The following is a 246,946-nucleotide window of genomic DNA, read 5'->3' as shown; positions in this document are numbered from 1 at the left end:
AACTTGCATTTACAACACACCTTTAGTCACTCTTATACCCTGAAACATTCTCAGATCGTCACATCTTAAGTTTTCCCATCTTTACATAAACGAACCTTAAAGCACCCATTCCTTCCCCCATCATCATGACAACACCCTAACACTCAGGAGGCGCAGGTGGTTGACTGCTGAGGGCAGTCTCTGCAGAGTTAGCTCCTCCAAACAAGGAATGGTAGGAAGTTATACCGAAATCCGTTTTGTAAGTTTATCCCTTGTCTGAGTCTGGTAATGAGGTAAACTGTGTCTAGACTTAGTATCATTAGCTCCAGGAGAGTGAGGCCTGTGACCTGAACTTTACGCAGAGAACTGAGATGGCCACTGAAGCCGTGGTTGCTGCTTTTAAAGCTGACAAACCTACTGGTCGTCAACAGCACCAGAGTTCTTGAGGAGGATGGAATTTTACCTGGATTAATGACTGAAAGTAACAGACACTTACTTGCTCGGATACCTAGACAGCCACCCCAGGGTCCTCCACAGTCACTGAGGGCAGAGGTCCAGGGCCACATCTGTCTACTGGCTGCAGGGGTAGGCCTGAAAGGCCCCCAGAAGATCCCACAGGCTTCTGTGGAGTAAGGACTTGTGAGAAAACCAGCCTCCCTTCCTCTTAGGCAACTTGAGGCTGTCCATTCCCCAGGGTCCTGCTGCCCATGGTCTGAAGAGGGTATTTGTAGAAGTTGAGGTAAAAGGCAGTCTTGCTTAGTGGCTGGCGCTGCCACTTATGAAGCCAGTTCCAGGTGGAGGTTCTTCCGAGCCCATCCATCTTCTTTGGAGGAAATGGGGGGGGGGGCGTCTGGAGCTGGCATGTCTCTCTATTATGAAAATCTTTTTAATAAAGCATGTAATGCTATATTCTGCAGATCTCTGAGCATTTGAGGACTGTCTCTATTGGGTATATCTGAGTAGTTACCTGTAGAGAGCTGCGAAGTGCTGCACCCTTAAGATGGTGCTGGCTTCTGCCTTTTGCTAGCCCGACAGCAAGTGCTCTCTGTGATAAACAACTCCTTATTTGGTCAAGGCTGGATATCAGGCTTGCTTCCTCGTATGTGGACCTATCTGCTGTCGCCACATGGCTTACTGGGGTTGGCCGCTCAAGGGCCTTTTTAAGCTGTGGGCGGGCACTCCCTAGGGTCAGAAGATTTGTTCAAGGTCCTGAATAAACTCCTTGTGAGAAGGATTCCGGAGTCGAGTCTTCCTTGCTGGTCGAGGTGGTCGTGACAGTTACCTATAGGGAAGTAGGCAGGGTTTATCCCAGTAGTTAATTACATCAGTAATAAGCATGACTACAGGGACACTAGTACCGGATTTGCATGGAGAGCTGGATCCACGCTGAGAGGTTGTGGAGGGATGCTTTACCCAGAGTCCTCCAGCTTGATTGTAACTGGTTTCAGCCTATCAGGTGAGATTTATGCCTTTGAAGGACAAAGAAGTAAAGAAAAATCCCCTTTTGTAATAAAGCTTAACACTAAAAGCAGACCATAGTGAAGGTCACACAGTACAGGATGGAATAATCTTTTCAGTTCAGTTCACGCCTGACATAATTTAATTTTGCTTTGTTAGGTCACTTGTAAACAGCTTACAGGAAAGATCTCTAAGTTAGCTTTTGCTAATCTGAAATAGATCTTTATGGCCTTAAATTTTTAATCACCATATAGAATATATATGAAAGCAGAGATGAATGATATATAAAGTATGTTTTAACAATCTAACCATATATTTTTATCATCATCTAAAAGTACACACCATTTAAAGCAATTTTAAATGGTAGCGGCATATGCACATATACGCAGTTGATTTTAAATTGCATACACAAAGAGTTATAGCTAGTTTGCATTCACACATATAGAGTTAAATGCAAATTACATGTATGTACACACACACACACACACACACACACACACACACACAAGCTCAATGTTTTCTTTCCTTGTCTGTCTGCCTCTTGTTTCTGGCATGTGATCTAGTCACAATGAGACTTTCTCTCTCCGGATGGCTCTGAGTTGAATAAAAATCCATTAGGTCAGACAAATGTTTAGGCTTAAGTTTGCCCTTACTAAATATGGCGGTTGTTCACTTGGTCATCCTTAGTAAAGAGGGCAATGAGGTCGTCTGACTTCTCTGTCTTTGCCCTTAGCCATGATGGTGCCTTCCCATAAACCATGTCCAACCAGCAAAACACACACACAGGACGCTGGCATTCAGAATCACATGCATGTGGCCTCACCTTTCACATACATTTTTTATTTTCATACCTATGAAACAGACAGGAAGCAAAACTTTCGGAGCATCCGGAACCAGAAGCTGCTCTTCTTTCGGCCGGCAAGCTGCTAGTAGGTGGCAGGCAGAGTGTCTCAGCTGGCATCCGCACAGAGGGGGAACGGAGGAGTAGTAGCACAGCCAATCAGTAAAGAGAAACACCCCCTACCCCAACCCTGGAGGCTGTGGCAGGAAGGGAGGGAACAGAGACAGAAGCCACAAGACAGTGTAAGCCACTGCCACGGTGGGAGCCAGTGGGAGGCCGCTGGGCCATCGGAGAGAGAAGGTCTCATTGTGGCTGGATCACGTGCCAGAAGCAAGACGCAGACAGACAAGGAAAGAAAGCATGGAGAGAAATCAGAGACAGCTTGGGGCTATAGGGCACACATTTCCAACTGTTGGATCACCAGCGGAATGTTGTAAATGTCCCATAAAATACCAGGATGTGATAAGTGGCCGTGTTATCTTGGTGGGGGAAGGCACATTTTCCATAAGTGAGGTAGAGATACGGTCCAGAGGTGGCGACTCCAGCATCCCAGAAATGCAGCGTGGCACAGGGCCAGGGGCTGTTTTGTAGAAACAGGAGCCGGAGGGGGCTCTGAGCCTGAAAGACACATGGTTGCCCTGTACTGGGGCTTTTGAATGAAGCCAAAGGTTGAAAAACCACAGCAGCACAATGAATCCTTACTCACAGAAGCCTGGCTGGAGAAAGGAAGCCCACCAAATATGCAAGTGTTGGATGCAGCATTCCTGCAATCCTTAGTTGGGTAAGTGACGGGGTTTCAGGGTTCCAGGACCCCAGGCCATCTCAGATGCCTGTGGGCAGGAGGAGTGGCCAGGAAAGCCTGCCAAGGCTCTCACAGCACCGCTGATATATATGGCATGAGGGGGACCTTGGTGGGTTCCATGGCAGGTGAGGGACAGAAATGCCGTGCAGACCAAGCTTGTGTGGGAAATTTTATTGGAGGAAGGGAAGTGAGGGAGGGAAGGAGAGAGGAGAGGAGAGGAGGGGAGGGGAGAAGAGGAGAGGGGAGGGGAGGGGAGAGAGAGAGAGAAAGAGAGAGAATGTGGGAGGCAGAGGGAGAGAGGGAGGGAGGGAGAGAAAGAGAGAGAGAGGAGAAGGAAGAAAGGAAGGAAGGAAGGAAGGAAGGAAGGAAGGAAGGAAGGAAGGAAGGAAGGAAGGAAGGGAAGAGAGAGAGAGAGAAGAGACAGGAAAAGAGCTGCCTGCCTCTTCAGAGAAACAGCAGGAAGAGAGAGGGAGTGGGCGGAGCTCGTGTCTTAAAGCAACCTTTTGTGTCTGCACACAGAGCCAGGATACTGCTTGCCATGTGCCCCAAGAAGGGGTGTGACCAAAGCATGCCTGGATGCTAACAGCCACCAACAACAGCAACCAAACAACAATAAATAAAGCAGTGAAAAAAAAAACCTCCAATAAAGTAAGATTTATACCATCTGTGGTTGGTGTCTGATAGCGGAATGTCACGTGACAGGTTAAGTGTTGTTTTGCTTCAGCTTTTGTTGTTTCCATTTATTTATTATTTATTTATTTATTTATTTATTTATTTATTTATTTGTTCACCTATTTATTTGTTGGCCAGCTTGGCAGAAGCTAGAGTCATCTGAGAAGAGGGGACCACAACTGAGGAAGTGCCCCCATCAAACTGGCCTTCAGGGGAGGCCTTCTGGGTGTTTCCTTGGCTGAGGATTGATGTGAAAGGACCCCTCACTGGCAACAGTGCCACCCTTGGATGGTGACCCGCGAGTGTCTAAGAAAGTAAGCAGGACACGCAATGGACCGGTATTCCTGCGTGGTCTCTCTCTGCCTCCGCGTCCTGCCTTGGGTTCTTACCCTGGCTTCCCTCAGTAGACTCTGACCCGGGATTCTTAGGCCAAATAAACTCTTTCCTCCCTGAGTTGCTCTTGGTGGCTGTACTTAACACAACAATGGAAAGCAAACTGAGGCAGTGACCAGGCTTTCTTAAACTCAGGTGTGACACTGCTGCCAGACAAACAGTTATTTCAGTTAATCCTCAGCCATCTCTGGGGGGGCAAGGGAGGGGTGGAGAGGTTGGGGGTAGGGTGTGGGGGAGGTGCTGTTTAGGAAAGAAATATATGCTTGAGTGACTCAAGAGAAGTGGCTTTGTGATGTGTAACTACTGTTGTCTTACTTCCTATTGACTGGGCGTCTCTCAGCATTTCAGAGAAACAGTTTATAGTTCTTTAGTTCATCTTCTTTGGCTGCAAATGAACCATGCTATATTTGCAACTTGATTCAGTTTCTTCTCAGCTCTGACTGGACAGAGACCCGTTCTCCATTTTCCACATACTGAAAAGTAACCTCCCGAGCATTTTCTCGCCAGGAACGGATCCACCTCCCGGGCTTTCTCCTCAGATCCTGTTCAATGCCGAGAATGGAAAACCATGGAGTAAGAAGCTCTCCGGGTGTGAACACAGCACTCTCCACCAATGCCTTGACTGCACAAGCGTGTGACTCCTTACATTACTTTAATACTTGGGCACTAGAAGGGAAGCTAGACAGTAACCCAGTGTCCTTGGACTGACATCATTTATCACACATGCTGCTGTCTCAGCACCAAGGTTGGGAGAAGGGAGTGCGGAAGGCCCACCCGGCCTCTCGGAAGCATTAACTTGTTTTCCATTTTTGCCTTTCTAAATACATGAACTCATAAGCTTGGCTATAATAGACCTGAAGTAACCATCTGCTGAAGGAAGATTGGGATTGATGACAAAAGGAAACCATTTATTACAGTGGGAATGAAGAAAGGAAGGAGATATTCCATTTTCGATATGCAAATAGGGTATGCAGCAAGAAAACTGCCTTATAAACCAGGATATGGTCTTGAAAAAACGGCCCACTAAGCTATCCTCATCTGTCTCCTTCAGCCTTTTGTGTCTTAATAAGGAAGCCTGGAAGATTAGCACCAGCATTTTCTTCCAGTGGAGAGAAAAGTTTCCTATGTCTGGTAATGTTTGCAAAGAGGTCAGGAACCATAAAAGAGGATGGGGCAAAGGAGTAGCATCTTGATCAGTTTTTTTTGTCACCTTGACACAAGCTACAGCTACCTGGGGAAAGAATCCTTGGGTAAAGAATGTGCCTCCATAGGACTGCCCTACTGGAAAAGTTGTAGAATGTTTCTCCACTTTCTTTGCTTTATTTTCGGCTGTGCAATATCAATGTGTGATTTTTATATTATTTGTATTTTTAATTATTTTTTTTATTTCTCAAAAGTTTTATAAGTTTTAAATTAAAACAGAATTACACCACTTACCTTTTCCCCTTCCCTCCATCCAGCCCCTCGGAAATCCCACCAACCTCTCATACATCCTTCCACTCTTAAACAGATAGCCTTTATTTCTTATTACTATTTTAGATGCATAAATGTGTGCACGTAAACGAACATAACTGGCACTTGCCAACTCTGTTTTTGTTGGGTTTGTGTGTGTGTGTGTGTGTGTGTGTGTGTGTGTGTGTGTGTGTGTGTGTGCGTGTGTGTATGATTTCAGGGCTGACCACTACATATTGCATAGCCAGTAAGGGGCTCATCCTTGGGGGAGGCATTTTATTAAATAATGGCCGATATGGGCAGTCCCAGTCCGCTGTGGGAAGTGTCACCCTGGTCCAATGTTTCTGGGTGTATAAGAAAGGAGGCTGAAAAAGTAAATCATGAGGAGCAAACCATTAAGCAATGCTCCTCTGTGGTCTTTACTATGGTTCCTGTCTCCAGGTTCCTGCCTGAGTTTCTGTCTAAACTTCCCTCAGTAATGGTCAATGGCCTTAGAGCTGTAAGATAACACTTTTGGTCATTGTGTTTCACCACAGCAATAAAAATCCAATTAAAACAAGTAGGTAGAAAGATGCAAGGAAAAGGAGAAAGAAGAAATGGCAGTAAGCAACATAGCAAAATATCAAATGTTTCCAGATCTTGAGCCTCAGTCTTCCAGGCCAAGGCATGATCATGTCAGTTCACATGGAACCCTCATACTTAACTTTCCTACTTATCTTTGGTTGCCATATAACATGGGGAAAAAAATCGTTGAACCAGCTAAGCACCTGGTATAAACTTTGGAACCTGGACCAGCTTCAGCAGGGACGAGGTTGTTTCTAAGACAGAGTTACAGGACCTATCACCAGGAGGAGCCCAGATGATGCTAGTGGCCCTGGTCCACGGTCCACAGAGTCTAAGTCGAGACCATCATTAATTGGCTGATCTCACCACAAAAGCCTTCTCACGTTGTCAGAAAAGCCAGAATATGTGCTACCCAATCCAGGTAGTACAGACATTAAGATTAAGAAGGTAGGGAGACAATACTTCTTAAGAGACTAGCAGGACAGTACCTGAGATTGACAACTTCCCCATACTTCTCCAACTCTCACCCATTACCCAAGGTGTGTATAGTTACAACTTAGGATGGAAAGCAAGTAAGAAAATGTGACTGCTAAACAATCACTTTTACTGAAGAAACAGTATTAGCCACTTAAAAGGATTATACGAACTATTTAATTAAATCATCAATTGAATTGTAACTTATTTTCCTAATTCTCTGTGGGTACTGGTTGATTTTTGCCCATGTGAGGTACAGAAGGATTTGGGTTTAGTATCTCGTTGTATTAGAACTTTGCCTGCAATAGGAATAAAGTTCTCCCTACTCAATCGTTTGCTCTCTGTTTGACATCCCTGAACAAAGAAATATTTATTGTTATGCTGTTTGACATATGCTGATGTTACAAATACTCATTTACTACATGGATGAGGGATATTAACCAATAGTCACCGCCACAGCTAACATTTATCCTTCTGTTCCTCTTTCTCCCTTTCCTTTTGGCCTACTTAATCTTCTGGGCCTCATATGCTTTCATAGACATGGATAAAACAGTGTTCCTGTATAGGTTTGATTATATTCTTCATATTCTTCCAGTTAAGACTCAGTCTATTCTGACCACAAGTCCATAAGACAGAGTTGGGGCTGTCTTATAGACTAGACTAAGCTGCCAAAAACTCAGCCTTCTTACTTTGACCTCCTCCTTGAGCCGTAATTAAGACCACAGATGCTTTCGTGAGGGCAAGATGGCAATATTGCAGAGAGTATTGTAAAAGTTGTACCGTGCATCTGATTTTACTCTATAGTCATAAAAGACTTTCCATTCACACAACTGTCCCCTACTTCCCATGCTTTTCAATTGGCACATATGTAGGAATGGGCCAAAATAAGTACAAAAAAAACTAAATGAAAATGTCTCAAAGAATTAATTTTGCTTGAAGACTTGAATAAAAATATTGTATTCAAATGGATTAACCCTTCAAAAGAACACCAAATAAATTTCAAGCTAGAAGCAGGGAACTTCAGATTACAGCTTATTCAGCCACACACGCTACCCGCATTCAAGGCCAAACTTCCTTCTGGTTACTGAGATGCTAAGGGTTAGATTGTCATAAGCCCCTTTAATCCTAAAAGGGATCATATGTGAGGGGGAAGCTGATCCAGGGTAGTAGTTACAGCTTGCAATGAGGGATTTCGGTATGTGTTCAAGACGATGGGACACGTAGGCTTTGACAGGAACTTCTGCAGGCAAGCAGAGTTCTTGAATGCTCAAATATGAATTGCCACTGCTAAATAAGCTAAGATGTATTAAGTTTGGAAACGAGTGAGATCAGAAAAACTGTAGTCACATAAAACATAAATAATGGTGTTATTTGGGGCATATTATGTATGGTGTGTGTGTGTGTGTGTGTTTGTGTGTGTGTTCTGCTGAATTATTTTAAAAACTGGAGTACAATTCCAATCATAACATTTAGACCTTCATTTCAATTCCATAATGGTTAGCTTAAGGTAATGTACAAATATTTCTTGAAGCCACAATATCCTCTTTTCAGCAACAGACTCTAAATCATACTTCACTGTGTCCGCTGCTCTCTGACTTGCAATTCGTGGAACTGTCATGGGTTCCTTTAAGACTTACTGACTGCACGCATATATGAAGTGAGGCTGACAAAAGACGAATGTTTGCAGCTGCTACTACGGTGGGATAATTCAGAACAATTCCCACTCTGTATGCCACACATGACTGAACTTGGTATGGGCACTTGTTTCTTATTTAGTAGACTCACCAAATGATTACTACAAGGCCAAGGTCTATCTTCGAAAAGACAGTGACTTTCAATTAAGGAGGCGCTATCTCAGTTATCAGCACGCAGTAACCCGGTTGGCCGTAGTTAAGGGTGGCAATAATTTCCAAAGACTTCCAAGACATCTGGTTTTAGGTATTCCTCCTTGTCCATGACGATCTGTTAGATCTCACATTGGAAAGAATAGATAGCACATTTTAGCGACATCTGTTTCAAGTTATGGTTAATTGAATTCCATTTGTGTCTGTCTTCTCATGAAAATAAATATCTATCAGAAGATAGGGAGGGAAAAATTCGTCCATGGTAAATGCTTTATGAAGAGAGAAAGATTCAATCAACATGAAAGTTTATAAAATATTTCATTACACTATGATGCAATCTTAACAACTATCCCCAGTAGCACTATTAAGGCAATGAGCACTGCTTTAGAATTATTTTTTTCTCTGTATTGCTTTGGAGGCTGTCCTGGAACTCACTCTGTAGACCAGGCTGGCTTTGAACTCACAGAGATCCGCCTGCCTCTGCCTCCCAAGTGCTGGGATCAAAGGCGTGCAACACCAACACCCGGCTAGAATTATTTTTTTTAGAAATTTCCAGTTATTAATTTTATCAACTGCATGGTCTTTATTAAACAAATGATGGCATGGTGTCAGATCTGTGATGGATATGACTTAAATGAATGCAGGGACACTAAGACGTAAGTCCCAGAGAAAGGAACTGCTCAGACTTGTCTATGTGGCTGGACAGGAACGCCCACGTTGTCCAGAGGTGTGGTGGGTCTTATAGTGACCAAGCTGTCATGTGGCAGTTGACAGTGTCATGTACCGAGCCCCACAAGAAGTATTTTCATCACTAAAAATCCTCGCTATATGACTACTGTGCAGCACAGGCCAATACTTAACAGGGCAACGTGGCTGAGTTTTGCTGTAGTAGTCTCAGGGACTGTGGGCGTCTCTAACCCTTCGTGCCTTTGAGATTCCAAAGTCAGTTGCTTCTTTCTGCCTGAATACTCTAGTGGAGTTGCTACGAGGACTCAGGGAACTAAATTATGTTGCAAATACAATGAAAATGATTTCCCGATGTGTTAAGTCAAAAATGTTTCCCAGAAACGGAAACAAATATTCTAGCAACGAAGAGGCCACAGCCGGTCGTTTGGGAAAATGCGGCAAACGCTAAGGGGTCGGTAGATACCATTTGTCCTCCTGTCCTTTTTGGCTGCCCTTTCCTTGTTGTTGAAGCGAGCTCGGCTCCTCCCCTCACACCAAATGCTGCCTGGAAAGCTGCTGTTCATCTTGGGACAGCACTGGGTTACCTGACCTCTGCTGTGGAACAATTGAGATAACTGCAAGACCTGCAGCCAAGCAGGCTCTCGAGTTTCCACTCGGAGTAACCTATGCCAGCAACGGCTACATTACAACAAGACCGTAATGGAGTCGATGATAGCTCGGGCGTATCTTCGTTTACTCTGCTTTGACTTGGTGATCTGATTAATGTAGTCTTTATAGAAATCCATTATGAGACATACTAGAAAATATTAGTGTATTTCGATGAAATACCGTTTATTGAGTCAGGTTACAGAGTAGGTTTTTAGTTCTTTCATTACTTAAACCCAGTCACTAAAGAGCCCACCACATGGCACATCCCAGGGCATTGTGGGGCTTAAATGGAGAGATGCCAGCTTAGAACTGCTTGCAAGGGTGTCATGAAGAGATGTAAATCACAAGCCAGAAAACTGACCAAGTATTATACATACTCTTTAAAATACGGTGGGTTTCCCCGTGACATTTTTAATGGTTTTTATGTAAATATTCTCCTCCGAACTGCTGACGTGACTATCAAGTCCTTTCTCTGAACACACAGCCCAGTTAGGCTGAGAATTGTGTAAAGTCCCCCTAGACGGATAGATGACAGAGAGGTGGGTGAAGTTTATGACTATATACTCAATAATCTTTTCCAAAAAATCCCAAAAACAATAGAAAAAGAGGTACTTGAAATTACAGTTTCTTTTAATACGTCTCCTTCCAAATTATAAACTAAATTAGGAATCTGTGCATTGAGTAAGGAATGGGGAAGAAAGTGGTTCTTTTGATGTCACAGTTCTCCTCTCTGTGAGACCAACAGTTCCTGGAGCCGGTAGTCCAGCTGGTCGGACACTGTCCACTGCAGCTGTCCACGTCTCTACTCTTCAAAGTCACTTAAAACAGAAGACAACTGACTGCTCATACACTCAGAGGGACATTTACCATTGACCCAGGAGGTGGCCACCTTCTTTCCCCTGGAGTTTCACCTCAGTCTTGTCTCTTCCTCCTAGTAAATTGCTCACAGATTCTCAGTATATTTGTTCTTACCACCCCAGTCTCCAAGGACTCCCATAGGCAGTATGTTTACATTGTGTCTTAGTAAGTAACGATATCCCAGGTTTCTTCAACAAAACTCACTTTTGTATCTCACCAACTAGAATTATATCACATGCCTGATTTTATTCATAGAAAAATGAGGAATCATCCTGAACTAATATTCACCAGTTAACAAGAGAAATGCTAGGCTCTCCAGCTGAAAAAAAAATGGCTTCTCCACAGTTCAATAAAATCATTGTGTCATGCACACATAGGAGGGCCAGAGATTGAGAGGAGCCATAATTATTTAAACATTAAAACCGAAATTTTCTGGTAAAAATTAGAAAAAATGAAATAATAATTGAAAAAGTATTAAATACAAATGTGAAGTGCTTCTAGAGAATATAAAAATAAAGTGAAAAATACTTAGGTTGTCTGTAACTAAAAATGTTGGACACTATACACATTAATTTTAGAGAACACTGGAATCACTAAAAAGAAATGGGTGAACTGTTCAACAAGGAGCAAAGTTGAGGGATTGGAATGATAGATTATAACAATTTTGTTCCGTCTCTGCCCAACTGTCATCAGGGTGATGGAACTGGTTTCACAAATGAAAGTTTCTCTCTGGCAGATAACTATTATTGACATGATTTTATCAGTATAGGGTTCTCTTAGGAGCAAATGCTGATTGTACAGGACAGAAATACACACATTCTAGACTGACTTTGTTTATAGAAAACTTTACTTACAATATCCTGTGCAACACTTGTGAAACACAGAGATAGTCATTTCTCTGCGTGAGTGGGCTGGTAGTCTGCCCACAGAATTTTATAAACTCAAAATCTAAATTTGAAGATGCTTCCTAATTCATTAAATCACTTGTCATCTATGACACGGAAAGAGTTGGTGTAATGTGTGTAATGATGGCTCTCCCTGCCTTGTGTAAAGCCTGCTATAAATGAGTGTTTCCACCGCAACGTTAGAAGAAAAGCAAAAACTTCAGAGTGCAGCCCACTGCAAGGCACGGCTGTGAAAGTCTTCAAGCCCCAGTGCTACCCAAACCTTCATTCACTGGCCCCTTAAGTTACACACCAATATCTCCTAAAAAGTAAACACTCTGCTCTCCATCCCTCTCTATCCCAGGGTTCACATGTGCCTCCAACCCTGAATCTTATATTAATTTATCAGCTCAGATAGCCTTTCACGGGCCTAAGCTGCTATATGTAACTATGTAATGTGTGAAAACAATGCCCACATTCTTTCCTTGGCCTTTAGGTGAGCATTGACTATCTCCCCAGAAGCTATAAAGATATTAGTGCGTGACTTTTCATGCATAGATGTCAGGAATTATCCATTTATCCCAGATAGAGAGTGTATCAGCAGATCAATAAAATGATTCTGTCCAAGCTTAGTTTCATGACCCCATTAGTCCGTGGGGCTTCAATACAGCAGAATGTATGATTCATTTGAAACTACACAACTGGCAAGTGACTTTTGAGCAGTTACAAAACTGTATTTTTTTTAATCTCTCACTGACACTTGGTGTGGAGAGACCTCATGAATATCTCATGAGCTCCATGAACCTAATGAGTGAGCTTCCCCACTCCGTCAGCGAAGGCCAATCCCCTGTGGGTCTCCTGGAAGTCATCACACCAACTCTGCTTCAAGATACTTGAATATTGCTGTCCAGCCAGAAACAGCTACATTACAGATAGCAGAACAGGTGATAACTTTAAGCACAGAGATAATTCCTAGAGAGAATTAGGTAAAACAGTAAAGCAAGCAAATGAAAACATTGCATCGGCAAACAGAAAGAGAGTAAGAAGTCCAACAAAGGATGTAGTTACAGAGGAGGAATTTTTCTGTGAGACAGTTTTGAAAAAGCAATTGAGGGACAGAGTTTGTTCATACGTAATTTAAAAACTTTGTCTCACAACTACAACATGTATGTGCTGTGTTAGAAAGTAGATAACTGTATAGCTCCAAATAGTCACCCAGTAGACTTAATAACGTTTTGCTTAGTCTTACTTGGCTGTTTGCCACTCTAGTTGGCAGTGTCAACCAGGGAGAGCAGGGCCTAAAAATGAGGCAGACTAAAGTCTCATTCAACAGTCAAATTTATTCAAAGCATCAGACATTTTATACTCTGAGGGCTAAAAAGAGAGAGGGAGAGTAAGGAAAGAGATACTTTGATGGAGGGAGCCATTATGGGGTTAACAAGAAACCTAGAACTAGGGAATTCCCAGGAACTCACAAAGATGGCTCTGACTAAGAATGCAAGCAATAGAGGAGAAGGTATCTTAAATGCCCTTCCCCTGTAATAAGACTGATGGCTGCCTACCTTAATTACCATCATGGATCCTTCATTCAGCACCTGATGGAAGGAGATGCAAACACCCACAGCTAAGCACTGGACTGAATTCCTGGAGTCCAGTTGTAGAGAGGGAGGAGCAATAATATGAGCAATGTTGGGGTAACCCATAGAAACAGCTGACCCAAGAAAGTGGGACCTCACTGACTCCAGACAGCTGGGGAACCTGCATAAGACTGAACTAGGCCCCCTGAATGAGGGTGACAGTTGGGTAACTTGGGCAGTTTATGGGGCCACTGGCAGTGGAACCCGTAATTTTCCCTAGTGCATGAACTGGCTTTTTGGAACCCATTCCCTGTGGATGGATACCTTACTCAGCCTAGAAATAGCAGAAGGGCCTAAGTCCTACCCCAAATGATGTGATAGACTTTGATGCGTCTCCATGGGAGGTTGTACCCACTCTGAGAAGTGGGTGGGGGTGGGGAGATGGTGGGGGAAGTGGGAGTATGGGAAGGAGGGGGAACTGGGATTCGTATGTAAAATAAGATTGACTTAAGAATAATTTTTAAAAAGTGACCTAAGAAAAGTGTACAATCGCAAGAGTAAGCCACAGGTTGCAAAACGTATTTTTACATAGAGGCATATGAATAACAACAGCTAAAGTAAATTCATTCCTATCTGTTACACCTAGGAGGAGCATGAAAACAAATTCCAAGAACAATTCTGTGTTATGGGAGAACAAAGGTCCAAAGATTCATGTCTTGTTTTCTTGGAGTTTTCTCACAAGCACTCAGAATTCCCCTTGCATGACTCCATACGTAGACTCTGTTCCAACACTTGGGCACATATGTTTAAGTTTCATCATCTCTCGGAGCAATATTGGAGCCATGATTTTATAGTATGTTTGTAGTGCCTCGGAAATCCAATAAAATATTAAGCCATTATTGTTACATTTGTTTAACATGGAGGGAGAGCCAGGCCCAAGCATAGCTCATGGTTACCATAGTCCATACAACTGGCTTGGAATCAGCACACTGTTTCTCAGACAATGAATTAAAGGTTTATTGTTTAATGACCTCCCCCTCGGGCAACTTTTATTTTCAGCACTATAAGTAACTCTATGACTCCTCTAAGGGTGAAGATTCTTTCAGCTGCCAACTGTGCTAAGGAGTACCTAATCCACAGATAATGGACCAGACAGACAGGGACAACCCCAGCCTGTCATGATTAGGCTTGGTCTGAGAACATTGATCTGTTGGTCATAGCTGGGTAGACTACGAGAATTAGTGAAAACCCTTCTGAGTTTTCATAGGGATTTCTCAATACTGACAAGAACAACTGTGTCAGCAACTCAGTATTTATCCTAGATCCTCACAAATGATTCACAGAGCTATCCCCATCTGGACTGAGAACTAAGCTAGTCCTTGTACCATCCCACCACCCCCCAACACGTCATCTGCAGATTTAATCATTCACTGCTAGGCACATGGGCAGCATGATTAATCTTCCCTACTGAAGGGCTTTGTTTACTTTAGCTCTCGGCGGTCGGAGTAGTTGGATCCCGAGTAAAATGCTTTCTCCACCTTAAAAACTCCCACCCACTTTCAGTGCGTGCAGCAGGTGAAAAAAAATTCACAGAGGGGAAAGACATGAGTGTTTTAATAAAGAAGGTCAACACTGTCCTATTCCTTTCTCAGCAGTGTTGGGGATATAGATGCAAAGGGTGATACTCATGAGGGCATATGATTTCAGTTGATATTTTTCCAAAAATCTCACAAATAGAAAAGTCAGTGTAGAATTCAATGTCATTCAATGTATTATTTAAGCAATAGTGATTTACATGAAACTCATATCATATACTTGGAGTGAGACACCAAGGGAAAATTGTTTCCTAGAAGTATTCCTATTTTACCCCATTTGGCTCTTGAAGCATCATTCATTCATTGTAGAATGTGATAGTCATTCAAATGTCAACATAATTTGTGGGCTCAGTACAAAATGGAAAATATAAAATTCTTTATTCGAAATTATTAAGAAATTCAAGAGAACAATGTGAAATTCATTTTATGCAGCCACAGTCACCCTGATACCCAAACCACACAAAGATTCAACAAAGAAAGAGAATTAAGGACCAATTTCCCTTATGAACATGAATGTAAAAATTCTAAATAAAATGCTCATACACCGAAACCAAGAACACATAAAAAGATCATTCACCATGACTAATCAAGATTCATCGCAGAGATACAGGGATGGTTAAAAGTATGAAAATCAATCAATGTAATCCACCATAGAAACAAACTGGAAAAAAAAAACCATGATCATCTCATTTTAGATGCAGAAAAAGCCTTTGACAAAATGTGACACTCCTTCATGATAAAAGTACTGAATAGAGTATGGATACAAGGAACATACCTCTTCATAATAAAGGCAATGTAGAGCAAGTCAATAGCCAACATCAAATTTATGGAGAGAAGTTCAAAGCAACCCCACTGAAGTCAACAGCAAGACAAAGCAAGACAATATGGTACTTGAAGCTCTAGCTACAGCAATGAGACAACTGAAGGTCAAGGGTGTTACAAACTGGAAAGGAAGAAGTCCAAGCATCATTATTTACAGATGATATGATGGTATACATAAATGACTCCAAATATTCTATTAGGGAATGACTACATATGATAAACACATTCAGCAAAATGTCAAGGTACAAGATTAACTCAAAACAGTCAGTAGCCCTCCTACATACATATGACAAATAGACTGAGAAACAAATCATGGAAGTAGCACCCTTTCCAGTAGTCACAAATAATATAAAATATCTTGGGGTAACACTGACCAAGCAAGTGAGAGACTTGTATGATGAACATTTCAAGTCTTTTCAGGAGATGCTGGTACACGCCTTTAATCCCAGCACTCAGGAGGCAGAGGTAGGCAGAACTCTATGAGTTTGAGCTAACCTGCACTACAGAGTGAGTTCCAGGACAATTAAACAATTCTATACAATAAATAACTTCTGGAGGTTATCACCCATCCCCAATTTCAAGCTGTACTGCAGAGATATAGGAATAAATATTGCATGGTATTAGCATAAAGACAAACAGGTTAATCAGTGGAATTGAATTGAAGACCCAGGCAAATGCCCACATCCATGAACATCTGACATTTGACATAGAAGACAAAAGTTACAATGAAAAAAGAAAGCATATTCAACAAATGGTGCTGATCTCACTGGATGTTGGCTTGTAGAAGAATGAAAATATACCCATATTTATCTCCCTGAATGAAACTGAAATCCAAGTTGATCAAAGACCTCAACATAACAACAGATTCACTGAACCTGATAGAAGAGAAAGTGGAGAACAGCCTTGAAAACGTAGGCACAGGAGACAACTTACTGGAGAGAACACTGGCAGACCGACTAAGGCCAACAGTTAATAAACTGAAAACCTTCTGTAAGGCAAAGGACTCCATCAATAGAACAAAATGGCAGCCTACATAAAGGGAAAACATTTTCATCAACTCCACATCTGATAGACAGCTAACAACCAAAATATATTTTAAAAAACTCAAGAAAATAGACATCAACAAACTAAATATTCTAATTAAAAATGGGGTGAAGACCAAATAGAATTTTCAATAGAGGAATCTCAAATGGCTGAGAAACTTAAAGAAATGTTCAACCTCCTTAGCCATCTGAGAAATGTAAATCCAAACTACTTTGAGATTCCATCTTACACCTGTCAGAACGGCTGAGATCAGTAACACAAGTGACAGTTCATGCAGGTAAGGGTGTGGAGTGAGGAGAACATTCCTCAGTTGTGGGTAGGAGTGAAAACTTGCACAGCCAGTATGAAAATCAATGTGGTGGTTCCTCTGAAAGCTAGTAATAAATTTACCTCAAGACCAAGCTGTACCTCTCTTGGGCATATACCCAAAGGATGCTCCACCCTACTACAAACACACTAGCAGCTTTACCCATAATAGCCTGAAAATGGAAATAAACTAGATGACCCTCAACCAAAAAAAGAAAATAAATGACAAAGAAAATATGGTACATTTACACAATGGAGTGTTACTAAGCTGCTTAAGGAGTGACTTCATGCAATTTGCAGGCAAATGGATGGAACTAGAAAAAAAAAGAGAATTGTCCTTGGAGTGTCTGACTGCTGAATACATGAACTAATTGAATACTATATAGAATAGCTGCATTGCTTTGGAGAGAGTGGCCATAATGATAGCTTCACGTGGAATAGAAGAACAGATGCTGGGACTCAGTGAGATGGTTTACTGCTAATGCCAAAAAACTTGTAGCATTAACTAGGTGTAACTATTTAACCTACAGACACCCCGTCTTTGGCAAACATTCTAAAAATCACATATTGTTGCACCCCTTAGCAAAGTCTCTGATTCAGTGACATGGCATTAAGGCCCAGGAATTTCTAATTAGTATGTAAGTGATGCCAGCCTTTCCAAAGACACAATAGAGAGAGAATCCATGTGAGTAGTGTCAATGTAAGACAAGGCTATTCCAGAAAATGACAGAATCTAGAGGAGACAGAGAATGCCCTGCATGAAGCAATAGATAGATAGATAGATGTTGAGAAGAAAAAGAAGAATGTAACTCTAAGACAATATTAACCAGTATGAGTCCCATTTGCCTCCCTGCTTCTAAAACTGAATCCTTTCATATACAATTAAGGCTCTCTATGCTGTAAGTACAAATCTTATATAGTGGAAAACAGAGGCGTAGAGATGTCAAATTGTGCAATGGGGGAAAAATCTCAAAAAGTAAAAACAAAGAGGCAAAGAAAAGAATGGTAGGGGGAAGAGTACTTAAAAGTAACTTCCTTGTACTGTGTAGTCTTCCCGCCAGCCACCTGCATCCCTCTGACCCCAAATCACACACAGGACACTATGTTCATTATGAAGCTGTTGGCCATTTGCTATGGTTTCTTATTGGCTAGCTCTGACTTAATCATTAGCCCATAAATGCTAATCTGAGTATTTCCACATGGTCTTCTCTTACCAGAGAAAAGGTCCGGACCTCTTACTCCTCTGGTATCCTATATCATGACTGACTGTGCCTCCGTTTCCCAGAATCCTCCTCAACTCCTAGTCCCACCTATCTTGCTTCCCTATTCATCAACCAATAGGACAAACATATACACAGAAGGACTTTCGCCCTTCACTTTCTGCCCCTGAGGAATCTAAGTGTAAACTGCCGCCTACTATGGGATGCTGGTGCCACCGATGAAAGTTCTTGGGAGAAGGCACGTAGCGCCTCACATACGCAAGGCTGCAATCAAGGAAAGGGAGGCAGTATTTACCGCAGGGCCACCACGGGTATGCTCGGTTCTGGCGGATGCTTTGGGCCGTTGCTCACTCGTCCTCTCTGTTGCTCTGTACGGTGGCATCAGGAAAGTGTGTCACAGACGAGGGAACTGAGATTCAGAAACAGTGACTCTATTCGTGATGGCAATCTGACAAGTGTCAGGGTTAGGTATTGAAGAGACCACTCTTACTCCAACGACCATTTGCTTTTTGTTATACCTGTGGGGTTTCTTATCCTGAAGAACAAAAACAGAACAATAAAAAAAAAACATTTCTAAATTAATTCTCTCTCTACTTTTCTGTTTAAAAGAATAATTCCTTGCATTTGCCTCTTTTTTTTTTTTTTTGAGCAGTCAATACTATAACCATTACCATGGTAAAAATCTAAAAGTCAAACCGTACCCTATGTTATTTCCTCAGAATTCCCTAGAGAAAGTGGACAAACATGGGAAGTGTAAGGTCTGGAGGCCAACTGATCTGATTTACATCGGTGGTCGTGACCTCAGGTCGTTCTGTGTTTCCAGCTGACAGCCAGGGCGAGGGAAGTCGTATTAAAGCGACTGATAAATAATGCTGTACGGCAGCACTTGTAAGGATATGAGTAAAGCATTCGGGTATAATTCCCACCGTGTCACACATTCTACAAGGTAGCGCTTTCTTTCTTCTCCCTCTTTTAAAAGTAACACATGAGCAGGGCCTCTCAGGAAATATTTTTTCGCTTCTGAGTCACCCCCCTTTGTTTCTCGGCTTTCCCTTATCTCAACCCCTGTACTTTGGTTTCCTGTTCCTCTGGTCTCTGTTTTGCAACTTTTACTGAGGGGGGAAAATGTCTTTTGTCTCATTATCACCTCATATAATACTTGCCAGCCTATATCCTAGAGAAAACAGGCGATTGGCAAGACACGTTCAAGCCGTCTGAAGCAGCACATTCTTCATCACGCTGTAGTTTACATTTTCAATGGTCATGTTTTTGTGAAGTTAGTTTTAATATTTATAGTAATTTACACAGATATGTTAATCAAAAAAATATGAAAAACATAGACATTTATTTAGAAAAGAAAATAAATGTCCCAAACTTACAGCCATGTGTATATATGTGTATGAATATGTGTATATATATATGCATATATGTGCATATAGGTGTACATATATGTATATATGTTTATATATGTATGCATATGAGTATATATGTGCATGTATGTTTTATGTCTAAAATTATTTTCTAAATCTTCCTTTCGCTTCACATCATATATATTTTTTCCTCTGACATTAGAAAATAACAGTATAGCATTGAATGGTTACACAATATTCCATCATGCAGTTACGTTTTCTTCCCTTATGTGTTTATAATTCCCCCTAGGGAAAGAGCAACATGAATCTATTTCAGTTGCCATGGCTGGAAAAACAGGGCTAGTGAGAAAAGACCCAGTTGCAAAACAGATACCTCTCAATGGCCACTTACCTAGAAACTGGGGAAATGCACAGCCACTGTATAGCGGAGGCTTTGCAGCAGGGGAATGGCTTAAAGCGACAAAAAGGCATTCTCGGTAATGACTTTAATTACAAGCTGTTGATGGCTACTATAAAAATATCCAATGATACCTCGTTTAGTTTTTATGGGGGTTGAAATCATTTTTCTTTCTCTTTTTTAGATATCTTTATGGATGAGTTTTTTGCTTAAATATATGCATGTGCACCGTATGTGTGATGCCCATGGAGGTCAACAGATCCCCTGAAACTGGAACGGCAGAGATGTGTGGGAGCCACCCTGTGGGTGCTGGTAGTCAAACACAGGTCTTAGAAAGAGCAACAATTCTCTTAACCACTGAGCCATCTCTTCAACCCAGCAACCATGTTCTATCAATATTTTCGAGACAATTAAAGAATAAAAGAAACTTTTGTATACTGATATTTTTATGATGGAGTATTTTCAGGAGGAAAATAATGAGAGAGAGAGAGAGAAGAAGAAGAAGAAGAAGAAGAAGAAGAAGAAGAAGAAGAAGAAGAAGAAGAAGAAGAAGAAGAAGAAGAAGAAGGAAAGAGAGCACTCACTAACCTTAAAATCATCTATTTCTATGTTGCCAATGACTGCTTATATAGCTTCTAAAAAACAACACAAACATGAAATCTTATGAGGTATTGAGGTACCCTGAGTCATTACTTTCTCAGAGATATTGCTAAATATTAGCTGCATTCAACCATCAGAGATTAAGTACTTGGATAAGTACCACAATTAGTCATCCTTGCTGACCATAATACCATACATACAGACACAAAGTAGGCAGTATGCAGTATTATTAGGGCCTGACTACTTAAAAGACAAACTTAAAAGACACAATGAATGAATATATTCTTTTATATGATAAATAGCCACATGGGGGAGATTTTATTATGTCTAGATTTTATTAATATACAGTATTACATATTAAAGATCTATTTTGATGTTTCTATGACAGTCCACATACAGGTTTAGTGTGAGCAGTATTTTTGGCAGATACAATATTATTAGGTACCAGCTATGCCTTTTAACTTTTTTTACCTAAATCCTTTCCCTACTCTTTAATTACTCCTAAACAATGTCAATATATTTGATGAAGATCATACATTTGGTCAAGAAAGGTAGCCAGAATTAGATAATGCTGTAGACGAACACATCAATTTTTGATTGTCTTTGTCACCTTCAGATGGGCCGGGGAGGCGTGGTCACATCAGGGACAGAGAGGTCCCAGCTGTTCCCTTCTAAAACAGCTACAAGTGACACGGCTCTGTACTCTCCATGCTTATCTTAAAGATCGCTTAGATGTCTTCAAGAAAAGCCCTCAAACTTGTCTGAGGCCATGCTGCTCTTCTTTGTGATAGAATGTCTGGCACTAGCCACAGACATCTTGGAACAGCAACTGTTTTTAATGGCAAGCTACCAGGGCCTCTAGAAAAGAAAAAAAAAACCACTTTTCCAAGCAATGGCATGCTTTTCATACCTCTGTTTATATATGTCTTTAGAAGAAGCTGAACGCACCTCACTTCTTGACAAAGTAAAATAAATTTTTGGCCACAAAACTCTTCAACATGAAAAAAAATTGTTGATTGCCTATACTTTAATTTTCTCACCACACAAACTCAGTTCTTTCCTGAGCCCTCAAAACCAAGAGACTTCTGTGAAGCTTCTTACGACTCCGTCTCATTCCTGAACACAAAAGATATGGGTATAACTCATACTTTTTTCCCCATTTTCAAATAACTCTGTGGCAAAGAATCGAAATACGTATAGATCTGACGTGCAAACCCTCTATGGTTAAAATATAAGCTGTTTAAACACGAACTCGAATGTTCCCTGCCTTGCCAATGCCTTTCCTGCAATCCAGGACCTTGAAGAAAGCCATAAAAGGGAAGGAATATAATTTTGTTTGTTGGCACTTACTGAAAAGCTAAAATAGAATAGTAACAGCAATCACTTTTGCCAGCTCCAACCAAAGGAGTTGTGAGACATCCCAGAAGATCGTGCGCTATGGAGGAAACGCAGTTTCCATGCTGGCAGCTGTGCTTCAGTGGAGTCGGAGGGGTCATTTCTCCAATATCGATCTACAGCAACAGAGAGCAGCCAAGTACACCTAAAAATTATTTTACAAAATGCACAGTGGTAAGCAAGGATATAGAACATTTTTAAAGGTAGCTCTAATGTGAAACATGATAGTCTTTTTCACTTCTTGATAAGAATTAGGAATTTGTAATGTTAGCTTTCAAGTGCAGAAATATGAAATTTGCAATGGTGCATTTCATTTTCTGGTTAATGAACCAGAAGGACAATAAATAATTTATAACTATTTTCAAAAATTCCAAAATCTTTAAAGCAAGTGTAGATGCATGGATGTTAGCTAAATCACAGCTATGATAAATGACTGAAATTCCCCAGTGTCAATGCTCTCTTTAAATGGGACTCATTAACTCTCTACAGAGTAGTTTAATCCTTAAAAGCACAGCAATACATACATTCACAAATACAGTAATACATAAATTCAGATTTTATGTATGTTGTGAAATTCTTACACTTTGAATTAGAGGAATATATTTGGAATGGAGACCCACATAGGGGAAGTTGAGAGAAGATGCCATCATGTCCAAACCCCTAAAAGTTAATGACAGCTACAGGAATGTTTCGCTTTTGTAGTAACATATATTTCACCTCACCTGAGAAGAACTGTGTGGACTACAGGATTGCATCACTACAAAGATGTGGGTTCTCAAGTGCAACTATGAGAACTCGGAGGGATTGTCTTCATTTCTTTTCAAATTCTAATTTTCAATCTACATTATAGCCAAGAGAACATAACTGGAATACAAATCAAATTACATATCTGTTTCAGTTAGTAAAAAAGAAAAGCAAGCCGTTCTAAAATAACTATGTAGGAAGAGGAACTTTTTTATTTAAATTCAAATGTGAAAACTCTTAGTCACAATATACATGTAGCATTCTCTTCCCTTGGAGAAATTTGTTCCCTCTGAAAACAATGTCTGTGGTTAAAGCCACAGTATCTTTCGTGCAGAAAGGTGGTTTTTAAAAAATGTGAATCTTCATTTACAGCTCAACCTGTACCTCTCTTCCACTTCCTCCAACTCCCTCGCTCACGTGATCAAGTCCATCCTATCTAATGCACATCAGGTCCTTTTCTGACTGCCCTGGGGTCTCCCATGGCCAGAGTGATTCAACTGTTCTGGAAATACATCCCCAGGTTACATGTTAATTAGAGGTATACTACACAATGTTGTGACCTGACTGGCATTGTGTCTTCCAATACTGAGCTCTCATGTGTTTGCAGAATGGGTTTAGACGATGGAGTAAGTTTATATGCAACACTATAGGCAAATGAGATTCCCTTAGAATAAGAGGAACAAACACAGATCTTTCAAATCCAGGAAGGTAATTCTTTAGCTGTCTTTTTTACCTCCATGATACCGGATTGCCTAACTAAATATGAATACCAGTAGACTGTAAAAGGAGCACACTGCTGCATTATAGGATCGATGATGTCTCCTGCATGCCCTTTGATGGGCTCTAGAGCTCAAGGCTCCGATATTTCTAACACCTAAAAAGGTAGAAACTCTTGTTGGCATTCCTTAGTAACACCTCATCTCACTAGGAATTCTTGCCCTAACTTACTTGTCAAGGAATTTTTCTTTAGGTGTCTACCTATTATTTTTTTCCCAAATTCACTTGCTTTCTTGGAATTCTATAATGAAGACTAATTTTTTTTCTATATTGCCAGATTCTCACTTTTCTCAGTGATGGATTAGCAGAGGAGGAAGGAAGAGACTTGGGTAAAGATTGCTTCCCACCAGAGGAAACTAACATTATATCCGACGTAAGCGTTCGGGAAATATTCTGTTGGGGATACAAGCTCAACATTTTAATTATTTGAAACCCTTTTTCTCATCTGAATGACAGAAGACTCCATCCCAGCCATCTCTCCACACCCTTTCTCACCCTTCCTCCCTTTTGTCCCACTGAACCCTTAGTTTTAATAGAAGATCGGTACGGATTGAGAGGCAGAACGAGAAGCAGTGGTACCTCTTTAAGTATCTACCCTTCATCCACATGGAAGCTGAATTGTTTATCCTTCGTGGACAGCTTTCCACATTTTCAGCAGAAACCCACAAATCTTAATTTCATATGAAAATGTTTCAAGTTGTGAATGTTAACTTAAAACATGACCTAATGGTCATTTTACAACTTCTACCTTGAACTTGGTAAATGCCATGAGGGCAGTATCCCCCCCCCCCACCCCACCCCCGAGCTGATTTTGCTCTCTGTCGTGCTGAAGGGACGGAGTCAATTGCGGTGTTTGTAGAAACATTTCAAGGTAAGGAGTTCGGTGAGGGTGCTGATGCAGTGTCTACTCCTCCTTTCTGTGTTGATCGTGATATTACGGAACAGTGTGTACCTCCCGGGACCACTGTGGTGCCAAAGTTTGTGCATACAAGTGCAACTATAGTAACAATGTATTACAGTAGATAATGGGTCAGGGTTAGGTCAGGTCGGATGAAGTGTTTGATGTATCTGTTTTATTCTTTGTTGTGACATTAAAATCCCCATCGCTACAAGGAATGCATCAGTAAAAGGAGAGAAGCTAGAAGCCAGATGTTCAATGCCCTATGAGTTTCTGAAATTCAGTTCAGCACTGTTAAGTAAGGTTCATCTACGGGCATGAGGAAGTAAAGTAAACCAAACTGAATGAGGTAATGAGCAACATGAATACAGTTTGTCACCAAATGTGCACAGAGCTGTTGGGATGGCAGAGTATTAATCCATGGGACACTTGGCTGCCCTTCACAAAAGTTTTGAAGTTTGAAGAGATGGTTTCAAAAGATTTATGTCACCGCATTTTGCATCTCAAAGCTCTCCACAGGCTTGCTAGACCACTGAAACAGGCCTAAAATAATCTATTCTTATTAAAAAGCCCTTGAAGATGTGGCTTCAAATTGCTTCTCTAGTCCTTCTTCATCTCTCCAAGTGCTCAGCATTCCGCATCTGCCTCAAACACGCTGACTGCTCTGCTGTTTCTAGAACGTGCTGGTGAATGTCACATGCCTGTTGGCTGTCAGTCCCCTGTGCCCACATCCACATCCTGCAGGGCTGACACTGAGGGTGCTGCCCTCAGGAAGCTGTTCACGGGTTCCTGGCAAGCTAACTGCACCTTTTCTCTTTACTAGAGTAGTTTGTGTTTCTTTTTCTTTTCCCTTCTTTCTTTTTGCTGTTGTTGTTGTTGTTGTTGGTGGTGGTGGTGGTGGTTGTTTTTTTTTTTGTTTTTGTTTTTGTTTTGGTCTGTTAAGACAGGGTTTCTCTGTGTGTCCCTGGACCAGGCTGGCCTCAAACTCAGAGATTTGCCTGTCTCTGCCTCCTTAGTGCTGGGATTAAAGGTGTGCGCCACCACCACCTGGCTTATACATCCCTTTTGATAACAATATTTTGAGGCTACTTAAAGTTTCCTAGATACCCTCCAACATGCAATAAATGTTAAAAAGAGAAACGGCTAAGACGCTGAATAGATTACTAAATTTTCCTAATGATACAATGTACGTGATACGATGCATGCAGGTGTTTTTTCTCTGCTGCTGAAACACATCAGAGGGCTTTCCCTTTTTAAGAATGTTCAAGTTTTTCAGGGCTTGGGGGATCCCATGGAAAAGGAGTCAGAAAGAATGTTAGAGCCAGAGGGAATAGAGGCCCTCTAAATCATCATGACCAATGAGCATACGATGAACTCACAGAGACGGAATACACAAGGCCAGCGTGGTCTGCGACTCAAGGAGTCCTAGAGCTGAAAGATGTGGACACACGCCCCCCTCCCTAACCCAGAGGCAACTGCCAATTGATAACCACTTGAAAATGAAAATTTAGCCCCTCCAAGGGAGTCTCAGTGGTAGCCAACTATTCTGAAGGGTAGACTGCATGGCCACCAGGAGATGGCCCGCAGAAAGTGACCTCCACCTCATCTTTGGGGGTTCCTTGTTTCATAATGGCCTGTCAGGATTCTTCCTGATTGTTTTAATTTTATTCTACTACTTTATTTTACTTCTATTTTCCTTTTCTCTTTTTACCTTACAGGTCATAGATAGATAGATAGATAGATAGATAGATAGATAGATAGATAGATAGACAGACAGACAGACAGACAGAGACAGATACAGAGACAGAGACAGAGATATAGATATTATGGCTTCTAGTTTATTTGGTGTTTCTATGGAACTCCTGAATGCTGCGAGTCGATCTGTGACTATATCTGCCTCTTCTCATTCCCTTGAGATCTCACCTTCTTTGTTTGTTTTGTGTAACCTCCCCCATCTGTTGCTTTCTGTTATATCTTGTATTTTATTTCATTAAATTCAATTTCATTGTCATCCCATAGACGCCTGCTTGCTTTCTAACGAGAGACAGACTGGCAGTGGATGGGGAGGGGAGGGGAGGTGGGGAGGGGAAGGGCTGAGAGGAGTACAGGGAGGGGAAATTGTAATTAAGATACATTGTGTGAGAAAAACAAAGCCAACCTGCAGCAACAGGAAAAGAATATTGAGGTTCTGGATACTGTTTTATTCAGTATTGTGCAGTAATGTAAAAATATTCAAACAAAATAAACTCACTGAAAATTTTTTAAAATTTGCTCACCTTTAATCTAGTCTCATTTTTAGAGACAAAATGTTTAGATGATTTCAACATAAAAAGATAATATCTAAAAGGTTACAGTGTTTCTTGAAAACATTAAAATAAAGTTGTTTTTTTTCTTACAAATGGAATGCTTGAATCTAAAGATATTTGTTTCAAATGTGGATATGAGTATTCTGAGAAGATTTGGAAATAATAGTTTTCCTTCTCAAATTTTTAATTATCACTCTTTTATAAATTAAGCAAATAATCAAATTTAACCTTTTGGAATGGAACATGGGATCTGCTGTGACTTGTATGAAACCAGTATCATATACAAACATCTATGTTTGTCATATTCTCTGAAGGTTTATTATACTTCTGGTTCCTAAAATATTGTAAGTCAAACCACAAAGTCATTGAACCATTAAATCACAAACAGTTTTGAAATGTCATCCTCTGTTGTGGTGAATACAGAATGTAATCCTTTGCTTATCACAGTTTTCCCCTTTAAAGAAAACACAAAAACATGATTAAACATTGATAAGACAATTCCTTAGTCTTTTCTGTCTGTTGGGAAATACACAGATATGGTGTTGCCAATCTACAGAATCACTGAGATCTCACCCAGGAATGGATCTGTTCCTTGTGTCAGGATAAGTTAAAACCGACACACACATTCTGTTACCCAATGAAACATTTCTCAGCTAAAATGCTGCCGTCTCATCCTGTGATGGACCCTTCTAAAGCTCCTCTAGTCCCAGAAGTTCACCGGCATTGAGAGTCTGTTTTGTTTGTAAACAGCAATCCTCAACTCTCACCCATCATCCCCCTGCCTCAGTCCTTTTAAAAGTTGACACACCTTGCAAAATTATAGGATACAAAACCTAGCAGTAGTGTTTGCATTTTTAAGCCGATAATTTGGTGAAGGAATATATCAGAATTATTCTATTTTGACTACATGAGTCACTTTGAACAGACGGCTACTATCACCTACCCCATCTTTCTAAGACTGGAATGTTTATTGTGAAAGTTAAATGCCATGCTTATAAGGCAGTTCTCAACAAATGTTGAATTCTAATTGAGCGGTTTGTGGGTAACTACAGGAATTTTAGATCACAAAAGTAATGTGAATGGTAAAAGGGAGTGCAAGACCCAAGAAACATACACCCACAAAGCCTTTTGGGGGTATTTATGAATGGAGTTCCATGAGCCCTTCCTAGAATACTTAAATAAATACATGTTAATTTCTGAATGATAGAAGTATATATTAATACAATAAACTATTTCTTCATTTTATCATGACAGACTTGGTAAGACATTATAGTCTATTGTGCTAAAATCTTCTCAAAACCATATCTAGTACAATATTTTTATATAAACTTGTCACTCCTGATGACAAGAAATAGTTGAAGAAACACCCTAATGCATTTCTATGATGCCCAATGGACTCCTCGAGGTAAACTAGCAAGATAAACATGTTTCCCACAATGATGAGTTGTGTTTTGAGAAAGTCAGCGGGGATAGCCTTGGTGGGGAGAATGGAAACTGCACCTCAGTGTCCATGATCTTTCCAGTGGCCTTAAGTTCCATACTTGAGGAAAACCTTTGTGAATCCTTTGGAAAGAGCGGGGTGGGGGGGGGAGCAGGAAGGAGAAAGGGGAAGTTGGGACATAGAAGCTGGTCATGTTTCTCTTTATCAAGATTTCAGCAGGGACCCAGCCATGATTGTCTCATTAGATGATTTCTTACACTCCAGCCAATTCTCCTGCTGACAGCATCGCTTTGTAATAGAAATGTCTTGCTCTTAACATCTCTTTCTTCAAACCGCACTGAAGTTTGCCTCCCTCTGTCTCTTTTCCCTGGAGACAGTGTGTGCTTACCTCCAGTGATTGACTTGTACCCTGGGCCCTCCATCCCTCCCAGCTTCCCCAACTCAAGTCTGGCTGGATAACTAGATGCACACGCCATCCAACCCGTGTTGCCTCTCACCATTCTGCCTGGAAACTGATTGCTCATAATCAAACTGTCATTAGGCAAATTGTGACTGGCTTTCGTTGAACATGATCCCTATGCACAGAGGTAGTTAACTCCTGTCATCCCAGGCAATCTAACAGCCTTTCTCTCTCTCTAACCCTTCCCCCATTTAAACCATCTATTGTTACTCTTGTTGTGGTAGATATGGGAGGGAATGATACAATTCACAATCACAAATTGCGTTGTTTTTGTTGGCCTTTTCAGCATACATTTCTGTAGAAATATATGTTGCAAGCTCAAGCATACGAACCCTTTCCGTTTCCTCTCCCTCTCCCTGCTCCTGGAGGCCCTCTTGGTTCCCCTAGTGACTTCACTTCCTTTCAATACATACATGCATGATTTCATGGCTCAACACAAAAATCTCATGTCCACTAGTGACAGAAAACATGAACGTTTTTGTGATTTTTTGAGATTACATTAATTCACTTCACATGACTTGAACTCATTCTCTCTAATTAAAAAAGACGGTGTCTAAAAGAGATTTACTAGTCAGAGTTTGTGATCACAAGTTAGAGAGGCTCATCAGTTAGTGTGTACGACGGCTTGGGATGAATGGAGTCTACTCTTGGGACATAGAGAAATGGAGCTCTACTTGGGAAGAATGGAGTCTACTCTTAGGACATAGAGAAATGGAAAACTTGTTTCTTCTAAATATCCCTCATCTGTTTTCTCGCGGTCTTTCTCTTTGGCTGACTTCATGAATCCTGCTTAAAGGGCCCTGGTAAAGCCCAGGTGCTCATAATATCTAGCTTATATGAACCCTTGTTTCTGCCTTAGACACTCTCCAAGTTTATCCAAGTGTTCATTCTTCAGTGTCTCCTTCACAGCTACGTGTGTCCTTATAGATGTCAATTAAGGCTCTAGAGCATGTAGATTAGCAAATCTTAAGAAAGGAAACTTGTTATGCAATTAGAATGATCACATAAGGAAAAAATCAGCTTCAGAAATACAAAATACCTCATTTTTCTCATTTGTGAGTCTTAGATTTTTATATAGATACATGAAATCATGTATGTACAAGATACCACGACAGTAAAAGGAAAACTGTCTAGGGGACACAGGAGATTGATAGGAGGAGGGTGGATGCTTGCATGAAAAACAGTCTTATATAACCCAGCATAATGAAATTAAATTAAAAACTAAAGCGAATTCTGAACCCAGTCACTACTGCTGACCATCAGCATAAAGTATAAGGCAGTCTGTGTCTCTGGCATCCTTGATAACTGTGATGATGAGATACTCACTCGTACAATTTCAGCGACCCAGAACAAATTCCAGGCAAAGACTAGGGACAGTGAAATGACCAACAGAAGCTATACAAACTGACAAGGCTTGTTCCTGCCGAAGGGCTCTCTCCAACTTTGTAGCCAATAACCTCCACATACATTTCACTGTTGAACACTAGATCCAGGAGGAACTAGAAGGTGCAATATTTTAGTTACACTCATCGGTCTTTGTACAAAAAAATGTTATGCTTTCTTAGGAAGGGATGAGCATTAGATAACAAGAAGCCTCTATCACCTAAGAAAAAGTGCATGTCCCATCTTTCTTATTAGATACTTAGCCCTTTAATCATAACAGAGAGTTCACTTATTTTTTATTAAGATCAGGTATAAGGACTAATTTTAGGTCAATTTGGCTAGACCGTGGTACTCAAGTACTTGGTCAAGTACTAGCATTGATGTCACATGTTTTTGGATGTGATGAACAATTTTGAACAAATAGAATGATCTTCCATAGTGAAGGTGGGTATCATCTAATCAGCTGAAGGCTTTAAGGGAAAAAGACCAAGAAGGAATCTCACCTCTAGACATAAATTATATTATCTCTGATTTCCTTAGACTTCCAGTCTTCTGGGCTGCCTTGTCCCATAATCAATTTCTTAAAGTAAATCCATCTCTTTCTTTGCAAAGATACAAAATCTTTGAATATGTAAATCTTAATATAGACCTATAAAAAGATTTATCTGTATATGCGTGTAGTTTTGCATATGTGTTCACAAAATATCAGTTCTTTTTCTATGGAAAGCCTAATACATCAGATTTGAGTTTGGGGTCCCAGATACAGTGGTTGAATTACTTTGGAAAGGTACCTAGGACTCAGTTATTTGACTAAATCATCAGTTATGACTTTTTTTCTGAAGATATTCCTCGGAGGTGAAACAGTTGTCTAGAGCCTGCGGAACCCTGGGTTTAGTCCTTAGCACTGGGACAAAAGTTTTACCAAACCCTAAATACGTGCATGATAGATGATGGGGCAATGGTGGGTGGAGACCCGGGAGGAATCTTAGAGCGTCTCAGTATTGGGCTCCGATTTCAGCTATTATCCACCAGTTCTGTTTAACTGGCCCTTCTAAAATGCGAAGGGATGGGCATACTGCTCAGTGATTGGAAGTCCTTGCAGTTATAAGCATGAGGACCTAAGTTCAGTTCTCCAGCATTCATATAAAAAGATGACCATGCCTCACATAGGCCTGTAACCTCAGCACTGTCAGAGGCACAGATGAGATACCTGGAATTTGATGACAAGCCAGCCTAGCACTAAATTCCTGTCTTACAGGAATAAGGTAGAAAATAACAGAGCTGGATAACCAACACCCTCATCCTTTTGCCTTTATACATATGTGCACAGGCACATACTCCTGTATACACACATGTACATACACCAAACACATATATACTATAATCACACAGACACATACACATATACCACACATACATATATTACACACACATATACAACATTCATTATATACATACATACATATATATATATATATATTAAGCACTCACAGATCACAGACACCTACAAAGAATGAGCTTCCCCATTAATTTATTTTTTAACTATTTTTAAAATTTCATTTCATTTGAAATTTTAAGGTAATTCCAATAAGCACCAACTGATCTTTGACTTTCATTCTCGTTCTGATAATGAAGTATGGAGACTAGTCTTATTTTTTTCTAGAATTTTCAGGTGGGGATATTTGGAATTGTGCATAACATGGTTGGCAAGAGTGTTGGAATTAGGTTCTCTGATAAATACCCAGTTGACCCAAAGCTACAGTGTAAGAGGAGACTCGGTTACTACAGGAGGGATTCAACCATGCATGTAGGGAACTGTAGCACGAGCTCTCAGGAAACGGTGACAGCTGAAGCCAAGAATGTTGCAGTGTCTAGGGTTAAAGTGCTTAGGCTGGGCAGTGGTGATGCACACCTTTGAATCCCAGTACTGAGGAGGCGGAGGAAAGTAGATCTTAATGAGTTCGAGGCCAGCCTGGTCTACAGAATGAGTTCCAGGACAGCCAGGACTCTTTCACACACCCCTGTCTCAAAAATATAAACAAAACAAAGCAAAAACGAAAAAAAAGTATTGCTTAGTTAGGTCCAAGGCTGTACAAGCAATGACCCTTCTGCTATCTGAGGTGGGAAATGACCCACAGGTACCTGCTCTTGGTCTGATGACTTCAGTGACAGGGGTTAACTTTAGCACCCATGTGTGATCTGATGGTGTGCCATCATAGAACCGTAAGTCTGACACAGGGAGGGCATGGCCTTTTCATTGCTTGAAACTTATTACCCACAAGGGAGACTCGACAGAAACTTGTTAAATAAATAAGCCATCTGTGGCACCACAACATAAAACTGAACTTCAAAGGTCAGGACCATGCTAGATGCTAAGCGTATCATGTTATCCTTAATGAGATAGTCTCAGCAGGCAGAGGTTCATCACAAACAAGAAGCCACTACCCTTAAGATGCAAGTCCTTGTTCTCCAGCTATAACGGCAGCTCTAGAGAAAAGTGGTAGGACTAATATGAGAATCGGTACATGGCATTTTGGACTGTCTTATACATGGCTTCCTCTTTTTCATTAAGCTGGGTGGAAACAGCTCTGTGGGAGTGGGAAGCCATTTTTACTTTAATGTGGTGAATGTGATACAAACCATTTGTTATTGGGGAGGACTCTATCATTGACCCAAGTTAGTTCTTTGTGGAATCTGGCTGGGCTGTTTTCTGCATTTCCTTTAGCTCATTCTGTAATGGCTTCAGCAGAGCTCCTGTAGACTAAAGGCACATCAAGACACAGTTTTAAATCATAATTTAAAGTATATGAAAATGGCATTTGCTCAACAATATTCAGAGCAGCATTACTAATAATAGCCAGAACATGGGAAAAACCTAGATGCCCCTCTGCCGAAGAATGGATAAGGAAAATGTGATACATTTATTTATACAAATTTCATGATGACCTCATAAAATTTTCAGGTAAGTGGATGGAACCAGAATAAAAACATCCTGAGTGAGGTAACACAGACTCAGAAAGACAAACATGGCATGTACTCACTCATAAATGGATACTAGATGTAAAGCAAAAGATAACGCGACTAAAGTTCATAGCTACAGAGAAGCTATGTAACAAAGAGGACCGTGAGAGGATCACCCTGTGAAGAGAAATTAGATGACATCAACAGGGCAAGCTGGAAGAGGGAGGTAGGGAGGAGGGGAGGGGGATGAGGACCGGAGATAACGAGATAGACTAGGCGGGTCGGGATTCAGTGGAAGAGCAATGAAAGAGAAATCTTAATAGAGAGAGCCACTATGGGCTTAGGGAGAAACATGGTGCTTGGGTAACTCCCAGGAATCCATAAGGATCACCCCAGCTAAGACTCCTAGCAATAGTGGAGAGGATGCCCAAACTGCCCTACCCTTGTAATCGGATTGATGAATACCCCAACTATCACCATAGAGCCCTCATCCAGTAATAGATGGAACCACATGCAGAGATCCACAACCAAGCACCAGGCCCAGCTCCAGGAATGCAGGAAAAGAGCGGAAGGAGGGGACATAGCAGCAAGGGAGGCCAAGATCATGATGGAGAATTCTACAGCTGAATCAAGCTTGTGGAAACTCATGAACTCTAGATCTACAACTGTGGAGACTCCAGGGAACCGAACTAGGTCCTCCATATGTGGGAGACAGTTGTGAAGGTTGACTATCAGAGGGTTCCCTGGCAGTAGGACCATGGCACACAAGCTAGTTTGTTAGAGCCCACTCCCTATGGTGGGATGCCATGCTCAGTCTTAATGCACGGGAGAGGGATTGGCCTTGCCCCTACCTATTGTACCAACTATGTTGACTCCTCATGGGAACTCTTACCTATGAGGAGGAGTGGGCTGGGGTGGGCTAGAGGGGAGGTTATTGGGGTGGGAGGAAGGGTGGAAATGAGAACTATGGTTGGAATGCAAAATGAAATAAAAAAATTTTAATTCAAGGAAAGTCTATGCCAATATATGTGGTGACAGTGCCATTTGTGTTGTGTTTTTATTTGATAGGTTCTAGTTCCAAATTCTGAATATTCTCTACCTACACATTGGACTTTAAGAGCTTGTTGACCTATACCTCTCAAATTTAAATCTCAATGATCCCATCATCTGTACTGCATAAGGATTTTGACGACAGTAATAGCAGTGTCATGTTCTGATAGGTTCTGACTTTGAAGACTGTATAAAAAATGTTCATGTCAAATTCTTAGTACCCAACACTCAATGAGAATTTCAGGATTTTATAAGTTCTGCAGTTTTAAACAAAAGGATGGCTAAGGATTAATAGATATAAATTGCTTTTCATTTTAGAATATAAGTGAAATCTTAAGTGGGTGTAATTACAATCATCTCTAATAAGTAGAATTGTGTGTTCCTACATAGAAATCCTGACAGGATTGTAGTTTAAAATGTTTCCTTTCACTGTGGCTTCAGGGAAATGTTCTCATGAAATGAAAAAGTTATACTTCAGGCCAGCAGCACCGATTAAGAGAGCCTGAGAATGGAAACTCAGTGTGAGGAGCGAAGAGCAGGGAGAGACCGAGCTCTTGCAAATCATCCGGGGCATTGGGCATGCGCTCAGCACTGGCGCTCGTTAATAATTGTGGTTACCCATCCCCCACCCATCAAGCATGGCTATGATTGGGCAGTTGTCTTTTAATACTAGGACCCTTGGGGTTGTAGCAAGGTCATTTCTGTATGAACTGTTATCGAAGAACCTGATGCAACTATAGTTGCGGTAGTTTATAAATTTGAACTCTAAGGTATCATACATAAGATAAAAAAAGGGCATTATCAAAGGCTGTGCCCAGGAGCAGCCGAAGAGAAAGCGTAGCTCAGTTGCCTAAGGATAAATGTTTTGAATCACTAAATGCTGTTTGATGAAGAAACTGGTCTCCGGCCAGAGCCACAGGGCTAAGAGCTGAAACTGAAGACAGGTAGACAGCCAACCACGGGAAGGTGAAAACAGAACCCAGGCTAGCTGGATGAGCTAGCAGATAGACAATAGTTCTTCGCATCCACCGGCATTGCAGGCATTCCTTCAAGCTAAGAAGCAAGCCAGGGCACGAGCTGGAAGCCCACACTTGCTCAAAGTTTAAGAAGGAGCGTTTTGATCAATATCTCTCAGACATTCTACTGTGAGAACCTCTGATTCCTGTGTTTTCTTATTTACCCCTAGTCACTACTCAACAATAGTACAACCGCTCTCAAGTCCATATTTAACTCACATTCACATTCGCCTACATTTTTATTCCTTCATAGCCAATTCTAATTTTAAACATGAAGTAGGCAGGCTGGGTTTCTCTTTCCCACTTTACATATTTTACTGCCATTTGTTCCGATGCCGTCGGCATTCCAGCCAGAGTTGTATCCTCAGCAAGTATATACTTATGGTGGGAAACCTGCAGGCGCGAAATGTTTAATGGACAAGGGAAACGTCTTGTATCAATATACTGAATATCAGTAGCGTTGAAGTCTTCCTGAATATTTCATATTCATTGTCGTTGTTGTTGTGGTTGTTTATTTCTATTCTGAGTGGCAATGTAAGGAGAACATATAGCCAAACGTATCCGATTTTGAGCTCTGAATCTCCTACTCCTACACTCCTTGCCACTTTGAGCAAATGATTTAATTTCATACATCAATTTTGCATTCTAAACCTGAGGTGCAGGTGAATGCAGTACCAGTCGAGGCTAGAAGATGTCAGATCCCCTGAAGGTGAAGTTACAGGTTTCTGTGTGCTGCCCAGTGAAGGTGCTCAGAAGCGAGCCTGCTCCTCTGTAAGGGCGTAACACCTTCTCATCCACTGAGCCATTTCTGCCACTTTTGGAGGACTGCCAGCCAGAATGCGGTAAGAAAACGCTAGCGTAAGATATGCACTCAGATGTCACTTTCATTAGTCTTCTTATCACTGGTCATATTTTCCCATATTAACCAGACACTCCTCCTTGTTTAAAAGACACAGCTCCAAAAAGAACAGAATGTATGGAATGTCTGGGACGGAGCTGGAGCTTAGCGTTGCTTCCAGAAACCCGGCCATGTTAGGTGGTGGACTCTGAGCATGGCACTATCATGTTTAAAATTCCTTTAGTTAGACAATGTTACCACAAGAAACATTTCACAGAACTCTCACATAGTGGGCTTCAGATTAGCAATTTATTCAGAATGAAGTTATTATTGAATATACAATTTTGCACAGTTGCTAAATCCATTTCTACTCCAGTGATGTGTAAAGATTTGGACATCAGGTCATAGATCGCGATTGTATTCTTGGCATTCATTACATCTGATGTTTACTGCACTTCTGAAAATTTCTGAAGAACTCAGAATCAATTCTCCCAGAGAATTCAGATAAAAAAAATTCTGAGGATTTTGGGTACACCTTGACAGATTTGTACTTAACTCAGTTAATAGTGGAAACATTCTATAAATATATATATAAAATGAACTAGATGAACTAGGTGAGATGAAGAAACATTATTATCATTATTATTTATTACACCAATAAAAATGGTATAAAAAAGGCCAAACCAGAGCCCAAAGTTATGGTAGCATAAAAATGAGATTTCTCCATTGACATTCTAATTTAAATTGAAGAATTATTTTCAAAGAAGCATCTATTTTAATTTCACAATTTTAATGGTGCTGTAATTATTATTACTGTTAGTTTAGTGCATAAAATCCTTCAATTTAATCTCTGTGCAAACTGTTATGTAAGAAATTGAAACTCTTGTCATTCTAGATGATTCGATTATATTTGGTTAGTAAGGCTTTCCTGAAAGGAATTTTGTTTTCCTTTTTTGTTTAATTTGGTGTTTTGGAATTTTTAACTCTTGCCCTACATTTGTAAGCATTATTTACCTACATTCTTAGATTACTCTTTCCAGTAGATACATCAGATATGAACCACATACTACTGTTCACATGTATAAAACATTTGAAGTTCAATTTGAATTAGTTTAGACCCCTGAATTTCCATTTCTTGATACATAATCTACAGGATTGCAATTTCATTTAAATTACACCTACAATCTAGAGTAGGCTTTTTGATTGATACTAGGAGCATAATGTAGAGACAAATATTTATAGTAGTTTTGTCTCAGGGTTTTAGAAATCTCAGGCAAATATTTTAAATAGTAATGTCTAAAATTTCTACAACACTTCATTTATCAATCATCGCCACGAAGACTGCTATTCCATTTAAGTGGAATTCCACAGGGTAGATCCTTATCAAGTTAGCTGCTTTTGTTTTCCACTTTGGTCTCTCCCATAATGCAGCCCACGTTGATATCCTATGGGAACAAAAACACAAGGAGAATTTTGCTAATAATTTTTCAAACTTCAGTATCTTTACTCGATTGTGCATGGCCACCTTATTTTTCAAAGGGCCTTCTTTCTCTCAGCACTAGTCAGTCTTATAGATGATCATCGCAAATGGGAATTGTGCACAAAAATGTTGTACAATTATGTATGGTGAAGGAAACAAAAAATAAGTGGTAGCCCTCAAGACCACACTGTGACTTCCATGTGGCAGGCCCAAAGTATCTCACTGCTACCTTACCTCGTTCCAAACGCTTGGGTCGCTCAGCAGCAATTTCTGTTTCAATAACAGATGACCACATATTTCCAGAGCACTTGGCACTTGAACCCTTGAATGTCCTTCTGAATGGCTCTCGTTCAAAGACGGGGCAGCAGGGATGCGGGGAGACTGCTCTGCAAACTAGCTCGTCAGCTGATGGCTTCCTGCTGCTGTGACAAATTCTTGAGACAGTTTAGAGAAGAAAAGAGTTCATCAACGTTCACACTCTCAGATGTCCCCAGTCCATGTTTGCTTGGATCTGCTGCTTTCTGACACTGGAGGCAGAGCATTACTAGGGGGCGTATGTTGGGTCGAGAAGCTCACCTCATAGGGGAAGGAGGCAAAACACCCAGGAAGAAACTGAGGACAAGATTCACCTTCCCAGGTTACATCTCTACTTCCTCCAAACTGACCCAATCCCCTTTTTCAGTACCTCCCAATAATACCATCATACTGTGAACCATAAAAGCATTAATCTCAGGATTGGGCCACAGCCCTCAGAACCTGCTCATCTCCCACCGAAAATCCTTCAGCTAGCAACGGAGTCCCCAGTGGTGCATTTGACCACAGGGTACATTTTCTTACAAGTCATAGCGCTGCTGTTTTAAGGGGCGTGGCTGCACAGACACTGTCCATCTGGTGGTAATACTTTACCAGCTGTCCTTGGGGTTATTTCCTAACCAGTGACCCTTCTCTCTCTACATCACTCATCTGTGATGCTTGCCTCTTCCCTTATGATTATTTTTCTTCTAAGCTTTCTGTCCCTCGACACTTTACAAAACACAGCCTAAAGACAATGGAGAACCACTGACATAAAATAGGCATCAAAAATATACACTGATTTTCCAACTGCAATTGAAAAAAATCCAAGGGTCGGTCTAAGCTAGGTATATGTCAGCAAACAAAAGATGAGGAATAACTCATAAACCGTTCACTGTTTCCATCTCGGAGGGCAATCAGCCAGATTGCCTGACCCCCACCGTACCCCCTCCCCACAAACACACATTCTAAATCTCCACTTTCATATGAACGTTCTGTTCCATTTAAACTGATTCTTGGTTTGTTTGTTTGCTTTGGTACTGCTCTGTCCTTGTTTTAGTTTATTTTGTCATAGTGCTGGAGAATAAACTTGCATCTTCCATGAATTCAGCCTATGCTTCTTGTGAACTAGGTCCCAAGCCTCCATAAGCCAGGTCTTGGTAGCCCCCAAATATGGAGTAAAAGCTCTCATGGCATTTTTTTTCCAATCTGGTGTCAGAACCTGGTTCTTGGAATCTGCCTTTTAAGTCTTGAAGCAGAGAGAAAAACAGCACTGAATGTGTTCATTGTTTTGATTTAGAATCCAAGGACTAACACACTTAAAATTGGCTGAGAGGCTGCAGAAAACCCCAGTAACATCTCCCTATCATGGTTTCCCAGTGGGTGTTTGGTACAAGCGAGGCCTTCTGAATATCAGCCTAATCAGGTTATTACTGTTGGGTACATTTTAGTGGCAGAAAATTATAGTCATGGACCTCAGGGAGTTGTTCCAAAGTCAGAAAAGAAAACATTGCAGACCTTGGCTCAAAGCCAATTTGTCTGATCCCAGGAAGGAAAGTAGATCACTGTGTTGCCTCATCTTATTTTTATTGCAAGAAAGTTTCCATTTTTGAAAAGCAACTGGGCATTTCATAAAAGCTCCCTCTGACAAACTTTGCCCTCGATAATTGTCAAGGCCTTAGGATTCCAGGCTCTGTAGTCTTAAGGACATTTGCCCAATAAATTACCAACAGCTACAGAGGAAAGCTTCCCTGATACACAGCAGCTATTGACTTGGAAAAACAAGTTGAAGAAAAATGAGGAACCGTTGGAATTTCCAGCATTGGGATCTCATTCTTGCAAGATCTTTTGGGGCAATAATAGTTACTGGAGACATACTACAGACAGGAAAAAAAATACTGCTTGCAGTTGGTGTAGTCCAAATGATTGTAGGCCCAGTTTCTGCCCTCTGGTACAGAGCCCTGGTTTCTACCACATGTGTTTGAAGACTACCACATTAAATGCTTATTTAGCAGGTTAGGTAGACGTGGAAGGGAATGGTTGCTGCCCCTCTGTTTTGTGGGTAGGTTGAATAAGAAAGATGAATCACGAAAAGGTATAAGGCAGCTGAGTGACATACCAGAAGAAAAGAAAGACACTAGATTTTTTTTCTCAGAAATACTTTCTTGCCATGAAAAGAGCTGAGGAAGGTGGATTTTATGTCCATATATGACACAGCGATTTTCTTCAGTTTGCCACATCTCTCTAGTGCAATGCTGTCACAAGAATCTCTATAATAAGCCGCACGTTGGTGGCACACGCCTTTAATCCCAGCACTCGGGAGGCAGAGGCAGGCAGATCTCTGTGAGTTTGAGACCAGCCTGGACTACAGAGTGAGTTCCAGGACAAGGATCCAAAACAATACAGAGAAACCCTGGCTCGAAAAAAATACAAAAAAAAAAAACCCTCTGTAATAATGAGAAAAATATTTTTATTTGTCTAACAAAATATCAAATAGCTATATGCGGCATTTGAGGCCTTGAAAAGTAGCAGCTAATTTTTAATAATTTAATAAATTTGAATTGAAATAGCGTCCCACGGTTATTGGCCACTGTGTAGAGCAGTGCTTCAATAAACAGCGAGACATTTCTCAACCTTTCGTTCTTGCCAGTTTTAGTAAGTAACTGCTTGTGTTTTTGTTGCCGTGAGTAACCATAATATAATGCAGAATTCTGAGAAGCCTGAAACGAGTCATGGAGATACTTAGTGCCATTACATTAAAAACATCCCAGTGCCCCCCCCTGCTGCCCAAGTGTGAGGACCAGGGTTTGGGTCTCCAGAAATCTATTTGAATGCCTGATAAGGCATGCTGACCAGCCTGTATTTGCAGCCACAGAAGGAGACAGCAAACTGGGTAGCAAGACTTAGCAGACTAGACCTATCAACAAACTCTGAGTTTGATTGAGAAGTCTTGTCCCAATAAAGAAAATGGAAGTTCAGTCTAGGATGACTTCCAACATTAACTTCTGGCCTTCACATGCAAGTGCACACACCTGAGCACACACACACACACTGGAAATGGAAAAAGAGAAAGTAATTCCACAGGGGAAGGCCAAATGTCTCAGCAGATAAAGGCGCTTGCAACCAAACCTGATGACTTGAGTCCAGTACTTCGTGAGGGAGGGACTTCTGAGTTCTTCTGAGTTCCGCAGATACACATGACTCTCACATGCCCACACAGATACACATAGACACATGTGGGCATGCACACGCCCACACACAAACAATAAATGGAATAACTGTCAGGGACTCTGCAAATATACATGAATGATGTCTGTTGGAAGACACAAAGGAGAGGTTCACTTATGTAAACATGAAAGTCAGTTCTTCTTATGCCCTGGAAAAAAATGCGCTTTCTGGAAAAACCTCAGTGCATGACACAGACCTGCTTTCTAAGTGGTCACACACGTGACAGAAGAAAGCTGAAGGAATAATTGAGGCTTTGGAAAGCACGAACGTCTTCAGGCATATGAACATGAAGCTAATGTGTGACCTGTCGAGCCACATTAAACACCAGGCAGAGAAAGCCCTTAAACCCTCACCCACAATGCATTCCAATGCTTTGGTCCCACCAGGGGGGCGCCTGCTCAGCATACTGGTCTTCACCTCCACCATCGCCATTCAGCCCCCCGGAATAGTCCGCTGGTGTCTTCCATGTGGGTTAGAAGACCCCTGAGCCAAATGCTTTCTAAGTCTTTTTATTCTCTGACAATAAGTTCACCACGTGTCTGGAACAGTGAGGAGGGCGCTTTATTTCACCAAAATCGCGCTAAATCTTGGGGGTTTTGATATGCTTTATAGCTACTACAGACGTTCAAAGACGGAACCGTGATATTATCACATGCAACCCCTCTTTTCGCATGCAGACTGTTTACGCACTGTTTAGTGAGTAAATGATGCAGAGGTTCCTAACATGTTAAGAATCGGTGTATAACATCTTCTAGCGGAGAAGTTTCTAAGACCTTTGGGTATGTCTAAACCTCATCTTGTGCATTCATTTATTTTCATCTCAGATGAAACTTGGACGATATTTAAAGCCACAGTGAAAGTCTACGCCTGTCTGTTATAGATCCTTAGAGAACGACCATTGTTCAAGTTTGCTTCCTGTGGCTGGGAGCCAATCACTGACCGGAAGCAACACGGGATAGAACGTAGTTATTTCAGTCTACATTCCCACGTAACAGTCCATCGTTGACAGAAGTCAGAACAGGAACTCAAATAGGAATTGGAAGGCAAGAGCTGAAGCAGAGACCATAAAGGAATGCTGCTTACTGTGCTGCTCCCAGGCTCAGGTTCCACGATAAATAGATATATATATATATATAATCTCCCAGGTCCACCTGCTCAGGAGCAGTGCCGCCGCCCAGAGTGGGCTTAGCCCTCCAACAACCGACACAGTTCCCCACAGGCTAATCTGATGGAGGCAATTCCCTGATTCAAGGGGACTGTGTTCCAGGGTGACTCTAGTGTGGGTCAGGTTGACAGCTGGACCTATGATGCCCATTGAAATAAAATGCCCGTGGTGTGACTAATACTCGTCTAAGTTGCAACTCTGCTCCCATTTCCCTCTGTGTCTTCACACCCGTCTCTCTTCTCAGACCCAGAAGTCTCTTTCAGCAGTAACATACGGTAGGACAGTTCTCTTTGTGCGCACTCTGCTTCAGGACTATGAGCTCTCTTAATCGGTAACTTCATAACTTGTCAACAAGCAGAGAACTTTTATCCCTAACCTCTGCAATGTTTTCTTGTTTACATTTCTAGGTTTGTAAATTATTTATAAACTGCACCACTTGGTAATTATCACTAAGCTTATCAAACATACTTTTCAGTAGTCATTTTCTATGTTTTCTTTCAGGTGACTTCATAAATATATATATATATATATTCAGCTTTTCTTCTGAAGTGAATTCCTACTGTTGATTTTACCCAGTGAAGTTCTCTCCCGAGGTACTCAATTTTGCTTTTTATTCTCTTGTTAATATTTCTCAAATATCCTCAAGGTAATGGGAAATAGTTGTAATCAAAGTATTTGCACTGATGCTGCTGTCTCTTCCTTTCCAGAATGTTTCTGTTGAATGACATTTTTCTGGGTGAGCTATAAAGCTTTGTCTATCTCTGCACATTGAGTAACTTGTTATCAGACATGAAGCATTGTGAATGTCAGGAAGCTGAGCCAGATGTTGTTGTATTCCTTTAAAGATTATTATAGTTTGATCATGGTTTAGAATGATGACCTTTTAAGTCTTCTTTTTAAGCTATTTTGGGGAAAGATAGAAAGCCTTCACCTTGAGAAATGTTAGCTCCACTTCTCTGATGCTGAGCTTTCTCTGAGCTTTCTTGAATATTTTATGTGTCCAGGAAACATCTCTGTTTACTTGATAACTCTCCCAGCAATACATATTATGCACATTGCATACCACACAATTTCCACAGCTTTTCTGAGCCTAGGTAATATTCCTAGCTTGGACTCATGGCACTTTACAATATGCATATGTATTTGCAACCAAAGTATTACAGAATCCCTAGTCATATTCAGGTTTTTGAAAGTATTTCTTTACATGATAGCTATATCTGATGCAATTTGCTTGTAAATTCTAACGGTTGCTACATCCTCTATTCTAAATTACTGTCTCCCCAACTTGGATGAGGTTTACTTTCATTTCCCCAACACTTGGTTACAAAGCTCAGAAGTTGCCTCCAAATAAGAATCTCAACTCATTTGATACTTTTTATCTTTTAGGACCATTAATCTGAACTGTCCAGTTTCTAAAAACAGGTTGCTTTAAAAACATTTTCTGCTGTTTTATGATTGTTTTTTTATAAATCAAATGTTGCCATTTCCTTGAGGCCAGAAGCAGAAATCCCCTAGATTTCAAACATGACCTGTTATGCTGGGATTTCACTCGGGTGACACAAAAGGTACCCTCTGCTGTGCTTTCGTATCTCTAAAGTAAATTATTCCAAAGCGTTTGCTTTCTCTTATGATATTGCCTTTCTACATTTTCAAGAAAATCTAAAACATTATTTGAGCTACATGTTTGGTGAACATATGAAACCACTTGGGGACAAGAACCTGTACACTCACATTCCTACCTGTCTATCAAGAAAATACATTTTAAATGTTAGTGAAGACACAAGCTTATTATTACGACTTTATTGTAATCGATTAAAGATAATTCAAGGATCGTTTCATTGCTGTTTGACTTTTGCCTCCTCAGAGTTTTATGCGCCTTTGCATTTTAATTAAAACCAGGTGGATGTGAAAAGTTCATACATGAAAAAGAGCCTGGAACATGGTTTTAAACACAGCTGTGGTGTGGAGTGGTTGGTTAGTACTCACTCCAAATCTGGGAGTGGCTGAGCTCCGAATCCAGCCACCAGAACAGCATCATGTTATTTACCCTGAAGGGGAGAGATGTGGGGATAGCCCTGACATTCGCAGCAGCAGATTCCGCACCCCATAGCGTAAGTAAACAGTTTTGAATCCTGCTCCAATGGAGTCAGGAAATTCATCAGATACAAGTTGAAAGGTTCAGGCATTACGCTGGTCTGCCCTGTTACCTGGCAGGATGCACTCAGGCAACACTCTGGCCAGCCCAGAGCTCTGTGAGAACCATGCAGGTGCAAAGGACCCCTTTAAAGGACTGACCCCTGCCGGCTGACACTCTCTTTTACTCTCGTCTTCCTCTCTTCCTCTCATCATCCTCTCTTTTTACTCTCATCTTCCTCCTCTCTTACTTTTCTCTCTCTTACTCCTCTCTCTCTCTCTTTCTCTCTCTGTCTCTGTATCTGTCTGTCTGTCTGTCTGTCTCTCTCTCTCTCTCTTTCTCTCTCTCTGTCTGTCTGTCTGTCTCTGTCTCTCTACCCCCTTTTCCTTCCCTGTCAACCAATAAAACTCACATGGGACCGTTGACTCACGGTTTGTGTCTCGTTACTGAGTAAACCTAGACATTTTAACAACACAAGTGGCACACAGATTATTTTGTACCTGTGGTTTCTCAATAGTGTCCACACATTTATAGTAAGACTCAACTAAAACCATTTTGAGTACAAAATTGACAAATACTAACACAGAGGGGCAAGAATATCCAAATACATTTTGGCGTTGGCATAGATCCTATATTCAAAGACACTCCGAGTCTAACAATACTTTATATTTGTAAATTATGTACGTACAGCAAAGAGTAATTCCTAAGTACTCATATTTTTCTAAAAGTCATTCTCAATAAACTGTATTGAGATAGACAGAAAAAATATTACTGCAACATGTTTATAGTGATCTCTAACCTTTAACTTTTGGCAATATTAACAGTGATTTTGCTTAAACTCCTAGGAAAACTACGGGGAAGGGGTGAGGATGCCACAGCATGAGGTCTGTGGATGGGGGCGCTGCAAAACAGTTTCACAAAGGTACCATCTCTTTCTCTTCTCCTTTGTGATTAGCTGGGAGACATTTTTAGAAACAGTATCGCTTTCAAGAACGCCAATTGTGAGGGATGATAGAACAATGTTTCAACCTCATTTCTTGCCTTTTGTTAAATGGTTAAAGCTTCTATTGTTTTCTTGACCAAGCTAAAATAAAACAGATGCAAGTAAACCAGACAAAGATGTGGATTTGGCATATGAGTAGGGAGCGGGCAGAGTTAATATTTTTCCTTATTGTTTAGTTAGGCAATGGTAAGCACATTCTGTTACTGTGAACATGGGTCAGTGCTTCAATAGTAAAAACATTTGCTAGTTTTAAAACTGAAATGGGGGGAGCAATAGAAAACGAGAGAAATGGGCAGAAACTTGATACTAAAATCTAGGAGTTCTGGGCTGGGAGGTGGTGGCACACGCCTTTAATGGCAGCACTTGGGAGGCAGAGGCTGGGCAGATCTCTGTGAGTTTGAAGGCCAGCATAGTCGACAAAGCTACACATAAAAACCCTGTCTTGAAACACACACACACACACACACACACACACACACACACGCACGCACATCTGGTAATTCTGAACAACAGGGCAGTTTATTCATTAACTCATTCATACCAACTGTATGTAGGTAGGTGTATGTGTGCTTGAATGTTGTATTCATCAAGGTTTCAATAAGAAGAGCCGTTGGGAAATACACAAGTAATTACATGCACTGGCTCACGTGATATGGAAGCTAGCATAGTAAGATGTGCTGTCTCACCGGGCGGTGGTGGCACACGACTTTTAATCTCAGCACTCTGGAGGCAGAGGCAGGCAGATCTCTGAGAGTTCGAGGTCAGCCTGGTCTACAAGAGCTAGTGCCAGGACGGCCTCCAAAGCCATGTGCTGTCTAAAGGTGGAGACTGGGGAAAACCATGGCTGGAGGAATAATGTCCAAGAACAAAGGAGATGGGTGTCCCAACTCCAGGAGGAGGAGGAGCTCCCTTCCTCTGCCTTCTCCCTCTTTGCAGACTTGGTGCACTAAATGATTCCGGTGAATGTGACAGAGCCTCCTCTTTACTTATGCCGCTGACTCAAACACTAACCTCTTGAGGATGTTTCTGGGGGCACTTCAGCAAACTCACACTGACAGGCAAAATTAACTGTCTTAGATGTTTTCAAAGAAGGCAAAACTAAAATTTTGGCTGCACAAAAACCAAGACAGTGCATTGGTGCTAGGTCTGTGTACCACAGTACTCTTGCTTTCCTAGAAAATGTCAATATTGTGTACTCTCTGCTCTCATAATTTAAAAAAATGGAGAAATGTAAGGGATTAAAATAGAATGCAAAGACTGTTTTTGTTCTAACTTTCTTTTTTACTTGTGACTATGTAAGTGTGTGTATTTTTGCATGTTTTCAATATTGTAATCTATTCAAAGTTACATGATGAATTATATGTTTCTCCTTTTTCTTTTTTAAAAAAGTTCTTCTCTCATGCAATGCATCTCAACCAAAGTTTCCCTTTTCTTCACTCCTCCCAGGTCCCTCTGCCAGATCCAATCCTCCTCAGTTTCCATTCAGAAAAGTAAGACCTCCCAGGAATATGAAAGGAGCATGACAAGATACGATAAGACTATGCTAGACAACCTGTCTGATGGTGAGAGTGGGGTATTGGAGTCTTCCACAGTCAATTTGTGAAGCTCAGTGTGTGATTCAACCCTTAGTAATGTTTCTTTTACAAACATGGAGCATAGATGTGTTTGGGGCATAGATGTTAATAGTTAAAAGGTCATCTTGGCAGATTTTTCCTTTGATGACAATCAAATGTCCTTCCCCATCTCTTTTGATTAATTTTGGTTTGAAGTCTATTTTTGCTAGATATTAGAATGACTACCAGCTTTCTTCTTAGGTACATTCACTTGGAAGATCTTTTTCCAACCCTTTATTCTGAGGTAATGTCTATCTTTGATGTTGAGGTGTGTTTCTTGTATTCAGCATAAAAAGTGGATACTGTTTTTTGCATCCATTTTGTTTGTCTGTTTCTTTTTAATGGAGAATTGAGACCATTAATATTGAGATGTAAATGACCAATGATTGTTAATTTTCATTTTTGTTTTTATTGTGGTACTGTTTCTGTTTTTGTTGTTGTTGTCACTGGTGATGGTGTGTGTTTCTCTTCTTTTGATTTTGTGATATTATTCATTTCCTGTATTTCATGGGTGCAGTTAATCTCCTTGAGTTGGATTTTTTCCTTCTAATACCTTCTGTAGAGCTGGATTTGTGGGTAGATATGGTTTAAATAGGACTTGATAATGGAATATCTTTTTTTTCTCTATCTATGGTGATTGAAAGTTTTTCTGGGTATAGTATTCTGGGCTAGTATCTGTGATCTCTTAGACTCTGTAGGACATCTATCCAGGCCCTTCTGTCTTTCAGAGTCTCCACTGAGACGCCAGGTGTAATTCTGATAGATCTGCCTTTATATGTTACTTTGGTTTTTTTTCCCCTTGCAGCTTTTAGTATTCTTTCTTTGTTCTATATGTTTAGTGTTTTGATTTTTATGAGGTAAGGGGACTTTCTTTTTTGATCCAATCTATTTGATATTCTGTAAGCTTCTGGTATCTTTATAGCTATCTCCTCCTTTAGGGTAGGGCAATTTTCTTCTATGATTTTGTTGAAAATATTTGTGTGTGTGTGTGTGTGTGTGTGTGTGTGTGTGTGTGTGTCTTTGACATGAAATTCTATTCCTTCTTCTATTACTATCATTCTTAGATTTGGTCTTTTCATGGTGTCCCTGGATGTGTTGAGTCAGGAATCTCTTAGGTTTAGCATTATCCTTGACCAATGTGTCTACTACCTCTGTGGCATCTTCAATGCCTAAGATTCTCTCTTCCATCTCACATTCTGTCTGTGATGCTTGCATCTGCAGAGCCTGTCCACTTACCACTCCAGAATTCCCTCACTTTGTGGTTCCTTATTTCTCCTATTTCCTTTTTTCAGTTCTTGAATAGTTTTGTTTCTGTCAACTCCCTTTTCTTGGTTTTTCTTGACATTCTTTAAGGGAGTTACTGATTGCTTCCAATGTTTTGGTTGACTTTTCCTTGATTTCAATAAGAGATTTATTTGTCTCCTCTTTGAGGATCTCTATTGTTATCATGAAGTTTGTTTTAAGGTCATTTCTTTGTGCTCCAGCTGTATTAGAATATTCAGTGCTTGCTGTAGTGGGATGGCTGGGCTGTGGTGGTGACACGTTGCCCTACTGGTTGTTGTTTGTATTCTTACATTGATGCTTAGGCATGTGGATTTGCAGTGAGTATAGGTCTAGGTGCTGATTTCTGGATTTGTCTTTGTTGGATGGGTGTTTTCTTCCTTGGTTTATATTTACTCTCTGTTCTTTTGGCTATGGTGGTCTGTGATTGAGTAGAGGGTCTCCACCTTTGTTGGGGGCTGGACTTCTGATGACATAGATGGCCTCTGGTCCAGCAGGGGGTGGCTACCCAAGTTTGGGGCTGAAGTTCACGCTACGCACATGGGCTTAGTTCTGGCTAGAGGTCCCCTTGGGTTCACAATGCTGGCCTGGCTTCTGGTGGGGTAGGAGGCTTCTGCCTGGTTCTCAGAGAGTTGGCCTGGTTTCTGGGCTTCAAGATGCTGGTCTGGCCTCTGGTTTTGGGGAGCTGGCCTGCCTTTCTGATGGGATGAAAGGCTTTAGGCAGAGGTGTTAGCTTGTGTTTTCTTTATTGCTTCTATTTCCATTTTCAGGTGTTGAACAGTTTTATTGGTTTCCTTCAACTCTTTGTTGCTTGTTTGTGTGATTGGTTGGTTTTTTTTTCTTGTCTTTCTTTAAGGGACTTATTCACTTTCTCCATTTTCTTTATTTCTTGATTTTTTAAAAAATGATTTCATTCATTTCCCCTTTAAGGAATTCTATCTTCCTAAAGCTGGTTTTAAGGACTTTTTCTTGTGCTTCGTCTGAGTTGGAGTATTCAGGGCTTGTGATAGTAGGATGGCTAGGCTCTGGTGATATATTGCCCTGGCTGTTCTTAATTATATTCTTATGCTGGTGTCTAGGCATCTGGATTTAGGGTGATCATAATTCGAGGCACTGATGTCTGAGTTTGTCTTTTTTAATTTGTGTTTTCTTACTTGGTTTCTTTTTCCTCTCTGGTCTTCTGGCCAATGTGCTGTTCTCTTTGTTCTTAAATATTAGTTTCTATGTTGGAAAATAGAAAGAGAAGTCTGAAGTATAGAAAGTGTTATTTATCTTTTCTCACATGCCTTTACATATAATCGGTTTAAAATAGAAGATTTAAATGCATGATAATTTTAATAAATACTGAAATTTATGCTAAGAAAGGAGAGGCTATAACAATAGGATTCAGAAATGTTTTACAATACAGCCATGGAAATATTTAAGAAGTTGATATTGATATACTTTAGCTTTTTTTCTAACAGAATTTCATTTTTAACTTCTTGTCTTTTCCAAGGAACATTTTGTGTTCCCATGGAAGAAAGACTATGATTCATCAATAACTCAGTGAGTTTTAGTCAGGCTTTCCACATACCTTTTTATTTATTTATTTTTTAAATTAAAACAGCTTAAAATTCTGTACATAAGGCAGGCTTTAATATTTTTCTAGTCCTTATTCTTATTACCCAATAGTAAAAGTAAATTTATAAGACATATTATGCTAGAAAACCAAAAAACATCATATTGAATGAAACAAATTAAAACAGCTACCTTAAAGCAATGGGGTGTCTGAATTTTAACCCAGCATGCAGAAGGTGGTAACATGAGGATCAGAAGTTCAAGGCCAGCCAGGGCTACATGACACCCTGTCTCAAAAAGGCTTAAAAGCCAAGGGTAAATTATAATCTCCTTAGCACTTGAATATTTCATATGCAAGTGTGGTCAATACCAAGATGCAAACCTGATACAGTATCTCATAAAGGAAACAAATATACAAATCACTTACCCTTTTAAAATTATCTCCACTACTCAAAAATTTTTGAAATTGTGTCTGAGTTGAGTGTTTTATACTTTTTTTTATTTCAGTCATGCTGTGAGCTTGACAGTAATAGTTCTCTTCATATATGTTCAACATGTACATAACTATCATTCTTAGAGCATAAATAATTTTGATTTCTAGTTATCTTCCATAAAGTTTCAAAAAAAAGCATTTAAGTGAAATTCCTTCAACAAACAGTAAACTAAAACTAGGATTTTTCAGGGCGAAGTAACATGTGCAAACAACCAAATTGCTCTAAACCAGTGGTTCTCAACCTGCGGGTTGTGACACCCTTGGGGTCACGTATGCCTACCAGATATCTCCCCCCCCCCCCGCGCCCCCACCGCTTATGAGATATTTAAATTACTTTTCCTAACAGTAGCAAGATTACAGTTATAAAGTGGCAGCAAGACAATTTCATGATTAAGAATTGCCATAATATGAGGAACGGTATGGAAGATGACTCCTATTTAGTAACCCCCACACACACACACACACTCCATTTTCTTCCCTCCGTTGTCAAGGACCATTTGGTCACGGCTGTCTGTTCACTAGAGATTTCTGCCTCACACACATTCCTCACGGAAAGTGCTAATCGGACTTAGTCAAATGCCCATGGCTACCATTTTGACGTCTCAGAGGAGTGCCCTAGAAGCAGAGTCCCCATCTAAGAGGCGAAGAACGACTGGACAACAGCCAAGCAATGCAGACGGAAGAGACACCTTGATGGTGGAATGGAAACAAGGGTTAGTCCTCGAGGTTCCGGGTGACATGGATCCTTTGGTTTATGTTGTGGCTTTTTATTTGTATGCGTTGGTAGTGCTGGGGAGAATCTGCACTTACTTACCTTTTAGTTGATACTCTCAAACATAAAAGCACCAGAAAAAAAATTTGAGAAGAAACTTGCTCAAACACCCATACTTCAGTTTTAACAGCTTTTCATATTTTATCAAATTTGTCACTAGCAATCTGTGCTCTTTTCTGTTGATAAATGCAAATCTTGTGCATGAGACTTGTATCTTACAGATGTGTGTGTGTGTGTGTGAGTGCGTGTGTGCACACTTAGTGGTTACATACATTTGTATGTGTTAATGACATAAAAGCTAAGGAAGCAGAATCTAACTAGGGCAAGCTTTCTGCATTTCGGAATACTCACATTTTACAGTTAGCCAAACACAGCATAGCTACCACTCTGAAAGAGTCTGAAAAGGTAGTGAACACCCAATACCTTGGAAAAATCGAAATACGCATGCCGCTTGGTCTAGAGCCCAGGGAAGGAAACACAGATTAAACAGGAAGCAGTGTGAGAGCACAGCTGTCCAGGAGTATCTCGAAGATGGAAGGAGCAGGTGGCAAGGAGTGGGACCCGAGTACTGCTCTGGTCAAAAACAAGTTAGATACTGAGGGCCACAGTCACGAAGCCACAGAGAAGTCTCCTGCGCCCACACCTCGTATCACTTTGAGCACTGCATGACAGAAAATAATAATAACCCATGGTGAGACCTTGATTTCAGCAGTCTAAGACCTGACCAGAGAACCTAGTTATATGTGTGTGAGATTCCCAATCTATTGATGAACTAGTTTTGTTTGCAAAGTTTGTGGTAATTTGACAACTGTAGAAGCTAAACATATAATGAAACTCTGTGTGTGTGTGTGTGTGTGTGTGTGTGTAGTTATGAAGTTAAATACCAGAAAATCATAGGACTCTTTTTTAAAAATCATCTTACCATCGTCATGATGACTAACAAAATTAACAAAGAGAGATCACTAAGTTCAATATATGAGTTATTTGAAGGGCTGGGAATGCTGGCTGTTGTGTGTTGTGTACTGTGCTCATCGAGTTGGCATGAGCCCATGAGGCCCGCTAACACAGTGCACCCTTACAGCTATTGGGAATCAAATCTGAACAAAGATTTGAGTCATGTCTCTATAAAGCCTAAAGACTGTCTGTAATTCTGAAATTAATCAGTTTCAGAGTTATAATCAAATGACTGTTGAGACCAAATTGCTTAGGACGTGTTGAATCCTGTCCGAATTATCTTCTTTTCTTTGGAGAGTCCGTGCAATTTTGAATAAATTCAGTGAGTCATCAGTCTAAAAGTAAGCGTGTGGCATTGACATTACTGAATGAATGCCTCTCCCAAAGGTACTTTTACTCAGCCAGTCTCTTTAATAATAACTTTCTTCGGTTCCTCCTTGCAATTCAAAGTTGTTGGTTTTTTTTTTTAACTGAATTGGAAAAAGATTTAGATACCTAATGAAAAGACCAATATGTCTTCATTCTGATAATGATTTCACAGGTGTTTGGCTCGTTATTTTTGGAACTTTGTTTAAAAATTAGGAAGAAGCTGGTTGTTTTCTAAATTTTTTTTAGTTAATTCTAATCAAGTTGCTTTTCAACTGTGTTCTTTTGGTCATCTTCAAGGTAAATCTCACTGGGTACTTCTTAAATTGCAGCCATGTGGGCCCTGGAACTGAGTCCCCAAAGTAATGCCCTTCCTTCATGATCTTCTTTAGACAGTATCTCCTTTGAAAAGCTCGCCGCGGTTTTGTGGAAAGAAGTCACTTGTGTATCTCACTTGTATTCGTCCTCAATTCCTGAAATCACACAGTTGCTGATTTCCAGGCTTGACTCTTGCAAGCTGTGGCCCATTCTAGGTTAGGGCAGCTATTTTGTGTGTGTTTGTTAACAACAGAAGCTATGGCGATTGAAATTGTTTGGAGCATAGAGCAATCAACATAATCACTCAGGCTTGACGTGTTAAAATATTCATATCAGTTGCTCTAAATTTGTGAGTCATACCTTTTGTAAAAGTTTTTCAAATCCTAAAATCATATCCAAATCATGATATAGCCTGAGTGTGTGTGTGTGTGTGTGTGTGTGTGTGTGTGTGTGTGTGTGTGTACAGTGGCCCTGGCTTGCTGTGGCTGCCACCAAGAGCTACTGAATGACCCTCTGGACATAAGTGTGCTATTCTCTAATACTTCCCTGTAGGGACTACTTTCCTTGATCTTATCCCCACTTTGCAACACACACTCCTTCATTGTGTAGCTTGTGAGCTAATGCACACATGTTGGTTTTTTGTTTGTTTGTTTTAATATAGAAGTAACCCCTTTTTCGTTGTTGGCCATCTGAAGCCAAGATGGATCACTGAAGGCCTACTGGAACCGAACCAAGGAAATCGGGCCAGGGCTCTCCCTCTTGCCACGTCTGCTCTAGCATCCACGGTTGGATATGTAAATATGGGCTGAATATGCCCTGTCAGTGTTTATGTTGGTACACAAAGGACAGAGGCTTCATTAATTGGGCTAAGCGACCTTGAATGGATTATTCAAGACCATCTACCCAGTGAAACTAATCATGCTAGTCTTCATTCGTAAAACAAACAAATGATTTTTTATTAGTCCTCAATAATTATTTTATTTTACTATTTAGTCAAATAATAAATTATATATTTTATTTTATTTTTATTCAAAAATAAAAATAAAGAATGAAAAAAGTAGAAATAAACACATCCTCATCCAGGTGGCAGAACATATATACACATATATAAACATACTATAATTTTGTATACATTATACCATGTGTTCTATAAAGGAATACATACTACCGTTTAAATATTTAAAATGTGGGTACGTGCTGTTTGGCACTTGGAATTAATATCAGACTCATGCATGTGACAGGAAGGTGCTCTACCTGTGCCATAACCTTACCCAATGAAAAGAGTTTTGAAATGTCATCAAACTTATAGGGTCCCTGTCATTATGCATTACCAGATCCATTCTATAAATAATAAAAAATAGAAAGGCTGTTCATAAGATCCTGATGTAATTTAATATAGGGAGTATTAAATTCTCAAATTTAAATTTGTAATCTAGGTGATAGGTAGGTATATGATAGGTTAGATAGGTAGGTAGGTAGGTAGGCAGGCAGGCAGGCAGGCAGACAGACAGATGATAGATAGGCAGACAAATACAGATAAAGATGTGTAAACAGAGGTGGAGTTTTTCTTTTGTCCCAACTTCCCAGTCTCAAATAAACACAAAAAAGCTTATATTAATTACAAAATACTTAGCCAATAGCTCAAGCGCATTACAAACTAGCTACATTTAAATGTTACTTTAAATTAACCCATGTCTACTGATCTGTGCATTTCTGCGTAGCTAGTGGCGTTACCTCATTTTCTATAGGTCCTGCCTGACTCATCTCTCTCTGACTCCACCCTTCTTCCTCTGAATATTCAGTTTTGCTTTCCAGCCCAGCATATTCTGCCCCGCTGTAGGTCAAATCGGCTTTATTATTGACCAATGAGAGTAATACATATTCGTAGCATACAGAACGGCTATCCCACAGCAAAGATGAGACAGACAGATATGGATAAAGATGAGTGTGGAAGACTGTATATCAAAATACAGTAATTATCCCCAAATGATTGAGATAAGCAATACGTTTAGTATTCACACTTTGTTTTTATTTTCCAAACTTTTATAATAATCACATTCTATACCTCCCACCATGATAATAGATAGACATAAATAAGCACACATGTTTATATATGTATGCTGTTGGTGTACACATTAATGTATGCATTCTTTAATAACAAGTATTTCCCTGGGGCACAATACATTATCCTGACAGTTAAAAAATTTTTTAAAAACTCTGCAAGCTACTGAGTTAGTTGAGTGCCAAATGATAGATTAGTTTCTCTAGCATGTGCCTTGGATTAGAGCTTTGATAATTTTGTGAATTTAAGTCACCATACAACAGAAGTGACCTTTGAAGCCTTTTAAAAACAGGGTGGCTGCTGGCAATTGACTTTTGGGAAGAAAGGAATGCATTAAGTTTCAGTTTCTCCATGTTTTACAACAAAATAGTACATTGTAAAGCTCCTCAATATGTCAGAATGACTGTCCAAAGGCTGTCTGTAGTGGCCAGATGGCTGGCTATATTCACCATCTACTGTCAGAACTGGTCTTCAAATGTCCAAAATAGTTAATCCTATTGAGAAAGGCAGCTGCTTTCAGTAAACATGGACCGACTTCCCCACATAGAAATACTACATCTTTCCAGAGTCTGCTACTGTGAATCTCCCCCATTTCCAAGTGCAAATTTCTCCACGGCTCCAAATAAACAGAAAAGAGAAGAAAAAGAAGAAGGAAAAAAAAAAAGCAAATGCTTGCAGCTAATGTATCATGCTTTGAGAACTTCCAACACTAATGGCACCGCGGTTTCCTGGAACTCTGGTTATGAAAGCAGCCCAACATTTCACAGTGGCTCTGGCTTGCTGTGGCTGCCACCAAGGGCTATTGCATAATCCTCTGGGTGTCAGTGAGATATTTGCTAACACTTCACTCTAGGGGCTGTTTTTCTTCATCTGGTCCCCATTTCGCCACACATAACCCTGTGCTGTGCAGATTATGTGCTACGCATATATATGGAATTTTGTGTTTTAATATAGAAATAACAAACACATCTTCATCCAGTTGGCAGAAAGAAAGCATTAAGCTTACTATATAAAAGTCTGTTGGTTTATTTGAAATGCTTTTATGGAAAAAAGTGTTTCTTAGCATACAGATTTGATTTCTTTTTTAAGTATAATTCATTTTCTAAGAGTTAGAATTTATATGGCCATTTGATTAAAGTTTAACAAATTCTCAGGAATTAAAATTATTATATTCTTAAATAATTTTAAATTTACAAAAAAATGAAAAAGATGTGTCAATCAGAAAAATCTAATTGAAGCTATTTAGGCTTATCAAATTAAAACTGGAAAAACTATTTTAAAGCATGATATTCATATTACATATCCAATAAGGTTAGAAAGGGTTATTTGTATTTTTTCATTTAATAGTTCAATTAAGCAAATGTAGTTTTTGAGACCCTACAATAACGAGGAAGTGGGGTGGGTCAGGAGCCTTTGCATTATTTATGCCATCTTTGAATGTATAAGCAATACATTCTTTACCATATTGTTTTCCTATGCATTTATCTTTTAGTGAATCACAAGAAAACATTTCACTGTCTTGCTCAGTCCATATTTGACTCCATTTATTATCTTTTTTACTCTACCTGATGATCTTGACGTAGAAATAAGAAAACCATTGTCACTACCTGCCATGGGGATGTCCCTAGTCATGACATGAATGAAAGGAAACACTGAGATGACCCTACTCAGCATGAGATTACCCAGCTGCCGTGGACATCAGTGGCATGGTAGGAAAAGCATACCAGAGATATACATGATGTGAGATGAGTTCTCTGGATGCCCTACTCTAAAGGCATTTTTGTCCTTAGAGAACCTTACGGTGTGTGAGGGGAGTCTAGGGAACAGTGTCATTGCCAACCTGAGTGGGAAACCCAAACCTTTAAGGATGCTGTAGCTGCTAGGTACCTTTCATTAAAACGTAATTTCATCAGCATCTTTTCTCTGCTTACTCCCTTTTACCCTGTAGGAATCACAGTACAGGGTGACGCTGCCTGATGCCACCGAGCATTTGAAATGGGGCGAGGCTAGCGACCGAAAATTGAATTTTCCATTGGATTCACTTTTAAGTAATTTAAATTTACATTTAAAGTGGAAACAGCATGATTTTGTGTATCTTATTGAAACAATTATGTTTTTTATATTATTAGGTTAGCTAAAATACTTTGCCAATATTCCTGTCACCTGTTTATTTAAAATTCATTTTCACCTCTCCCTCTTTCTCTTCCTGGTTCTCTTACCACTGTGGTTCCTTAGAGTTTCCTAAAAGGAGGATGTGGACGTCTAAGACCATATCTTCTCTGTTGGCTTGGATCGTACGATCGCTTCTGAAAGCAGGCAGAGTGCTGGGCAAAGAGAAAGGATTTCATTTATTTACAGATAGTGACCTCGTGTTTGCAGCGGGGCTAACGAGTCCGAGAAGCCAATGCCTCGTACCTCACCTGGACAGGAGGCAAGCAAGGACTTGCTTCTCTGAGGAATATCTTACAGATTCCCTGCAAGAGACAAACAGTGACGGGCATGGAAAGGCGACGACAAAAGACCCAACCGCCCATGTCGCGAGTTCTCTGCTTTCATCTCCTCGTGTTTCCTTGTGGTGTGGAATGAAACCAGAGCATGGGTGCTAAGCATGGATGCCATCCTGAGCTCTGCTTTTCTTCTTCACTCTATTCTGTCGTTGTCCCGAGGGTGTTTATCAAGCTCTTTCTAACCATGCCACACATCGCGTACTCTGGCTCGATCTGCAACACTTCTTTGCTGACGACGCTCTTACCAGTCTATGAGTTGATGCCCCCTGAGTAGCACGCCTTACGGAGCCCTGTGAATGCGACCCTCTTTCTCTGACGGCCATACCTTTCCAACTTGCTTCTCCCTTCCAAATGCCCACAGAGTCCTACTCATTCTCTGGGTCTCAGTTAAGCGGCCGTTTTCCCCTTGCTTAGCACACCTCCCTAAACTTGCACCGTTATGTTCCCTCTGATGCTGTGCAACTTCGAATGTGTTAAAAACTGAAATTTGATTACATGTCAGGGTGAATACACTATACATCCTGAATGAGGTCTCCTTGAGTAGCGCATTTAAAAATAACAATTTCAGGTGTTCGAGGAGAAACTTAGAGGTGTTGACATGAGGAGTCCATGAAACTTGACAGAGCACCTGGCAGGTTGCCTGGCTAGGAAGCCAGTCTCGCCACAGCCATGAACATTAAAGGAGGGCCACGCTGTGGGAACCTAGACAGAGCTATAGCTAAGAAATTGGGGGCAAATCGGGACTAGAAGCTGTGTTGTTGCTTTTGAATACACTCCTTAGCAGGAATATGAAGACACAGGCACTCAAAATTTTCCTACACCCAACACTATTGTTTCTATGGGCCAAAGTTAGTCAGAAGGGAAGGGTCAAGGCAGCCTGGTAAGGTATGTAGAGGTCAGCATCTGGACCAAAGAGCAGGATTGCAAAAGACACAAAGTCTGTCAATGGATTTCCTCCCATTGCTTTTTGCTTTTGTAAGTCTTTACAAATTGCAGATGAAAAATATTCAGCAGCTGAAAGACGCTTTGAAAATCCTCAACATTACTGCAATCAGATTTGATTTTTAAATCTTTGCAGTGTTCAAAAAACAAACTGTCTGTGTAGAATAAATATTTGTTCAATTCTAAGTCTCAAATTAGGTTTAGGAATTACTAGCGTCATACTTATCAGCTAACGTAGTCTTCTTGGCTCTGTCTTTGATAGTTCATTGACTAGAAGTCTCCTTCACAATTTATAAATAAGAAAACATGACGTCAGAGATACTTGACAACATCAGGACATGCCTTCCTCTTCGAGTCTTTCATTTAATTCAAACAAAACTAGAAAATACATGGATGCTAAAATATTAAAATCTTTCTTGAACAAGTTAAAAAAATCAGTAAAGGAGACACACATCCCTCACCACTGAGCCCTGAAGATAGCAACCGCAGCGGTGCCACATCTGCGGTTTTTGAGTCCCATGAAAATGAGCTCGGGAAGGAACAAGTGGCTAAAACCATGAGTGTCCTTTATTTCATTGAAATCTCCTTCCAAGGAAATATGCACAGCCACATGATAAATTTTTGTATGTGTATGGTGTGTGCATTTGTATTTGTGTTCCTGTGTGTGTGTGTGTGCACGTGCAGTTGCACATGCTTGTGTGAGCAAAGCATATTTGTAAAATCCCAAAGTTGAGGCAGAGTGTTTCTTGATAACACCTCACCTTATACTGTGAGGCAGAGTCTCTCTGAACCTAGAACTCATCTTTTGGGCAGATCTGGCCTTCCAGTTGCTTAGGGATGTCCCCTCTCCATCTTTGACAAGCTAGATAATCCAGCAGATCCCGCATCAACTCTGCTTTTATGTGGGTTCTGATAATCCAAACTCCTGTCCTCACACATGTGGGACAAGTTCATTAACCTCTGAGGCAACACTTTAGTCCCTTAATACTTTATCTGAAATGTGGAGGAACATTTGCTTGTACGTAACGGTAAATGTGGGATTAGGGCCTAGTCTACACTCTCAATCAATTTATATCTCATGCATACCTTATACACAAATCCTGAAGACAATATCAAGCAACATTTTGATTCTGATCGACTATATGAAGTCAGGAGTAGAATTTTCCATACATAAGCCATATCAGAACTCAAATGAGTTTCTGTTTTATGTATTCCAGATGTTAGGTTTTCTTATTAGAGTTCTCGACCTTCAAAGAAGAAAAGAGAGGTAGGGAGGAGGAGGAGGGGGAGCCGTGGGAGATGCATTTGCAGTCGCGAATATGGATTAAAGCAAGGGAAAGCAAGGAATCCGTGTTCCTCTTCCAAACTACATGACTTTTAAAAGTTCTTAGGAAAATTATTTCAGGTACTATTGATCAAAATAATTAGATTACTGTCTTCTAATTGCTATTATATTAGCACTATAGTGTAAATACAAATGACAATTGTTATTTTATTGCTTTTCTTTGTCAAAATGCCCCTTTAAATGAAAACTGTGCCAAACTTTAGTCTATAATAAGATATGGAACTTATTATCATTAATTATTTAACACATACACAGTAAGATGTAATGTCCATGAATGTTATAAAATGTCTGGCACACAGAGGTGTGTGTGTCTATGATCACGTGTCACACACATGGTTTTCAAGAATATATTTCTTGGTATGTAGAAGAAATTAAAAGATTTTTGTGTTTACTTTCATTATTTTAAGTCATGATTGTGTGTGTGACTGCTTGTGGATATGGGCCCTTGAGTACAGGAGTGTCCAGAGACTAGAGGTGCCAGATCTGGCTGGAGTTTGCACTTGCAGGTGATTGCCCAACACGGGTCCTGGGAATGAAATACAGGTCTTCTGCGGGAGCAGTACAGGCTCTTTACCACAAGCCACCACTCTAATTCCCAAGGTAAGTTTTTATTGATCAGCCAAATGTATTCCAAATGATATCCATTACTCAGCTAGTGATAAGTTACACGGGAGCTTAACTGTGGTTGTCCAAAATCCTATTTTACTAAAAGAAGCCATGGCTATTTAGGGAAGCAAATGATTTTAGGTCTGGGTTGAACGTATACACAGTGAGTCTAAGTATCCAAAAGGAAGGAATGTTATCAAGGAATATGGAGGTCACCTCATGACGTTCTGGCAGCGATGTGGAAGGCCCTAAAACAGATGCAGGGATGATTGCAGCCGCTCCCAAAAGGTATGAGTGCAGCACACTAACATGGAATGAGCTCTTAACCCTTCAAGTGAGCAAGAATAAGACAGTCAGCCAACACAAAAACCAGTGAAATCCATGAATGAGCCACTTATGAAATGGCAGCAACAGCCATAAAGAGGACTGAAACATTGAAATATCTTCTATTTTAACTAGGAATGCAAGATAAAATTTATTAAGCATCATTCCTTTACCCAATAGTGACAAATTTGTAATGTCTGTTTGTATCTAATATTAACAACAGCGAGGAAGATCAAAAAAATGATAGCAATTTATACATTGAAGCCTTTTGTCAGTAGGTGGCTTAACAGGGATGACTAACATTTAAGGTACATGTGGCCAGATAATCCTACTTCCTGTATCTTACTGGGAGAAAGAATTGTGGAATTTGGTAGGGAGGCCTTCATGATGCTGTTCCTGTCACACTATTTTGAATGGTAAAATTCAGTTAGTGAAGGAAATCCACATATAAAGTATGTCTTATTGCGATTGGAGAGAATACTCAGTTGGCAAAGTGCTTGTCCCGAGAGCTTCAGGACCCAAAGTCAAGTCTCAGTATGTAGAGGTAGGATCCAAAGGAAAGGGATACCAGCCAGTAATCCCAGCACTGGGGAGGAGGCAGGTTCCCTGGAGTTTCCTGGGATCCAGTCTAGCTTAATCAGTTAGCTTTAGGTTCAGAGAGAGACCCTGACTCAAAAAAGAATAAGTCAAAGAGATACTGAGTAAGGCATATATTGTTAACCAGTAGCCTCCATTTAAGCATGTCTGTACAAAGATGTCCATACATGAATATATATGCACACACACACACACACACACACACACACAAAATCTCGGAAATATCTTGAAAACATGCAGTGATGTTTCATGGAACTTTAAATAGACTCACAGAACAATTTAATTTTGTGTACGTTATAAGTATACAGGTGTAATTTCATAGGAAACAGATATGAAGGATCAAATATATACACAAGATTAGATAGGGTGTGTTTGGGGCGGTATGGCCATAAACCAAATACATACATAGTGCTTCCACCCTGGGTAGAAAAAACACTGTTGGGGAGAATTCTAATGGACTTTGTTCCTGTCTTCATGTTAGACTATGCTCATGAAGAAAGTAATTTATGTTTTGTAATCTTACAATAACATTCTCGTTGGACACTTCAGGCCCCCTTACAGATGAGAAAATGACACAGGAGCAAGAGTAGCCTTGCCATAATTAAAGGAGAGTAGAGGCTGATCTATGACTTTTTCCCTCCAGATCACAGGGAAACATGTTCTTGGACTCCACACTACCAAAACATGTGTTTTGGAAGGAAAGATTTAACATCTGTTAGTCTTTGTTAAGGGAACTTGCCAAGTACAATGTGTGTTGAAGAGACAATGGGGCGAGGGGGCCCACCAGAGTGAACTCCAAGAAAGAGCAGAATCTGGTGGGTACACAGCTGGAAGCTCCTACGAGAAAATCAGAGAGGCTATTCTCAGTCAGAGGAGGCTTAAGGGGAGTCCAGAACTGAAGCTCGGAGAGTGTGTCCTGGGAGAGGAAGTGGTCAGTAGAGGGCATGTGCTGAAAACAGATGGCACAAGAGGACTTCGGTGTCATTGCAGTTTGATAACAGGGAGCTCATTTCCTGCCCAGCAAGAAGGCTTGGCGAATAAGGGGAAGCAGGGATCCAAATGCAGAAGGAAAAATTACGACACGAGGCAGACACAGTAGCGTGCCACTCCCTCCAAACACTAACCATGGCATTGTCGTACGATATACGCTCTTGACGGTGCGTACCCAAAAGAAATGCATGCAGATACTTAACACAGCATTGGTTATAGCAGCAGCAGCACCTATAAGAGCCTGAGGAAGAAACAACTCAACTGTCCTCTGATGACGAATAAAATGTGCCATTTACATTACAACAGGACAGTGTGCAGCCTTGAAAACAGACGCTAGAAACTATGAAGCTAAATGAAATAAACCAGGCCTGGGGGACAAAGGCCATGCGAGTCCATTGACCTGTGCTACTCAGACGGGTCAAATCCTGGATGTAGATGGTGGCTGCTGGGGAGTGTGGGGAGGGAGCAAGGGCAGGTTGTTGAGTGAGCACTAAGTTTCAGAAAGTTCTGAAGGCTGATGGTGCCAACATTCCACAGTGCGGATGTACTTGATGACTGCAAACTATACACACAAAATGGCGAAATTGGTTAAATACGTGGTACATTTTGACACAAATACAGAATAAATATATGATGACTCAAAGAGAATTGTGGTTGGCCATTACCTCAAAAATTTCACACGAAGAAAAAGAGAACAATAGGTTGGATTAGGTCAGTCAGCAGAAGTTGTGAAGCTGTCAGAACCTCAAGTATAGATACCAAAAAGAAGTTCTTATTGGAGAAGCAAGTTATTCCTCTCAAATAAACGGGACACCGGTGCTGATGAAAAGGGACACGATCGCGGTGGTCCTACCCATTTATCTTCAGGGGATTTCAAGATTTCCTTGGAACAGAGATCTGAGAGCAGCTGGTACCAAACCCTACTCACGCCAATGCTTTCGGTGCTGTTACCTTAAACCTTAACTTCACCTCCACGGGAGGTTTATCTTCCTCTTGAACTGCCAAGAATGTTCACCTTTTCCCTTTGAGGGAGTACTTCATGCCTTCTCTTTGGTGTGGGTAGAGCTCCACCTTTCTCGAATTCTGGGGTCACGATTAATAAAATAGGGTCACTTGAGTGTAAGCCCTAAGACAATGTGACGTGGGCACTGAGAATGCAGATAGGGTAATAACTGGCCGTGGGTGGGTAGTGCCCACGTGAGGATCCACTGGGCACTCAGATGAGTCGTGGTCAACTTAGTAAGAGGCTGTCTGGATGAGATGCTACCAAGCTACAGAACTCTGGCAATTTACAATGACAAATCATTTCTGTGATTTTCCGTATTAATGTTTTCAGAACGTGGTTGGACATATGCAACTGAAATATTAGATAGGGAAGCCACAGATGAGGGCGTACTAGTGTACCCCATGTGCTGAGGAGGTAAGACTGGACCTTTATGGCTTTCTGATCCTACTGTTATACTCACAAAATCACCACCAAAAATATCACCTAAGCATAACTGAATCACAGCAGTGGCATTTCCTAAATGGACTATTCTGGCAGGATTTCTCAAATAAAATTGTAGATGATGACACTTAGGTTGTTACTGTTTGTAGTTCTTTTGTTTTGGTTTTCTTTTTGTGGTGTTTCACTGTAGGCAACTTTCTTAGCTTTGTTTACTTAATTTGACTTCTTGCCAATTCACATTAAATATATAAGTAAAAATTAAAAATGTTTCCATTTTTAGTAATTCCCTAATGCGTGGGTCTTTTGACCGCACAGCTAAATAGAAAGCTTAGCGTGTAGGGTTGAGACCTCTTGGGATTTTCCCCAATCCATGTTAGCATATCTATTGTTGTCTTAGTTCAGCTCATGCTCTGGCAGTCATGTTGGTGAAACTTTATGGGAGGAGCTTCTGACATTCCCAAGAGACACAACCTCACAGCAAACTCCCTGATCCACTGATTCTTATGTCTTTCTGTCCTCTTCCTCAAGGGTCTCTGGGCCATACTTGCAGGGTTATACTGTAGATGTATCTATTGCAACCCTATGCAAAGTACTTCAGGCAACTAAAGAATGCTGACAGCTAGGGAAAGAGTCTTCTCCAGGGAGGAACACATCAATTGGTTATCTAATACCAAAGGATAAGCCCTGAGGTCATACAAGTAATATAATGCAGGTAATGTCTAAGCATATGTGAGTACACACACACACACACGCACGCACACACACACACACACACACACGCACGCACACAGACATAACAACTGACCAAAAAGAGACTATGAACTTGATAAATAGTGAGGAGGGGATATGGGAGGGGTTAGAGGGAAGAAACAGAAAGGGGAAATGATGTAGTTATATTAACCTACAAAGAAAAGAAGCTATTTTTAAAATTGGGAAAAATAAAAGCTTAGTGTGATACCCTCAGCATGATGGTTTCCCAAGTCCAGAAAGCAGTTCTTGCAGTGTGTGAAGCTTTGCATAATTCCTGTGGTATTCTCGCAATCCACCCCCTTCCCTTCCCCAATAAGCAAGTGAAGGGAGGAGGAAGCACTACCAGTTGGCCACCCATTGGCTTTTCGGATCTGTCGACTGGACCTGAGAGAAACGCGCATCCATGTATGCGTATGTGGGATACGCACAACTATCTGCCTAGAGACTTTAACTGAATCTGTCTATAGTTCCCGCTTTGATTAGCTCTTCCTAATATTTGCAACCATATGTCTTTTTTCCCCAGCCGTCTTCCCTCGGATAGTTCCATGTACTCTACTAACTGGTAGGAAACTTACCCACCTTCCTGTTCAGCGCCGAAAGGCCTGCGCCTGTTTCTCACTCCCGTGGCTGGAGTTGCGAGAGGCCGTGGATAAGTGGCAGTTTCATTTTTGCAGACTGCCTTATCTACGTGCAGCAGACCACGGCCATGAGAAAGGAAGTGTAAGGCTTACAGGTAAAGAACCACTACCCAGTTCTGGGAAAACGTGCTAGCTGTCTATGCACTATCTCTCTCCCCCCATTCCTCTCCCGCCCGCCCTCCCCAGCCCTCTCTTTCTCCAGTAGTCGAACTGAGTACCTGGGTCACACGCCAGTTAAATTAATTAGATCTATGGAAACAAGTTTATGTGCCAGGTGTGAGTTCTACCTGCATAGAACATTTTTTTTCTGGTCTGGTTTTCCTGTAAGTACCATTCAACCATGAGGAGTTATTTCCTTATACAAGTGGTCACTACTTGACAGAGTGGAGGTGCCAATAACTGGACCTCTCTAAGTTTGTTTAAGTACATATATGCACACGTTAACTATATGTGAATAAATGCTCAAGTTACGCTTCACTTTCCATGACTGTAAGGGCCTCATGTGTAGTTTCTCTTCTTTGCAGAGCTGATACGGCATACTGACTGGCATTTTGCAACTTCCTCTTTTTTTCTGCACGATCCTCTCCCAGAGCAAAAACTTGATACTTTTGCCACTTGTGAAGAGAATCTGGCAGAAGACAGAGCTCTGTGAGGTGCTGCTCGTCAAACACAGATGGGGTGGACTGACCAGCAGCTACAAACAAGACCCAGAGGTAAGGAGAACACGTCTTTTGCTACTTTTTATTTTATTATTTGGATTTCTGTTTCTATGCCAATGATACAATGATATGAATGCTGACCAGGTTGCAAAACTAGTCTGTGTAAGTCTGGGACTCATCTCATTAAAAGTTTCTAAATGAAGAATGTTTAATTTACCAAGTTTTAACCTCACATATTATGCTTTTACTATGCTGTAAAAAAAATTAAAGTTCTCTTTGATCTGAAAGTTATTTTAGCTGCAAAATAAAAAAGCTATCTTTGTTATTTATAGGTAACAGCCCACACAGTTAACTGCCGGATAAACTTTTGGATTCATAATAATGTTGAATGCTTACTCTTCCCGCCAGCAGTTGATTCCTAGCATTCATGAAGCCTCTCATAGTCCCTTATTCTTTTCATTTATTGAATATTTTTCTTAAAAATTATATTTCTTTTTACCCACTATAAAAATGATGTTATTTAACATGTAGTATTTGGGAATTTATTTCATATTACCTTATGATGACGCTTAAATTTTGAAACAATGATTTGAAATCTAAACAGGTAAATCTGACTCTTCCTAAGAAGAGCAGCTTGCATTTGTAGTAGGCAATAGATTTTTAAAAAGCTAAAACAAAGATAATTCTTACTAGCAATTATGTATCAAACTCCACGGGTTTCACCAGTCCAGTCCTAAGTCGGTGCAAGTCCTGACGAATACTTTTCCCATCTGTGCCAATGTGAGAAGCTGCCTGTCCAAGTTAACTCTATTTAACGGTGTGTTCAAATGCAGAAAACTTAGCACTCTTCCTTTTAGTAACTCTTGGTTTCTCTAAGCTTGCTAATGGCATTACACCACACTGAAGTTGACAAACACAGCTTTAGACAGAACAATGGTGTTCAAGAACGCTGCTCAGTTGCACCCTTGAGGTTTGCATAGTGTGCCTGTGAACACTTACAAAACTTGAACAGTTTAAGAAATGACACACATCGCACGGTCACTGTTTGAGATTTGTTAAAATAAACATCCAGACTGGCCTATCTGAGGGCACACTTAATTTTACTTTTAAAGTAGACAATCGTGGCCTCCAGTAAAGAAACCCCCCCCCACTGTCTCTCTTCTTGCTGGAGCTTGTTTTTGCAGTGTTTCTGAGCAGTGATGTCTTCCTGGTTCTGTTGCAGATTCTGGTACATACTGACTCTTTAAAAACTGTTTTCACGCACCGGGCTCTAAGCATGGTCACTGTTATTTTACAATGGAGGCAGGAAAGCAGTTAAGTTCAGGAAAGCAATTGATAATGAAAGTTGTAGTTTAGAGTCCCATAGCAATGTGCCTCTTCATCGAAGCTGGTTAATTCAACAACACTATTTCTGGTCTACTTTCAAATATCTGTATTTAACTGTTAGATATTTTGATATCATGAACTCCCAAGTATTGTGAGTATGCTATATATTATGTAATGTTATAGTGTGTATTGGATAAGAATCATGAGTAAGTATGGAGTAAGTTGATCAGCACGGTAACTCAAGGCAGAATGAAGACCAAGGCCATAGAGAACATGCTGTCTTGTAGGCAGGGCAGATTTGTTGTTGACGTGAATCATTATAAGTCTGAATTAGCAGCGTGCTTCTAGATAGTGGAAAGTAAGTTTAGGATTTCTTCTTTGAAAACAATTTATTTACGGACAGGAAACATGAGTGCTCGACTGCTTGTTTCCAGGAGACATGAGAACATTGAAGGGACATTCCGGACATAATGTAGACCTTGTGCTTCTTTTCCCAGAGACTCGCTGGCCCCAAATCAAAGTGTTCTCAGTGGAGTTACAATGAATATTGTAACATATGTTTGGAGACAAATTTTGACTTACGGAAAAAAAACCAGTAAGCATACAGACACACACATACATGTTCCGATGTTTCGCTAGATTCCATTCATGTGATACTATTGCCCGAGATATGAATGGTTATTGAAAGTGCATAGCTGCCATAAGGCAAATCTTAACAAGATCCAGTTGGCACTGGATCACAAGGGAGACGTTTCAGGGATGTGTGAGATAATCGAAGTCCAGGGTTGATACTGATAAGCTCAGAGCAAGTAGGTGTTTCTTTCCCACACTGACAATCCCCCAAATTGCCCACTGTGTAAGCCAGTCCCCTGCTTGTCCTGAGTGCTAGCCCACCGTAACCAGTAGCCAAATGTATTCTTCAAAAATTACTTTACTTGAAAACACTAATACTCTTTGTTTTTTATATAAACAAGTAGACTTCCGAAAGAACACTGAACACTAAGAACCTCTCTCTCTCTCTCTCCTTTCTTTCCTTCGTATTTTGCTTTTCCTTCATTGCCCCATGTGCAAGAATAAAGAGGAGAAAGTTAGTTGTTCAATAAAATATGATTTATATGCAAACTAAGAGGAATGACCCATTTGAATTTTAAAAAATATCTTCTTCCTTTACAATACTTATGTCTTCTGCTGGTCTGCGGTGGCACAATGCTTTTAATCCTAGTACTCGGGCATCAGAGGCAGGAGCCACACAGAGAAAGCTTGTCTTGAAAAACGGAAAGAAAAAACAATATGCTTGAGTCTTCCAGATTTTCAAAATAAAATGTATGTCCCATACCTTGGGCATTCTCAGTTTCTACTAATGTAACTTACAAGTAAGTGCCAAACTCTACACAGTTCAGTTTACCACATACACAAAATGTGTTCCGAATAAATGGTAAAATTATTACATGTACAAAATTGCAGTGGGAATAAATGCATTCAGAGTATGTGCATATCAATTTATGGAATTATCTGTGTAAAAATGAAAGATATAAGCAAGCCCATTTTGTTACTGGATATAGCCATCATTATAAACTCAGTGACACACAGTCTGATTTATACGTCTGAGGAGTAGGAGAAAGCTGAAAGTATTATTTCCCCACTTTTACATTTTAAAAATGTAAATTTTCTTTTGGGAACGAATCTTAACATCTTCTTCACTTCACTTTCTGACACTGATGCTGTTTAGTTTTTATTTTAATATCTTACCCAGACTAAAATTTGGTTCTTAGATTTAATGTTGTCCGTATTCCCTTTCGGTTTTATTTTCATAATTGTTAACAAAAACTGAAAATGGTTTCTAATTTTTATTTGATACACTTTTCCTTTAATGTTACTGAGAGAAATACTACATTTTATTTTCAAATCCAAATTTAAGGGGAAACGTCATTAGAATTAATAATTTCAGAACTGCCACAAGTAAATGAAAATGAAGTTAGCCCTGTTGGCATGGGTGCCTTCATTGGAACGAATTTCTTTCCCCTTAACATTTCATTCATGGATATTTCACTGTGAGCCTTTATTTTTCGCTTTATTCTGTTTGCTACCACATCCTCGAAATTCTTTTCACCTTGGAAACAAGATCTGCCATGTGGTCTCTGAGAACATCGTTACAGCTTGTTTTGATTCTGGATAAATATTGTAGAAACTCATGAGTACACCTTAACTGACTTAATTTGTCTTTTCACAAGAAAATAATTTCAAGCAAGTTCTACTGTCCTTTCCTTTCATGGCAGACAAATCTGAACGAGAAAAGCAACAAAAGCACTTTTCATGATAAGGCTGCCAAGCAAAGAGAATTTATCTGTTTCAAATACTCACCAGGAATTTTTACTTACTCTTTTTTTAAACTTTCAATTATTTTCAAAGTCTTGAGTACAGTGATTCACTTGTGTAATTCCAGCACAAAGGGAGTGGAAGCAAGAGATGATTTTTGAGGCTACCTAGGCTACATCGAGAGTTCAGGGCCATATTTGGATACAAAGTGAGAACTTGCCTTGAAAACAAAAATAAAAAAAAAATTAAAAAAACAACTTCAAGCCCGAAAATGTCATAAAATAGTATAATGGGTATCTGTGCATCTTACCCTTTTTGCCTAACACACAAGTTTCTTACTGGAACTAGTCATCTTGTTCTGACCCTCTGAGCCTAAGGCCCTTTACTTCTGCATGTAATTGTAAGATTATAGTCTTTCTTATCAGATAAATACACGTCTACTTTGTAAATCTGCACTGATAGTCAACTTTTCCCCAATCACTGTCCCTATTTCAGTTTTGTTGTTTAATAATAGCCTTTAGAACATTATCCCTCCAGTAACCAATTAAATTTAGAGTTGATGATCACATTTAATTGCTACTTCTCTTTTTATTTTTTAATTTGCAAATAAAATTCACACACTTATTGTGCACAACATATTGTTTTGAAGCATGTATATATTTGGAATGGGTAATTCTAGATAATTAGCATACGTATTACCCCACATATTTATTTCATTTTATTGATAAAACACTCAAGATCTACTGTCTTGGCAATTTTCACAGATACTATACAATGCAAGAAACAGTCATCATGCTGAATGCTTTGCCTTCTCGCTCTCTTCGGTTTGAAAATTTTTCATACAATTATCTTTGGTAAAAGTAATGAATTTAAAGGATAAGATCTTTTACTAACACTTTTTCTTCACCTTTTAATCTTTTTCTTGTAAAACAACTATATTTAACTGATGTATAAAACAGACACGATACACATCTAAGAAATGTCTTACATAAATGTGTTGGTACTCAAATAAACTATGTAATCTTCAAATCAGGGTAAACATCTCTATCTCAAATAGTTATTATTTCCTTATGGGGAAAGTATTCAAAAATCTCTTCTTATATATAGCTTCTTATAACAGTGCACAGCTATTATCCATAGCATTCTTAATTTTGCTAGTATGTTTTTGTGTAGCGTTCTCTGATGCCGCTTCCTGTTTGGGTGGTCACACATTTTCTGACACCACCTCGCATTTGGGTTGGCAATACATTTTCGGCTGGAATCTTGCAGAGATGCAGGCTCTCCCTTGTGCTAAAATGTGAAAAGTCACTTACACTCTCTCGTCCTGCATGGTCAGTGTCAATTTTACTCCCTCCCTGAGGTATTGCCTGCATGTTTCCCGTGATACAGTGACAACTTCCCAACAAACAGTTTTCCCTGAATGTAATATTTACTGATATTCTTTTCTAATGCAATCTTTACTGTGAAGTTTAACAAGTCCTAATCTTGCAGAGACACTGTCTTTCAGGTGTGGTGCTTCCTCGATGCTGACATGTTGTTTCCAAGCTACTGTCAGGCCAAAGAATCTCTTCTTCCACACTTGTTAACTTATGTCTACATCTGTGTTGCTGGTGCGGGCTCAAGGAACTTCCAGCTTTCCTGAGACTTGCAATTCTTTATTGCCTAAATTATTTTTTGTCAAGTTGTACGCATTTGGCCATCAGAAATTCATTCATTCTGGCTCCTATGTCCTTAACGGCATCCATTTACCACATCAGTGAGCTTTCCTTTCTGTGTGAAAAGTTATCCCCAGCTGCTATGCCTTCCATCCAGTTGGATCTCTAGAACCATTCATCATTTCTTTGGTTGGTGGCGCTGTAAGACACGGTCTCTGACGCTTGCGTGTTTTCACGACCCTTTCAGTAGACTAGGGTAATGTATACGTGCATGCTCAAACACAAACATGTGTGTGTATATATATGCATATATGATATGCATATATATCAACACACAGAGTTGAAAATTTTCATATCCGTGCATATATCCCTGTATATTTTGGCTAATCTGAGCTCATTCTCATTTCATTTGGGTAAACCCACCTTCATAGGGCTTTTTCCTTACCACCTCATTTGCACGTTGCTTATTCTTCCATGGGGAGATCCCTGTGCCCCTGATGGCATGCTTATGCATTGACCCGGCTCTCTACAGGACAGGTAGAATAATCTCAGAATTTCTACTGAAAAGACAACCGGGGATTCTGTGTACTCCTTTGGCACTCTTCCAGATATCACCAAATAGTTGTCTACAATGTACTTGGCTCAGCGATTCTGCTTCTGCTCTAGCTCCTGCTTCCTTCCCAACCAGGGTGACTATACTATCATACTATTTTTTTTTTTGGTTTTACAAGACAGGGTTTCTCTGTATTGTTTTGGAGGCTGTCAGTCCAGCCCGGCCTTGAACTCACAGAGATCCGCCTGCCTCTGCCTCCTCAGGGCTGGGATGAAAAGTGTGCACCACCAACACCTGGTCAGTTCAGTTGCATTTTGAAGATTTTCTTTTTTTTTTTTTTTTTAGCATAGATTCTTCTCGGTTTGATTTTTATTTTTGATTTCATTAATGTGTTAAACGTTTTCTCTGTTTTCGAACTGCACAGAACAACTTGCCACAGCCAATTCTACCAATAGCTCAACACATTCTGACTTAAATGGGGCGGATATGATTCAGCAACGCCTGCTTGAGTTACGTACTGAGGTTTATTTTTTTATTTCAATTTTAGTAAATTTGTATTTTACAAATTATTATGTGGATATTACAAAAAGAAGATGACTCCAGAAAATAAAATGAGTATCTGCAGCCATATTGGAAAGCTTTACGGATTTATCATTCCAGTTTTTTTTTCATGTTTAATGTGCACACTTACGGAAAAAAAAAAAAGATCTGTAAGGAAGCAAAGTAGAAATCCTGAATCTGTACATCCTCTGCATGCTGGAGATCTGTCATCTTCTCTGTAAGGGTAGAACATCCCTTCACTAAGATTTTCCGCAGGTCTACTCATGACAATAAACGTAAGCTAATGTTTGTGTTGGGAGACCAGGGTTCATTTTCAATTCCCACTCATTTACTTACTGAATGCAATCTTTTTTTGTTTGTTTGTTTGCTTTTTTCGAGACAGAGTTTCTCTGTTTTGTTTTGGAGCCTGTCCTGGAACTCGCTCGGTAGACCAGGCTTGGTCTCAAACTCTTAGAGATCCGCCTGCCTCTGCCTCCCAAGTGCGGGGATTAAAGGCGTGCACCGCCCGGCTCTGAATGTAATCTTAAATTACTTGTTTTGTTTTTGTTTTTTTCTCTCTCTTCCAATATCCAGCCTCAATGTTGTAAGCTCATTGACCCAGGTTTTTTGGACATGCCCATTTCTCTTTAACTTTCTATCAATTTTAAATAACAGGAAAACACACACACACACACACACACACACACACACACACACACACACACATTCCTGAACCGCCTTCCAACAATGTCTGGACTCTTGCCAAAATGACTATTAACCCATTGGCTAGGATATTAGCAGAAGTCACAATTCCGGCGTCCTCCCAGATGGGACCTTTCTTTCCCCACCAAGCTCTGGGCCCCAACCACAGTGACTGTCACCTGCCAGCCCCCTTTCCCCCAGTTACTCCGCCGATGGACGCCCTTGTTCTCAGCTGCTTCTCCGCCTGTCAGCCAGATGAGGCTCTAGGTCCGAAGCGAGTCTGGGTGGGTTCTCCTTCCACACTCAGGGGAGAGCAAGGCACAGCGCGGCCCGGCTCTTGCAGGCCCCTAAGAAACCTCGCGCTGGTGTGCCTGCCCACGCTGCTTGCGGTTCAGAGTCCTCCCGGTGTTTTCCTTTTTAGTCGGGAAGAAATCCAGACTCCCAGACAGGACTGTGTCTTCATCTCTACCTGCCTGGCCTTCCTCATAGCTTACTCCCGGGAGCTCCTGGCTCTGCTCTTCGTTGTTTATCCGCAGCTCGTCCCAACCGTCCCAACCTAATTACGGACCGTGGGTTCTTTTTTCTTCACATACTCATTTCTCTTTCTCTAGCATGTTCTTTCCATATACTGTGACACAATGGTGTATTCACACCCCAACTCAAACATGCCCCTAGGCATTGTCTCTCAGCACGAGCTACCTATTTAATGGCAGTAGACTGCCTAACAGCTCCACCATTTTGTTCTATTTTTTTTATTTTTTTAAATAATTTTTGTTGTTTTCTTGAGACAGGGCCTCAAGAAGTAGGTCAGACTGGCCTAGGACATGATTCTCCTACCTCAGCCTCATAACTGCTGGAGATATGGTAGCAATGAATGCATGTCATTAGAATCTGACTGCCTGACACCCACCCATCCTCCCTCCCTCCCTCCCTCCCTCCCTCCCTCCCTCCCTCCCTCCTTTCCTCTCTCCATTCCTTCTTGCTATTCTTAATAGTGCATGAAATTTTATTTTTTTGTTATAATTTTCCTTTTCAGACAGAGTCTCCCTATGCAGCCCTGGCAGACCTGGGTTCAAATTCACATGCCTCAGCCTCCTGAGTGTTAAGATTAAAGAGTGGGCCACAATGGCTGGTTTTTTTAAATCTGTTTTTAAAGTTCTGTTCTTTCCTGTATGTCCTTCTTACTAGACAGTTATTTATGCTATGCCCTCAAGTTTCTAGTAAACTGCACATAATCCAGGTTCTATAGGCAAATGATGACTGAGTCCACTATCTCACCAGTTCTGGGCTGCATATACAAATCAAACACGCAAAGTAGATGTAGCTGTGTCCCAGGGTGCAGGGGGGGGGGGGGGGGGGTTGGGTACGGCTGTGCTTGAAGCTTCCATGCAGTTGGCAGGTGGAGAAGCTGTCCATGTTGAGTCAAAGGAACTGAAACCAAACTGCGGTCCCAGGAGACAGTAAATAGACCAAGGCGTTCTTTTTTCCCCCTCGCTCTCTCTCTTCCTGTGTTGGCTTTTTTTTTCCACTGAGCTAAAAAAAAAGACAAGTTCACAGTGTCTGCCACTAGCATTTAAGGATCCTGGTTGGGGGTGGGGTGGGGCAGGGGATAGGGGCAGGGCAATACTCTGTGTCGCTTTCCCCCACTGTCTCCAATTCAATCCCTACCCATGTGGTGTTACCCTCCTTTGACAGTTAGAGGTCAAGCTGTCCATAAGCCTATCTCTGTCAGGATGCTTTCCTCACTAAGCATGCTGTTTCGTAATACTTCCTGGATCTAGCTTTGAGTTTTGAAGTTTATTGCAAAACTACTCTAGGGAAACAGACTTTCTTGTGCATCCAAAAATGTAAAATAGAAAGATGTAAACATATGCCTTGGCTCTTGAGATTATACGGCCCAAAATGATGGCAACAGTGGCGATGATGATGAGGGTGACGATGATGATGATTATGATGATGATGAAATGCTGGGCATTTTTTGTGTGTGCCGTCTTTTGTCAGGTGCTTCATGTTGCTAACTTAATGTCCTCAACGGTTGTGTAAAATGGGAGCTAATTTTTCATATCCTTCTTAAGTAGGAAAAACACACAGGTTCAGAGAGTGGATAGATGGATAAGGTCACAAAACTTGACCCTGGCGTATTGATATCCAAGCTGGAGCTTCCGTGTGTTACGATACTGCCTCTCCTACTCAGGTTTTGGTAAGGGAAGCAGGCCAACTCATGGTTTGGATGCAGGCAAGGATGTTGGCATTTGCAGCTCTGACTCCGAGAAGCTCTAAGTCGGTGAGCACTACATACAGAGTGAGTCAATAACACACCGAAAGCTCTCTGGAGAATGGCACTCTCAATGACACGAGTATATCATACTCTCAACAAATAAGAAGCTATTGTAAGGGACATTGCTTAATTTGGTGTAGAATAATCTGCATTTACATGAGATGATTAGGTAAGATCAGGAAATTTCAGGGGAAATTCAACGAGGTAAGAAGCAACTTTAATACTCCATGACTTCAATGTGGAGCTATATGGGGCCATTTCCTGTGTCATATTCCTACCCCAAGCTCTGCTGGGTGACACTAATAGCGTTATGTGAAGATTTCAACTCATGTGAGAGGCTTTGGTTTTCATCGTGAAGTGAATTTCTCCATGCACTTATGTACCAAACCCTATGCTTTGGGCATGGTTCTAGAGCCAGGGAAGCAGTGATAACTTAGATCAGGTTTCCTCCCTCAAGGAGCCCACAGTCTAGGAGGGAGAAGCGCTGGAGTTAAGTACGTACAGCACTCTCCCAAGGGTCTTTATGGGAGTGACTATGGCCAGTCAGTTCATCAGAGTTAAGTTACAGAGACAATGGGGGAAGGGCTTTCCCCCTGTCCGGGTTCTTGAGATCACCTCCTGAACAAGTTGGTATTTAAAGCAATGGCAAGGTCAAAGGAAGGCCATCGCTAGGTCCAGGGTAGGACTGAACTTGATGTGTCAGGAAGCAGAGTGGAGTCTAGGTCTTAGTGTATCTGGTACCCAGAAGAGGTTGAGTCTTATTGATGGGGGTCCGAGAGACAAAGCTGTATCTAGGGAGCAAAACACTTTCAGTGATGTGCACACGTGTGAACTGTGGGCAGGAAGGCACTAAAGATCCATTACTTCTGATTAACACGGGCCAGGAAGAGAAGCGGCAATTATGACACAGGTCAAAAGTTGCCTTGGAGATGAATTATTGTATTAGATGAATTGCAGATAAGACAGGCTAACCTTCAGAGGTTAACTACACATTTTCTTTTTGCCCTTTAAATTCTGGAATAGGTCAAGTTTGACAAAAGTGAAAAGGGTTCAAAACTATTTAAATTTGTTAGCTTAATATTTTTTGATGAAATTGTTAAGGAATAATTGACTATCCCAGCCATTTGAAAATACGTACACTGGTGTCCACTGGTGTCTGGTGAGGGTCATCATGAACTTTAATTTCTGTATGCAGATGAAGTAGAAACGGCTGTTTTCTGGACCCAAGAGGCAATCTCTCAGAGGTTGCCTCATTTATTCTTTCCAAAGCATCAGTGACTGCTGAGCCTTAGAAGGACCAGCATGATGTCTCCATAAACACTGATTGTAAATGTCCTCCGATGGTTACAATTACCCCCCAAGACATGAAAACAAAGTAAACATTCACCTCTAAGTCATCAGTTGGTCAAACTAAGGGTTGAGGGGTGTGAACCGCTGAGGGACTCTTGGATACCTTACAGAAAAGTATGTTTTCAGTTGACTTAACATCCTCGATGTCAATTAGCAAGGGACCACAAGAACAAATGCCCGGGCTGGGGAGTTGGCTTAGGTGCTAAGGTGCTTGCTGTGCAAACAATAGGATGTGAGCTGGAGTCCAGCCACGATCTCAGAACTGGGCTGCTGGAAACATGAAGGGTTGCTGGGGTCTTTCTAGCCTGCTTGGCAACTTCCAGTCCAGTGGTAGACCCTGTGTACAAAACAACAACAACAAAAATAGTGGATGGTGCCTGAAGAAGGACTCTATGGTAGATATCCAGTATCCACACATTCAACACATGCATCCATATCACAGAGTTATATGTACATCAGATACATGTAAACACACACACATTTACACAGGCATGACAGCAAACATGTCTGTCTCTCATAGTCAAAAAGTTAGTGACTATTCTTATTTTGAGCCAATAAAACTCTACTAGCTGATCTTGGACAAAGCATGTGCTAGAAGGATGACTTTGGGTGGACTAGGGAGTCCTGCTCATCACTTCCCGTAGGGAGACAGGACATGCACACACAATGTAAGCGTATAAGCTCAGTTTTGAATACTCTTGACACTCTTCAAACAAAACAGAACAAAAAGTTTTGTTGTGCTGGTTCTGCAGAGATACAAAGAGCTTACTAACTAATTGATCCTATCACATACCTATCTGAGTGTGACGACTCACCATATTATCACTTTTTTTTTTTGCTTAACACAGAGTGCCACGTGGCTCCCAAGTGCATGTGTGTGAGAGAATGAGCCCATAAGTATCTACACGGTGTATGAGAGAGCATGACGACACTTAGGCTACTTCCTGGCTAGAGCATGGTGACCCAGAAGCATGAGAGTGCGAGAACATTGGGTTTTCTGCAGTTGGAGTGGTAGGCCCTTTCTTCATCCATGGATCCCTTGACAAAAAACGTTCAGGTTGGCTCCATAACAACTATTTTGAATTGGGTAGACATGAACATACAGTGTTACATTATTTCAAGATACTGGTTTGTTTTCTGTGCATGTATAGGAAATAGTGAGGTGGCTGGATCATATGTACGTTTCATTTTCAGTTTTGTGTGTCACCTTCATACCAAGCATACGCCAATTCACATCCTTGCTGGCAGCGTAAAGGATTCCTTTTTTCTTCGAAGCCTTAACACAATGGCTAGGTTTTGTCTTTTTAATAGCCATCCTAAACAGAGGAAGGCGGTACTTCATTACTAAGATAATTGACATTAAATGTACTCATCACAATTGAAAACTGGCAACTATGGAAAGTCATACACCTGTTAGCAAGCTAGATGTTACCATTCTAAAATGTCTAGTTTCAAGACATTGTATTGTGCATGATAAATGCACACACCTTTAGTTGCTGATTTGAAGATAAATCAATTGGATAACAAGAGTGGCATACATGTGTTGAGATCACTAGATTCTAGGAAGAGGATGTAGGAGGAGCACATGCCTTGAGGCCTAACAAGCTAACTCGGGCTGGTGAGTGTCTTCCTGCAGTGTATGTATGCCAAGGATGCCTTCCCGAAAGCCAAGGGGCTTCATCACCTGTCGTATTTGGCTTTGCACCTCCTTTTCATTAGAAACACACCATGTTAGAAAAGAGCATCTTTCAAGTGCGCATTATTCCTGGCATGAGTCCCTCATTCCTGGTGCACAAACATTTGGCACAAACGGGTCCTCAGCAACACAACCACAGTTTCCCTCTCAGGGCTCTGATCAGCTACTATACCCAATGTTACTTAAAAGACACCACAAGGTGACTGAATTTTCTATCCTGCACCAAATTCCTTGAGGGTACACAGGTAGACAAAGGACATATGATATGCCCCTTACGACCCCAATGAAAGCGGTTCCCGTGCAACTGCCTTCCCGTGTCACGGTCTTCTTTTCAGAAGTTGTAACTGTTTTAACTGGCAGATTGGCTTGGCTTAGTTTGGCTTGTCTTCTCATATCTTCACTTGCAAGTAGGTACGGAGTGTTGGATATAAGCAAGGTGCGCACCGAACACTTAAGAGGAATGCAATGCTGCCTCTTCCCAGCCCAAGGCCCTTGTTTGAACTAAGCACTGGCGGTGGTGGGAGGCAGGACCAAAGAGTGATGCTTCTCAATTATCTCTCATTCAAGGAATGTTCTGGAGCCTGCTTACGTATATTCTACTGATCTCCTAAAAGACCTTAAGGAGCTTCTATCCCTGATTGGACTATCTCACAATACACAGCTGTGTATTTCTTAAACTTAGCAATTTGATTGGAGTCCTCAAATTCTGAACAGATGTGAAGCTTAGTAGGCACTATTTTTCCTGAAGGAATGCTTTCTGTTTTTAAAAATTCATAATTACTTTCCACTTTAAAAAAAAAACAGCAGTAACCATAATTTATGGAAGACCCAATCATGAAGTAATTTCTGGCCATAATGTCATAGAGTAAGAGGTGTATAACATTCACTGGGAACTGCAGTTTAAAGAGATTGTGTGGATGCTGTGCCGCTGTGTCTTCTAGGAACCAATGTGCCTGGAAGAACAGGACTCCTTAAATAAGGAGTCACTACTTCTTGATCTAATTCTGCCAGAATTGTTGCGGCATTCACAGACAGGTCCAGGTCCACCACCTTGGGCGGGGGCACACTTATGCCTTGTTACCACTTGAGGCCTAAACACAAGCCTTCAGGCCTGGAGGCAGCCAAGGGCAAGCTCCAGCCAATGGGACTCTTACCCGTGGAGACGGCTCAGGTGCTGTGTTCAGCATGTGTACCCGGGGTTGCCATGAACTCCAACTGTGAGTGCTCAGCTTGAATCTCCAGGTTTTTCAGCAGTGAACACAATGATGTCTTTGGCTACGTTCTCAGTGAGGTCATTTCTGGTTGTGCATGAGTGTGCTTCTGTTTCCTAATACTCCAGGCTGCTGTCTATGTACGAGTGGATGCCAGGCCAAAGGTGCCTTTATCTAAACATGCTCAGGTCTAATCTAGCAAAACCAGTGTTTCATCGCCTTCAGGAGGTACTCAGTATTTGGGGCCCCTGAATGTTACTTCTGGTTTCTAGCAGACAGACTCAGGAGGACTTTGCTAGGATAAGCAGACTTGGCATATATCCTGAGGGCGGGAGGTGTCCTGACTTAGTTTCTAGTTTAAACTGTCTTTAGAAAGATGCACCTCAGGAGGAGCGGTGTGGCCAGCCTCTTTCACACAGTTCGTTTTCGCTTGTTTTAATTGTAAAGGGTGAATGACAAGCAGGAAAGTGGTTTTTTTTCTTTTTTGTGGAGAGTGGGCGTCTGGAGCTGTGGAGGGAACTTATGCTCTTCATGGGAGTAAGCTTGTGGGTGGCAGTTATAGACTAGTTGAGAATAATCATGCATAAATATCTCTACTGTGCTGCTTTGAAAAGATTCAATGCACTCCTATTACAGACACTTGATATATTATTTGAAATAAGCACATATTAGCTTATATCTAGGAACAGATAAATGGCAACTACATCAAGGACAAACAATTTTTTAAAAGCACTTTCATCTCTGACAAAACAAAGGGTAACACAATCGGATATTCACATTTTTTTGAATATCATTTCAGAGCTTACATGTTACAGTCCTTGAAAAACGTTCCAGAGAAGTAGTGTTTGTCTGTTGATGTCACAGCTTTTAAAAGATTCATTCTACAAGATGAATGAAACGGACCCCAAGATCAGAGCCAGGGTGCGGGTGGGGTAGTCATAATGGACAGCCACAGACTGCTGACAAGCTTGCCCTGAAAGACTGTGTAGACTCGGTGACACCAACAGAAACAAAGCCATTACTTCATGCAACTAGGAGTAGAGACCTGCCCTTAGAAAAGAAGAGGGCTTCAGGCAGCTGGTGTGTGGTGCACACATTTTGATGGCTCACGGGTCTATAGGTGTAGACATTTGACTCTGATGGCAAAAGCGGGTGGGGATCATGCTGCTGCTGCTGCTGATGATGATGATGATGATGAGGAGGAGGAGGAGGAGGAGGAGGAGGAGGAGGAGGAGGAGGCAGGAGCAGTGCCTCAGTGGCTGAGTGCTTACTGCTCTTGCGTAAAGAACTCAGGTTTGGTACCCAGCCCTCACGTATAACTCACAACCACCTACAGATACACAAGGAGCTCCAACTCCCTCTTCTGACTTGTGAGAGCTCCTGCACATGTGTGGTGCACATACATTTACACACACACACACACACACATACATGCAGTAAAGTTTATATTTTTGAGCCTGGCATGGTGATGTATGCCTTCAATTCCAGCACTGGGAAGGCAGAGGCAGGTGGATCGCTATGAGCTCAAGGCCAGCCAGGTCTACAAAGCAAGTTCCAGGACAGCCATGACTGTAACACAGAGAAACCCTGTCTCAAAAAAGACAAGCAAAAAACAAAAACAAAAAAGTAAACTTCCAAAGAGAGAGTTGCCTAATTAGACCCATTAATTATACACATTTTTTCTCATGTATTCCAAATACATCCACATGATTTACATAATTGGTCATAACTTAAGGTGTCAAAATCCTTGCCATTGCTAGACCATACCTTTAAATATGTTTGGAGTCTACTGTTGCTCACCGTGGGCCCACAGCCTCTAGGGGAAGCTGGGGTTATGGCAGCCATTCCATTTCTAGCATGAGAGTGCATCATTGTCTGTTGACTTGGGAAGCCACGACTGGAAAAGTCTGAAAAGGGGAGTGAGTACTCCTTCTTGTCTAAGGCTGTGCAGCAGCGGGAAGCGAGAGGGTTAGCCTACTGCAGCTCTGTACTGCTGATGCCCCTTGCGGGAGCACGGGCACTCGGATCAACCCAGTCACAGCCGGTGTTTCATCTGCCTTGACGGCAAGCTCAACGCACTGTACGAAAACTTCAACTCAAGTGAGTTGTTTCTTTAGTAATTCATGCCTGTGACTTGAATATGCAAATTTGTTAAGTGAACTCCTACAAAAGTGGTTCTGACGCCTCTCGTTTCTGTGGCAGAGATGGTTAAGGCAGAGATGGGATTCAAAGTCGCAGCAACCTAAGCACTTAGAGACATGTGGGATTATCTTCTGTGCGCTCTCAGGGCTTGGTCTAGTTTGCTCTTATGCCCATAGACCGCTAGTGCGTATCTAATAGAGTAAACCTGCTTTGTTTGCTCGAGAAGCACCCTTAGAAGGCAAGCGTGTGACTAAACACTCCTGTATCACCGCTTCTGCCCTCCACAGCTACCCTGACTCCCCAGTTGCCAGAAACGCGTGAACACCACTTTGCCCAAACTAATGATTTTCCTACAGATCCTACGCCTTCTATTGTGCCAACTAAATCTTACCCCGTCACCAGAAGAAATGGGACACACCAATGGATTCCTTCTGGTCACCAATGACTTCCATTTCTGAATTCTAGCACAGCGGTAGAAAGCTGGAACCATCTGGAACCATCAAGGGAGCTTTTGTCCTGTCAATGTATTGGGTTCACTCCTAGAATACTGATTTTGTCAGTCTATGCTTTTGTATATCGATCCTGATTTCAGGTCTCTCATTTCTAACGGCACCCTGTCTACCTCTGTGAGGTTCAAAGTCATGTTAGGATGTCTGAGGGTTCACCAGCTTTTATTTTACCTTTCCTTCAGCAGGGAAAGAAGAGTCTGTGAAGGAGAGGGCCTGGTATCCTTCCCCGGGGTGCACAAAGCCATTTCTATTAGCACTCATCAGGGCTGACAAGCTGTCCATAGTGAAAGCAAATGCTCTCCATTCTTGCCTTAGCGCAAACAACTTTGATCAGAAAATCTCCTATCACCTACTGGAGATTTGTGACTTAGGTTTAAGGAAGCGAAGAGAGAAAGCTGGAGGCCCCAGAGACAGAAGGTATGCTAGGATCCTGCTGTCTGGCAGGCCGGCCTCGGGAAACAGGCATGCAAAAAAAAAAAAAAAATCAGGTTTTGCACAGGGCAATACCGATTACTCTCTAAACCAAACTTCCCCTTCACATTGCTGGGGGATGAATGCTGGCAGAGCGCGTCTGATCGCGTCACCGGTCTGTCCCTGGGTCCTTCATGACTTCTCTCCGATTTGTTTTTTTCTCTGCCATGAAGCTGCAAACAATTGTTGGGTAATTTTACCACCTGCTCCTGGCTTAGAAGCCCATGAGGACCAAGGCCACACCCAGCCTGGTCCTCCTTACCACCTGCTTAGCAAGCACACAGTAAACTTGTAAGGTCTATTGGGCTTAACTGAATTGCCGCATTTGCTACGTGCTTTTCCATCTATATTCTTTCCAGAATCCTCCCCCACCTTCAGACTAATAGAACACTCCGAGAAGGACAGAAAAAGTTCTGCTTCTTCAGCCTCAGCCACAAACCCTCACATCAAATCCTCACGAGTTGTCGGGGATCAGCAAATGACTGTTGAGTGGATTAATGAGCAATGGCCAGTGTACTGATCTTAAAATCAGGGGTTAGAGATGTGGCTGTTAAGAGCGTGCATGGCTCTAGTAGGGAACCAAGTTCTGTTCCCAGCAACCACATGGTGGCTCACAACCATTTACAATTCAATCTGGTGCCCTCTTCTGGCATGTAGGCAGGACACTGTATATGTAATAAATAAATAAATAAATCTAAAAGAAAAAGAGTGTCAGCTTTAAGAATTAATAATATTGAGGCCATGTCCTTTTCTACAATGAACAGTGTTAAGAATCAATATATGTATATATACATACACAATATATGTATATATATATATAGTAACAAAAGAATTGCTAAGCAATTCTGTATTAAGCAACACCACAGAATTTTATGGCGTAATACAAAGCATTTCACAACATTACATATAATTACACAGCATAAGCAAAAACAGATAAAATATCTACTTTGGTCTCCCCACTACCTGTGTCATGTTTTATTTTGTATCTTTTATTTTTTGAAAGGCCAACATTACATATTTTATTATTTTAATTACAGCTCCCATTGTTTAGAAATCTGTGATATCTTACTATTATTTCATGATTTTAGGAATCCCATGTGAAATTCTGTAGAACGGGAGGCTGGCCTCTTATTAGCTGGGGTCTTTGGTGAGAGGAGAAACTGCAGCCTCTGTGATAGTATGTGGAGATGAAGAAGACTGCCATCAACATGAGGGATGCATTCGTTCCAATGGCTATATCAAAAATTCAAGTTGGGCTAAGGGGGATGACTCAGTGCCTTAGAGCGCTTGCAATGTGTGCTGGCCAGCTTTAACTGTCAACATGATGCAACCCTGAATCACCTGAGAAACAGTCCTGACCAATCGACCTGTGGGCATGTCTGCGGGTGACTGTCTCGGCTGTTAATTGGTATGGGGGAAAAACCTAGCCCACTGTGGACCCCACCACATTCTGGAGAAACCTAGCTGAGCATTAACAGGCAAGGATGCGCTGAGTCTTTCTGCTCTTGACTGTAGATGGGGACGCTGCCTTTTTCCTACTCCCTTTTAAAAATTTTATCTACTAAATATCCCTGCAGTAATAGACTCTAAGTGGAATTGTAAGCCAAATCAATCCTTTATTCCGCCACGCCACCCTGTATCAGGTTACGTCACGAACAAAAGAAGGAAAACTAGGATGCCTTGTTAAGCAGCAGTCACAAGGATTAGAGTTCAAATCCCAAGAGCCTGTGCAAAGCATCTCGGGCCTAGCAGCCCCGCCTGTAACTCAGGTACTGAGAGGCCAGGGACTCCGGATCTCTGGGTCCAGCGGGTGGTCTGGGTTAGTCACCTTAGTGATCTCTGGGTTTGACTGAGAGACCCTGAGTCAAAGAAGACGTGGAAAGTGGGTGGGAAAGACTCCCTACAACAGCTCCCGGGCTCCATGCACACCCACACACCTTGCAAAGAGTCCAGCATTCTGTCTTCAGTAATTCTGAATTCTCGTTTGTTGTTCTGGCCCCAAGTAAGAGATTGGTCTCTCTCACACACACACACACACACACACACACACACACACACACACACACACACACACACACACACACACACACACACACACAGCAATGTCGCACGTTTCACTGGCCTCCGAAGCAAAGAGGCGACTGTAGCGTGCATTTTCTCTCAGTTCTAGCAGGGAGTGAATTCTCAGCACCTGAAGTACTCCACTGCTAAGAGTATTTAGCCAATCCCCTTTCGGCCCCGCCACTTGCTCCCACTAGCCTTTCTTGAGGGCCCCACTCAGTCTCGGCCGTGACGCGCTTCCTGCGTTCTGTTCTGAGGCTAGACCGCCCTGGATGGCAGCGGTGATTAACCCGGACATCTTGATGAGAGGCGAACCTGGACCACGTGTGTCTGCCCGCCCCGCCTCAAATACAACCAACACACCTGTGCTTCCCAAGGAGCCAAAGGATTGCGGCCAGAGCTTTGTGAGTCTGAGAATGATTTGTGTAGGATTCTTGCTCGACTGTGAACTCCTTGAGGACATTTCTGTGTTTATTTGCCCTCAGATGATAGCCTTCCTACAGTGAGTTTAGGCCTGTTGATTCCCCCAGGCAATCTTTCTTTCCTCAGGACACGACTGCCTCAGTCTGGATTCATCCTAGGCAACACAAATTTCCCTCTCTGGCTGCTTTGTTTTGCTTAGTGGCTGCTGGTCACCAGCTATGGTTGGTGGCCATCAAACACTTGCACAATGAATGGAAGCACTGTCGTAGGGGAAACAGAGTTTCCTGCATGGGAAGAAGAAAAGAGGTCGGGAAAAGCAAGGGAGGAAGGAAGGAAGAATGGAGAAGGGAACAGCACTCTCAGAAGCCTAGAGCAGTTGATGCTCACAGTAAACAGGGAAAACCGGGCAGTGACAGGACTCCATACGGTCTCTATCGTCTTAAGCACAGAGGACGATGAGACTAGGGAGACCCCACCAGGGCCAACCCTGCTGCTCTGCTTCAATGCCTCTGTCTTCCCGTGAGGAGAGCAGGCCAGTGGTCCCCGACGCTCTGCCCCTTCTATCACTCCACGCTACTAAACTCCTCGTTTTGACATATCCTCAAACCGTGACACACAAGGCCTTAACTTGTAGGTGACTTAGAAGTCAGTATGTGCAGCGCTTTAATCATACAAACACTGAAAATGTGTTGAGTTTATATGGAATTAGACTTCTTTTTTTGGTAATTTATACAATAACTGGAATAGGTTTTATGCTGTGTTATGTAATACATCATATGAGATATATTTAGGTAGTGGACATTAGAAGACCTTTGTGTATGAGACATATAATTATCCTTGAAGATAAACCAATAAATAGATTCTCATAAGTCTGTCACATATAGATATTAGGCTGTGAACAAGTTTGAATTCAGAATACAGACGAAGTTGCCTCTTTTCCTGGCATGCAATGTGATGTAGGTAGGTACAAGTACATAGGCTTAACAGTGATTCTCCATACAAGAGTTTGCAATGGTTCAATTACTTCTAGAAGCTTCTTCTTTTAACTATTTTTACTTAAGCACGACAAGGAAGCCCAGCAACTGAGGCTGGGTCCCCGGCTTTGAAACTGCCATGCAGCAGATTATTTTAATCAGTACCATCATTTCATATATTATAGTGTGTTATTATGTTATGTAACTGTATTATTATAAATAATTATTTTACCCTGGTGCAGTAAAAATAAATTATAGGTCAGTGTTTCAAAAGGTTTCAGATTTCTGTTCTTACAGCCATCTCTCTTAGGTTTAGATGATATGGAAGGAGGAGGCAGGAAACACATTACATGTAAAGGCAGTGGGAACCACTGGGCTGTGAATGCTGTACACAGAACAAGGAGCACAGAGTTTATAACACAAACAGTCTTACACGGGCTTAAAGACTTCCATTTGGCTGAGAAAGATAAATGTTACTGTTTCTTTTATCTGTATTTTTGGAAAACAAGGAGCTGATACTATCTGTAAAATCCACTTCCCCTGACTGCAGTCCTGTTGGACTCATTGGTATAATTAAGACTTGAAAGGGCTGAAATAGCTCAGGACCCTGCTGTGAACACTTTTTCCTTTACCCAAAAAATGTAGTTTTATTTCATCTGAAATTGTTTCTACGATTTCCCTTTCTACCTGCAAAAATGACCTCCCTTTTGTGCTATAGATGTGTGCATTCATGAGTCTGAGAACTTTAACAACACCTCATAGTGTATGAGAAATCTAAATGGTCCCCTGGCACTGAAGAATTATTGGTAGATTCTAAATGGGGGGCTACTAGCTTTTTATTACTACAACGATTTGTTTTTCAGTAGTTTCCACAATTTGAAGTGCGACTAAATGACTATTGGTGGTTGAAAGCAACATGGTTTAATATTCCTAACATATGATTTAATGTTTGCTTCAGTGGTTCAAAATTTTAAATGCTAACAGGTTAGGCTTATTCCGTGCCAGTGTTGTTTCAGACCTTAATTTACTTTGGCTCATTTCTAAGGTTTAGACTACCTTGAATGCTTTGTCATAGCATTCTTTTTCTCTTTATCTTGTAAAATAACATTTTTCCCTTCAACTTGCTTTTTACCAGAATGTTTATTCTATTGTTTCTAATGCTAAATGCCTTTCTTGTATTTCTTTTTGTTCTATTCCACGAAACAAAATTTGTGTGTTTCAATTTTTCTTTTGTTTCTAGAAGCTACTCAACCTGCATTGTTGGCATAGCCCGTTTCCCCTCTTGTGACACACACAGGTTCAAAGTCCTTTTTTTTTTTCTCACTATGTTCAGTTGCAAAGGGCATGTTTCCTACTAGCACATGAAAAAAAAAAGATCAACAAGCCTCTGACTTGGAAGCAGAGAGGGGTCTGAGCATAACTGTGAATTAATTCCTCAAGCAGGTTTAGGTCTTAGCAGCTCAGGGAACTGTCTGAGCAGAGAGGCATGGAGGTTAACACAGCAGGTGCCTGTGCTACCAGGAAGTCAGGGTTCTTTCTGTTAGCAAATGGGAAGCAGCAACCTAGTAGGCCAAGCTAGGAGCTTGGGAGCCTCCCACAGCCCTTCCCTTTCTCAGTCCCCGCATGAGTCACTTTCCCAGTGTGCCTACACCCATCCACCCTTCCTCTGCCAACATCCCCGAATATGCTCCCAGACACCCTCTAAGCACTTGCCAAAGATCTTTCTAGAATGCAAGTCCAGACTCCACCCCATCTCCCTGGTCCTGCTAAGTAGTTCAGTCATGGTGTCCTGAGGAAGGCTGAAGCTCTCGGCTCCCTCCCCTGACTACACACTTTTATCTACTTTTACAGAAAAGACGGAATGTATGGCTTCCACATAGAACTGAACAGACAGGTTTCTTGCGCGTGTGCTCTGTTCTTTTTCTCCACTGTTCCAGGGCCCACCTCTACCCTGTGTATATGTACATGTGAAGGCCCAGGAGTCCACAGAGGTATCTTCTGAAACTTTATTTATGCTTTGGAATGTCCCCCATGGAGCCTTGAACTCAGTGTTGGCCGGCGGACTCTGGGTGTCTCCCAGTCTCTACCTCCTTTTTAGTACTATGCCTATAGAACCTTGCCTGGTGCCTTGAATTTGAGTCCCAGTTTCTTTAAGAATGAGTCATCTCCCTAGCCATTGGTCTCTCTCTCTCTCTCTCTCTCTCTCTCTCTCTCTCTCTCTCTCTCTCTCTCTCTCTCCCTCCCTCCCTCCCTCCCTCCCTCCCTCCCTCCTCTCTCTCTCTCTCTCTCTCTCTCTCTCTCTCTGGTTTTCCAAGACAGGGTTTCAATGTAGCTCTGGAGGCTGTCCTGGTGGTCAGGAACTCACAGAGATCCGCCTGCCTCTGCCTCCCGAGTGCTGGGATTAAAGGCGTGCGCCATGACGCCTGGCTCAACTCTCCTTTTATCTTACTAACCTCGGCACATCTCTTTTCAAGCTGTATGGAATTCCTCCGGGGACTCTTCCCTCCCTTTCTCGGAGTCCTTCCGTGCTGCTGTCCACACCATCGCAGCCCCTATCTCTCCATCCAGCAGGAGCAATGGGCTGTCGCCTCCCTGCCATGCTGCTCCACAAAGTACAATTCTTGAATAAGGCCCATCCCCCCCCCACCTATACTTAACATCTGTACCATAGCCCACAATCCACCTAGCTGCTGAAATAACTGCTGAGAAGAAAGGAAGTCCTGGGGCTATGGTGGTTACTAATTGTCAGTTAGAAACTCCCCGTCCCCTGCTCTCGGAGAAAATGTGAGTGTCGTTCTACTTTTGTCTCCATTGTTGGGGACTTGGGTTCTTTAATGATTAACGCCGAGAAGTGGCACTGGTTAATTAATTAGTTCAGGAAGGGATCAGTAAGGAGGATTAAGCCAGTGCTTCAGGAACCCAGCACGGGATCTGTTACTCGGGTCTCTTCCGGGTACTCTGCAAATCCCTTGTGCGCATCTTTCCTGACATTTTTCACTCTTCCCGGGAAAGCCGGCCTCACCCCTCTCAGTACAAACCCTGCTGGGAGGAATCCCCTTGCCCGGGACTCAAGTTGTGTTTAAGCCACAGAACAGAGGTCTTCAGTTAAAAAAAAAAAAAAAGCATCCTTGACCAACAGTTATCAGGATTCTTTAAATTCACAGGAAATCCCGTGCGCAGATCTTCAAACTTTCTCTCTTCTCAGAAGCCCACGATTCTTTTGCACTCGAAGCCAAGTGACAGGACCGGGGCTGGCTGGTGCTTCGTTTGCTAAGGGCCGTTAGCCCGGGGCTTGTTTGCGTGGGAGGACTTCTGCATCTCCTCCTAAGACGTTATTTTTTTATTTTCGAAGAGGGAGCCTTGCTCTCTCTGCACGCCACACACTGCAGAGTTGGGAGTCAGGGAGCCTTTCGGCGGCGCAAGTTTTACGAACCTGATCAGACGGGAAAGGGGGGTGGCTGCGCTTGTGCCGGGGTGGCGGTCGGTTTCCCCGCACAACTCCCGAGAAACTGTGGCGAGCTGATTGCCGGAGGAAGACTTCCCCCCCCCCCAACCCCCACCCCACCACCACCGCCACCAACCAACACCCAGCCGGCTTCTTTCCCGCCCTACGCCCTACGCCCTCCAGGTTCCAGGCTGCGCGGCGCTGCTTCTGCCCCGGCAGGCCCGGCCGCTGACTCTAACCTTCCGTCTAACCTTGCGGGGCTTCCCGGGGGCTGGGCGCGGAGCCCTGGGAGCCGGAGCGGCGGTAAGCAAGCGGCGGCGCGGGCCCGGGCGGGGGAGCGGGGCGGGCGAGCGGGGCGGGGGCCCGGGGCTGCGCGTGGGAGCTCGGCGCGGCGTCCGCGCGCCTCCCTGGCTGGGCCGGCGCGGGGGAGGGGCCGCGCCGCGGCGGAAACCGGCGCGCGGCGATAAGAGGCTGCACGGCGACATGCCCCAGTCTCTCGCCGCCGCCGCCGCCGCCCGACGAGTCCGGGCGCTCGCCATGCTCCCGTGACCCGACGCGCTCAGCTCCCATCCCATCCCCGTGGCCGGGCCACCCCGGAGTCGCGATCCCACAATGCCCCGGGCAGTCGGGGCCCCGGCGGGCAGCTTGCACGGCCACGTGAGAGGTGAGTGGCGGGGCGGCCCCGCGCATTGTTCGGCGCGCTGCGGGCGGCGCTGCGGAGGCCCCGGGGGTGGCGCTCGGGGGGTCCCCGGCTCGCCCGGCGGCCGTGCGCCCTGCGGTTCCCGGCCCTGCCCTGCCCCGCTGCTGGCGGGCCCCCGGCGGGACAGCCCTGGCAGCACCGGGGAGCAGGGGTGGGGGTGGGGGTGGGGGGCAGGTGCGTGGCCGAGCGCTCTGAACTCGGTGACCTCTGCCGGGGACGGCGGGGAGGACGGCCACCGGCTGCGCGGGTCCCCCGGGCCGCGCCCCGCCCGCATCCTTTCTACCGGGGAGGGGGGACAGGCGAGGGGGGGCTGCCATCTAGTCCCGGCTTCGTGTGGGCCGAGTTGTGTGCGCGCAGAGGTGAAGGCTCTGCCTGCCACCCGTAAATTACGCATGACATGTTTAGCTGGGCTGCCTTATATGGGAGAGTGCTGTGTTTCAGTCCAGGATGCCTTGCCTTTTTGCCAAGTTTGCAAGGGCGGAAGACGCCCTGCTTTCTTAGAGGGCTGGCTGCCGTTTTTTCCTCCCTTTCTGGTCGTTTTGTAGAGTGCGTCACTCAAAAAAAAAAAACTGTAAGAAAAGTAAGTATAGAGCTTTCCAGGGTGGAGCCCCGCAGTAGGCTTGGGAGAATTGCTTTCAGGAAAAGTAGTCAGTGTACGGACTGCTTTTGAGACAAAAAATAACAAAACAAGATACAAGAAAATATGTAGCTTTCTCTCAACCTCTGAGAGAGAGAGAGAGAGAGAGAGAGAGAGAGAGAGAGAGAGAAACAACCCGAATCTGTTATTGTTATGCGTCATGTGAGAATACTTTGATTCCAGAGCCTGTAACACGAGAATCAAAAAAAAATTACATATATATAAGTTTGGAGCTGAAGGCTTCCTGGCTAGCTCACAGCATGTTACAACCACAGGGGTGCTGAGACAAGCTTAAGTGTGTTCTTAAGTCTCTCTGGCTTGTAGCCTACTTGGGATGCTAAGATGGGTTTCTTTCCGTGTGCATCTCCAGGGTTAAAAACAAAGTTCGACGCTGCCTAGGTTATTGCCACTGTCTTAGGTTTCTGTGCCGACCAGCACAGGCACGGCCATCATAGCAAGCAATTAATAAACTCTGCCATACTCTCAGGAATTTCATAAACAAATGAATTCATGGAGAGGGAAGTCATAATTATGGCCTTTGGATTTGCAGGCCTTCTGGAACATGCGTGCTTTGAAATACTACACCAGTGGACACGATATTCCTCCCTCCTACGTTTCAACATAGTGTTTATACAAAGAACTTACTTAGGGCATAACTTTTGTACACTAGGCTAAGTGTCCCTGTCCACGTTCCCTTCTGCGGCTTTAGAGTGTTGGCATTGTTTCCTGGCCCTGTTTTCCAGATAAAATTCTGATCACCAAGACAAGTCGAAATGAAAGCTGAAGGACTGCAGAGCCCTTGAAGGATTTGTATAGTTGGGTAGACAGAGACAATACGTTATTTCATAGCTGGGAAAAGCACGTGGCTGTCACTTCCATGTTTGCCTCCGTAAAAGTTGGTGACAGTTAAAAGTTAAACTAGCTTTCAAGAGACATATCGTGTTACAGAGTTCCTGCTTTGTGTATTTGCAAGGGATTACATTTTCTATTTGTCTCTGGTAGGCCCTTTTCCAAATCTGGACCTAAAGTTTTTTATATTTCTTTGTTTAATGCAAAGTTTCCTCAGTGAGAACTATGAAAGTTGACTGTTTCGTTCCTAGAACAGGGTCGGTCAGCACCAGAAAACCTGTTCATCTGTTTTATGATTACACTGTCACTGAAGACATCATAGCCACATTTTATTGTTGGGAGAGACTTAGGCAGACCTCGCATGTGCTTCATTTAATATTTTTCTCCTGTAACTGAGAGCATATTTCAGCATAAGGTGCACATGTAAGAGTACACAGTACACGCCAGAGGAGAGAGCAAATTGTTGCGTGGCCTGGGACATTGCTGTGTTTTTTCTTTTTTTTTTTTTTATTGTGCTTCCACATTTTAAGCCAGCTCCAAGTGGAATTCATTAAATTTTGATTCTAACGTTCTGTTCTCGCTCAGGGCATAGAATTCCTGTGAAATGAAACACTTGGTTCTGCTCAGAGCAAGAAGAGATTACCTCAAGGTTTCCCCTTGAGGGTGGAGGGGGTGGAGAGAGACGTGCAGTGATAGTTTTTCAACTGAGGAAGAGTGTGCTATTTGTAAATAATGTTTCTAATTCCCACTGTAAGTTAAAACTATTATGTGCACTCATCGCCGTCATCATACAGGAGGACTGTATCTGATCTGTCTATTTATGGAAACAGAAAGGTCTTGCTGCACCTTCTGACTTTCTGCTTGGTGATAGATGTGCAGGCTAGGGAGCATCCTGGATCTTGGTTGGAAGAAGCCCAAATGAATGGGCAACTGAGGGTTTTTTTTTTTAATGCTTTAAAGGTCATTAGAGAAGTCAAGGTATATGATGGTCAGAAGGGTAGAGGAAGCGAACAGAATATGTCCACTAGATGTTTGGTTCCATTTAGGTGCCTACAGTGTGCACTGGGAGACTTTAAAGTGTCTGGACTTGTAGATCAAAACCTTCGTTTTCCAGGAAGTTTAGGTTCAGAGCCGGTAGGTAACATGTGCTCTTGAAGGCTTGAAATGTGTCTAGTTCTGAATCTTGCTGTAAGGTGTAAAATACATACTGGCTTTTGAAAAATTTCTACCAAGAAAAGACTATAAAATACTTGATTATGTTATATTTATGTTAACTATGTCATAATGACAATGTATTGAGTATTGGTTTTGATAGAGCATTTTATTATATATAAACATCCCCTAGAAAAACTTGATTTTAACAAATAAGACTTGTGGGGCAGCACTGCTACAAAATAAAACAAGAAAGCAGCATTCTGAGAAAAAGCTTAAATTAGAGTTTGCTTGTCAAAATATACTAAAAGTGACTTTTATTTTTACTAGGTAAAGATGCTTATTATATACAGAAACAAAATGACTTGTCTTTCTCAACCATTGTAGCCAAAATTTGAGCAAAAGTACTACCTTAACATCTATTTTTATTTCCTCAAAACTACTGTTTATTTTAGAGGGTTAATGGTAAGGTGGTAATAACAGAGACAGACTTATAATTAGGAGGATAAGCTTAACACCTCTCAGAGGCCAGAATAGGGTATGATTGCTACTCTGGGATGTTTGCAAATGCCAGAGTTATCATTGTCCTGGAGTTACCAAACAGAAGCAAGTCAGTGAAATTTACTTTAAAATAGTTTTCAGTAAACAGCAGTTATCTTCAGAAGCCTAATATATGTTTTCTTTTGTTCTGACAGACCTTCCTTAGAAAATAAAAACACCAAACAAAGCCAGGCAAACTCACAGGAACAAAAGATTTTCACCTGTATGGAGTAGGGCATTGCTTCATGTGCAAGGCAAGGTGTATTGCAGTCTTTATAATTGGAGCACACTCTTGAGAAGCTAACAAAGCACCATGGCATAGGTCCTGGGCACATTCCTGTTGGATATTTTCATAACTGGAGCCTTCCAAAACGTTATTCCCCCAAAACGGTGGTTCTTTACATGGTTTCTAACCAGGTAAAGTTGTTTGCTGATGTTTTTTGAAGGATATCAAAGGTACACAGTGTCTGCCCCCCCCCCGCATTGGGATGGGAGTCATAGCCCCATCTGGAGCCTCGGGGAGAGTACATCCTAGTTTGATAACATGGTGAGTGTGTCCTCTGCTGTACCTGGCATATTCCCTATTAGTGTCAACGGCTGCCGTGGAAGGAGACTGGGGGAAATCCCCGTTAGCATGTGTTAGCGTGTGTTGATTGGTTTCTGATGAGCCTTGAAGCATATTCTGTAAGGATTGGAGAAGTCATCAGTTGAAAAGCAGAGAGTTGAAAAGGATCAATTAACATTCCCTGAAATGTCTATGGACATTTTGTTTTAAGATTTAAGATAGGGAAATTGATGTTTTTGTGTGTGTGTGTGTGTGTGTGTGTGTGTGTGTGTGTGTGTGGTATGTATGTGTGTATATATATATGTGTGTGTGTGTATGTATGTATATGCACATATATGTTTATATAAGCACTGCAGTTTCATTCTTGGGAGAAATAAAAGTCTTAGCATATCTATGGTTGTAGTTTTATACATATTATTAACTTAAAAAACATAACACAACTGCTATATCTCTTTTCTCTATCATAATTTTACACAAGTGCTTGTCACATGTAACTGTGATATCCAAGAGTCTTTCAAAGACTTTTTAAGTTTTATACTGTTAGCATTCTTTTTGATACTTTCCCCACTTTTTTCAAGTTTTCATTTTAGGTTTCAATAATTATTATAATTCTTTGTTAAAGAAGTAGGCAATTACTTGTCTCCCTCAATGGCTGCTTGAAAAAGGGAAGATGTTATTTTGAAGTAGAATTATTGTACAAATAATTCACCCCAAGGAAACCCTGCTACCCCCTTTGACATTATTATAAGGAACACAGATAGTTTCCTTCATATATCTAAAAGGTGAAAACAAGTTGATGAAGGTGCATAGAATATAGGCTTCAGTGAGTTGTTAACACAGGACTTGTATATTGAGTATTCTTGTACGTGCAAACATCCCTGTGTGTGTGCTCGTACACCATGGCTTGTCTGGAAGTCAGAGAACACCTTGTTGGAGTCACTTTTCTTTTACCATGCATTTTCTAGGGATCGAGCTCAGGCCCTCAGGCAATCGGCCAGTGATTTAAAGAAAATGCATGTTTTCTGAAAACAATAGAAATGCATTATATTACTGAGAATAGCTGTCATAAATGTGGAATTTGACTACTACTGCTGCTGCTTCTATTGCTACTACTATGTCAGCCATGCAGGTATCAGCTCCATTGTAGTCTTCTTACCTGAAGGTCACAAAGTGAAGAGATTTTTTTATTCCAAAGACAATTTTCAATAATTACATTTTGACACTGATTCCCCTCTATTCCTTTTTAAAGTCTAGAAGCAATTTACTAAAATGTTACTTGTTTTAGAGGGCTCAGAGAATTGTAGGGTGATAGGAACAGGTTTCATCCTATGAAAAAAACATTCCAGTGTAGAGTTTGCAACATTTAACTTGCCATGTAAATGTGACTCCTAGGCAGTATACACTGTGACAAAATACCTATGTGGGCTCATTGAAAACTTCTCCATGGGGCCAGGATATCCTTGAGGAAGTGACATATTGCTTGGGAAAATGAGAACTTTGAAAGTCAATAAATGATACAGTGGTATTTCATGAGGAAAGTCTAGTTAGGACGATACTGAAGGTGATGTGTTTGCTTGGTACTAAGGATTACATCTCTGGAGACGCTGAGTCAGTGCTTTCATGCCTGTGAGTGAGTGGTATCCCCAGCCTGGGAACAAAAGTTTGGAGAAAACAGACAAATCCTGATGCAGCTGTGGCTAACATAAGCGTAACAATGGAAGTGGTCTCCAGATACATAAGGAACAGGAAGCTGAAAGTGTTCTTTTAGTTTTCCAACTACTCACTCCCTAAAACATTCATCCATCCATCCATCCCAGGATGGTTCCCTGTGTTTATTTGTAACATCTACACAGACCATTTTGGTATATACATTGTAACTCATTTAGTTATTTCTTTCAGCTACAAGATTGTATAGTGTTTTCCCAGCTGACCTGAACTAGAACATTGGTAGTATTGTTAGCATCAGTGGACATTGCAACACTCCAACTTTTCCAGTCACTGTGTAGTTACAGAGGTCAGGAAAACCAAAATGGCAGCTGTGATGAATAAAAGATATAGAGAATTTTTAGACGAGAAAGCTAGATAGATTGAGAGTCAGAAGATAGTTCTACCTAGGTGTTGATAGCTTTGATATATACTCCAAACATTCAAGTTCAGCGTACTGGATGAGGAAGGATTTTGTTAGGGGAAGCGAAACTTAAGATAATGAGCAGGCCAGAGAGAAGCACACCTGGGCAAGGAGCTTGGAGTCAAACAGTTACAATGTCTAACTTCCCAGACTCTTGGATGGGAGAAAGTAAAAGAAGTAACAATGTCTAACTTCCCAGACTCTGGATGGGAGAAAGAAAAAGAAGTAACAATGTCTAACTTCCCAGACTCTGGATGGGAGAAAGAAAAAGAAGTAACAATGTCTAACTTCCCAGACTCTGGATGGGAGAAAGAAAAAGAAGTAGGAGAGTGGCTGATGACTTTTGGACCCAGGTGAGAGTCCTATTTTGTGGACTTTAAAAACCAAACAACAGCAAACACAGCTGCCGTTTTTAAGAAGCAGTGGCCTGAAGGTTTGGTGAAGATTGTATTTATTTCCCTTGGCACTCTGGTACTGACATCTGTCCATAGTAAAAAAAAATGCAGAAAGGTGAAGGAAGCAAAGGAAAAAGACTCGGACAGAAGTGACCGGTCAGTCGGTGTGCCACGTCGTAAGCACTAACTCTATGAAGTGGAAGGAGGCCTGGACAGTAGTGACTGGTCGGTCGGTATATGTGTTAGCATTGGTGAGGATAGTCAGAACGGCTCATCAGCGTCTTGTTTAATCCTAGAAGAGGGCTGCTGCACCCTGGTGCCTCTCCTCTCATGGAACACAGAGAGCAGGTAGGTGGTCACCTGAGCCAGGGATGGAGGACATAGATGGTTGTGTGCTTGCTGTTGGGGAAGGCTGGCCTGGAAAGCACTAAGTGTCGGTTGGTACACCCTCAGCTCAGTTCTCCTCTTCAAAAGGCCTACTACTCATTGTCATTTGTGTGCTTGCTAAACTTTTAATTCAAAAGCCAGGTGTGAAAAGATGTGAAAACTCCCTGGAAATACCACATCTAGGTTTGTTTTGAAAGCTCTCTCTTTAATATGCTCCAGGCAGAGTAATAAAGACCTCCCTGGGTATGACATCCTTTGTCATGTGAGTGCTGATGACAATACTGTAACTTTATGTTATGTCGTTACTGCATTTTATCTGTTTTTTGTAAAAAAAAAACCAACAGATTTTAGACAAATACTTTCCCATTACTGAGTCTGTGATATTACAAATGTGTAAGTAACCATGTAACAAACATGATAGAAATTGCTACTTGTACATTGTTGTATAAAGCCTCCTTACCGATTTTCTACAGCTATAATACAGATCTTTTGATTTTTAAAGGGTAATTAACACGAGGAGGACTTTTTGGTTATTTTTTATGTCCCAATTTTAACCTTTTGATATTTTGTCTTGTCCCCAATGTTACTTAAAGAGTAGAAATGAGAATACTAGCGTTAGTAATGCTAACAGTTTGGAGAATGACTTAACCTGTGTACAATGAGGTTTTAAAGTGAGACACATATTCCTCAGAAGAGCTTCATGAAAAAAACCAAAAAACCCATGCTGATGTCTTGGTTTCAGAGATGGGGAAATTAGGTCATAGATGTTTCAAGTTTATTGCACAAGGTTACTTAATTGCTAAATAACCCGAGGAGGACTTGAGCACGGCTGTGCAGTTGTAGACTATCTGAACTTTCCTAAAAGAGAAAAAAACAAATGAAATTGGTCTGTTGGAGGTTCCCAGGTGATTTGAGATCATAGGCATTTGAGACACTGTACAGGAGTCACACTACCGCAGCACATGGGGGATTTGCAGGTGAAGGGTAAATGGTGGTCGGGTGGAGAAAGAAAGAGCTGGAGGGAGGAAGTACAGGGAAGGAAGAGAAGGGGTCAGGTGGCCCACATGCAGCACATTCAGGCAAGCATGACTGTGGGGAGCTGTTTGGCTAGGGCCGTCCCCTTCTGGGAGGGAGCCCTGCTGAGGCGCCCCTACAGGGAAGACTATCATGTGAAGAAGTACAGATTGGTTGGAAGTAAGTGAAGAATGAGGAGGAGGAAATGCCTTTGACTCCTCTGTAGGGCATAAGGGCTGTCCAGTTACTGGATGTGAACAGTGGGAAGGGATATGACTTGCTATCGTGAACATTAATTACGGGGAATTTTAAAAGATACACTAAGAATTAAACAAAACGCCACTTAAAAGAAGCTTCGCATTTAGAACTTTATTATTGTTCTGATCATACTGATAGGAGCCCCCTTAGCTTGAAGGTTTTTCAGACCCAGCCAGTCCCAGTGGAGCTTGCCTGCGGGGCCCAGTGCTCAGTTAGCAGGAACAGGAAGACGCCGAGTTTAAGACTGGCCTAGCAAACCCCTGCATTAAAAACCCAGTGCAAAAACACCAACCAAAACTTAAGGACTTAAGGATTCGCTGGTCGGTGGTGGCGCACGCCTTTAATCCTAGCACTCGGGAGGCAGAGGCAGGCGGATCTCTATGAGTTCGAGGCCAGCCTGGTCTACAAGAGCTAGTTCCAGGACAGCCTCCAAAGCCACAGAGAAACCCTGTCTCGAAAAAACCCAAAAAGAAAAAAAATATGAAGGATTGTACTTCAAAATATCAGTCAGAGAGAAACACACAATTGTGGTTTACCTAGGATTGCAACTCCACTATTAAGATGTGTCCGATTCTTAATTCGTTTCATTGCCCTGCACAGGATCAGAGAACCTCCAAAACCTTTGTCCCACATTTGGGATTCTACAGTAAACACACTTGGCTCTTCTTGGGTGTGTCGTTATTTGATGGGAAGGGTTTTAGTGATAGTTCGGGATTTGGGTCCCTTATTACAGGCCATGTAGAGCTGCTGTGTATCTTACCCTCAATGATAACAAGGTGGCAGAGAGTCATGATAGAACAAGTTTGCAATGTACTCAATGTGGCTGACATTTAGACTTCTGACTTTGCTGTTTTAGGGATGGTATCAGTGTAACTGTGGTATTCTTTCTCCGGAAAGTAAAAATCCTTAGTAATCAGCCGCTCTTAGAAACTGATAGTTAATTCTTATAGGGTGGGAAAAATAAGCGTTTGTATTTGAATTTATCTGGGGTTAGGAGAATACCTATGCTTGAAGGCTTGGCATTTTATTTTACCTGATATTCTTTAGTACGTATTACAAATAAATGGCCTAACATGGTTTAGCAAGAATGATAGAAATGACAGATGTCTTATTTAATACCTATAGAGCCTCATATAAAGTCAAGCCAGTTTTAGAAACATCCTGTTTATAGGAACTGGGGAGTAAGTGGTAAGATGAGGACCCTACTTGTTGAACAAACATGAGATTCCAGGACCTCTAAAAAATCAGAATGGTGTCCCACACCTGTATCCTGGCACTGGGAGGTGGGGATCCAGGAGGAATCTGGCCAGGCTCACTAGCCAACTGGTGAGCTCAGGGTCAGACTTGATTTCAAAACCTTAAAGTGGAAAAGACCTAGAAGAGAAAGATGTTAATCCCCATGGCAGCACACACTTAGGAGCATACCCACGAGGTATGCCATACATAAAATACTCTATCTTTAACTACTAGATGCTTACTGTTTCAGTACACGAGGTATGCCATACATAAAATACTCTATCTGTAGTTACTAGATGCTTACTGTTTCAGTAGAGTCTGTTCCATGAAAAGTAGTGCAGAATTGGCATGACTCATGGTTTTTAAATATAGGATGTGTATACAGAACAAGAGAATAACGTTGCCTTATTTTTGCCTTTGTGTTGCTAACACAAACCACATTTATTAGATAACCCATTTATTATTATTTATAATATATATTTTTTTACCTAGTTTTTGCCTTGTGTTTTACAGATGCAGTGTAAATGTGTGTGCTGTTGTTAAGCTTGTTCCTTGTTAACTAAGATTGACCAATGTGAACATCAGACTACTTTCTCAGTTATTCCGTCGCTGTGTAAATTTGAACCAGACATACTTGCTTTAAATTATTTTTAGCCATCATTTGAACTCTGGCCTTCTAACATGACAAGGAAACATTGCCTTGTCAAGTTCGTGGCATTCAGGTGAGGCGTTTGGCATCAGTTTGCCTTGAAGACTTTAAGAGATTTGATGAACGTAGCAAATGGGAGCAGGGAATCTCAGAGTATTGTGTGACCTTCCCCCAAAATAATTTGAAAATGCTTTAGAGTATCGAGAAATACATACCTCAGATTTAACTCTGCATGGCATGATGCTTCCGTGGGGACCGCACTTGCTGAACATTGTTTAAGGGAAGCGGCTACTGCAGAGGAATATAGTTCCGAGGACTGGGGTTCTTTTAAAGTGAACGTTGTATCGAGAATAATTAGTTTAGGAAGGAGACTGTTACATCTTCTCAGTTATGGATTAAAGCTTAATATGTGATGTTGCTTTCCCTTTAAATCTTTACCACTTGAGAAATAAGAACAGCAATCCTTTCTGGTAATCATTAATGGATGTATTTTGGGCACCTATTACAAAATCAATCATCTTTAGAGAATGTGGATGGTAGCCGTAAGCATGGAGTTCTCGTATTGGAGCATCTTTGTGTGAAACCTACATTGTCCTCAGAAAATACACAGGGTGCTGAAAACAGCCTAATGATGGTGAACAGATTTGCACCCGAGGCAGAGCTCATCTTCCCGGTATTGACTAGGAGGCCGAGAATCAGACAGCTAATCTGCTTGCCTCGATTCACACAGATGATCAGTAGCCAACTGAGTTGAAATCAAGTCCTTTTTTCACAAGTACCCTCCTAACTTTTGTGACTTTTAAGGGAATAAATGTGGCATCTTTACAGCAATTTTTAAATTTCACTTTTTGAAGTAGGGGTTCATTCTAAAGTCTAGGCTGGCCCGAACCTCAATTCGGTAGGACAGTTTTTCTCTCCTGCCTTCCCATGTTGAGAATACAGACACAGGCCACCATGCCTGATTTTATTTTTTAAATCTGGTATGAAAAAACATGCAGATTTAATTAAAAAAGAACAAAACAAGCCAGGCGTTGGTGGCACACGCCTTTAATCCCAGCACTCGGGAGGCAGAACCAGGTGGATCTCTGTGAGTTCGAGGCCAGGCTGTTCTACAGAGAGAGTTCCAGGACAGCCTCCAAAACAATACAGAGAAACCCTGTCTCGAAAAACCAAAACAAACAAACAAACAAAAACTGTCTTGCTATTTGTGTTAGACTACAAATAGCATAGAACTGGAAAAGTGCGGAGTGAGAGGGCTTTTATTTATTTATTGTTTATTTACTATTTATTTACTTTTGTTTTATAAAACCTAAAATCTTACGACCCTTCTGTCATCAGCAGACATGGAAAGGGTTTGCATTCTGCTCTTATTGTAGGACTGTAGGTAGATGAGTTTACCTCTGTTGGAGAAAGCTTTGGGACTCTCAAATGTGCAGTTGTACCTCTAGAACCATGCACATTGGTTCTAGGACTCCCTGTGCGTGCCCATAGCCATGGATATTCCAGGTCCTAAGCAAGATTGCATGTGCGTGGGCTCCGCGTGTCTTGAAATACCATATAGCATGTGCATGTGCTTTATCTTCTAAACAGCTCCAGTCCATACTTGGTTTGGTCTACCAATGCAGAATCCAAGAACACAGGTCTACTGTATTCTCCCTACAATAATATGATGCCATAGCATTTTCACCAAGAAATGATGCGTGTACAAAGTGCATCCTGATTTTCATGGACCACTCTCATGTTGTTTATGATCACCCATTACACCGTTTTCATACTTCGGTGGGTGCTGTCTGTGATTGTGCCTGTGACCAAGCATGTGTTCTTCACTGAAGACTTAAGTCTATAGGAGACATGTCACCTTACTAACAATACCTCTTTCATGACCTGCTTAGAACATATAGCAAATAAATAATTTTTTTTTAAGAGAAGAAGAATGGAGTTGTCTTTGTCTTGATTCTGGCTTCAGAGGCAAATGTTTCTCTTCAGCAAATGCTGTTGGGTATACTGACCATGTGTGCCTTGTCAAGATATAGATGGGGGTGAGCAATTTGGTATCCTTAGTAGTTTTCAATGCAGTGACAGGAATTCTCTTCAGTGTCTTGGCACAAAGCAAGGTCGGCATAGAGGAGCTTGTAGTGTAGAGAAACAAAAGTAAACACTAACTTTTTTTTTTCAGGAAAGACAAAATCAACTTATAGTTAAAGTGATGCGATCAAGCATTTAAACAATTTATTTATTGTTAAGTATTTAATAAACGGGTTTGACCAAGGTGTCATCTGATTATACAGAATTGAATCAAGTTGTTCCTAAGTTCGTCATAGTAGCTGATTTTGGAACAGGTTAAGCAGGTTTTATTTAGTATTTAAATGTGTGTGTGCGCGCGCGTGCGCACGTGCCCATGCATATACATATGTATGTACACACACATACACACGATAGTTAATGGAAAAGGTACCATTAGTTTGAAGGGGGAAAGGAGGCATGTGGAGGCTCTGGAGGAAGGAAAGGGAAGGAGGAATGCTGTATTGTAATCTCAAAAAAAGAAATAAAAGATCATTAAAACCATTGTGAGTACTGACAGGCCAGCTTTAGATCACATGAGTTTTATGTTAAGAGGAAAGGAAAATCCATAGGTGAGAGGTGAGCTGCTTTTCAGTTTGATGGCCAAAGGTTCAGATGTTCACACCAGGCCTTTGCCTCCGCCCTTGTCTTTGCCTGTAGGAAACTGCTCCTCTCTCTCTCTCTCTCTCTCTCTCTCTCTCTCTCTCTCTCTCTCTCTCTCTCTCTCTCTCTCTCTCCCCCCCTCTTTCTCCCCCCTCCCTCTCCCTCCCCCCTCCCTCCTTCTTTTTCTACACCCAGTGGTGACAAGGCAAGTGTTTATATTCTTCCTCAAGCCCCCCATTCACTCTCAAGTGTTTGCCCTTTGTTCTCGGGATTTAATCTGCATTCCAGGTCTGAAAACCTAACCCTCCTCTTGGATTGCTTGTCATTATTCAGTTTAAATGGTAAATATTTGTTTAAGGGCCACTACACAGAAGGGTCCCCTCCCACCCCCCCACCCCCGCCCCCGTAGGATTTTTTTATATAACTGCTTTTATAAAATGTATGGCCTGTTCTGAGTAACAACAATGGGAGCCAGGTGGTCAGAAATGATCTGACAATTAGTTGTAAACATTTGGAAGTAGCTTCTTAGGTGGGTGGTGGGCAGCTGTTTTAGATCCCTGTGTGTATACATAGTTCCTAAGCTCCCTGAGAAGCAGGCCTTTCTCTCCCTCTGGCTCACAGGTGAGGCAACAGTCTTAGGAATAGTAAGGGTTAGGTCATTTGCTCCGGGGCCACTCAGGAAAGTGCTGTGGAAACCCAGCCTTTGCTGTTCTGGTCTGGATGTGCTGCCCTGCTGCCTTCGATGCCATCTGAGTGAAGCAAACGCGTATATTTAGCAATTTGAGGTCCGCTGAAAGTTAATTCTGGAAAGGCTTAATGAAGAGGTAAGATGTGAAGAGAGTTTTGTTTTGTTTTTAGTTTTTTAAAGAATTGTAGTCATGAAACAGCAGATGATGGAATGAACTTTGCCTTGGCTTGGTAATGAGGGCTATTATCAGATGGCCTAATCGTCCATAATACCTTTGCCCCAGCACTCACCAAGATAAGCAAAGTGATGTCACTTGGGACAGATTCTCTCTACCAGTTGCTGTGGTGGCTGGCTTGCCTCGTGGCTTATTTGAGAAGTGTCTTGAGCCCAAGAAGGATGGAACACGTGTGCTCATTGTTGGTACAACTGCACGGTTGGGAGTTCGTTTAATTTCCTCCATTACAAAATAGAAACCCGTTTTCAGCACTAAAATAACAACAGAATCAAAACTTCTGTAATCAATTAAATATTTCTGAATAACTTTCTCACCCCCTTCCCCCGCCCCCAGATTCCATCATGTTCCATGTGTGGTGTGCGTGTGCACAATTTTATGCCACACCCCATACATCCATATGTATTCTACAAATGATGACAGAGTAACACATGACCTGTAGATAAAAGTGGAGTAACAGGATGAAAGTGTCAGAGTCATTGGTTCTCCAACTAATGGGTTAGTTTATAGTTTTGTATTGAAATATCAAGTCATTCTGTAAACCTGCGTTACTAATATAAATTCATGATAATCTAGTAGATTACGTTCTCTAAGTAGAAGCAAATGCGAATATCCTAGCATATGCATGTGCATTTGAATATATAACTGTTCTTTGACAGTGAAGACTTGACATCAAACGGTTGATAGGTCCCGTCATTCAGAATCTTTACCTGTCTTAATGAATTGGACTCCATTTCCATTTTCCTTTGCTTGTATTAAATTTCAACCCTTTATTCATTTTTTAAAAAATTGGTAATTGATGTTAATGGACTCAAAGCACTTCCCTTTACGTATAAAAAGTTTCAAAGATAGCTACATCTATAAAGAAGCTAAGTTTGGAAAATTCCATGCAAACACACTGTTTAGTAAGAACTTATACACCAGTGTTCCTGTTTAAAGTGTCACTGGAAAATAAGATAAATTAACCATGCAGATGTTGCTGCATTTACTTTACACTGGACCCCTTATGTTCCTGATATGGCTCTGGACCTTGACTCTGTTACAGTCAACATGGATACTAAGTACGGTTGTAAAGTATAGACATCTCTTCAGATTTTTCAAGTGACCATTATAGAAATACTGACATTTTGTTAGGTCCTGCTGCGCCATTAAATGTGTGTGATCTTTTCAGCAATTTAAAATTATAATTTATAGGTGGCAATTACAATTTATTTTAAAGTCTGCGCTGATGAAAGATTTAGTATGTGTGCATAAAAGAAACATTTTTTTTCTCATGGAAAGGAAACTGAGTTCTTATGCTTAGAATCGCCACCTCACAATTAAGAGGGACTGCTCCATCAAATCATGTAGAAAGAGAAAAATCCATCTTGGAGTGGCAGCAGCATCTCATGAGTTTAAAAGGTCAGGCTGGCATAGAAGGTGCCAGCTTTGCCACTCAGTGCTGTGACAGCCAGGGCTGATACAGCTGAAAATATCTGCAGCCTTGGAAGCCTTGGAAGTTTCAGAAGGTCATTTTGGCATCAGGGTAGCAGTGCTGATTCACAGGGAAGGTCAAACTAGACAGCTGGGCGAAGACATAGGCTGCTGAACCCAGGGACTGTATAGTTCAGAGCAATTGCCAGTCGTAGTACCTGAACGCTGTGTTGTAATTGGTTGTGACTCTCACTGAAATATTTATAGAGTAATGAGATTTACTTGACTGACAGCTTTTAGATTCCCTGTCCTTTGAAACTTTGCTATTCACCAAGCCAGTTTGTCTTGGTAAACAGGACAAAGGCTGCCTTAGTGTTAGTTATGTATGAAGGCCTTCATGGAAGAAAAAGGAAAAAAAAAAAAGGATGACTTACTACAGTAAAGTGTGCACAAAACACAATTGCAAAAAGGAGCAATCAGTCAGAAGGGAAAATATGAATAGAGGAAGTACTTGAGATGAAATTGAGCATTGAATTTATCTCCACTTTGCTGCAAACTGAATAAAGTCTCTAGGAAGTTAAAAAAAATCCCACTTATTTAATACAGTTTCTTTCTGTCCTGTGTTGTTTTACTTTTAACCCGTTGATACTCAGTGAAATACTGCAGCCCTGCCCTTGGGTAAATGAGTGTTGGAAAGGATGAATTCCCAGCACGTAGGAAGTAGATGCTGAATTCTTCAGCTGGGACCCTTCCTGACTTGATCCCAGCCCCAAGGTGTAGCTGCTGACCCCACGCTGGGTAGTGACCCCCTCGGGACCAGTCCCTAGGACTCACGGGTCAGGGCTTCCCACAGCCTGCTTGCCTGCTGCTGTTTCTACAATGCCCTTTTTTGTTTCCCACCCTTCTTCCTGGTGGTAGAAACAGTGTTTCTTTCTGCACTGGTGGTGCCGCCCAGTGTGAGAGCACCTGACTAACGTGGGCAAGGATGTGGGTTCAATCCCCAGGACTGAATTAAACAAACAAGCAAGCAGACAGACAGATCATCCACAGCCATCCTAGACCTCTTGTCCATCTTGAAGTCACCCCTGACCTCTTTCTTTTAACACGTCTCAGCCCTTATTACTGACACGGCTCACCTTTTACAGTGTAGTTATATTAGTTTACTTCCCGGTTAAACAGCGCTTTCCTCAAGGGCTAGCTAGTTTGCCTTTGGGGTGAGCGGAGGACATCCAATGTAATCTTTACACTCCGTGATTCCATCTCTGTGTTTACTCATTTAATATGGCTACTGTGAACTAAATGCGTTTGGTTTTTTAAGGAAAAGTTAAAGTTTTTGTTTTTGTTCTTCCCTCTATGCAAATAGGAGGAAGGAGGACTAGAAGTGGCAAAATTAGAGGGACAGCACTATTAGAGGAACAGATATTTTGGGGCATTGGAACTAGTTTAAAATTATTTTTTTCTTTTTGATTTTTGACTTTGGGTTTTCGTTTTACAAAACGATTTCATATTAATCATTTCTTTTTGCCAACTGACATAGCGTATTAGTGCGAGCTTAGGAAAGCCACCTATGCATCCCAGGCACTGAGTGCTTTCTCCGTGGACTGCTTTCCTGTGGTTTTGTGAGATGTCAAAAATGACACGACGGGCTGATTTAAACCGTGCCACCTTCTCTGCTGCTTTGTAACCTCTTTTATTGGCTCTCCCAGAGCAGCACTGCTGTCATGTCTCCTCACTTGGGTGTGCTCTAGGTCACATTCTGCTTTTTCTGTGTGGACGCCTTCCGTTCACATGGTTTTAAACTTCTCTGACAAGGGCCCCCGTACAGAGAGTAGGGCCCCAGGAGTTGAGTGAAAATCTGCTCAGAAGACCTCATCCCAACAGTCAGCCTGTCAACTCTGCAGCCCACTCAAAACAGATTAGTTACTGTAATGGAGAAAGAACTGAGAGACGCAGTGCTGAGGTTTTCACTTCTGTGTATGTACGTGATGGGGTGTCTGGTGTTGGCCATGTGGTTAGGGAAGGTGAGCATCCTTCCCTCAGCTCTGTAAATGAGATTGCCTTCCTTCCTTCCTCCCTCCCTCCCTCCCTCCCTCCCTCCCTCCGCAACTGGAAACTTCCAAACAAACCACTAGGGATGCAGTAGTGGTCCCTCCAAGGTGCCCACGCCAGTCAGCTCCCCACTTTCCTCCTTTCCTATCATCGTCATTTCCACGTCAGATATTAACTCGACAGCATGTGTCTTTAGTACAGTTTTGCACTTGAAAACATGCGTGACCTGATTTTGAGTTCTCTTCTTCCATTTGGTCCTAAGGAGACTCTAGTGAGTAAGTCACTAAGGTATGCAAATATCAATTGCCTGTTCACAAACGAGTGAGGTAATGATAGATAGCTGTAGTTAGATCATGAATGCAGCTCTCTTATACGCGTGGAAAACAAATAGTGCGTTAATGTATCAGTCAATAAAATATTACTTGATGTTGTAGAACATGTATTTTATTTTGATAAATCGAAATAATGTTCTTATAACACGATGTTTTCTTTAAAAAGAACCTAAGCATTTCTCTTATATATATTGGTGTTATTATTTAATAATTTATGAGACAATCAAGTGGGAGGAAGATATGACAAGCTCTGATATTGCTATCAGACTGCTGTTTTAATTGCCCCTTGTTGTCATGTGGATATTCCTTAAAGGAAAACAAAGCAAAAACAAAACAAAACAAAACAGTTCAGCTTCCTTTCATGCCTACTTACTTGGTGGGCAAGTTGGACAAGATAAAACATAACTGGTTGGAGATATAATGAGTTGTATTACATAGTACCCAGTGTATCCCAGTGATGTGGAGGGTTATGTGTGATTTATGATAATATTTACAACTTACAACACACTAGCTTTTGAAGCAGATGATAGAATGTAACCAAAGAGGTTGTCACAAGTCCTTAAACAAAGGTTTTTTGTTTGCTTGTTTATGTCCCAGAGAATACATCCTAGGTTTTGAGGAAATGGCCAAGTAGAAACACAGTGAAAAGTCATTGTTGAGAGTAACCTTTTAATTTTAGTTGCTTGCAGTTGCTGAAATTCTGTGTGAAAAAGAATAGCCCAGAAATGGCAACCATGAGGAGCTCGGTGTCTAGCCTCAGCACTTGGGTAGGTGCCAGGAATACATACTTGTAATAGTGAAGCCTAATCTATTGAGTCAGGTAGCTGGAGATCTTTCTGATGCATCCCAGGACAGTAAGTATTGGAGCTAACAAGCTCTTGTCAGTTATTGGAGTTTATTGTTAACTATGGTTGTGTTCTGATTTGCCTTGGGAAGGTGATCATTGGCTTTTAAGAGCATATGATGCTGGTGGAAATTTGTGGGGCTTTAGTCACTGTCTCTCTAGCAGGGTGTGGTCGGCTTTTTGTGTTTCTTCATGGGTCACAGCTTTTACAGAATGCACAGAACCTTACGTGCAACTAGAATCACCAGGAAGGAGTAGTTTTTCTTTTTAGCATACAGGCCAGATTTCAAGGTGCCCTGCTAATTTGGTCAATATGTACTTCTTTTGGAAAGTACCAGGTTCTAATAAAACCTTTGATTTTTATCTCCTGGGAAACATGGCTTTATTTTTGACTGGTTAACGCCACAAAAATCTCCTTGTCAAAACAAGAATAGGAGAAATAGGAAAAAAATGCCCATATCCTGCCATGTAACCATTTTGAGTTTTAAAACTTCTCTTTCAGATACTTTGTCTTATATAGTATTATTTAATAACAAACTTTGAAGGGGCAAAGTGAGAGGAGAGTGCTTTTATTTCCTGACACGACACGTGCACAGGCAAACTCTTGTGTGAGCTGTTGTACCAACTGTGCTAATTTAACCGGAAATGAAAGTGGCTTCAGGAAGAGCCTGCTCCAGGTTCGTACATGACTGAAGTGGATCCCAGCCGTATGGGAAATGTGGTTGTGTTTAAACTGGTTTCCCACATTCTGTTGTGCCTTAGCTACTTTGATAATGCTTGGCATTTCTTATAGAAGTTGTTAGAAATATTACCTCTAGTCAGTCTCCATTGGAGAAAGGGGAACAAGACATTTTTGACACTTATAGAAATAATATATAAGAAAAACATTCCTTTGTTTACATGACACAGTACTACCCAAAGACCCACAGATGGGACATGCCTGGAGTCTCTTCATACTGCACGTCTTCCCTCTGTCAGTAAGAAGTAAACATACGTTGTCCATCTCCATGATTGTCAATGCAAACATTTATTCATGTTTCTGACATTTCCTCTCTGACAAATATCATAAAATTTGAAATTGTACTTATATACTTTTTGTACTTTTTGAGCAATGTAGTATTTTTTTGAATTTTTAAGAGCTGAAAACTGATGTTACAGATGCTTCCATTGGTTGGCTGACATTATTGAAGAGATTTTTGGTTTCACACGGGAAGGTTTATGTTCTCTTTAGAGGTGAAAGGCATCTGATGCTTCCCTATCCTCACAAGAGAGCCTCACAGTGTAGTTTGAAGGATAGTGTCTTCTCAGAGTACCTGAAAAATATCCGAGAGTATGCTTTATTGTTGAGAAAAGTCTGGGAAAATGCTTTCTTGGAAGAAATTTCTTGTTAGTTCAGACTCAACACATGAACATGCCTTATTTCTAAGGATTTATGTTATTAAAGTGATGGTAGGCATAAGAACAGTTTTCTTTGATGAGAAGTCAGAAACCGACAGTGACTTAGTTGGTCACTCAGAAAGGGACACCAAATGAAGTTGTTAACATGTAATTATATTGGCCTGTTTCTTTTGATACAGCCTTAAAACACATACAGTGTGTTTATCATTGAGATATTATCAACTTATACATTAGAATAAAAACAAAATTTGTTGCTGTTTAATATCTTGGGCCTAGGTCAGTATGTTATTTTATGTGGAACTATCCTCAAAGAATATTTAAGGTGCGTTGAAGCACTTCAGTGAAAATAAGAGTTGTTAGTGTATGTCTTTGTTTTCTGACGTTTCTTACTGTTTGAAATCAGAGAAAAGCAGAGGAACTTTATCCACTCTTAATGAAACATTATTCCTGTTTGTAAACAACTATATGTGAAATTAGGGCTTTGTTGTTTTTGTTTTTGTTTTTGTTTTTTTCCTAGACAGAGTTTCTCTGTGTCGCCTTGGCTGTCCTAGAACTCAATTTGTAGACCAGGCTGGCCTCAAACTCAATCTGCCTTTGCCTCCAAGTGCTGGGATTAAAGGCATGCACCACCACTGCCCAGCAAGCTTAAGACTTTTTAATTAAAGCTCAATGCATGTGATAGCATAGCAATATTTTATTGATGACATAAGTTTGTTATGAAGGTCAGATCTATTAATTAGTAGAAATGTCTGGTATCTGTAGGTTTGCAATGATGAGCTCTGCAGGACTCGTATGGTTTGATTTTCTGACTTGGAAATTAGAAACTCATTGGTGAAAAAGATTTCATTGATTTTATAGAATGAAGCAAGTATTTGTATATGGTATCTCCTTATGAGACTTGTACTAATTCATTTGTTGGAATATATTCAAATAATTATATGGTATATTTTCTCATGAATGGTTTCATTCATTGTATTCTGAAGAAAAATATTATGGATATTTAATTATAAATGGATATTTAATTATAAAAAGTTTTCACACTTTTCTTGTTTTAATTAATTCAGCAACATATTTAGGATAATTTTAAATAGACATAATCCATAAACTTTCCTTCTGAGTTTAGTGTGCAAAGGTTTAAATCCAATGTTTGAAATTCAGATCTCGCTGTTGAAAATGACAGTGTTCATACCCTTATCTAGTTGAAAGTAATGAGACTCATTCCATTATAATTTCAGAAGTCTCATAAAATACAAGATAAGAGTAAATCTGGTGCTTATAGAGATTAAATTATATTTTGGGTGGGTTTTAAATTGTATGTGTCACTTTTTCAAATGTTACTTTTATAAAGTGTGTCACTTGATTCTGCTAAAGTGGAATATGCATGATTAATTATGGAGGAGATCTTAGGACCACTGGAGGGGAAGTTGGAACAGCATGGCTAAAGTTATCACCTGCCCATGTCACTGATGTGCTAAGTTCTCTGGTAATGTTATTCTCTTGGTTCCCCGGGTGATAAACTTAATACTTTTGAGTTGTGTGTTGATGACATTAAGAAAATACAGGTTTGCCACTCATCTGTAGCATCGAAGACTGCCATCTCTTAAAGCGTTTAGGTAGAAGTGATACTAATCACAGAAGAGAGGCTGAATATTAAACATTGCGTTTGCTGCTAGTTACTATGTCCAATGAATTGTTTCTCCTTAGAGCATGGTTTACAGTCATAGTGTCCACAATCAGAATATTGCGAGAGCATAGCATCACCACCACGAGTCATGCTCTGGTTAGCAACTTTGGCCAGGCTAGTTTCACAGTGATGAATTCTGGGTTTTCCAGTGTATCTTTTTTTTTTTTTTTTTTTTTTTTGGTCCAATTGGAGGGAGGTGAGTTTTCTGATTTACCGTTGAAGATGTAATAGCATTATTGCCTGTGTTCTGGTTTCTATGTATCACTTTGAAATAGCAAATGTTACAGACAGATCAGATACGCTGCATGAGGCTAGCAAGATAACGTCTGTGTAATACATGAGTTAAGGGTTAGTGTTTCCTCAAGAAGAACAGTAAAGCAGTACGTAGTCTCTATCTCCTATCTTCTTAGAGAAGGGAGAGAAATTCTACACCACTGGCTGTCTGAATGTCAGAAGAGATCGCAGAAGGATTATACTTTAGATTAAAGCAAATCTTTCAAGTTCACTGTCGAGGAGGGAGGCGTTTACATGTGGCTCTGTTGTACCCTTACTGCCTCCTAGCCTCTTACCAGTTGGTAATGCGCTCACTTAGCTGTGAAGATGAGATAGCCAGTGTTTGGCCCTGCGCATCCGGAGCCCAGACGATGGAACTTCCTGAAGAGACCTTGGAGACTAGTGTTTGCATGTGCTAGTCTGTCTCTGTGTCTTCCTGTCTTGTTTACATCGGTCCTTGTCTACCCGTCTGTCTACCACCTACCTGCAGCCCTGTCACACGGTCATGTGTTTCCTTTTTTTGTTTTGGTGCTGATCCTAGAGAAAAGCTGGCCTGTGTTCATGGGGTTTCTGTGCTAAGACGGTGGGACAGGTACCCAACATCCTCCACTGCTGCTCCCCCCCTGCTTCCTTCCAATGACCTGTATGTGATGGGATATCATGTACTTGTCTTGCACAAAGTCTGCGCTGCTTTGGGACGGGAAAAGGTTGACCGTTTTTGATAATGGTAGCCCAACTTACTGTTCAGGTACAGAGCTAGTAACTGGTGTATGAAGTACAGCTGTGATGACGGTACCTACCTTGCAGTGAGGTTAACACGCTAACATTTTAAATAAATTCAACACCCGCTTTTAAATCATCGCCTGCATTGGCATGCACATTATTTTGTTTGAGAAATCATTTTCGAGGGTGAGTACCGTTCTGTAATTCTACTCTTTAGCAATAGGGTATTGAGTGACCGGTGCTTCCTCATTATCTGTCCTACCACATACCGTTTGTTTGTTTGGGGGAATCAAACCTGTGAAGGAGTGAAAAGATTGCTGTGACAGACCTCAGTTAGTAAACAACGTTTTCCTAGCAGCAGCTTGTCTGAGGTATGCCACACTGCACCCGTAGTCTCTGTCACTCTGGGGGACGTGTGCCTGAAGGTCATCTTTTTCTTAGCGGTAGTTCCAAAACTTTATCAGTCCGCTGCCATGTTGCCATGGTTTCATTGCCAACATGCTAACTTAGTCTTACTCTTCGAATTCTTTTTTTTTTTTTTTTGTTAAAGTTCATTAAAGTTTCGTGTCTTTGTGAGCCCTCATATGACCCGACCTAGCACAGGCCAGCCAAGCTGGTGTCCGCGCTGTGGGGGCATCTGTTAAGATTCAATCTCCACGGGCACTGCACTGCGCAGAATTCACCTACCCTGAGAAGCACCCAGCTTAGCTCGCTGTTCTAAGGAGAGCAGTACTTGTGGAGGTGACAGTCACCCTTCTCAAGACAACCAAAGCTCGGTGACAGCTCTATTTCAGAAGTTAGGACAGCGTGGCTACAGATTCCCCCAAAATACGTTGTATTTTTTTTTTTTTTTTGCCCTGAAGTCTGCTAATACGTGGGACAAGCGCTGAGAAAAAAATAATACTGTGTGAGCAAGCTTCATATGCTTAAGCGCTGCATTTCTGGTTACAGTTTTGTTGATGTTGGCAGCCTGGAAAAATGGTTTTGGACAAGTGGCTCCTTTTTCGTCACCTCCGAACTTACACAGTGAAGTCACCCATATTTTCTGTTCAGATTGAAACTGTTTTAGTAAGTCACAATTGTAATAAGGGAGCTCACATAATTTATTTCCTCAGTACATAGCATATCTTAACATCAAAGTCTCAGAAAAAAAAAAACATACCCACAGATTTGTCACTAACTACTTTGGGATGTACCTGGACTGACTCACTTCTATTAGCCTTACATGTTAAAGGACTGGTAAACATGGACTAAGACATGAATGTCTTGCATAGAGGCTGTTTAGTTCATTGAAAGGGATCCCACCTTGCAGACACGTGTTTACCTTCTGTTGTACACGGTGTGTGTTTACCTTCTGTTGTACATGGCGTGAGGCTTAAATAGATACACACTTTTCTGAGTGTCAAGTGCCTTTGGCTTGCAAAGAACAACCATTAATGCTTCCTCTTCAAAACTTTATTCCTTATCCCTTTTTTTGTTCCCAGTGGGGATTATTTCCTATTGTTTCCTTTCTTTCCCCTCCTTTATGTCTGTTTCACCTTAGAGTGTGCACGTGGTTTCTGACATCCCTTCAGGAGGAATTAGGTCCTGTGGCAGAATGTGTTTGGCTGTAGGATATGCCGTGTGATATGAGGAAAGGCAGTAGTCAGAATTCGATCAGTGCGTCACTGAGAACTTTTCCTGTGGGTACCAGAAAAAGCTGACTTTATTCAGTTATAGTATATCGAGGTAAAGTCAGAAGCATCACTGAGATAATTTGCCTGTTAGTAAATATGTTAGAAGTACATTCATTTTATTTGATAGTTATTAAAAAACCCTTCATTTCTGAGAAAAATGTTTTCGTGTGTTCTTATAATCTGTATGTTATCCATATATTCAGTTTTCTTCTTCCTCTTCCTCCTCCTCTTCCTCTTCCTCCTGTTCCTCCTCCTCTTCCTCCTCCTCCTCCTCCTCTTCTTCTTCTTCCTCTTCCTCCTCCTCTTCCTCTTCCTCCTGTTCCTCCTCCTCCTCCTCCTCCTCCTCCTCTTCTTCTTCTTCTTCTTCTTCTTCTTCTTCTTCTTCTTCTTCTTCTTCTTCTTCTTCTTCCTCCTCCTCCTCCTCCTCCTCCTCCTCCTTCTTCTTCTCCTCTTCCTTCTCCTCCTCTTCCTCCCCTCTTCCCCTTCCTCCCCCTCCTCCTCCTTTTTGAGATAGTTTTCATTATGCAGCTCATCCTGGCTTGGAATTCACTTTAGGACAACCTGGCTTGGAACTCTTCACAGTCCTCTTAACTGTATTCTCTTGGGTATTAGGGATAGCATCTCTGATCATTCTACTACATGAAGTTACATTTAGAGAATTTAATGTTGATCCAAGTCTGTTGCTTATTACCTTAAATGGAGCAGTTTCATGGATGCCCATGCTCTGTGTTCACTGTCTTAATCGGCTGATCGTAAACATGCTGGTCATTGCCTGCACGGTGGGTACCATCAATTTACAAACATGTTTATGATTCTTTCAGTTGTAACTTTTGAAGAATATCTCTTATGTAGATTGAAAATGTAGTGGAGCACTCTGTGAATCTGTAGGCAGTTTTGTAGTTAATACATATTTCATACTAAGGTGGGACTAAGCCTGTGGCATGACAGAAGGAAAAATTACCAACTCAGGAAATCAGTTTTATAATATTCCATATCCTTAGCCGCCAAAGAATATTATTTACAGTGGTGCCAATTCTCCTTTCTTATGTAGCTTGGACCTTGCACTTTACATTTAAATGTTCCCTAATTATTGGTAATATATCTGCATAAATATGTCTGTTCCTATTAATAGGAATCTAATTTATACATACGTTAGATGTCTAATACTCTCTGTTGGATTCCAGGATCTAGGGTTTGGATAATACACCTTGCTGTCAGGGAGATGATGATATTAGACAAAGAGACCTAAAGTAATAAACGTATTATGGGATGGAATCATATTTTCATCCCTCCCCCCCCAGTTGCCCCAGCTTTACAGAGAAGATGGTATTGATAGCAACAGAAACAGGGATGGGTTTGCTGGGTCGCTGGGGTAGCGTGTAGTACATTGCTGGGGTTCCAGTGGCCTGCTGCGGGCAGGAGCCCTGAGTGATCTCGCATCCCTTGCAAAGATACAGGGATGCAGAATTGCAAGCTGAAGAGTTGGCTCTTTCACGGGCAGAACTTGAGGCTGGGCACTGAGGCAAATGTAGACGTGATGAGTATGGGACTAACAGTGACCTGGAAACGGCGGTGAATGGCACACGGAGACAACCAGGAAAGCTGAGTGCGTAGGTGCGCCAGTAGACAGGACTTTATTTCTCTCTGGTATGGGATTTTCCGCATTTGTGGGAGACTGAGAATGAACGGCCCTGTGAAGGTAGCTGATGGGGCATCCGTAGGTCTGAAAAAGGAAGGAGATTTTTGAGAGGGAACCAGTCAGGGTGGGAGCTCGGAGGAGCTTGACACTGGGGGGAACTTCAGCAGACGATGTAGACAGACAGACGATGGGACCATGTAGACAGACAGACAGAGGACCATGTAGACAGACAGACAGAGGACCATGTAGATAGACAGAGGACCATGTAGACAGACAGACAGAGGACCATGTAGACAGACAAGCAGGGAGTCCCAGGAGAACTCACACCCACGGGCAGCTGTTTGAACAAAGAGATAAATGTGACACACATGACCACCCAGCACTGAGAGGGACTGTGTAAGAGAGGGAGCTGTTCAAGCTTGTAGAGAAGTCTCCTAGGCAAGAGGGAGGGCCGGCCTGTAGGACCCTAGACTTTATAGAGGTGGTGGACTGCACGTGTCGTCAGTGTGTATTTGAGTCCATTCACACGTGATTATGTGTGTGTGTATGTGTGTATGTGTGTGTGTGTGTGTGTGTGTGTGTGTGTGTTAGAAAACAATCATTTTTATACCCATGCTTTTGGAACGTCATCTTTTCTTTTTTTTAAATCAGTGTTCTCAGGTTGCTGAGATTGAGTGGTGGTGTTTCTGCCCTTGGGAACATGTGCTCTAGTGGTTCCAACTTATCAGGAAGTAAAATCTTGCACAGACAGGGATTGGTGTGTAGAGGTAATTCTGAAGCGGTGATGTTAGTGTGTGAGTGAGCAGAGACAGATGTGTCATTTCTGACCTTCCAGGTGGGTGGATGGCGGCTGACGGAGTGTTGAACAGTGTGGGCTGAAGTGGTTGGTGACCACGTGTGCGCGGCGTTTAAGCCGTGGAGGCTCTAAGAAATTGTGAACGCTGAGCAGAGACTTGGGCCGTAGACAAGGACAGACTTGTCAGAGGTGGGCACAGCTGACCTTGCTTTGACAGAGCTGAGCGTTAGAACCCAAGAACTCTTGAAAACATTCTTCTGCAACATGGTGGTTAGGTACTTCTGCTGTCCCTATTAGAAACTGCAGTTTTCTGTTTAGTGTTTTCTAAATTTAAGCTACTTAACCAATAGTATTAAGAGTATTAGTATTAGTCCTAAAAAAATTAAATTCTACTAGATATATCTGCTTTTAGTCTAGATGTCTTCATATCCTGTATTCTAATTCCCGAAATTATAAACGTACCATTTATGGCCAGCTCCTTAAAAAAAAGTGAGTGTAATCATCATTACTTTGTGTTGTCGGTGGCTTCGAACGTGCTACTCAGAAAGCCTTACTTTCTTCCCTGACTGTGTTCAAAAGGAAAAACAAGCCACAAAAACAAAACAAAGCAACAATGCTTTTATTTTTTTAACTGGTTAAATTTTTGAGAAGTCTCTCGTCCTTTTGAAAGAGAAAGCCAGCTGGTGAGCAAAACCACCCTGTTCTAAGGAGTGGTCTCCTAAGTTAAGTGTAGCCGCCCGGGCCCCCACCCTCCAGCATAGTGTGGAGCTGAGCTCCCGAAAGTGCATCACGCTGCCCAAATCAAATTGCTCACTTAATAATTAATGTTCCTGCAATGGAATCACTTTCTCCCTGGAGGTTGACTTCAGATTTACCAGACACACTGACAACACTGCACTCCTTATTCTCGCCACAAGACCTCAGCCACTGCTTTAAAAATGTCTGAATAAAGGGTGCTTTTGTTCATCCCTCGCCTGCCTGTGATATAGTGACAAAGTGTCTGATGGCTGAATGGAATAGTTTTACAGTATGAGTGCTGCTTTCAGCTGAGGGGCAGGGCTTGGGCTTCAGGAGGAAGTGAATTGGATAGGTCAGGAGAATGTACCATTTGTAAACACCCCTTTCCTTTTTTATTCACGAGTCGGGGCAGCCGCAGCAGCAGCAGCAGCAGCAGCAGCAGGCCGCTCAGGGTCCACCCCTGTGAAGGGCCAGAGGGGAGAGCAGCTTGGACTTCAGCTGCGGTTTTTAAGACCTTACTTTTGATGCCCCGGTAGTGATTGCCAAGTCCGGGGACTTGGCGTTGGATGGAAGCTGTTTTGGGAAACTAACATGGTTTAGTCCACTAACTGCATGTTGGGTAAATTCAAAACCCACATGCTCGTCCTCTCTCAGTGGAATAAGTCACATCTGATGGACATTTTCTGTGCTTATAGCATAGTAATGAACGTCTGACAGGCGCGACCTTTCATAAGACAACCCACACTATTGGCTTTCTGCCCAGAATATTGCTGCAACACTATCTGTGATTGGTTATCTCTCTATCATGCATTGCTTCACAAGGGGAAACGGTCCCCTTTTTAATAAGTCTACGATGGCAGGCTGCAATATGCCTCACTGTAAGTATTGTGTGTGCGTGTGTGTGTGTGTGTGTGTGAGTGAGAGAGAGTAAGAGAGAGAGAGAGAGAGAGAGAGAGAGAGAGAGAGAGAGGCTGACTGACTTTGAGTTGCTTAGTCTTGTATCACATGGCAAGGTTGTGCTACTATAGGACATCAGTGAATGCTACTTAGTAAATCTTAACCTATCTCTTTTCTCTACAGGTTGGTACTAAGAAGTGCCTTTCCTGACGTCTCTGCTGCTTGGAACCGCTTCTAGAGCAGACTCTGCTTTTGCCTTGCTTGCTGCCAGCTAGACTGTGACGACACATCCGCCCTCCACCTCTAGCCCAGACACCCCCATTTCTACTTCTAATCAGGAGAAAAGCTCTGAGTGTCTGCCATTGCCCTAAGCTGCTTTAGTTTAGAAGAAAAGTTTGCTGAAAAAGTAAGATACCTTCTGCCAGGAAATCAAGGAGGAGGAGGAGGAGAGAGAGAAAAAAAATCATTTTCTCGATTTTGCTCTAAACTGCTGCATCTGTCTATGCCAAACTAATCAATACCGATTGCACCACCCAACTCCATCGCAAAGTCAGCTGTGAGGAGATTCCCTGTCAGACAACTTTGCTGAAAGCAGCTTGGAAAGTCGGTGTCAGAGGGTCTGCCACGTTTTCATGCTTGCATTTTGGGCTCCAAATTGGCACTGGGAAGGGGTTTCTGAGCACAAGGCTGATTCCAGGCCGTCCTTAAAGCACCCATCTACTCATAACCCTGGCATTCCTCTAAAACCCAGAACCTCTCTGAATTAACAGTTCACGCTGGGAATCTCTAGTGGAGGGCTTTCCCTTGATACTGAAGTCGCACTTGTCCATGTGCCGTTAAAGTGGGGAGAGGGGAAACGGCCGTTTCCCCCACCATCCTTTCAGTTTTAAGTTTCATCAGTTCCTGTTTTGATTTGTTTTTTTTTTGTTTTTTTGTTTTTTTTTGTTTTGGTTACTGATTTTTTTTTCTTTTTCTTTTTTCTTTTTTCTTTTCTTTTTCTTTTTTGGAGAGGGGCTTGGGTTTGTTGGTTTCATTGAACATTTAACTACCTGTTAAAAAAAATACAAACATGGCTGTTAGTGTCGCACCGATTCGGGACACGAAATGGCTAACCCTGGAAGTGTGTAGAGAGTTTCAAAGAGGGACTTGCTCGCGGCCAGACACGGAGTGTAAATTTGCACACCCTTCGAAAAGCTGCCAAGTTGAAAATGGACGAGTGATCGCCTGTTTTGATTCGCTGAAAGTGAGTAAATATTACCCCCTTTTAAGGATGTGTGATGACTGTTGGAGGGGCGTGGGCACACGGTGCTCTGGGGTTTACGGGTTTGCTCTGTTAACGCCTCGGTTACAGAGCACGGTTCCAGTTCACGGTGTTGGGCTGGGGTGCTCCATGAGCTGTCATAGGACCACGTTCAGCCCAGCTTTGTCATAAACAGCTTTGCCAGGCCTTTTAACCCCAAGCTCCGTGATCATCCTCCCCGCCCCCCAGGGCAGAAAGTATCGTGTACTGATAACAGTTGTGATGTAACAACAGCAAAGAGAGTCTTGCTAGGCGATGGTAAATTGTTTAGCACTTTCATATATTAATCAGGCCAAGACGGCGGCTGATTGGATGAGTTGTTTTCCTTTGCTGGTAAACTTGTCAAACTGTTATAAATGAATGGCAAATTCTACGTCAGCTGCTAACAGAGTCATATTTGCTTTCCTATGAGATAATTTTACTGGCTGAAGCCATGTGCTTTTGGGAAAGCTTCACTAGATGTAAGTTCTTTCAGTCGCCATAGTAGTTTATCTGAACCACATACTTTATTGAATGTGGACTTTATGAGAGGTGCAAACTAAGTACTGTTGTTGTTCATTGGATTTTTCATATCCAGGTAATACATATGTTCTTTTTTGGTGAGATTCTTGACAGCTGTTACTGTGCTCTCGGTCAGAGATTTTAAAAGTTAGCCTCGTGTGCATGATAAGAAGAAGTGGTTTATTTTAGCATTTTTTCTTGAGTTTGGAATGAGTCTTGTAAAAGATAGCAAACATGTCTTTATTTTGAAATGCAAGGAAAAGATTAGAAATGTGTTCTTGGGTACCTGCAGCTTGCTTGGGGTAATCAGATTCATTTTCAAATGCTAAATGCCTGCAGTTAGTTCTTTGACTCTTCTACGATGGACCACCATCTTAATCTTCATCTCTGAAGAAGTCTCCTAGATTCATCATGCCTTTCTTTTTAGGAAACAAACCATATTGTATTGCAAGTGCTTTACTTCGTCACACCAGGGCAGCTTAGGGGTTAACCATTTCAACCCGTTGTTTTTAGGTCACCTTGTGACTCTCACTTTGGTAAAGTTTTTTTGCCAAATGTTTCAAAGCTTCAGTCTTGAGAACAGGCTAAGGGGAGGTGTGTGATAGAAACCACAGACCTGTGTTAAGACGGGGTAGGCTGTCGGAAGAGTCCCAGTCACGGATAAGGAGGAGTTGTCAACTATGACTCCTTGAAACGCATTGATGAAGGCACCTTTGTGAACATCAGTCCTAAATTAATGCTCACAAACTCAGGTGTAATTAGAGACAGGGGTCCATAAGACAAGGAGCAAAGGACTAATTGCTCTTGACGGTAACCAGCTGTCTTCATAAGTAACTCCTTTTTGACCCAATTCCTAGTAAACCCAGTTTTTAATCCTATTGATAACTGGTGGTGAACTTCTAGCTGTAGAATGAAGGACATTACATTTGGCTGTGACATTGGACGGCTTCACAGGGTTTGGAAACATTGTAAACTATTAATATTCAGTTTCTATTTTTCCATCTTCAAATATTTTTTTTTTAAAGATACTATTCACTTGTGGTGAGAGAACAGTTCCCCTTTGAGTAAGGAAACAGTCCTGCTTACAGACATGCTGTGTGGTTAAGGAGATTCAACCGCCACATGAAGGACTTTTCAAAAACAACAACAATGATAATGTTAACTTTTCAAGTTTATTTATGAGATGAATTCATCATACCATCTAACCACAGCAAACTTCATCCTTTTCCTTTGGTTTTCTAAGGCAAGCTGAAATTTACAGTTTAAAAATTCTTTTAAAATTGTGAAAGCATTTTTTTATTGGAATAGACAGACAAATTTATTTGTGATGGAGTTTTATACCCGGACAATAGCTCCTTAAATGTTAGTGAAATAACTTCCAAGAATCAGCTCTGTTTGGATGTGCAGTTACATGTTCATGTTTCCCAAACAATTTTGTGTGTCCCTGAAAGAACCCCCTCCTTCTTTATATGGTGTTTCGAATTCCACCTTTGAGCTAGCTGTCTTATGGTGTTCATTTTTGTGGCTAAAATAGATCCAGAGCACATCTTAAAACACTTAAAGTATCTGCATGACTCATGCTTGGAGTTCTGAAGTTCGGGAGCATTCCAAGGCTTGCCTGCCAGCAACCAGCAGACCATCTCCATTGTCTCAGAGTAAACGGAAGTTTTACAAGTAAAACTTGTAATATCCTGACTTCTTTAATGAAACGCGCTTTCTGTATTGCTTTTCCAACCCCGGTTCCAGCCCCTTTTGAGTTCTTGAGCCATGAGATGGAGGTAGCTTGTGTAATCTACTATTTTTAGACAGTTAGGAAAGCAAACCAAATACTCTCTGAGAGGACCCTGTGAAATGGCTGTACCCTTCAGCTGTGCTGTTTCAGACGTTGGCTGAGCTCCCAGGTGACTTAAGGTTATAACTGACTTCTGGGTAGAAGAAGCAAATCTGTCCCCCATCCCCACCCCCGACACCCACACGCACACCCACTGAGAGAGAGAGACAGAGACAGAGAGAGAGACAGAGACAGAGAGACAGAGACAGAGAGAGACAGAGAACAAGTTGAAGAGTATAAAACCGTTTATCTAAAAGAAATCACTGGGAGTATTACTGGAGATTATGAGAAGAAAATTAGCTGATAGGATTTCATTGGTATACTGGTGATGTTAAGTTTGAAACATGGAATTAAGTTTAGGTGTAGTGCAGTAAAACAGTTCAAGTTCATGATAAATATGTTGCAAGAGTTGGATTGTGGTTAAGTAGGAATATGTGGGTATGCCACGTCTTTCCAAATGCAAATAATGAAAGCAAAAGATGAATAACAGGTCAAGTATATAAATTAAGTAGCATTTAAGCACTTCATCAATTTAATTCTTGTTTTGCACTTGCAGTATAAATTTATAGCAGTCCAGAAGTGAATCTGCCTCTGGCTTGAAGTGCTTATAATTTGCAGGTCTGTGTGTAGTAGGCACTTGAAATATTCAGAACACTTGACCAACTGAATTATTTTGTTCTGAAGAGGGTTTCTGTTGTTTGTTTGTGTGTTTGTGTTTTGTTTTTTTTTCCTTGCGGCCCATTTATGGGGCACCAAAAGAGGAAGAAGATTAAAAGAGAAGATTCCAGCCCTGCAAGCTACCAATAGAATGATGCCGTGTTTCAGAAGTGGTATTTCTAGTAATATTAACGTAGTGCTCCTCTGTCATAGTCTCTTAGCTTCACAGTTCTGAGTTTGTGCGAAGAGAGTTGGTGGGGTGTGTTTTTCCTGTCACGTTGAATATGTGATGGCCTCAAACATTGAGTGTTCTCATGTTATCCATGGAAATAAACCTCTGGTGTTATCATCTGGATTAGACAGTATGACTTACTTGATGGAAGTGCCCCTAGTTTCATCATCTCTTTCATTATTGTCACCATAGTTATGGCTGGTACCATTGCTATTTTTGTAAAGGTACCATCATGGTCCTTTCATCATGTTTTAAAAACAGTTTTAACTGATAATTCTGGCAGGATGAAATGCATGAGCTATGCAAGTCCTGGGAAAAACCATGCAGTGTTGAGCTAAAAATTTAAAGTTGTAGGTTCCTAGCTGTGATAACTTTTGCTGAGCGTTTGATGCTGTGTCCTGACAGCAGTAGCATATCGCATATGACGTCACAGATATGAAAGATGCTCACAGACTGTGCTCTGAAAGTTGTGCACACATGTGTGTACCGTGTCATTCCGTGACAGGGTGATGCAGCAGGTCCTTTCCCTACACTAATGTTTTCAGAGGTGGACCAACTGCATGACACAACTTGTGATTGGCTTACATGCTCTTGTTTCTAGTGGGCAGATACTCCATAACTCTGAGAAGTTCCTGTGCCTGTGTGGTAAAATCATTAATTCTGGCAGGAGCATTTCTATACCAGCATGCTCCAGCAGTGCTAATAATGACTGTAGACAGGCGTTCACATCCTGAAATTCTTTAGAAATATCTTTTTATTTTATTTTCTTATTTTGAGATTAAAATAGTATTATTTCTCCCTCTAAACCCTCCCATGTATGCCTCTTTGCTCTTTTTCAAATTTGTGGCCTATTGTTTCATTAATTGTTACTGCACTAAGTACTCTCTCTCTCACTCTCTCTCTCACACACACACACAGTTATATTTGTATTTTCCCCTAAATACATAAATACAACCTGTTCCGTTTGTTTGTATGTTACTTGTATGTATGCTGTATGTATGTTTTCAGGGCTGACAATTTGGTATTGGGTAACCAACTGGTGTCTTCTTCTCTGGGGAAGACTATTACTCTGTTCCGAGCATTCCTTAGTTGCCTGTGGTTCTTTGTGGAGGATTGAGGCCTCCTGATATTTCCCCTGTCCACGTTGACATGCCTGTTGTTGTCATTGTTCAGCTTATAGTTGAACAGTCATGTTGATACAGACTTAGGGGTGTAGCTTCTGACATTCCTAGGGGAGACAGGCTCCCAGCAAGCTCTCTGCTCCTCTGGTTCTCAACACTCTCCCCCACCCCCCCTTTCCCACTGCTCCCCGAGCCTTAGGTGTACAGGGTTGTTTTGTAGAAGTATCCATTGGGACTGGGCCGCACAACTCTGCATTTTGATTGGTCGTGGTTTAGAAAACTTATCTTTTTAGTGAGGAGTAACTCCTCCTTTTCAAGCTATCAGGCAAACAGAATGGCCCCAGATTCTCGCTGTTTTTGCTTTCTTTTGTAAGATTTTTTTTAACGTATGCCTTCTCCTTTGCCGTCTTTTAAATCTTGTTCACTGTGTTAGAGTGATCAAGCAAGAAACTCCTGAAACCCAAGGCAGCATGGAGTACAGACAGGTTCAGAGTTTACCTGCCTGTCAGATAATCTGAGGCTACTCAAAATTCTGATTCCCTTCAGTAGCCTCAGCTCAAGGCTGGGGAAGCCTGTGTGAGGCTGCGGAAGTTAAGTCCCTGTCATGCTTAGGGTGAACCCAGTGCTGAGCTGGGGTGGAGCCTGCACCCAGTTCACACATGCTTCTAAACACAGGCTGGGTCCTCAGACCCAAGGACACCCAGAGGGCCCAGAGTGCGAGAAACTCACCCTGTCACTTTGCTAGCTGAGGGTAAGTGGGGGACTGGAGCTTTCAGGGTCTCTAATCCCTTACCTTTCATGCTGAGCAGTGTCTGCCTTCCCAGAGACCCAGACAAAGCTTCTTATTTCCCTACAAAGAGATCCTAGGAAGGGCATTTTGAGCCTTTTATTTTTTCTTTTTCTTTTCTTGTCTTTAGCAGACACACATTCTGTGCCCTTAGATAAGGGAATAATTTTCAGTGTTTTCACTTAGGCCTGAGTTCCTGAGAGTCAGTAGAGGTGGATAACTAAATGGGTGACCCTTGCTTACACAGCTGACAGGGATTCCTGTGTAGAAACTCAAGTAAAAGTCACTGGAAAGGCTGGGTTGAAAATATTTTGTTGTGCAATGTGTTGTATATCAGAGCCGTGATTTCCTGTGAATTTCACTGAAACAGCAACACTAAATAGTATTAGTTCCAGTAAGCACTTAATTTAACACTCATTTGCAGTGTCTAAACAACTGTAGTTTTGCAAATAACATTTTCTTGTACAGGTGTCACCAAAAACAGGTCTATTTATATCAGCTCTATTTTGGCATTAATATTTTTTGATTATTAAAAATTGTGAGTCACACTTGATTTGTTAGAAAAAAGCTTTTTAGACTATGGACTTTTTTTTTTTGAGAATTGAGCGACAGCCTCTGAACGATAGAACCCACTATATACTATGATTTGACTGGGCCTTGCTTTCACCCTTTCTTCCTTTGTTTTCCCCCAAAATCTTTGTAGCTTCCAAACCATCAGGTTTCAGAACTGTTTGGATCTGATCTTTATGACTCCCAGAGACGCACAGTCACTATGTAGACTTCTGAGCCTGTAAAAAACTAGATTCAGCATTCGAGGCCCCCAGCATTGGGCATCGACAAGAGTTTGAATTTTCGTCGGCTGCCTACGCTGGTTCCATGTCCTTTGCAGTTTCCGGTGCTCAGGGTCCTTTGTCTTAAGATCCTGAGAAGCACGCACCTTCTAAATTTAGCCTTATTTCGGCACTGTAAGATGGTTTGGGCAGCACCAAGAACCCACCCTGTCTGGGAAGCAGAAAAGGAAAGGGCAGCTCAGAGTCTGCCCCGTGACTTTCCTGGTCTCTGATTGGCTGACTTCTCGGCTTGAGGGATTGCTGGGAACTATAGTGGTTTCCTAATTATTCTCTAATTGAGGTCAGTTATCAGGTAAGGTGCAAAAGGAAAAATCGCATTGTCGTTTCAGTCACCAGGATGAGAGAGAACTACAGAAATTATTTTCCTCCAGAAAACTCCCAAATCTCCGAGTGTGGTGGCCATTGAAGGGAGGACACTTTTGAAGGGAAAAGTTAGTATTCCTCTACCAAAGAGGCCATCATTTTAAAACGTGACATCACACAAATATTTAGTTTCATTTATATAGAAAAATGAAATATTATGCTTCTTTTACTTTCCATATATATGTGTGTGTGTGTGTGTGTGTGAATTTTGTATGGCAGAAGTTTCTCTTAACTACCTTTGGTATAGAGTAAAATGAGTTAATGGATACTAAATCTCTCTGTGTTGATCACTGTCTTCAGTTTATGATAAGATTAGCTTCTACAACATGACATAGTATTTGACAAGGCACAGTGAAATACAGAGAAACCAGGTGCAGATCAGCTGGGCCAACTAGCGAGCTGTGGACCGGATGCCTGGTAGCCTGACTGCAGTTTTCCTACTCAGGTCACATCGTACCAAACGTTGCTTTTCCACTTAATGTATCCATGTGCTGAGGACTCAGCAAAAAAAATCACACAGCAGTGCTTAAGTGTCATGATGATGCAGGGTAAGCTGAAGTCACAGGGCCCACAGAGTAAATAAACACACATAATTTGTGTTTTCACTTAAACAGGTAGATCAAGAAGGGAATCCCAGGTAGCAGGAAGGCTGTAGCATCAGACACAAAGACTGAGTGTGTCTGTCCTGAAATGTAAGAAAACGAGCTACATTACAGCTCGGTCTGTAAAGACAGTGGCTGGAAAGGGGGCTCAGGGCTTAAGAGCACTTGGCTGCCCTTCGAGAGAACCCAGGGTTAGTTCCCAGCGCCCCCTCTACCAAATAATCCTGTAATTCCTGTTCCAGAAGATTCTATGCTTTCCCTCTAAACCCTGTGGTTACCAGCCATGCAGGTGGTGGTACATAGACAGACATGCATAAAATGTAAAATCAATGTAAAAGTAGAAAACTGGCCCGGTGTCGTCATTGTTCAGAACGAACTTGGTTCAACCTCCAGGCCCACTCTGAGAAGCCAAAGTAGGGTTTTGGGCTATGATTTAAAGCCGGGAGATTCCAGGTGGTGAGCTACATTCTTTTCATAGATTTTTAAAGAACAGTTTTAATACAGTAATAGTTAAGGGTCAGATGTTGACAAATAAAGACTTTTGGGAGCTGAGAAGGGATAAGGATTCAATGACTTAAAGAGGATAGTAAGCATATTTTGTTTCAGACTCTGGGAGGACACAAGTTAAAAATTCTGTTCTCATGATATCGTTTACTGGGAGACCTGTGTCCGGAAGGGATGAAGCATAGGTTAGGAGGGTGTGAGATTCACCAGGAGACCCATGTTAGGAGGGGATGGGGTGGGTTTACAGGGAGATCCATGTTAGGAGGGGATGGGGTGGGTTTACCGGGAGACCTGTGTTAGGAGGGGATGGGGTGGGTTTACCGGGAGACTTGTTAGGAGGGGATGGGGTGGGTTTTACAGGGAGACCGTGTTAGGAGCAGTGTTTGGAGGTTAGGAGGGAACTCCTCCAGCAATGGGAAGGTCAGTGTGAGAGCAACTTGAAGTCAGGGAGGGAGGGGTGTCTCAGTGGGTTGACTTTACCTTTCCCACCTCCTTTCTTCCCATAGCTACTGACTCTGAAGCCGCAAATGGGAACAGAACCAGTGAGTCCCCAAAAGAAAAAAGCTCAAAAGTCCAAGGCCCAAGGCTTAGGCTGCTGCCTTGAATGACCCCACTTAGATGGGAACTCCATTTTGACCCGAGGTCTCAGTTTCAACTGTAGCAGAGTGCTGCAGCCATCTGGGTTTATCTTGTGCTGCATATGTTGCATTTTGTGTTAGTGTGAGTCTAAGCCTTCACTATCTGGTCCCATCCTTGTTAATTCAAGGCCCACAGGACTCCGGTATGCAGTTAGAGTTATCTCTCTGCCTCCAGTACAGACTTAGAGTCCCTCATATCTAGGTCCAGACTGTTCTTACATGAGGCAGGAACCATCTGCAGTTAATAGTTGTCAGTAAATTACATAGAAAAATAAAACATAGAAAGTTAAAGTTAGCAAAGCTGGGGAGTTTTTCTATCATTTTCAATCTCTGCACAGATAGGGACATAATCAGTGTTTAGGATCTGCCTGTGATGGATAAATTACATCTGTAATTCATTCTTTTCCATGTTACTGCATTCAGGCGATAATTTGCTTTCAGAAATCATTGCTCATCTAATATTCTAAAATCGTTCATAGACTGAAAACAAGTCTGGTAGCATGTCCCTATGGAGGAAGCTCTTATATCCAAACAGCTTACAACAAGGGCAGAAAAGTTTAAAAAAGGCATTGGAGAAAAGCAGCCAAATTCCTTTTTGGTAGATGACATTGTTTCTCCAAAAGATTATTCTCCTTAAAGGGAGGCAACCCCCAGAAGAAAGATGAAGAAAGAAACACTTAAGGAATTAAATATTAAATAAAGAATCCTGTTAAGAAGGATTTGTGTCCTGAATGAATTATCCCACCATTATCTCATATATCTCTTCATGGCTAAGTGGTGACTAATGAAATCTAAGTCATGAGAAAAGATTATCATCATGGTCTTATTTATTGGATTCTTTTTCTCTGAAGAACTTTTACTACTAGGCATTGCTTCCCATGAATCCTAGCAGAGATAGAAACGAAAGAAAATGTCCACATATGAAACACAAATAGATTCAAAAGCAACAATCAAAATGAGCAAATCCCCAGACACCCCCAAATTAAAAAAGAACTGTAAAAAATTAACAAAAACCTCAAACACCCCTTAGCTCAACTTCTGGTGAACTATAAATCATTCATATTTAATAAGAGTCATTTGTATTGCATTGTATTTTTATAGTAGAGTCTATTTCAATAGCTCCTGTAATACTTGTAATCTGTGATTGAAGTTTAGTAGCTTAGTGATGCACTGTTGAATTCAAAGGTTCCAATAGGCGGAGCAATGAATGCAGAGTGGTTTTAGCTTCTTTATTAGTGACTACTGAATTCTGTAATTCCTGCCAAGGATGAATAATGATAGGGAAAAGATTTTCATGAGAAATATATATTTCTACACTGAAGGTTTAACTAAGAGTTATAGGGTTGGTGAGGTGATTCCGTGGGTCAGAACACTAGTGAATTGTACAAGTGAAAGACCTGTATCCAAATCCCCAAAGGGGGCCAAAGGCAGCCAGCCTGAGAAGGCAAATGGCTGGCTCAGTGGCGATGCGCTGTCTCAAGGCCTTAGGTGGAGATTGGCACCTTTTCCCACCTCTGTGGTCACCAGGTATAATCCAAAACATGTGCTGCTTGCACGTCTTCGTTGCAGAACAGACACCATTCCTTTCACTGCTCGCTGTCTGCTCTGCTAGATACTGTGAAACCTTAGTGGAAGGCTTCCTCCTCATTCCCCCCCCACAAAAATTATGTGCCCATGTGGTTGTTGATAGACTAGTGGTTGTTGTAAGACCACAGAATACTAAAATTTTGATTTTAGTAGATTTGTTCTGAAACACGCTGGAAACATTTAGAAGTGGGCTAATTGGTATGTTTTTAATAGAGCAGTCACACTGCTGATTTCAGTGTGGCGAGGGTGTTGTGTAGACGCATTGTCACCGTCTGTAATTCTGTGAGATAAACTTGAATCACATTGATTTTTAGACAACATGCTCAGAAGTCATTCATCTCACTCAACTGATTTGTTCATCCTCTTCCCACTATATAAAGTGAGAAAGTTCGGAACAGTTAAGTTACTTCTCCAAGGTCGCACAGTCAGAGGCAGCTTCCTGGGACTTAACCCAGGGAGTCTGTCTTTAGAGCTTAGAGTTTTAGTCCATCTGAAGTGAAACTTGTCTATAAACTATCAACACTGAGAAACATAGCATGGCCTTGCGTATAGCACCTGCATTTAATTACCAACACATTTATATATGTAAATGTTGGGCAAGTATTGGTTTAGTTACGCCAATTGCCTGAATTTAAAGGGTGCTTTTGAAAAACAAACTCTTGGGGTGTTTTTCTTAACATTACAATCTCTGAATGATTGCTAATAAGATGTTCTCATTCAGAATATGAAGCATTTCATTTTTAGCCAGTAGTCTTACAGAATATAACTCTCAGGTCCTGCATTTGCTTGCTCTTGCACCACGCAGAGAACAAATGAGGTAGCCAAATCAGAAAAAAGTCTGTTCTGGGAAAACGAAGCACAAATCCACCAGGGTTCCAGGTCTAAGACAAAGGTTGGCAGTGACGGGAAGCAGCGTTAGATAAGGAGGCCCCTTAGTTAATTACCACCCTTGTTCCTTTCGGTTAAAATGGAGTGTCTCCTCTTACTAACGGATACCTAAGTCCATGCAGTGTAGACACCATTTTGTATGAGACTCAAATTTCATCTTGTTTTGTGAATTTCACTGGGAATTACAAAAATGTTGGAAGCAAAATAAGTGCTTTAAAACCTTTGTTAGGTCTTCTGTGTCTATTATGTGTTGGAATGTATATGGTACCACTCAAATCTTTGATCCTTGAGGCATCTCCCTGTCATGTGTTGTATTTTCCTATTTTATGACTTCTAATACAACCTTTCAGAAATCATCTAGGACTAAATTTCTAGGAAATTTTGACTCTTGTAAATCTTCAGTATCTACTCACTATAGTTACTTTGAAAGCTTACATCTTTCCTAAAGAAGCTTGTACCACAGTTAAATGGTATAAAACGACTATGAAAATAATTATTCAAGATTTGGGAGAAAGAGTATATTGTGTTAAAAAATTGGGTTTCAGAATATGAAATAAATTCTTAGGCTTCTTAGATATGTCATGCACGTTAGTGTAACCCTGGACTTTTTCTAAAGAGATAAAGGTCAAATATTAGTGCTCATACTTGCTCTTACTCTACCAGAGTAGTTCAGTTTCACAGTAATGGTTGGTGGGACAAAAGTCCTTGCCCCCGAGGATCAACAGCTCATTTCTGTTTCTTGAATATGTTGACTCAGACAAATAATTATTAGAAATATTGTTGTACAAATTTGAAAGTTATGTATATGCCAAACTGGCTTTTTTCTCTAGAAGCACTTCGATTACAGGGAAGCATGTATGACATTCTTTATCCATAGATTTCATTTCTCTGGCTTCTCTTGTTTTCTTTATTATTTCCTATGGTTTGAGGTTTGCTTTTTTTCATTCCCCTTGGCGTTTCTGAGTGTCTAGATTGGGCTTCATTCTGTTTTCCATGGAATGAAACTTTTCCTGAAAACTCTTAGTTCAGATAAATATTGATGCCAAGAGAGATGAGTGTGTGGCCACCGGTGATTTTTCACTTAGACCCTTCTCGTGCCTCTGAAATCTTAGTCAGGTTTGTATCTTCAGAACGATCATACGGAGCCACATGCCAAGAGTTATGTAAGTTAGAACAAACCAAACAACAAAACTCACTTTCTGTGGCACAGACAAGCCCTTGTAAATAGTTCACAGAGTAGATCCAGCCAGACCTTTGATTGCAAAGGAGTTCCTATGACTTTAGTCTTTTACTCTCTCATGTTGGTTTCTCATTTATAACATGAATCTAATGCTTCAAAGGATGGAGAGACTTCAACAAATCTGTTACATTGTATAAATCACCAAGTGTGTGGATACCCCATACAATATATCATATTGTTCTGGTCTGAATGTTAGAATTCAGTCTGAATTATCATTTTCCTTTGTATGGGGAGCCTTGCCTCAGGTTGGAATAAATGTGACTATTTTGCATATTAGACTATACGTTGGTAACTGTGTGTTGTTTTATTGTAAAATCTAAAAAAGTGCTCTGTGTAATGAGTGTAAATGTACTCTCACACTGTTTACTTATCCTCCGTGAACGGAAAACAACCCCAACAACTCCCAAACGGAGCACGGGCATGGTGACTTCGCATTAATGAAGCAGTCTTAGGAGAATAGTTTTTATCTCTTCCCAAAATCCATTTAATAAATGTAGTTATCCAGGAATGGAAACTAGTTATCATCTGTGCTGACATTAATCCCATTTAATATAAATGCCTCTTTAGTTCTTCGCTGTTCTACAATAAGTAATCACATTTTGCATTTCAAATGCAATATGTGAATTTCATATTAAAAGACTCACACGTGTTAAAGATTTTATCCTTTAATTACACATATATGCATGTGTATATGTTTATGCATGTGAGTATGAGTATGAGCAATAGAGACCAGAGGTGTTGGGTCCCCCAGAGTTGGAGTTCCAGATAACTGTGAGCCTTGTGTAGGTGCTAGGAATACAGCTTGGGTCCCTTAAAAGAGTAGGATGGGCTCCTAACCACTAAGCCATTTTTCTAGCCGTACAATATGCGTTTTTAGTGTACAATTTATATTTATTCAGTAAAGTTCCTGCATACAGTAGCTTAAACCAGGTTCATTTTGTTGTGTTTCGTTCTTATCCTTTTGCCCTTCTTATATTTACAAGTTTATCTCGAACCATAGATTCAGCCACATCTGAATTGGTTTTCACCCATGCTGCATTACTTTGCATGGGTTTTGTGTGTTCTCAGTGAGTGAGCTGCATTATTTAATGGCAAAGCAGGATCAGATACGGATGTGTTCAGTGGAGTTGCCTGTAGACTGTGAATTTGGCTATTTTAGGTTTTTAGCATGTTGAGAAACAATTAGGAGAAAAGTATAGCGCCACTACCTCTGAGGGCAGGAAAAAGAAAATGTATCTTCAACTTTCTGGTAGCTGCCAAAAAAGGTGCAATCATATCTGCTTGGAATTACGCAATCGATTTGCAGTTAGTTAGCAGATAGATGTGTGAGGTTTGAAATGTCACTTCTGTGTTTCTCATGAAAGTCAAATGTGTTCAGCACCATAAAATGCTTATGGTTTCTTGAGAAGATTTCACTTGTCCTTAAGACTGCTTTCATGATGAAACTGTATTATCGAATCTAAAGCTGGAGGAAAGCAGCGTGTAAGTATGTTGTTGCTGACAGTTGGGGCTGGTGGAGATGGAAAACTAAGTTTGGGGATTAGATGAGGTATTTTATTTACTTACGGAATTGGTTCCTGTTTCATGGTTTTTTTTTTTTTTTAAGATGAAACAGGTAGGGCTTATGTTTACTTTTTTCCTTTGGCTTTGATTTTCCAATCTTTCTTTTTCCTTTTTTTTTGCATGTGTGTATGTGTTTGCTTGCATCTGACTGCTCATGTGTGTGGGTTATACATGCGCATTGTTTACCTGGTTGCACATATGGAAGCCAGTTTAAGGTCAGGTATATCACTCACTTGCTCTCCAACTTATGTATTGAGGCAGGGTCAGTCACTGGACCTAGAGCTTTCTGATTTGGTTCCTGTGTCTAGCAGACATGCCCCAGATTCCTCATCTGTGCACCTGAAATGAAGATGCTACCATGCTTGACTGAGCTGTCTCCCTAGCTCCCAAACTGTAGGTAACTCATCCGTCTCTGTTTCTCTCTCTCCATATATATAGCTATAGTCACAGAGTCTTACAACATGCCACCTCACAGAGGTAGTCCAGCATGCCTAATGCTGTCTGGCTGGAACTCGGGCGTGTCAATTGGATGCTGCGCTAGGAAACGGGAAAGTGACGGTTAGAGTTAGCCTGTGGTGCGCACTGGCAGCATGAAGAGTCAAGAAGGCAATTCTCCAGGCTGCTCTAATAGTACAAAGGAAAAGGCTTCTCTAAAGTTCATGCTTACAATGAGTTGAAAAACCGTTCAGAGAAAAGCACGATACCGTTGGTGGAACGAGACAAATCTGAAATTACATGCACTCTGAGCTCAATTTTACCAGTAAAATGTATTTATCTTAAAAACAATCCTGAAAGGATCCCATTTAATACATTTCAAATTGATGAGTAGGTCTTGAAACCCAGCAGGTAATTCTGTAATACTATTACAAGCTTAAGTTTGGTCGTCATGTTGGAACTGTAGAGATTTTGTTTTGTAAAGTGTGAGTTACATTCTAGTTGCATAAATAAAACTGTATCGGCACAAACAAAAAGATAAAGTGTTTTAGATTTATAAAATTAATGCAAATTCCTTGCGCTGTCTGGTTCAACACTGCATTTGAATTAAAGTAGGTCTTGATCGATGGGAAGCCATTTACACATCTCCTTCTCCCTAGTTTGGAAGATGCATTGTCCAGCAGCAACTATTCACCTATACGCAGCTCTTTTCATGAGCTCCATGGATTTAGGCCCCAGGGTTATCATTAGTGCGTGGATCTGTGAAAGGCACAAGCTGCAGTCTCGTTTCTAAGCTGTGACCAACTTGTAAGCCACTTTGAGGAACAGCAGTAAATCAATACAAACTGAAAGAACAGACGAAGATTACAGGCAGCTGCCAAAATATAATACCCTGGCTTATTAGCTTTTTGTGATTATTATGATTTTCAGTATTGGGTTAGTGTTTAAAATATCATATATCTCCTAACCTATTTACATTTTACTAGAGAAGAGGCTGGTAACATTTTGAAGCAACCTAGAAGAAAAAGTAGACCCCACTGGCTGCATGAAGTCCTTATTAGAGTAACACAGGAGTAGTCAGGCTTTCAAATAATTAGTGTTAAAAAAAAAAGAAAGCTTTAAGATTGAGACTTAGTCTGCCGCTTTTATCTACGGGTTTCTGATCTATATTTAAGGTTTGCTATTCTTTGCACATAAGATTGTGCATGTGCTGCCCAAGGGTTTTGTTTAGTGGTTAGAGATGAGGTTTTTCTTTGCTGCTTTCAGCATTAAACTCCCAGGAACCACAGACAGCTGCCAGTGCAGTTAGAAGGGACTTAAGGAATGAGGTCATGTGACACACGCACTTTGTGTATTAGGGTGGTGGGGAGTGGGGAGGGACAGGCTTAATTATGTTCCTCAATTTGTCAAGGTCACCAAGACCTCTGAAACATGAGTTCTTGCCAAGTCAAGTAAAAAACCTGATGATGCTGTTTTCATTTATGAGGACAGCGTCCTCAGCTCTCCCGACAGCTGGAAGCCACTCTTAGGTCCAATCCAACTGAAAACTATTTGGAAGAAGCAGACACTTTGTTTGTTGGTAACATCAAAGTTGATACCATGCTTTGTTCCTTTTGTTTTGTTTTGCTTTTGTTTTGTTTTCCTGAGACAGGGTTTCTGTGTGTAGCCCTGGCTATCCTGAAATTAGCTCTGTTAGATCACGATCTGCCTGCGTCTGCCTCCCAGGTGCTGGGCCTGAAGGCGTGCGTCACTCCCGCTACAACAGATTCTCCCACACTCCTCACATAAGGTGCATTATAGAGTAGACAGTATTGTGTTAGACTTTATAGTCAATCTGGATATTTTTTTTTCCACATTCTTAAGCCCTTGAGGATTAGGAAACTTTCCTTTATAACCTTTGGATGTATGGTTCTTGGGATAGCTTTGATATTCATCCTAACAGTGACCAGTATGTATTAGCTGATCTTACATTAGCTTTTAAATTCAGCTCCAAGGAATTTATTTTCCTGCAGTCGAGAGTGTCTTCTCTAAGGAAAACAGTACCCTTGGGGGAGACTCCTCCCGTAGCACGGATATGAAAATCTCCGCCAAGTTTCATGCACCTCTGACTGGTTTTGGTAGAGAGAGATCCTTTCTTTTCTCCAAGTGAATTTCTGGATCAGGCATTTTTGGGGGGTGTGTGTGACATTTTTTTATGTTACCTTGCACTGGCTGCTCATAGGGACCACCGCTTTGGCTGTCTGTATACACTCCTCCCCCACATCTCTGGGCAGAGTGATAAATTGCTCATTGCAGTGACACGATACGGTTATTTTGGTAAAATTATTAGCACCTATTCATGAATGCTCTTTTGGCACCCTGGGCTTTGGAAGAGAATGTTTAGCCTTCAGTGGCTGCACCTGGAAGGAAATTGTCACCTTTTACTGGGTTTACTTTCTTTTGTTACTGTGTTGAGGCTGTTGAGAACAGCCTTGATCAGTCTTGTTGCATTATCTGAAGACCATGTAGGATCTAAACTACAACCACACTACTGTTGCATCTAATGTAGAGTAAGTAATACTAAATAGGGCCTAGGATACTTTACAGAGATTTACATATCTATGCTGTACATAAGAAAAATGTCCATACTGTATGTAATACTGGGAAACAAGTTTCCTCTCCTTTGTTTAGACACCTTATAGTTTGAAAAGTTTTCATCTGAAGTAGAAGAGAGAATCCAAGTGTGTTCAGACCCTGCTAAGGGCCGATTTGCTCTTTGCTCTCAACCCTCTCAGAGGTGATCCTTGAGAGAGGTGTGACAGAAGCCATGTTTTATAAGTCATGAAAGTTTCTAGAGAGAAAAAAACACTCCAGATAAGTGTTGGTGCCAACAGTTTGGGCACTTAAGCATCCGATTCTGGAGTCAACTACGTTTATCCACTTTGGAAAAGGATCATCAAGAGGGATTAAAAATTTAGCACTTGAGGCTTATTAAGGGTTAGAGTGGAATGACTATTTGTGTGGCTAGGGATGTTGCAGTCCCTACCAGAACATTGCAGTATGCTGGGAACTTTCTGCTTCTTGTCAGGGAACCTCACAGTTTTCATCTCCCCGAGAATAAGACTTGCTATCACGTGGAAATAAGACTTGCTGTCACGTGGCTACGTAGACGCTTCCCGATTTCTTACTGTGTATGTTTTCAGAGGAGATGTGTCTTATTAAAATTCCATAAGAGCAAAGCTCCGTAAGCCATCTCTCCTTGCTGTTCTGTAGTCTTCAATGTCAGAACAATGAATCTTTGTTCTTCTGGTGCTCAAAAGAGATGAGTGGGGACAAAGCCTTCATCCTACATCCATTTTGGTTGTTGATGATGATGGGGCTAGTCTTGCTTTCTAATCTTGGAAGTTGGAAAATAAACGGCTCAAGAGATAATGATTGAGCCTGTGTTTCTGCTTTCCATCAGGCTGTAGGGTATTTGCATTGTAACTGCAGTTGCTGGGTTTGTCCTTGCTTCTATTTGTCAGGCACACAGAAGCATATTAACGTCCAACGAAAATTCAGTCAAATGTATCAGGTTCCTCAGAAGAGACCCTCTTAGTTCCTAATTCATACCCCATTCATTCTCATTTTAGAAAAGCCCAGGTAATATTGCTACTATATAGAAACTTTAAGAATGTTTGTAATCATTTTTTGAGATATAATTATATGGTTTTCCTCCTTCCTTTTTGTCTCTCATCTGCCCATGCATCTCCCTCCCCTTGTAAATTTATGGCCTCTTTTTCCTTTATTGTTGTTAATGTGTCTTCCTGTGTGAGTATGTTTCTGAATACATACATACATACATAAATATAAGCTAATCAGTCTGTATAATGTTACACGATTCCTATAAATGTGATAAGTGTATTGGTATAATGAACCACACTCAGTGCTGCCAAGAGGAGGATAAATAATGTATCCCAGGGGAGAGGATACTAAATGGTCAGCTCTGAAAACAATGTAGAGAATTTTAACATAAAGGGACACTTTCTTTATCATTTTACTGCAAAAAATTCAGTGACAAAGAGACATAGAAGAACTGTCCATTCTCCTACTACCTACTACTGTGAGTTTTTCAACTTCACCTTGTCTAGAAACTTGTAAAAGCAAGGGGTATGCCTTAGTCACCTGTGGGTATTTCAAAGCTGCAAATAATTTTGACTTGTGTTTTGGACATAGAGTAGATTATGCAATACTATCAAAATAAGATAACTCTCAACCCACGCCCAGACCTTCCTCCATCCCCAAGATTAATCAGAGTCACTACAATTAGGCTGTGTATTTCACTAAAAATTGAAGAAATCATGTTTTGAAAGTCTGTGTCAAAGAAAATAACCATGAACATAAAAATGTCAAAAATACTTTAATTTAATGTATTTAAGTTGGAATATCACAATGATTAAAAGAAAATCATGTATGTGTATCTAGTTCTCATTCTGTATGATTGGACTAGAAAATGTATTGACTTTAGTAAAGAAATTGGCTGAAGAATTTTACAAACTAGACAGCAATATTATGGATTGATTTTTTTCTCTTCTAATCACATCTGTGAGTTTTTCTCTCTAGTCCAGAAAACTGAAATTGTGACCTTTACTTTGACATTTATAAACATTAGGACTACAAGTCAATAATTAGATTGACCCCATAAAAATTTAGGGGCCGTACTATTGAGATCAAGAAAAGACCAAATACAGCGTGTACAGACACTTCATGAAGATCAGAAGTGCTTGTCCTTATAAATAAATGGAGCTCAGAAGCACGGCTCCTATAAATGTGATAAGTGTATTGGTGGAATGAACCACACTTGGTTTCAGAAGGCAGTTGGACTCTGGATTCTGTCAAATCAGCTGTGGGCTTCTGAGAACCAGATTTACTAAAAGGTCAACAAGGGACTTGCCATATCCCAAAAATGGGAACATATTGGTCTCTTCACCTTACTCACCACTAGTTGGCTGTCTTTAGTATCATATTCAAGCCTATTAGAGTGATAAATATTGCATGTAAAATGTACCTTATTCATTGATAATTAAATTGATTATTAAGGGAGAGAAGAACTTTAAAGTGATAGGATCCGTTTGTCTAGCCTTCTTTTATATATCCGTAAAATTTGCCTATACCTTATTTATTTAATGCTCTTCTTCAGGAATAACTAATGCTTTTAAAGCTACAGTGTAAATATATTAATATTGATAAAAGTTCCTTGTGTGTATCTATTCATTAGCGTAAATAAGTTAAAGGTTTCATAGTGAAGTTGTCTAGTTCTGTGATTGGGTTTGTTCTTTGATCCTTTTGGTTAGTATTCATTCAGCACCTGATGTATAATTTGAAATGTAAAAATACCCCTCCTTTTGTTTTTTGTTGTTTTTGTTTTTTGTTTGTTTGTTTTTTGGTTGCAATGTCTGCTGCTGACCCAGGTCAAATATTTTCTTTCAGCTCTGCTTTTGTTTTCAACTTCCCTAGTGAGTTGCAGAGAGTGTGAGCCCCAGAGAGTAATAGGAATAGTTTAGCAGGAAATCACTTACTAATCACAGTTTATGAATCACCTGCTAAGAATTCATTTTGAATGTCAAATGTCTTTAACAGAAAGTTAAAGAAGAATTTGTAGCCATTGGTCTTCGCTGCCTCTACCGCATCGCAGTATTATTCCCCTTAGGCACTCATCCTCTGAGAATGCAAATTTACCGAAAATGCTTGCATACTGTCCCTCTTGGCTTACTCCTTGTTCCTCGGGCCTGTTAGCGACACTGTCCTCCAGTATTGTGTACTGGAGGTTCTGGCCTGTCTGCTCATCAGTGCTGTCTCATTAGCAGCTTAAGACTGGCTGTGGAAAGATTATTTATACCATGGGAACTGGCAAACAGCACAGTCCCAAGACAACAACTTCTCCAGGGAGCCTGTTGAGAAAGGTTACTCTGTGCCGAGTAGCCATGTAGCAGTTCACCTTGATGTGCTCTTTCCACATTTTAGAGAAACTTAGCACCTAACTCATTATTCTGTGTACTGGCGGAGGGAGGGCAGACTGCTCAGCCCTTCTGTGCTTCTGGTCCTCGTCTGCACTGTAGGGAAAATTGTGCTCCTCTTGTAGCTGGGCGAGATGAAGAGTAAGCCCGCTGTCTTGGTGCACAGTGAGCACCCAGCTGACCCTACCTCTCCCCCACCCTGCTTCCGTGGATAGAGACACAATTTTAGATTTTCTTCTTAGATTTTTCTTTTTTTTTTTTAGATAACTCATTTTCAAATACATAAGGATTATTTTTTTCCTAGAAGACAAGAAGGCATTTCTATTTTAAACACATGAACATTTGCCCATGGATATAAGTACGTTGATCTAGGCTGTCCAGGCTAGATTGTAAATAGCAAGGCCCAGCTTATAAACCAATTTTCGTAGCTTCAGAGTGGAAATAGAAGATGCAGCTTGGTTATGTTCCTAGACATCACTTTTCCACTTTTTTTTAATGTTATTTTTTGGGGGAGGGAGTGACAGGGAGTAGTAGGGTTTTTTTTTCTTAATCACTTCAGTGTTTGAACATACACAAAGTTAGATTAAAACAGTCTAATAACACATAGGTATATATCTTTAAGTTGTATACACAGAAATAAGCCGGCATTTTTGCAGGCATGTGCTTCTGTACACATCAGGGACTATCTTCATCCGTTTCATTCTGTTATTCTTCATCTCTCAGTTACGTTAACAGCCCCCAGACAACCTCGCCTTTCATGCACACATTTTTTAGAAGGATCTCCAACTTCAGATTTCTTGGCCCTATTGTCTAAAATCATGACAGTAAGAGGACTAGGACTTAAGCAAATCACACTGACACAAACTTAAGTGACTGTTCCATTTAAATCATTTATTTTGGAAGTCAAATTAGAGTCAGGAATACTGGAAATCCCCTTAAGATGGATGCAAATGAGGCGGTCCCGTGAGACTTCTCTGTAGTTATATCTGAGCTCCATGTGACCTCTAGTTTTAGGAAATATGGATGAAATGAGAGCATCTTCATCATCTCTTATAATGTGTATTTTATGCATGATAAAGAAAAGTTTGCGGCTCTTCAGAAGATTGCTGGATGATAAGCATGTGGAGATGTAGAATTCATCAAAAAATGTGCTATGGAAATACGGGATCAGGATTTATGATTTTGCTTTGGTGGAAATGTCATTGCCTAGAGACGCACTTCATTTGTTATTGTTGTTTTTGTGTGATGCCTTTGTGGTTGGGCATGTCAAGATGTGCTTGTGCGGATCAGAGGGCTAGTTTGTGGGGTTGGCATTCCCCCACTGTTGTCTAGACTAGACCCCACCAAACGCTGACCCCAGGCTGTTAGACAAGCATCTTGCCCATCTCAGCTGTCTCCGCAGCCCTGGAAATAGGATTCTTCTATGGATTGTAACACGTATCAAATAGTGACTACCCTCTGGATGTCCTCTGTAGTCCAGAAAGAGTTCTTTTATGTGTGTTTAAGTACTATAATGCAGCTGTTATAATTACTTGTAAGTAGAAAGCAATGTCTTGGCAAAGTTTATTTTGTGATAGGTATGTAGACAATATGGAAGTGCTACATTGAATTTTTAATGGTGTGTAGGCATGTTTTATGATATTGCAGAGAAGTACTAGGAAGAGATATTTTTAAATGGGTGGTGGCATTTGTCACCTTTCCTGGATGTTTTAAAGGAGGAGGGAAAACAAAAAGCTAAGTGTAGTCTCTGGCAACACTACAGATTAGCTGGGTTAAGCATCTGCAAATGGACATTTTTTATTTATGTCCTTCAAATACTAGTTGCAATTTTGCATGGAGGAAGTAGTTTCATAGGAAAAGGACACAAGTTGATGACGAAGTTTGCTAAAACATAAGTAATGACTGTTTTAAACTGTTGAAAATGGAAGGCTAGCCCCAAGGAGATAGGAGTTCCAAAAAGAGCTGGCAAAAGTCAATGTTATACAACGCCCATGGAAAGAATACCAGGGGAGGAGCTGACAGAGTAGAACAACAGGAAGATTAGTCACTTCTAGAAGGGGAAAAAAAGGCGGGGCAGTGAGAAGAGTATTTTAAGCATCGGTGTTAACTAATGTGCAGTTTTGTACCTTAGGGACCACACTGGCCAAAACTGGGAATGCCAGTAGTACCGAAGAGCCACAGACCCACATGTAAAGTTTGTAAAAGCAGTTAAAAGAACAAAATGGGGAAATGTTAGGTTTGAGTTTAAGTAAGCTGAAAATGAAAGACTGGTAGTGTTCCTCAGTGGAGCTGATTGCTTAGCTCAGGCTACCGTGTTGGTTGTGGGGAAAGTCTTACATGTCCTTCACAACAGTTACATGCAAATGCAAGTGTCCTGTGTGTCTTGGTTGTATGTGCTCTCTGAAACAGTCTTTGCTTACGTAGAACATTTATTTATCTGCAGTTAAAGAACTACAAATATCAGAATATTCTGAGTTATGTCTGAGACCTCCTACAAGTGTTAGTAGTAGTCATCTGTATATTTATTAGAAGGTACTTCAGAATCCATAACTGAAAGCCAGAAAATAAGCTATTTGCATGTACATGTTGGCGAAGCTCCGTTAATTTCCCATTTGGAGTAAAAGGAGTGGGGATGTGCAAGAAGCTGATTTTGCTGAGTCTGTTTGCATGTCAAATGGCAACATGCCTGCCTCAAAAACAGGTGATGAGAACAGAGCGGACTGAATGCAAGAGCGTAGACCTCAGGTGGATGCAAGAGTGCAGACCTCAGGTGGATGCAAGAGAGTAGACCTCAGATAAATGTAAGAGTGTAGACCTCAGATGGATGCAAGAGTGTAGACCTCAGATAAATGCAAGAGTGTAGACCTCAGATGGATGCAAGAGTGTAGACCTCAGATGGATGCAAGAGAGTAGACCTCAGATGGATGCAAGAGTGTAGACCTCAGATGGATGTAAGAGTGTAGACCTCAGATAAATGCAAGAGTGTAGACCTCAGATGGATGCAAGAGTGTAGACCTCAGATGGATGCAAGAGTGTAGACCTCAGATGGATGTAAGAGTGTAGACCTCAGATGTATGTAAGAGTATAGACCTCAGATGGATGCAAGAGTGTAGACCTCAGATGGATGCAAGAGTGTAGACCTCAGATGGATGTAAGAGTGTAGACCTCAGATGGATGTAAGAGTGTAGACCTCAGATAAATGCAAGAGTGTAGACCTCAGATGGATGTAAGAGTGTAGACCTCAGATGGATGTAAGAGTGTAGACCTCAGATGGATGCAAGAGTGTAAACCTCAGATGGATGTAAGAGTGTAGACCTCAGATGGATGTAAGAGTGTAGACCTCAGATGGATGCAAGAGTGTAGACCTCAGATGGATGTAAGAGTGTAGACCTCAGATGGATGCAAGAGTGTAGACCTCAGATGGATGCAGAGTGTAGACTCAGATGGATGTAGAGTGTAGACCTCAGATGGATGTAAGAGTGTAGACCTCAGATGGATGCAAGAGTGTAAACCTTAGATGGATGCAAGAGTGTAGACCTCAGATGGATGCAAGAGAGTAGACCTCAGATGGATGCAAGAGTGTAGACCTCAGATGGATGCAAGAGTGTAGACCTCAGATAAATACAAGAGTGTAGACCTCAGATGGATGCAAGAGAGTAGACCTCAGATGGATGCAAGAGTGTAGACCTCAGATGGATGTAAGAGAGTAGACCTCAGATAAATGCAAGAGAGTAGACCTCAGATGGATGCAAGAGAGTAGACCTCAGGTGTCATGCAAGAGAGTAGACCTCAGGTGTCATGCAAGAGAGTAGACCTCAGATAAATGCAAGAGTGTAGACCTCAGATGGATGCAAGAGTGTAGACCTCAGATGGATGTAAGAGTGTAGACCTCAGATAAATGCAAGAGTGTAGACCTCAGAGGGCACATTATTTCTGTATTACTCTTTAGCTAAGTATATAGCCTACTGGCGTGAATGACATTTTTAGCTTATGATTGAAGGAAGATATCGGCAGCGACTCTTTTTCTTACACCACCTGGTTACTTTTGATATCATTTGTTGTGTTACATATGTATCCGTATTTAATAGATACATGATACTTATTTGTCCATTTCTTAGACATTTTTTATAAATTCTGTCAAATATTTTTTAATTACGTATCAGGACACAAGCTTCTTTTTCTAGGAAAACATACCTTTCTCAGTTAAAAGTAAAAATGAGTGATGCATATTGAAATAGAGATAGAAAATTCACCTATTTCAGATATCTTAGATTTCTTTTTATTTTGTGTGTTTATATGGAATATATAGTTGGGTATCATTGTACTCATGGAAATGCAAACTACAGTGAGCCACTTTGGTCTGCTGAGTTCGCTACCAGTTACAACACTTTTATTGTTCATGTGAGCAGAATTTGCTGAGGTGAATTCTAATATCTAACAAAATAACGAGGTGTACAAATGCTAAATGCTCACTAAAAAACCAAGCTTTTCCTACCTTCCCCTGTTCCATGTGTAACAGAAAGGGAAATGTTTATTTTCTAAACTGTAGAAGACAAATACTGTCTCAGACACTGGAAGTTCTTCCTTCTCCTGGGAGTGGACACAGTAAGTCATCCTGAGTCACTTGAGCAGTTTCTTTAGCCAGTGGTATTTAAAGCATCAGATTGTGAGGACAGATGACTCAGGGGTGTGTGTTGCACAGTTAGAACGTTTCACTTTTAGGACACCATTCCCACACACGTCTCTCCCTACTAAATGCTGCTAGCTATTTATTCATGGGGGAAGCGCACTAAGACCTCACCTGTTTTTTTTACCTGTGTGCACTTTATTTGTGTTTATTAGTATTTTGTTTTCATATGAAGCCTTGTTCAAGGAATTGAGTCTAAGGAATGGGCCCAGTAATAGCTGAAGAATTTAGAGAGGTACTTAGCTTATCTATCTGCAAATGGCTGGCTTTACTGATTTTTTTTTAAAGTGAGTTTTCACGTCTAGGGACTTGTACTGCCCCCTACAATCAGCAAGAAATAAGTACTACAGATCACATAGATAGGTTGAAATGAAACATAACATATGTCTCTGTCCCCACGTATACATGTGTGTATGATGGCATAAACGATGACAGCTTTTCCAAGCTATCACTCACAATGCCAAGGCAATGATATCATTTGATCAGCAGGTTGGATGAGAATATCCTGTATGTTCAGTGCCAGCCTGGGGTCTTATTATGAGACTCCGTCTTGCAAATAAATCCTATAGTCCATCTTTTGCCAAAATAAAATAAAATAAAATAAATCTATGAGGTTGTTTGATTTTTCTTTACCAAAAGATACATTTTTATTTTTAGCATTTTTGTGTTATAAATTCAGCCTTCCTACTGGAGGCTGAGACAGATTTAAACATGTTATTAACTGGTGAGTATTATCTAGCTCATTCCGTGTGATATGTAACACCTTCACATACGTAATGCATAGAGAAGAGGGTTAACTAGAAACTGGATGGACCTGTCCATCTCCTTTGATGGACACTTTTGATTTTAGAAATAGTTTAGAATAACCAAACTTACTTGTTATGATGTCACCCGAGGGAGCCCACACAGGCATCTAAAGAAGTTGTTGGTAACCACCACCAGTGGCGGTATTTTTAATGCTTATGGTTGCGTCGTAAGCAAGGGAAAGTGCTTCCATGCCAGGAATGTTACCCCCCCTCCTCCAGGTTTCCATGGATTCTTTTTGTTCTGAGTTTTACTGAGTTTCAACTAAACAAGCAGAAGCCAGCCCCTCCCTCCCAAAAAATATAGCCCAAGTTAGGCTGGCAGCCAATGTAAGAACTGACTTGGCGTCTGTATCATTTTTGCCTTAATGTTAGGGGCCTGGCCTCCTGATGTGCACTGGCTGGTCTGATAGACTCATTCCATTGGTCCAACTTGGTTTCAGCCCGCATCTCGCGGGATGGCCCTTGCTTGACTTTCCTAAGCTCTGTGTGAACTTATAGTCACTGTTTCAGCCTTACCCATAATGAGCCCCATGGGCTGAGATGGGGATGAAGACAAATATGACGGCAGCCGTGGTGGTCTCCCAGCAGAACAAGCGCTGCTGGTAAACATGCCACAGTCTTGGTGGGGCCTCTGACAAGATGATCAGTTTAGAGAAAAAAATGTGTCAACTGGATTAGTTCTTGACAGTCCACCATCTGAGGATCGTAAAACATGTTAGACAAGTGTGTTCACCTGTGGGAGCAAGAGTTCCTATTTGCGTGTTTCTGAAATGGAGTGGACCTTAGCAGAGCCGCCTCCCACCATGGTTCTGGCCAGACATGCCGTCACTTCCTCCCACTCTGAAGAAGTCAAGAAGTCAGCTTTCGGGGTCTGCAGAGGATGGGCAGAAGGCTGTAGTGTTGCAGCGGCATTCCCAAGGCTATGTTTTTCCAGCTTTGTCAGGGTTCTGATCGTAGGCGACACTTTATGCCCAGCATTCACCTTGCTGTGTTGATGGAAAACATATGAGAAACATTCTAAAAGTCTTTGTACACAGACTTGCAGTTTTGCCAATGAGGATAATTTTCTGCTATGCACAGAATGTGTGCTTTCATATTCATAATTCTCTAATAGTCTGTGATAGTCATATATTTTTCCCTTTTCCCTTTGAACTGTTTAAATTCTAAAGAAATAAATGTTGTTATTATTTGTGTCTGTAGGATTGAGCTTCTAGACAAGTTCTTTAAATGCCTGTTAATGCTGTGTTGTCCAGACCTATTGTAGTGAAAAGAAAACAAGCAGTGACCTCAGAATGGAAATGAGATATGGAAACAGAAGCATTGCTCGTCCTGTAAAAATCACAAGAACTGCTGTGTTCCCATCTATGTTAGAGTGTTGTACAGATTATCAAAGCAGTGGTCTTTGCAAAAGTGTTTCTGTGCCAGGAAGGTAGAGTATTATTTTACAATTGAGCAAAATCCCATGGTAGCAATTATTTTACATGGTAACATTCTTTCAGTAACTGGTTTTAGGGCAGTTAATTTGTTACTAGGGATGAGGAGGGTACAGGGTTACTAGGGATGAAAGGGTGAATGTGGCTCCCTTACAATAAACGTTTGAGAGCAGTTTTCTGTATAGCATTGGGTACTTTGTATCTCATAGTAACAGTATTTGTGTCACTTGTTTGGAGAACAGATTTAAGTACGATCACAGGACAACACCTGTTTTGACACTTGGTGTGGGATAAATGCAAACACGTGGGTAGTCTGTGTGGGTGTGGAATAAACAAGAATGCTTTGGCTAGCATCCTGCAGGGTGGGGATTTGAAAGGATTCCAGCTACTGCTGCCACAGGCTGCTGCTAATACTGTGGGATGGAAAATGGCTGACCAGGAAACTCGTAACTTTTAGTACTGAAGCAGAGATAAGGGATGTATTCTTTAAGGGAAGCATCTTTGATCCTTTCAACGGCACCTTGGCAAGCAGAAACTGTGTATTATCCATTGAAGACGAAGCATGGATTTGGCTAGTGGATGCTGGTGAGTGAGGTAAATGGGAGGCCGCTTAACTAAGATGTTGTAAGGTAGGTTAGCTTTTCAGGATCTCATGGGAAAAGAGCCTCTGAGGTGGTGGACATTGAGAGCTTGTTTAAGAAAGGTGCCATGTCTTAGTGCCTGATCTGTAGCTTGCTTGTGCTTTATAAGTAGATCTGGCATAATCAACAGATAAGGTTAATTCTCAAGCTCGATTGACAATTCGGCCAAAGGGATACAGTTTTCCACAGAAGTTTTTAGTCTCCATCTCATATTCTTGCCCTTTGCTTCAGTTATAGTTACACTTTCTTAGATGAAAGTAAGGATTTTCCTTTCATTTCTAATGCATGCCTGCTTTATTCATACTAGTAAGTTATACACTTTCTTAGATGAAAGTAAGGATTTTCCTTTCATTTCTAATGCATGCCTGCTTTATTCATACTAGTAAGTTATAGATTTTTAAATTAAATTATTTGACATTATTTTCAAATAGAGATAATTATGTAAGCAAGTTGGTATAATATATGGTTATATTAATCAGATATCCATATAGACTGTGTCTTACCTGTTGTGATGAAGTGTGTGGCGGACTTTGGCGGATTCTATGGCAGGCGAGGATGACCCAGGTGGAGGGTCAAACACGCCAGGCAGACAGAACTTAAGTTTTATTAGAAAGGGGAGGGAGGGGGAAGGAAAGAGAAAAGAGGTAAAGAGACACAGAGACAGAGAGAGGACAGAAGGGAAGAGGGAGACAGGAAAAGTCCTGTCTGCCCAGGGGAACAGTGGGAGAAAGCAGGAAAGAGAGTATATGTGGATGGGGTCTTTCTTTTAAAGGGTCCTTTGCACCTGCGTGCAGACTATACAGTCATGGAACCCTGGGCTGACCAGGGTACTGCCTGAGTGCATTCTGCCAGGTGATGGGGGGCAGACCAGCATGATGCCTGAGTCCTTACGTTACCTTTGTGTAGATGCATTAATACTGTGAGTGAGCTAGTGTTTTCTATCTTCAAAATAGAGCTCACTTTTGGTATAGAGGTATATTTTCTCAGGATTCATTTAGGACACTAATAACATACCCACTAACAGCTTACTTGTATATTTATTTCATAGATTGGAAGAAATACTCATTTTCTATAAGCCTGTAGACCACACATTTTCCTAGAATAATTGACCTATGCTAATAGTTATTCTCCAAAATCTGTAACAGTTACATTTGAGAACTTAAGTAAATGGTAAAGGCTCTGGCAAGTGATGCCAAAAGAAATGTGTTTAAATTTCTTTTTACTTTTAACTAATGTGGTTGGTTGGTCTTTCAACCTTTAGCAGTTAACACCCCAATCCCATCATTGGCGTTCTGAGTCCTTCCGATGTTATGTAGGTGGTGCTGGGGTGTAGGTTTGGATACATTTGTTAGGGAGTATTTAATATTTACATAAATTCAGATATCTCATGCTTGAGCTTATTACCAGCATATTTTACTTAAACAAAACAACTACTTTTTTTGTTTTTACTGAATGACATGCCATTTATTCTAAAATGGCTTATAAAGAAACACATTAGTTTTACCATGTTAGGTCACCATTAGTTTGCACATGTTTTTGCTATTGCTTATTTAAAAAGGATGGGATTGAAAAGTGTAAGTGCAGAAATGCAAAGCAAGATTGATTTGTTAAATTTAGAGTCAGGTGATCATATTATGTGAGAGGTCACCTTCCTTTCTCCTGATATCAGGTTCATCCACTGTTTCTCAAATGTAGCTCAGTCTTGCGAAGTTTTGAAATGTTAAGTCTGTGTTCAAACAAAAAACCCAAACCTCCTGGAAGAGGATTGCTAAATGGAGATGGAGGGCTGGCACAATATCTTAGCGTACAGAAGGTATTTGTTATGCAAGTGTGGAGACTCAGACTCTCCATCACCTACATACAGGTGGGAAGAAAGACTTCACACTAGTGACTTCTGCCTTTTTACATGCATGCACGCATGCACGCGTGTGCACACGCAAACACACAGCACAAATAACAGATTGCTAAAAACAGAAATTGAGATTCTTTGTGCCCCCCCTTTATAAATTCCCAATTTCTTCCAAATTAACATTCTAATTGCTTAATGAGAGCTGACTATATTGTAGCATTTACAAATTTGGTCCATGGTGACTTATCAGACATAGGTAGACTTAACCTCTTTCAAATAAACAGCTTCGTTTCATACACCATTGACTGTGTATTGTGGAAATGAGGGAAGGAATTAGCTTTTATTTTAAAAAAGATTATTTTAAATAGTTGCTAAATTACTTGAGTTTTTATGTAGGAAGCAAAGAGATTATTGTTAGCATTTCAGTTGCTCTGAATTTGAAATTGATATCCAAAGTGGAGAATTGCGCACACATTGGGTAATAGGGTCTTTTCAAACCTATCTCCAAAACAAGCCTAAGGTACTGTGTATGGTTAATTTGCTCATAATTTTTAAACAGTGAGAATGCCAAAGTTATCTCAGTCATTTTCATTTGACACATAGTAGATATTATTAACATCTTTTCAGTGTTTATACTTAGTTTCTGAGTTTCATTCAGATTACCAAAGCAGCCACCAGGAGACCTAGCTTCGGCAAGTTCTGGTGGTTCAGAGTAAGCAACTTGGTGTGAGCTCCTCAAGACTTGTGGGGGTCTCAGAGCTCTGAGGCCTGGGTACCAAGCTCTCTACACCTTCGTGGAAAGTGCAGTGTTGTGCAGCACGGGCAGTCATCAGAGTCCTGGACGTCAGAGGTTCACCAGACAGAACTGACACACTTGTCTTCCCCTCTTGATTTTTCTTTTGCCTTTCTTAGTTCCATCTCTTGCTCCTGTCAAGCCCGTACCCTCCTTGAATACCTGCCTGTTGTCTATCAAGTTCTGCTCTCCATCAAACCCCCCACCCACCCTCATCTGTTTCTGGTTGAAAGTGATGTACTTGATGAAATGTATGTTGCACAATTAGAAGACAATTATTTTTCTCAAGTAGTTTAAAGAAAAAAAAACTAATTGAGTTTAATCTCTGTGTCTTCCTGTTTTCTCTTTCAATTCTAGACAGCTTTGGCTTTCTACCTCTTGCCTGTGGACCAGCTTCTTGAGGGCTTTTTTTTTTTTTAAAGCATTTATAAATTAATTTGATGTGAAGGTTGCAATGACAGGGTACAGTAAATCTCATGCCACTTTTGGAATTTTAACATTAGTACAGCAGGCATGCTATATAACGCGTGTCCCTCACGTTTCTTTCTAGAGCTAGATCTCCATCCCCCTCATGATTGGCTTTCTGTGGGATGCGTGAATGGCTGTCTCCCCGCCCCCCACATATCGTGGTGCACGTCTCCTTTGCTTCTTGTGTTCTGGTGGGGATCATGGTGGTTCTTCTCAATTGCTACCTGAGCTCTGTGCTGGTTGCTGCTCTTTCCCAGGGTTCTGTGCTGGCTGGTCATGCCTCTACCTCCTTGGCACTGCCCCACGGCAGAACCATGGTCCCTGGATGGCTGCCTCTAAACCCTTGTGAGGGTGGGGAATATTCCTCCCCCTGCTGCTACAATTGAGCTCTGTGCTGGGTACCACAGAGCCCTCCACACTTGCTTTCAGTTGCTAAGGCTTCCCGAGCTTTGGCTGTGGCTCAGAGGTCCTCCTGTCCAAACCCTGAAACTTTCCTAGCCTCGACACTCAGTGGTAGCAGCAGGTGTTGGGATTTCTCCGACTCCTCTAAGGCCTTGGGAGGAAGAGAATGGCTGTTGACATAGACCTCAAGAATTTTAAGAGTACACCAGGAAACTTCTCCAGAAGATATATAAAGGTAAGATTCTGATTTCTCCAGGCAATTATTTCAGATGCATAGAAAATAAAATCTCTAGCAGTGGGTTTGTGGTAAATGGATTTTAGTAGTGAATATGTAGAGAACTCCGGTTTGATAACACAGTCAAAACTTGTCCTGCAGTGGACAACTCCTTATTGCAAACACTTCTTGGGGGTGGGGTGGTTCTGTGTGAATTTTACATTTCACCCTATTTTGCTTGTAATAAATTTTGGTATTGAACAGATTTTTAAAGTATTTACTCCGCGATTAGAATTGGAATTCTGAAGCATCTTGTTTTTACATCACACAATCTTCTTTGTGTATCAAAAAAAAAAAACCAGTAAGATTGTTTTTGAGATCTAAAACGGTAAAACAGTAAAGTAGAAATCTTCTATTTTACCAAAATTGCCTGTAGTTTAGTTCCATCTCCATTAATATTTAGAACCATAAATGACGAAATGAGTTGTATCCTTACGTTCTTCTAACTGGGAAATAGGAGGGCAGCTGTGGTGGGTTTCCAGAGCACAGCCTTGTCCCCTGCTGGAGTCCCTGACACACTCACTGGAGCATCCCACTAATGGAGTCCCTGACACACTCACTGAAGCACCCCACTAATGCAGCAGGCTTTCCTCTCCAGGCTTTGTTTTCCCTCTTCTTCTGTCCTGCCTCCTTTTCCCTCCCCCTATATGTGCGCATGTGTCCCTCGTCATACACACACGCACACACACACACACACACACACACACACACACACACACACACGATGATGGTGATCCTGCACTACTACAGCCCAGGCTGTCCTGAAACTTACGGTTGTAATCCAGCCAGTATCAAACTCTTAGTGGTCTTCCATCTCTGAATCTGTAGCTCTGAGATTACAAGTGGGGACCACAGTTTGGGTCCGTTTTCAGTTTTCTTAAGGGTTTGTCTCACCACCTCTGGTTATTGTGGGGAAGGCACCCATGACCGGGTAAAGGCTCTGGGTTTGGTGTTCCCGAGTTGTGGGAAGGAAGCGACACAAACCACGTGCACAGAAGTACGGCGCCATGCAGGCACCAAGCTCATATCTAACTCCCCTCGCTCTTCACAGGGGTTGGGCAAACTTCCTGATTTCAGCGTTACTACCAGCTCATAACCGTTTAAACCCGATATCTTAATCGATACTCTAAGCTGGAGTGAAGGCTCTTATTTCCAAAACCAAAAACCAACCAATTTTATTAGCAAAGTATATGCTTACTAGTAACTTTACAAATTGAAAATATATTGGATAATGTATGGTTCTGTTTTCTGTTCTGTATTAAAACTCATTTGTCATTTAAAAATAACAATGTGGAGTACCAGGCTGGGAGTTTGCATTGTGGTTAAGTGTGCCTTGAGTAGACCTCCCTTGTATTTCTCCAGAGATCTTATATTCTCTTGGGATGAAATATCAAATGAATGTAAGAATGTGAACTCTTAAAAATAAGGAAAATACTTGTAAATTAATTACTAACGATAATTCTTCCAGAAAGAGTCTGAATTTCTTATTCATAGCAAGTCTTAGGTGCTTGCGCCAATTCTTAGAATAAGGTCCAGGTCCCAGTTTCTTCATAACTCAGCTAAGCTCTAAACTTACACTTGTCCATCCCCGTCTGTCTTTCCTCTCCCTCCCTTGGGTGGAGACTTCTGTACAGAGGAGGGGGGGCACAGAATGTTTACAGTAGATATTGAATTAAGCAAATACGAAGTATCTATTGTTTATTTTGCTCACTGTGATAAATAAGTCAAAGTCTGTAAGCATCATTAGGCATGTCCTTGTAGAAAAGAAATTAGCAGAGCAGACCCGTGCTTTATCAGAGAGCCGCTGGACGCAAAGATACACGCAGGCGTGTGAGCCCGCGCTGAGGCGTCTGATACTTCAGTGTTTTGATGTTGAAAGCAAAACATTCCTATTTACTATTCATCTTTGTAGAACTATAGGAATATTGGTTAGTTTTACAGAATTAAAGTGATCTCTTTGTTGACTTTCATATTTTATTGATTGTCTACCTTAGGCTCACAACTCTTTTTTTCATAGAAAACTTGAGCTCAGAGAAGAGTAGGGGAGAGGGTAATGATAGTACATTTTATACCTGTATGAAACTGTCAAATCAAATTAACAAAAACAGAAACACTTAAGATATTGTCATTGTATCACGAGGATGAGGAAAGTAAGGCTTTAGGAGAAGCTGAATAGCCCACCGTGGTCTTCAATCCAGAGCTCAACGGCCCACAGGGCTCCCTGGCTCACCGTGGTCTTCACTCGAGACTGACGCCAGGAAGTGTAGCTACAGAACGTGTCTGTAGGATCCCTGCTCTTCGGACGCCCTGGGCATTGAGTACCAGCCTCCTTCAGTTCTCTCATCCTCTGAGTAGCTCAGTGCTATTGAGGGGAATCAGCGCAGACCCCATCCGGTTCATTCTAGCCTGCTAGTCCCTTTCTGGCTGGTGACCTTGTTTACTTACAGTCTCCTCTCAGCTGTAGTCTCACCCTCTCAAAAACATGCATAATATTATCTCCTTGTCAGAGTTTTTATGAAGGTTTAATTAATGAGGCAGCTCCTGCCAGCCCTTAGCACAGTGACTAGCATAGAGCAGATGGAGGAACTATGGCTTTCCCAAGGTCACACAGGTAGAAAATGATCGAATCACGATTCAGACATAAGTGTTTATGAATGAAAAAAGCAAATAAAAGCTAGAACAGAGGCACACACGTGCACATGATGTACTACAGAAACTACAAAACAAAGGCCATCCTCTTTCTGGACCCTGGACCCCAGTCTTCCCTCTCAATAAATCATATAAATCGATTGCAGAGGGAGATACTTGAATGCACAGCTGAGTGGAGGTGAGTGAGTGGTCACGGGAACTTTTGAAGTGAGACTTGGAACTTCACCTGTAGTGTTAAGAAGCTATGATCTTAGACAAGCTTCTTAATCACTCCACTGTTTCTTATGTGTTGTGGTAACAATGTTAAAAATAAAGAAGCGTTGCGTGTGTTATCACAGACACTACATGATGCAAATGCAAATCAAAGGCTCAGATAACTATTGGTTTTTTATTAACTGTTGACTGAGATGTAAGCATCTATTTAACAGTAATGTCTTTATCAAATTGACATGTCTGCTTAGTGAAAACCATTTAGAGATAGATAGGCCTTCCATTTTCTAAGAATGAGAGTGTTGTCCTTATCAGAGCCTTGCCATGTCCCAGACAGACAGTAAAAAAAAGGGTGGAAAGACATCATCAAGGGATAAACTCAAATAATTGGAGAAGGGGGAGACATTCTTTCCATCTTCCTAATGTTTGTTACTAACACTGGGGTGTCCCAGATGGTAATGTCAGTTACACAGATGATAGACTATTCTTTCAGTCTTTATTCTCTGAAGCAGAACCCAGCCTCACAGTGAATGCTCACCCTGAAGAGAGAGGGTCATCAAAATGAGAATGTCATGTTACCCATGCTAAGTATTGGGTTCAAGGTATTAGATTTTTTTTTCAATGAAGTTCTTTCTGTTCTTTGACCTCTCCTACTAGATTTCAAAAGCTTACGGCCAGGGATATTTATGTGTTTTCTTATCATCTCAGCACAGTATCTGGGGAAAAGTGGACTCCTAAACATATATTTAATTAAAACTAAAGGAATTATACTGCAGAAATGCTAACTTTAGGATCTAATTGCATCATGGTGATTAGAAAGAAAGGCTGTGGTGTAGGAAGCATGGGGTCCCAAGACTTCACTTGGAATAAAGGGACAGATGCTGCAGGTTGGGAGATTTGTGTGATCATATTTTCTAATGCTTGGCCAAGAACATTGAAGAACTGAAATGTGCAGTATAGCTCTTTAGCACAGGGATAAAGTGTTCACAATCACTCATGAGCACACTGTACCCCCGAAGAATGGAGAGCTAAAGGAGCCTGTCTACATTTTGTTTATGTTTTTTGTGCCAAAAAAAATTCCTGGCATTAGAAACTCAATTTGATGCCAGAGTATGGAAGGGGACAGTATTGGAAATATTATCCTTGGTGTATGTATATGTTTATGAAGAAATTCTCAAAACACGGTTTAGAATGCACAATATTGTGAAATAGTAATTTGCAACAATAAAGTCATGGAGTTACGTGGATGACGTAGAAAGTGTGTAATCTAAAAGCTGAAATATTTGCAGGGGGGCCTTATTGGAATAGCTTTGATGTTTGGTTTCTGTCCTAACTTTAATGTTTATTCACAGATATAGTTAAGGCAAAGGATTCTCCCATCCTTTATTAAAATCAGAAGACTTAAAAAAAAAAAGGAAAATGTTTTTGTGTTCAAAGCAAACACATTTTGCTGGTACATCCAAAACCACAAGGCAAAGCTGATGCTCCTTTGGGCTGCTAACCACCCGACTCCACTCAAATCACACACTTTATGATGAGTAGTTGTGGCCATTTACGAGACAGGGAAGGAGTAGGGCCATCCCCTGGCTGCTGCAGGAGTGGGATCGGCTCCATGAAAGAGGCATTCCGGTGTCTGAGCTACGTGCATGCATGCCTTGTGTGCAGGTTCTGGGGAGGGTATGCCGTCACCCGAAAAGATCATGTTTAGAAAATATCAGATGAGGGTGAAAGCCAAACCACATGAGCACATGTTCCGTGAACATCCGTGTCTTAATTTGAAAAAGAGCATATGTTGCAGCAGGACTCCAGTAAGACTCACATAGTGCTGAGCTTTCCAGCATATCATCAGAACAAGCATAAATCAAGTACACATTTTGAAATTCTTTGCTATAAAAACATACCTGGATGTAAAGATGAACATAGGACTGATTGTGAATGGAGAAACATTAGAACTAACACAGCACCTCAGTATATAAAAGGTGGGGGTCCTCTGGGCCATTATTATTTTTGGGGTGTGACTGTGGATGGGCCTCTTCCTTTGCTTTTCTGGCTCTGATATTTGAATTACATAGTTTTGCCATGGTGGCAATGTTGTCTTACGTCTCTTACTCCTGGTGCTCTTTCTCTTTCATTTGGTTTCTTACTTTCTCGTGTCTGCATTTAGCTTTTGTTGGCAGCTTGCTGTTCGTGTTTTAATGAGATGGTAACTTGGGGATATTACTGAAGCGGTACATATTAATTAATAAAAATGAAACCCATCATGAAATCTTTTACACATGAAAAACTTAATATAAATAGGGCGCGTGTTTCCCTCCTTCCCATTTCTTTGTCATAGAATGTGTCTATGACAGTTTGATTCGCTTTGTTTTCCCCCTGTTGTAAGTATAAGATAGCGTGGGATCTCTCCCTAAGGAGAATTTTGTCCTGAGACCAAAAAGTTTCAATGCTATAAAGGTGAGAATATTATAAAGTGAATATAAACATTTAAACTACATGATGTAATTTGCAGAAACTTTTTGCTGTTTCTAGTAAAATTAGAAATGTCCTAGTTTAGCTTTGTGCTTAAGACTACCACCAGCTCTGGAGCCAGAGAAACCCAGAAATCCACGTCTGCGGTGGGCTACCATGGGGAAGGTACATGACTGTGTTACACTGGGGAACGCCAGATTCCTCCTCTTTGTAGTGGGTATAATAACAGGCCATAGGATTATTTTGTGGATTAAATAGAAATTTGAATCGCATGGAGCCATGCCTGAAACACACCAAACACTGAGTAAGTTTGTTTTGCTTTAGCCTCTTGTTTAATAAGACAACTAAGGAAGTGAGTCTGAAAGGAAAATAGAATGTAGTAAGAATCCATCCAGTCTAGCAGTCAACAGGGTCAGATCTGCAAGTAGCATGAGCTCACTCAACAGCCACCGGTGAGTGAGGAAGAGCTAAGCCAGAGACAGAAACCACAGAAAGTCCTTGGCAGGGATTGTTGTTTGTATAGGAGTCCTTTGGAAAATGTTACCAGTCCCTCACTGAGCCTGTCTGACTTAGTCCTTCATGTTGACATATAGTTGGGCAACATACTGTGGTTACTGTCTTATAACCCTAAATATTCAAATATTTTACAGAACACAAGCCAGGTTCATCAATTTTTATTATCATGTTTATTTTCTCCACATTGCCATACATTTTCCTGTGAAGACTTCTTTTATAGATTTTTACACTTGCTATTATCATTTGGAATAAGTCTAATGACTCTCACACTAACTACATACACAGTAATCGCCAAATTTTTCATAGAGTAACTCCAGTGTTAGTTTCTTTCTTCTCTTCTCCTCCTCCTTTTTCCTCTTTTTCTCTTTTGAGTTGGGTGGTTTGGTGTTTTTTTTTTTTTTTTAGACAGGATTTATCTGTGTAGACCCAGCTGTCCTGGAACTGACTCTACACCGGGCTGGCCTTGAACTGACAGACCTAGCAAGTGGAGGCTTAGAAGCGGGCTGAGCAGCCAGTCTTTGCCCTCCGTTTTACCATTTCTTATGAACGTAGAAGTGGAAAAGAAAGTTATTTTTAGAACTGGCAGTGTAAAATTTCAGCCTGTTTAGTATAAGGGAGAAGAGTTCAAACGCTATTTTCCATTAAACCAAGTCATAGGTGTTTAAGAGGCAGGTGGTATTTAAAATTTGGTCCTACAGAATTTCACACGTACTTCCTAAGTGAGAAAGTAATGGGAGGAGAGGTAGGGGACGGAAGCAGAAGCGTCTGCTCCTTATGGAGAAAGCGTAGTTTTAACTAACCCTCGAGAATGGAGGATGCGCTGCATCAACCAAGAGTTTCCTGAAATGGCTGCACGTGCCAAATGTGTGTGTGTGAGAGAGTGAGTGAGCATCTGAGCAGCAGTTTATTTGGGTGAACAAATGAATGACTGCATTCCAAAAGGTTTGTGTTCTGATGCCTCTTTATTAGCTTTAGGAAAAGTAACCAGTTTTAAGCGCTACAGAATTCACTGAAATGTGTTAAAATGTATTGACAGCCTTAATGTAACACTGGGTTTTGAGATGGGAAAAGAGAAGGGTGCTTTGGACCTTTGCACAACAGCTTTTCAGAGTCTCCCAACTTTCTCGATTTCACCTGTGCTGGACTGTAGAAAGTACTGTGTTGTCTCTGCCTGGAGAACCAAAGGAGAATGGCTGGCTGTCATTTCTGACTCATTCTGATAAAATGACACAATTTAGTTCCTATTTTTCACAGTCCTCCATCTTGAGCAGTAAAATCACACAGCCCACTCACATGTGCTTTAGGAAAACAGGCCGTGCTTTGAAAATAGTAGCACTTACAAAGCAGGCTCAACGCATGTTTTGTATTGTGCTATTTATCGTTGCTTCTTTTTTTTTTTTTTTTACGTGGTGGTAAGGAAAAAAAAATCAGGTAATAACCCCAAGGAGTAAAATGTTGATAAGTAGGCCCCTGGGCATTGTCTTTTACTAAGAAAAGAAACATTTGTAAAAAATTTGTATTGAGGAACTCATAAATGGACACTCTGTTTACAACACTACCCTCCTCTCTCCTCCTCCCTTCAGCTCTTCTCCTGTGTCTCCCATTCCTTCTTAAATCTGTTCTTTAATTCTAATTAGCGTGTGTGTGTGTGCTTGCGTGCTTGCGTGCGTGTGTGTGTGTGTGTGTGTGTGTGTGTGTGTGTGTGTGTGTGTGTGTGAAGTTTGTAAGAACACCCTGTTGAGATCGTTCAGTATTGCTCATGTATGTTTAGGGCTGACTTCACGGAACTTACTAATCTACCGGAATCCTCATCCCGCATTCTCAGTAACTGTTAAATCCCCTCGAGTTCTTCTAGGGTTGATGCCTTATGAGATTTTTTTTTCCCATCCACATTGGCATGGGAATTTGGTGCTGTTGTTGCCTCAGGTATTGTTTAGAAAGGGAAGTGAGTGTCAGCTGGTGTAAGCAGCTTGGGGGAGGCTGTTGAAGGATAGTGAAATCACAGGCTTTTGCCACTAAGTAAGGTCACAGGCATCCGTGGAGAGCCAAAGCATGAGAAATCTCTCAACTAGGAAGTGTGGGTAAAGCTGGGGCTGGGTCAGAAAATTCCGGTCATGGGATCTGAACTTGAAGATATGAAGGAGTCCCTGCCTGGACAATGAAATGGTTCTTTACATTGTCAAGGCAAAACCTCCAGGCCTTGTCTTTGTCTGGGTGACCCACTGCCTCGGCCCACGCTCCTTTCACGGAGTGCTTTGTAAGTGTTTTAGCCTTTAGCTTGTTTCATGTGGCCCCACCTTGACAGGACATTGTGAGGACAAGGCTTGTGTCCTGTCCGTGTGTGCACCGGCTGAACCCTCTCCATTCATGGGTTCTAGAAACTGTAAGTGGAGGCTGACTAGCAGGAGATGGGCTTTGGAGGCCTGTCCTACAACCACATGCTTGGCTTGGAGGCTACTGACCTAGGTGCACCCCAATAGGAATTTCCAAAACAAATCCTTGATTTTTAATGAATATGACAGGATATTATATCAGACATTTTTGATCTTGCTAAGAGTATTACAATATAACAAAACAGCACAGAGTCCAGAAACAGATAATACTGAGGAAATACTTGGTTAAAACAGAAGATAGATAACAATAAAATTTGCAAAGCACATACTTGCTGGGTGCTAGAAACAAAAAGCAAAAACAGCAGCAACAACAAAAAACCATTGTCATTGTCTTCAATCTGTACTTGGATAAGCATAAGACCTTTACTAGAATAGTCAAATTATATATTGGGCTACCTTGTGGAAGAAGTTAAAACTGAAAATTGGGTTTGCCTCTGATTGTTAATTTTTTCTCTGAACTGAAAACTTGTATGCTGAGTGGTGGTGGTGCACAGCTTTAATCCAAGTACTTAGGAGGCAGATGCTAGTCTGGTCTACAGATCAAGTTCCAGGACAGCCAGGGGTACACAGAGAAACTCTGTCTTGAAAAACCACCATCACTACCACCATCACAACCAACAACAAAATATACCCCCAGCAAAAAAAATCTTGTTCATGTTTCATTAAAACGTAATTTCACAGTTGAGTTATATTTCTTAAATTTTAACAACTCCTCTGTTAGTGTTTATTCACATATTTATATTTCAGTGATATTTAGAATTATAGTCTTGTGCAAACACATAAGGGAGGTGTCTAATATGGTTTATTTAAAGGCATACTGCTGGTTTTTTAGTCCTGCTGTGTTTTCACACAAGTTATTACAAATGACAATTATAGCATCTCTAATTGAGGACTCCATCCCGAAGATGCTATTTGAGAAATGTCTGGGTTTTATAGCCCACACAGCATCCACACTGGTCTCCTATGTGGCAAAGCCTCCTTACGTATTATTGTTTTATTTTTCGATTCTATTTCAAGCCTCAGGAGTCCATTCCTGATACCTTCTAGCATTACTCTGAGCTTCTGCTTCGCTTCCATTGGTACATGTTATTTGCCGAAGGGGGAAAAAGTTTCTGGGCATAGGCTGCTGACTATTTTCATGGTTTCCGATTCGACATTGTACTTAAGGTGAAAAGTATTGCTGTTATAGTTTCCAAATGATGTGAAGCTCAGAACTTTTAATTTTAGACACTTGATCTTATTCTTCCTGTAAACCCTTTGCTTTGTTTCTCTTGAGAACATTTAGTTTAAGTAAAAGAGAACTAAGGGCTTTATTCCCATCTTCGTTTTGTGTGTGCCTGTTGTCACTTAAATTCCTGACTGATGCTGACTATTGTGCAGTTGCACAAATCTGGTTCTTTTCAGACGCTCCCTGGAGAGCACAGTCAGAAAGGTCCCTTTCCTACACTGGAGAGAGAGACTTGAGAAAGCGAAGCACATTTTTGCCTCAGCTTACCTTTCCTTCCTCTCTCGACCACTCTCTGGAAGGTTCCACCTCCCTGGAGTGTTAATAACATTGCTTACCCGTTCTGTTTCACGCTCTCGTAAAACCTTTTCTGAGTACTGTCCCTCAGCACAGCCGGCTCTTCTGAGAGCTTCTGTAGCTCCCTTGTAGCCACCCCGAATCCCCACAGCGGCATGGATAGCATCAGTTAGGGTAGTGATCCTCAACCCATGGACTGCTACCCCCCCCACCCCCAAGACCATCAGAAAACACAGATGTATACCTTCGGATTCACAGTAGTAGAAACATTACTGCTGTTATGAAGTAGCAGCAATAACAGTAATTTTTATCCCCGAGGGTCACCACAATACAAGGAACTGGGTTAAGGGGTCGCAGAGTCAGGAAGGTTGAGAATCGTGGTGTTGGAGCAATGGAGACATAACCACACCAGTTTATACAGAACAGCAAGTGCTGAGGGGCTCTTCTTTACAAAAGTCAGAGTTTGCTTCCTTGGTTTGAGTGGAAGAGGTCAACTGGTTTCTCCATGGGGACTAATGGAGGGTGAAAGATGGAGACGAGGTTGTGGCGAGGTTGCAGATGGATGCATAATCCGGGGGGGGCACGGGGGGACTGACGGACGGACGGACGGACAGTGGAGCGTGGTCTCTTGCTGGCCTGTCCTGTGCAAGGCTTCTGTGATCAGTGTGCAAAACCTAAACTTTCCTCATTCTTATGGAGGTATTGCAAAGTGATCTATAGCAAAACATTACACGTTTAAGTTTGTGGATCATAGAGACTAATTAACGACAGTATTTCAGAATACCTCCACAGCTTATTTGTGTATTCCAGGGATTTCTTACTTTTTAAAATTATAAAGCAAATAACCATTTGTTCAATATTTTCTTCTTGATTAAAGCAAAGTGGGATCAAATGGAAATACGAAGGGACAAAACTGTGTGTGTGTGTGTGTGTGTGTGTGTGTGTGTGTGTGTGTGTGTGTGTGTGTGGTGCTTGCATGATGCTTGTCCCTGTATGGAGGTCAAAGGTCCAGGATCAGACTCAGCATTTACCCCCTGAGCCATCTTCTCAGCACACCATGTTTATTTTCTAAGCAGAAATCATTCAGTCCTAAATTACAAAGCATGCCTTGCTATCTTCCTCGGCTGCTCTTAGACCGTGATTATACAGAGCCCGGGACGTGGATCATTAAGAACTAGAGGAATGGTAGCTATGGTCAGTAATGTTATTAGGGACCAATTTTTTAAGAAGCCCATGATTATAGTCAAGTCTGTCCCTGTTCATTAATTATAAAGTCCTTGATTAGCCATCTCACATCTTGGAGCTAATTTTCGTACCTCTAAAATGAGATAGCATCAGCCTTAATTGCTTTCAATGACTGTTGTGACATCTATGGAAAAAGAAAATAATAGTGTGCTGTTTAAACAAACAGTTGTAGCTTTCTGATGCTTTCCTGGTACTACATTCTCACTCCCAAGAGGCACTCTTGTTATGAGCAAGAACTTCAGCTAGGCAGCTGCGTGGGAAGGCATGGCTAACCTGCTTTCAGGGTGTGGTTGAAGTTCTGGGAGGGTGTGTGTGTGTGTGTGTGTGTGTGTGTGTGTGTGTGTGTGTGTGCGCGCGTGCTGAGGTGTATGAGGAGGAAGGGTATGTGGACCATGGTGTCCGAGAAATGGAAGCACAGTGCTAGGTCTTCATTTTTCTAACCCAGTCTCCCTTTCTGTCAGCAGCTGTCATCCTAGGACTATGAGGGAGCCAAGTTACTGACTAGGGAAACCTAAGCTTCAGTGGGATGATGACAAAAGGTGATGACATCACAGCTGCATTAGAGAAATAGGCTAGGGGTCTGGGGTCACTGCGGAGAGAGGAATTCTGAACTGCATACTCTGTCAGAGAGAGGAGTTCACGCTGAACTGAGGAACCCGGACATATGAGGGACCCACGGAGCAGAAGACCATTGATAAGTGGGAGCAAGGGCCGACCGAAGAGGCTTGAGGAACAGGGGTTCTTAGAGGCCCTGCTTAAGGGAAAAGGAGGCTTCTAAGCTTTAGAATTGTGAATTTCATGAGTCACGATGTCTTCTGGCATGCCATGTGATGTCAGACTTGAATAATTAAAAAAAAATCGTTAGACGTCATAACAAACCCAGTGGCAGTGATAGTCCCAGCATACAGGAGGCAGAGGCAGGCAGATCCCTGAGTTTGAGGCCGGCCTGGTCTACAGAGTGAATTCCAGGACAGCCGGGGCTACACAGAGAGACCCTGGCTCAAAAAAACAAAAACAAAATAAAACTTTAAAACAGATTGATGTAAAGAATTGTAAGTCATTGCATACAGTACACTGGACTTCACAAAGGACTCTGAATTCACACAGGACACTCTGATTTCATACAGGATCCTATGACTTCACACAGGACTCTCTGACAACACACAGGACTCTAAGACTTCACACAGGCATCTGTAATCTCATACAGAAATGGAAGTTCACAGAGGATTCTATGACTTCTTACAGGAGTCTCTGACTTCACATAGGACTCTGCAACTTCATACAGGACACTGTGACTTCACACAGGACACTGTGACATCACACATGATTCTGTGACTACATACAGGACACTGAGACATCACACAGGACTCTCTGATATTATAAAAGATGCAGTGACCTCCTCACATAGGCCTCTGTGACATCATAAAATACTCTATGATATTACACATGGCACTTTGACTTAACACAGGACCCTGTGACTTCACACAAGACACTGTGACATCATACAGGACTCTGAGACATCAAACAGGATGGTCTGACTTTATAAAAGACTCTGTGACTCAAGGCCAGGCTGGACCGACAGCCTCTAAAACAATACAGAGAAACCCTGTTAAGAAAAAAAAAGAAAGAAAGAATTGTAAGTCATTTAAAAGTTTGTTCACTCCTTATGAATATGTCATTATCTTTGAACACATATTTTACTAAAGGTTGAAGTTTGTTAAAATTACAACAAAACTTGTTAAGGAAGATAATGATAGTCTTTTTTAAATCTTCAACTTTTTAAGTATTGTATAACTATGATTGGTAAGCTAAAAAGAAAATGGAAGAAATGTTTAAAGAGATGAGGTAGATATTTTGATATTTAAATGTCCCATTACAGTAAACGATAGGAAAGAGGGAAACAAAATTAAAAAAAAAAAACATTTCATTCTTCAATCTCCTTACTTCCACCCTGCTCCTTTGGTTTTAACAGGAAAATTGTTTGAGATATCTGTTGGTGTATTCATGACTTCTCATTTTTTTGATTCATAATGATAAGCATATTTAGATTCTTTCCTGATTATGGATTGCATAAGAAAACCCAACTATGCCTTTCCTATCAAAGGCACTGGGTCTGTAAAATCTAATAAAATTATTATAAAAGCGTCATTCTCTAGAAGCACACTAATGAATGTGTTTGGTTAATTTCCTTGGTAAAGAAAACAATTTAGAGTAATTGGAAAACTAGAGTTAATCTTCATAAGCAATGTCTAAAATCACTGTGGAGAATAAAGCTTCATATATCCACAATAAAGTAATTTAAGTTTATACACCTGTTCTGTCATTTGACCTCAACTACATGTATAAGCAAGAAATGGTTTTTGCTTCCGTCTTTGCTGACAGTAGCAGAAACTATATATATTTTGACCCAGTCACTTGGGCAGGACAGATTACATTGCAGATTTCAAGCCATTTGATCTCTAAGAGTCATCCAAACTGATTTCTTTGCCAACGGTTGTTGAACTGAATTTCAGTACCTAAATACAGTCTGAATTTCTCACACTTTTCCATTGGATTTTCTTTGTCACGAGGTTGGTACCATGGTCCATGACTGTCAGGTGGGGACAGATGTGGTGGGATGTTGGCCATTTTAGCAGTTTACTCTTGGAGGAGACAGGACACTGGTTTATGCAGTCAGCTGATGCCTGGGGTGTGAATGTCTCACTTTGTTACTGATTTCGTACTCCCAAAGTGAGGTGACTGGACCTGGGGTTGAGCAGGGATGCAGAGTCAGCTGTGGAGCCCTGCGGGCTGACCCTATCTCACTGCTGGAAGGGCTGACATCATCCCAGGAGGACGTTGGAGCTAGCCTGGCTCTAGATACTTCCCCAGGTATTATGGACTATGATCACTTTGTTAAGTGGAGAGTTCGCCAGTGCTTAAGGAGACTCAAGACATTAAGTAACTACCCCCTAGTTTACATCACCTAACTCTGCCTTCTCTGCAGTTAAGCCTGTTTTGTGGAACAAACTTCCAAGAATAGTGTCTTCCTAGGTTCAGCTCAGCAACCTTCCTTTGTATGGTTCCTCTAATTAGGTGCCTCTGTCTCCAGGAGCTCATTAGGAATTCCTGTTCTCTGCCGGCTCTTTTTCTTTAATGTAACTTTAAAAATTTTCAAACCTAATAAAAAAATTGCCATGTTGCTAGAATGTACTTCTGTGTAGCAAGTGAGTTTAGTAATTATTAACATTTTTCCACATTTTTAAACTTTGTGTGTGTGTGTGTGTGTGTGTGTGTGTGCTGTGTGCTGTGTGTACATGCATGTGACTATCAGAGAACAGCTTGCGAGAGTCATTTCTCTCTTTACGCTGTGTGGGTTCCAGAGACTGAATCCGGGTTGCTTGGCACCTGCCACCCTTAACCATGTGGCCCAGATCACCAGCCACATTTTGACAATGTTGCTTTCTGAAACGCTGGAAGAATTAAGTGATACATACCCATTCCTTTTCTTAGTTAACTTGACCTAGATGCTGCTGTGTTTGAGCTAATTATACTTGACAATTTTTAAAGGTTTGTTTCTTGATTCATTCATCTATCAAATAAGTAGAATTGTTATTAGCAGGAGCAGAAGCTAAACCTTGATGTAGACAGCCTGGCTGAGAGAGAGAGAGAGAGAGACAGACAGACAGACAGACAGACAGACAGACAGACAGACAGACAGAGACACAGAGACGCAGAGACACAGAGACAGAGAGACCAAGATGCTTCAGTCACAAGAAGGGTAATTGTTACCTTTGAATGAAGTTAAAGGAGCCCATATGTTCGGTCCTGTCATTCATCCATTCACTGATTCCTTCATTCAGTCGCCAGCATTTAGCATTTACTTTTTAGTAGGCTCTGCAAATGCAGCAGAGAGTCCTCCACTCTTAGGATCACAGTGTGTGTCCAAGAGCAGAATGAATACCCCGGGTACCTTTACAAAGGGAGTCAAGAATTCTCCCTGGGTGTTTCTGGTAACATTTTGTGTTATAAGCAGGAATACACAAGGCAGATGAGGAGAGCACCATTGTACTTCAAGTCAAAGAAGCATGAAAAATACAGAATACTCTTAAGATTCCAGTTTTGTACAGAGTAGCATTTGCTGGGGAAGCTAGGTGTCTTGAGAAAAAGAAAAGCTTCAGCCCGGGCTGTAGTTCTCCTCCTCCTCCTCAAGCCTCTGGCTGCGACACCAAACGCGTCCAGATGTCCTCTTGCAGACGGAATTGTCCTTGGTCACTTTAGTGTAGGCACTTAAGAGTTACAAAATAAGAGGGTAGTTTAGCTATTTTCCTGTGGGCTTACTCTGTTAATTAATTCCATCGCACTGTATTTAGCACAGCCTCTCAGTGTGCATGTGCCGGTGTAGATGTGTGTGTTTACGCACTTGTACGTGCGTGCGTGCGTGCGTGCGTGCGTGTGTGTGTGTGTGTGTGTGTGTGTGTGTGTGTGTGTGTGTGTGTGTGCTGGAGAAGAGATGGCATTATAGTTACATTAGCAAGCCAGGACACAGTGTCACAGAAAGGCACCTCGAATCAAGTGTGAGAGATCTCCAACAGGTCCGTGTGTCTGTAGAGCAGCAGCAGAAACCGGTAAGGATGAGGCCAAGAGACAGTACTGGCCAGGCAGGTACGCCCAATACCGGGGTAGGACATATCTTTTAGAATTATAGTTTTATTCATAAGCTTAGTATTTTTATTTCTCTGCTGTTTGAAGATTGTCAGCAGGAACTGCAAATAGCCCCTAGGGATGTGGATTGGAATGGTTGGTTTCTACGAGGGCCTTGCACAGGCTGAGAGCCGCATTTCCGTTCTAGAGTGGTAACTTGTTAAGTTCACGGATCCGCCGGATGTCTTAGATCAGTGGTTCTCAACTTCCCTAAATGCTGCGGCCCTGTAACTACAGTCCCCCGTGTTGTGGTGACCCCCCAGCCATCAGTTATTCTCACCGCTACTTCATAAGTGTAAGTTTTCTACTGCTACGATTCGTAATGTGTGTATATATATATATAATTTTTTTTTCAGATATGTTTGCCGAAGGGGTTGTGGCCCACAGGTTGAGAGCCACTGTCTTAGCTAGAAAGTTTTGCAGGGGGTTCAGCCATAGTGTTTTCCCCAGCCATTATATTGAATAGAAATGCAGCATTATTTTAGCTGTGTTAGGGGACTGAAGCCTGGGAATGATTTCCATTAAGTTTCTGAGGAGCATGAAGGTTAGTGAGCATAATGAAACTAGTTCTTATTGTAGCCCAGTGTTGCTGTTCCCTCTCCTTTTATCTCGTCCTCCCTTTTGCTCTCCTCCCCCTGCCACTCTGTGCCCTGCTCTCTGAACCAAACTCAAGGCCTAAGCTCACCAAACTGTACTCTTGACAGAGTCACGCTCTCAATTCTGTGATGATCCCGCAAGGGGATTCCCAGGTGGTTTTTCTGATGAGAGAATGTCCCTACCTGCCCTTTGGTTTCTTCTGAACCAGTTTCAGCATGAGATAAACTTACCACACAACGATAGTACAGGAAAAATAACCTGCATGGAGACAGTAGCCATATTCTGTCCAAACCCTGTTTCTCAAAAGGATTTAAGACAGGTAGGTTTGTTTTTTTAAACACAGGATGGATGCGTTTTTAAGATTTCCTTTCTTTCTGTGTGAAATTCCCTACAGAGTCCCTCCATCCTTTAATTTGTCCATCCAAGCCAGTGGTTCTCAGTCTGTGAGGCGCAAACCCTTTGGTGTCACAGATCAGAAATCCTGCATGTCAGATATTTGCATTACGATTCTGAACAGTAGCAAACTTACAGTAAGAAGTAGTGACGGCATGATCGTATGGTTGGAGGTCACCACAGCATGCGGAACTGCATTAAAGAGTCGCAGCATGAGGAAGGTTGGGAACCACTGTGAGGAGTATAGCCTGGTAGTATTCTGGTTTAGCATTGCCTACATCTTTATTATCACTGTTGTTGTTGTTATTTTATTGTTAAACTTCCAGAAGATAAGGGACACCCGTGTACACAGTGCCGCTCTAGTGTGACTTACAATGACTTGGTGTCTTTATCATCTCAGAGATCACTTGAAGGGAACAATACAGCCTTTGTGACAGCTTGTTTAATCCCTGCAGTTTTATACACATGGAGTGAAGGGAGGTTAGGAAGGAGACATTCATGACATGCCTGCTAGCAGGAACCCACCCACTTCAGAACACAGAAGGAAGTTTAGACTGACCTGCTGTCCCAGCTGCTGGAGCCTTGAGTGCCCCCCCCAGCGGAGGGCAGTTCAAGGACATTTGGTTTGAAGGTCAGAATCTGCCCTGTTTTCTGAACTCAGCCCTGTAAACACAAGTTTGCACAACATGTTTTTAAACTAGCAGCATTAGGTTTCAGCGAAAACCTTTGACCCCAGAGGGTGGCGGGTGGGATCAGACATGGTGACGGGCTGCAAAAGAAGGGAGAGGAAATTTGTCATTCCAGAAGTCAAATGAGTCCGGTTTTCAGTGCTCTGTGCGTCCCTTTGCTGGCCATAATAGCTTTGTGTGTGTGTGTGTGTGTGTGTGTGTGTGTGTGTGTGTGTGTGTGTGTGTGTGTGACAGAGAGAGAGACAGAGAGGGGTGTGTGTGTGTGTGGGAGAGAGAGAGAGAGAGAGAGAGAGTGAGAGAGAGTGAGAGAGAGAGAGAGAGAGAGAGAGAGTGAGAGAGAGAGAGAGAGAGAGAGAGAGAGAGAGAGAGAGAGAGAGAGAGATTTTTGGGTTCAGGACAGAAGCTTTCAAAGGCACACACAAAACAGTTTTTCAGAACAAGCATGTAAAGAAGCGACAAGACTTAACTCTCCAAGGGCCTTCGGTTCTTTATCACCAAAGTGGGATAGTCTCCTCACACGACTACATCTTTCATTAACTCTAGGGTTCCGTGGCAAGTGCCATTGAGAAAGAGTAAGTTTGGTGATTGCAGTGGAGCCAAAAGATGCTAAGTAGGCTGCTAATCATTGCTTGAGACTTTGGTCCCTTTTGAGTCCTTAAGTTACAGTATTCTAACCGTAAGTTTAATTACCATCAGATGTGCCTGATTCTGGGTGCAGAGACAATGAACCTCTGATGTCAGTGGCTTTTAGGGGAGGTACACTGCTTTTTTTAGTGTGACTCCATTCCAATACATTTCAATTTCAATACTTTTTATTCTGTTGTCAGTCCTCTTGCTGGGTTCTTCAGACTGTAATGCCTAAGCACCTAAGAAGAGGGCAGATACATTTCCATACCTGAATTATGCTAATCAGTTTGAACCTGTGGGGCGAGTTGGGCTGTACATTGTAACAGACTTCGGTTTAAATACGCAGGCGCCCCATAGACACAGACGTCACATCCAATTAAGAAGCTGAGCAAGCCTTTGAATGACATAGAATCTTTTGTTGTTGTTTATTCACTAAGAAAATGAGGCGGGGGGGGGGGTCAGACTAATTGCTTCCTGCTGTCAGTTATTTTGAGTGGTGGATAAAGATGGCCACTTGTTGAGATACCATCTCGTTCATTTGCTGAGTTCATTACTGATGCTGTAATAGACCACTGTTGGGAAGGAATAGCTGGCCGAATAGTGGGATAATCATTTTTACTTAGCAAAGAAAACAAACTGGTACAGTTTGTCTTATATATTTAACTTAAATGTGACCAAAGGTATAAATAAAAATAAAAGTACATTATACATACTCTGTATTTGGCCTTTTTAGAATGTCGATCTGAACAAAACTTACCTTTCTGTTGTACTCGGTGGATTTTGAAGTAAAAAAAGGAGCTAATGCAGACATTAAGGCACGGGGCATACTGCATTTGACCATGATACAGTGTAACAGTTTTCAGTATTTCTTGGCCTCAGCTTCTCTCCCCTGTACTTTTTAGTCTGGGTGAGGATTCAGAAGTAGCATGTGGTTGTTCATCCTAAGTGGTGAATCATTTCTAGTGCAAATGTTGCAATATTTGTCTTTTACACACAAGCACTATGGTAAAGTGAGCATCTCCTTTGCCTTTTGTTTATTTAGAACCATTTAATCTGAAATAAATTATAATTAAAATTTAAAATCCCACGACCATTTGCAAATTCAGTTGCTATTTTAAATTACCGTGTAGTGTTGTAAATTATGTTTCTAAAATTCCTTTTTTGTTTGTTTGTTTTTTGTTTTTCAAGGCAGGGTTTCTCTGTGGTTTTGGAGGCTGTCCTGGAACTAGCTCTTGTAGACCAGGCTGGCCTCGAACTCACAGAGATCCGCCTGCCTCTGCCTCCCAAGTGCTGGGATTAAAGGGGTGCCTGCACCACCACAGTCCTGCTGAATTCCAATGAAAGACCTGGGTTTCTGAGATTTAGGTGACGATGGGAATTTTTCTTTCTTCCTTTTCTTTTTCTTATTTCTAATTAATTAATTAATTAATTAATTAATTTCCATAATGGACACTGGCAGTGACCCAATGAACACAAAACAAAATGCTGAGAGCCACCTTGGCTTGGAGACACCAGCATCTTTTCCAGGGGTGTCAGCCTCCAGCATCTCCCAGCCGCACCGCAGAGACTCCTTCACCAGCCCTGTTGCAAATGAGTGTTGCAGCTTCATCCCATGGCTTGTCTGGCATGTCCTGGCATTTACCTTCTGTACCAGACAGTGCAAACCAGGTGTCAGCTTGGCACTGGGAAATGGGCGTGCTGTGACTCTCAGGGAAGTGAAAATGATGCGTGGCTCATGAGTGAAATATGTAAGTCTTCACCAGACAAGCAAAAATTTCCGTGTGGACCCGAGCATGCAAAAATAGTTAGAGAAGCGGGGTGCTTAAACATGTTTGCATTGTTGACCAGGCAGAGATACTGCCACACTCATGGCAGATAAATACCCATCCACATACTGTCCAACTCCCAGCTCACCACAGGGCTTGCAATGTGAGAGTGGTTGTTTTCTCCATGGGCAAAAAAGTCGGCATCCGTTGTGATAGAAGAATAAGGGAATTTCTAAGGCGCGTACATTACAAGGTGTTGAGGCTATTAAGCCTCTTTTAGGAACTGCTGCTGGTACTCTGTGGTATTATTTCTTCCTCTTATAAAGAATTGGTACTAAAAGGCCCCACTTGGCAGCCATCTTATAGTGTTTGCACAGTAGAGTGCAGAGGTCTGGAGAGGCTTCGCTGCAATCATAATGCGCTGCAGTCTGTAGATTATCAGTCAGTCAAGGAAAACACTGCTGATTACACACTGAATTATGCATACAAATATTTGCAGCATCCTGTGTAATTAACTCATACAAATAAATAATTACTATAATGGAGATGGGGTGAATTTCCATATATGTCTCCACATCCTAAAAAAGATGTTATCCAGCTGGTTAATACTATTATGTTTCTTAATGAGAAATATTTGAGATACAATGTTGGCCCCATGTATTTTCCCGGCTTTAGAAAATCTAGACTAAAATATCAGCTATTTTGCACAGGAATCTCCACATGTTTTTGTGTCGTGATATGTCTCTGTTTATATTCCATTAAGTTGGTCTACCATGCTGTTCTTCTAGCTGGGGGTCGGGAGGGGGGGCACATGCAGAAAACCTTCACCCATTACCCATGAGGAAATGCTTCAGAGCTTTTTATATCCCCAAAACATGCTTTGAATGACTGAAATTTAAAATGTAAGTTTTTTTCCTGGCAAAGACTACTTTCTATTGAAGTTTTCAGACATACAGTATACAGATATTTGACTCAGATGTCAGAGAAATAAAAATACTTGCACATTTCGTAATGAGATAAGTACAAATCGAATTTTACATTATTACTCCTGTGTTAATCTTTTGACTAATACAGTGGTACCATTCTGTATCTGTAGTTAAGCTCTTGTTAATTAAAACGTTGATTGCAAATGCTGTTGTTATTTTTTGATGCGTACCTGATAGCTGGATGTGCTTCAGAAGCAGAATGGGATGTTTACTGTGGATTCGGGTCGCTGAGTCATAGCAGTGGAAACTTTCCAGCTGTGAGACAGTTACATAGACAACCCTGTCTCCTATATGTGATCTAGCAGAAAGCAGAGCCAAAGCCCGAGGAATAGAAAGGAAGGTCTTGTTGCTTCCCCCTGTGTTTTCAGGAATAAAAGCTGCAGTAAGGATCCTGAGGCTGCCGATCATCAGGCTACGCCCCTCTCCTGGCAGATGGTCTGAGGGACTCTGCTCTGTGTCTTTGGGGAACTCTGCTTCTCTTGCTTCTGCCCAAGGCCTGCCTGCTGCTGCTTGCTCCCCATCTTTTATGTGTCCCCTCTCTTTTCACTTCTTGTTTCCTCTTCCCCATCTCTGTTTCTTCCTCTGTACTCACAGCATGATTCAAAGTAGGACTTGTGGTTGGTGATTCACAGACTTACTTCCTGTTACTTTAAAATGAAACCCAGTCCCCAGTAGTGAGGGTCATGAACCATCAAAGCAGTGAGAAGCAGTTAACAAGGATTATAACTATTCTTTGGAAAGGATTTCATTTTTTGGTATGAAAACACACACACACACACACACACACACACACACACACACACACACACACGTGCGCGCACGCATGCACGCACCCTTGCTCTGGTATAATGCTTTTCCTACTGGATTAGCCTGGCTTTTGTGCCTATGTGGGCCTTTTAATCAGGCCTGATTAAAACTACCTACGCCTTGCTTTCTGTGTGAGCCACAGAGCCTCGAACCTAGGTTTAACACAGGAGAACCAGCCTCTGGGACCCATGGAGTGATGATAAAACCCAGTCTTCAATGAGCTAGCGAACTGCAGTATGTAGAACCAAGCTCAGCACATTATGTGACAGTAAATGTGTGCTGTCATTGTGTGTCCCAAAACAAATTGTTGATAAATGGTAAGCCTTTGTTGTGGCACACAAATCTTTGTATTTGGAGATCAAAATCATAGCTCGGAATCCTTTTAAGCATTTACTCCTTTAGATTTATCTAACATTGCATGCCCTAAGTGTTTCTCTGATCAGATCTGTGTCACATTAATCAGTTGGATATTTCATAAAATGTCCAGCTGTCGAAGCACAAAAACAAAGCATTAAGAATATTTAATCTGTTTTCTGTCTATCAAGAGATGCTGTAGCATATTTGTTCTTACAGTTTTGAGTCTAGTCGCTTTATTCTTGATAGCTAAATATATACTGTATTATAACATAATATACATATGTTTCCATCGCTAGTACTACCCTGACTTTATTTACACCTTCAGTAGTATGTACTGGTCTTTCATATAATAACTAGACAGCTGTTTGTAAAAGTATTTCAAATGTAGTTATGTCACTTTTTTGCTGTGGAAATGTGTCTTTAAAATCTTCCCCAATTTCTTTAAATAATCCAAATAACATCAGAAGATCCTTCTTAACATGTTATAGGAAGCCATTACTAGAAATTGTAATGTGTGTGAAATAGAGTGGACCAGTTATATATCTTTTAATATTTATTTTTATACACTTTTAAAAAAAGATTTATTATGCATCCAGTGTTCTGCCTGCATGTATGCCTGCTGGCCATAAGAGAGCACCATATCGTATTACAGATGGCTGTGAGCCACCATGTGGTTGCTGGGAATTGAACTCAGGACCTTTGGTAGGACAGCCAGTGTTGTAACCTCTAAGCCATCTCTCCAACCCTGAACAAGTTGTATTTATAGCTCTATCAGTTACATTTCTATTTATAAGATATCTATGTTTATACTGTTTAACATGTAGTGAATAATTTCAAGTTAGGTTGGTAACAATGGAAATTAAGTATAAATACCTATTATAAAAAGTGCTACTAAAATTCTGAATTTCTGTGGAAGGATTTAGAATGTTGACAGAATATAGACTAAAGCAGGAATTGCTCTTTAGTTGTCTCTCTGTTCTCAACATATCTGTTTCTCAAAACTTTCAACTAGGCAGTGGTTATTAATAGTAAGTACTTTGTAGCGTATATCTTACAATATAATTTTCCTGTGCAGACGTAGCAACTTTTCTGAGTGGTCCCAAGGAATTAAAGCCATTTTAGCTTTTCTTTCAAACTGTCGCATTGATTGTAGTTTGCAGTTTTGGCAAGATGCAGTTTTCTTTCCTGGAAGCTTTTCAGATTGCTCAGAATCATCTTTATTAAATTTATCAGGACATGGATTTGCCAAATGGCATTTACATTTAATAATTACTGCAAGTGTGCACTGAAGATGGTAAGTGTGGCCGGGAAAACCTACAGATATGCATTGGTGCCTGTGTGTAAGCCTCTCAGTTGGGGTTGTAAGTGCTGCGCATTTCCCTCTGTGTCCTGATGCCTGGCCCAGAGCATCACAGGCTTTATGAGTCGGATTTAAATACCTACATGGATTATATCAAGTCCTTCTTCCTCTAAGGGTTACCACATTTTTCGCATGATGTGTTTTATTTCACACATTTTTTCTGTGTAAAGTCTATTCTCAGTCATTTCTTATTCTTGTACATTGAACATTTTGTAAGGATCAGCTTACTATCTTTTTTTTCCTTTAAAATACTGAAAGGGTTTAATAGAGTATTCTATAGGAAGACGGGATAAATGAGCTATTTGTGTGTGAATTCCCAGTTCTTCTTGCGTTTTTGTTTAGCTTAGATTCTAGTAGCCAGCTCTTGTGCTTTACTTTTTGACGACATACAGAGGCTAAAACTGAAGAGTTGAGGACTGACAACAGAATGAACTGCTTTTCTTCAGGTTAACTTTGTTTGCTTTTGAAAAATTTTAATGGCAATATATGCATCTGTTCCAGAAGGAGGGTCTGAATTCCAGCTGCATTCCATTTTGTTTGTAAAATGCTGGGACTGAAAACAGGGCTTGTGTCCTTGGATAGTGGACAGTGGGCGTTAGCTGTGAATCAGGAGCAGGTCAGAGGCCTCTCTGCGACAAGGGTGTCCATTCACGTGAGATGGGAGTGGTGAGGCTCGGGGTTCCTTTCACGTGATGGAGTCAGCGGGGAGCTGTGCGACCTAAAGTCAGCAGTTGTTGGGTTGACTTATCACTTCAGTTTCTGCTCTTTTGACATTCCAGGCTGCTTCAGTGCCAGGCCAGAGTTTCTTTATGCTAGGGGCTTGTAAGGTGTACTTGTTCAATTGATCTGGAAACCACTTCAGTGAAGGAAATAGTTACCGTATAACTTACTCTGCTCAAACCAAGCCAGTAAACCCAAGCATGAAGTCCTCAGACCTTCAGCCTCTTTGGCAGTGAAGTTCTGCTTCCATTGCTGAGAGAGGAAATGAGCTAGCTTTCCATTTGTCTGAAGCAATACTTGAGCTAAACATGTTTAAGAGTTTATATAAAGGCAAAGGAAACCCTTTTCTTTGCCCAAACCATACAGAAGCATACATTGTAGAATATGTGTTGTTTGATGTCAGGTCCCGTAGCATTAAAGGGTACAAAGGCTAGAGAAAGTACTTTGTGCTAGGTGGCAACTGCGACGTAACTCCTCCCTCCATCTTCAAGTCATTTGAAGTATGGCACAAAAAACAAAACTTTAAAAACCTGACACAAACGAGGCTTGTTTTAAACTCATGGTACTTCTCACAGGTCACACCTCACCGTTCCTAGTGGGTCTATCTCACTGCCTGTCCACTTTCAAAGTCTTTTTCTCCAGTGACAGAAGAAGAGTTGCGCAGATTGCTTCCGTTCCGTTTTCTTCATGGCTGCATCGGTTGTGCTAGCCAGACCTATTCTTCCCCCTGGCTTTTCTTCATCTTTTGAAGTCAGCTTTCCTTGTCTTTAAGCACGGTGTCCAGTTTCCCTTTATTGCTAGTCCGTGCACTCTGGACAAGGAATTAGGACTCACCGTCAAGGGAGTCACTGCATACTTGCTAGGTGTATTCCCAACTCCCAGCCGCCTACTTTCTAGAGCAGTGGCTCTAGGTGAGCTCCTCTGAAGGAAGGATGCATTGTAACCATATCAACAGAGGGTTCCTATCTCCCTGTGAGAGCTTCTGCCATGGAACTAACACCCTAGCAGCCCCTCCAGCCCTGTTTACAGGCATCCTACAGGCTCCTCTTTGCTGCCTGACGCCAGAACAGAGTTGTATGCATTCCAGGATACAGGCATGCCATGAGAGTTTCAGGCCTTTCACTTTTAAAGCTGTCTGTTGACAATTTACAGTTGTTTTTGAGGTAAAGTATAATATTGTGGCATCTGAATTCCACATGGACCAATTAAACCAGGCTAGCTAGCTTATCCATCACCGTAGTTATTTTATTGTTCACCACACCAAGACTATGCACCATGTCTGTGTCTAGCAATTTGGGGGGGGGGTCATGATCTGTGTTAGTAAAACAGTAATAAAAATGACAGAGTAGTTCACCATGTCACATCCCCTGGCTGGTCAAGACCATGTGGTTGCTGCCCTGCCCCATGTTAATCCCTTGAGTCAACAGTCAGGGACATTCAGTGCTACACTTGAAATATTTTTAACTCGTGGTATTTAGAATGTTTAGAATGTCAAAGGATCCTTTGTCATGATCTTCCCCTTGGGTGGTTCAAAAGATATCTTAAAGGCCTGGCTATCAGAAGACTCTTATAAAGTGCTTTGGGAGAGAAAGAGCCCAGTTTTAAGAAGGAAAATCATACCACACGCTTCAAATGATATATCAGTCAAATAACCTTCAAGAAATTCAAGAGAACAGTATGTTGTTCAATTCTGGTTGTTTCTATGAAAAAGAGATTGTGTTTGATGCTTTCTTGGGGAGCTACACCTTTGTCATCGTGTTTTTTCACATTTTATGTTCAGATGTAAATGATTGAAGAGACAGCCTAACCTGTTCGCATTTGTCTTAGAATATATTAAATTCAGTTTCTATGGCAACAATTTTTAATTGGCAAATCCTATTCTGCTGGTATTCTGTAGCCTATTTTTCTTGGGTACATTGAATTGTCAGAAATGCTTCACACAGTAAAAGTTAGACTTGACAGCGTTCTTTGGCAGGAGGCATTTTCATGGGCCAGGATTTATTTTATTAAACAATTACCTGTACTATGTTTGCATGGTTGGTTGCTGTGGCTGTTAGGTGTCTCTCTTAGTGCCCTGTCCTGTGTCAAGAAGCCAGTGAGAACTGGTATTTTTGTTGACACTTTGGGCTTACCTGAAAAAGAAAACAAAATAAAATAGCATGTGAACACCTTGCCCCTCCCAAATCCATTTAAGCAGCATTTAAGGTGTTTCAGTTTATTTTGGTTCCTCTTAGTCTTAACTGTAGTAGTATAGGTTAGACTGATTTTTTCAGAAACACTATTTTTTTTGGTTGTTGTTGTTTTGGTGTTCATCTTGCACCCTGTCTGTGGTGCAGAATGTTGAAGCAGGTATTTGGTAAGCTGGACTTGGCTACTGCAGTGTTACAAAAATAGATTAAGTAAACAGACACAGCAGGCCAATGCAGCTTGGGTTCAGAACCCTCCTGAGACTTAGTATAACTTCAATAGGCTGTAGTTCTAGAGAGAACTATGAACCTCTAGGGTGATTTTAATGTTATATAATGCAGGAGGAGCTGTTTTACAGCAAAGAATCGGGTGCTATGTCTTTTAAAATCACCTCGCCGGGGTACATCTGAAAGCTTCAGTTTTTAAGCTGTTGCAGTCTGCTGTGAACTTCCTTGTTTATGTCTTGCCTCTGCTATTTTTATACCTCTGCAGCAGCATTACCCTACACCTAGCACAAGGCAGCATTGCAGTTGCTGTTGAGTGTGAAATCGCTGTTAAATGAAAGCTAACAAAGCAAATCCTTGGAAAGAAAATGAAAGACTAACGTTGCAATGTGAAAACTAGGATGCAAATGGATAGAACAGCTACTTCCCCCTTCAGAAAGATGTGGCTGTGCTCAGCAGAGAACTGGGGGTATTTGCAGCCACTCACTTTGCTCTTCTGCCACTGCGGGTGTTCTGAAAAGGAGCTCCTTTCTTAAAACTGCTACAGGTCCTCCTCGGATTTGTTCTTTTCATCAGAAGTCATGGAAAACTTTCATAGCTGCATATTTCAATTTTGGCCTCCCATCAAGTGTCATTATGTGTTTCCAATCGATATGCTTCCTGAATAATTATGACTATAGCAGCCTAATGATTTTATATATATATATATACACAGACATATATATATTTATGAAATAAATAACTATACATGTGTATAGATAGCCACATTTTATGGGTTGATTCGGCTTAGGTACTTATTTGTTTCCAGTAGTCTGAGAAAAATAAGGTGTTGTGAAGTAGTAAAGTGTTAAACCATCTATAAAGACCATTCTCCAGAGGAGCACAGACAGCATGGGTATGAGGTGGCCCACCACTCCTGCATAGTGAGCCCATTCTCAGAGCTGTGGTCCCTGGACATCACTCTCTGATCAGGCTGAGTCTGTTTAGACTGCTCACACTCTTGTAGCGTAGCTTTCTGGTTTTAAACATTTAGAAACAATACGGAGAAATCATGGCCTATAACTGGCTGAGTTGGTGCTTGAGATGAAATGCAAACCACCTTCTCTGAGTTGGCCTCCCTGCGCCCTGCTGGCTGTCAGCCTCCGTATGTCTTTGGTGACTGTTCAGGTAAATAGTAACCCTGATGAAGTGGATATTTGTCCAGTCGGGGGAATTTTTTTAAATCTGGATTCTTCTCATACCCATGCTGGACAAACAGTGCTTGGGGAATGCGTGCAGAAAGGGTAGTAGCGTGTAGGCTCTAGTCTTTGACTTTTTAACCCCCAGCAGCACAGTCTTAAGAGCAGCAGTGCAGGCAGATGCCTTCTGTCTCCTCCAGCAGTTCCGGGCCGAGAGAAGTTCTCTTGGTTTTGGAAGTGTCAGATCTCCTGTCGTTATATTTTCATCTAAGCTGGTCTGACTTTGAGCATCACTGCCCACATACACTGTAGGGAATAATGTCTTCATGGCGATATATGCTATGCAAGTGTTTCAGATTGACTCAATCTCAGAAACTGCCGTTAAATTCCTGCCTTTCTCCTGCATTTCCTTTTCCTCTAGCTTCTCGTATCAGTTAGCTTTCCTTCCTTCAACTTTGAACGCTTGGTTCTTTGGACTCTGGGGGGTATCATCATGGGCGCAGTAATTTGTCTTCCAGCTCGAGTGCTAGGAGGGAGAGCTGAGGACTTATTCTCTGCCCTTAGCACTTACTCTGAAACTGGCTTGTCTTTGCAGCACACTGATAGCACGTGTCAGACATCGTCATCACAACAGTTTCCAAGGGAACACCTTGACACACTTCAGGGTGTTACAGGGCATATATGTGAGACCTGGAAAAGCCAGTTGAGCAGCAGTGCTGACAAACAGCAGACTGAAAAACAGCATCCAGTTGCCCGAGGCAGGCAGAATATGTCTGTCTGTCCACCCCCCCCCCCCAATCTAGTAGTCTTGAAGCAAAGCACATTTGGAAAATTCAGAGGAATCCATTCCAGTTCTATTTTGGTAGGCAAGGCCAACTTAGAGAATTGGTAATGAAGTATTGCTGGTTTCTGCTGTCATCTCAATGAATTGCAAACTCAAGCTTCTTTTACTGAGTGGGGATTACAAATACAGGGAGAGTCACGGAGTCCTTTAATTTTTTTTTAAGTATCTCCTCTTCTGAATAGAGAAGAGTTGAAACTTATACATGGCGGTGTTGGCAAAATGACATAATTTTACAGCATCAGACCCAAGGGAACTCTGCTCCCCCAAATCCTGGTACCCAGTCCCCTCTGCCAAAGGAGCCTGCTATTGCTATAAAAGCCATGTCTCTTGCCCTACAGGGCGGACCATATCATAGGGACAGGGAATGCCTCTTCTCTATGATTTGGGACATGTCTCTCTGACAAGTCTCTCAGTCTGCTTGGAGATGCCACAACTCTTGTCAGCAGGACACTTCCCTTTTCTCTCTCCTCCTTTTCTCCCTCCCCATATGTTCTCATCTCCCTCCTGAAGCTGCTGCTTCTCCCCCAGGAGCTGCCTGCTCTCTGTCCCCCTCCTGGGCTCACTGGGGCCTGCTCTTTCTTCTTTAGACCCTCTTAGGCCTGCATGATATTGAATCCTTTCTGGGGTGGAGTCCCTGTTTGCAATCCTTGTTCCTCCTGTCTCTCTGCTTCCTCCTGGAGCTTGCTGGGACCCTCCCTGGTGGTGAGTTCCTGTTTTCAGCCCTTTCTCTTTTCTCCTTGGGCCAAGAGATTGTACTAATAAGTCTTAATGACTGACAGCAAAAGGCTTGGCCTCCGTTTAGCTGAATAGTCACAAAATGGCACACAGGATTTCCAAAATCTCATCTAGTCTAACAACTTCTGCCACCACACAAGCCAAAGACTCCAAAAGTCTCTGATTTCTAAGCTTTTTTTAAAATATACTTTCAACTCTTAAAAACTTTCTGTCTTTATTCTTTTGTTCTCTGCTTTCAGTAAAAATCTCTTAAAACTACCACAGGATTCATAAATCTTTTGGACATGACTTAATATCCACAATAAAAGTTAGCTTAAAACTTGTAACAAAAACCTGAGAGTTAAAATCTGCCTAGGTAATCTTACTTTTCTATATCATACTATACATGTAAGCTGGATCCAACTCTTTAGAAAATTAGGTGTTACACCTACTATGTATGCAACGTGGATCCAATTCTTGTTTAGTAAAAATAGATCTTTTAAATAGCAACCATGGTTATTTTGTTTTGTTTGTTTTTTCTCCATCTTGGCTGACACCCTTATGAGGATGGCAGCCATCTTTACTGAGGTTAACTGAGTGTATGTGCCATGTAATTTCACCATCATTTGAAGCCAACTAAGGCAGTGATAAAACTGAAGCTTCTTAGAACCTACTGGGCCCTCTTCTTAATGCATCTCCCTTTTAGACTACGGAAGCAACAGTAGGGTCTCCAAGATGTTTTGGATTCGGGAGAATCTTTGTATGTTAATGGAGAGTTGAAATTTACCCACAACAGTAGCAGCGAGGTCACTTCGGTTTACACGGTAAGCAAGAAACAGGAACTCTGGGAAGACGGACCTGAAGATGAGCCTTAGCTGTACTTCTCAACAGTGCCCTGTTTGGGGCTGGGGGAGACTGGGAGAAGGGAGGGGGGGAGAGAGAGAGAGTGTGTGTGTTTCCGTGTTTAATGCTTGGCTTCTTGACTCATCTTATGAAATGAAATTCCATGCATCTTTCTGAGACAGAAATGCAGAACTGAAATTGTCAAGTGGCAGAGTAGCGTTAAGGGTTACAAAGTTCAACCACTTGAGCCCTTGGTACATATTTACCTTTTATTTCACATACTGCTTGAGAACTAAAAGAAAGAGTGAGTGGAATTCTTTTGAAAGTATTCCCATTCTACCTCTGCCTCTGAATAAACAACTACCCCAGACTTTGTGCCTTTGGAAAGCACAAAAGGAGAACAAAACGCCCAGTGTTAGTCATTAGTTTTTGAGTAATAAAATGTCTGATTTAACTTTTCTTAACCACCTTCTATTTTAGTACTCCCTGGCAAATTATGTAAGAGCTGTAATTGGGCAGAACTGTAATCTCTGGGCAGGGAGATCACTTGAGAAGAAAGCAGATATGTTACAAAAGCAGCAGCTCAGAACAGCTCAGTGTTCTGCCAATACTCTGGTGCTCCTATGGAAGGCAGACACTCCAGCGCGCTATTAAGTATTGTGAGGAAAGGTTCTACGTGATGCAAACATATTCCCAAGGGAAAAAACATCCCGTGGGTTCACACTTGCGGTTTGGGCTGTTTTGCCCCATATTTAAGAAGGGACTGACCACAGTTTTCTTTCTTCGTGGGGATCTATTAAAAATGGCCTTGGAGTTTTTTTATTTGTGCAGATTCAGGCCAGTTGCATTATCCATCAAAGGATAGTCCTGGTCGTCTCTTAAATTAATAATCTGAGACTTCTCTGGTGTGTGCAGTGTCCGGATGGCTCCCCCCTCACTTGATTAGTTCAGGCAGCTGTTTTGCCTCGGGTAGTTAGATGGTAAAGAACCACACAGAAGTGCGGTTAACTCTTGGATTTGTTTAATGAGTGCCATCTTTCCCATACCCTTAGGCCATCTCACCTGGCCTGTGGTCCTGATATCCAAACAAAGACACCAAAGCAAGGGGGTGATCTTTGCCTCTATTTACAGCCCCCTTACTGCCAGTTGAGTTATGCCTACATTCTCTGCCTCAGCTCTCTGACCCATCTGCCCTAAATAAAGCCTTTTCCCGAATTTTGGGGCTGACTGAAGAAGCTTGACTTCACCTCCACTGTATTTCCTTCAGCCCCTTTAGCTACAGTGGTCTCACAGTGCATTTAGTGTTGCTAATTTTCTGTTTTTCTGAGGTAATGTTATGCAGTGTCTCATCTTGACCCTGTCTTTCCTGTTTTCCTTCTTCCTCATTCTTTCTCTCTCTTGCCATTTTTTCTTTTCCCTCACCCTTTTGTGTTCCATCCCCTCACCTGATAGCTTTTGTAGAAGGTCAGTAAATACAAGGGAAAAAAAAAGAGACAAAACCCCAAGTTTCTCAGAGAATTATATATCTCACCGAGATTTGTGTTCACTTAGTTCCGCATAGTAACTCATGAAACGAGGTAGAAGACATGGCCTTTGTGCACACTAGAAATGGTTCTAAGTAAGGGACCTGTGGAAATGTGCATACGCACGGTTCGTTTTCTGATGTGTGCGCTGAGTGCTTTGCTTGCCTGTACATCTGCGTCATCTCCATGGCAAGCGAGTGCCAGACCCCCTGGACTGCAGTTATGGATGGTTGTAAACAGCCGCGTGGATGCTGGCAACTGAGCCCAGGTCTTCAAGTGCTATAAACTGCTGAGCCACCCCTGTCCCAGAATGGTCTGTTTCTACAGCTTGTGTAATGGAGGCTGTTTAAGCGTATTGATATTGGGAAAACAGCAATATGAAGGGGGCTGTCAGGCTAGTATAGAGAGGTAACAGCAACATGGTATCTTGAAACCCAAAGTATGAGGATGTTACAAATATGTGCCTAATTCAAAAGTTTCATTAACATTTTTTTAAAAAATCTTCCAACAAAGAAGACGAATGAATATATAACTTCATTTCCTATCCACATAAGAATGAAATAGTGTTTGACCTGAAAATAAGCAGTAAAGACTAAAGATTCTTTTAATTCCTCCAATAGGCTGCCTGTGTCCTTTGACGTAATACCTGATGACCCTGATATGACCAGCACTTCCTATAGCATACTTACCCTTGTCATGAGCTTGTGGGATATATAACTGTTGGAACCTTAATTCCTCATTTGTCATGTGATGTTACTAAAAAGTATTTCAGAGAACTGTCATAAACAGTAGATCTCATGAGAATGATGAGACACTGTAGCTCTGAACAAGTTAACTATAGTTCTCTTGAAATGAAAATTAGAAGTCTTCTACCCATTTGTCTTCCATGGAGGGTTAAATTGATCTGAAGACTCTACTTCTGTTTGAGAATTTATAATATGTCATTGTATTTCTATGAGCCTTTACTGTAACTATGGAAATGGTTTCATTACACTTAAACAAGCTATAATTGAGCTGGAAAAAGAAACCCAATATTGGCTAGTTAACATAGGAATTACTGAAGACCTGGGTGACTAGCTAAACTGTGTGGGATTTTTTAATTAGTGATGTATTTGTAATATGTATCCTAATTACCATTTTTGAGGACATTTCAAACAGAGTACTTACTTGTCACATTGATGAAACTGCTGCCTTCCTTTTCTTTTGTAATTTTTCTTTTAATTCCCAATAACAAAGTGTTCAGAAGTAATTTTTCATTGTGGAGTGTAGTTGTCCCTGACTTTTGCCTGGGATCTTGTGTCTGAGGGAGCTATGGGCCAGCAGGTCAATCATGTCACCCACTTCTTTCTCCCACTTCTCCCGTTCAGAAGAGCTGATGGACACCTTCAAAACTAAAATGGAAGTTACTCGAAAGATTATCATAGTTTTCTTGAAGACCCTCGCAAAACCTAGTCTGCATTGAACTCTGCAGGTTTTGGGGGAAGCAGGCTTGTGCAGGGTCCCCGTGAGATGGAGAATGCGCTGGCAAAGTGACTGGCATCTGGTCGATTCCGTTTATTGAGTCCCGGAGCACAGCTAAAGTTTGTAGACACACCCTCATTTAATACCCAAGTCATCCTGTGGTATCTCTGGTCATCATTTTCATGGAGGAGCAAGTTGCATTCAGATAGAACTTAGAAAAGGTATCAAAGATGAGATCTGAACAAAAAGCTTATCAGAGCCTTGGGACGACTAAGCTTTTTCCGGGATTCCCATGCTCGTGGGATGATTTCACTATCACTCCCATCAACACCGGGTTTTCCCTCAACGCTTGAGCTCTGTCCTCATTTTTTATTATTTGCTGGCATGGATCCAGTCTCCCCAAACACAAAAGATATGAAATGTGTTCTTGTGCTGTTTTCTTCCTGGAGATAACCCTCAGGGGATGCTCGTTAAGTGTAACTTTAGATATTTGGGGGGCTTCTTTGGGCAGCCTGTGGGAGACCTGGGGGCGAGAAGGTGTGCAGGAGACAGGCTCGCCTGGCTTGTGTTGTAATAAGGCCGCCTCTTGCTTCCACATCCCTCCCACCCCGATAGCTCATACTGCCGCAGCTAGCACCCAACAGAGCCGCCTTCTGGGCTCATGAAACCGGCTTCTGAAGTCTCCGCACTGCACGGTAGCCTCAGGTCTGAGACAGGTGATAGCCTCCAGCACTCGGTTGTGGTAGATCGTCATCACGGGGGAGGGAGGGAGGAAGGAGGTTGTGCTTTCCCCCTGTGGGAACAGAAGAACCAGTGCCATTGAGCAGGTTTTGTTCAGGTCCGGAAGTTGGTCTGTCGGGAGGAGACCCAGGTGAAGCAGTAGCGGACACTCTTGTCTCCTGTCCCTCCTTCTCTGTCACAGTAGCATTTAATGCTGGACTTGGGCAGCATTTCTGAGCACAGAAAGTGCCAGTGTGTTTTCAATTAGGGAAGCAAGTAAGCTTATGGACCACCACTGGAATATGGGGGAGAAGGGTAGAAGAATCTCTTACTTGGCAAAGTTAAAGATGTGCGCCAAACCCAAAGAGGAGTGTGTTGAAGAAACACACACACACACACACACACACACACACACACACACACACACACACACATACCTAAAACTGTTGTTGTTTCAGTGCGAGAAATTGTTTCATCACCAGTTCTATGGACTAGGTATGTTATCACAGCTAGCGGGTTTTGATGGTTATAAGGAAAACATTAACATTGCTTGGTGAAAAAGCAGAATGTAGATCCTCTGAAAATTGCCATTACTAAACGACGAGTATCACTTGAGTATGGAAAAGCTGAGATTTACTTTCCTGCTTTTGTAAACATGTTATGACCTAGCAGGGATCCGCCTAGTGCATTTGTCACGTAAATAAATGTAAGCAAACTTTATCAAAATGTTAACCACTCTGATTTTCCTTAGTTTCTTTTACATCCATGAATAAAAAGCACACCCCCTAAAACTCGACATGATGTATTTTTCTCTGTATAGTACGCTGTGTATGTATGTATGTGTAATATATATATATGTGTGTGTGTGTGTTTAAACTTTTATATAATTTCAGATTATGCAAATCAAAGAGGTCCATGCAATGCACGGATAATTCACTTACCCCTTTCCACTCCTCATTCCTTGTTTAAACGAAGAGTGTAGAGTATTACTCTAACTCACTTGGTGGTTCTCCCCTTCACTCTACTTGGGTGCTGTGGGAGGACAAAACATGACAGATAGGCTGAAACTTAGAAGCACGTCTAGTTTTTTTCATTGTAGTGTGGAATACTGGATTGGCTTCCAAAGTTTGTAGCTTGCATCTTGGGACATTTTTTTTTTCCTTTCCAGAACTCAAAAAAAAAAAAAAAAAAGGTTGAAACCTTCATTTAGTTTTGACCTGCTCTTATTAGAACCATCTGTGGTTTTATTGTGACTGGTCGGCGATTTAGGTAGTGTCAGAGTTCAAGATGAGCAAGGGTAATGTGCTTGGTAGGAATGTGTGTCCTAGTACAGTGCCTAGGAGCACCAGCTCAGCAAATAGACTGAGGTGTACTGGGTTCAGTGATGTCTGTAACGTGCAGCCCACATGCACCACCTGTGCTTCAGCAAGCGTCACGGAAGCTGCCCAGTACTACTGTGATGTTGGAGCATTAAGTAGTCAACATCCATAATGTGCTTAGCGTGGCGCTTAACCACAGGAGCATCATGTAGGTTTCATTATTCCTTTATTGCAATCAGATGTGCCTTTTGGTTTTAAATCAGTGCTTTGAGGAGGGGAAGATAGAAGATGGAGGTTTTGTTGACACATGGGCCAGGAGCTAGCCATGTGAGTTAGTAGGTCTCCTAAGAGATGGGTGTGAGCAGCGGGGGAGGGGGGCATGCATCTCACCTGAGTTTACCTCCTTTTAGCTCTGCCACCTTATAATCCAGCCAGTAATGGCACGGGGATGGGTTGTGTACTGTTTGTGAGACACTCTCTGTCCTCCAGCCTGTAAGCATGCCCTACAAACACACCACCAAAGATCATTATGTAAACATTGGGCTTTGGGATTATTAGCTAGCTTGATTTGAAACACATAAAGCGGCACAAATGTTTCGGCCATGGTTTAGAAGTCTGATTGTCACCATGCTGAAAAATAATTGAAGCAATTGAAAAAAATAATATAAAAGCAGTGATCTGGCATTTCCAGTTTTAGGATTGCTATAAAAAAGCAGCCAGCACATGTTGGACTATTTAGTGGCACTGGCACCCATCAAATGTCACTGGACTTCACAAGGTCATAGAGACTCAACTTTGGTTCAGGGTTGCAGACTGGATCCATCTTAGGAGCCAGGACTGTGGAGCCGGGAACCCTGATGGCGTTGGGAAAGCCTCCGAGGTGTTACTGTCTACGGCACAGAGTCCACAGATACAACACTGTTTCTTTGTATTGGGTGCCATCACGGGCACCTCTAAATAGATCTGGGTTTCTGAGGATGACTGTGCAGATGTAAGCTGCTGTCACAGTTGCGTGTGTATGTGATCTCTCACCAACCAAAGCTGCCGGAGGGGGAGACATGATGTTTCTGTCACAAGCATGTCTGCGATGTGCTGCCTCCTCACTTTCTCCCCTACCCCTCAAGCAGCCAAACCCCCAAGCCCGTGCATTCAGAACACGGGGCAGAGCTATAGAGTTTCACTTCTGTCGTTTCCAAGATGATTAATGCAGTTGTGCAATGCGAGCTCCTGAGTGCTCCGGGAAAGCCACAGTATCCCAGTGAGGTAGAGTACCTCGACTCCATACTGCGTCAGCAAGGAGGGTATTTTGGGATATTGTAAATGTCACTATTGGTTTTAATATACAAGAATCTTCATCATCCGACATTAGGAATGTTCTACAAAATAGTGCCTAGAACAGCTATTGAGTTCTGAAAGTGGCTCTTTAAATAGCTGAAGCTATTTTATCTAAATTTCCCATTTGTGACCCAGTTAGATATTGATGAGGAGGGAGTTCAGTGCATAGTGAATGGAGCCAGGATTCTTTCAAGTAGTGATAAATTATAAAGTCAACAGGCTGTATGTGATTGTGTATGTGCGTAATAAGAGCGTTGCATGGGAACTGAAAAGAGGAAAGCTTAAATTCCCAGCACATTCTATTTCAGCTGGATATGTATTTTTGTATCTATAATAAACTAAGAAGTTGGGACATAATTTCTCACTAGCCTCTAGTAAACATCTTAGCTTTTAGATTTTTTTATAGAAATGTGAAAGAAAAACATTGAAACTGATTTAGTCATACTTCAGAATTTTTTTAAATTTCCAGCTGTTAGTTGTTGACTAAATTAGAAGGAATAACTGGCCAACCACCTGCTTCTTTTCCTTTGAGTTTCTCCGTACAAACTTAGCATTTTATGTTTGAGGGAATTTCCAGACTAACCCCCTCCATTTAAAATGGTAAAATGCTTAAAGTACACATAGCTGACCTTAGATTATCACCTTTTGTTAGTCATGTGTATCCCTGTCCATGCAGAATTAATAGACGGAAGTCTTAATCCCAGAGTGTATTTGTAAATGAAGTTTTAAAGGGAGAAGTATGATTAAATGAAGCCACAAGACTAGAACTGTGATGGAACAGAATCCTGTCCTCATAAGAAGAAATGCCAGAGGCCTTATAGTGGCGGTGTTTCTGTCTCCTTCCTTGCCCGCCTCCCCCACCCCGCCCCGCCCCCTTCCTCCCTCCTCTCTGACCTCTTCCCAGTCACTCTAAGGGAGGTGTGATATGGGTTCAAAGACAAAGCTGCCTGTGAGGAGAGTTCTGATTAAAAACTGGAGAGGATAACACCTTCACCTTGGACTTTTAGCTCCTAAAATTGAGAAAATTAATTTCCGTTTAAACGACCAAGATGTGGGGTATTTTTGTTATGGCATCCCTAGCTGACTAATAGAGCCTCCATTATATTTCACTAGTTACATTACACTGGTAATCATCCCAGTGACAGCCACTGTGTGTCCCCAGCTGGTCATGATAGTGTTATGGGCAGCTGGTGCAGTCCAAACACATTATGGTACTATATTCTGTACAGCAACATTTACATCTGGCCGTAATTGCCAATAATGCCGAGGTTGAAAAGCCTAGATTGTCTTTTTTAGGGTGCAGGTACTCTTGCAAACCAATATAAGCCATCCACGGGAGCAAGTTAAGTGATAAAGAAATACTTATTTCTGAATTACAGTTTGGTCTGTTTCAGTTGCATTGATTTTTTTTTTTCTCTACACTTAACAAAATCCCATAAAATGATTCCTAGTGTTAACTGAATACACATCTATCTTCAAGAATCAATTTGAAGGATTTACATATAGGTGTTGGTATAGTTTTCTTAAAGTAAATCATGAACTGTTGTAAATCTCCTGCCACACTGAAAGCTAGCACTTAACCTGTAATATGTGTTAGGGACCGGAGCAATGGCCCCACAGTTAAGAACGAGTACTCCTGTGCTATGCAGAGGGCCCAGGTTCAGGTCTTCTTACCCACACGATTATTCAAAATCATTTGTAACGCCAGTTTCAGGGCTTCTGACGCTGTCTTTGGGTCTCCATGTCCCCAGGCAAGCACAGTGCACTTATATACATGTAGACAAACAAAAATAAAGTATACTGAACTGTTAATGTCACATACTATATCGTGAATAGCATAGAAGAATAGGCAGTGAGGTTGGTTCATAAGAAAACATTTCATGGAAGTGAGAAGTCACATGTATTAGTGACCAGTGCCGTTAATAATCTTATTTTGGGAAAATACATACCAGTTGTTCAGGGGAGGACCTTGTAAGAAGTTTCAGTAGGCAACTACTTGGTTTCACAGTCAGATTTCTGGCCAAGATCTGTGTAGTAAATGTCTCTGGAAGTGCTTCCAAAGCATTGTGCGTCTCTCCTGTTACAGAGGAAATACTGGTTTTGTGTTCACCATTGAAATACATGGTTTTAGTTTGAGAAGCCTTAGTAGAAATCCAGTGTTGCGGAAGGGAACTGGAAAGGATTTCTGAGGTGGCACCCCTATAATTTGTTCATTGCCTCCCTATTCTAGAGTCTACCCAGATCTGAGTTGGTAATTGTGTCTTTTTAGACACTGATTACGTAAACCATAGTAATCCTTTCATTTCAGACTAATGAAAAACAATCAAAATGTAATTTTGGCCTTTTTCTTATATTATTAAATTTATCCACCTTGTAACTAAAGTGCTGTTTAATTTTTAATCATTTAACAGGTTTTTAAAATAAGGATAAAAAAATCTCTCAGGAACAGCATTCACATTTTTTTTTCTGAATTCCTGCCTCTTGGCTCACTCACTTTTATCTTTTCTGTCTTGTTGGTGGCCTGGCCCTCTCTGTATTCTTCATCTCTCTCCAGTGCCTGTACCATGAAGCACGCCCATCAACTTTGGAATTCCCTGCATTTACACACCCACACGATTGTTCTTAAATGGGTTTTACTGAGATGTGAGGTGAATGAACCACTGAACCAGGTATTTGTTTTTGAGGACTAAACCCTTAGCTGAAACATAAAATTTCACCTCTTTTAGTCACAAAAGTTGATTGTAGTTTCTTAAGCTAAATGAGCTTGTCCTTCAGTTCTGATGGCATGAATCTTCAAGTCAGAACTTGTGGTTTGCCGCTCTCAGTGACTGTTGTTGGCTTCATTTACTTGAACGGTGATCTGAAAATAAGACTGCCCTGTGATTAACAGATTCGAAACACAGACAAACGGAGTAGAATGAAGTCTTCCTTCGGTGGGTGATGATCACGGGAGAAACAGCCTCTTCCTTACCGATGATTGGCATGCATTGTCACTGGGTTCAGTGCCTGTGTTATTTTTAGTACTTTTTAAAGATACAGTGCTTAAGTGAACCATTTTGTTCTTACTTAAAATTTTTAAAGAAAAGAGAGGACAGTATTCAGAGTTATTGGCGGCCAGTATGCCAGTTATCATGTATAAAGCGGGCCCGAGCTCTTCTCGGCTTCTCTTATCACTATGGCTGAGAGGCTGCCTTGGTTGTTCGGGCAAGAAAGACCTGGCCGCAGAGAGATCACTGAATTCCATGCAGTCAGTCAGACAATGGAGTAACAGAACCACTGCTTAAAGCAACCTTGGTACGGTTACAGCTTAGGTGCAGCTACACGTGTCTGTGAAACCAAACGCAAGTGTACTTTATGGGCTGGGAAGTGGGTTCAGTGGGCCGGCAGGGTGCGCATGGGGACCTGAGTTTGAGTCATCGCACTGCAGGAAAAGCTGGGCAAGACTGTGCTTACCTTTAGTCACAGTGCTGGGAGGGAGGAAGGGAGAATCCCTTAGCTGCCTGGCCAGCCAGTCTAGCCAGGAGGCGTCCTCCAGATTCAGTGAGAGACACCATCTCAAAAGATAAGGAAACGAACAATTAGCGTGAAGACGAGATCGGGCACCTGCATGATTACGTGCAAACACACACACACACACACACACACACACACACACACACACACAATGTGCACATGCTCATCTGTTTTCATGTTTTTAAATCCTAGCAACCCAATTTAATGTGTGCTGAGGTGACAGAGTTAAATGATTGAGAATAGTAACTCCTACATAAATCTACAGATGTGAGTTTTATATGCTATACAAATTGGATTTTAGACTCGTAGAGTGTATTGTCTTTTTCTACATTTTAGAGTGCCAGATACACTTGCAATGAATGTGTATATAGATCTGGCCTCCGCATCACATAACATTCTAGTGTATGTGTGTGTGTGTGTGTGTGTGTGTGTGTGTGTGTGTGTAAAGGCTTTTGATTGAATTTAAATTATTATCTAGTCTCTGAATAAAAGCATTAGACCAGTACAGCTCAAAATAAATGCTTGGTGTTAAATTGAATTTGTATTCCATCATGTTCATTAGCACTAGGATGTCCCACTGTTGGCTTTCCCTTAATTCTCAAAGGAAGTTATGCTGCTGGTGGGTTTTAGTTGTTTTGTGTTTCTAGACTTTTAAGTAATGCTATAGCATGGGCTGTTTTCTGATTCATTCTTGATCTTTTAATTCAGTGGTGCAGTCAGCACCAAACCTATTTTGAACCCTCTGGAAAGCAAAGTTTATAAAATATGCCTTGCGTGGATTACTGTTACTTTTTCTGTGTCTGTCAATGCAAATTCCTGTGGCTTTGCACATATCTTGTGTAGTATCTTCTACTGTGCCAGAGCCGCCTAATTGCTTGTTAAAATTCACACCCCTGGCCCCAACTCGCAGTCACAGGCACACTGGTTTGCCAACTTGAACTTGGGTGGACGCCTTACCTTATCCTGACAGAATGGGTAGACGTCTGTTCGGGTGTCCCCAGGGAAAGTCACAGGACAGAGAGGATGAACAGGAATGACCTCTTTAAAACATACCCACAGCTTTTTGCAATTGAGGATACCAAGACAATAAGATTAAGCAACAGGTAAGAAATGTAGTCAGGTGATTGATGCCTTCCCCCCAGATTAGCTCTAGTAATTAGTAGAGTCTAGTCTAGTAATTAGACACAGTAGCCTTGTGTCTGAGCTCTCAATTTCAAGATGGGTGGACCAGCAAAATGGCCCAGCTAGTATGGGTGCTTGACAAAGCCTGGCAACTTGAGTGCTGCCCAGAGCCGTGTGATGGAAGGAGAGAACTTAGTCTCTGCGCACGTGCTGTGGCACATTCTAAACCATTTCTTATAAAGTTTGAAAGGATGCGCTGATGCAGAATTTATAGCTAGCACATAAAACTCCCTTCCGTTATTTCAGTCCAGGCTGTGTGCCTGCCTGGGTAGAGGAGCTTGGGGATGCGTGGCCGGGGAAGGTATTTAAAAAGAGCACAAAGGGAAACAACTGTTAGTATGTATCCGGCTCAAGGCCAAGCTTTGTTGGTGCTATTTATGGAACCAAAGAACCTGACTGAATCATCTGGGTGGACATACCCTTGTTTCTACCCTTCAGTTCAGTTTTAGTAAACAGTTATATAATAAGAAGAGGAAGGAAGAGAGGTGGGGATACTGAGAACCACATGTTCTCCTTTGTATCCAGTCTTGTGGACCTACCAAGAGCCATAGGTAGCAGCAGACAATGTAAGACATTCCCCTCCTGTCGGTGTTGCGATTTTTTCCTGTTTGATATGCCGCTGAGTCGTGTGGGGGCGATGCCTTTCTAAGCACGCGGTGCCCAACGGAGAGCTCAGGAGTTGAAGAGCTCAGGGTCTGAGCCGTTTGCCCAGCTCATGGCTGTATAAACCCGGGTCTGGGCGTGGCATATGCAGACGGAGGATATGACTGCTCCCAGGCGTATGGGTGAGGGGGGTTGGGGGAAGACTTTCGCTCTAGACACCAGGGAGAGGACAGCCAGGGGTATCTGGCGTCTGGAGGAGTCCAGAGCAGGGAGAGAACTTACTACACTGAGCATGGCCAGCAGCCTGCACCTGTCCATAGGGCGCATGGAGAGTGAGAGAGGAGGACCAGGAGAGCGCGGGCAGAGGGGACCGAGAAAGAGGGGTGTGAGGGAGGAGGAGACAGCGGGGCAAGCACAAAGAGGGCACAGGACCAAAACCGGCAGGGTGGGTTCTGTGGGACTAAGAAGTCGGGAAGGGAAGCCCAGAGAAGTTCAGGACAGGGCCTGGGGTCAGAAGAGCTGAGCTAAGCCACAGGTATTTGTGCCGTGGGCAGGAGAGCCTGGAGACCAGCGGTCTTTTCCTGCGCTAATAGGCACCGCAGATGGCCACTGATTGGTCCCTTCTGACCCCGATAAAGACCGGCTTCTCTGGTAGGAGGGAATTGGGGGGAGGTGGAGACTCCTTTCCACCTGAGAATGACTAAGGAAGCTATAGACTGTCCTAAACTCAGCAGTACGGAGATTGTCCTAAGAAACCTTAAAGGATAAGAACCTAAATAGAGCATTTGACGAACAAGTGTGGGAGACTTTATCATAAACATCAGTTTTCAGAGTTAGTTTATGCAAAATAAGATCGAGCAGGAGTTTGCCTTTCTATGGATTAAAAATAAGGGTAAAGAAGGTTATGGATAGCTTCATCTTCATGCTGTCTTAGGAACAAGTAAGCAGTTTTGACTAGATGCATGACGGGGGTGGGGGTTGTCAATGGCTTATTATAGACCTTAATAAATGCTCTGATGATTCATCCCAGGGTAAATGCACACTTAGAGTTATTAGGCTGTAGTAATTTATTCTGTTTCTGCCTGTTTTTTCATTGTCAGTTCTTTGCAGGATGAGCATACCCAGCCCCGTTTATTTTCATAGTTTGGGGTCATAGGACAGTCTTACCTTTGAAAGGCTAAAGACTGGTTTCTCACCAGTATTTGATTATCTTTTAATCCCCATTGTTGTGGGGACATGGTAGTTCTCTTTTCAGCTGTAAAGTTCCTAATGCATGGGGCTTGTAAAAGTGCATCGATTTTCATTTTATTTGTTATGAGGCTCATTTGGAGGCATTTTCTGGAAAAAAAAATGTTCTTCAAGTCCTCTACACTAAAGTGTTTGAATTCAGTATACATAAAATAACTATGATAAACTTTCATGAGTCTCTCCATGACTTCACGATGTTAAGGAAGAAGACACTGTAGCCAGCGTTCTCTGCCATCAACTTTGTAATTATAGACTTTTGAACTGGAACCAATAACACTGACATTATTACATCGACGGGACTCCCTTCAGCTTTTGAGCTTTTCAGATGTCCTAAATCCTCATTTTGATAATACATTTATGGTTTAATTCATTGCTTTTCCTTAATGTGTAAAAAAAAAAATATGTATGGTGCGAGTGGTAAATTTGATGGAGGGGAAAAAAATCTCATAGGTTCAGATGGCTTAATTTGCATATCATTTCTACAGTTAACCAATTTTATCCCATTTAACAATGGTGCCTGCTTCTTTTAATCTTTCAGGGTCGTTGCTCCAGGGAGAACTGCAAATACCTTCATCCGCCCCCACACTTAAAAACGCAGCTGGAGATAAATGGACGGAACAACTTGATTCAGCAGAAGAACATGGCCATGTTGGCCCAGCAAATGCAGCTCGCCAACGCCATGATGCCTGGCGCCCCGTTACAGCCCGTGGTGAGCATGCTTCCAAACCCCACCCCTGTCTGTGTGGCAGCGTGTTCTGTGTCTGTGCCGAAGCAGCGACTGCATGGGAACACAGGCAGCGGTGGTGATTGCCTGGTATTTCCATCCTGTAGAGTTACTGACTGTAGGACGTCGGCGATCAATCTACAGTCTTTTCAGAAAATTAGTCGTTTAACTTGCAGGTGTTAACCTGGCATTTGTTACAATAGTCATCAAAGTCAGTTTAGCTAAGATATATTCCATATTACCTTTAAAGGCAATAGCAATATTTTACTTAAAAACAAACAAACAAAAAAGGAAATGGATATATAATACTCTTTTGATTTTTGAAGCTGTTTCTCTCTTTCTTCCCCCTTTGAAGAGAATCCCTGTAGTTTTCTTTCTCAAAAAGGAGACTTGGTGAAAAAAACCTAACTTGAAATTACTTTGTGTTCACAAAGGCTAGGCAGTTCTCCACAGCGATGAGTCATAACCACAGGCTTGGAAGTCTTACCCAAAGAGAGCTAATCAAAGACAGAACTCCAAGGGCCTTTGAAAATAGCTAGATTTGATAAGCTATGAGTGATCATAGGTATTTAATATTTTCCTAGCTGTGTGCGTGGGTAGCTTGCTTATGGATACACACCTGTTTAAATGTTGAGATTATCGATGTGCATGTGGTAAATGACTTTAGTAATCTTATTTATGCCATAGTTAGTATTTGTTTGAAACAGTGTTTATGTTAATTGTTATACAGAAATTCCGAATTACTTACTTATGTGATGATGAAATTTGTAGAGATCAGAATATGTTTGACAGTAATTTATCACTAATGTGTTATTAACGTACTATAAGGTCATGAAAACACGTTTTTCTAGTTTGTTAATTGAAGCATGTGTGCTAACTGATTTTTTTCTACTGTATTTTAACACCTGAACTCAATGTAATTATTATTCTCTCTTAGAACTTAATGCAACAATCATTCCAAAAAAGAGGGGGGGGATTACATTTCGAGGTGGGAGGGATCCCCATATTACACCGGCAGTGATACCAATTATCAGTACTGTACAGTCGAGGTGAGAGAATATTATAATTAATCCTCTATCATTTTAATTTGATTTTATTTTATTACATCATTGTGGGCTCAGTTAAAATGTGATACCTTTATTTTATGCCATCTCCTAATTTTATATGTCTAAATGGTGATAACAGAAATATTTCCATTTGCTTAAAAATGTTTTGTATAATCATTCTGTCTTCCAGAAGTACAGTACAAAAGAAAATTCTTTCTTTCACTTGGCCCTCATGTATGGTTTCAAAGATCTGGGGCAGTTTTTACTTTAGTATATAAGTTTGTTTCTCCTTGATATGAGGTCCCTTCTTTCCACTTAAATTTGTTAATCATGTTTGCTGATTTTCTGTGCTCTCTGTGACCCAGAACACCTCTGAGATGGGAAAGTGTAGGTCTGGGATGGAGAGGATACTCCCCATCATGGCTCTGAGATGGGAAAGTGTAGGTCTGGGATGGAAGAGGATACTCCCCATCATGGCTCTGAGATGGGAAAGTATAGGCCTGGGATGGAAGAGGATACTCCCCATCATGGCCCTGAGATGGGAAAGTGTAGGTCTGGGATGGAAGAGGATACTCCCCATCATGGCCCTGAAATGGGAAAGTGTAGGTCTGGGATGGAAGAGGATACTCCCCATCCCATCATGGCCCTGAGATGCTCTCTGTGATGTCTCTGGCCGGCCATCTCCTGACTTTGTCCTTAAGTTCTACACTCATGCCTGATCCAAGGTCATATATACTTAGCCCTGGGACACACTGCTGAAGAACTTTATTCTCTGTGAAATGCTAGTGACATATGTATTTACATAGTCACTAAGTCATAGATTTCTAAAACCATCAGTACTTAGATCTCTGGCACTTTTGTTAGAACATTTCCTGCTTAGATAAAGTAATTATCTGCATTAGTTATGAGGACAGGCTTTATGTTAATTTTCCCCTCACATCATTATATTTCAATGAGAATTACCCTCAGCAAAGATGTTGTGAAACCATAGTTGAAGAGTCTCTGTTCAGGATGATGTTTTTATAATAAGTATTGAAACCTGAAGCATTTTTACTATAATGACCATCGGGAAGACTTAATCCGGGAAGTCTGCCTTCAAAACCCCACCTGGGACTTTTTGATCCTCTTTGTAGTCAGCCTTGTTTTGATGGGGATAACGATACAGCAATAAACGGGGTGGTCATCACCAACTGCTTTCTGGGACTTTAATTTGGGCTACCTATAGAGAATATGACTGAGCCGTAAGCTTCCCTGTCACTCACGTAGAGGAGGGACAGTGGCTCTGAACACACATGGAAGCAGTTGGAAACAGAGGACAGCATGGACACAGAGATCTGCCTGTAGTCGTGTGGCAGCAGAAATTCTGTGAGCAGGCCCACGGCCTCAGAGCCTGTGAGGACAGACAATGATGGCAGTCGAATGGATGACAATATTTTAGTTCTCAGGGCTCAGCCCCAACCTTAGCATGAGGAACAGAGAGAGGAGGCGGGGGGGGGGCGCGGGGGTGGCAAAGTGAAAAGAAACTTAGAAGCATCCAGCACTATGTCTCATACACAGTCCATAACCGACAGACAGAGATAGAAGGAAGGAAGGAGTTGCCCAGCCACCTGTAATCCAGGGCTTCACGGTGCTTTCTCCACCCAGAACATGGAAGGCGTTATAACTCAGAGCCAAGAGCCCAAGCTGAAAATGGCAGCTTCAAATGGGCCCCAGCGGTCGGCACCTGTCAGCCCAGGGCCTCCAAGGCAGGTGAGGTGACTGTTAGCTCCACAGTCCCTGTACTCCCACACCACAACGTGGTGCTGGTAACTTGGTTGATGTTGGAATGTATAGGTGACTTTCCTGCTTTCGTTAGACTGCCGTACATTGTGCCAGTTAAATAACATTTTAGAGACAAATGTAATAGTTTAAGGGTACGTCATGTAGTCTGCTCTCCCCGTATACATGCCCATTCTCACACCTTCCCTGTGAGATAGACAGGAGTTGCTCAGGGTTAGACATTAAGGCCCAGAGGCTCAGAGAGGTTGCCTACGCTGCTCAGGTGGCACAGATATCCAGTTAACCAAGTCAGTTAACTAAGCCTTGGTGGATGCAGAGCTCGTGTGGTAAAAGCATACAGTGAGCAGACTGTCTTGCTGCACTCGGCCTTTGGCTGTTTAAGCTCTTTGATCTTCAGCACGGAGATAAAATATTAACTATATTATCTAGAAAGTCCTTATAATGGTATAAATACCATTCCCATTTCACAGGACTAGTTAAAAAAAAGGAGTTGGATGACAGAAATGGAATTTCTTTGTATGTCTAATTCTTTGAAAGTTTACACACAGTGAATTTGAGACTTCTTGGCATTAACTCTACATGTGGCATTGAAATTCCTAATAAAAGTATAAGTCATCATTTTTATTTGTTTATCATGTGTGATCCTTGAAGACAAATGAGATTATAGCACTTAGTTTCCAGAATTTAAAAACAAACAAACAAGCAAAAAACCCCTGTGTGCTTTCGTAAGTGCTACCGTGTCACGCCTGGAGGTTGTGACCTAATGAGACATTGGCATACAGTCTAACTGACCCTGAACTGCATATTGTGCTGACAGCCTGGAAGCATCTGGTATATGTGTCTTTAGGCCCCAGGACCACGTTCCCTAGAAACTGTGTGCCTCTGAGCTCTCTGCGTTGCAAAGAGATCTGTGTTATCGTTGGGTACCAAGGATTGAGCATGAGCTCGGGAGTTCCATTAATGATCCCTCACCTGTTTTCCTTGGGACCTGGGTTAGCAGTAACTATGCAGAGTTGTAGGAGCACCTTCAAACACAGAGCCTGTGTCGAGATCCCCGGGCACTCAGTGATTCTAATGTGCATGTGAGCGATTCGTAGTTCTAAGATTGAGCTCACGTGTCCAGTGGCCTTGCTACTCTTGTCTCTGACTTTGCCTCCCTTTCATGTTCCCCGTCTTTCTTGGCAGTGGGGTGCCTTGAAGACATCGTTTGTCACACTTCCAGGGACACCTAGAAATGGCCAGTGTTCTCTGTGCTTTCCTGATTTGGTTGTCTGCCTCGTGACAGGAGATGAGGCCGGTTCATCCTATAGTGTCTCTGTGGCAGTCACATTGACTAGTTCATCTGTCCCGCCACGCGCCAGTGACTCTGAAATCTCAAGCAGCCTGAGAACAGGACCCAGACTCTGAGAATAGACCTGTGTTTGTCAGAAGCTTCTTTACTGAGAGGGTCTCAAGTGAGGCGTCACTATTTCAATGTTTGTTTCAGTAAAACTAGGTCAAAGGATAAGGCAAAGCAAGCATCCTTGTACTCCTCCTGTTCGCAAGCCAGCCTGAGAGCAGAGGCCCACAACAGCCTTTATTCTATCCAAGTCACATGCTGCATTCTAGACAAAAACTTGAATGTGGATTTATTGATGATTCCTATAAGATTTGAGTGCTATCTTTATTCTAATCAGTTGCTCATCAAGAGTAGTTCTGTCCCTGGTTACAAAATGGTGCTTACCTAGAAACAGTTACCAACACTCAGGATGTCCTGGATCTATTTTAAAAGAGCTTTGCTTTCACTGCTGACAAGTTTGGCTGAAGCATACACAGGCATACATGTACACATTCTCCTAAGTATACATGTGTACACATTCTCCTAACTATACACAATCATACATTCTACCAAGCATACACATGCACACATTCTAGGAAAATCCGACTTGTAAAATTTCTCTTCCATCAGTCCCAGAATAATAAATTTTGCATTATTTCACATGACCCTTCCATTTCGTAAAAATAAAAACAATCCTGTGTTGTTTGCACAGAATAGTAATTATACTACTTACAATAATATGCTTAATATGATTTTTTAAAAAGTTTTACATAGTAATTATAAAGTAACAACTAAACTCTGAGGTAGAAAGGAATTTATAAGTAATCTCTTTAGCATGTTGGTATCTATGCTAGAAAATATGTCATGTATTTGCCACTTTCTGTGGCAAAGCAAAGCAGTTAGCAAATCTGTAGTGCATATGGTATGCAGTAGTAACAGAGGTGGGCACAGTGCCAGTTGCCGGAAGGATACAGAGTCACAGGAACAAAACAGACACTGCTCTGTTAGGCTCGGTAGGAGCAGGGGAGGCACAGAGCCTTAGGCATCAGTGCTGCCTTCAAGTGAGGGTGGGTTTTATGGGGCAGAGGACTGTGGTGCAGATCCATTGGGGAACCTGAACGAGGTAGAATTCTGGTTCCTGAAGCATATGCTCTAGTTATACAGGTGGGATGGGAGCAGTCAGTGTTGTCTGAAGCCCGTATTCATCAAAAGAGAGCCACCAAGGAACTTGAACCTTGTGTCCAGTCTAAAAGAGGAACCTACTTCTTTAAATGCCAGGGAATAGACTCGCTTAGAAACTTTCAAAAACACTGCTGCCTAGATGCCTTTCCTGGGAATTCAGACCAGGAGGAGTAGCCTAGGAAATCATGGTTTAACAGTCTTCCAGGTAATTGTAATTCAAGCTTGGTCATTAAGTGAGAACTAGATTTCAAACCAGGTTGGAATCAGACTCAAATGTGTCCAATCCCAGACCTTCCATTCATTCACTTATAAATGATGGGCACATAACATTTGTGAGCATTTTATTTAGAAATTAGACATAATAACATGCCCCAATGAAGTAGCAATTCATCCATTGAATGCCTGCTGTAGACCAGGCATTTTTCTGTGTTGGGGGGACTAGGAAGGGAACTAAGAGACATCTCCCTACTCTCCCAATCCCCTCATAAAGTTCAAAGGAAGAAAAGCCCTATATTAGAAAATTCAATATAACATCCATAAAGCAACCATCACAATGCTGTCAAGCCACAGATAGGGAATTACTAGTAATAATCATGTTTATGTAGTCAACTAGGATGTTAATATGAAATTAAATAATGTATTCAGTTATAATGAACCCTGATTACCTTTATGTAAGCAGAATGCCTCATTTAAAACAAAGCAAGTGATAAGTAAGTAGCTCTGCAATTAGTAAATGTGCGATTTGTTTATCTCACTGGAAAATGTTCTGGAAAAAGGCAATCATAAAGCAACCTCCTATATGCCCTCTTGGAACAAATTTAAGTCATTGTTACCAGGATGTACTCAATATCAATTATGCCATTTACATAGTTAGACATATCCAGTCAGTACTTCAAAGAAAACAAAGGCTACAAAGTGTCTGTGTATCAGTTCCCATCTTTGAGCTCTTATGAGCCCTCTGCAGGACACCTCTGGGAATGCAGGAGTGGCCATGGTCACAAGAGCAAAATTTCCTAAGAGTCAGTGCTAAACGTAACCGACACCCAGCACCAGGTGCTCATAATTTCTAACAGCTACAGTTTATCCACATATCTGTTTTCACTGTATTTTATTTGATGAGATTTAATGAGTTTTATTGGCCTAGTGTCATTAAGTCAGAATACATTTTTTTTTCACTCAAATGGCTTTATGAGTTCAACCTTTGCCTTAAAGTAATTATTGTCATGTGCAGTGACATAAACATTTCAGTAACGTTCTAACTAAACGGGCTTCCTGGGAACCCATTTTCATTCAAGCAGCAGGATGCAGAGAGGAAGGATTTTAGAACTCTGCTACATTTCAAATAATTCCTCTGTATGGTTGAAGCACCGGTCTAAATGGGTTTCCATGCACTGTGTCTGACTGTGTGTGCAACAGAATACAGATTTGACTGGAATATCTTTGGACAGAAGTTTCAGTGCAATGTGCAGTCACCTTGCAGGCCTGTCCCTACCACAGTGTATACAAGCAGGCGTCACCCTGGCCTTCAGTACACAAGGAGGCATCCTGCAGCCAGCTGTTCTAGTAACTGCTCAGAGACAGATGCCACTGGGCCCATTTTTCAATGTGGATGTTAGTTGTTAATAGCGTAACGCATAAACAGTTTACTGTGGCTTGAGTGTGGCTGCTTTGGGCTGGGATAGGTTGACAGGGTTGGAGTCCTTTTCAGGCTATTTCATCTTTGAAGAGCCATAGGACTGTGAAGTGCCTAGCTTGGTACCCAAAGCAGCAAGCTTGGAGGTCTAGGTATTTTAGCTCGAAACTATCAGAATTTGCTATGCTGGGCTATGAATTCTTCCCGGGGATCAGAGTACATACTGAATATTCTGCTTTTCATATTCTTCCAAGCACATGCGTGTATGCAGTGCAGAGCTGTCATGTAGGGTGCATGCTCAGCCTTCATGCAGAAGACTTTTGGGACCTAACGCTTGCTTATGAAGAAATGTCACTTACATTTAATAGCACCCCTGGCTTTCCTCCATTAGATGCAGTAGTACCACCCCCAGTGTGACAAAAGCATGCAGATATTGCTACATATCTCCAAGGAGGTAGAGTCGCCCAGAATGAGAACCACTGCTTTGCACGGAAGGGTCTACGTGAACACCATTTTGTTCCTCTGCAGGCTCTATAGAAAGATTATGGAAATGGCCTTTTGTTTTATAATCTATTTAATTTCATGTTATAGTAATAACTTTGGTAATGTGTATCTTATATTAAGTTTTATTGCAAAGCTTTCTTGAATCTTTCCTATACTCTGGCATCTTCTAACTTACTCTCAGAGAGAGGAATTGGCAGCAGTTTAATCTAATACCACCTTATTATAAAACTGTTCCATGGGTGTAGTTCTTATTTCTTACCACCAGAAAAAGAAACTAAAGTGTTAAAAATTGCTTTCAAATGCAGGTACCATTTTTCAATAAGAAAGAGTGGAAGGCTTAGAGACATACATACATACATACATACACACACACACATACATACAGAGAGGGGGAGAGAGAATTTTTACACAAAGTATTATATTTTAAAACTTAAAATTTTTGAAAATCTGTATTCAGTACAATTACAAATTGTGTTTTGTTACTCTGGACAAACTGCTAAAGCAGATTTCAGCAAGACCATTCAAGGTCAAATCTATTCTGTAGCACTCAGATTTGCATATCAAAATTTACGTAAGTCTTCATCAATCGAAGTATATCCGTCATAAAGCCTGTCTGCTGACAGCCCATCCTGTGCTGCCAGGTAGAATTCTGAAATAATTCTGTGGCATTTCCTGGGAAGTATTCTGTTTCAGTCTTCACATTCCAGACTTTTCTCTTTCTAGTGAGGCTTATTTATTCAATTGCTGAATGCTTCCCGAGGACAGGGTGGACTCACGGAATACTGGCCATTTCTCCTAAGAAATCTACATCAAGTGACTAGGCCAAACGCCATCTCCTCTACACTCAAAAGGCAGTGTATAGTCTTTGCCTCTCACACCCCACAAGATTCGCTAACTGTGAGCCGACTAGAGGACTCGGCTATCCCCTGGGACTTCTGTGCCTGTTCCAGATGATAGGGCTCTTGCATCCTGTTAATACTGGGGAACAGACCTTCCGAGTGTATCTGGCACAGCAGTTACAAAACGTATGTCTTAGACAAGTGTCTAGGAATGACTTAGGGCAAAGGCGGAGACTAGGTGACCACAATCAAGCGTCTGTACAGAGACGTGCAGACGCAACCCCACGTATTTCAAACGCCAAAGCTCGGGAAACCCTCCGGAGGTTTGCCTGCTAGGTTTGCGGAGAAAACAATGACCTAACGAATGTCTCTTTACTAAAAGCTGTTTAGACTGAATTAAAATCAGAATTAAATCGAGGTGAAGGAAGGAAGAACAAGTCACAGACGAGAAAAATAAATGATCGCTGTATAAAGTAGGGTGTCAGTTTGGAATTGAGGCCTGCCCTTAAATTTGGTTTTCTGTTTTTAATTTTCAGCCAATGTTTTCAGTTGCACCAAGCTTAGCCACCAATGCATCAGCAGCCTTTAATCCTTACCTGGGGCCCGTTTCCCCAAGCCTGGTTCCAGCAGAAATCTTGCCTACTGCACCAATGTTGGTTACGGGGAATCCTGGAGTTCCAGTACCAGCAGCGGCTGCAGCCGCTGCACAGAAGCTAATGCGGACCGACAGACTTGAGGTAAGACCCGGAGTTGAATCTTCACAGTTTCCATTACAACTCTTCAAGGGTTTATGGCCAGGATGACTTTAAAAGCTGAACGCCACGATTGTTTTTTTTTGTTTTCTTTTTGTTTTTAGTATGTGTAACGTCTTGTTAGGATAGAGTTATGCTGTTTTGATTAGCGTAGTGGTTATATTACGTTACACGTAAAAGCTACAACATCCATGTTTAGGTTACTAGGTGAAGGCTTGGAACTGGGTTGAGGTGACGGTTACTTCACTGTGCCACAGTTCCTTTGAAATTGGTCACATGGTGCTAATTAATGCCCAGACCTCAAAGACTTTTAAAAAAAGAAACAAAAAAAGGAAGTTTGGCACAGGACAGTTGCTTCTTGAATGTTTGTTGCTGTGGCACTGTAGCAATCAAGAATAACATTGATGCCCTAAAGGCCTCATAGACATGGAATGCATTGGCTACTGCACAGGGGCCATCCTAAAACATACTGCAGATGTTCTTATGAGTTCTGGAGTGTGCTCACTGAGACAGTGAGGCAGTTTTACGAAATGTGCCTCTATAAAAGCTTACGAAAAGCCGGGCGTTGGTGGCGCACGCCTTTAATCCCAGCACTTGGGAGGCAGAGGCAGGTGGATCTCTGTGAGTTCGAGGCCAGCCTGGTCTACCGAGCGAGTTCCAGGACAGGCTCCAAGACAATACAGGGAAACCCTGTCTCGAAAAACCAAAAAAAAAAAAAAAAAAAAAAGCTTACGAAAGCATGCTGTAGAACATCACTTGACTGTCACAGTCTTGGGATGGACGATGAGCAGATACTCAGGCTGTGCTGTCGCTGACTGAAAAGGAAATTTAAGTTATGCATCCTAATTCGAGACTATTGTTCAGAATTCCAGCATGGCATGAATTAGCAGGCTTGGGCTGAGAAGTCGTGTGTGGACTAATTATGGAGAAAGCAACAGAGTGTGGTGATAACATGAAGGCAGTGGAGTCTAATAACTTGTCAAGTTATCAAAATATAATAACTGCTGATACCTTATTTATTCATTACATTTTGTTGGATATAGTAGAAAGGGTATCAGATTGCAGCATTTTGGTCAGTATGCCCCCCCCCCCCCAGACACAGACATCACTCCTTTACCCTTAGAGTGACCTGCTGGGAAAACGCTGGCGTTACCATGGTTTTATAGGGAGGTTGGGGTGGGAAAGAGATCTGATGTAACCTGTCCTTGCCGTAGAGCTGCACGCTGGTGTTTGGCTTCTCATTACGTAAGTGAGTAGTAGTTCTCTAACGCATGTTGTCTGCTAGTGAAACATGACAGCCTTTGGACCAGTTTTATTTCCCTGGTCTCCATAAAGCAAACTTTGGACTCTTAATGCATGACTGTTGATTGACTAATGGGACTCAAGTCATCTGAGAGGAATGTCTGCATATTAATTATTAATAGGCAATAATAGTCAAAACACTGAAAGAATGAAAAAAACAGAGCTACATTGTCAAAACTCTGTGGATTCCCTTAAAATTTTAGGTAGTTTTTCTATAATTGTACTTTGTGGGTTTTTTTGTTTTGTTTTGTTTTGTTTTGTTTTCCTTTCCATGGAGAGCTTGCCTGTGTGTTTTGTCGTTTGCCTTTGCTTCTGCTAGAACAATCTTCTCTCCTCCCGCCTCCTGTGTTACGTGCATTCCTGACAGCAGTGGGCATGCCCTCCCTTCTGTTGACGGAATCTGTGTCATTGTCACAGTCACAGCCTGTGGTGGGAAATATGCGTGTGCCTCTTTCTGCTCTGCATTCTGACTCCAGGGCTCCCCCAACATCTCCAGTGCTGGAGGAGAAGACATGGAGGGAGTGCCCACAATTCTTTTCCCACGGTTGGCACCTGTGGTTATTTAGAGGTTAAAGTCATGTTCTGGCCTGAAATACTCTTGAGTTTTGATTTTTCTTCTGAGGTAAAATTGGCCTAAATCAGTTCGGGTTTTGACTTGGTTCTTCTTGGTACATCTTTTCCTCCTTGTGGATAATTGTCACAATATAAAGAGATTTAAAAAGCGTCTGGTTTGTATGTAATCACTTAAAAGTACCAGTGTTGACCAGTACCAAATGGTACACAAAGGTCTGAAGTTGGAAACTAGGAACCCAATGTTCACTGCTGGTAGGGTAGTTAACCACATATGCCTGACTTGTCACACTGGCTTCATGTTGCTTGTATGTGAAACTTGAGGATCACACTGGCTTATCTTTAATGTTACAGGGCACTCAAGTAATTCTTTAGCTTCCAGCAGCAACTGTAAGAAATATTGAAACATTTACACACACATACACACTATGCATATATATGTGTATATATATACATATTATATACACATCACAGATGCACAGTATCTATCAATATGCTCATTCATTCTTTGTTGAATAATTTTACAAATATTATATGTTCTGTACTATAAAACTCAGACTGTGGTTTTCTCTTAAAAGATGCTCCTAATATTCTGCTCTGTGGCCTTAGGATCCTATCTGTAATTCCCAGATTAATTTTGATATTTACAGAATGTTTTAAGAAATTATTACAGTGTGTGCAGGTATTAGAAATAGCTAAGACTTATGGTCACGCCTATGCTTCATTACAAAGCCTTGGTAGTAATGATTTGTCCTAAAGGATCATAGTAAATTTTTCGTGGTGCAAAATGGATCCTTGGATGCATCTATGCTACACTATCCAGTGGAGAACTATGCTGCATGTCCTTCAAGTTGAAGGGGTCGTGAATATCTGTGAAACCTTTTACTTATTGCCCATTGACAAGGGCAAGAAAGGGCCCTCCTAAGTGTAGTATTGCTCCTATAACTTTTACCTTGTAACTTTCAACCTCAGCCCATTAACCTGCCATTAAAAGATACACAGAAAGATACTTCCCCCTCACATAGGTGATAAAACGTAACTCTTTTGAGGAAAAGTTTAAACATTTGTTGACATTCTTTGGGGGGATGTGTTTAGGTTTTGACCATTCCAGTTAGAAAATGTGTTGTCTTGGATGTGCTTTTAGACAAGGTGCAGAGTGTGTTTACTGACTCATCTGTGACTTAGATCACTTGGGGCAATAGTTTAAATGTGGCAGCCTCATCCAGGTAAACTTACTTGTTCGGTCATGGGTCTCAGGAATTTTTTTCATGTATCAGACAAATGGCTAACAATGCAAATAGTCACTTGCTGTGTAGCTCCCAGCTTTCTACAGCTTCTTCAAGTGTCACTCATGACCCTGAGCTGAAAATATACTTCTAGTGGAGGCATGTTTGTCCAGACTGCTAAATTACAGAGATCATTGTTCTGAGTATGCTGAAGGGCTTTAGACACAGTGACAACTATTTAAGTAGTTCATACCACACAATAGTTACCAAACACACCTCAGTGGCTACATATTTCAAAGGCTTATTAAGACATTTCTTGATTTTTTTTTCTTTCTGGCTATTTTTTCCTATTGACTATTTAAACATTATAATTATCCTACAAAAGTTTTGTTAGGATTTATAATTTTTTTGTGAGTATTGCAGTTGAAATGCTGCTTTTCCTGCTAGAAGCAACTTTGTATCTATTTCCCGTTACCCTGGGGAGACCAACCTGGCTTCTGATGGAACCTCAGATTTGATGTTCAAAGAGAGACACTCAGGGTTCTGTTTGGATTAAGTCCTGTTTTGTGTATGGGTTAGTATAGCTCATCATTTTAATTTAGGTTTGAAAGACGTTAAACTACAGAAAATACCCAAAAGTTTTGACCCACAAATTTCATTTCTACATATTTACATTAGAACATTATCCGAAGTTCCTAATGTTGTATTTCCTTTGCAGAATTGTTTGTAATTTGAAAACAATTGAAATGACCTATAGGTCCACTTAAGAGTCGCCCATTGTATGTACATTGTTTGGTGTCTGAGGTGCAATGAGAAGTAATGACTTGAACCTCATCTACAAAAATGAAAATGTAGATACTGTTAGCCAAGTTGTAGCTAAACCGTGATTATAGTTATGGAGGAAAAAAAGTATGCAAAGAGAAAATTCCAAAAGAACAAAATGGAGTCCAAATATTGCCTGGATATTTTTTTCATTTAATTTTGTCTTCTCAGCTACAAATTTGCTCATAAATTTTGTAAGCTCTTATCTTGTTTTGAATCATGAGATTAAATAATGTTGGAATTTTTTGTCAATTTTAATTCACCCATGTAAACCACATCTGCAAGCTTTCTTTTGTAAACCTAGTCTGAAGTTTTCTCAAGTTTTCAGAAAAAGGAACAAACCCAGCCCATAGTCAGCAGTCAGAGGGGAGACTCCATTTTACCAGTGGTGACTGTTCGGAGAAAATACGTTTTAGAGTTGGCTTCATTCAGTGCCCAACTTTCCCCACAGTGTCTGAGCAGTCAGACTTTCACAAGGTTTCTCCTGCACTGTTTCCCTAAACTGCAAGCTAATGTGAGGGCATTTCGTATGTTTGTTCCACCCTTCCCCACCATGTCGGGACAAAGAAAACAAACAAACAAAAAACAGGAGGGAAAATCTGAAAGTCAAAACTGTAGCAAAACTTAAAAATCTTAAAAACTTTAAAATTCACGTTAAAGCTGTGTCGACTCCTAGTTATCACCTTGGCTAAGCTTTCATACCACTCTCCCTGCTGGCAATCCACAAAAGCATGAAGTATAAATCGTAGTCAAGCTGTCTTTAACCTACAGAAAACCATGCCTGCACGAAAGGAGCTTACAAATGGCCCACCTCTAAGTTTAGGCCCTTCCTGCCGGTGCGGCAAGAGTGAAGAGTGAGTGTTAGGTTTGCTTTCAGTGCTCTCCTAGACAGACTCAGGGAAGAGAATTGTTGGGACCTGGCTGGAGAGAGCACGTGTGTCCTCTCGGATGAAGCCATACTGACAAATGGGCTTAAGCACAAAAGTGACCTTTCTGTTTCTAACACGACGTAATGTATTTTATGGCCAGGCACACTCACTACACTGGAATATATTTTCTTTCCAGACATCTCTTTTTCCAGGCTCCCATAATAAGCCTGCCATTTTTAACAGGCTTCGGGACCCATCCTCCGAAGGCCCCACCACTCCCTTTTGTAGTCAGCTGGAGAAGGGCATTGTTGTGAAACACAGCTGGACCATGATGTTTGTAAGCCGGGGTTACACTTGAGTTTTATTTGCTCTGTTCAGAGAAGGTGAATATGATAATGCAAACAGCACTTTGTAGCTCTTTCTAAATCATCTGTATTGTTAGTTGTTCAGTATATAGTTTAAGAGTTGGGTAAACTCAGAACGTGAGTGCAGCCAGGCCATTGCTGTGCTGTAGAATACAAGCCTTTTGCTAGCTGAGAGTTCCCGGTAGTCATTTACAGCACACCTTTTTAATATGTAGTCAAAGCCAGGATCTTGGTGTGAACTGCTTTTCACCATAGAAGGAAGTCAGCATAATAGGGGCTGGGTTTAAATGTAGCCATCTTTACCAGCACCTTTAAAATCCTAGCGTCTCATTCTTGCCCGACTGCCAAACAGAGCATGTCTGTGCTTACCCCGTTGGGGGAGGTGGTGTCCTAGAAGAATAAAAGCATGTCTTTGAAGTGTGCCTTGTAAATAAACTGAGGCGGTTAGAAGCTTGGAGTGCACAATTAAGTCATTCGGTGTTTTAGATGGCCCTCTGGTGGTCAAAAGATCAAACTTCCAAAGTGAGACTGTTGGAAGGTCCCATTATAAGACTCCAAGGGCAAATGAATGAAAAAGAATCCATGTTCCAGGGTCCCCACCCCAAAATTAACAGTTTTAAACAAAGTAGATAGTAACACAAGTGAGTCTTTCTCCTTCCTCTTAATACAGATGCTAAGTGAAAGTCTAGGGCTCAAAAGTAACTCCTGGAAATATGTTGGTAGAAATGCTCTCAAGTTACAGTGTTTTGTGTTTTTCACTTAGAACTAATCTCTGTTTACCTAAAAGTTACAAGTACGTAGCCAAAAATTCTTGCCTGACATTCACTAAAATAATATTAGCATCTTAAATAACTTCAGTACCTCTTGTAAACCCCGTAGCTTAACTTTGATTTACTATGAATTAAGTGATCTGTATACCTGAATCACATTTAATTTAAACTTTATCACACTTATGCATTTATCTGTCTATGTGTCTGGTCACTTGCATGCCGCAGATTACGTGCTGAGATCGTAGGGCGGTTTTCAGGAATCACTTCCAAGGGTCCGGCTCAGGTTGTCAGGTGGGATAGCCTCTCATCGGCTCCTGTGTCAGACGGTAAGGACTGTACAGCCAGTATCCTTTCTCTGGCTCTCTGTTGTCCTGTCCATGACAGCGTCTTTCTTATTTTAATGGCCATGACACTTTGAAAGAAATGTCTAGCCATTTTGCAAATGTTTCCCATTCAGCGTGTGTAGTATTTCCTCAGGATCAGCAGGGGGCAGTGATACAAACACCATATGCGACACGTCCTTTTTTGGGTCCCGTTAATAGAGAGTGGTGTTCCTGAGTCTCATTCTTTCTTAGATAATTTCCGTGTGTTCTCTTGGTGAAAGTGGTATGCTGGGCTTCTTCACTACAAAGTCCGTATTTTTCCACTTGGTAATTTAGCACCAACACGGTACCAGGATAGGCGTTTTATTATGTGCCTTCCATTCATCACAAACACATTTTCTTTCTCAAGGACATTTCACTGGAAAGGTGCTACGCTTGCACGCTAAGCCCTGCCGGATGACCCTGCTGCGTTGCTCTAGTTTGCCGACTCCCCTCCATGTACACCTTTGGTCCCCAAGTTTGGGTAGTTGAATTGCTACCTCCAGAAGGGACCCTGCTTGCTCATCTCGACTGAACCCCATTCATTTAATGACCTCTTTAGGTGTGCCGAGAGTACCAGCGAGGTAACTGCAACCGAGGAGAAAATGACTGTCGCTTTGCCCACCCTGCCGACAGCACCATGATCGACACCAATGACAACACGGTCACTGTCTGCATGGATTACATCAAAGGGAGATGCTCTCGGGAAAAGTGCAAATACTTTCACCCTCCTGCACACCTGCAAGCCAAGATCAAGGCTGCCCAATACCAGGTCAACCAGGCTGCAGCCGCTCAGGCTGCAGCCACTGCAGCTGCCATGGTGAGTAGAGACAGCCGCGCTCTTCTTGTGAGCCGTCAGAAGGGATACTGGGCGATCTGTCTACTACAAGCTCCTCATCTGTTATTAACCTCTTGCTTTTTTTTTTATGTTTTGCTGAAGATATCTTTGTTCAGGTGTCCCACACGATCAATAATAAGAAGCTGCCATTCGCAGAAATGGGGGCAGCGCCTCAGATGGTCCACGTTGTCCCTCCTTTGGCCTGACCCCTAAGCATCTGTCTCATTGTGGATGCAGGGTTTCTGAGATTCCTGCTCCATTCAGACCCATTATTTGTCCCCTTTCTGGTTTAACAGCGCTGCCATCTTCAGTCTCTGGTTTCTGCGCACCATCGAGTCAGCCACCGTTCTCGTTGGGTGTGTTCTTTTACACCTCGAGGCTCCTCTTTACATTTACTTATCTTGTTTTTAGTGGCATAGTCTGCAACTGTTTAGGAGAAAAATTGCCTCAACAAAATTGTTTCCAAGTAAGCTGCAGTATTTTTGAATAGCCTGCCATCTAGATAGTGTCACGTCCTCCTGGTGGCATAAACATAGTAAACTGCCAGATCTTGGGTAAGCCATTAGACAGGGAAGGAAACAAACAAACAAACAAACAAACAAACAAACCCAGCACTACTCAAAGAGTTAAAAATCAGATCATTTAGAATAGACACTAAATGATTTCTCTTAAGATAAACTTCAGTATGACCCAGTAGCTGAGTTTAAGGAGCCCGTTTCTTGGCTTAGCTGTTTTAATGTTGTCTTTTTATATATATATAAATACATAGCTTGTATTTAAGCATTCATAAAAATCGTCACGGCGCAGTAAAATGATCACGGGAGAGAGAGGTCTTTTCTGTGTTTGTTTATGGATACTTGAGCAAAAATACAGAAGGCAGACTCTCTCCTTTTCTCTTTCTTTCACTCCCTTTCATTTTTCCTTTAGAGTATTGTTTGTAATTAACTACAAAGGGGAATTCTCCTCCAATAACAACTCGATAGTGCCTTTATTGTGCATGCTTAGTCTTGTTATTCGTTGTATATGGCATTCCGATGATTTGTTTTTTTATTTGTTTTTTTTCTCACCTACCCAAAATGCACTGCTGCCCCCATGATGCACCTCTGCTTGCTGTTTATGTTAATGCGCTTGAACCCCACTGGCCCATTGCCATCATGTGCTCGCTGCCTGCTAATTAAGACTCAGTCGGCTGTCAAATCACTGAAGCGACCCCTCGAGGCAACCTTTGACCTGGTACTATGACCTTTCACCTTTTAGCTTGGCATGTAGCTTTATTGTAGATACAAGGTTTTTGGTTTTTTTTTTTTTTTTTGGTTTGTTTTAGTTTTTGTTTTTTTAACCAATTAAAATATATACATATGTAATCCTTTTCCTGTTTAAAGTGGTAAAAAGTACAATGAAAAACTGAGTGTGGTTTCCTGAAGAAGAAAAGAAAGAAATGAGCAGAAAGACGGAAAGTGTACACACAGATGTCTGTCTGTCTAGAGTGTACACACAGATGTCTATCTGTCTAGAGTTACACTTAGATGTCTGTCTGTCTAGGGTGTACATACAGATGTCTGTCTGTCTAGAGTTACACACAGATGTCTGTCTATCTAGGGTATACACACAGATGTCTGTCTGTCTAGAGTGTACACATAGATGTCTGTCTGTCTGGAGTGTACACATAGATGTCTGTCTGTCTAGAGTGTACACATAGATGTCTGTCTGTCTAGAGTGTACACACAGATGTCTGTCTGTCTAGAGTGTACACACAGATGTCTGTCTGTCTAGAGTGTACACATAGATGTCTGTCTAGAGTATACACACAGATGTCTGTCTGTCTAGAGTGTACACATAGATGTCTGTCTGTCTAGAGTGTACACATAGATGTCTGTCTGTCTAGAGTGTACACATAGATGTCTGTCTGTCTAGGGTGTACACACAGATGTCTGTCTGTCTAGAGTGTACACACAGATGTCTGTCTGTCTAAGTGTACATACAGATGTCTGTGGTACAGTATCAGGCTGGGATCCCAGCAGCCCACATTCAGTTTGACTGCATTGTAAAGAGTTCTAATGAGATACTTGGAGGACAATCAAGTGTGGTTTTTTTCACTGTGTATTTCATGTACCTGCTCGGTTAGCATGGCTTTAGCGATAGACTTCTTTACTTGTTAACATGTACAGTGCAGTAGTTTTGGAGGAGTCCGCATGCTCTCTGGGACATTTGCATGTGTCAGCAGTTGGGGAGGGCAGAGCTGGCAGGCGGTTGGCTCCCTGGCCAGTCACTGGGCAGTTAACTGTTGACAACAGTGCTTCTACTCGTCAGCACTCATGGAGCTCGCACTGAGGCTTTCCTTCTTTCCCAAGTCAGCGGCTTCTCACAGGAAGCCTGAAGCATTATGGGACATAAAACACCTTACTCATTATAACATGTGCTCTCCTTACTAGTGGGCTTTTGTTGTGGGCGAAATAATGCTTCCTTTAAAGCTTTTAACTTGCTTAATTTCTTTGGTTGGTTTTGTCTACTGGATTCCCCCCACCCCCACCCCGTAGTTAAATGCTCCGCCGCTTGCGTGCTCATGCTCCCTAACAGTTTCGGCCTACAACTGATTTTTCTTTTTTTTTTTTTCTTCCCTTTTTCTCTTTTTACTGGTATTTGTTTTTATACTCATTCACTAAACAGGGAATTCCTCAAGCTGTACTTCCCCCATTGCCAAAGAGGCCTGCTCTTGAAAAAACCAACGGTGCCACCGCAGTCTTTAACACTGGTATTTTCCAATACCAACAGGCTCTAGCCAACATGCAGTTACAGCAGCATACAGCATTTCTCCCACCAGGTAAGGGCTTGGATTGGCTACGGAGCGCATCCGTGATGACCTACATGGGGTTCTACCGTTAGAGCAGGGAAAAACTGCAGTGCAGGCTGGCTGGTAGTCAGAGAGGGAGTACGGTAAGGAAGTCAGCTGCGGAAGACACTCAGTTTCATGAGAGGCTTTCCTTTACAACTGGAAACCTAAGCTTACTGAGACAGAGGTGTTTTATCTGTTTATGAGTACGTATGCTATTTGGAATTGAAATATTCTCTTTTTCTCTCTCTCCTCAACACTGTTGTGTGTTTGTCAAGCTGTGTTATGATGCTCTCCTGCTGTAAGACCCCTTTGCCTGCAAGATTCCACAGTTTTATGAAATGACGCAATTTTGACATTTTCAACCTTTAGTTTGCAAACTAGAACAAGACTTAAAATTTACTCATCCTAGAGCTCTTCAGATGTGCTTCATATTGACTGAGCATTGCTAAAATTATTCTTGTACCTATGCTGAAGTAGCTCTAAATTCCCTCGGTGTTAGGATTTAGTGCTTAGTCATCCTACGGTATTCCTGTTTACTGCTGAGTCATGCCCCTGTGTTTTCAGTTCATAAACACATACTCTTATTCATAGAGATTTAAGAGTTAAAAACACTAATAATTCATCTAGTTGGTTACCAATTTATTATTTCAACATTCTTTATAAGTTTTTTTAACTTTTTATACCTTGTATTTTGAAATTATTTACTAAGACTAGTTAACTACTTTTTTTCTTAAACATAGAGTTTTATTTTGAGAACACTATGAAGATATAGATATATAATACTTTTGATTAAATAATTTATTAATAAGTAAATTCATAGCTAGGTATGTACATCATAGATCAGTCAACTTGTGCTATGGTGACAGATTTAGAGTATTACATTTCCTGTGATTTTAAAGAAAGGGATAGTTTTCTTTTAGACTTATTAGCAAATTAATACATTATGCTCATGTTAGATGTTACTGGGAAACAACTTTTTGTACAGTTCATTTCTGAAAAGTGGCCATCCACACATAGAATAAATCAGCTAGCTAAAATATTCCATTAAAATGCTCCAGAATAAAATGATAGCTATACTCTTAAGATAACATTGTTCAAGTTGGAGTCTGTCCATATTGGAATAAAAATTAAATGACTTTAATCTATAACATGTTCATTGATCTTAGGGAAATTTTCACACCAAAGCACATGGTATCTTTCGTTTCCTTAAATAGGGATATTCAGAGAGTCCCAGTATTTAATCTTTTTGCTTTTTTGTTAAGTTTCAGTACACCTAAACTTTTACTGTTTTTCAATGAACAATTGCTCACTTTTATATAACCAGATCCCTAGGCCAGGTATGAAGGGATTATTAGAATATTTAAGCAAATTAAAATTCTAGCTGTCATCTTTCCATTGAAAAAATATTACCCTTAAAATGATAGTTTCCCAAATTATTGTCTTCCATGTGTTATGTAAAGAAACTTAAAATAATCTATCTTATCCATTGTTTTTTGCATAAACTTTTCACCAATAGTCAAACAGCTCCTTCTTCTCTAAATCAGTATAACCAACAGTTGTATATTAAGTACAACCTGAGTGTTTGGCAGTTTTACTCTCTGGTCTGTTTCTAAACTAAAACATGTAGGTTCAAGTTAGGGAAACAATTTTATCCATCTCTCAAAGACAATTGCCCACCACTCTTGAAACATAAATTGTTAACTTAAAATGTGCTGAAAGTAGGTTGAAGTTTTAAAGACATACTTGTATCTTATAATGAAATTTTTGTATTAGAGATGTTCTATTTGTATTTACTGTCATGTGAAATTATTATAGCAGGAATATAAAATAATATATATTTGCAACCCTATTTGAAGGGCCTAAAGCTCAGGTTGAATTATTCATTAGTCATATAACCAGAGACAATTTCTTCCATCCTGATTTAAAAATTAAAAAATACTGTGATTTTTGCATATGTTCCTGCATGTGCATGAAAATCGCCCCTGTGGTATCTCTATTTCTGTCAAACCCCTTTGTCAGAAAGATAGAAAACAAAGAATTTCCATAGGGAAAGCAAACCAAATAGCCCCAAAGCCACACAAGGACCAAAACAGTGATTTGACAGAACTAAGTATGGAACTGTGGAGTCTGGAAGGCTCTGGGAGTGCAGACCCAGCCTAAGGGGACTAGTTAGTGCTTTGATTGCCTGGTAGGTGGTACTCAAGGCCTCCCGCAGGTCATGTGTTTTTTAGCAGCAGTGTGTTGGTTAGCTGCTTCCTGGGGCTGACCAGACAAAGTTGCATAGACAAACACAACACAAATTGCTATATAGTGATTTTTGTTCAGATTTTGGGGACATTTGTGTATTTACATACAAAAAGTCCGTTGGTTTGAAAAATACTGGCAACTTTATTTTTTTAAGATCTTGCTAGAACTAAAGGAAGTTGGATCTTATCATAGATTCATATATAATCACATATGTAATATCTTAAAGGAAACATGCTCATTTCCCAAAATTTAAGTTATCTTATATGCATATAAAATAGAATTACATATGAGTGAAGCACTCTGTCTAATGATGGCATAATAATTAAGAAGATACACTATCATTTTCACACATTTTAGAGATGCTGTGGTCTGTTGCTTCAGCAGTCACTAGAGACGTGTGAGTGTGTTTCGTTGAAATTATGGTGAAGCACAGTCTGCTGAGTCCGTAGAGCAGTTGGCTACATAGCATGGGAACCAGTTTGTTGGCAGACACTCAGGGACTAACTAGTGTCAAGCTAGTCAGCTAACACAGAAAAATACTCACATAGTTAAGAGCAGAACTGAACCAACTCTATCCACCTCATTCGCCACGTGCGGTTATATCCACCCGTGTGTCTTGTCTATGCAATTAGCATTCTGTCTTCAGCTCCCTGACCTTCTCCTTCTCCGTATCCACCTTGCCTTTTAGTCAGCCAGCACACATTGATTGTATGCCCCGTGGTATGCTGGTATTTACCTTAGAGATTCCAAGCTCGTGACTGCAGGGGTCAAGCTAGCATCCAGAAATAGCTGGGGCACATGCTTTCCAGCCCCTCACTTAACTTATTTTCCACTTTTTGTCCCAAAGAGCCACTGTTGGCTCTTGCCAAACCCTACAGATATCTTTCCTCCCTTTTTTTTTTTTCTCAGACCCAAAGTTTGGCTTGATTTCTCCGTGTTACCAGTGAGTAACACGGGGCCTAGTGATGTCCGGCAGGTTGTCACCAAGTTACAAGGCACTTGTAGGGTTAACAGAACTTAAAGTCAGGTCTACGGGAATTAGACCTGTTTCTCAATGGCTATGAGCTTGTTCTACAGCTGCCTCAAAAAGAATATCAGGAAAGAGGACAAGCCTTTACAGGTGACCGATCTCCACAGCCATTTTACTCCCTCTGTCTTACTTAAAAGATCTAGTAAATGGAAATATTTGACTAAGTTCAGTATTGTTTGTTTCGATTTTAACTGCACAGTATTTTATTTTACCTTTACTCTTCAGAACTAAGCTGATTGGTTACACAGACCGGATAAGATCTAAGGCCTATTGATATAATAGGGATGAATCTCACCCCTTTGATATGTCAGAAATAAGATTTCCATTCATACCGATTTTGCTATTATTTTTGCCTAGATTGCAAGTGAAGGGAAGTTTTAATTTCACTGGATCCTGAGAGCACTTTGAGGCCATCCTCTGACATCTTCCTCCCCCAGTCCCCTGTCTTGTGTAGCCCTATCTTAAGAATATGCCAACACCAAGGAGATGGGGAAGAGTATTGAGTTTTGCATTATGGTTTTGTTTTCCTCAGAAGCACCTATCACTTCTTTCTACCTATTTCTCTCAACCGATGCTGGCAGGCAGTGTTTAAAAGAGCTAAACTAGCTTGCTTACTTAATGCAACTTCCATGTTGGCTCACATTACAGCTCCACCAGATACAAAGGCCAGGAAACTGTTAGGTAGTGGTGTAGCTGTTTGGGCCAGGATGGTAGGAAGATAGTGCCATTTTTATAGAAGAGACACCACAAAGATCTCTAGCCTGTCACTATGAATATAATCAATGTAAGCATAAATATTTATAGTTTTTTATGTTAAAATATTTAAAAATAATGAAGAGTAAGAAAGCTGTTGCATACTTGAATAATGAAATAATATTCTCTGTTTTTAGAATACCTAAAATTACCTTTGTATCGCTTACTATAAACTTAAATTAGCAAAAATTATCACGTAGAAATTCTAACAGCTATCTGATTATAACATTTTCTCTCCTGTATTTATTTCCTTTGTCCTTAATGTAATAGTTAACTATACCTGCATTTCACATATAAATTGTTATCCTATTTTTATATTCACACGGATAATTAAAATTTTAATTTTAAAAAGTAGTGCAGTTACAGTGACATATTTCTCAGAACCATGCCATTCTGCTGTGCAAATACCTTTGTAGGGGAAATTGGGAATTGGCAAGTACATTCACTTAAAATTTGTCTCATGCTGAAAACTGAGGGAAAATTTAAATTGACTATTTTTGCATCATCGTTAATAAGTCAACCAATTGGAAGTTCAGATGGATGCTATGGTCATTTCAGGAATGGTGTTTGGTTTTGGTAAGAGGGTCCTACAGCAGCACTGTCTTCGTGTTTGTGCGTTCCCGCACCCCAGCTACTGTCTCCATCGCTGCCTTGTGTTTGTTCGCTACAAATCCCTCTTGGAGCTGTGTGCATTGGTTACAATGATAATGAGGATGGTATCCCAGACAACATTTAGTCGCAGAGGCCGAAAAGGCTCTAGAGAGGTGTGGAAGGGTCAACTCATTTCCAGTGCGTGCAGGCCCAGTTATGCACGGATAAATGAAGCACAGCAGGCAAACTGTAGCTTTAATACTAAATTTAAAACCTGTAGCTTGAGTACTATTGGAACTGGCTTGAATGTACCTCAGGTAGCCCACCGCAGTCCTTCATTTACCCTTTCACGTCTTCTTTCCCAATCCTTCTGCCCCGTGAGGTGGTACTTTCACAAAACCTAGGCCAAGTATTAAGTCCTGCTTGCTCTGTTGTCTCTAAAATATATTCTTTGTTATTGGTCTGTTTTGCTGTTCCTGTTGCCCTCCACACATCTTTATGCAGTATCAGTGGCAAATCACAAAGCTATTGGAATGTCGTAAATAGTGCCTCCCTATAGAGTATTAGTTTGATTCCCCCAACCCCCCAATCCATTGCTCGGTTTAATCTAGCCTCAGTGCCTGTGGCCTAATTGTGATAGCGGATGAATTGCACATGGAACAGCATTGCCAGTTGAGTAAGCTCCGTTTCGGTTATGTTTCTCAATGGCAGTTTGTGCAAAGCCATCTCTGACAAGACTCAGTTGGCAGATACTTTTTCTAACAAATGTTCATCCCAGATGCTACTAATATTTAAGCAGGATGTGCCAAGATTCAGAGATTTAGATAGAAATCTAAAAATCACTTTATATTTAACCCTCAGAAATCTAAAATAATCTTGTAGAAAGAAACGTAGTTCTACATATGTGAATGTGGCCTGGACTTGGTAAAAATAGATAGATTTTCAATATTTGTATGTCAGAGGACACAGGAGCACTGAGTGCAGCTTTTATGTTTGGCCCTGACATCCACACCTCTGTGGACATGAGGGCTTAGGGCCCCACATGTGACGACGTGTGCATCCTCATTATCCCCCATTCAACGGTTTCCACTGAAGTCTAATTAGCAAATTCTTGCCTTTGACTCTTTGTAAACATTGGCTCCTTGAAGGTCTAAACTAGCAGTTAAAAATCAGTCTCTCTAGCCAGATGCCTACCGGTAAACTGGTTTGAGTTTCCAAAGATATTATGCTCTCCTGCAATGCTTTTTTCTGCCTTTGAATTTTAAACTGACTAAATGAAGATGTTTTTTTCACCCTTTTGCGTACTGTTTACTTATGACTTGATAGCCCTGTGAATAAGCTTTCTGTCTGGATGGTCCCAGCCTTGTTTGTATCTGTGTAGTTGCTACATTGAGCAGAGAAAGAGCACAGGCTTTTAAATGAGTTTCTGTCTCGTTACAGTGTACAGTTTTGTGTATCGAGCTATTTATCATTTGCATAATAAACACTAATTATTCAAGGTGTTCAGTCTAAAGAAAACAATGCATTCACGTGTCAGATTTTGAAAGAATCAAAGCAATAAGAGCTAGACAACTGAACTCAAACAAAACATTACCAGATTTCTTCAAAATTAACTGAATAGGTTTAAATTGTCTTGGAAGTCCTCTATCTTAGGCAGCAGTTAAGAGAAACAAACTATACCAGCACACAGTTAAACTGGCTTTTTACTCTTCACTTGGGACTAGTTCTAACTGATCACTATGCTACTGTACGGTCTGATTGTGCTGACAATTACATGCCACTGTTCCCGTAATAACAATTTTTCTTCTTTGTTCAAACGAATTTCCTAATTACACGTGTGATGGGATGTTTTAATTCTTTTCCCTTTTCAAATCCACCTTCCTGTTGCAATGCATGATGGGCAGGCTCAATATTGTGCATGACACCCGCTGCAAGTGTTGGTAGGTGCCAGCTTTGTTTCTTGATTATCTTAAACCTACGGTGCATCTCACAGCCCCTCAAAATCCACTGCTGAGTTTCACGTGTATCTATTGGGCAAGTCCATTTCCTTTTTACTAACACCTGTCAATTAAATGCCAATTCCTATTTAATTGACATGGCCCCCACATAAATGTTTTCTTCCCACACAAGTTTCCTTTAGTCACGACTAGTGGATTTTGATCGGACTATGAGTTCTGGTATATAAAAACAAGTCTATCTCATAAAAATAATGACTGTATATTTTCGTAATGGTGAATAATTTAAAAAAAAGAACTTTTATTCAAATGAATAACTGTACATACAAAGTAAATACCTGTATTTTATTCATATTTTAATGTCTATAGACACTATATAAAATTCTTGTTTTTTTAAATTAGCAAATTAAGCCTGTTTGTGTCAATTTTCTTGATTTAATGGTAACCAGCTTTTTTTTCCCCTCCCCCTTTTTTTCTCTTTCATCCCCCCCTCCCCTTCTCTCCTTGGAATGTTGTCCTGCTTTGCGCTGTGATTGCATGTCACTCACTGGTGATGATGTCCTGTCACATGGCTTCTTGCTATGATAAATACCATGCCCAATGATCTCCTCCATGTTGCCATGGTTTCCATATTGCTACACTCTTCTGTATGTTTGCTTATATGATTTTCCCTCCGAAAGTTCCCATGGTGCACGGTGCTACGCCAGCCACTGTGTCCGCAGCAACAACATCTGCCACAAGTGTTCCCTTCGCTGCAACAGCCACAGCCAACCAGGTTTGCTAATTTACAGCTTTGTTTCTTAAAAAAAAAAAAAAAAAAAAAAGCAATTCTTAATAGGGCCCAGTCAACTGCCTCAGTGCACATGGCTCTCCCATTGTGCTCAGTGGGGAATCGCGTGTACGTGAGCTCTAGAGGGTGCTTTCATGAGCATGGGGTTTCAAAGATACCTCTTGTTGGCCTACACATTCTCTGTGACAAGCAGCAGATTGCTTTTATGCCATTTATAAGTGCTCCAAAATTGTCGCAGCTCTGTTTCTGAAGCTACTAAACTGATATTTACACAAGCAATTCTCATTTTTCTCAACCGGCTATGTTAAGTTTTTTGGCCAACCAAAATGGAAACAATTACAAGGTTACATTAATGCATCTGATGTAGAGTTTCTCAGTTTGATCCCAAATTCTTAATAAAAAGGAGAATATTTAAATGTATTCCTATGCCACAAATGACCACTCTTGTAAATAGAGTTTGATACTTAATTTTATAGTTTAATTTTTGATAAGCAGATTGCATATTAAAATTAATGACTTTTATATGCAGCGTTCCCCAGCTTTGGTTCTTGCTGCTTTAAATGGAAAAGGGAACTAAGTGCTCTCATTTCTACAGTTAACCTGCATAAATGTTGGAGACTTAGGAAGAGAGGAATAGAAATCATGTATGGTACATGACAGTTATCCTATGTTCAGTTAAAGTACGGAGGATAAAAAGTTTGCAAAATTCCACGGGGCGGTGGTGGCGCACACCTTTAATCCCAGGCCTCAGAGGCAGAGATGGGCGGATTTCTGTGAAATTAAAGCTGGCCTGGTCTACAGAATGAGTTCCAGGACAGCCAAGGCAGAATTCTTTAAGCAGATGGGATCTAAATTTTATGAACAAGAATGGATTATTTAGACTAACATAGTCAGTTAAAGTATGTAAAATTCAAAGCTGCCATTACTCCCACCAGCATTATCTGAATTTTCTTTAAAGGAAATACTTTGTAGCTCTGGATTAACTGTGCTCACATTTTAAAATCAAATCTGGGCTTGAACACGCAGATATGCCTGTTACGGAAGCACGGTTCAGTAGGGTCGGTAGCGTATGACAGGCACCAAGCCAGGTTATGCTTAGTTAGATAGAGCCTAGTGAGATTAAAGAGAGCACTTGTCCAGTGGGGTTCAGCTCAGTGTCCTTGAGCAAGCAGACCAACTAAGAGCCAACAGCTATTGCTAGGAAAAACATCCACTTTCCCCCCCTTTTTTATTTTTTTTCGCTGTATCATCCTCTGTTGATGAACTTAACGTACTCATTGAAAACTTTCAAGATCATAATGCCAAATGGATTTTATTTCAAGTTCCAGACAAGCCTTAAATACCTCCTGGCCAAGAATCATTAGTTTGTCAGACTTATTAAATGCCCTTGGGTTTGTGCTAGCACATAAGACTCTTTTACAAGAATGCTGGCTTGTGCATATGTGGCATGGTAGTCTGGCGGAAATAGCGATAGATCCTGTGTAGTCCATTTGTGGCGCACATCGGTGATGCCGGTGTCTTCTGTGTATACCGTATACGACTGTAGAATTGCTGGTGTAAACACAGCTATAGCAAAAGCAAATTCAAAAATGCCCTTGGCCACTTGGGTTGTAGGGGACACTTTCCTTTTTGCATTGTGCTGTGACCATTTCATGCGTAATTCCCTGGGTCTTCATACTATTACTGTTTTGCAACCAAAGAAAAGGGAATGGATATATATGTATATATATACACACATATATTATATCTACATATACATACATACATATGTATATGCCCACAGTACCTTAGCAATGCTGGAAATAGCTGATGCCACAAAAAAAAAATGCAGCCTGCATGCATGCAGAAGTTTATAGCTGGCCCTTCCTCTGCATCGAGTGGTGTTGAAGGTCCTTGGTATGTTTCGACAGCCCCACCCCTGACGCTTCTACTACACTGTTGGGTGCAGCATCCTGCCCTGCAGCAGCAGGAACAATGGTATGAGAAGCTTCATTATGCTTGGAGCACATTTTCGTGCCATTTGCCAATGCTGTAAAGTTGTGTAAAATGTCAGCTGAGGGGTGAAAGTTAAAAAGAGGAACGTAGACATGGACTCCAGACTGTGAGTTACGGCCTTTGGTAGACTGAGATAGTCTAGGGTGCTTCCTTTTAAAACAACAGCAAAAGCCTCCATGGACGGGAGGTCAGTGTCACCCCAACCAAACTCTGAGACGGACTTAGTGTCCTCGTATACAGGAAGTCTAAACACACAGTCACCAGTTGTACAGGTTCACACAGCCGGGAAACAAACCACAGCGTTAGAATCGATGTCCTCAGGGCTCTGCTCCACTCAGCCTTGGGGCTGCCTCACCCACATTATCAGCCTCTTATTGGTGGGGGTTGAAGAAGAATCAAATCGCAAGTTTGATTTCATACTGAAAAAATGAAAAAAGTAGCCTCCTCCGTTTCTCATTGTGTTTTCTCCGAAGTTCTCTTGAGTCCTTGCCGACTTAAAAATGCCACCGGTGAGGTGGCAGCCAAGGCTCCAAAGTCCCCTCATGAACCAACATCTTCTAGTCTCCCTGATGTTTTTGAACTACTATTTGACAATGCACACAGTGGTATATTGAATCGGGTCGAAAGTTAAACGCTCTGAGCTGAATGAAAATGTTAGGAATTTGGTTCGCACAAAAATTAGGCAAGACATCTTTTTGGTCTTGATTTCAGTATCATTGTTCAGTATTTGAAACCACCAGGGTGTGTGTATGTGTGTGTGTGTGCGTGTGCGTGTGGTGTGTAGGCCAACAAAAAGGGCTTCTTTTAATAACTGCTCTGCATGAATTTTTGGTAGCTGTACCTCGTCTTACTTTCTAAGTGGTGGTGACATCCCTAGAGTAGTGCTTAACCCAAGGGTGACAGTGAGGAGCTTCTGGTGCTTACCTTAATGTCGCGTTGACCAGATGAGGGCTGTCACCTCACAGCAGAATCTCACTGGGTTTTTTTTTTTTCTGTGAGCTTAATATTAAGGTGTTTTCATCTCTTGGTGGTTGGCTTGCTTGCGTGGATCATTCATTAAGTCATTTTTTTTTATTTACTAGATACCCATAATATCTGCCGAACATCTGACTAGCCACAAGTATGTTACCCAGATGTAGAGTTGTCGTCACAAAACAGTAAGTTTATTGTGCAATGTAATCACAGCATTTGTAGTTGGAATATGTTAATGTTTAGAATGCAAAGGATAGTATATTTGGGGGGCTTTATTTCATATTAAAAATAAACGCAAGCATAAATAATATATGACAAAGGTAATTAGAAAACATGAGTTAAGGTTTGATGGACTTTTCTTAAAGGACTACAGACCAGCTATTTTTGTCTGTACTGAGCATTCAGTTTCTGCTGCTACCCCCCCCCATACACACTTTAGTGCGAAAACAGAGAATATATAAATAAGTAAATGTAGTTTGTACCTCAAGAAAACTCTTGTTTTCAGATTAGACAGTGGATTAGATTTGGCTTATAGGCTCATAGACCCTGAGAATAAGTCATTAATTTCATTTTAACTATTATTTCACTTGCTCCTATATGAGAATATATACACACCTGTATCATGTTATCTCTGTGTATAGGATCAGTAGGCAACAATGGGTCCAACTCTTAAATAACTACACACACACACATTCCACTTGTACATATATTGTACACGTGGAAACATTTATCAGTTAAACAGCAGTTCAAAATAGCCAACTTAGTGATACAGGATTCTGAAGATGCTACCGTTTCTCACAAGGGCTTGGGTTCCTCTGTTTGCTTTCTGTAACATTGTTTTCAATACCTGTAAAATTTGCTATTTTTCGTCTCTAGAGGACGCGTTTATTGAGCATACGCACACTTAAGTTAGATGGTGTGTGTGGAAGCGTGACAAGCACTTACATTTTTACATTTACAAACAGCCATTTGACACTCAGTCTGGTCAGTCGTGGGATGGCGGTCCATTGTTGATTCCTTTCCCCGCATTTATTTGCCCGTGGGCATGTTCGCAAGTTAGGCTTCGCTGTGTGTCGTGTTAGTTGCCGCGTCAGCGGCGTGACGATGTAAGCGACCTCAGAACTGTGTGCTAGCGTAAGAGAACTTCGAACAAGCTTCCCCTGGGGCAGAGAGGCAGGGGGCCCCTCTTCTCGGCAGTCATTAGAAGAAGGCATTTGGACAGTGACGGTGTTGTGTGGAAGGGAAGAGGATGGACCTAGCAGACGGGACAGAGTCAGGTCTTCAGTGGTGGTTAGAAACCAGGAGGTGGGAGTCTACATAGCGAGAGCCAGACACGGGTAGATCCCAGCATAGGGAGGAAGGTGGACAGAATTCGAGATTCATGTAAGAAAGAAATGAGCTGAGACTTAGGAAGAGCCCTACCAAAGGGGTGTTGCAGCCAACGGTTATTCAGGTTGGTTTTTGTCTGGTTTGTAAGCTCTCCCAAAGCAGTTCTGTTGATATGGTGGTGCACACCTCTAATCCCAGCATTTGGGGCTCAAACATGAGTGAATTTCTATTCTATATAATGAGCTCCAGGCTAGGCAAGATACACAGCAAGACCCTTTCTAAAATAGGAGAAAAGCGGGGGGGGGGGCAGATAAAAAGCAGTTCCTTCATAGCTGGTCAGATACATGGAGTAAGCACATTACTTTCCTGGTTATAAGTTTTAAAATGAGTTTTTGTCAGCATGGTATCTGTGTGTGTGTCTGTGTGTGTGTGTTAACTATACATTGAAAATGCTTTAAATAATTATGTGTTTTAACACATACTATCTCTTTTCCCGTTGTAGATCATACAAAGAGGAAAAGGACAGTGTGCTTGGTTAGAGTAAGGACGACGTCGTTAGCCATATTGTATATACCGTCAAGCAACACACACACAAATCCCTCAGCCACAGGACATCCACATATTGCATGTTAACCAGAAGAAAAGACAACATGGGAACTTGCTGCACACTGTTGCCTACATACTTTGTACATTCAATTGGTATTTGTGCTGAGGTGATATTCCTATCTAAAAGAAAAACATTGTCTTTCTTTTGTAGCACAGAGTTATGCATTAAAATATGCATACATAATTAGTTTCCTATATATTCATGCCATCTTGAAAAGACAGACTATGGTGTAACCATGATTCTATTATGTATTGGTACGTCTGTAGACCAAGATATAATTTTTTAAAAATGTGTTTATTTCTTTCAAGGTTTACAAGTAACAAAGGTGCACCTTGTATTTAAAATCGCCATTAGAGCTGAGAGCGCGCATGCACAGTCATTTTTGTTTAAGAGTAATATTTTTACTGTAATAGATTGTAAGACGTGGTGAGGGAGGGATCTGACAGAGATGAATGTGCCAAGCAAAACCACAACTGTGTATATTTTAAAGCACATCATGGCTTTAAGTACCATGTTGTTAAGGATTCTCATGAAGTGCCATAGACTGTACATCAAATTAGAGTATTATTTCTTCAGTGTTATTATTTTCAGAGCCACATTTTGTTGCTTATTTGCTAGTACTAATCAATCAAAGGGCACCATTCTTCTTTTTCTTTTTCTTTGTTTTTGAAACCAAAGCTGTCTCAGAAATGGCCAACTTAACTTTACAGTAACAATAGACAGCACAACACAAACTCAACACAGATAAACTTTCACATACTGGAGATATATATATAATAGATATATAAAATTATTTTAATGCATTGTAGTGTAATATTTATGCATACTCTACTATATAACATGTTATTCAAAAGGGATATGCCATTTCTGAGACACAATAACAAAAAAATGTTTGAGGAAATTATTTTGCTTCTATTTATCGCCTCTGTCAAAAGTCACAAGACTATAAATGCTTTGCAGAAATGGTTTCACGTTTGCTTAAATGCTTCCTCACAGTCACATTCAAAATAGTGACTCTAAACAAAGAGAACAGCACTGTCATCAGATGCATGATAAACCAAAATATGAAAATGGGAAATGTTTAACCTAGTAACTGGGTGGGTTAAGTACATGGGTGAATTTTATATGTGATTCTTTTGTTCAGATTAACTGCTTATAGCCTTAGAAAGCCTTTTAAAAAATTTTAAAAATAGATGTGCATTCAGTTTTTAAGAATGGATTCATCCAAAGGAATTCCCCTTTTTTGTGGTTTGGATGTTGCAGCTAGTAAAGGATATTTTTGCTCTGTTCAGCAGTTCTAAAAATCGCTGAGTAGGGGCCAGGTCACTGGCAGTTCTAGTGTGGAATGGAAGAAGTGAGAGTTCCGTTATAGAACTTTCCATACTTCCAAGTTTACTGCAAGTTTTTATGCTTGAGAGAGATGCTTTCTAATATAAGACTGATGTGTTGATTTTACTGATTGTACTGTACATCTATTAAAGCCTTAGATTATTACATTACGGGTTGGAACCCATACCAATGTAATTTCAATCGTGTTAAGAGAGTAATGGTGACTTCACATGTTATCGTAGTTAGTTACATTATAGACTATTACTTATTTTTCTTGTTAAAATGTAGTTTTCATTTCCTACATTTATTAGATTTTCATTTTCTATTAACAGTTGAATACCATTTCAGTTTATAGACTATTGTTTTATTAGATTTTACCAATGAATTTTTCAAAATACAAAAAAATTAAGGTAGTTTTTCCTTCATAACATACTCAGTTTTAAATTACATGTAGTGTCATATGAATATCCTTATTATTGTTAACTAAATGATTTATATTTTACTGATTTAATATTACAGTGTAAGAATGTCAGTCATTGTTCTTGTCTAGTTTTCATTAAAAGAACAAAGATCTTTTATATGGATATCTTATAAATATATAATCATTGCTAAGTAAGAAGTTAAGTTGTTGCTATGGCAACAATCCTGGCAGACAATTGAGTAATATTTTGATGATTTATTTTGTTTGTAATTAGTTATTATGAGAAGATCTAGATCCTAGATATTAGAATAAAATTTATTTTCTACTGTATCCATTTCAAATGTTAAAGTATTGTTTAATATTTTTGAAATCCCTGAATATCAGGCCTTGTTATAAATAAGCTGCATAATCAATAAATAGAACAAGGGACTTTTTGTTGATAATCCAAATACTCAAAGTTTACGTGATGAGAATTTTAGCGTGTGTGCAAACTCTTGGGGTTGATGATGCTGCAGTTTAGCATGTTGGAAAGTCTAGAGAGAAAGATTGACTTTTTGCACTTCTGTATATAGTCAAAAGAGAGAAACCTGTATAATAGCAAGATCTTATTTTGAATAAAAAAAAAGTCTATAATTACAAGGAGTTTTGTTAAGGCTAATGAAATGACAGACTGAGCAAAATTGCTTGCGAAAGTGGCACAGAGTTAGCACTCCATACCCTTCAGACACATTGCTTTGCTTTTCGTGGACAGCTTGTAGTTTGCCAGGATTTTTCAGCTGGAAAGATTTGCCATCCTTCCAAGATCTCATGACTGACAAAACTCCATCGGGCCAAATCTGCCTGAAGACCATTACCAAAAATAGCAGGTACTTCAGCCATTAAGGTGAAATCATGGATCAGATATTCCTTACATTGTTTTCAAAAAACTACTGCATGTTTAAAACTTCAACAAAAAGAGAGAAAGAACTACGCTAAGGACATCTATTATTCAAATCGGTTTCTGCCAATTTCAATGGTTCATTGTTCACAAAACGAAATCTTCAAAACAAGTATCGACTTTCACAAAAAAATTTAAACCATAAACAGGCAAACCAAACAGCACACCTGTAGTTGTTATGTGATTGTTTTTTAATTGCCGTAGATCTTGTTCTTTCCGCAGGTGAAAGGGAAAAAAAAAATGTTCAAATTTCACAAATTTCAGTTTCAACTCAGAAGCACTCAAAAGAGCAAAATGTGACAGCGGCCACTCGTTTAGTGGCTTGGCTGGCTGGCCTTCCCCCCGGCTGGCTACCCATGTTGCACTTCCGACCGCTTTCATCTGCTGAAAGGACAGTGTGCTTGGTTTTACTATTATGTAATCACAACTTACTTTCTGCTTGTAGTTGCTTAAAATTATGTATTTTGTCTAGGGCTGCAATTTGTTTTACGCTTATTTTATTATTACTGCAGTAGTTGACTTTGCTGTATGGAAAAATAAAGTGAAATTGCCCTAATAAAACTTCTCTTTCTTAAGTATATCTGTGTATCTGAGATTGAGTAGTAAGTTATTTCTTTGAATTCCACATACATTACAGACACCTTAATGAACATATAGGTCTACATCCTCTGGTTTTAAAGGATTGCAGCCAAGGCAGATACTACGTTCTGACCAGTCATCTCTTGATACTGAGAATCGAAACTGAGTTGATAACTGGTGTTTCCCCAGTGCTTTCTAAAAACTCTCAGCCCACTTCTCCTAATGCTCTACTCCTCATTTAAATGGTATATGTGGAAAATATATGTAAGTTTAAAAAAAAGTTTTTCAATTCTAGATCTGTTAAAGACATGGCATTTACTTGGCTGATCCCATTGACCAACACTGGGAGTCAGACACTCTGAGAGACTATTTCATCAGTGAGATAAATGATGGCACTCGATTCAGAAGGACCAAAGGCCGAGCCACACCTTGCATAACTCCCGTGTGTGTGTGTGTGTGTGTGTGTGTGTGTGAGAGAGAGAGAGAGAGAGAGAGAGAGAGAGAGAGATCTATCATGTGACTGTGGTTAAATTTATTGAACAATTATTTGAAGTCTTAAAAGCTAGTGATATATGGTATCCCATACCTGATAACTGAAGAACAAAGTTCTAATATGAAAGACGTATATTTCATCATTTCATTTTATTATGTGTTCTCTCTGTTCCTCAGTATTTATCAAAGGCTGCAGACTTCTCATTTGAAAGCTCATTTTCCCCCAAAACCAATTTCAGGAATAATAATGATGACAATAAATGCATTATTTATTGTTGATTTGACTTACAGCTAACAGTTCTGATAGTGGTTTTGAGTTCTCAACATAGGCAACCATTCTGCATGGCATTCATCAGAGAGGGAAAGCTTTACAACTTTTCTGAGTACCATAAAAAAACTATAGGACCTGAAGAGTGGCTCATCAGTTAAGAGCACTGCCTGCTCTTCCAGAGGACCCGGGTTCAATTCCCAGCACCCACATGACAGCTCACAACTGTCTGTAACTCTAGCTTCAGGGGACCTGACACCCTCACACAGATATTCATGCAGACAAAACACCAATACACATAAAATAAAAATAAATTATTATAATAATGAAAAAAACTAGGTTTCTCTAGTCTCCCAGGTACCATCGGGTTTTTGTTAACTTTTTTTTTTTTTTTTTTTTTTTTTGTATTTTAAGACAGGGTGTCTGTGTAGCCCTGGCTGTACTGGAACTCACTCTTTGACCAGGCTGGCCTCAGACTCAGAGATCTGCCTGCCTCTACCTTCTGAGAATAAGTATTAAAGGCATGAGCCACCACTGCCCAAATGAAAATTTTATTATTTTACATACCTGTTTATCTGACTGTGAGTATATGCCTGTGTGTGTGTGTGTGTGTGTGTGTGTGTGTGTGTGTGTGTGTGCATGTGTTTGCACGCCTATGAAAGCCGTAAGGAGATGCCAGGTCTCTTAGAGCTGTAGTTCCAGACAGTTATGGGTGCTGGGAATTGTACTTGGGTTCTCTTCACCATTGAGCCGTCTCTTCAACCCCTATTTCGGGTGTCTTTTAATTGAATGAATATACTATGAAATCTGTTTTAGCATTTTCATTTCCCCACATGAAGCTGTATGTACCACAACAGCAAATCAACGTACAGAAAAATATTGCATGTAATATTTCCCCCTCTAAACACACCATTCAGAAGGTGTTAACTACTGAGGAGTCTACTAAGAGTCCCCAGTGTAATGAGAAGCCTTCCTGCCAGCCTGGTTCAGCCGCATCAGTCCCAAATAAACATACAGGAGGCTGTATTAATTATGAAGCTGTTGGCCTTGCTTGTTTCTTACTGGCTAGCTCTGACTTAAGTATTTATCCCATAATTGTTAATCTAAGTATTTCTCTTACCAGAGAACTTTCTGGGCTTCCTACCCCATGGCAGTTACATCTTGACTTTCTGTATTTCTCCTGTGTTTCTCCTGCCCAGAGTCCTCCTGGATCCCTAGTCCCACCTATCTTGGTTCCCTATTGGTCAACAGGGCTCTATTGACATATACACAGGACTTCCCCCATCACCCCAGTTCATGGTTGGGACTCTGCTAGGCACCAGCTCTTTCAAGCATGGAAAGAACAAAATCATTTGCTAAATCCAGTACTTCACACACACACAAGGGGTGTGCTTTGGAATGGCCCTGAAGCATATAGTAGTGTGTGATCTTTCTGAGACTCTGGAACGCTGGTTTCCTTCATACAGCTGGGCCTCCGCAGGCGTGAAAGAGCCTGCAGAACACAGCAACACAGTGTTGATTATCTTTCCATGTGTTTATTCATTGAAGGGTCTGGACAATTGCTTTTGTGGTTGAGGCAGTCCACTGTATCTTTGGGAAATTCTCTATGTTATAATTATGCTTAAGAATCTGAAAACGTTTGAAATCTTAGGGTGTATTCTTTCCATGAAGTAAGACAAAACGGTGAAGTTTAGAGACTGAAATCTCAGAGCATTTTTGCTTTGAACTCAGTCTGGCAGTGCCGAAATGCCACACTGAAATGACTTTAGTGTGGCTTTGGTATCATTCCATCCGAATGCAGCCTCAATGTCCGCCGCGTTTGAGTGAGGTGCTAACTCCCAGGTCATGTTTGCCCATGGCCACACTAAATAGCAACTCCCCCAACCTTCCCCCAAAGTTCTCAGGAGGTGGGAAGCAGTTATCACAGGGCCTGTGTTTGCAACACCAGGAAAGCAGTGGACAGGTCGGGGCTGGGACTCAGGAGCCCTTCTCGTGAGCTCTGCTGTCAAACTACCCCGTCAACAGGATGGGAATGGGCGAAAGAGGCTATGCCACAAAGATTGGGAAAAACTGAAACCACAGCGGGCTCATCTTAGAATGTTTACTGTTAAGATGTACACTGGCAGCTTCCTCAAACTCCTGAGCTGAAGCCACGTTGCCGCGGTTCAGGTGAGGACTCCCAGCAGGAACATCTGGGCTCATTTTTCAGTGCTTGAAGCTTCGACCGGGATGACTGTCTTCAGCTTTTCTGTGACAGTTTCTGCTTGAGTCATTTAGGAGCAAGGGTGCTAACCCGGCAGGAGAGAGCGTAGAGGTATCTAGGTTTGAAATTTGTTTCCAGGATCTTTAAAGCCCAGATCCTTGCTTCCCCGGAAGCCTGGTGGAACTGCTTTGGAGAGAACTCATAGGCTAACGTCTAGAAAGTGTTTTAAGAGGTACCTAGCATAGAGCAAGTGATGAAAATGTTAACATGGGTGGCTAATTTTACTTTATCTGTTTTACGAACCCCCACTTGATCTTTAGCTTCCCGTCCTAGTTTTGGGGTCACATGCTGCTTTTTTTTTAACTGCAGCCAGTACACATACATACACCACCTCCATTCACATGTGTCATACGTAGTTCTATCCTCGTTCAGGACTGAAACATTATCGGCTGCCGTTCATTGTCACACCACAGCAGATCTCTGTGCTGCCTCCCTTCTGGTGAGTGTCTTAAAACTACAACTAAGGTCACTTTTCCAAATTGTCTTTGAATATATCATTCCTGTCCCAGCTGGATATAATAACAGACTATGCCTAACCCATGTCAGATTGAAGACAATCACTAAGAAACATGTAGCCTTTACTGTTTGAGCCTTTATATTTCTAATAATATAGTGAACACCAGACAATAAATATCACTGTGTATATTGTGCTATCAAACTTATTTAAAATATGGCAGCATCTAAGTAGCATTAATACACTTTAATATATGTGTGTGCCAAAGATTGACCCTAGGACCTTTTAAATAGTAGGCAAGTGCTCTACTCCTGATCTCAGACTCCATCCCCTACATGTTTTATTATGGGTTTATTACACATGTTTAAATCAGTAGTGACTTAGCTCAAGAAACATTTGACAACATGCTATGGACTGTGTTATATTCTTAGGTACAAGGACAGATGGTAGAACCTTATGATATAACTAATGCAAGACAAGTAGACAATGTATTCCTTTTAACTACATGACATCTCCTCTTCTCATCTCCAACACCAGTCTCAGTCTTGTTAAATATACTACAAAGTAACTTAAAATAAGATTAATTAACAACCATCCTCCCTTCTTCAGTGGAATATCAATATGTTTAATGGAAAACCAATTTAGACATGTATTGCCTCAAACATTTTTCATTTTTTTTAACATGGAAAACATGTTCATAATGCTATCTCCTAGCCTTTTAGGGCTACAGCACATAATTGTTCTCTGCTGCCACACCCTAGAGCTATCTCCTGCTTATTGTAGCATTTTTGTTAAAGAAAAAGCCAGGAATACTTTTCAGTAGTTAGCAATTTTAGAGCATTGCTTATTCATGAAACATTTTGTAATTGACTCATTAACATGAAAAAACAACTTTAAGGTAAGATTTATGAAACCTTAAATTTATGTTTTCAAAATTTTGCCTTTCACTCTCTTTTTAGTAAACACTCTAAAAATCTGTTGTAAACCTTGCTTTTTGTTTAAATCTTTTTGCTATTCTTTCTCTTTTTTACTTTGAATTCATCTAATTTTTGTTTAGAATATTTTTCGATTTAAGTGAGTCAGTTCTTCAAGTTTTTACTTTTTAAATGATATAACATGACTCTATTTAATGTTGAGAAGGGATTGAAGATAATGTACCAAATCAGTAAAAATCTTATGTTGTTTAGTGATGAAAACCAACAGCCCTTCTTAGTTAATCTTAACCTGTAGTCTTCATTACCTGTAATGGTGATGGGTTTCCTTGTTACTGATAACCCTTGTTTATATTTAGAGTACATATTTCTAGTTTTAGTTAGAACGTTGAATTATTTATGCGGATGGTTATCTCTTCAGCCTCTTACCTCAATACCTTCTATCGCTAGACTTAGATACATTACTTGTAATAATTTTCTAGTCATTGTTCTTTAAGATTTACTTATTTATTATGTATACAGTTTTCTGCCTGCATGTGTGCCTGCACACCAGAAGAGGGAACCGGGATACATTACAGATGGTTGTGAGCCACCATGTGGTTGCTGGGAATTGAACTCAGGACCCCTGGAAGAGCGGCCAGTGCTCTTAACCTCTGAGCCATCTCTCCAGCCCTACTTGTAATAATTTTAACAAAAAAGTCAATCATGCAAAATAACTTGGGAAGATTTGTTAGCGGGTAAGAATGATAACTGGGGGCATCAGAGCAAGTGTTCTCGAAGGGGACATTGAGCAGAGTCTTGAAAATGTAGTAAAAGGGGCATAATGTGGTCATGACATCACACTCCCTGCCATCCTTGCTGTTGAATGCTGACTCATCTTTCCTGTAGCACGATGTGTCTCAGAGTCCAAGAATGTTCCCTTAACTTCTAATGAAGCACGGCAGAAAGATGGAAAATTAAGGGCCATAGACAAGAGGGGAAAACCTCACCTCTACGATCTTACTGATTCAACAAAGTACACACAACTGACAAAATCAGCTATAAAGATTGTCTTCGTAGAGACACAACTCTATTCTGGCATTTCAAACAGAATCCTAAAACAGCTAATAACTCATGCCAAAGGCCAGAAGTGCATGGAGTTTAACCTCACCTCCACTCTAGCCCCTTCTGTAAACCTAAACACTATACCTCATAATGGACCTTGTACTTTTATTCACCAAAGGGATTTCTCTAAGATAACAAATATACATAAACAAGCTCATAGTTTGTTTGTTTTTTTTAACTTCAGCTTTGTTTAAATAATGATCCTGCTTGTGAATTTTACCTTTTGAGACATGTAAGTTCAAAAGCCACAGTGATTTGCCCACCATTAACAAGCCCTTGGGTGCAATCCACAGTATCAATGAAAACAAAACCCAACCAACCACCAATAAAGCATATTGTCTCTAGATGACCTGAAGTTCTCCCTTGTGCTCACTTTATGAGCCTACAATCACCTTGGTACTCAAACTGCACAGAGACACAACTAAGAAAACTACAGACCAATCTCCCTCATGAACATTGATGGCAAAATACTAAATAAAATACTGACAACTCGAATGCAAGAGCATATCAGAAAAATCATCATCCACCATGATCAAGTAGGCTTCAACCCAGGAATGCTGGGATGGTTCAATATATGAAAATCTGTCAGTGTAATCCACCATATAAACAAACCACAAAAGAAAAACCACATGATCATCTCAGTAGATGCTGAAAAAGCCTTTGACAGAATCTAACACCCCTTCATGATAAAGGTCTTGGAGAAATCAGGGATAACAGGAACATACCTAAACATAATAAAGGCAACATGAACCAAGCCAACAGCCAATGTCAAACTAAATGCAATTATATTCTTTGGCTTCATCGGAGTGCAAAGGTTTACTCCTTTTTCCCAGTTTACCATCACCCAAACTCCACACAGCCTACTCTCAGTTTGATGCTTCCTCTACCATTCTTATCTCCTTGCATACCATCTCCTTGACTTCCTTTCTAGCTATGTAATAATCAGTAATCCCAATTTTTGTTTCATTTTAGTTCCTACACATATACCCACAATACCCAACGGACTATTACTCACAGTATATCAGTATTCTTTTACTCCTGAAAACAACTGGCACGTAAGGAGTGGCTGAGGCTGAGCTGTATTAAAGTACTACTCCATTGCATGGCTATTGCAGATGGATCTCCACTCTCGAGGGGGTCAGGGAGTATGGAATAGAGCCTGGTGTCCTGAATATCACTATAAAAGAAGAAAGCATCACCTCAATCCATGTGCACCATACCCAATATCTCTAACATGACAAACAACTCCACTCAAAGAAGAAAAGAGACATGTATTGAAAAAGAAGAAAAAAGTAATTTAGCCAGTAATCCAACCCCAGATAATCTTAGGAAGGCAACTGCCAGTACAGGAAACAGAAGGTAAGATCATATATCTCTTCCAAAAGTTACAAATTCCACAGCAACTCCCCATGGGGTGACTGTTAAATGAAACTCTAGAGACATTAATCAAAGAACAATTATAAATGTGTTGAAAGGTGTCAGAGAAGACATGAATGAACTCAATGAATTCCAAGAGAATACCAACAGCTGAATGAAGTAAGGTAGTCAATTAGGGATAAGAAAATAGAATTTAATAAAGGGATGTGCTTAAAAAAGAAAGTAAAATAAGATGGAAATGAAAATTCAGTTAGTCATAAAATATTCAGCAGAGAGCCTTCCCAAGGGAATTAATCACGGTAGAGGACAAAGTTGTCAGAACTTAAAGACAAGGTTGAGGATTCATCTCATTTACTGACAATCCTGTGTGTGTGTGTGTGTGTGTGTGTGTAGTGTGCGTGTGTGTGAGAGAGAGAGAGAGAGAGAGAGAGAGAGAGAGAGAGAGAGAGAGAGAGAGAGAGAGAGAGAGAGAGAGAGAGAGAGAGAGATTAATGCATGCAGAAGCTGGAGATGTTGCTCATTTGATAGAGTGCTTACCTAGCATGTAGGAACCTCTGGGTTTCACCAGCACCTAAGAAAAATGGGTGGCATTAGCTTGTAAGTTAGGGCTCGGGCAAGAGGATCAGAAGTTCAGGGTCATCCTCAGCTATATAGTGAGTTTAAGGTCAGTCTAGGCTATATGAAACTCTGTCTCAAAAAAACTAACAAATGAAAAATATTAATCAAAATATTAAAATGTATAAACAGAACACATGAGACCTTTGGCACATCATGGAAAGAGACAATTATGAATTATGGGGATAAAAATCGAAAATAATTTTATGCAAATGTCACTGAAATTAGTTTCAGTGATTTCATAGAAGAAAACTTCCATGATTTAGGAGATATTCATCTACATAACAAAGCACAAAAAGAGCTTGGTGTGGTGGTACATGCTTCTAATCTTTAACTCCAGCACTCCAGAGGCAGAGACAGGTGGGACTCTGTGGATTCAAGGCCAGCTTTGTCTACTGAGAAAAGCTACAGGACAGCGAGATTTGTTACACAGAGAAACTCTGCTTCAATCAAACAAACCAACATGACCACATGTCATAACACAGTCAAAACTCGAAATATACAGGAGGACATAGGCTCAGGAAAGAAGGACCAAAGACCACACAAACGCTAGCCCCTCAGAATAGCAGCTGATTTTTCAGTAGAAACTGGAAAAGGCAGAAGTACTTGGAAAGATACGTATTGAGTTTTGTACTGTGCATTCTTCCCACCAGCCTGGTCCCAGAGCTTCATCAATCCCAAATGAACACAAAGGACACTATATTAATTATAAAGCTGTTGGCCGTTTGCTATGGTTTCTTAATGGCTAGCTCTGAGTTAATTATTAACCCATAATTGCTAATAAATATTTTTATAAGGACTTACCTTTCTGAGGACACCACCCTGACACATCCTCTCCTCCTGGGATCACGTGGCGACTCTCCACCCTTGACTACATTTCTCAGAATCCTCCTTGACTCTTAGCCCACCTATCTTGCTTCCCTATTGGCCAACAGTGCTTTATTTATCAACTAGTCAGACAAACATATACACAGAAGGACTTCCCCCATCAGAGTTCTGAAAGACAACACTGTTAAACAAGACTGAAAACCCACAGAATTATGATTGAAAGAGAAAGAAACAATTTGAAAAAGGAATTGATGATGGCCAAGTCACAGGCCTGAGGAGGTTAGTTACTACAAGGAACACATCAGGTTGAAGAGAAAGACAAGCATATCTAAGAGGCTACAGGGAAATTTTGAATGATACTAATTCAGGTGTCTAATAAAGAAAACTACGAAACACAAAAGACCACAGAATTAACAACAACAACAAAATTACTGCTTTCAATAATAACACTCAGATTCAATTCCTCTATCAAAAGATACAGACTAGCAGATTGAGTTAGAAAATTGGATCCTTGCCCCCCCACCTTTAAAAGACACACATTACTATCAAAGAGAAAATACCTTAGAAAGAAGGGATAGAGAAAAGAATTCCAAGCAAAAGGAAAGAAAAGAAGCAAGTATCACTTTTCTAGTATCAGACAAAATAGACTTCATTATAAATCAAGTGGCATTTAATTCTGATCAAGGGAACAACCCATAAAGAACATATTACTGAAGAGATGGGCTCAGCACTTAAGAACACTTGGTCTTGCAGAGGACCTGGGTTTGGTTCTCAGTACCACTTGGGAGCTCACAATCATATCTATAATTCTAGTTCAAGGGGACCCAACCCCCTCTTCTGACATCCATAGGTACCAGAAATGCACATGGCACACATACATACCTGCCAGCTCAACACTTACACATCTAACGATAAATTAATATTTCTAAGTGATCTACGAATTCAGTGAAATAATAATCAAAATTCTAGTGTCAGCCTTTACAGGAAGAGGGAAAGGGGGTGCAATTTTTAAATTCTGATCAAAAGGAATACTGCTTGAAGCATCACTAGATCTGATTTCAATTTAGACTCTAGAACCATAGTAATAAGACCAGCATGGTACTAGCAGATAGACAGATGTGGAGAGCCATGGATAGGAGAAAGAACCTAGATGAAAATCTGATCAGCTACCACCACCTGGCTTTCCACAAAGATGTCACAATAGTCATTGAAGAAATGGCAGCAAATCATCAACAAATAATGAGGGGGGAATTAGATATCTACCCATAGACAAATGAACTTGTATCTTTATCTTTCACCCTGTATGAAAATCAACTCCACATGGATCAAAGACCTCAGTGTAACCAAGTATGTGAGCAACTATGGACAAAGTTCCATGAGTTCAGGGAAGAAGGCATATTGCTCTGTGGTTTTGGTGAAATGGTCTGTAATACCTGTTAGCTCCATTTGGTTTAAAACTTCAATTAACTCCAGCATTTCTTTGTTGAGTTTCTGCTGGAAAACCTGTCTGCAGGGGGAAGGCGCAGGAGGGCTATGTCTCTGGGTCAGTACAGAATACACTCAGGCACCAAGTTCTCAGCAAAAAGGAGACTTATTACCCTGAAGATACAAGCAGTGAGATGAGGCTGCCTCTGGGTTTGGATAAAGACAGCTGCAAATATCTCTATAGGAGTGGTTTTTATTTTGTTTTTTTTTAATTAGAAACAATCTTGTTTTATGAGTCAATCCCAGTTCCCTCTCCCTCTCCTCCTCCCCTGCCCCCTACCAACTCCATATTCCTAACCCTTTCTGATCCCCAGAGAGGGTGAGGCCTTCCATGAGGGATTTTCAGAGTCTGTCATATCATTTAAAGCAGGGCCCAGTCCCTCCTCCTCGTGTCTAGACTGAAGAGCATCCCTTCATGTGTTATGGATCCCCAAAGTCCATTCATGTACTAGGGATAAATACTGATCCACTACCAGAGGTCCCATAGATTGTCCAGGCCTCCTAACTGACACCCACATTCAGTGAGTCTAGATCAGTCCTATGCTGGTTTCCCAGCTATCAGTCTGGCATCCATGAGCTCCCCCTTGTTCAGGTCAACTGTTTATATGGGTTTTACCAGCCTGGTCTTGACCCCTTTGTTCATCACTCATCCCTCTCTGCAACTGGATCCCAGGAGTTCAGTTCAGTGTTTAGCTGTGGGGTTCTGCTTCTGCTTCCATCAGCTACTGGATGAAGGCTCTAGGATGGCATATGAGGTAGTCATCAATCTCATTATCAGGGAAGGGCATTTAAGGTAGTCTCTCCACTATTACTTTGATTGTTAGTTGGGGTCATCCTTATGGATCTCTGGACATTTCCCTGATAATGAGAGTGGTGACTATCTTGGGGTAATTCTAACCGAACACTTGATATATTTATATGATAAAAACTTCAAGTCTTTGAGGAAGGAAACTGGAGAAGACATAAGAAAATGGGAAGATCTCCCATGTTTATGTTTGAGTAAAGTCAGTAGTAAAAATGGCCATCCTACAAAAATAAAAAACAAAAACCTATAAATTCAATTCAATCCCTGTGAATTCAACAGTTTTTCACAGATCTTGAAAATTCTCAGATTTGCATGAAAAAAAGGAAAACAAAAACAGGATAGCTAAAATAATCGTGAACAATAAAATAACTAGTGGAAGTCTCACCATTCCAGATTTCAAATTGAACTTCAATGCTATCATACTGAAAACAGCATGGTATTGGCGCAAAAATGTTGACCAGTGAAATCAAATAAAGACCTAGACATAAATCCACAAACTATTGACACCTGATTTTTTTAAATAAAGAAGTCAGAAATACATGTTGAGGGAAAAAAACATCTTCAACAAATGGTGCTGGTCCAACGGAATATCTGGATGTAGGAATATGCAAATAAATCCACACTTAATCACCCTGCACTAAACTAACCTCCAAGTGAATCAATCATAAAAGCAGATAGTCTGAACCTGACAGAGGACATAGTGGAGAATAGCCTTGGACACATTGGCACAGAGTACCATGCACTAAGGTCAACAATAAATAAATGGTACCCAAGGAACCTTAAAAGCTTCTTGCATGGCTAAAGGACACCATCTAAAGGACAGAATGGCAGCCGGCAGAATGATCCCAGATAAGCTTTTTACAAACTCCACAGCTGACAGAAGACTGATATCCAAGATATATAAAGAATTCAAGAAACTAGATATCGAAAAACCAAGTAATCCAATTAAAAATGCTATACATATCTTATCAGAATTCTCAATAGGGAAAATTGAAACAGATGAAAAACTCTTAAAGAAATACTCAACATCCTAAGCCATTGGGGCAATGCAAATCAAAACTTCTTTGCGATTCCATCTTACGTCTGTCACAATGGGTAAGATCAGTAACATAAGTGACAGCCCATTCTGGTGAGGATGTGCAGCAAGGGGAACATTTGTCCATTGCTGGTGGGAACGCAATTGTACAGTCACTATGGGACTCAGTATGGTGGCTCCTCATAAAGTTGGGAATGACTCTACCTCACGATCCAGCTCTACCGTTCTTGGGCATTTCATCCTGCAATGAACACATGTTCTCAACCATGTTCATTGCTGCTCTCTTCACAACAGCCAGAAACTGGGAACGAATTAGATGTCTCTCAACAAAAGAATGAATAAGGAAAATTTGATAATTTATACAAATGAATTTGATAATTTATACTCAGCTGTTTAAAAACAGTGACATTTTCAGGCAAATGGATGAAACTAGAAAAAAAGTTCAGACCCAAAAGATGAATATGGTATGCATTAACTTATATATGAATAGTAGCAATTAAACAAATGATAACCAAGCTACAATCTTTAATCACAGAAAGGTCAGGTATTGCAAAAAGGACTAGGAGGGGATACATGGATCTCCCTATGAGCAGGAAATAGAATAGATTTTTTTTGTGAACTTTTAAACACAGGAGGGAGATATGAATGAGAAGATCGAGTGTGAAGCCTGAGGAGAAATGGAGTTGAGAGAAAGTATGCAAGGAGAGACAGCTAGAATTGAGAGGAACTTGGGGATGTCATGGAAATTTAGTGCAGCAGAACTTCCTAAAATATATTAAGGCAACACTAATAAAGTCTATAAATAAAGAGGGAGGTGTAGTCCCAACTAGCCATCTCTTGTCACCAAACAGAGCTTCCAGTACTGGGACTAGTTTACAGTCACTAGAGTTGCTGCCTAAAGGGGTTCCATGGAAATCCCCAAACAACCCAGGCTGTTGGCAAAAATATACAGGTTGCTCTCCACAAACTGACGTCGAGTTTCCATTGCTGACGGCAACGCGTACACAACTCATTAAACATGGAGAGGTAGAGCTGGTGCCCACAGAGAACCTTAACCACCATATTTTAGTGTCTTTCATGTGGGAAAGTACTCTGTAGGCTACCAAAAGAGAAATAGGAACACCAACAGGGCCACAAAATCTTTGATCTACAATCGGTCGTGCTGCAAAATAGCGTAGGGCAATGGTGCGCGAAATTCATGGAAGTAACCTACCAATGACTGACTTGACCTAAGTCACACTCCGTGGCATGGAACCTGTGTCTGACACTTGTAGGGTGACGAAGCACCAGAGACTAGATAGACCGGAGACCTAGGGTAAAACTAAATACTACTGATTTTCACAAAGACAATAAAATGACCCCCTCATGATATTCTGCTGTACCCATAGATCAGACATTATCAAAGAGGCTTTGTTCTGTATCAGGTGGGAACAAATACAGATAGACATTAGGCAGAGAGAGGGAGGGGGGGGATCTTGTAACACAGAGCTCTCAATGGGATACTTCCGCCAATTCCCTCCCCTCAGATGTCAGGGAACCCTATGTAAGAGGAGGTGCAAGGAGTGTGGGAACGAGAGGCTATGGAGGACGTCAGAGAAGCAAATCCCTCCAAATCAGCAGAGCAAAGATCATACAAGCTCACAGAGACTGAAGCTGCACGGGTCTGCTCTAGGTCCTCTGTGAACACAGCGTAGCTTTCTGGTTAGTATTTTTGTGGGACTCCTGTGTGTGTGGGCGAGTAGATCTCTGATTCTTGTGCCTTCTCTTCGAACTCTTTTCCTTCTGTTGGTTTGCCTTGTCCAACCGCAATATGATGGTTTTTGTTGTTGTTGTTGTTGTATCTTATCACATTTTACTCTGTTACTGTTTTGGTTTTATCTCTTAGAAGCCTGCTCTTTTCTAATGAGAAACAGAAAATGGATCCAGGTGGTAGGGGAGGTAGAGAGGAACTGGGGGCCGTCGAAGGAGGGGAAACTTTAATCAAGATGTATCGCGGGAGAAAACAATCTATTTTTAGTAAAAGGCGGGAACCAAGGGAGACAAAAATAAACGAAGGGAAGAAAGTCAAGATTGCTGCCAGGCTTTCTGTCTCCCAAGATGCCATCGTCAATTGTTCCCTCTTCCGTTCCCCCTCTCTTTTCCCTCGGTCTCAGTTTTCATTTGGCCGGGCGATGATGTTACAAGCTTACAGCTGGGAATCTCTTCAAGACAGATACTTTCTTGCTAGTCTCACTTATTCCTCAGTAGTGTGGCTTTTTTTGCATTTGCTGGCACTGGCTGACTGTTTATTTAAAGTGTAATTAAGTCTGTTACTAGTCTTGATTAAAAATTTAGATTAGAATCATTCTGTCAAACTCCGCTTTGCAGGCTGGGAAAGAAATGTGGCCATGGAGCGTCTCGAAATGCTGACAGTCTCACAACGGCTTCCCTTCTTTGAAAAAAAAAACAAAAACAAAAAACGGTTTCGAGACATGAAGCGGTGTCTCCTTCCTAGTGCATGTCACACTATTTACTCAGACTTTTAAATTTCATTGTGCATTCCAACCACAGTTCTTCCTCCCACCCTTCCTTCCGACCCCCCACCCCCACCCCTCCGGTCCACCCCAAGTCCACTTTGCCTCACAGGTAAGGGCTCCAATGAGGAGTCAACCAAGTCTGCCACAACAGGTTGGGCAGAGCCAGGTCCCTCCCCATGCATCAAGGCTGAGCATGGCGTCCCCACATACGGAATCGGCTCCAGCAAGCTAGCTCATGTACCATGTTTACATCACGGCCCCACTGCCAGGGACCCCTCAGTTAATCCAAGCTTCACAACTGTCTCCCCCATATGGAGGACCTAGTTCGGTCCCCTGGAGTCTCCACAGTTGTAGGTCTAGACTTCATGAGTCCCCACAAACTTGGTTCAGCTGTCTCTGTAGCTTTCTCCACCATGACCTTGGCCTCCCTTGCTCATGTGTTCCCTCCTTCCGCTCTTCACCAGGATTCCTGGAGGTCAGCCTGGTGCTTGGTTATACGTCACACTGTAGTACCCTGAACGTTTCCACTGAACAAAATAACTTAGAATATGGTTTTCATGGCATTAAAACATCTCTCCTTTTGCAATAGGAAAAATGTGATTGTCTAACTGATTATGGCATTGAATGTTCTGAAATACGCTGGAAACAGTATGAATATCCATTTATAAAAAAAAAACCCTATGCAAAGACAGAAGACCCCTTCACAGTTTTGCATCCTCCAGAACAATGCTGAGTGGGAACCTTAGACTCTGGTACTGTGTGTGCAGAAGCCTTTCCTTGGCACCTGCCAAACTGTTTTCCTTTCAGTGTTTGCTTCTTTTGCCAAGCAAATCAAGCCTGCGATAATTAGCATCAACAGCAGAATACAGGAGGAACAGAAGGCTTGTGAACAAATTATAGTTATTACAGTGTATATTGATCTGCAGAATATATAAACTACAGCCTTGGTGCTTTTTAACATTAACTTGTTGTAGTTAAGTTTTTATTTCTCCTTTTTATATAATCTCAGAAATCTGTAAGCTTTGATCAGTATTTTTGGCTGTCTTGGCTCCTGGAAGAATTCTTGTTATGAAAGACAGACTGAATAATTCTTCATTTGCTGTTTGATTTAGGTCCAAGCAGCTACCTGATGCCTCTCATTTAATCCCTCCTTCATCCTCATTCTTTTATTTGTTCTTCTTTCTTTAATAATATAAAAAATTTAATCTGTATCATACACTGTCAGAGAAATTAAAGACAACATGATGGACCCAAACAAGCTTCTAAGAATCCACGGAAGATTGCTTCAGGTAACATGCTAGGAGGGAGTTCAAAATAAGAGGGAAGCTTACACTCAAATACATTGAAAAGGGCTAGGACAACACTTCTCAACATGTGGGCTGTAACCCCTTTGGCAATCCTCAGTGTCCAAAGGAAAATTTACATTATGAGTCATAACAGAAACAAATTTACAGCTATGAAGTAATAATAAATTAATGTTATGATTGGGGTCACTATAACATAAGAGACTGTATTAAAGGGTTGCAACGTTAAGAAGCTTGAGAGCCAGTGTTCTGAGGAAAGTGGTATGCTTGTTTTTTTAAATTCTGAACCAAGCACAACCTTGAAATCTCAATGTGGCATTTTCCTCATTGGGCTGGCCTGTGTGCTCTTGTCTGTAAAGGATTGCCCTACCTGTAAATTTATGTAGGAAGACTGAACCTACTGTGGGCAAAAGCATTGCAAGGCTTTGTGTCCTTCATTACACAGAGGCTGAATACTAGGCAAGCAGCCAACGTAGATACCATGGATATGATGTGGCCAACTGCTTGATACCCTGCCTGAGGCATATTTATTGGCTATTTGAAGATAAATGAGGACTGACCCTGGGATGACGTGCAGGTGATGAGTCCCTGTCCTGATGGGAGTGGCAGTTCAGCGGACCAGGAAGACACAAAGGGAACAGCGTGCAAGGTGCGTCACTGCTAATGAAGACAAGGTGTCTAGTAAGGGCTGGCACCAATGTCAGTGTGGGGCATTACTGGAAATCCTTTTGGTACCTAGTGGTATCACCTAATAAGCCTGCGTATCCAGACAACGAAGTGAGAAACTCATCCCAGTTACAGGAGTCCACTTTAGCTAAGCAACAGAGGAAATAAATAAAAGATACAAGATGACTTCAACACATTTAATATTATATTACATTAAAAAATGTGAGATGGAGAGAGACACACAGGGAAATCTAAGGGAGAGCCTGGGGTTGCTAAGGAATCGTCTTGAGCCCCAAGAGAGTCCATAGTTTCAGAAAGGGAGTATACACAGCATCCTTGGCTACTATGGGTAGAGGATTGCTGAGGGTGAAACAGGAAAACCAACTACTGTTTGTGAGATGGCAGATTAGGGTAATGAGAGGAATGAAAAACTTAAAAAGTATTTAATGGGGAAATCACCAAAGAAGGTCAGAAGATACGGGAAATGATCCTACATAGGATCTAAGATCTAAGATCACACCCGCAAAAGAAAAGGAGAAAGGGAAAGATGGGCCAAATGATTCTACAAACCAAGATGGCCTATTAGAGGAGAGTCACCGCGGTTGCACCAATGTCATTGTCCGTAAGGAGCATGACGTCGGCAAAATGTGCTGGCGAATTCAACGAAGTGGCATGAAAACTGCCAGCCAATTGTGCATAGGTTGCTGATCTGTGAGGGGAATCTTCACTGCTGTCTTAAGAGTGGGGAGCAGCGTGCATGGAGGTATCAAAGCACTTAGGGGAATCTTTCGATGGATCTCATGTGGAGGGGGAAGGTAAACAGAGTACAGAATGGTTCTCACGTTTCTAGGCAGGGTAACAGAATGCAAGATGATGGGTGGGGAGAAAAATAAACACATTTCATCAAATTGAAAAACCTATGAGATAAAGTAAAGAAAGAAAAAATAAGCATTTCTTCACTTGGAAAATGCATATCAGGCAGCTAGGGGTTAGTTTTTCTTCTTCTCTTCCTCCTCCTCTGTAGAGAGCTGCGAAGTGCCGCACCCTTAAGATGGTGCTGGCTTCTGCCTTTTGCTAGCCCGATAGCAAGTGCTCTCTGTGATAAACAACTCCTTATTTGGTCAAGGCTGGATATCAGGCTTGCTTCCTCGTATGTGGACCTATCTGCTGTCGCCACATGGCTTACCGGGGTTGGCTGCCCAAGGGCCTTTTTAAGCTGTGGGCGGGCACTCCCTGGGGTCAGAAGATTTGTTCAAGGTCCTGAATAAACTGCTTGTGAGAAGGATTCCTGAGTCGCGTCTTCCTTGCTGGTCGAGGTGGTCGTGACAATTGGTGGCCCATACGGGGACGCTCGTACGAAGAAAGGAATTCAGAACTCACAGCGGTCAGGGGGTGCACCGGTAAGTCCCCAGGTAAGGCGGGGATCCGCGAAAAGAGCAGGATTATTGTTCTCACCCGTAGAGAAGGGGAGAACGGTCAGCAGAGCCGCGTCAAAGCGGACGGGAAAGCAAAGCAGCAGAGCGCCAGCGGACGGATAAACGAGTAAGAGCCGGACGGGACAAAAGGGAAAGTAGTAGAGCCGCGTCAAAGCGGACGGAGTAAAAGTGAAACAGAGGGTATTATTTTTCTTGGCCCTTTGGGTGGTATTCAATTTTATTTTTGGGTTTTCTTTTCACTGTTTGTTGCAAGGATTGTACTAGGGCAGGTCAGTCAGGGAATCAACCTTGCTAAAAACATGGGTAATTCAACATCCCACCCAATTTTTCTGGCACTCAACGAGTTGCTGCGATCAAAAAATCTTAGACTAAAAAAGGGACCACGACAAGAGCGGGGCAAAAAAGGACTGGGACAAGAGCAGTTGGTTTACTCCTCTCTGTAGGTAAAGAGAGCAGGACAAATGGTTCGTGGAGCAGCGAACCGAAAGTAAAAACATTGTTAGCTTGGCTAGCAGGGAACCCAAAGTAAAAGCTAAAAAGAAACATTAGAAGCTTAAAAGAAACATTGTTAGTTTGGCTAGCAGGAACCAAAAGTAAAAACATTGTTAGTTTGGCTATGGGCGCTTCTCAGTTGCACCCAAATTTTTTGGCTCTGAATGAGCTGCTTCTTTCTAAGAATCTAAGATTTTTGAAAGTTAGGGAGACATGGGACTGAGGAACAATATGGAAAATACACAAAAATTCTGGATATTGCTCAGGAAGGAACAACTGCTAAAGTACACTTGATGATAAATGCTGAATTATTTCAAACGCTCAGAGGTGGTGTTCGGCCTGTCTGGAGACTAGTAAAAAGTTCCCTTGAGGATCAGAAATGTAGTGAGGCAGTTAAAAAGGGGAGAAATGCTTTAGAACAATTACAAGAGGAGAGATCAGAGCAGACAAACGGTGAAAAGGGAGGAAAACAGAAAAGAAAGATGTACTCAGCTCTAGAAGACTCAGAGTCTACGGACTCCGAGGAGGAGGAGGAGGAACTCCAAACTATTGTCATGATTCCCATGGTATGAACAGTGCCCCCTTTCAGCAATGAAAAGGTAGATTTACAAACATGCAGACAGGATATCCAGGACAGGTGTTTGAACAGGTGGATCAGATAGCCATTAAGGCTTGGAAAATCACTGCCAAATTAAGGAGAAGTGAGTGGCAATCTTGGCACCTGGAGGCTGCGAGTGAAAAATGCAAGGATTATATGTGTTCCTGTTCAGTATGCCAATTTTACAAAAGCTACAAATTTGTCCAAGT

General features: G+C 41.2%; 1 protein-coding gene and 3 long non-coding RNA genes across 24 annotated transcripts; 1 reads left to right on the top strand and 3 right to left on the bottom strand.

Moving 5' to 3' along the window:
* Nucleotides 1–36,046: 36,046 nt before the first annotated feature.
* On the bottom strand, nt 36,047–64,713 carry LOC110342382. Of its 2 annotated transcripts, none has more exons than XR_002384434.2 (3): nt 64,557–64,713; nt 37,471–37,670; nt 36,047–37,201 (listed from the first exon to the last, which is right to left on the bottom strand). It is a non-coding gene; the product is annotated as an uncharacterized LOC110342382 (long non-coding RNA). The 2 variants fall into 2 exon arrangements; XR_002384435.2 differs by having other exon boundaries at nt 64,561–64,713.
* Nucleotides 64,714–65,197: 484 nt separating this feature from the next.
* Nucleotides 65,198–228,065, top strand: Mbnl1 (muscleblind like splicing regulator 1). 20 transcript variants are annotated; one of them, XM_013118996.3, is made up of 11 exons: nt 65,198–65,332; nt 117,670–118,729; nt 193,336–193,506; nt 202,359–202,559; nt 209,423–209,680; nt 210,878–210,931; nt 212,366–212,519; nt 219,057–219,092; nt 219,788–219,882; nt 222,975–223,049; nt 224,696–228,065. In XM_013118996.3, exons 2-10 carry the CDS (start codon nt 118,556–118,558, stop codon nt 223,029–223,031), a joined length of 1,200 nt encoding a protein of 399 aa, XP_012974450.1. In that variant the 5' UTR covers nt 65,198–65,332; nt 117,670–118,555; the 3' UTR covers nt 223,032–223,049; nt 224,696–228,065. The 20 variants fall into 20 exon arrangements, with proteins under 20 accessions (XP_012974450.1, XP_021087384.1, XP_040610307.1 ...); XM_040754359.1 differs by lacking the exon at nt 65,198–65,332 and adding an exon at nt 89,107–89,233; XM_040754358.1 differs by lacking the exon at nt 65,198–65,332 and adding an exon at nt 89,463–89,594.
* Nucleotides 164,950–171,164, bottom strand: LOC110342381. Its single transcript, XR_002384432.2, has 3 exons — nt 170,830–171,164; nt 167,151–167,254; nt 164,950–165,186 (listed from the first exon to the last, which is right to left on the bottom strand). It is a non-coding gene; the product is annotated as an uncharacterized LOC110342381 (long non-coding RNA).
* LOC121143166 lies at nt 182,993–189,850 on the bottom strand. Its single transcript, XR_005880305.1, has 6 exons — nt 189,705–189,850; nt 188,969–189,111; nt 188,201–188,328; nt 185,307–185,419; nt 184,539–184,629; nt 182,993–183,670 (listed from the first exon to the last, which is right to left on the bottom strand). It is a non-coding gene; the product is annotated as an uncharacterized LOC121143166 (long non-coding RNA).
* Nucleotides 228,066–246,946: the final 18,881 nt, after the last annotated feature.

This window comes from Mesocricetus auratus, unplaced genomic scaffold (assembly GCF_017639785.1).
Source record: "Mesocricetus auratus isolate SY011 unplaced genomic scaffold, BCM_Maur_2.0 Super-Scaffold_100011, whole genome shotgun sequence".
Lineage (NCBI taxonomy): Eukaryota > Metazoa > Chordata > Mammalia > Rodentia > Cricetidae > Mesocricetus > Mesocricetus auratus.
Note: the sequence above shows the minus strand (reverse complement) of the source record. Positions and strands in the feature narration are given on the sequence as shown.

What these genes read in the sequence shown, in the direction of transcription:
- Mbnl1 (XM_013118996.3), top strand. Translation starts at nt 118,556, where the DNA reads ATGGCTGTTAGTGTCGCACCGATTCGGGACACGAAATGGCTAACCCTG. An exon ending in GCGCCCCGTTACAGCCCGTG is followed by an intron (nt 193,507 to 202,358) that starts GTGAGCATGCTT and finishes TTTAATTTTCAG; the next exon opens with CCAATGTTTTCAGTTGCACC. An exon ending in TACAGCATTTCTCCCACCAG is followed by an intron (nt 212,520 to 219,056) that starts GTAAGGGCTTGG and finishes CATGATGGGCAG; the next exon opens with GCTCAATATTGTGCATGACA.